The 223,071-nt window shown below is 36.9% G+C and overlaps 8 protein-coding genes and 1 long non-coding RNA gene across 17 annotated transcripts; 5 read left to right on the forward strand and 4 right to left on the reverse strand.

The window, feature by feature from the left end:
- Positions 1-4,709: 4,709 nt before the first annotated feature.
- On the reverse strand, positions 4,710-32,481 carry mllt1a (MLLT1 super elongation complex subunit a). Of its 2 annotated transcripts, none has more exons than XM_032573180.1 (12): positions 32,356-32,481; positions 22,879-23,059; positions 21,899-21,981; positions 20,307-20,450; positions 19,014-19,139; positions 16,420-17,055; positions 15,543-15,633; positions 14,628-14,739; positions 14,275-14,374; positions 13,214-13,279; positions 11,355-11,426; positions 4,710-10,483 (listed from the first exon to the last, which is right to left on the reverse strand). In XM_032573180.1, exons 1-12 carry the CDS (start codon positions 32,365-32,367, stop codon positions 10,355-10,357), a joined length of 1,752 nt encoding a protein of 583 aa, XP_032429071.1. In that variant the 5' UTR covers positions 32,368-32,481; the 3' UTR covers positions 4,710-10,354. The 2 variants fall into 2 exon arrangements, with proteins under 2 accessions (XP_032429071.1, XP_032429070.1); XM_032573179.1 differs by having other exon boundaries at positions 13,205-13,279.
- A 3,818-nt stretch (positions 32,482-36,299) lies between these two features.
- acer1 (alkaline ceramidase 1) lies at positions 36,300-46,528 on the reverse strand. The gene is made up of 7 exons (XM_032573182.1): positions 46,240-46,528; positions 43,063-43,175; positions 42,839-42,953; positions 42,260-42,398; positions 40,881-41,018; positions 40,651-40,788; positions 36,300-39,749 (listed from the first exon to the last, which is right to left on the reverse strand). Exons 1-7 carry the CDS (start codon positions 46,244-46,246, stop codon positions 39,572-39,574), a joined length of 828 nt encoding a protein of 275 aa, XP_032429073.1. The 5' UTR covers positions 46,247-46,528; the 3' UTR covers positions 36,300-39,571.
- A 2,555-nt stretch (positions 46,529-49,083) lies between these two features.
- On the reverse strand, positions 49,084-78,208 carry myo1f (myosin IF). Its single transcript, XM_032573163.1, has 28 exons — positions 77,781-78,208; positions 68,845-68,973; positions 66,294-66,383; positions 66,098-66,192; positions 65,199-65,286; positions 65,017-65,106; positions 63,891-64,022; positions 63,655-63,789; positions 63,316-63,448; positions 62,702-62,898; positions 62,513-62,593; positions 62,314-62,400; positions 62,128-62,214; positions 61,366-61,533; positions 61,162-61,247; positions 61,001-61,082; positions 60,816-60,922; positions 60,636-60,734; positions 60,410-60,554; positions 59,968-60,082; positions 59,701-59,870; positions 59,449-59,594; positions 55,943-56,089; positions 55,718-55,866; positions 55,563-55,625; positions 53,567-53,798; positions 50,986-51,146; positions 49,084-50,255 (listed from the first exon to the last, which is right to left on the reverse strand). The coding sequence occupies exons 1-28, from the start codon at positions 77,781-77,783 to the stop codon at positions 50,179-50,181; spliced, it is 3,294 nt and encodes a 1,097-aa protein (XP_032429054.1). The 5' UTR covers positions 77,784-78,208; the 3' UTR covers positions 49,084-50,178.
- A 2,660-nt stretch (positions 78,209-80,868) lies between these two features.
- On the reverse strand, positions 80,869-138,286 carry adamts10 (ADAM metallopeptidase with thrombospondin type 1 motif, 10). Of its 3 annotated transcripts, XM_032573161.1 has the most exons (27): positions 138,167-138,270; positions 133,040-133,198; positions 129,849-130,240; positions 120,364-120,503; positions 120,062-120,271; positions 116,685-116,853; positions 116,322-116,524; positions 112,959-113,042; positions 110,695-110,843; positions 107,371-107,414; positions 106,962-107,067; positions 104,856-105,002; positions 104,492-104,633; positions 102,062-102,169; positions 101,443-101,588; positions 100,088-100,151; positions 99,821-99,923; positions 95,929-96,062; positions 93,859-93,982; positions 88,798-88,878; positions 88,436-88,599; positions 88,204-88,330; positions 87,121-87,250; positions 86,791-86,995; positions 85,029-85,205; positions 83,426-83,591; positions 80,869-83,247 (listed from the first exon to the last, which is right to left on the reverse strand). In XM_032573161.1, exons 3-27 carry the CDS (start codon positions 129,949-129,951, stop codon positions 83,138-83,140), a joined length of 3,336 nt encoding a protein of 1,111 aa, XP_032429052.1. In that variant the 5' UTR covers positions 129,952-130,240; positions 133,040-133,198; positions 138,167-138,270; the 3' UTR covers positions 80,869-83,137. The 3 variants fall into 3 exon arrangements, with proteins under 3 accessions (XP_032429052.1, XP_032429051.1, XP_032429053.1); XM_032573160.1 differs by lacking the exon at positions 133,040-133,198 and having other exon boundaries at positions 138,167-138,286; XM_032573162.1 differs by lacking the exons at positions 133,040-133,198; positions 138,167-138,270 and adding an exon at positions 137,810-137,897.
- LOC116726448 (uncharacterized) lies at positions 115,838-130,711 on the forward strand. Its single transcript, XR_004340603.1, has 3 exons — positions 115,838-115,848; positions 122,209-122,214; positions 130,463-130,711. It is a non-coding gene; the product is annotated as an uncharacterized LOC116726448 (long non-coding RNA).
- Positions 138,287-142,647: 4,361 nt separating the features above from the next.
- Positions 142,648-158,612, forward strand: zap70 (zeta chain of T cell receptor associated protein kinase 70). Of its 4 annotated transcripts, XM_032573175.1 has the most exons (15): positions 142,662-142,676; positions 142,825-142,880; positions 147,740-147,833; positions 148,877-149,348; positions 151,536-151,696; positions 151,804-151,942; positions 152,033-152,114; positions 153,542-153,564; positions 153,644-153,689; positions 154,360-154,564; positions 154,656-154,862; positions 156,031-156,223; positions 156,351-156,491; positions 156,595-156,707; positions 158,096-158,213. In XM_032573175.1, exons 4-15 carry the CDS (start codon positions 148,944-148,946, stop codon positions 158,211-158,213), a joined length of 1,833 nt encoding a protein of 610 aa, XP_032429066.1. In that variant the 5' UTR covers positions 142,662-142,676; positions 142,825-142,880; positions 147,740-147,833; positions 148,877-148,943. The 4 variants fall into 4 exon arrangements, with proteins under 4 accessions (XP_032429067.1, XP_032429069.1, XP_032429066.1 ...); XM_032573176.1 differs by having other exon boundaries at positions 142,648-142,880; positions 147,720-147,833; XM_032573178.1 differs by lacking the exon at positions 147,740-147,833 and having other exon boundaries at positions 142,648-142,880.
- A 2,397-nt stretch (positions 158,613-161,009) lies between these two features.
- On the forward strand, positions 161,010-169,728 carry mob3a (MOB kinase activator 3A). Of its 2 annotated transcripts, none has more exons than XM_032573187.1 (4): positions 161,010-161,234; positions 163,384-163,924; positions 166,867-167,069; positions 169,300-169,728. In XM_032573187.1, exons 2-4 carry the CDS (start codon positions 163,507-163,509, stop codon positions 169,327-169,329), a joined length of 651 nt encoding a protein of 216 aa, XP_032429078.1. In that variant the 5' UTR covers positions 161,010-161,234; positions 163,384-163,506; the 3' UTR covers positions 169,330-169,728. The 2 variants fall into 2 exon arrangements, with proteins under 2 accessions (XP_032429078.1, XP_032429076.1); XM_032573185.1 differs by having other exon boundaries at positions 163,471-163,924.
- Positions 169,729-182,362: 12,634 nt separating this feature from the next.
- On the forward strand, positions 182,363-193,756 carry mknk2b (MAPK interacting serine/threonine kinase 2b). The gene is made up of 14 exons (XM_032573181.1): positions 182,363-182,498; positions 182,857-183,078; positions 183,395-183,485; positions 183,671-183,772; positions 184,134-184,231; positions 186,042-186,121; positions 186,246-186,319; positions 186,400-186,504; positions 186,602-186,657; positions 186,792-186,887; positions 189,590-189,784; positions 189,870-190,034; positions 190,124-190,164; positions 190,761-193,756. Exons 2-14 carry the CDS (start codon positions 183,028-183,030, stop codon positions 191,032-191,034), a joined length of 1,428 nt encoding a protein of 475 aa, XP_032429072.1. The 5' UTR covers positions 182,363-182,498; positions 182,857-183,027; the 3' UTR covers positions 191,035-193,756.
- A 3,593-nt stretch (positions 193,757-197,349) lies between these two features.
- On the forward strand, positions 197,350-215,455 carry rexo1 (REX1, RNA exonuclease 1 homolog). 2 transcript variants are annotated; one of them, XM_032573157.1, is made up of 16 exons: positions 197,350-197,664; positions 199,403-201,201; positions 201,913-202,014; positions 203,460-203,670; positions 203,746-203,879; positions 205,133-205,270; positions 205,432-205,555; positions 207,120-207,245; positions 208,457-208,597; positions 208,677-208,790; positions 208,859-208,932; positions 209,784-209,894; positions 210,605-210,720; positions 210,818-210,956; positions 212,123-212,243; positions 214,421-215,455. In XM_032573157.1, the coding sequence occupies exons 1-16, from the start codon at positions 197,493-197,495 to the stop codon at positions 214,507-214,509; spliced, it is 3,711 nt and encodes a 1,236-aa protein (XP_032429048.1). In that variant the 5' UTR covers positions 197,350-197,492; the 3' UTR covers positions 214,510-215,455. The 2 variants fall into 2 exon arrangements, with proteins under 2 accessions (XP_032429048.1, XP_032429049.1); XM_032573158.1 differs by having other exon boundaries at positions 203,749-203,879.
- The last annotated feature ends 7,616 nt before the right edge of the window (positions 215,456-223,071 follow it).

Here is a 223,071-nt window from a genome sequence, read left to right on the forward strand (position 1 = left end):
TGTGTGGAATGTTTTTTGTTTTTTTTTTAATTGCTAATTTTTTTGTTTTATTTACACTTCTTGGTTGAATCGGTTCGTTTCATCCAAGCAGACGGTGAAATGTTAAGTTCGTGCATCAGCTGGAAACGCCGCGTTCTGTGTGCATCCTCTGGCCTTCTTGAAGACTTCATTGTGTATTTTATAAAACCATAAACTTAAAAGCTAATTGCACTCAGTACAGCTGATGTATTCATGCGGTTGTTTGTATATAATGATACTTTAGGTGTGAAGCATTCAGACAGCAGTAGAGGAAGTGATAACTCGGTGGTTCTGGTTCTATAAAAGCAGCTAAAGCTGACTGTAAATAAGAGTTATTTAAACAGCCGAATAAAGGAAATGACGGTAATTCAGCGTCGGGTTTAAGTGGGTTTTCAGTTCCTGCATCATTCGTCTAAACAACAAGCAGATCTAAATAAAGCTGCGGTTAATCAGTAAACAAGCAACAAGCTGCAGAGATGTTTCTAGCAGCGCGAGAGCCCAGACAGAAACTGAATCTACCTGAACCTGAGAGGCTGTTTAATCAGGAAATATGCTGCAGAGATAAAGTGAAGGAGGTCCATTCATCCTGACACAAATGTGAAGATTTCTTTCATCTGTACTGGAATAAAAATATGATTGCAATCATGTGAGGAGTTTGTTTCTTGTGGCTTTCAGTAGGTCTGCTGTGGATAAATATTTTAATAAATCATCCAGCAAACCATGAAGGAGTTCATGTTTATAATTTAAAGCTGAACTACTTAATAATTTTTAAATGACAGAATGAAAGTTTGGTCCGCAGCATTTCCAAAGAATCTGGATGGAAATTAAATTTTCTCTAAAAGTCTCATTTGATTTGCAACATTTTTATCACATCATCTCAAACTGCAACATGCGTCTTTGGGGATTTTGTGATGGACAAACAAAAAGTTATTCAGGTTCGCGGTAGTTTTTACAAATATAAAATCTGAAAAGTGTTGCGTGCATTTGTATTTCTTTGTAAAATAAAATGCACATTTCATTTACCACTGTAAGAGTTTTGTTCTAAATTGGAAATGGCCTGCATTTGAACTGTAATTATCAAGTCAGAGGACTCCAAAGCAATTTACACTTTAAGGGAGGCAACTAATGAATATTTTAGTAACTGGCACATTCTGCACATTTTTCTTTTTATACATTAAAAGATGCAAACATACTTCCATTTTTAAATAAGAAAAACATTTTATTGGTCAAAATGCAAAATAATGTAGCATTCCTTTAGTGGACACTTGATCATTTGTAGCAAAGGATGCATCTGCAGCTACAAAAATAGTTCTAAGACCTAATATGGTTATTATTCTTATTTTATTTTACAGTTTTAGACCCAGGTGAAGCTAAAAACTGCCACTTGAGGAGTTTTGGATAGAAAAGGTTTATAAAACAGAAATTTTCTTTATCTTAAATGCAAAATGTAGATATTTTTAACAGTTTTGGCTTATTTCCCGCTACAAATATGCAGCAAATTTTCTTTTTTTGAGTCTGTGTACTCCAGTTAATAATTAATCAATATCTAAATTAGTTGATTTTAATAATCAATTGTCTTTCCAAAGTGAAATCTACTGAATTTAACACGGGTAAACTCAGTTTTAGTTGTAGAAACATAAATTTTTGACTTTTATCCTTGAGTAAATGTGATTTCTTTCTTTTGTATTTTTAATAAATTCACAAAACTCAACTTTTCTGTGCAGGATTTTGAGGAAACATATTACTTTTATGGAATTTAGAATAAGGATTGTAGCATAAAATGTGGAAAAGGTGACATTTGCCTTTGTAGGCGAGGGAAAGGAAGAAAAAAAAGACATTTGACTTTTTCCTTTCACAGCATTCTCTTCCACTTGTGAATTGCAAATAAGTCCCGTTATTTGAGTCTGAAAGCAGGTTTATTGATCAGTTTTTACCAACAGGCATCCCGTTACCTTTTAACCCCAAATGGCCTACGCTGACCACAACATGAACTTCCCCTGAACCCGGGGTGAACCCGGGGTCACAGGCCGGTCAGAGACTTCACACTCAGAGCGCAGCGCTTTCAGTTCTTAATGACTTTATTAATAATATGATTTCAAAATAATAATTAAAAAAAATTACATTAAAATAAAGGTTTCATCCTCGTCATGAACTTGCATCATATGGCCACATGGTGGCATCGCAATGCCAAGTTTTGTTTCGTTTCAAAAATACCAAATTGTTTTTTTTGCCGTCCAGTTCATCATTTGTTCTTCTGGTCGTCGCTTTGAACACAAACGCGGAACGTTCTTTTTGAACCCTCCCTTGTTACCCCCAGTTAGAAAACAAATCAAACCTTTATAAATACAAGCAACCCTGTCCCCTCAGTCACAGACACATTATGACACAAACGACACAGGAAACAGCCGGTACGCACATGGCGCCCTCCCGCCCCGCGCCGCATCTCCCCTCCATCTGCTAAAGAGCCACACAGTAGATAACCCTCCGCTGTAGCGCCACAACACTTACATATAATATAGTCCGAGCTGCCTCACAGAGTTACAGAGCAAAGGCTTATTCTGCTGCTTTCTTTCATCAGTCCCACTTCACTACATTACCCATGATCCTCAGCTCAGTGGAGGAGGAGCGGAACTGAAATATTTTCTGGTTGTTTTAAAAGTTATCAAGGCACAAAATGCACTGAATCTGAGCAGAGGCGGCGGTGGCAGCTGCCTTCACTGTGCAACTCATCGGGATGTATTTGTTCCATAAACAAATAAAAATTAATAACGGACGTCCATGTTTGAAACTAAAAACTAGATATGATGCAGGAAGTCAGTTTTTCTGACTCAAGTCCAGGAATGAAAGTGTGGACTTCAGGTTTCCTCCTCTTGTCCAGTTATTTGTACTGGGAATGTGTCGCTTACTGGGATCAAGATTTTAAAAACTTACAGCTTTAAAACAGATACAATTGTCCTTTTTCCATGCCTACAAAGGCAATTTTTTCTGTTTGGATGTTACATTTCCAGCAGCAAAAAGCACAAATTATGTTTTAGCAGTCATAGCCTGGGTAATAAACAAATATTTGGATTTTAAAGATTTAACTTTTGGAAAATCTGTTTTTTCTCTCTCTCTCTCTCTTTCCCGCCAAAGTAATCTTTGTGTTTCCATAGTTCAAAGTCCTTTATGTTTTACAGCTTCTACTTAGTTGGACTTTGAATTTTAGGGACAGGTTACTTTTGTCATAAGAATAAAGTCGTAATATTAGGAGAATGAACAAGTAATTATTCGAGAACTACACCAAAAATTTGGTTTTGGTTTAAAGAAAATATTTCATATTTTAACACATCAGCATCAAATTATCATCAGTAACAGAAGTCAATTTAGAAGAAAAATAAATGATCGGACTGAGTTGGTCATGTTAATCTAAAACATTTTTATTAAAATTACTTTTTTCTATCAATTGTAAGATGTTCTGTTAAAATTGCCTCTTTATTCTGTTATTCTTATGATTTTATTCTCATAATTTAGCAAAATTACAAACTTTTTTGAAAATACTTCCAGTCTTTTTTTGTTTTTCAGAGAAGAAATTATTTTTCCAATCTGGTATTTATCTGAAATCTGAAGCCATACTGCTCCGCCCTAGTGTTCCCTGTCCAACTACATATTGCTGCGGACTGCAGGGAAGCTGGCTGAAACTCCTACCCTTCTGTATGTTGAAAACTAATTTAGCTTTCTTAAAAAGTTATCCAGCTTCCCGGTGTTCATGATGTAGAAACTTTCCAAACAGTAAGGCAGCAGATCTTCCCTTGATCGGCTCCAATCAGTGGGTCAAACTTGGAAAATTTTATTTTTAAGCTTTTATTCCCTTTTAAATAATTCAAAATTAAGAGATCATCACTTAAGTCTGTGTTTTCCATTGGATTCAAAGTTTCCCAATCTTAATTTTTCTTTTTTTAAGCAAAGCTTTGAACTGCCAATAAGGATTTTAACTGATTTCTAGAGCTTTTAAAATACATGTACTTTTTATTTTTGCTGCTTTGAAAAATTCATTTTGCAGATTAATCAAATTTTCTGTTTTTGAATATTTAACTTTTGGAAAATCTAGATTTTTGGGGGTTTCCGTTAGTTCAGAACATCTAACATCCATTTATTTTGACTGCGAATTTAGGTCAACTCACAAAATAAATAATTGAAATACAAGCATCATTTTCTGTCATTTGTATATTTTTTAATGGGAAGAAAAAAATGATTAAAATCAGAAGTTGAATTGACTAAAAAAAAAGAATCTGATATTTTTAAGTCATATCACCCAGCCCTACTTTAAATTTAAATTAGGACATATTTACTTTCATATTTGTTCTTTTTCCTTTTTAGTTTTATAGGAATCTGAAATTATTGAAAGTCTGACTCAGCGTGACTTTAACCAGAAACAAAGGCAGAAATCGGCAAATCCTGATCGATGCATCAATACTGTGTTTTAATTTACAGCTAGTCAACCTAAATACACAACTACCACGACTTTATTCTAACTCTGTTTATCTAAATAGTGAATAATGTCAAAAAGTGTGAATATTCTGCCCAAAAATCACAACTACTACTAAATTAGGATTAAGTCTATGTATTACAATCCGATGCACTGATCAGGCTTTCACCAGAGATTTTCTGATTTCTCCAATTCTGATTCGCCAAGAGAAATTTTGACCAAAAAATAAATAAAAGTAAAGGTTTATTGACTGAGATAATAGTGCTAAATCCAACAGAAAAAAGTATGAGATTGTCCCCATTTCTAAATGAAAGCACAAGTCCCTAAATTATTGGATCAACTTGTACCAAAATAAAAGCGGTTTGTTGGTGAAACTATAGAAAAAATAATGGCAGCTCTTAGTTTTACAGATAAAAGGAAACTAAAGAATGATTTTTTTTAAAAATATTTGACTCACTGATCAAAACCGATCAACAGAAAATCATCTGATTCCGATATCTGACCGGCCAAGTGGTGCATCGCTCAAAATATTAGAAAATATTTTAGTAGCAGCTGCAATTATTTTTGCTTTTCTTGTTTTAAATGAAAGCAATTTGAACATTTGTTCAGATTTCTGCTTTTATACCGTAAACCAGTGTGTTTTCATAATATAAGAATCTCATCCAGGCCCAGCTGGCAATATTAGAAATAAAAATTAAAAAAACAGGCAAGCCTATTTTTCCTCCTGCTTCTTGGTGTTCAGATTCATTAAAATACAAAAAATCACATCGGGATAACAATGTGCCTAAAATAGACTTGATGGCCATGTCTGTTTGTAAATAATGACATCATATGCCAAAATAAACAAAATTAAACAAAAACAACAAGATTGGCAAAGGAAAAACGAATCAATTTATATTGTATTGCATGTAAATATTGTATAAAATCCTTAAAAATACAGTTTCGGTAACTACTTAAGTACTGAAGTCATCACAGCCAAAAGTGCAGAGGTCCATAAATAAAACTGGGGGGAAGGAGAGTTTCCCATCGTGACTCCCCCCTGAATGAGTGCCTGGTCAGGGGTCAGAGTTCATGAACTAGGACCTAAAAGTTCTCAAGTTGGTGCACAGAAAAAGAGGAAAGTTGTTCTTCATCGATTCTTTCCTATGTCAGCTTCAGAGTTCGTTCTCAGCGATCGCGGCCAGGAGTTCAGTTGACGGAGGGAGGTGCACCTCGAGGAAATGGAGGTGCAGCGGGTGAGAGAGGGAGGGGCGGGCGAACGAGAGGGCGAGCGGGGGAGAGAGAAAGAGGAAGAGAGAGAGGCAGGAGGCAACCGGCAGGGTGAGTAAGGCCGCGCGGATCCGTTTGTTTCTATTCTGATTTTAAAAATGGAGCCAGGCAGGGAAGAGAAACGAAGAGAGGAAGAATTAAAGCTATCGAAGCGTCAGAATAAAAACACAGTGGGCAGACGAGGGAGACGAGCTCCCACTCATCTACTGTCCCACAGTGGGCCGGTGTGAGTGTGTGTGTGTTCCAAACACACTGAGGGCCTGATTCAAGACGATGATCTCTGGTCTCACTGAAACTGATGGAGGAGAAACTGTAACAAATGACTAAACCGAGGGAAAATAATCCGCTAAACAAACAGGGTAAATTAAAAAAAACCACTAAAATAACATACAGATTCAAAAGAGAGGAAAACCCTCTAAAGTTTGTTTTTATAGCTGTTTACAGTAGTGCCTGATGAAAAAAAAGTAATTTATTGCTCATTACTTTTACATTTATCATCAGATGGTTTACCTACAGTACATCCTTATGTTTAGTTTGATTAAGTAAAACATTACAGATGTGATTTAATTTGAGTTAACAGACAACAGCAGCTAAATCTCATAACCCAGAACGTTTGATTTCCAGGAACCAGTTTTACTAATTTCACATAAAAGTAAAAATGACGGGGTTCAAAACATAAATCTCCATTTTAAATTCCCAAACTTCTCTTGAATTCAGGTTCTACGTTAGTACTAAATAAGCGTTCAGGCTTTTAAGTACTTCTATCCTCTCAAGAGAAAAAAAAAAAAGAAAAACATTTCTACGCTGAATTACAAGAATCTATTAACCAAAACTGACTTACATTAAGTTTTATCTGGACAAAAATTAATTGTTAGATATGCAGCTGCGACGAAAGTTAGAGTTTTCTAAATAAATATCATAGATGGAAGATATATCGGTATCAATGCTGGTATCGGTCCGATATTAGTAACGCGTTAATTTCCATCTGATCATTGTTCGTGTTTCAGGACGGTGTTAACATGAGATATCGGCACTGGCCCAAATTGTCCATATCAGTGAGTCCTGAATAAATATAAGTTACAAGAATAAAATCATATTACAAAAATACAGCCAACATGGGAGAAAGAAGTAGTAATTTTATGAGAACTCTAACATTAAAAATAATTAAAATGAAGAATGTTGAAGTTCCACTTTGGTGTTTGTTTAAAGATAAATAGTTTGTCTTTTAACACATCGGCATCAAAATACGCTTCGAAACGACGGAGAAAACATAAAAACAAAACTTTGACTGAGCTGTTCATATCACATCAGCTTTTTTCTCATTAAAATTGGTAAAACTGTTTTTTTTTCTGTTCATATCATGAATTAAGCTAAATTTATAGTAGCTTTGGCCCTGTAGAAATCACAGAATGATTGCAATAAAAGCCACTTTTTGAAAATATTTTCCCTCTAATTTAATTTTTAGAAAAGAAGAAAAACTGATTAAACTCAAATCGGATACAAAAAAAATCATTTTTAAGCCTTGTGTTGACCCAATCAGAAGAACGGGTGTAGATATTTTCCTCGTTATCTTATGTGATCGTATGAAATCCAAACAAAATGAGGTAAATTTGATAGACTTCACATGAGAACATGTTTCAGGAGTGTGTAAACTTTTGCAAATTAGCACAATGAAGGTGAGCCAGTTTTTCTAGACCATCCGATCAATCGAGCTGCTGTCTCGACTCAGGCCTCAGTGGGACGTTTCCGCCATTAATGGACGCCACGTGGGGGGAAGAGGAGCGTTTCTTTTCCATCTGCCTTCGCGCTCGTTATTGTAGCCGTTTAAGTGCCTGGCGTCCTGCGATCGATCGCTACGCCGTACGACGATCAAACGGCCGAAGAGGGCCAGACCCTTCTCATCGACGACGACAAACACAAAAACACAACGCAGAACAAAAAAAGCTCGTGCTAATTAAAGTGAGAAACTACCACAGTATTTTGATGTTTTTTTTCCATTTTTTTCTTTTTTTTTTTACAAACCCTAACCTTAGAACAGAAAAAAAGATGACCACCATCCACGAAAACTATCAATTATGTTGGACTAACGGAGATATTCTTGATTTAACAAAAAAAAACAAAAAAGAAGGACCACAGCAGGGATGGGAACCATTAAGACAATACTGAATGTTCAGGCATCCCAATTAACACTTGTTCCCCCCAGGAGGGGCTTATAGTAGGAGGTGGAGGGTGGGGTCTTCAATCTGTGTGAGCGTCGCTAGCAGAGCGCACACTCCCCGCTTAGTGCTGCGCGCTGCAGGAAAAGGCACTGGAGTGGGGCTGTTGCAAGCCGTAAAAAAGTAAAAGCAATATACATTCAGAGCTCACAGGTTGTCTTGGGAATAAATACACAAAATGCACTTGTAGAAAAATAAAATGTAAAAAAGCGTGTGTGTGTCCCCCCCCCTTTTTTTCTCTCCTCTTTGTTTTTTGGGAAGTATGGCTACTGTGTTGTTGTTTTTTGTCGTTTTTATTTGTTTCTTTTTTCCACCCCACCTAGAAGGCAAATTCAGGAGCGAACCTCCACTGCTGTGGCCAGGAGCTTTGGAGCCCTTTCATTCACGCAGAGCAGAGGGGAAGCAGTATGGGGTACAGGGGGGCATTAAGGGGTCTGCTGGAGGTCAAGGCTCAGCTTTCAGTGGGAAAGCACAGGAACGCAACAGAACACGTGTTTTCGAATGTACAGACAGCTTAAAACCGGAGCGAGACACACAAGAGAAAATATGCATCACTTCACCACAACCCCTCCTTACTGTGTTTACAAGCACTGAAAACAAAAAAAGGCAATAATGACACAGAGCACTGGGCAAAGCTTTTACTCTTAAATTAGTTTTTAGGAAGTTTTCTCCAAAACCTGAACCATCACCGTATTATTTTTTCCTTAGTTTTAAAATCAAAACGTTTTAGTTTTTGATCACAGAAAGAAAAATCATCCTCTTCCGATCTATTTCGTACCGTAAGAATGAATCTTTCAGCCAAGTTGTTCGTTGGTACAGATGCTAGAATTTTGCTGGTTGACACAAATTTTCTGAGAGGATGATTACAGTTTCTACGGATTTCAACAGAGAGATGAATAAAGATGTTTCTGTTTTAATTCAACAGAAAAAAGGCCTTGAAAAATATTAACATTTAGGCATCAAAGCATTTTCCCTGATTTTTATGCAATTCAAGAAAAGTGGCTATTGTAAAACTGTTGAGCTGCCAATCAGAGAAAACCTTGCCGATTTTAAACGTGTTCATCCCTTCAGTTTAGGTGCCTTTTTTACATAAATCATAGATATGTAATTTAAGCTTTTAACAACATTTTCCTTGAAAAAATGTTTCAGTACTCAGTGGAAAACTTTTCAGGCTATAGAAAGAAAGAATAGAGCGCTTGAAAGCTTAAATGAAAGTCTGATTGTAGCTAAAATGCAAAGTAATTCAATATAAACTCAAAATATATTTTTATTCTTTGTTGCTTTGTCATTTATTAGCTAATTAAACTCAATCTAAATTTGTTGCAACCGGACAGGTTCTCTTTTCTTAATCTTAGCTGAAGTAACCTTAATTTTGAATTTTAATGACAAAAGTTAACATTTTTTTAATTAAAAACAAAAGTGTGCTACTTTCAGGGTAATTTGTATCTAATGATAATGAAGCAACACTGAGGCAACTATTAATCTTTTCTGTAGTGATTAAAAAAACTAGCAGTTCTGGAAAACAACCATCAATTAGCTCTGTAACAAAAACTTTACATAGATGAAAGAAAATAACAAAAATCAATGTTTTTACTTTTTAAAACTCAAAATAAAAAAAATGCCGAAAATCTTTTTCTGTCATTTACAAGAAAACTAAAGTGTGTTAAAAGCATTTTCAGTGCTTATAAACTAATAATGCCAAACGGGGGGAGGGGGGTGGAGGTTAGCAGGGCAAAGTGTGCTTGTTGGCGAGTGACTGGTGGTAGAAATGCAACCGGCTGTTTGTGCTCAAGTTTCATAAACAAAGAAGTCCGTGACCACAAAGACGACATGTCTTCTTAAACCTCAGCAGAACAAGTCGCGCGCAGACTCACGGACGGCGTTCACACGCAACTCAGGAGTGTGTTGGAAGAAAAATGAGCTCCAGCTGACAACGCAGGGGCCGGAGTGTTCTGCTCAGACAGGAGTGTGCATGTGAAGGAGGAGGAGAGGAGGAGGGGAAGTATTAGGTTTGCAAAGGCGGGAGCGGTTTAAGTGCAGGAGGGAGGAACGGGGTGGGGGGTTGTTGGGCGAATTCCTCAGCTCGGCACAGATTCGAAGTGTGTGTAGTGAAAACCCTGACCAGACGGAGGTCAGATGCTCCGGCGTTTCCTCACACACCACCTCCTCCTCCTCCTGTTTCCTCCCCAGCGTCACGTGAAGGTGGTGTTGTGTGCTTGCGACTGTTCGTGTGTTTCTGTTTTGTGGTGTGGTTGTTCGATGCTTCAGTCAGGCTCGTGAAAAGGCCGCGACAGACGTTTCTGCTCGTCTCTTCCGCAAAGAGCAGGCATGATGGCGAGGCTACCTCTGCCGCTGACATCCACACGCCGGCCCCTGCCGCTTCCTGTCACGTGGCCGTCGCCTCCAGGTAGCTCTGTAGTTTGCGGACGGTGGACTCGTCCAATGAAAAGAGGTCAAAGTCAAAGGTGGTGTTTGTCACGTTAAAGTGGCCGGTCTCCTCGATCAGGTTGACAATCTGCAGGACGAAAACAGAAACTATTAAAGTTTTAGTCAGAAATGTGGACATGAAGCAGGAAGTATCCACACTTTTTCACATATTTTTATGTTTTAGCCAAAAAAAATTAAATGCATTTTATTGGGATTTCAAACTACAGACCAACACAGGAAAGTTAATAACTGTGATATGGAAGAAAAATGTTTAATTTATTATTTTTCTCTAACAATAGAAACTCAAGATGCACCAATCCACTTTTTTCACTTCTGATACCGATACCAATGTCTGAGATTTAGTATAAAATACAGAAAAACGGTGCTGAATTGTCAAGTTTCTTTTTTTTATTTCATTGTAATCAACAGACATAAATATAATGAATTACACATTTTTTGATAACTTTCCACCAGTACAACAATTAAACACACCAATAGCTTCACAAGTTTGGTCAAACATGTAGAAACTCAACAATCTCAGCAATAAAAATTTAACTTATCTTCATTTGAAAACACTTCCTGTATGTAGCCAGGTTTTAATACAGCAAATAAAAGCAGATTTAGATGCACTAAAGTGTAGAAACCAGAAAACTTAATAAAACTATTCCTTAATGTTGCATCTAACATTTTTGTACGTAGATTTCAAAGTAAAAGTCTGAGTTATTTGTACTCTAGTCAAATTAAACACAAATTGACTATTTACTAATGCAACTTACATTGATTTTCTTCAGAGGGTATCAGAATAAAGTATTAATAATCCTCCACTTTCTGTTGATCAATGACATGAAACCTCAATAAAATACATTAGAATGTGGCTTTAAAATCCATTTCTGCTCTTCAGTAGAACAGGTTTAACTACAACAGTAGTAAATGTGGCAGAAAAAGGTCGGATCGCCCACCTGCTGCAGGACGTTTCGCTCCCTTAATGCCATCAGTCTGCGGTGGAGGTCCACCAGCTCCTCTGTGTAGGCCTGCAGCATTCACGAGGAAACAAGACGTCAGAAAACAGAAAGTTCACAGGAAGAAGTTAGTTGTTGATTGATTCTTTGACAATTTTTCATTTTCTTTTTTTTCTAAGCTTAAACCAGTGGTGTCCAAACTTTTGACCCAAATCAGCAAATTGAAACTAGTTAACATTTAACAGAAATGCTAAATTAAAAAAATATACCGTGAACTCTTTTCTTTTTAACTGCCAACTAATAAATCACCATGTAATATTTAAAAAAAAAAACAACATAGAAAAGAAGGAATTGTTGTAGATCTGAAAAGGTGTCAGATGTTTCCTTTAATAAAACTAATAAGTTTTGGGTTGAATATTTTTTATTTTGTTGGTCTAGAACACGAGTCTCAAGAGATTCTAAATATATACAGATATAGCAATAAATGCAGATTATCCTTGATGTTAAATCCTCTTTTGTCGTGGAATAATTGCATTGAATTTCCACAACAAAAGGTGATTTCTAGATCTATATTTTTTTACACAAATATCAAAATCCCTCCCAAGCATAGGCGGTTTTTTTATTTCTCACTGTCTTCAATGTAGAGCCTTTAAAAAAATAGCCTCAAAATAAAATCTGAATATTTTTCTATATAAGCCCTGGTGCTTTAAGTGTGACATTTAAGTTAAAATACCCCCCAGATATTAATTTCTATCTACCTACTGGTTCTCAGTCATCCAGGACATGACAAAACTAAAACAGGCTTAAAATAAAGCAACTTAAGTTATAATTTAAACAGCCCATAACTTGTATTGGAAGCCATTACAATAAATCAATGTTAATGAGGAATTTTATTAAGAGCAGCTACTCATTAAAGCTTTTTTTATTTAGAACCTTAAATCTTTGTAAAGGCGGAGCAGAGATTAGATCAGTGAGACTGAACAAAACTTACATCTAAGCAACATTTGAATTTTGATTTTACTTCTCAACAGTTTGCTTACTTAGAAAAACACGTTTGATGTGCATTACTAGTCATTTTTGGTCCTGCAGCTTGAATGTGGTTTAAAAAGTTTTTAAACCACATTTTACGTTACATTTCACTGTAACTTTCCTGAGCCCCCCAAAATTGGTCTTAAGAAATTTTCCTGTTTATTGTCCCCCCCCAAATAATGAGATGGGATTTACGCCCTTTCTCCCAAGAAAATGCAGCTTTGACTTTTTTTAAATGACAACAAAATCCTTACAGTACATATTTATCTTTTTTTTTTTTTTTTTAAAGTCATATTCTATTTGTGGCTCTAAATTATTTCAATGGCCTGCGGGTGAAAAGGGCTCTTTGGATTGTAAAAGTTGCAGACACCTGGTCTAGAAAATGTTTTTAATTGATACCCAGGAACAAAAATGGTTTTTTTTTATTCAGACAAATTTAATAAATGGGTCTGTTTTCTAGTAAAAAGTCACAGAAAATTTGTCGCTACTTTTATGTCATTTTCCTTCTGCATCATCTCTGTTTACTAGAGGCCCATTGAGGGCCACAGAAAATTATTCTAAGGGTCACAAACTTTGGACATCCGTGGGTTACAATAATCTAATTAGTCATGTTAAGAGACAGAAATTTAATAATTTGACAAACTGATTGATTTATTGAACAACTTTTGGTGTTTTGATTCTCATACCAACAGAAAATCCAAACAAAAGTGTGTCATTAAAAAGGTAAAATAGTCAAAGATTTGTTTCGTTTCTTAATACAACTGAATTGTAGCAAAAAGGTTATTTTATTTTTGAGTTTAGACATAAAAAGTTTGATTTACCCTTCCTACCTTGTCGTATCCCTTCTTCATCACCTTCTCCGAGCGAAAAGAGGAATCTGGACTTTTTCGGACAACCTGTGGCAGAAGATGGAGGCAAACGAAAGAGAGCAATGGATAATAGATTTTTTTTTTTTAAAGATTTTTTTTTACATTTTACTTTAATGTATTTCAACATTTGACTGACAAAAAATGCAAGACTGCATTTATTTAACTGATTTAAAATGGGATTTTTTTTTTTTTTAGCAAACCTAGGCCTGTCACAATAAATTGTTTGGTAATGATAAATTGTCCCAGAAGTTATGCTTTAGATTTTGAGACCATTTTCAAGTAATATAATAATGCAAGTGCACCCTCTGAAAGATCAATAATCTCTCATTTCTGGAGATTACACTATCTAGAGATTCATTAGGAATGAACATTTAACACTGGAACTAGAAGACATTTTAAATTTCCCAAATAAACAAACAAAACAAAAAATAAAATGGATTGCAAAGTATTTGTAAACAAAGCTGCCCTTCAAAATAAAGGGCTAATCCTCAGACTGAAGCTTTTTGTCATCCAGTCTTTGCTCTTCTCTCTTTCTCTTTCTACCAATCACGCAAATGTAAATGATTGAGCTCGTTTTATTTTATCATGAGACTAATTAATTGCTTATTGCGACAAGCTGCAAGTACACTCTGTAACCCACGAGCTTGTACAGCTGCTTTACGCATCCATGAAATACAAAGTTTATAAGGTCTTGTCTTTGTCTCATATTTTTCTGAGGAACTTGAACTTCAGCTCTTTGAAATGTTGCATCAGTTCGTTGTGGTTTTGCATGAGTTGGGTTATATCCGCTCATCAAACGCCGTTTATTAAATGACTGTATGCCTCCAGTCCTCAATGTGTTTTTCTAAACGTAAATCTTCAAAATGTAGAGTCATTTCTACGATTCTTTAATTTGACTAAGTGCTTCGCTGTGGTTTAATGTTTGAGCAGCACCAGAATCAAGACATCGCTCCAGCAGACGATTGAAAGCCCCGTCAGCGCGCTGATTAAAAACACAATAAAACGCTCGGTGGGTGACTCACTTTGTTGTTGGAGGAGCCGTGTTTCTGTGGGGGTGGGGCGGGGTCTCGACTGGGGCGGTGCGATTCATCGCTGCTGTCACTCTCGCTGTCCAGGCTGAGTCTGTCGGAGGCACAGGTCGAGGTCAGAGGTCATTCAAACAGACTAAAGGAACTCTGTCTGGCACTTGTAAATGCCCGTCTGCATCTGATGATGTGTAAAGACTTTTAGCAGCCAGTCAAGTGAATCAGTTTGCCTGAACTACATTCTCTACCCGGCTTTAAAAAAAACCCTGAAAATGCTGGGAATAAAAAGTAATCTGCATGTATTAAATACAGATTCTGGCTTAAAACTTTGTGATTTGGTTCAAACTGACCGAGAGTCGCGGTTGGGGGGATTGGTTTTGACGGGCGTCTCTTCTTCTGAGCTGCTGTCGTCATCGTCCGACTCTTCTGACTGGATCTCTTCCACCATGGATCTGAGCGGGCCTGAGAAACGAGAACAGAAACAAGTAACATCAATTTTATCATCTAAACAGATTAAAATGTTTTAATCCAACGATTTACCAAACCACAACAGTTAATGTCTCTGAAATGGAGTTGTGGCTGAAACTATTAATTTTAGGATTTTTTAGCGATTTATTTTGTTTAAAACAGGAGCAATGCAAAGTTCACCGGAAGAGGAAAGACGAACTGTACCAGGTTATAATTTCCAAGTGTCCTGATTGATTAAGCAACCGATTAATCAGTTATTCTGATGACTAATTCATTAATCAAATAAAATAAATTGTCACATTTTGGAGATATTTTATTTAACCACGTATGCTTATTTTTCACATTAGAAATGCTTAAAAAATACACTTATTAAAATAATAAAAAGCCTTTTATTTCCTAAAATGTAACAACAGCATTCCTGTAGTGAATGCTTGATAATTTCAGCTAAAATAATACTTTTAACAACATCTGAAAAGATTGGCTCTTTCTGCTCAACTTAAAATCAACAGCTGATGTGTTGTTTGCTTTTTAGATAAACTAATAATTAAACAGCTAGATGTGCTTTATAGGAGATTTAGAAATTTTTTTTAAGAATTTGAACCAGGTCAAGCTATAACTATGCCACTTGAAGAGTCCATTCACTATCTGGAGTTGGGATTAAAACAATTCATTAAAATTCATAGGCGTTAGGGGTTCCCTAAAGACTTGAAGTGATGACAACTGAAAATCCAGGGTCAATTAAAAGGTTAATCAGTAGAAACAAAACAACTGACTAATAATTAAATCATCAAACTCACCTTGCCCTGGTTTTTGTCCAGGCTCAAAGTCTGAATCTGAACTGGAGTCAGAACTGGAAGTAGAGTTGGAAGGACTCGAAGCAGCTGATTGCTGAAAAAACAGAAGTTAATAAAGTACAACAGGTTAAATAAATATTAATAATATGAACAAATAAATGGGAAAGATGAATAGAATCAACTGAATATTTTATGTCTTACGTTGATTACCACAAAAAAGTTCCAATTCTACAGACCGCAGGCAAATGAAAACGTAACCAGTTATTCTTCATTTAATTACAGATTAGGTTATTCTTGTTTTACTTGTGAATTTTTTCCCAAATTAATTTCTGTAAGATGCATTTTCCAATGCAACATCTAGCAGAAAATAAAATCCTATTTTCAAAATGAATTTTAGGATATGTACAAATACAAAACAACGCAACCAATTGTATGAGTTTAAAAAAAATGCGTACATCACTTCTCTTGCATGAAGGAAAAACTAAAAGTGACAAAATTATCATTAAGGAAAATATGATTAATTAAACATTTACAGCAGCTCTAAATGGACTGAACTTATATAGCACTTTTCCAGTCATTTTGATCACTCAAAGCGCTTTACACTAGAGTCACATTCGCCCAGTCGCACTCACAAACACACGCACATTTATACACCGATACGCAGATCGGTAGGCAATTTTGGGGCTAAATGCCTTGCCCAGAGGCACATCGACATGTGGCAGGAGGAAGCTGGAATCGAACCTACAACCTTCCGATCGCAACACGACTACTCTACCAAAGAGCCACAGTCGCCCTCTAAAGTCATAAATGCATCCTGGTTTGTGTTTGTAGCAGCAGGTTTTAACTCTTCACCGTCGTATTTACCTTAAAATCCTCCTACCTCTGACTTTGACGACGCTTCGTCCTCTGAATTGGACTCCTCCGACTCTGGAAGTTTCTTGAGCTCCTTCAACTCCTGGGCATCATTTTTGTTCTTGGGCGGCCAGCGGCCTTTCTCCTTGGAAGGCTTCTTCTCGCCGTAGGACTGGCTGACGGCCGTGGATGAAGAGACGCGCGGCGACGTTCCAGTGAACGCGCTGCCGGTCGGTCCCTTCAGCCCGTCGGAGCTGCCCTTCTTCTGCTTCTTGGCGCTGGGTTTGGGGGACTCCACGGTGGAGGGGCGTTTCCCCGGAGCTTTGGCCTCCACCGCTCCTCCTCCGCCTCCCCCGCCACTTCCTGCCCCCCCTCCCTTAGGGGACATGCCGTCCATCTTTGACTCCTTCAGGGTGAGCTTGGGCTCCTTGAAGGCCGCCTTCGGCTGAACTTTCACTTCGTCCTTCACTTTGATCTCTGATGGCTTTTTCGAAGAGGAGGACGAGGAAGGGTCACGACCGCTTTTGCTGCTCCCATCTCGGTCGTCGCCTTTGGACGACCCTTTGCTCTCAGAGTCTTTTCGCGATCGTTCACGGTGCTCCTTGGTCAGTTTGTGTGGTTTGGGTCCTTTGCTGCTTCCACCACTTCCTTCTTTGCTTGGTTCCTGAGGAGAGAAAAACAGCAGGACTTTCATCAGCTCTACAATATAAAATATGCACGTTCAGGCTCATAAATGCTGCATTTTTAGAATTACATTTTTACATTTATTAAATCTAGGGTCATTTTTACATGTTTGCTCATGAAGCTACACAAACTTGAATATGTTCAAGTTAGTCAATTTTGAAATAGCATCATTCTGATGGCTATTAATTTAAACTAAGATTTGCAGATACAGATTACTTTAGTAATTGAGTATTCTAGTAATTATTCTGATGATTAGCTGAAAAAAAATTATAATAAAATTGACCCATTGTGCAGATTTTTTACTTAACCACTTTGTACAAGATTGAAAATACACAAAAAAGCAAAAGAAAAACATTTTGTTGCCTAAAATGTAACAGCATTCCTGTAGTTAATGCTTCATTATTTGTATCATAGATTGAATATGCAGCTACATAAATACTCCTAACATGTGAAACGCTAAATCTTTTCTGATTGACTCATCAGGGCTGAAGCTAACGATTATTTTAATAATTGATTATTCTGACAATCAATTTTTTTTTTTTGTTGCAAATTCTGCAAATTTTTCACCAGTATAAACTTATTTTATGCAATATTATAAATACATTAAGATGAAAATTAATTTTTAGTCAGAATTTTTTATTTACCGCTAACATAAATGAGTTACCAGGGCTAAGACATTGAAACAGGAGAGATGTGAGCTCTTCTGTTTGTTCCGGATAAGATTCTCACTGCAGAGTTTTGGACCAACTGAAAGAAACAACGGATTTCGCATGATGCATATTAACAAAAATAACACACACACAAAAAAAGAGTGTGGCAATAGTCTAGACGAGAGGAAATAAATGCATAACTAATCATCTCAAGTTCCTTTTTTGTAACTCACACCTTCTTGGTTTGGAAATATTTATCAACTTGCTTTGAGTGACCTTCACTAGAAACTAGTTGAAAAGTTTGACCTAAAAACTGATTTCAAAAGTCCAATCTGTTGATAAAAGTTTGATAGAAGAGATATTTTTCAATCTGTTTTCAGAACTCAAAATTCTTGGAGAAGTGATAAATTAAATAAAATCTGTACACTTTAATTTTGTTATAAATACTTCTGTTCTTCAAAACACCTAAACATAAAAATGCATAGAAATTCGCACATTAAATGCAAGTTACCTTGTTAATTACTTAAGGTGTCAAAGCTAACATGAACAAGGTAAGCATTCATTAAAATTACTTCAGGTTAAGTATTTAAAGTGGAGAAATGCTCAACATGCAACAGATAAATAAGTTAATTTTACTTTAAATCAGGTTTTAGCAAGCATCTCTTCAATTAAAAGCTAAAAATATAGATTTAAGAAATCAAAAAAATAAAATATTCACTTTCCAGCGGTTCTCTACCATGGCCCTTGGAGCTCACTGTCCAGCATGTTTTTACTGCACTTCTGCTCCAGCACACCTCATTCAAATGAATGCATTACCTCCTCAGCATACCATGCAGTGCTGCAGAAGCCTGTTAATCACACATTCATTTAAGACAGGTGCATGGCTGCTGGGGAAACACCCAAAACATGTACGGCTAGACTGAAAACCAGGAATTATCAAGAAGATTTTTTTTAGATTCTGATTATATCTTTTAAAAAATAATAGAAATATACGCCTGCAAAAAAAAATAAAGTCCTCGTCAGGTCTACTCTGCAACTGATTCATCTTTGAAAAATGCGAAGGAGTCAGTTTTCCTCCTAATGTGCACCCTCACTCCGCAGATAAGAAGAGAGCAAACCTGCACACGAATGCACAAAAACAGCTGGAAACAATTACTAACTTGAGTCAGGCTTTTTCTCAAAAAGGAAAAATATAAATTTTTATTTCATCTATACCTGCAAACAATGTGAACGGAGCTCACATGATCAAGGGAACTTTAACCAAATGATGTTTCTCCCTTTGTCCTACCTTTGATACATGAGAGGTCTTTGTCTTTTTGGGGTCTGAGAAGGCTGAGAGGGGGATGGTGGGAAGCATTGGGTAGTCCGGACTGGGCCTCGACATAGCTTCAGCCCCCTCAGGGACCACCAGTATCTGAAATTAAATACACATGAGTCACTGTGTTTCTCTGCCGACACTCAAAACCACCAGAAGACTCCCAAGTTCAAAACGGCAGGCAGTAATCTGGAGCCTTCGGGATTATGAAGGGGTTCAGCTCATTTGAAGTAAAGTTTTGATGAATACAAAGCTTTTTGAAATTAATATGCGAGAACAGATGTTTGGTTTTGTTTTTTTGGTTTTGTTTGGTGGTCAAAGCAAATGTTAATCTTTTCTAATATTGAAACAATTTCTAAGCAGATCAAGCCAGAGCCTGGATTTGATTACAAATGTTTTTGGTGTACTATTGGCCTGCAGGTTTTTTTATTTAAATTTGTTATTGCCACACTTGTGTGATGCAGATTTCTGCTCAGGTCTCTCTTGAAAATGAAATCTGGACCTCAATGGGGTTTTTTCTGGTGAAATAAAGGAAAAAATACTTTAAAATACTTTCATTTGTATGACAATATTAAGACAATACACCAAAAATTGTCCAAATACAGAAATATATCAAAACATCACAGATAAGATTCTGAAGAAACAAGTGTGGATTTCCAAGTTTGATCACTTGATTTGTATTCAATTAATAACATATGGAAATATATGAAGAAAATGAAGAATAAATTAAATGTTTCTTCATACAGGAGACATTTTGAAAAAATCATTAACAAGAACGGCTTTTCAACAAAGTATTTAATACAATTTAGTTTGTTCAACACTTATGTTTTTATCGATTGTGTCTTTTCTACATGTGGATCACTTGGGTTGTTGCCAATATCTCTAGTGAATTTTATTGATTGATTCATCTTTGAATCTTGCAGAATTTTATGTTTTCTTACAGTAACTAACGTATCAGAGTTTACCACTGAACACTCAGCAGCAATTTCTTCTCATTTTGATGCCAGTGTTTTGATTGGCTGACACATTGCATCATTTATTTTCACACAGTGGTGCTACAATTCACTTTTAAGCATTTTTCTGAATAATTTAACACTTTGGAAGCTGTGTACAGAGGCCAAAAATGCTCTTGTTTTCAAAGATTAACACAACTACAGAACTGCATTTAATGAGTGAAATGAAAAAAAAAGTGATCTAATTTTTACTGTAATCTGACCTAAACTCTTCTTAGCTCTTGTTGAGTAAAGCTGCCAGTGACAGACTTACCCCTCCCGCCTTGATGAGCTTTTTCCTGAATTCTTTGGTGGGGTTGTTGAAGGTGAGTTTCTCACAGCGCAGGTGGTTAACGGGAGGGTTTCCTTCCAAGTTAAGGAACAAGTCATAGTTGAAGATGACTTTTTTTGGCTCCTCCTGAACCAGAGAGAGAGGATTAAAACTTGTTTTATGTGCCACAAGAGAAGCTGAATGAAGAAAAACAAAAAACAGTTTTTGTAAGAAAAAAGTATTCCTCAATAATAATCACTGACATGACAGTTCTTGGAAGGAAAATTTGAAGAAATCAGGAAGGAAATGAGAATTATGTACTCTTAATGTTATGTCAACACCAAACTAATGTTGATAGCACAAACTTATTCTCTTCCTTTCGAACTGCAACCATTTAAACTTTCACTAAATCACCAAGTTGCAAAATTAATTACGGAGAAATTATGTGAGCTGATTCTTAACTGTCCTCAGAGTTAAGAATCAGAATCTTAGTGACTGGCAAGTAATATACTTGTTTTTATAAAACTAACATCATTTAAATAAAATATCTACAAACATACAGGACACAACTACAGGAACTGTATTTAATGAGTGAAATGAAATGAAGACAGAAATCTTCACAATAAAAGCAGCACATTTGGATTTGCAAAATAAATTTTAATTTTGTTTTCATTTATAAATAAACACAAGGTGCAGGAAACTCCACTCTTTGAGAGCTTCTGCCATGCATGGTTTAGACCAGGGTGTCCAAAATGTGGTGCATGGGCTATTTATGGCCCTTGAAATGATTTTGTTTGGCCCTTCACCAAAAGTCAACAAAGGTAAGAAATTTGGCCAATTAAGAAAAAACAACAAATGCTCCCAAAAATTTGAAAATGGTCCTTTTTTTTAATAAGGCATCAGTTTGAAGTATTTTTGTGTTAATGATCGTTAATGATTTTAATTTTTGGTGACTGACTTTATGACTTTTTTGTGTTTTGTCATTTAAAGCACTTGTTGCAGAAATGTGCTGTACAAATAACTTAATTGATTAAAAAAATTATTGTTGAGCGGGTAAACTTCAAATAAATCAAATACATTTTTTCATTTTCACTTGACAGTTTGGACACCACTGGTTTAGATGTTTTCTTGCTTGAACACACACAGACTTGAATGACTGCAACATTTTCAGGCTGCAGCAGAACTTGCTGAAAGGCTGAGGAGATAATTCGGTGATTTGAATCAGGTGTTGGAGCAGGGCCACATCTAAAACCTGCATCAACCCTTTGAGAACTGAAGTCGACCACTTCTCGAACAACAACAGGGTTCCAACACATTCAACATCTGCCTACACTCAACTGACACCAGATAACATTTAGCTACTAATTCAAATACAAATGTAGCAGATGTTAGTCACATAATGACCAGCCTTTAAATATAGAACAAGAAAAAAATCCACATACTTTAAGGATAGTTGGAAGGATGTGTGAAATATTTAGGAAATGAAACAATGTATCAAGCACATACAAACAGCTTTTTTCCTACTGTTATCCCACATTTTCTTTCTCCACACCATAAAATACATATACTACAAAGTAATGTTGAGGCGTTCGCACCTTGTTCTTGAAGTAAACCTCAATAGGCATGATGAAGCCTGCGTAGCCCGATTCCTCCACTTTGTATGGAGGCTCCTTGCATACTGCAGACAGACACACACTCACTCATCACTGACGATAATAATTTGATATATACATTCACATGGGTGATTTTAATCACAGGATTTGCTGTCATAAAAGTGACAATAAAGTATTTACTACTACTTTACCGTATCTTTTAATTCATCTGTAGTCTGACTGCTGCAGTCGAAGTCCCGTAACAAAACGGTACCCATTTTTATAACAAGCTTCTTCTACAGAAGTTTTTCACCAAACTCTACACTTTACATGCACTTAATTATGTTTTTGAAAGTATCAATATCTAATAGTAATGCTTCCATGAAACCAACAGAGGACAAAATGGCAAAAGTGATATAATGTCCATTTTTTAGAGGAAATGCAGTTTATCGTTCTCAAAAATAAAACAAATAACGTATCATAGTAAAAAAATAAATCCCAATAATGATAAATACGATAAATGCCCATCCCTAATTCAATGTATTTTTCAGAATAATTTCAATTTAAAATAAACAGAATTTTAAAAAACATTTCTAAATTGAAAACAATAGTCATGAGAATTCAAATAAAAAACTTCTTCATACCAAACATTTAACTTTTTTGTTTCTTGTACCAGTCTACTTTAGCTACTACTTTAGCTTAATATGATGGAATAATTTGAAAACATTAAATTAAATGGTCAAATTTGTAGATCAATTTATAAGAGGTTTAGAAATGTAAATTGGATTTGATGGACTATTTGTTTTTATTCATTTTTATTACACTTATATCTATTATACAGATTATCTCAATCATCTGCCCTTAATCTGAACTCTTTCAAAACTTAAAGAACTGCTGAGTATCAGATGCATCACAAAAAGAGAGTATTTAATAAACAGTATAAGTGTTTAGACATGCATTTAAATATAATGTTGAGCGTTTACCTCTCTTAGGTTTGGGGAAGCTGTCATGCAGGCGGAAGACGACCCTCTCTACAAAGTGCTGGATGTCGCCGGTCTCTGGGCCTCTGACGAAAACCATCCAGTCGTGGGTGAAGCCTTCAGAGGTCACTTTCTTCTTCAGCTGAGCTCTGTGGCCCAACTCCAGCTTCACCTGCACCGTGCACTGGAAAGGAACCAAAACAAAAACAAAGCAAAGTTATATATTTTTTTAAAAACACATAAAAGGTTTATCAGGAGGCAGAGACTTGGGATCAACTTGCTCCAACCTCGTAATCTATGTGTATCGCTTCATTTCTCTTGATAGTTTTATATTATCAAGCCAAAAATTTATGAGTTTCTTCATTTCAGCCAATAAGCCACATAGAGCTTCACTGAACCTCTTTACAAGTCCAGCCACAGATTCACAGGTCATCTCCATCAACGTTATACATGCACATTTTGAAGTATCGCATCAGAAAAGGTTGATGGAAATGGTAATAATTCAAGATAACTTTCTCAATTTCACAAACATGTTTTTAAGTTTGCTTTAACATAGCAATTCAAGGTCCAAACACAGAGGGAAAGGATTTTCAGCCTGGAGCGGCCAGTCAGAGATAACAGAGGCTGGGATTGGAGTGGTGGGATGCTCCCAATCACTGGTGGGGTTGTGCCTTACCAGAGGAACGAAACTCTGAAAAATTGTCAAATTCAAGCCTAAGAAGTTGCTTTTGTCCATTTGCCGATTATACTCCTAAAATGAGATTAAAGTTGTATAATTTTTACATACTTGGCCAAGCTTGTGAAGTAACTGGTTTTTTAGTGAGCTGTACTGGTGCAGTGTTATCAAATAAATTTGTAATTCAGTACATTTCTGTCTACGTCTAAAAAATAAACATTTTAACTCAATTCACCTGCTTTTCTGTATTGACTGAACCGATAAATCTCTATCAGAAGTGAAAAAAGTACATCGGTCCATCCCTAATGGAAATATTTAATTACACTGATCTATAATGAAAACGACCTTTAGTGTGAGCCCTGTCCAGGTGGCTTCATACCACTTCTTCTGCGGTGATAAATTACAGCAGCAGAAACACCTTGCAAACTAAGCCGTCTTATGAAATAAACATAAGCGAAGCCGGCAACGCGATTAATCCGGGGACCCACTATTCATCATTTCCCCGATTCCACCTTGAACAAAAACCTTCAAGTCTCTGCTCAAAGTCTGGTGACACTTCAGAGGGGAAGGAATGGTGGCGTCTGGACAGACACAAAGCTGGACTGGTGTCGGGACGCTTTCAGTGAAATTAAGAGTAATTTGACGCCCAACCAGCCCGATCTCAAAAGAGGAGTCCAGGAAAGGAGCACATTATTGGACTACTGCTGTCTGCCACGGACAATAACAGGAGACAGCCTCGCAAATGACGCTGTGATTATAGAAGATGAAGAGGAGTGCAGAAGGAGAACACCGAGAGGGGGTGTTGGTGAAGAATGAAGTGGAGAGAGACGGGGGACAGAAAGGCACTTTATGTCCAGGGAAGGCCTGAAGAATGTGTGGATTTGGAAATGGCACGGTGCGGCTCGTGAGTGGAGGGATTAGACAGGACGGGACTGCGATGAGCTCGTTTGGCGCTCGCCTCCTCTCTGCCTGGCACTCTGCCTGGCCGTCCTGTGACAGTAATGCCCTTAAACTGCAGCGTGCCAACGGGGAGAAGACGGGGGGAGTCGCTCTGATCATTAACCACACCCTCCCCCACCGAGGAGTCGCAGAAAATCAGATAAGCAAAATATAAAGAGAGGAAACTAAGAGAGAAAGGCTGGAGTGTTTTATTAAGCAACTGAATATAACGTTTAATTTTACACTGACATTTTATCGATTAATTCGGCTAATCTGATGCCGAATGGCTCGACGTGGGTATGAATATCTGCCAATAATCAAGATGTATTAGCCCAACAGGGAATAAATGAGGGTGATGAATTACAGACTTGACAAATAGAGGGAAATTAATGAGCCACTCTTTTAATGACATAACAATCAATGAAGCCAATATTTCAAGTTAAGTATGGCTTAGTCATTTGCCCCAGCTCCTCGACTGCAAGAACTTTAAGCTTTTAATTGGGCAAGATCCTGTAAATGGATAATATTTATGCTTTCGAATAAAAGTCAAGCTCATAAAGTTGGTGTAAATATAATAAAATTAAACTTCAACCTAAGCGTACAATTTAAATCAGCTGAATAATTATTTGAAGCTATTTCAGATTAGTTTTCTTTAAAATTTTGATAATCAGTGCCAAAATTTTGTGCTTAATTTTTTCTTTTGTTTGGACAAATCATAGGCAAATAAAAGAAGCACCACATTAGGAAATGTGAATTTTTGCAGAAACAAAACTTAAACACAAAATAATCTTTTGAATTAAAGCAATACAATCAGGATAAGTAGCATATTTATTTATTAAAAATTGGTATTGCCATGGAAATACAAACAGATAATCAAATGTTTACATACAATAACATTAAATCAGACTAAACTTTTACCATTTAAAGCCAATTAGAAATACCACCAGTATGTTTACTTGCTAAATGCCAAAATAATGTGTGTGAGAGTTGGGTCAAACAATCTAGTTTTATTCCTCTTGACAGAACTGGTGTAACAGTCAGGATTTGGAGGAACGGTATTTTCAGGCTTGAAAGTTCTCCTTTTTTTTATAATAAAAATTAAGGCCAAAAAGTCATAACAGGATAAATTTAAAGGGTGAAAAACGATACTATTGTTTTGAGATCATTTTCACATGATTTAAGCATAATAATGCAAGAACACCTTCTCAAACATTCAGAACATTTAGTACTGGAGCTGGAAAGACATTTTAATTATCCAAAATGGATTATGCCATCTCAAATAAACAAAATTTTCCTTCAAAACATATTAGTCATTCAGCTCAGACAGGGAAAACAGGCAAAGCTGCTAGTTAGGACTTTTGTAAAGAAATTTGGCAAAAAACACAAACAAGCATGCAAATAGAAATGATCATTTTAATTTATAGTGACAGGCTTATGGCCAAAAACTCTAATTTTAGCTGCATCAAAATACCGATCATGCCTCTAAAACTAAAGCACCTACAGTCTCAGAGTGCATTTATAAACTCTAATCTGACTCTTTATGCTACTTTAGGAGAAACGGCTCCTTCCTTGCAGAGTAGCTTTTCAGCCCATGTTAGTACAGTGTTCACTGTACTAAATTCTCTATTACCAGCTTTCACCAACATCTTTCCAGGGTCTTTTGTGGTTTTTGTTTTTCAGGGTTTTTTACAGACACTTCATACCCCGTCTGTTTCCTGAACAGCATGATGGCTGCACAGTCTCATGTTGTATTTGCCTAATTGTTGGAACAGATGAACAAATAACCATTAAGCATCTGGAAAGGATGACCCAAAGTTGCTTTTTCTGCAATTTTACATGTTGAAGCAGTTGCATTAATATTAGGTGTGTAACGCACAAAAATTTTAAACCAAATGGTTTTTGGTTATCCACCCCCGCCCTTATTCAGGCAAAAAAAAAAATAAATACTCAAAACTTTCTGACAAATTAGGTTTAATCCAGGATTTTAAAGAATTGACGGAGTATTTTGTTTGATTTTCTCAATAAAATTATTGCTATAAAACCACCTGGATATCATGTTGTTGCTTGGGAATGTTTTCATAAGACTGAGCCAATATTTGATGGTTGAATGGTACAGGGAGCTACGTTTGCATTTTTGCTGATTTTCCTCTTGACTAAAGATTTTAACATTTTGCTCTGCTTCATTCCAGGTGAGTAGCTAAGTTCAGGTAAGAGTGAGCTAAAATATGACCTGTCATTGTTGAGCAAAGCTTACAAAGCCATGACATCAACTGGGCTTTCCAAATAAAGGTAGTAGTTGGGAACTTCTGAATCAAGCCATTTAACAAAAATAATGTTGGCAATCCTAAATTACTAAAACAAGAAAGGTTTAGTGTCATTTACTGTCAAACAGTAAATAAGTCAAGTCCATAGCTTCAACTCTGTGTGCCAAATATTGCATTTAAGTAGTTGGATGGACTCTCAATATCCTAATTTCACTAAATGCTCGTGACATTCAGCAATAACTCAGTGATACGTTTGTCATATTTTAAGTTCAGCAGTGAGGAAAATCCCTAAGTCAGAACTTTGCCAGGAAAAGTAGCAACAATTCTAAGTTGATAAATAACTTAGATAAATAACATCTATATTGTAGCTTTTTTTACCCAAATATCTATTTTTCTATTCAAATCAAAGATCATATTAACTTATAAAAAACAAGGCAAGAAGAAAAAAGAACAAGCTTAAAACAGATGGGTACTAATTACAGGAATAAAATGTTTATTCATCTGAAATATTAATAATATGCAGACAAATTCACAATTTGAAGCAAAAATAACAGACATTTCGATCAAAAGAAATGCACCGGATTTAAAAGCAAATAAAGAAAAGCTGCTAAAACAGTGACGATGTGTGCATGACCACGCTGTTTTTTTCTCTCCAACTGAGGGGAAACACAAATTCTGGCAGACTTGCTGGCTCCCATGAAAACAATGAACTCCCGGCGGCCATAAATAAATAACATCCATTAATCTCTTCAAGCTAATAAACGATTGACAGAAAAGCAGGAACACCGACCCAAAGAGAGCACACACACCCAACACCGAGCGATGATCTTTGGGTGAAGATCAGACTATCATAGCCCTGCATCAGCCGTCCACAACCAGCAGGAATAGTGAAACGTTAATCTGCTTTGGAAAATTTTACGTCCTTAAGAGACACTGTCCAATTACAAATACAGTCAGTGAGCCTTGCAATGAAAGCAAGTGACTATTTGAAACTGGGTGTGTGAATTAGAGTGTAAGGAATTTAACAAGCTGCATGACAAATCAAACATGTCAACCCAGCTGCACTGATCCTGCAATAAGATCTGATCATAACAAAACAGAGGAGATCAGATGCACATAGAGTCCACTTTAGTTATAGGCATATGAGGCAGTCTGACCAAACAAACCACTGTGATGCAACAATATTCCAATTTCTCTGAGACTTTAATTCAAACAAAACATTCACAGACGTCTGTATTTCTTGGATTTGGTTCAGTTTATTCAAACGCCACATAACTCTGCAGAACATCTTGACATTTCAACCACTGCAGACTGACACACTTTGCCGTTGCAACATGATCTTAACACGACTGGGAATGACAACTCAATTATGAAGCTTTAACACAGAGTCAACTAATAGATACACTGAGAAATAATCTGTTAACAAGAATCAGACAATATCGACCTTGATTAGCACTGATCGGTGACAGGTCAGTCAGAAACAAGAAGGGTTCCTCTAAAGGAGACATATAAAGAAAAATCCACTTTTTTAGCCTTGAAACACATTTTGTTGTGTACTTGTATTGTAGGAGGAGGTTTAATTTAGTCTCTCCTTGTTCTGCATAGATATCATTACATGCTGTTGTACTTTTGAAATCTGTTCAGTTTCTCTATTCACTATTAGTCTTTTTGAACTATTACTTCACAGAATAAACAAGTTCATCGATTTCCAGCTAACCAATTTTGTGAATCTGCCATTTTTATTTATGACATTATTTTTGGATTTAAAATGTGAGGGTGTGTTTTAATTACACCCATCAATAGAGCCTTTTCTAAGTGACTGGTTAAATATTATTTTTTCTTAGAAATGTACCCACACCGGTGGGGAAAATCCTCTTTATTTGCACAAAGAACTTCAATGACGAGTGCCACCAGCATAAAGAAGGATTTGCCAAACGAGTGAACGGTGAGTTCCTTCTGTCTATGGAAACGACAGACACAGCAAAGTAAATTATAAATTATACTAAAATGACAATAAGGTGTTATCCTACCGTGCTTCTCCAGGACTTCTGTTTCAGTAATGCTAGCCAAATTAACCACATCAACCAACATAAGATGAGAAAAAAATAGTGAAATGTGAATTCTGTATTCATTTTTTGCTTTTAAATAATACCAAGACACCATTTCAGATATTCTTATATTGTAATTCTTAGAGAAATATCAGTTGGCAAGGTTGATCAGAAATTGGCCATAAAATTCTGATTGGGCCATTTTTAGTGTTCATTTTTACTTTGGGTGAACGTAAAAAATAAAAACTACTTTCAAACTGATTAAATTTTGGAAATTGGTAGTTATGTTAATATCAACATATGTGCACTGAAATAAACTTCAAGATGCTACCAAACCACAGAAGAAGAAAAACTTGTGTTAAAATGACTGGAATAAACAGACAGTAGTGCAACATTTTTAGCAGATTTGAACTGTGTCTTTGCAGGTGAACGTGAACAAATCTTAAAAAATTTTATAATATAGGACAGTGGTGTGATTAGACCATTTTCCAATAGCAGTGACAAACCTGGAGTTTAGGTTATAACAGGCCAAAAAGCTAGAATTTGCTTTTAACTTGTACCAGAAGTCGTCTCTGGGCGGTTGAGACTTCAAAGGGGGTCAACGCTGAATAGAGTCTAGCTCCATGAAAGTGGATGAGCCACTTTCCACGAGTGTGTGTGGCTTCACCCTGAAAACCCAGCCTCCTACAGCCTCAGGCATTTGGGACGCACCAAGCTGCATTTCTTCCACAGACAGCAGATCTATAATTTGGCTTACTGAGCTTTCTGAATAAAATGTTCATCTTCAGATGACAAAAACCCTAAGAGAGCAATTTTGTACATTAATCAATCAAATGTGGATTAGAAACTAACCCTGAAAATTATACATTACATTGTGAGGTCATGGAGACTGGATTCGCCACTAACACACACAGACTCTGATAGATTTACCTACATGCATTTTACCGTCTTTAACCAGAACATATAAAATACTAAAAACTACAGACTTCTGCCAATATTTAAATAGTTTTAAAGGGATTTTTTCCATCAGCAAATAAGACCAATAAATGAAGAAATAGAGGAAAGACTTGTCTACAGAAGATGAACAGCGAGCAAAAAACCCTACTTTTTGCTCGTTTGTTTTATAGTCTTAATGACAGGGTTTGTTTTAAAACACAAGGTTCATTATGCTCCCAATTATCGTAAAAGAGAACAACCCAACTAGGTTTGATTCATTAAGTCTTTTACAATGTGAATTAAACTATAATTATTTTAGGAACTTCTTCCTTTATATTCAATCAATCAATCAAATTTTATTTGTATAGCACATTTCAGCAGCAAGGCATTTCAAAGTGCTTTACATCATTACAAACAGAGAAACATTCTTAGAAGATAATAAATAAATGCAACCTATAAACACAAATCCTATTTTCAGACATATTGGCACCTGAAATTTACTAAAAGCAAGAGAAACCTTGGAAATGGTAAAGATTGTGTCACTCTGTAGACAAATCCTGCTTTTGTCAATGCTACTAGGATTACAACTTGTACTAAACTTTGTATTGATTCAATAATTAGAGTTGCTCCAAGAGAGTGGATTGAGTTTGATGACAAACTCAGAAATACTGTTGTTTTCTGGTCCCTAAACACAACATACATAATCACTACTGGATCTGGTTGACAACACTCTTCAGTTTGGATGGTGTTACTGAGTGAAGACGACTCAAGTTAGCTACATTAAAAAAAACAACTGATTTGATACATGAGCACATAATTAGAATAGGATCAGATTTCCATCAGATATCTCAGCATTTCAACATCAATATTTACTTTAGAAAAAGAATGTAAGCAGAATGACTTTCTTCTTTTGAGCCTTCACATTCTCTGCTGCTGTTTAAACAGTAGAAATATCAAATTATAAAGCTAGGAACACCAGCTTTTGGCTACAGAAAATGACTACTACAAGTCAGCTCATACATTTAGCAGAAGCACAACCACTAAAACAACATTTCATTTATTAACAATTGTTGGCAATATCAATTTTTTTATCTACAAACTATGCTTTTCGGTTATTCTGAGTAACAACATAGTCTGTGTTATAAATTGAGGGACAATTATTCCAGCAATGCCGTCGCTGTCTTACTTTTTAATTTTCACACATACTTGTATTATTTGAATGTTAGATTTTAGTCCTTCAGTTCAAAGCATCAGTTTGGTATACCTTATTTCTATTGTTTAACTAATACACCTCTTAGGATCTTGTCCTTCTCTATTCATGTGGCTTCTGACCATTTTTACCTCCTCCAATTTAAAATCAGGTCTACTACACATCTGTAATATTGAAATTCATACTTTTCCTCATTAAGATATCTGTCCATTTTATATACAAACCTAAAATAAATGGGGGAAAAAGTCACTGAATTACAAAAATAAATGATAAAATATCAGAAAATTTCAGGTGCTTGTAACTCCTCTAGATAAATAGATAATTATGTGTATTTTCATATGTACAGAAAGTGAAAATAGATATTTTTTTAAGTCAGTGGAGGAAATAAAAGAGGTACATAAGGAAAATAATGAATTTTTTTGATGAATTGATGGTGTGCGCAGTGATGAGTGGCTCTACTGAAAAATAGATATATTTATATAAAAATACAGGTAACAATTGATGTATGGATGCAAAAACTATGCATTGATGAATGAATGAAAAAAGAAATATGCATGCATCTATGAAGTATTGAGAGATAGATTTATGAATAGATGCTGTATGGAAGGAAAAATAATTGTAAAAGTAAATACACATGTATTGTTTGAATCAATGGATGCACGAAAGAAAAACAGATATCTGGACAAATGCATGGATGCAACTTTTGGACAATGATTTAAGTATCCTGAAAATACAAACATTTCTTCCTCATTCTTATCCAACCTGGAAAACACCTAATACTAAATTCCATACTTTTCCATTCTGCGTAGGAACCCTGTGTAGTCCTGAACGTGGTGAACATTAACCAGCTGTGAGCAAATAATGCAAATATACTCCAGAGTGTTGTAAGATTCCTGTCGTTATCTGCTCCTCTGTGTTGTTCAGATTTCAGGCCGTTTCTCGGCGGAGACAACACCCAGCCTCAGCAGCCTAACCTGGGGCAGGACAAATCTTTTCCCCCGGCGCCTTGTAGCTGCTCCTTAGCCTTTAGCCAACGGCCGACACTCTCCTCATACATAAATTAGCTTAGCTTAGCTACACCAAAAGCCCCGATATAAACTGACTCTCGCGAGCTGTAAACGGTTTGCGTGTGTTTCTGAAGGAACCAGGGCAAAATAAAAACCCAAGCGGGGGTCTCTTTGTGTGCTTGGATGTGGCTAGGCAGCGGTGCTGAGTGCTGTAGTAGTAAATACCGATGTATGAGTGCCCAGCTAGCACAGCTCCAGAGCCAAACAACTACGAGTTTTTTTTTCTCCTCTTTCTCACGCGCAGAAAGGAAGATTCATTTCTCCCCTGCCAGCCAACCGCCTGCGTGCTGCCCGTTTCCCCGTGAAAACCTCCCATTCCCAAACGAGACACGAACCGTACCTGGTTCTCCATGTTTCTCCGGCCTCTGTGATTGTTGTAATTATTTACAGCGGCGTTTGTGGAGCGTCTCCCCGGCCTCTCTGCTCCTCATTGTGTGTCAATCCAGCCCCAGAAGCGGAAGGCAGACGGCTCCCCTCCCCTTCCAGACGGCTGCTGGCAGGCGACCAAAACAGAAAGCACTCCGGACCAATCAGAGCGCTCCGAATTCAAGCCCTACTCTGAAAATTGGCCAATCGGAAAAGGGAAAAGGCGGGACAATAACCGAGCTGCAAATGCAATTGAAGCATTTTCTGGTTGTTGTCTCGAGTGACAGCAAGAGAGTCCCAATAGTTACGGCTCAGTTTCAATTATAAAATGCACTCGATGCTAATTGATTATAAAGGAATTGAAAACAGAATTTTACTCACATATACAGCGGCTTAAGAAAGTATTCACACATCTTTCATTTTCTTACATTTTGACATGTTGAAAACACTGGTTTTAATGCATTTTAATAGGATTTTATGTAAAAAACCAGCACAAAGTAGTTCATATTCAGGGAACAAATGTGCCTTTTCCAATAAAATTCTGCAACCTGATTGTAGATTTCAAGAAAAACAGGATTAGGTTCAAGAAGGAGAAGAAGTAGTGGTGGTTGAGGTGTATAAATAACTCCTTGTTCACCTGTACAGTGCAACATATCCTGCCATCATCTGTTGGAGTCACGGCAAAAAACAAAAGGTCTCTACAACCTGATAAAGAAGGCTGGTTCTGTTCTGGCAGCTACTGTGGAAGCACTGGAGATGATGATCCAAAGAAGGATTTTTTATAAAATCAAGAAAATTATGGACAACTTTCAAAATTAAGTCAGAGGCTTCTTCAGGGCCACTGTAATACAGACTGCTACAGGAGATCTATTCCTGCCCACAGCCATCAGCATCCACAACAACTCTCTAAAGAACCTTAGACAATAAGTTACAACCATACTTTGGGACTAATGGAGTATTTTTTTAATTATTTAATTTTTTATTTGAGAGTTCCACCTGACTGGTAAACAAAGAAAAACATATATTTAATGGAGACCATTTAAGAAATCTTAATAAAGTGTATCATAAACTGTTGATTAATCACATTTACAGATATGTGATCAACTCTTGAGTCTGTCCAGGCTTCCAAATGTATCCCACTGCTCTTGTTTCTCTAAAAAAGGCAATAAAAATGAGGTTGAACTTGAGCTCTGCAGGCACTATCACATGCAAATCTCACCTGTCACCTCTATTATTGTATTATTTATATTGTTAAGTAAATCCAATGACAACCAAGAACTCTATAAATAGCAATAAACTGAAATGTCTGTTGATACTAAGAAAGAAAGTATTTATGGGGCGGTAACCAATTAGTCCTCATGAGGTCATTATTCGTCACTGCAGCTGTCATGATTTAATTCCCTACTTAAGATCTCTGCTGCATGTCTCTGACTATAAATGGAAATCATTAGTGTCACAAAGTCTTAATTAGAACAATTATTACAGCATGGATGTACAATACTTGGCACTGATTCCTTCTTTTTTCAGCTGGCAATTTTGACTTATTGTGTAAAATAAATACGGGCTACCTGGCATTGTTTAAAAATGCCAGGTAGTGCGTATTTTAGATGTTAAATACCTAATTGAAAAAGTTGAAACTCTATTTTTAGCGTCCTTAAGAATGAAATGTAGGAAAGTCAAAACAATCATTCCAGATATTTATATTTCTCATAATGCTTTGTATTTCATACACATGAAGCCCAACTTGACCCATCACATAATATATTTTGTCCTGTGAAATTAACCAGCATCATGTATTTTCCTCTACACAAATGATAGGTGCCACTGTTTCAATAAATTAGAATAGCATCCAAAAGGTAATTTATTAAAGTCGTTCAATTTAAAAAGTGAAACTCGTATATAAACTAATTACCCAGAGAATTTAAACAATTTTATTTTGATCTTACTTTATTTATTTAACCTTTGTTTAAATGGATTGAGAACAAATTATCATTTTCCACAATGACAAGTTGAGAAAACATTAAAAACATTTATTTCTATTAATTAAAAAAAAGGCTTACATGCTTATAAAAGTCTAAAATCAAATTTCTCAGAAAAGATTTTTTGATTAAAAATTATTTTTTTCAACTGAATGTTATGTTCGAGTTATATCTTACACAATCATGGGTAAAACTACTGACATATCAGTTGTTCCAGCAGCAGTCAGTGACACCATTCATAAGGAAGCAAAAAACAAACAAACAAACAAAAAAAAACATTATTGTGAAAGCGGGTGATTGTCCTTGGAATGCAGCATCAAATGTGTTAATTTAAAGTTGAGTGGAAGGAAAAAGTACGGCAGAAAAACACGTATAAAGGCAGCCATCATAGAGGAGAAATTGAAGGAAAATTCACCAGCAGTGGACTGCAGCTGAATCTGTGCTGCAAGAATCAACAACCATCCGTCCATCCCAAACATATATATTTTTACTGGTTATACTGTATATCATAGATATAACCCACCTGTTTAGAATTGTATTTGAAATGTAATCAATTACAAATTTATTGATGAAACTTGACTTAATGTCGTGTTTTGATTGTTGATTCTATGTTGCATTGTGTTTCTGTGTTTGTAATGATGTAAAGCACTTTGAAATGCCTTGCTGCTGAAATGTGCAATACAAATAAAATTTGATTGATTGATTGATTGATTGATTGATGAACATAGATAAATAATTGAGTTTCACATTTTGAAAGGAATTACTGAAATAAATGGATTTGCGAATGATTTTCTTCTGAATTTCCTGCTAAATCTATCAATCATTGTATGGATTGCCATCAAGGATTGGGTGTTTGAGTGTCAACAATATCTTCCACAACCTCCTTTGAATACTCTAAGGCTTTAAAAATGATGAATTTACATAATAAAAATCTAAAATATATAGAACCATATTTATAAAACAAGAAATCAAACATTCTTGTATTGTAATAATGTATTCCCAGGAGTGAATGAATCAACACAAATACAATGTCTAAATTTGCCCATAGAGTTATTATTCTGACAACTTATGGTTAAGTTTTTAATTAATGACCTTAAATACAGATTTTATTTAACCGATAAAAACGCTTGAGTCCTTTTTGTTGTAATTAGACAAAATATATGGCGGGAAATTTGAATTTTTATTTTATTTTTTTTGTGTGTGTAGATTTTATTTTCATTATATAAAAAAAAAAAGACAATCGCACTTTAATAAAACCTTCGGATCGACTTCAGTGCATGTGCTCCGTTTCCTAAACTGAACGTTCATTTACCCAGGATAACGCTCCCAGGGCGGCAGAAGTGAACAGATTCTTCTTGTAGCAGCAGAACGCCAGACCTGAGTCTAGCATTCTCTTGCTGCCCTCTAGTGGTGAAAAACAGGAAACTTTCCTCAAAATTTCAGGACAATCTTGGTCCCATCAGGCCATAAAATCAGTCAACATAAAGTCAGGAACTAGTTGTTGGATTTTTTAAGGGAGAATTAACCAAAGATTAATTTATAAATAAACCTGTTTGGATTAGAGAAAATCCACAATAAGGTTGAAGTTGGGCACCCAACAAAAGTTAGTAAAGCTGCTTGTTGCATAATCACTTCACCCTGAAAAAATAACAACTCAAACAGTTAAACCAACAATATGAATAGCATCTATGCCATTTTTAGTCTATGTAAACATTTTATTTGCACTTTTCAACATCTTTATAGTTAGTTTGACCCTCTACCTGTTTAACAAGAGTCTGTGTGGAAAGGATCCGTTGTTGTATTTATAACGATCACATGAAAGAAGCAAAGTAGCAAAGTATCCCTGAATGTTCTCTAAATATCACAAAATCTAACAAATAAAGGTTTTTAAAATTTGCTGCTCTATTTTCTAAAAGGTGAAGACCAAATAAACATATGATGTGTTTCTGAAAACAGTTTATTTAAAATGAGACGACTCAGCTCACTTTAACAGCTCATTCTGGTTGTTATTGCTGTAAACCTGCTGCACGCTGAGGTATCATTAACATCGAAACACGTTTCTGTAGCGAATCACTTCAGAAAATCAGCAAACAAACACTGAACCTGAAGGAAAGCGAAATGCTTATCAAAGAATAAGTCGATATCTAACATAAATACAAAAAAACCCCCAAAAGAAAACAGCATTACAATAAAAACCCATTAAAAAAATCTAACTTACAGGTTTTTTCACAAAATTAATTTTCATAAAACCACATCAACATTTTTAGAAAACAGAATATAATTTTCATTTTCAAACATCAACATGAGGACAGCTCCAATATAAGCTCCCTTTCACAGTCAGCAGTCATTTATTTATGTCTATAAATGTCATACACAGTTCTTTGATTTATTTTAGAGCTTTATATTTTAAAATTAGTGTCAAATAAACATACAACAATGAAATGAAATTAAGCAGTTCACACATTCAGGTACCAGAACACAGAAAAAGGTAAATAAAATAAAATAAAATAAATGAAAGGACAATTTATGTCAGTCATAATATTAAATATTAGATTTTAAGTCTGATATATATAGATAGTAATTGATAAAAAGTTAAAACAAAAGTTTAACTTTTTCACAATATACAACCAGGGTTAATATAAAAATGCAAATTACATCAGAGGGTAAAATGTTATTCTTTATAAATGGAAGCAAATCAAGATTTCTCAATATTTGTAAGAAATAAAAATTATTATATGAAGGTTGATTATTGCTGTTAAATTCTCCTTAAGTTCCCAATAAGAAAAGAGTCAAAGACATAAAGTCTTTATTAAAACAATAATACTATATAAAAAAAAGCTTTATAATGAGAAAAACAATAACAAAAATGATTTGTTATTATTTTTCTATACACCTCAGCTGTTTGCCTGAGGTGTATAGAAAAATAAAATTAATAAAATAAATTCACAATAAATAAATGAGATTTGGATAAAACTTCCAGAGAACAAATGAAATCAAAGCAGTTTTCAGTTTTGTTGTTTGTTTCTTATGTAAATCAGAAGCTTAAAATAAATTGGTAAAGAATGGCAATGGCAGTATTACGGTTGATGACAAATATCTCATCCAAAATTAAAATGTGATAAATGAAAATAAAATATAATATTTGCAATGGAACGCCCTCAAACGTCACAAAAGAACAAAACATAATTTCAGCGCACAAGTGACAGTGTGTGCCGGTTCCTCTTGACTTTTTGTCTCTGCAGTCTGTCAGAAGTGCTTGGTTCACATTTAAAAAAATTAAACTTAACAAAATGATTAAACAATGATTATTCTTATTTCAGATTTTAATTTTTTAAAAGGACACTTTGGTTGGATTTTTTTTTCTTTTGCCAATTATTGATGACTATCTTTGCAGCGTATTGAGCTGGGGTTTGTCTGCCATATTTATCCCTCTTTGCAAGTGGATCCTACTGATATTTTGTAACCTCTTTGCAGACTATGGTCTGGACTGAAGGATGCAAAATCCTGCAAGGACAGCTGGACAAACTGAAATAAAAAATTAATCACTTCTTCATCATCACAAGCTGGTAAACAAAGCTGCTGCTAATTTTTCACTGGGAATAAGAAAATGTAAACATAGCAGCAGTGTTGGCTGCGCTTCGCTAGCCTCCTGTCTGCTTCAGGGCAGCTATCAGACTTTTTTTCTTGCTACTTTTAATGTTATTAAAGGAATAATTTAAACACACTAGCAGTCATTGTTTTTATCTGCAATGAACAGCTTTCTAATGCATGTCTAGAGACATGTCCCTGTCTACCGGGTCCCCTCAAGGCTGCGTCCTTTCCCCTCTTCTTTACATTTTGTACACGGACGACTGTCGCAGCCGGCATGATAATAGGATAATATTAAAATTTGCAGATGATTCGGTGATAGTTAGCCTTCTACATGATGATGAACATGCCCATGGCCCTGTGGTTGATGATTTTGTTGACTGGGGTGATAAAACTTTTCTTTCATTAAATGTGCAGGACAGGAGAACTACAAATATCTTGGGACTATTTTGGATAAAAAGTTACAATTTACCTGCCATTCAGAAAACCTGCAAAAAAAGGGCCAGCAAAGGTTATTTTGTCTAAGGAGGCTCGCAAAGTTCCAAGTTGATAAGTCATTGATGATCCTATTTTATAGATCATATATTGAATCTGTGTTGACCTTTTCCCTCCTCTGTTGGTTTGGAAATCTTAGCATTAGGTCAAAAAATGCCCTTAGCAGAGTAAAACATACTAGCAATAAGACCTTAGGAGTTGAACAATGCTCACTTACAGAAGTGTGTAAAAAACAAATCGTTAGGAAAACTAAAGCCATTATTGCTGATACTTCTCATCCTTTACATGATGAGTTCCAGTTTCTGTCTTCTGGCATCAGGCTCAGATACAAGCACTCATTTGTTCCTACAGCAATATCTCTTTTTAATGCACGACAAGGTAGGGGGACTTGCACCTGATTTAGTGTTTGTAGCAACTGTCAGTCAATGATGAAATACACAGCTGTATTCTTCACATTATGTATTGATTTGCATTTCATGTCCTTTCGGTATGTTTTTTTATTTTTTTTTTTTTATCTTTGATCATTTGTCTTTTAGTTTTTATACTTGCTGTAACATCAATTGCCCATTTGGGACACTAATAAATTTGAATCTGAATCTAAACAATCTAGGTTGGGATTTGGAAGAATAACTCACCACTAAGTTATGCTAGAAGTTAGCTAGGCTAACTCTGACTTTAAAGACTCACATTCAAGCATCTCCAAATGTAAAAATATTTTATATTAACTCACTTTACTAGCATTTTATATATGTTTACATAACAAAGAATAGCATCAGTCTCTACTGTATTGTTCTTTACAAGTCGTGTGTCAAATTAAACATTGTTGCAAGGATAACTGCTACTTGCAATAATAGCTTAGTTAAGTTTTTGCTATGCAGCACTTTGGTGCAAATTTTTTTATACTGTAAAGTGCTTCAAATGTTCTTTTTGGTGCTTACACAAAAACCCCTTTAGAGGAAATGCTGAGACGAATGTTTTGTCAACGACTAAACTCATTATCCTCAGATATGCATTTAAATGCTAACTTCAGTCTAAGCGGTGACATTTATCAGTAGGATTCAGATGCAAGGTAATTCAGTTGTTTAGCAAACATTTGACAACAAATGAAATGCCAGGGGTAATGATTTGTCAGCACCGTTTTTGGGTCTTTGGAGAGCTGGAGAGAACAATGTGGGGGAATCCAACGGCCCATTTATCACAGGGCCAGTACTCCAGTCCAGGCAGCGAATAAGGTATTTCACTGCTGGCATCCAGATAAGCTATCAGCGTGCTGCCGTAGGCTACTGCCATCACAATGAGAATGTGCCTGAAAGACAGATAAAACAGAATATGCACAATGATATCCTGCTTTCTGTAACTGTAAATGGTTTATCTGCCATTAGCACATTGAGCGGTGCATACCCAAGGTTGATTGACTGTTTTTGAAAAGGAGCGGTACATTTCTTCAGACAGAAATAATAGAACTGGGAAGATTTGGGGAACTCAATCTTTTCACAGATTATCTTTCTCACATTATACTGTCATGACATAATGATAACAAATATATTGCTTTAACCCTTTCATGCATAGCAGTTACTGCAGCAGACAGCTTGTCTAGAAGCAATTTTCTTGTGTTTCTTGTGGATTTTTATGTTATAAATGCACACAGACCTCTGAAGTGGACACTAGTGCTTCATACATTGCCAACTACTGGCCATCAATTGCAAGTGCAAGAAAATTTTTGTTAAGTCCAATATGGCAGTCAGAAAAACAGCCCCTCTTTCTACTGTAAAAAACTCTTGCAGGTAAAAAAGAATATTGTGACATCAAGTAAAGACTAATACTACTATTTTCTCCAAATGACAACTTTGTATTTGGAGAAAATTACAACTAGGAAAAAAAAAATCCTAATTTCTTTTTTTTTTTACAAAATTTTTCCCTCCTTTTTTGTGCTTTAAGAAACTCAAAAATGCTGGAAAGAAATCAGGACTTAAAGGATCTAACTTAATGTATCAAAGGGTTAATAAAAAAGAGAATTGTTTTTTTGCATTGGTAAATAAAATAATTTCTAAACTGCTTTCAGTCTCCGTAAGGTTATCTTTGTCTGACTTTAAGCTTAACTTGAAATGTTACAGAAAAGCACAGTGTGTTTTACTCACAGTCCTGTTTTCTGTGAGTAAAACAGAAACTGATATCTGATATATTCAGGAAGTGACCAGAGGTCTTACCAGATCCCATGAAGGTAGCAGAAGTTTAACCGCTGCCAGAAACTGCAGCACAAACGATCGCTAATCCAGCAGGAGATGGCGAGGACCCACAGAGCCACCGACAGTTTGGCCAGACGTAGAGCCTTCCGGTCAGTGCAGCTGAGGTTAAGAAAAGATCTGTAGTCACACTGAAAGCAAAAAGCTGCATGTTTTGAAGTTTCACAAGATTGAAAAACCTTATTTTCATTTACCGTCTCATCTCCACAGCCAAGGTGTACAGAAGGTGGAGGCCAAAGCAGTTTAAGGCGTAGGCGTTGGCTGTAGGTTTGACAAACGATGACACAGAAGTAATGACAGTGATCAAAAGGACGAGCCGCGAAAATGTGGACCTGCGGTTGGGAAGTCAGTGGAGAAAGTTTCAGGAAACATTTAGGAATAATCTATTTACATAATGCTCAACTGAAAAAACAAATGCATGAAGGAAAACAAGGGTTTGACATGAGAGAACAGTGATCAGTGTAACGCAGAAGCCTCAAACTCAAATGAACTGGGGGTCACTGTTATAATATCACATCATTGGAGGGTTACTTGCACAAAAACACCACAAATATTTCTGAAAATATAACATTTTAATTTTCAATTGTTATTATTGTATAATACAAAACTCCAAATCATGTACAACTAATCATGTTCATAAATGACCAATTGAAGTCTGCCACTAAACTAACAAATAAACACACTGGCACTTTCTTTCTTTCCAAAGATATGGCAGCACTTCTATTATTTACTTAACAATTATCAAAAATAAAAACACAAACCTAAGTAAACATATTTGTTTTGTCTGTTAGTGTAAATACTGTAGTTTTCATTATATTATTTGCTTGAATAAAAATGTGGTGTACAGTTTCCCAACTTTTGAGTCAAATAGTTTTTATTTCATTGGTTGAGAAAATGTTTTTGGTCTATTCCCTGCAGACATTAATGAATAACTGCAGACATTAACGAATGGCTGCACCAAAGTCTGACTTTCAATAAAAATGTTGTTTTAGTTCCCTCAGTTCTGCCTATTTTGAGCTTTGTTGAGGTTTCTTGTCACTTTAAATCCAAATAAGCTGCTGCTGGCCATGGCCCCTAACTTAACTGGCCATGGGCCCTAGCACATGAAAATGGCTGCAAATAGATACACAATTATACATCTGTGTATCTTTGACCCTAAATCAGACCCAAAAGCAGAAGAAATAGAGCCTCTTGCACAACAAACAAGAATGCAGCAACTTGCTTCTGGATGGTAAGTCAACAACAAAACACTTGACTTTTCCAGCAAGTGTTATGCTGGAATGAACAGGGGTAAAACCAGCTGACCAAATGTATTGGAACTCTGCCAAATTATTCCAAGAGCCACACAATGGACATCCCAGTCTAGAATAATGAATCTTGCTGTGTGGCTGCCTCTTCAGACAAGACAGGTTTTCACAACGTACATAAACAGATTTTTGTTTCTTCTTTAAAGGCCTATTGAGGAGTGTGTAGGTTTAGATGACAATAAAAATGCTAGCAGACCTTGTGCTAACTTGTCGTAGGGTAGGGCAGTGATTTGTCATCTGGTTCAGTGGTATAAAAGTAAACTTACCTGTCTTTGATAAAAGAGGGAAACAGTTTACGAGGGAACCAAGTGGCATATCCTACAGCCAACACCCACAAGATGGAGAGCTCATCCAGCATCTGGCCGACGAAGCTAAGAGTCATGTGGAAGTATGCAGAGAAAAGTCCTACAGAAAAACAAACCCTGTTACTGGAATATATTCCTGCTTTTCACAAACACATAAGATGAACATATTAAAACTGAGGATGTGAGTAAAAAATGAGTAATCTCTGTTCTACTATCACAAATGTAAAAAAAGCAGATATTTCAAAATGCTGCAATTAATTTAACTAAACCGTGGGCTTTGGTGAAATAGAGCAGCAACAAAAACTCCAAGTGTGTTTGGCATAAAACAATGGTTAAGTATGGTGGAGGAGATGTAATGCTGTGGGCCTGTTTCTTTAAAAAATCTAGATATACTTTGGGAAGATCAGAAAAATATTACAATGGTTTAGCCCAATGTTAGCTGTATTCAATACGTTTTTGCTGATTTTATTTTTATTTTACTAATACAAAAACTAGTAATTCGATGGTCCAGTACAATCAATTGAAATAAATTGGACTTGCCTACAAAAATCATCATGATCCAGACCATGTGGATCGCCAGGCTCCTCTCCTTGGCATAGGGATGCAGCAGATAGAGCATTATAGGAGCAACAATGAAGAAGAAAAAGCTGCTGACCTGCAGAAAAACAACAAATCAGCAAGTGAAAAGGTGCAAAATGACTTTAAACATAATCAAACTATAGAAACGGGTCATTCTTGCATGATGCGCTGTCTGAGGAGCTTACCGTGTTGAAATACTCCACGACATGTTCAGAGTATCTGTAGTTGTCTTCACACCAGTCAAGTTCTGAGCTCTCATAGGCAAAAACGTCGGCCATCTTTTCACTGGAATAGACACCTAGAAGAAGCAGTGAGAAGAAAAACATCAGAAAAATAAACATCAGGTGGAGCACACCTGTACCTGTATGTATTCAAATAAAGCTGTGCATGCCATCTCCATCCCAACTGAACATTTAAATATGTGGTTTATGAAAATCAGTTTCCATTCTCTCTGTGTGTTGACTTTATGTGCAAGAATTTGACTTCTTTTTGTTGTAAAAGCTGTGAGGTTTTTTTTATTACTTTGCTCAGATAACACATTTACAAACAAAGCAGATCTAGATTTAGGCTGTTTCCACCTGATAGTCTGCTAGACTATCAGCTTCTATTGGAGACCAAAATTGCAACATCGGTGCCATTTCCTCTGGTGTGCTTTCACACCGCACTGTGTCAAATGAACAAGACTCTGAAAAACCTGTTCACCTCCTTGCCTGTGGTGGCGCTGCATCAGGAACTACTGAAGGAAATGACAAAAAAAAAAACATCTAAAAAACCCATGAGAACAACTTCCTTCTGCACAAAATGTAAACAAAAATGGAGTAGCATCAGATTTTGTCTTTGGCAACTGACCACTTGTTTTGGTTGTATTTACCTAGAATGCCCAGCGCAATAGTCCACTTCCTGCTATTGGAGCAGTTTATGGTCCGCTTGGCATTCACATATGCATTCGAGTTTGCTTCAAACAGACTGAGACCGAGATTTTTAGGGCTTGGGTTTGATTATTGTCAGGCAGGGTGTTCCATACAGGCTCATTCTGCAGACATCAGTCTTTAGAAGAAATTTAAAAGTGCAGAAATGTTGAAATCCCCCCAACTGTCTCCTAATTTTCAGTCTGTTTTCCAGACATCCTGAGTCTAAGGGTTTTGCAGATTTCCACTGCATCCACATTCAATTTTCGGACCTGTCTTTTCCTTCAAGGGTTGAATAGATAAAGTAATGCTCTAAACGAACACAATATAAAGCTGTGGTTGTCCTGCATGTTTAGGTATTTCCCTGGTGCAACACTCTTGACTGTTGTTGCAGCAGAGGAGGAAATGCAATCATTTGAATCAAGTTTGCTGGAATCTAACCCAGCAAGTATATATGGTCAAAATGTAAAATATGAACTTTTGCCAATCACACGTTTTAAACGAGCTGATAACTCAGCAATGCAATTAATCTTTAACCCACTGAATACACTCCCTGTGTATCATTAGACACATAGATATACTACATCTTCTTGTCAAGCAGTTCAGTAATTTGTTTTTTTTGTTTACAATTTGTCATTCAGTCCAGTCCTTCCTGTTTGTCAGTCTCTGAATAAACTGTCAACATTTTGTTTTTTCTCTTTCTCCTTTTGCCCTCCTTTTTCTGAATGACAGGTGAAGGCACCTGCCTTATTAAACAAACAATTCCAGGTCGGATTTATGCCCGATGTTATGTTTTTTCAAAGTTAAAGTGTAACCAACCTCCCTGTGACAACATAACCCCGCCCACAAAAATTTTTTAACCAAATTTCCAATGTGCCACGGGCTTCTGTTTTAGCACTTCCGTATTCTTTAACCACTTCCGGTGCGCAGTATGTTAGCAATGGCTCCTTACTCGCTGCAGGATTATTAATTATGTTTATGTAATTATTCAGACATTCTTAAAAGCTCCAACAATGACAAATGATTTAAGCTGTATGTGTAAAACTTCATAAAGAACTTCGAAGGTAAGTTAATAAATCGTTTAGCTCTATGTTAGCTCAAAAATTGTTTTTTTTAGCTAACATAGACAGCCTTACACAGCTATTATGTAAACATTAAGTGTTTTGTTTACCCGTGCGAGATATACATGGCACCAAGGAGCGTGGCCAAGGGTGGGGATGAATGAAAGAAAGCTGTGGTGAGAACGGTTCCCAACTTTGTCACCATATTCAGCAACTCAAACCGCCTGCAGTCAGAGCAGAGGAGACCCACTCCACTCTGGATCCACTTTGCAAATCAATCGCACATGTGCAATGTAACAGGTGGCACCACTAGGCGTCACCTGTTACATTGCACATGTGCAATGTAACTGTTACATTGCACTTCCTATCTCCCATTGCACATGTAGGCGGGGGGGCCCAGTGTTGGATTGTTTGTCTCCTCTTAGTGTTTGTGAGGGTGGGCTAACAACCTTCCATTTATTTTGTTTGTTTTGTCCTCCTGTCTTTGGGTCACTTCCTGAATACTTTCATTCCATGTCGCTGTTATTCTTAAAAATCTGAGACCCGATTCTGTTTGGTGTGATCTTGAGTTTGGATTGCATGTGATCATTTTACAGTGAGTCGAGCGCATCTTAAGTTTGCAGTGAACATTGTAGTGGTTTGTCTGCCTGAAGTGGTGTTTAAATTCGGGTTGAACATTTATTGGATTGACAACGAATAGATAAAGTTAACCTGAAACCCTCTTATTTGTGTAACAATATTTGTTGTTACACAAATATTTATAAACAATATTTATATTATATTTATATATTTATATTTATACACAATATTTATAAAGGCTTATGTGTTGTTGGACTGTCGTATTGTTGTCCTGTCCTGCTCAGTCAGTCTGCAAACAATGTGAATGTTCAGGTCATTTTCATAAAGGTTGTAGTTTTAAATCCAATCAACTTTAAGCAGGTATTAAACATAATTTTCACTAATCCCACTTTTTCACTAATCCCACAGTTTGTGTATTAAAACTTGTTTGTTTGTTTTTTTGTTCTTTTTTTTGTATAATGTAATATTCTAATATTTTCATTAGATGTAGGTAGAAAATCACAATAATTAACAGAAATAAAGGTTCGAAAACAGTCTATTTGTGGTGTCTTACTTGAGATAATAAAATAAAGTTTGTATAACATATGCACTAAATCACCAGTTATTGCATACATACAATGCGAACGTTACAGGTTAAAACAAACGGTGTTGATTGTCACTATTGTTCATCCGCTCAGTCAGTCAACAATGCGAATATTCAAGTCATTTCCATTCATAAATGTTACAGTTCATTCAACCAGCCTAGCTGAAAACGTTACATACTTTAAAATCCAAACCAATATCAGTAATAATTGATCAGATTCGGACTTCCTACCTCCCATGGTTGCGCTCCTCTGTGCGCTGCTCCGCTCCAGGTGGTGCAACAGGTGGATTGACCTGGGGGGAGGACCGAAACCCTGCCGCTCTGTGACGAAGTGAGGTTATCCGTTCATCATGCTTCACGTCGTTAGAGTTACATGTTTTCAGATAATACTTTTTTTTTTTTTTTTTAAACAGATGCATCCGAAACTCGTTTTTCTCGCTTTTCCTTAACCGTAAAGCGGAGATTAGATCGAGGAGCGCACGGCTGGAGCCGGCCCAGCCCGTCTGCTGCCAGCATGAGTAATCCCCGGTCTTACCTTCAAAAACAAACTCGACCGGTCGAGCCATCTCAGAAAAGGCTGTAAATGCAGCTTGTGGGTGGTTCAGATCTAATGCTGGAGGAATTTCTTTATAACTGTGTGTTGGTTCCTGAAAAGCTGGAAATGCCATTTGTTTTTAAAAGCGCATGTCTCATCCTATATCGTTGTTTTTGCACGTTTAGTCTTCAGGGTTTCTGAACATCCTCAGATGTTTTTCTGCCCCTGATTGTTTGCACACATACAAGGTGTTGGTGATTTTTATAAAGCAATTTAAATAATATTTTACCAGCAGGTGTAAAATTACCCATTACGCAATAAATAATGGAGAAGAAACAAAATTTGAATTTGCAATCTGTCACAAAACCCCTCACTGTTATCCAGTTTATAGCTTAATATTTAAAGTAACATTGCGAGGCAGACATCTATGGAGAGCCAGCTCAGCCAAAATTACATAAATAAATGAGTAAAATAAATAAATCAATGAGTAATTTCATCTTTATACCCATTTATATTTATTCATTTATTTATTTTCGGATTTATTTCTATGGAGAGCCATTTCAGCCACAATTAAATAATTTCCCCTATTATTTATTTAATTTTGGCTGAAATGGCTCTCCATACATACGGCAATATTTTAGTAATAATACAATAACTTTTTAAGAGCTCTTAATAAAAATATGTTACAATTTTGAGCCAATCTGCTTCTGTTTAACTCAAACAAATAATTTTGTATCATGTACTAATTGCTTCATAACAGCGTAAATATTTGCTAGAATTAGAGAAATAGCAAGCTATAAAAATAATCACATTTCATTTATATTTTATTTGTGTATTTGTATTTATTTATTTTTTTGTAAAGAACATACTCAGTTCTGCTGAATTATTTTGGGATTCTTTTTCAACTCACCAAACTCAACAATGCGCCGTCATGAACAGGGCTGGATGGATAATAATAATAATAAATATAATTTTAAAAAACAACAAAAAAGATTATCGGGAAGCCTGGCTGCTGGAAAAGAAACCTTAAATTTGGTTGGAAAAACCTAGTTTTACTTCAGAATCATTGCGAGATAAAGTGTTAGTAGATTTAACGATCCTCAGCAGTGAGTGTTAGCGTGCCACATACATGAACATATTGAGCAGCTAAAGAAACAAGAGGATGTAACTAAATTCAGGAGGATTTGATCAATCCAATTATAGCCGACTGCTGAGCTTTGAGCCTTTAAGAACTAAATTGTCTTCTTAACTTTGGTACAGATATTTCTTCTGTTTTAATTCAATTCAGAAATATCTTATTGATCCCAAAGGGGAATTAAATGTTGTAACTCTTTTTATTTCAAGATTCTTCAAAAGGTAAATCAGTAAAACCAACACTAAGTTGTTGTAAAAAACATTGAATATGTAATTTTTTCTGCTTGCTGCTTGTTTAGAATCACGAGTCCCTACATAAAATGTAGAATTTAGACGGAATAATAGTCAATTAACTGTAAAAAAAAAAAGGCACTTTGTTACTAATATATATATATATATATTAGAAACGATTACAATGTTTTGAATGTGTGAATTAAGGTACAGAACATCCTTAAAACTGCTGGGTAAAGAATAACCCACTGTGGGTTATTCTGCTAACAGAGTTAGCTCTGGATTGTGTTATGTTTCAGAAAACTTTACACATTCATTTAATTATTGTGATTCGAGCTGGCTCAGAGCAGTTACAACCCACAGCAGCACTAACATTTTCATTCACTGACAAATGAATTAGAATATAATTAATACAAGGTTAAGTAGAGTTCTGACAGTGTGAATGTTGATCAGTATTATTAGCGCTAACTTGTGCTAAGTACCTGAGAAAAAGCTATCTCAATAACAACCTGTTTTCTAGTGTGACTAATAGTATAATGCCTATATATATTTTTTTCATCATTGTATAATTGAGAGCTAGATGGCAACATTCAAATCCCCCAAAATCTGCAGTTATTATTTGAACCCAGTTTCTTTTGTGTTGCATGCTAGGCTAACTGTGTCACGTTGCAGCCAACAAAAACCTTAAAAACTCTGGATCTGGTTGTCAAGCAAATGAAATGTGATCAAATTCTTACTCAAGACTTAAGACTGTTTAATATATAGCTTAGCAGTAGTTTAAGTTAACTGCTTAGCAGGTTAAAGGCTAACGTTAGCTTAAGTGAACAAACCTGTTTTCAAGTGACTAACAAAACTCTCTAGCACTAAATTCTACCTATAGGGTACATTCTTGAAAGACTTTAAGTGAAGTGTGAAAAGTGTTGTATTGTTTGATATTATAGTCTGTCAAAAAGGATTAGCAAAGAAAATCCTCCTTGGAAATATAACTGATATCAAGAAAAACACCAAATGTTGAAATAAAAGTGTTCTGCTTCCAAAAATATGATTGGTATGTGAGATTAACTGTCACAGTTGCTCTGTTAAATATATTTTTAACTATTTGGAGTCTTTTATTTGATTTCACTTTTACTACAACCATATTTGTCACTTCCACATAAAGGAATCAAAAGACAAGATACTTTAAAAATACTTGACTTTAATATTTAAAAAATAATCAAACATAAAACAAAGAAATGTGTTATTGTACAAATACTGTAATTTCTGGACTATGAGCTGCTACATTTCTTCACAAATGTAAAACACTGCGATGCGGCTAATATAAATTCTTTTTACCATAGAAATGCTGGACTGCTGTGTGATGAAGAGAACAAAACAAATTTTTCTCAAGATGAAAGTGACAATGGAAAAGAGACTGAGGAAGTGTGTGTGAGGCTTTTCAATACCGACTTCTTTCAATAAAGAAGACGACTTTAGTGGTTTTAATGCACTGGAGGAAGAAGAACATAGTGATAAATTACTTTTCCTTTCTTTTTTAAGCATCGGTGTTACAGGCACTGTTGGAAAAACCATTTACGGTCCATATTTCAATGTTCAGACATTCGCAATAGTCCGAAAATTACGGTATATCCGTAAATGAATTTTGTTCTGATTTGTTGCTGCAAAATCTCTTATAACTTACTGTCAATGCAATACACACCCATGCAAATAGTTTGCTTTAAGATGTATGAAAATATATTCCTTGATGACAAAATACCAATAATCCTGACTTAAAAAAACAATATAAACTAAAATTTTCCTCTAAAAAGATTTGATTTGATCTGAAGCAAGTTCGTTACTTGAGCGCCAAAGTATCAGTCCAGTTTCTGTTTTTGTTGTAAAGCTTGTTTACAGCGTGGAGGTAAACACAGATTTCTTTTTGTTCAGTTCATTTTCAGCTGAAGCCCGGAGTTATTCTGGAAGATAAAGTCAAAGATCCTGTTGCTAGGCCATTCAGAGCGGGATCGATTGACTTAAAGGAGATGAAACCGGAGCAGCTCATTGTCCTGTTTTAACAATCATGATGACGCCTCCTGTCATGTCTTCATACCTTATGCTGCCACAGGTAATTAGCCAGGGCTCAAATGTCAGCAAAATGTCACCCTTACACTAGATCCTCCATGTAACTTTGAATAACTTGCAGGCTTTTTTTTTGTAAGCAAACAGGGTCTGCTGCTATGGACAAAACACGCCTTGTTCTTGTTAAACACAAGAATGTCCATGAAAAGTCCTCATCAAATCTTCTCCACATAGTTACCGGGGAAGAGACCTTCCCTTCCTTGAATCCTGCCGGTCCACCACCCTGACGGATCTGCAGGGGAAAAACAAAAAACACCGTCAATGTTCAAGAATTCAAGCTACCTGAGTGAAGTTGGCCCTCAATTTTTCTTCAAATTATACTAAATCGGTGTCAAAGATTGTGCTCTTTGTGCTGCAACAATTTTGTTTATGCCGCTGTGTTCCCAGAGGTCATCAAAGATCAACCAGCCAGCCCACATTTACAAAATCAAGCATATTTGGTGTCAATCAGCTATGCTACGTTTGTGCTGCTGCCATTTTAAAGATATTAATAAGTGCTCCCAGAGGTCATCGAAGGTCAACCAGCCAGTAGACATTTACAAAATAAAGCAAATTTGGTGTCTTTCAACTATGCTAGAGATATTTTAGCGGCACAAACCAGTATAAACGTAGCATAATTAATTTATATCAATTTTGTTGGATTTTGTTAAAGTGGGAGGAGAAGAACAGGTTGACCTCTGGAAACATTAAAAAAATAAATCTTAAAATTATAACCGCAGCACAAACCATTTTTTTTTGCTGCAGCTCCACATTTTGTTTGATTTTGTAAATGTGTGTTAGCCTTGTTGACCATTGCTGACATCTGGAGACATTTGCTAATATTTTTAAAATGATAGCGGCACAAACAAAAACTGGTGCTGCACAAACGTATCACAAAAGTTTTGTTTAATTTGAAAAAAGTGTAAGGGGAATCTTCACTCAGGGATTCAAACTGCATTACTTTAATCTGATTGGCCACATACCCTCTTTGACGAGGTCGAACACGTCGTTAGCCTCAAAGCTGATCTCGTCCGTGTCCTGTCCGATGTACTGATACAAGGCCCGGCAGCGCGGACCCTGAGGTCGCGGCTGAGGCTTCGGGGCAGGAGGCGGTCGATGGCTGATGCTCCTTTTCCTCTGCTTCCTATCACAAAACAAGAACAAACAAGTAAAGGGGTGTAAATAATGCACACAAAGAAAAACAATGGCAAGCAAACAAAAGATATAATGAGCTAAATAAAGCTAGGCATAGAAAAAGTACAAAATTGTGTATTTATGATGATGTTGGTTTGAATTCAAATTAAAAAATACTTTATTGATCCCATAGGGAAATTAAATGTCAAATTCTACAGAGTGATGGTGAAAAGGAGTTTGTAGAAAGTAAAAAGTATTTCTGGCCACAAGTGAGTAGTAACCAATTAGATTTACTATAGCAACTTAAAAAATAAAAAATTCTTCTAGCTGTAGTTTTACTACATCATACTTTTTACTTGAATTTGAGTAATATTTTGAAGTAGCAGAATTTTTTGCTGCTCTACCCGTCTCTGCTGTTTATCCAAGATGGAGTCAATGATGACATAGAAAGTAACTATGGACCTTACCAAGCTCCGCCCACAACAGACCCATATGACCGCAAGTCTCACAAACAAAGCCTCGCAGCGCGTTGTTTCTATGTAAACATTACATAGTAATGCGCCACAGCAAAGGTAAAATAACCCGAACAGGTGATCAACTCAAAACCACTCGTACCTTTTTACTCTCTCTCTCTTTGTAGTTTAAGCACACCTGTTACCGTGGCAACTGCCTGCGCCCCACAAGATGAGCAAAGATTACGTTAAAAACACAACATTCAGTCCGCTACGATATCAAGTTTCCAGGCTTGATATTTATTTCTCGATTATTAATCAGCGCTTCCCTGAACACAGTGATGGTTGATTGACTAGCTGTACTTGGTGCTAGCGTGGCTAACACGAGTAACAGTTTAGTTCAAAGCCTTTTCTGCTCAAATAAAATCTTTAGTGTATGTCAGATACAGACACATTGGATATTGATCGGTTTAGCTAACGTAAGACTGTGTAGCAGACAGGCTTCAAGGTGTAGAAGTTGTATCAGTTCTGCCATTATGCTGTACTTAGCTAACGGGAAGCTAAGTGTGTTTGTGAGACGGCCACGCACGTTGTAGCCCCTTTGGTAAGGTCCATACTCCTTGGTCAGGTTAGCTTTTAAAAAAGCCATTACTTATTAATTATGTGTACTGTTCTAGTTTTCTATCCCATAGAAAGTATTCCTGGTCTAATGCTTCTTTGTTGAGTCTTCTCACAGGTTGTAGCATTTAATGGAGCTAAATGTGTTTACTTGATTTTGTTTACTCCCCGTTATGTTTTTTCTCAAAGAAAGTCCCCCGGCCACAACTGGTGTAGCTTCCTCTTTTTTCATTCTCAAAGTAAGTGCTTCCTTGTTTAGACGGTGAACTTTTTAGCACGAGCTATTTATAATTAAATGATTTGGACATTTGGATATTAGTCTGACTTAAAATAAATTTGATTCTGATTTAATTCTGCAGATTTATATCACTGGACCGTTTTGCATTGTGATCTAATACTAAATAAATAAATCGAACTGAATTTAATTAAAAGTAAGTAACCAACATATAAACCTAATAAACTGGTGGTGTCCCTTTAAAGGGGCTAAAACATTTGTCATCAGTTTGTTCTAGATTGGTATGATGGATTATTAGGGCCAGACTAAGAGATTTCTTTTTTCAAATTATGACAATATTATCATAATATTACCAGAATAAAGTCATAATACCAGCAGAATAATGATGCAACGTTAACAGAAGAAAGTCGTAAAATAAAGAGAGAAGAGTTTCAGTAGAAATCGAGAAGTGACACGACCAGCTCGTCAAGTCCGTGTGCTTCTTCAACTCAACTGTTGGCACAATATTTTAAAATCCCTTTTACTGATAATAATTTGTTGCTCATGTGTTAAAAGATTAAGTATTTCCTTCTTTTTAAAACCGATACAAAAGAATAAGTTCATAGGATGCTCAAGATTTTTAATTTTATTTTTAATTTATGTTTTTGTGGAGGAATTTTCATAAAATTACCACTTCATTCTTCTGATATTCTACCTTATTCTAGTTACATTGTAGCTTTAATTTGGTAACATAATGACTTTATTCTTTATTATTTTGACTTTGTTGTCATGTTATTATCATGTTTATTCTCATATTATTATAATTTTAATCTTGTAAGACTTTATTCTCGTAATATTATGACTTTATTCTTGGTGTCCATCAGTCATTTATAGAACTATTTTTTCATTCTTTACATTTTCCACCTTAGACTTCTTATTTGTACTGACGGTACATCATCTGTAAGAGACAGAAAGTTTTATAAACGGGCACTTTTTGTTGTGTCACGCCTCATGGAGGCAAACAGACCTCACCTTGACAAGTCCTAACAACCCGCTGCAACGTGTTTGCACTAACTTTACTCAGAGCTGCACCCATCCTCTCAAAGCACCTTTTGTTCGTCTGCGTCTCACCACTCTCACTCTTACCCTGACATGCCTTGGTCAGGCACGTTGAGGAAGTCCAGGTTCCCCTGGTTGTGCTGGTTCGGGGCCCGGCGGCTCCGTTGGGTGTCCAGTTTGGGAAGCGGCGCGTTGGGAAGCGGCGCGTTGGGAAGCGGTGTGTTGGGAAGCCGCGGTTGTTTGTGTGGGGAGGAATATGTGATATCTGCTTGCTGGTTGGGGTGGGCTCTAGAAAACTTGGCTCCGCCATTGGCATGTGCTAGAAAAAATTAAATAAAAGTTAGAAGACATATTTTCCTCTTAAAGGTTAGAGAACTTAACTTATAGAAGTCCTGAAGCTGAAGCTTCAAATATAAAGTTTAATGCTCCAGACTTTTTTTGTTGCAGCTTACTGACAACAATAACAAATATTCAAGGCAATTGTTTACGATATTTGTTGCGATTTGTAAATGCACTGAATTGAATTGGTTCTACAAATTCAGCTTATCTTGTGTAAGCCCCATTCTTGCCTGGATTATCACATAAGACAAAAACACCCAATTATTTTTAAGACCCAAATGCTGTCCTACTGGAAGGTTTCTCCATTCCTGGGGCTCATTCTGCATAAATCCTCCTGATGACGCTCCAATCCAAAACAGAGATATCATAATCCCTGCAGCACATCACTGTGTGCTGCAGCACACTGCAGCACATACTGGTGGAAACAGCATAGGGAAGCAAGCAGTGCTCTAAAATTTAGAGCACTGCTGTGCCTTTTATTCTACCACACTTTTTCCTTCCACTCAACTTTCAGTCAGATGCAGCACTACATGAGAGGATATGTAATTATGTACATATCCTTTATGTAGTGATTATGTACACATTATGTAGTGACTCTGCAATATGTTGTAATGTAATAATGTATTAAAGTCGGGCTTCAAAATGTAATAAAACATCAATAAACCACATTATGTAATAATCAATGCAAAATTAACTAAACTCCCTGAATGCATTTTACAATATGTACTTTGTGCCATATTTGTAATAATGTTATTATATTTTGCACCGATTATTACAAAATGCAGAGGTAGATATTTTCTAGAAATTACATTATGTAATAAACAATTACAAACTTTTAGTGTTCATCATAATCATTTTACTTTAAATAACAATCTTTTTCTAGATCCTATATGGATTTAAATTGAAACTTTGTTCATTTAGTTGCTTTTTCAGACTCATAACCAGAACCTTTGATATGTTTTATTACATTTTACATCGATTATTATTAATGTGGTCTTAATAATTTACTACATTTCAAAGGTCGATTTTATTACATTATTACATATTGCAGTGTTACAGGATGGCTTATATAGAGAGAGTTTTAGTTATTGTCTCCCTATGGCCATAACATGAGAACAACAAAACTTTTCTGTTTTAAGCTTTTTTTCATCTTCTGTTTGTTGAAGTTAAATTTAGAGTTTTCATTAGTTGAAATACATTCACCAAAATAAAAACTTGAAATTTATCAATCAGTGTTTAATGAAAGCAAGTAAAACACAAATTTCACGTTTTAAATTAACTCATTAAAAAAACGCCAACTTTTTGTTTGCAAGGGTTTGTATATTTTTTATATTTCACTAAAAAAAAAGATGGAGCTCCACTTTAAAAATGTTGTGTTAACTGAATGAAGTTTGTCAGACTTAATTTATTTACATTTGTTTAACCTGACAGCTTAATAAACATAATAGATTAACTTGGAGAGACTTAATATCATCACTTGTGACCTATTAATGCAATATATTTAAGTAAGATTACTTTTTGTTTCTTTTCAGTGTATCTTTAAGAGCTATTTAAAACTGAGCTCTAACTTCTATTAATTTGAAGTGCAATCTGAAGAACTGGTGCTGCTTAGAGTTGTTACAATAGTAAACAATACCCGTGTGTTCAGCTATTGTGCCAGGGATTAATAAATTAAATCCAAATGCAAACATAAGTCAAAGTAAATGCAAATGAGAACATAAATCCAGCTTAAGGAGAGTCACACCTCTGTTAGGTACGTGGTTTCTCCCTCCTCCTCGAAAGTCTAGACCAGACTTCCTGGTTGGCTCTAAAGACAAAATTACGTATTAAAACATCTTAACATAGAACAATATGATAAAGTTTGCTGCAAAGATACTTTAATTATTTGTCTTGACTCACTGGAGGACTTGGGGAGACCGTCTCCTACAGAAATGGTGAGAGTCTTCCCTCCCTGTTTGAGTTGAGCCAAATCTCCTTGACCCCTTTGAAAAACTACAACCCTGGAGGTTCCTCCGCCCCAGCCCTCCTTCTTCACTTTGAACTCCAGTCTGAAACACAGAAAATCTGCGTCAGATCCTTTTATTTCTGCATCATCAGGCCTCTGAACACTTTCTGTTGTTCTACCTGTCAGAAAAGGAGATGGTCAGCTTCCTCTGAGTTACTTCCTCATAGCGTTTAGAGAGCAAACTGAGAAACTCCGTCTTAAAGTTGGACTCCAGCAGACTGTCATACTGGGCCTCGTGCAGAATGAAGAAATCATCTTGTCTGGAACTGAAAAGAGGAAAAGTGAGCTTTGAAACTTCTGTCCTAAGATTAATAAAAGAAAAAGGAAGCAGTACTTCTTAGAAACAGAAATAAGATCAAGTTAGAAATCAATGTATCATCATATGAAATTATTCTGTATTCATAGAAACACATAGACTTCCAGTCACTTCCTTAACTTTTTTCTTATTACTGAAACATAATAAATTTAAAAAATGAAGCTTTATTCCAGCACTGATGGCAGGTGTTATGCAGCAAATGTGCTCATCAGTTTAATTTATTGCTGTCTTTATGGTATATTGTAAAATAACGACTGTTTAGCTGCTTCCTTCTGATGAGATTTAGCCCCGGTTTAAATGTGGAAACAGATGTTAGGGGGGAGTTTCTGCGTTTAAGTCTGACTATCAATTTGTTCTGTACAGTATATAAAGTAACATGCTGCACCCAATAAACCACTGCATATCACAACACAACATTGTAAAAAAACTGCGCCAGCAATTGATGCCGTGGGATAATGCAATTAGAAATGATGTAAGATTATATACCAAACAATATTTACCAGGAGTTAAGTCCCAAATCTTTCTATGTTACTAACATGTCGTTTTTTCTGCAATATTAATGTCTTGGAGCGGCCAAGGACTTGAAACTGAGAGAATCTGTGAGCTAAAAGATTAGCTGTAAGTAGACCTTCCGACCTCAAACACTAGAGCACATCACCAAAAATAAATTCTAAAAACACCAGCGGAAACATGCAAGAAGACTATTCAGCAATTCTGAGAAGAGTTTGATACCTGTAATACCTAGTACTGGGTTGCTAACTAAAAAGCTAGTGGCACTAATATTAAAGAACTAATCATAAACACTAAATCTGCTAACAATGGACCTTACCAAGCTCCGCCCACAACCGACCCACCTGACCGCAAGTCTCACAAACAAAGCCTCGCAGCGCATGTAAACATGACTGGATTAGTGCATCATTTCTACCGGATTTTCACAATATATCAGCTATTAAATGGACAGAGGAACTAACAAGTTCATGTCATCATCTGGGAGGAGGTTACTGGTTTCTCAGTCACAAGCTGGTTGCAAACCTGAGGCCAGCAGGTGTCAGTCAGTTATGGTAGATCTGACATTTGGTTTGATGACCTCAATATGAGAAGCTACAGACTGATAGGAGGAACCAAAGAGCTCTGTAAAGGTAAAGGCAAATCTTCTGAAGTTGGGATATAATTAATTTAATTTCACATAATTACCACGGTAGAAGCCATTTGTTTGTTAAAATTTAATGAAATATATTTGTTCTATTTGATGTTTGTTGTGAATGACGTAAACTCACAAACGAACGAGGTAATTAGTCCAACGTTTAGAAACTACAGCGGCTGTAATGCGTCACAACAAAGGTAAACAAAGGTAAAATAACCCGAACAGGTGATCAACTCAAAACCACTTGTACCTTTTTACTCTCTCTCTCTCTCTCTTTGTAGTTTAAGCACAACTGTTACCGTGGCAACCGCCTGCGCCCCGCAAGAGAGCAAAGATTACGTTAAAAACATAACATTCAGTCCCTTACGCTATCAAATTTCCAGGCTTGATATTATTTCTCGATTATTAATCAGCGCTTCCCTGAACACAGCGATGGTTGATTGACTAGCTGTACTTGGTGCTAGAGTGGCTAACACGAGTAACAGTTTAGTCCAAAGCCTTTTCTGCTCAAATAAAATCTTTAGTGTATGTCAGATACAGACACATTGCATATTGATCTGTTTAGCTAACGTAAGACTGTGTAGCAGACAGGCTTCAAGGTGTAGAAGTTGTATCAGTTCTGCCATTATGCTGTACTTAGCTAACGGGAAGCGTGTGTTTGTGAGACGGCCACGCACGTGACCACGTAGAATGGGCATCAGCCAATGAAAAGCGGCCCCTCTGGTAATTTCCATAAAGCACAAACATGGAATTCAGCGGAAGCTAATGCTAAAATGCTAACTTCGATTTGAATTGCCCTTGAATGACTGCGAACTTCAAGCACGAAATAATTTTTGACATTATAATGTACATTTATTAGCACCCATAGCTACTGTATTTATGCTCATATATTGCCCTCCACTGTCCGTGTTTTAATTTTCACGTTTCGTGTTTAATAAGTAAAGTTGTTGGGGGGGAAGGGGATAAGAGAGAAAAAATTAGGAAAGGAAACGGAAATGCTGCGTAGTTTTCACTCACTTCAAAATAAGAGCATGAATAGAAATGGACTACTTAAAGAATTCTTAACGGTCGTAACCGAAACTTCGACAGATGTAGAAAGTTTACTAAACAGAAAGGTAAATTAGCATTTTAGAAATTATCCAAAAAAATTTATTTAATGTGCTAAACTTACAGTGCTTATGAACGATTGGGAACTGTTGGCCTAGTTAGAGAAAACAAGTGAGTTTTCTCTAACTGATGAGGTGGGTTGCTACAGCTAGCACTGCTAACAACTGTGATTTAGCGTAGCAACACTGTTACAGAACCTCAGTTTAAGTTTGCAAAAACAAAACTTCATCCTAATATAAATAAACTGTACAAAATGGGGAACACAACAAAAGCACTGCAGAGAATTTATGCATGTCACGGGACTTAATTCATTTTCTCATGACACGTTTGGACATGTTAAAATAAATATTAATCAAACAAACCAATGAGGCAAGATAAGAAACAGCGAGTGACATCTGCTCAATCTGCAAAGTATTAAGATATTTAACATTTTACAGACCAAAAGACCATGCTATTAATAATCTTTATAGAGTTTTTAACTAATGAGAAGTAATCTAACTACTGGTATAAATAAAAATATATTGATGTAAAGCAGCTCTTTTGTTCTTGTTGTTTGTGTTGCTTTTTCACACTTATTTCTGCAAAATTAAATTTTAGATTGATTAGGAATGTGCAATTCACTGTCCATTATGAAAATGGATAATAAAATATAGGCTTAAAAAGTTTGATAATGTCTCAAATTATTCAGCAGTATTAAAGCTGATATTAAAGATATTCTAAAAAAATATGCCATCTGAAACCTGCACGTTTCAGATAAATATATTTAATGTAAATTTTATCCTATTCTTTTGTCTCAGTATTGTTTTTTTGTTGTTTTATGATCTCAGCAGTGTTGCTAATGTTTGTTGCTTACTGTAAAAGTGGTGCTTAATCTCCTCACCAGGTTGATATTATAAATAAGAATTTCTTCTCAATAACTCTCCCAGTTAAATAAAAAATTAACAGAAGAATTTGCTGTTAAATGCAACATTAGCATGAATATTGTTTCAAAGAAAGCCATCTTTGAACTCTGGTACAGAAACATCTGCATTTAAACATCATAAAAGTGTGAAGCCTACCTGAGGGAGACGCCGATGATGTTTGCAAACTCCATTTTACGTTTTAACACCTCCTTAATCTGCCCTTTTTCAGGCCCTTTCTTCACCTTCTCTAGACCAATCAGATAGATCCCTTTAGGGGTCAAGATCAAGTCTCTCTTGATAGACTGTGTGAGAAGAAAAAGAAGAACTGACAATTGTGTATTGCAAGAAAGGGGAAGAATAAGAGTGAACACAAGCTTTGGTGTTTTAATCCCTATTTGTAACAGGCACCTTGAACCTGCGGTCGAACTTTGTGACCGAATCAGCAAAGTCGACGCGCTCCCTCTTCGCCAGGAACTGCCGCAGCTCGGGTCTTTGCTCCAGGCCGAGGTAGTCGCCAACAAAGTTCCTGTTGATGCTGTTTTTCCTTCGCTCCTTCGAGTTGTACAGGATGTCTGAGGCTGCGTGTCGAGAGGAAGTGAGGACACGTTTAAAAAAACAGAAGTCAGGCTGTGTGAAAACCAGTGTGGAGAAACGCATGCTGTCGGCGCTGCTCACCCTCTTCTCTCATCTGTTCGTACTTCTTCCTGGCGTTGTACCGTCTCCAGGCCTTCTGAATGGTTCTGGCGAAGGTGTCAAACTTCCTTTCTCTCATCTCCTCAAGAAGAAACAGCTGAAGAAGAAAAGGAATGTGATAATGTTAAATATAAAACAATTTTTTTTTATTTAGTATCGCTTAGCATCATCTGTGGGGAAAACTTAATGACTAAAGTAGTAGAAAATCGCGCTTTTATAATAAAATATACAAGACATGTACTTTTAACATCTGAAATAGTAAATAGCAATTTATTGGGGCCTGCCCATAGCAATGCATGGCAGGCACCTATTGTTCTACACCCAATAGAACGCCTCTTTATTAATCTAAGTTGGCTCTTTTTGTTCATACATTAAGCAAAATAACATACGACAAAGCACAAACTGCACACAAAAATCTCAGTACCGATTCTGGATTCTTGACAAAGACTTTTGTACGTCCCATCTGATACTGGTCGGTGTCCATGTTGACGGACCGGAGAAGGTGGAGGACCCCCTGCTGCTCTGGTCCCCTCCAACACGGCCATGTTTCAGCGGTAAGGATGGCATACCTGGAGCCAAAACGCACCCAAAACAATCTCAGTTTTCTTTCAGAACAAACTCAATTAAACACGAATCATAAAAAAACTCACCTATGCAGAAATTTAGAGAAGAGTCGGCGATAAGCAAATCCAGCTCTTCTCACACGAATGTTTTCCCTCAGTCCAAGGTATTCCACTTGATGCTTAGCCCTGAAAATAGTCAGAATATCCCTGTTAACATGGAATAATCTCCTGCTGGACGCTTTGTTTCGTCACAATGTGCATGCAGACCTGCTCTCCTCCCAGTCTTTCGGCCTTTTCGTCTCATTTGGTTTAATACAGCGGATATAGTGTGGTGTGCATTTCATCAGAGTGCTCACTAGCTCATTAGCTTGTCTCTGTTGGAAGCATCATCAGGTTTTTAATACATTAAACACAGAAAATTTAAGTATTTACTTATTTATATATTAACTTACTTTGATTTTTGAGCTGGCTGTGGTCGGCCTGCCTTTCTTTTCCGTGTTGAGGTTTTCAGGGAACAAGCTGCGGATGAAGTTACTAAAGCAAGAAATTAGATTTTTATTCTTTTTAACAAGAATTGCAAAAATTGATCTTTGTTGTTGCTCAAAATGCTTACAATTCACTGCTTTGCATGAGCTCAATGAGGTCAGGGAAGAGGACATCTCGATTTCTCTCACAGAATCCGTTGATATCATACGACACCTGAAGAGAAATTAAGCTTCACCTGTGATTCACTCATTATTGTTCCTGCTGGTGTGATTAACATCTTAAAAATCAACTCAAAAACTGGAATTTCTGCACCAGATGAATCAAGTCTGACCTTCCCAGCATAATGATGGATAACAAATCCAGAGTTCCAGCTGTTGAAATGTTCGTGGGTTCCCACAGCGGCCTGCAGCTTCTGCAGCAGCGTGCCGTCTGCGCCCTCGCCTTTGGCGTGCATCGTGGCACAGACGTCGTCCAGGACGCTCATGATGCCAGGAGGGCTCTGCAAGCAGGAGGCACCAGGAAATAACTTTACCAGTGTAAAGGTTTCCATAAAACAGCTATGAAAAGAGGATTTTACTCTATGGGAAACTGATGTTTAAACAAAAAAAAGAACAGTTTTCAACGTAATGATTAGGGAAAATGATGTTGAGGAAATTTAATGCAGGTTTTATTCCACGTAGCAACAACAAAAGAACCCTTACTCATCTTATTTTAAGCTTTATTCGGTTCTGAACCTTCATTGTTTCAGTTTCAATAATTTTAAACTTAATTATTGTTTTGACTGAAATAAACATGTTGAATTATATGCTCTTTTATCTTTCCTATTTTGAATAATGACAAACTAAAATGGACCTTGCTGTAATGCAAAGCTATAAATTATGCGAGCAACATAAATACATAAAACAATTTACAAAAGTCCTTTAGTTACACTGATTTCGGAGGAAATCTAAGAAAATGCACAAATAAAGGTTGGATATTTCAAATTCCTTATGTGTGAGATTGTGCAACACAAATAAAACACATTTTTAAGGCTTTTATGCATCTTAACCAAGGTTGTCAATATTTGTTCATTTATGGAAAATATTTAGCTTACCAGTTTATTTTCAATGAGGTCACACACAATCTTGTTGTTAAAATATTCGATGGGGGTCCATTTAATGCCTTCCTGAACATATTCTTCCTGAGGAAATAAATCAAAAGAAAGCATTCTTAATAAAACAGGATATTTGGAACAACAGAGCTTAGTGAAAAAGACATTAAAAAAACCTTTTATGTTTACCTGCTCAGCCTTTAAAGTGAGTTCAATAAAGATCTGCTGCAGCTTCTCATTGACAAAGTTTATACAAAACTGCTCAAACCCATTTTTCTGCAGAGGAAAATACATCACAATCCATATTAAATCACTAAATAAAGCCACCACTTTATGTTTATTGCCTGTTTATAAATGTTATACACCTGTAAGCTGTGAAAGCACTAACCTGAAAAATCTCAAAGCCATAAATGTCGAGCACACCGATGCTGAACTCTTCATAAGGTTTCTGGATGGCTTTATTTATGGCCTAAAGTACACAGAGCGCAGTCAGAGGGACATAAAACTAATCTCTGCTGAGCAACATGTGTTTAATTTAGCCTGCTGTGGCTGTAAATGGACGGTACGACATGCTAACCTCTACAAGGTAGTCAAAGAGACGTGCGTAAAGGGCTTTGGCTAAGGCGTCACGCGTGTAGGTCGCCTGCTCCTGGTTGAGTGTTACGTTGATGGATTCGGACTTCCCGCCCCACTTGGAGTCCATCTTTCGACTCGTCAACTTGTCCTGCAGCCTGGTGGGGTCGATTCCCAGCAGGTAGGCAGGAAAGGCAAGCACTGAGACAAACAGAAGCAACCACAAAACACATCAGTTATAAAAAAAAACAATCTTCAATGATGAGGCAGTGGCAACGACATGCAAATACAGTATTTTCCGGACTATAGAGCGCACCTCACTATAAGCCGCTGGTATCTCTTTCTCTCTCTCTCTCTCTGTCTGTCTGTCTGTCTGTCTGTCTGTCTGTCTGTCTGTCTGTCTGTCTGTCTATCTATCTATCTATCTATCTATTAATACAAAGCGCTGTTAAGAAGATTGACGAATCAGCTGAGCACACTTTAACAATTAGCTGGGATTCAGCAAGTTTTGCAATGGTGAGCTCTGATTTACTCATAGCCCTCAGAGGAGGCGCGTTGTTACTCTGTCCCATCATTGGACCAGGTTAATGAGTGTGTTAGTTTGTATGTTACACTCACAGTCTGTGCTTTCCACCTCGCTCTGGTTTCCGGCCTCGATGAAGCTGATGTTGCCTAGATGGAGGATACCTGCTGTGATCTGCAGCACCTGAGTCTGGATGTCACTGGGGATGCCGATAACCTGCATGGCTTCCTGCAAATGAGCAACAGCTCAGTGATGAACACGGATAATAATAATACTAAAAATAATAATAGTAGCTTCATTTATAAAGTGCTTTCATACATTTACAAGAAAACAAAAAATAAATAAATAAAACTGTGTAGATCTTTGTCTTCAGTGATGTGACACATTTAGCCAGACTTTCCACAGGAGTGTTTGTGGTTTTCATGAGTAAATACCATCGTCTCAGAGAAGTCTTTGCTGTCGTTGGTCCCGTCAACCTTGTAGGTCCCAGACTGGTTGAGGTAGTAGTAGTAGTCTGGAGTCATGAGGCCCAGGCCTTCTTTCTGCTGTGCGTTGGCGCCCTCTATCAACTGGAAGCAGACGGTCAAACATGTAACTTGTTCTTTGCTGCAAATATATTATCAGGGTTTAAATTGGCAGATGTTTTGCGCTGTGCTCTTTTGTCTCTGACCTGGTAGTAAATGTGGAAGTTCCTCTCACTCTCATTCTGGCTCACCACCCTCGACTTCTCCAGCAGGAAGTTAGAAATTTTGCCACCATCTGGTTCCCCACCTCTGCTGAACTGAATCTCAAAGTATTTTCCCTGGTAAACACAAAATCAGTCGTCACATTTGTGCCACTACACGTATTGTTTTGTGTTGCTGGGATCGGAAATGCACCAAGCTCTGCAGCAGAAACAGAAATCTGCATTTTTTTGTATATATATTATAAACGAGAACGCTATGTGCATGCAGTGACCCATAAACAGGCTTTATGATGCTTCACCGAGACTTACAGGAAATTTCACAAGCTAAAGCTGCACATGTGGAAGTTCATGTGGTTTAATGGTGTGAAATTAGCGCATTAGCATCAGTGGTGAGAAAGAAGTGAGTCAAGTCGAGAGGGTTTTGTGTTACTCTGTGTTGGAGACAAGGATTTTAAGCATTTTGTAACCAGAAATTATAACAACTGGCATTCCAGGCTTAAATAAATATACTGTTTGTGTATCAGCTTCACATTTATTTCAGGGAATTCTTATTTACAGAAATGAAACCGAGTCAAGATCAATCCGGTTTTAGTTTGATATGTTTAAAGCCAGGCTATGTTCTGCAGGCATTAAACCAATTAATGTTATGCGTAAAGCTAAAGCTAATGCTAATGCTAAAGCTAACTGAACCAACATTACTTGTGTTGTTTTGAATGTCTTTGTATTTTGGGACTGCACAAAAACTAACTTAACAAACTTCTTTAAAAAGTTCTTAAAGTGTTTCTTTCACATGAAAAAAATACAATTGTTTAAATATATATATATATATATATATATATATATATATATATATATATATATAAACATACATTTTTAATAAAAACGTGCAAATAAATGAAACTAAATAAAATATTTAAAATAATATACAAAATATGTGCTGTAAATATAAAAAGACCACATAAAGCCGAATGTATTAAAATGATAAAAACTAATCACATAAATCCAGTTTTGAAGCATAAAATATTTTGAAGAAATGTGAGGAAATACATGCGACTTTCTGGCACGGCTTGTCTTGTGTCAGGTGATGTTTGAGAAATAAAAGCTCACTTACAAAACGACTGGAGTTGTTGTTTCGGACCGTCTTGGCGTTTCCAAACGCCTCCAGCAGAGGATTGGACTGTAGAATGATGTCTTTTACGTGCTGTGATGCATAAACACCAGTTATTAAGAAACAATTACTCAGATTTATTTTGAATCAAAAGTAAAACACATGCTGTTGGTTCCTGCTTCTACCTGCACTTTGGATCCACCTCCAGACACTTTGGAAATGTAACCCATGATGTATTTGGCAGCCACCGTCTTTCCAGCTCCGCTCTCCCCGCTGAAACAAAACCACAACAGAAATAAAAGTAAAACTTTTAAGTTATTCATGTCATTTACTTTTATTAAAGTCATCTGAATCAGTCGGGTTTAAAGTTTAAACCTTCTTTGACATTTAATGAGTGAATTTCAGATTCATCTGGTCAGTCCTTTTCTGTAACTACTTAAAATTGCGGGTCATATTTTAGCCCATCTCCCCATGGTGTACCTCTAGGTTGTGTGCTGGGGTCACTATTCTTTCAAAATATCTTTCTTTGTCAAAGTCAAGCATTTTAGGCATTTAATATCACTTTTATCACTGTTATACGGACAATATATAAGACATCTCTTAAAGCCTCAGCCACATTTTTAAATAGAAAAAACTGCATGGAAAAAATTATTTACCTAAATGAAGAAAATACTTGAAATCCTTGAATGTTGGCTCTAGAAAAGATTATTTCTTTACTGCTTTAGCTGTCTATGCTACATTTTCAACCAGGAACCTTGTTTCATGTTTTCACCAAAGTATTTCTTTTGGTAATAAATGTATGCTTTTAACCAATAAATGCTACACTGCAAAGCTGAGTTCCATTTTGTCAACGTACCAGGCGAAATTTGTGCTTTTATCTCTTCTCGGCTATTTTAATTGCTTAAACAGCTTTAAAAAGCAGCAAAAACCTGATTTATTTCAAATTATTTAAAACTTTTTGCCAGGTTTTCTGATTTAAAGTCTTGAAAGCTGCTAAATAAAGTCAGTTTTACTTACTTAATTTAACAGAAAAGAGGAATTGACATAAAAAAAAATTGCAGTTTGAGAAAACTTGGGTTTTCACCTGATGATAACGCACTGATTCTCGCCGTCGATCATCATGTTTCTGTACATGTTATCTGCCAAGGCGTAGATGTGTGGCGGGTTTTCATACTGGGCCTGCAGAGAGACAGAAACTGGGGTAAAGAGAAGCAGGAAGAGGCACTCCACCACAACCATCATAGGTCTGCAGAAGTTCATGTGAAGACTTCTTCACTCACGGCGCCTTGATAGAGTTCAATCTCTCTGTCAGTGAAGTAGGGCATCTGTTTAAACGGGTTCACCGAAATCAACACAGGGCCGATGTACGTCTGAGGCACAGAGTCAAGGAAAGCTCGAAAACATGGTTGTGTCTAATATAATTCTTGGTGCAGAATGAACCGTAGTCCTATTTAAAAAAAATTAAATATACCTTGAGTTATTTTCTTTTGAAGAAAGTCACAAACATACCCAGATATTTTTGGTTTAATGTGCGAGTGAATCATAATAAAGTGGAATATTTAAACCTCCCACTTTGTCTTGCACCTACACTCTCACAATGCAAAATATCTTGATTTTATCTGACATTTTCCTTCTCTGAATGAAAAGATAATTAACATAGTCAATCTAATGTTAATGCTGCAAAATACACAGCAAAGTATAATAATAATAATAATAATAATAATGCATTTTATTTGTCAGCGCCTTTCAAAACAACCAAGGAAACTTTACAACATTAAAAACACAAATTAAACAGTAAGAAAATGGCTATGAAAACATAAAATAGCTAAAAACATAAAGTGAGAAGGCTAACTTGAACAGAGAGTCAAAATTATGGATGTCAGAATGTATGCAAAATAACGCAATAATTCACTTTTATCTTGTTATTTTTCTGTTTTGGTAAAAATAAATGAATAAAAGAATCTGTTAGCATAATGTAAGTCAAAGTTGCCAGCTAATATTTTGTGGTTTGTAAAGCAAATTTATCTCAAATGCATCTGCAGTTTCTGTCTGATCGCCATCAGAACCGAGACACAAGCTGAGCGACGCGACACAATAAAGTCGAAAAGAAAAACGACATTTAGTCTGGCTGTTCTGGCCAGCAATTACATCTGAGTCAAAGCCAGATTGCTTAAACGTTTCCTCTACAAACTACAGATTTTGATCTGGGGATAATTAGGATTAGTCGATTCTTAGTAATAAAAAATAACAGGGAAAAACAGGACAGTAAGATGTATTTCTGTGAATAATGTCAGCATGATTAACTCTTGCAACAAAAACAAGTCGCTTTTGTTTGTTTTTTTTCATGCATGTGGAAGAAATAAGAATTAGAGATGCACCGATCCACTTTCAGTATCGGCTGATACCGATCCGATTCAGATAAACGGGGCTGAATAACTTAAAACTTAAGTGTATTTTCTAACTCTGCACCAGTACGGCTCACTTGAATGCACCAATAGCTTCAAAATCTTGGTCAAATATGAAAAAACTATTCAAATTTAGTTTATTCTGTCAGTGCAATTAGGACTATAAAAGCCAACATAAAATAAATAATAAAGAAACTGAAACAGACAAAAACAACAAGTTGACTACTTTGGTCAAACATGTAAAAAATAAACTGCAACAAACTTTCTTTCAAATGATTCAGAAAGGATTTGTAAATATAATGTAACACAAATAGCAAAGCACACAATTAGACTGAATTGAGACTGATACAGATATTAATATTGGATCTGTGCATTTTTCCTTTGATCATGTGAACTTATGATTTATGTTATTCCTTTTTCACAGTTTACTGAATTTTAAATGCATATCTAAAATGATCTAACGTGTGATTTGAATCTCAGAGCTATTTTTCATGTATTTTACAGAAAAATCTAGATATTTGCAGTCGACTGACAGGCTTTGGGCCCACAGCTGCTAGCCTGTAGGTGGGGGAATCCATGAAGTGAAGTCATGCCTTCATTCTTGGATGATCTCAGTGTTTCCTGAACGCTTGCAGCTCTGACTATTACAGGCCATAAGATCAACACGCTTCCTGATAGCTAAAAAAATCCAGACATCCAAGCAACCGAGGAATAATCGAATAATCTCTGTCTTCGAAGTGAAACCGATGATTGATTTAGTAGCAGACAAAGATCCCACGGTATTTTTATTTCATGTAAATGAGCTAAACTGTAAGCTTATATCCCCAGCTTTCATAAAACTCAGTGTTTAAGTGGCATCAAATTGAGACAAAAAAAGTTTTTTTACTCTTAGAGAAAAAGCTTCATCATAGACTTTGAGGAAACAGCCTTGTTGGTTTCCCAACAGCACGGTTAGTTAAGCAAAAGGGGTAAAAACTTAGACATGCAGACATGCAAACTATTTTTAAAAATATTTAAATCCGTCCTGTTAGGCTAAAAAGGAAACCTAATCAAAACAGCCTTTTCCTGAGATTTAAACTACTATTCATAATTATAAATAATAGATACAAATCATATAAAAGATTTCCTAAATGTGAATAAAGTTTGACATTTCTTTTGGCTGCATTTTCATTATTAGCATAAAGTTTAGTTGTGCTTTGAGAAGAAGGAAGTGAGTCTCTGCTGACAGTAAGGAGGAAGAGAGAATCGTTTATTTTATGACCATATATGTTTAAACGTTGGGTTGTTTATGTGTGAGAGCAGAGTGATCCAAGTTTATTTCTTTTAAATAATAATCAATCTGATAAGTCATTTAACTTATTTAAGCTTCATTTAGTAAAGTTAAAACTCTGATATTCTGGTAATTATCTGACCGCTTGCAGGATACAAAAATGTAATCGTCCATGTATCTCTTCTTGAGGTTTTCCACGATGGCGTCCTCTGTGATCTTGGACAGCAGGACCATGTCGTCCACGCCGCTCTGCTTCACATTCTGACTCTGCCAGTGGTACTTCGCCTGAAACACAGAAATTTAGTCATCCAGGTGTTTCTTCCTGGTTTTACACGTCCGGGATTTCAAAAACACAACCTCGGATTATCAAACTGCTTCACATAAGATTTAATTTAACTCCCATAAATTAAATGGACCATCCATGCAAGTTAACTACATTTTCTAATTTTACTACAACACATACAAAAGTGCTATTACACATTATTATAATACATAGCATGTGCATAAAATTAATATTTCCTTTGTGATTCTGTTCTTTAACTTCACAAAATCTTTAAAAAAAATTACATTTTGCAGAACTAGAGTTACAACTTGTAAATGTAAAAACAAAAGTGAATAAAACAAAAGTTAGCTTTCAGACTTCAGTTAATAGAATAAAAATAAAACGTGTATTGATATATTAGTAATATCTGCTCATTTTTAAGTGCAAATTAAATTAAATTACAGTTAAGACCTCTGACAAAGTTAGAATTAAAATGATTTTCTTTCCTTCCTTGAGAAGTTTGTTTCTGTTGGAAAGTGAATCAGACAGAAAAGACGATAAAGTAAAAGAGGCATTAATTTAGAAAAAACATACTTTTTTATTAAACAAAGAGCATCTTTTATATTACTTATAGCCTTCTAAATGAGTAGTGGAAAAGCATTTATCTTTAAAGACCCTTCTGAAAATTGGCGGCCACCTATTTTTATGTTTCCTCTCATATTTTTGATTATCTTTGAAATTCCTCAAATTAAAAAAATATTTTTCTAATTGAAAATAACTTGACAGTGTAAATGAAAATGTGTCCCTGCTTAATTAGGTGAGAGCAGTTTTCTTATATAATGAGAAATAATTATTTGGTTTGACAGTGTTAAGTTATAACAACTCACAAATGAAGATTAATAAACTATCAGAGCTTTAAAAAACTGTTTAAACAAATTATCTCTTGATTAACTTTAATTTCTTTTATTATCAAGGCAGCAGGTGAACCTTCATGTTCAAGTTAAATCTTATTCAAATGTTTTACAGTGCATAAAAGCAACACAAATCGAACTCTTGTGCTTTGCTAAAAGCCAGTTTCAAGATGTGAGTCTGTCTCATGTGTCGAAACAGTTTGTTCCTCAGTTTCTGGTCAACAATTACCAAAAACTTTAAAGGAAACGCTTTATTATATCTGCCCAATTCAAAGGCTGCAGGAGGCAAGAGGATCCTGTTTGTCCACTTCCTCATTTGTTAACCATAAAAGGTTAAAACCTGTCACAACTTTTAACACCTAAAAGTTTCAGAACAAGAAATAAAACTGAATATCCACCACATATAACCTGAGCCCAAACATCAAGGAGTTTGAAAGAACATTTGTGGTACCATAATTTCTGGACTACAAGTCGCTTTGAAAACTGCGGCTTAGACGATGATAAAATATTGATTATTACTGATGGGTTTCCAAAAGCCGGACTCGTGTGTGATGAAGAGGACGGCACAAGCTCAAAAACTATTTTTAGACGCGCTTAGAGTGACAATGAAAGAGAGACTGAGGAAGCGTCTATGAGGCTGATCCACTCTGATACTGAAGAAGACAACTTTAGTGGTTTCAGTGCACAGCTGAATGAAGATAGCAATCATTAAAAGTAATTTTACTTCATTAAAAGTTTAATATTTAACTCAGTGGATGCGGTTGATATTCAAGTGTGCTCTGAAATTACGGTGCTACAGTAAAAACATGCTGCTTTTGACTGTAAAAATATAATGGCCCCTCTTCGTTACATAAGGAAATTAACTCCAATTAGGCACAATATTTAGATTCAGTTTACACCAACCCAACGGCTGACTACTGAGTGAAAAAGCTTCACTTAAATACACCCTGTCTGACAAGATGAAGTAGGTTAATAAATATAAAAGATCTATAAAACATGCCTTATCTAAAGAATATATTAGAATCATAGTTAATGGGTGTTTTCACACCTAATATTCTGGTAGGCTGGGTTCAATTGAGGACCAAAAGTGCAACATTTGTTATATTTTCAGCTGGTAAGGTTTGCTTTCACTCTACACTGCGTCAAACGATCCAAGCTAATTGAAAAACCTGTTCTTCCCCTCGCCTGTGGTGGCGCTACACCAAAAACCACTGAGGCAAACGACATGAAAACCTCCGAAGAAGACATGAGCGCGACTTCCATCTTCAGGAAATGCAAACAAGGCATCAGATTTTAGCTGTTGTAGAATTTCTCTCTTATCTTTGCTAAAATACTACGAGCCATTTCTCCCACTAGCCCTTGATTCGAGCGTTCTCGTGTTTGTTTTGGTTTTATTTACCCAGAATACCCTGCGCTATAGTCTGCTTCCTGCTTTCAGAGGGGTTTCCGGTCCACTTGTTTCCATGTATGAAGCAGAAATGTGACAGTTTGTTTTTCTTGGTCTGTAGCACAGTCTGATTGCACATTCACACCTCCCCAAAACAGACCGGACTTTCTAGGCGCAGGGCATTCTGGGTAAATACAACCAAAACAAATGCTTGAGTCTAACGCCAGCGGATTAAATAGCTCGTGTTTTTTTGTTGTTTTTTTTTTGTAGTCAACACAAAATAGAAATCCTACACCACTAAAATCTGACCACACTCTATTTTTGTTTACATTTTGTGAAGGAAAAAAAAACTATCACGAAGTTTAGCTTATGCTTTCTTGAGAGGTTTGTTTCCTTTGCTTGAGTGATTTTAGGTGCAGCGCCACCACAGGCGAGGAGGGGAATAGGTCTTTCAAAGGGTTTAGTTCAGTGTAGTGTGAAAGTGAACCACACCAGCTGAAAATGTAATAATTGTTTCAATTTTGACCCGTAATCAAACCGAGTTTATCACCCTTAGAGTCAGTGTTAATGATTCATCAATAAAAGAGATACTGGGCAAAAATAAGAATCAATGGGAGAGTTACAAACTGACCAAAGAGCGGTGGCTGATTCCTGAAACCGTTATAGTATTCTGTGAACTGACGAGAAAAAATCTGAACTATTTGAGGTGTGTGTCCCGGTATAAAACTATTTGAAAAAGAAGCATCAGACCCACCGCAGACATTGTGGGTCCAGACTAGTGGGAAAGTCTGGAGCTGCTAGCCAGCAGCAAGTTCAGTCCAGAACGGCTCAAAAATAACAGTTCACACGTTTTGGATCAGCCTTGTCAAGGTTTATACAGAAACCCAATTGAGAAGCTTTGGATACAACCTTAAACTTGTTCATGCTTGAAAATCCTCTGATGTGGCTGAATTATAAGGCAACTCTGTAAAACAAAGAGGATCAAAATTCATCTAAGGTTTAGCAAAACACTTCTATATATTAGGTCTGGAGGGAAATTACCTTTTCAAATTGGGACAGGTTTGAAAAAAGAGTTTTGTAATTCGTCAAGTTATGCTTGTTTGATGATCCGAAACATTTAAATATGACAAAAGAGCAAAATTAAGTCGGGGGTTGTAGCAAAAAAATAAGCAGGCAGGAAGATTAGCAGGTTAATAAGTGAAAATTAAGATCATTATTATTGATGACCTGAAAAAACTTATTTTGAAAAAGTTTAGTTTCAAGTTGTAACTTGTAAAGAGATTTAAAAAGCATTTTTAAAGCTAAGTATATGAAATCCTGACATTTACTCCCGATTTTTACAACTACTATTGAAGAAAGTCTGAATAATGACCTTTGACGTAGTTTGATAAATATCACTAAATGATGGAGATCAGCAGTAAATGCCTGTTTGGCATCTTCACAGACATTTGTTGAAAGCAAAACCAGTTGCGGTTTTTGTTGCAGGAAACTCAGGTCGGCTGCCAGGCAACTGGTTAAAGAAACCCCAAACAGGTTTTTTTTTTTTACTTGGACATTGTTGAAAACAAAAACCATGATTGTCCAACTGCAGCTTTTACTTTGAAACCTTTTAAATAAGTGGAGGTGCCGTCTTCTAATCCAGCTGACCTGGAGTTTGACACCTTTAAATGTGAACCTTTGCTTTTCCCCAAAAGATGCTGGTCTGTTTGATGTGTGAAGCTTCTCAGGGTTTGTCACTGGCAGAATGTGGTCTGTGGTCAGAGACAGAGACTGACGCTGACATGCAAGAAGCTCGCTGCTGTGGTGTTTCGTCATCAGAGTGATGAGAGAAAGAAGTTCAGGCATTTATTCACATTTTAAATCTTTAAAGATAAGATTGTAGGGTAACTTTAACAAAAGGCAAGCACTTTTTGTATTAAATATCATGCACAGCTCAGTCATAATCAGTCTGCTTCATCAAGCTCTCTTAAATAGTAACACAGAAAATGCTAAGAACAGTGACTCAGTTTTTATTTTTAAATTTAAAAATCCCATGATACACGGAAATCACACGTAAAGAATGCATTCGAATTGAGGCCAACTGTTACTGCTTGTTGGCTAAATACAACAAAGATGAACTTGTTTTCTTTGCATTATTTGAGGTCTGAAAGCACTGCGTCTTTTTCCTTATTTTGACCATTTCTCATTTTCTGCAAATAAAAACAATTTTTTTTGCTTGGAATTTCAGAGACATGTTGTCAGTAGTTCATAGAATAAAAGAACAAAGTTCATTTTATTCAAACATATACCTATAAAGAGTAAAATTGGAGAAACTGATCACTTTAAGTAGTTGTTTGTTTGTTTTAAAGACTTAAAGTGTCATTTGATCAACCTTAAAAACCTACAATACTTCAAATTCAAAAATACTTTCTTGATTCCAAATGGAAACTAAATGTTGCTGTAACTCAAAAGACTTGGTTTTACCGGTTATCTGTCATTTTGCTGTGGTTTGAATTAGATTTATCTCTTTATTTTTATGTTTTATTATATTATTACAGATTATGTTTTATATATTATTACTGACACTTTACTTTGTTTCAGTAGAAACAAAGTAAAGTTGATAATGATTCTTCAGTTATTGTAAATGGTGATGGCTGTCCTGTAGCCGTCTGTATTCCAGTGAATTTGAAGAAGCCTCTGATTGAAGACACTGTTTTTCTTTAGTTGGGTCATATCCAAAGTTATTTTTGCAAAGCAGAATACCAGTATTTAACAGATCAATATCAGTTCTGAATGTTTCTGGTGATGTCATGATGTAAAGTTTGTTTGTATTCTAGATCGTTTTTGTCAGTGATGTATGAAAAAGGGCCTGTCCAGTCATACTAGAACCACAGCTGTCTAATAAAGTCCTATAAATAACATAACACTGAAAGTATTTCGATTATTTGGAAAGTCGCAGCTGTGGCCTTTTAAAGTAACAAGCTTTTGAATGCGCGCCGTTTTTTCCCCCTGTAGGCTGTGATGATCAGCTGATGTCTCTTGATCTCAAAATACAGCAGAAAAAAAACAAAACATCTATTTTTGAACATTGCCGTGAAGAACTGTAATAGCCTGGCTTTCAAAACTTGATGACGCTAAAAAAAAACATCTGCAGATATTTATAAGGATGTTTAATTTTGAAATTTATGTCTGATTAATAAAGGGTTGGTCTTTGCATAAAAAAAGGCACTATTTTCATAACATTTTCATAAAGTTGGACCAAACAGAGAAGCAGATCTTTAACCATTCTTCTTCACTGCAAAAAACACAAAACATTTTTTTTATCTAGTTTCTAGTGCAAATATCTTAGTACACTTCAAATAAATTAAAACTACGGTAAGTAACTTTTCAACAAGATATAAGAGCTTATTTTACAAAAATAATTCCTTCAAAGGTACAGCTCTCCTATAAAGTTATTTCACTCATAACAAAACATTTTTCCATGTTATGAGTTAAATAATCTGCCAGTGGGATTAGTACATTTTTCCTCAATATTCAGGAATTATTTACATAAAACAAGCTTCTATCTTGCTGAAAAGTTACACGCAAGTTAATTTTGTCTCATTTCAAGTGTGTTAAGATGTTTGCACTAGAAACAAAATCAAAAATACTTTGAGATTTTGCAGAATCTCTAGATAATCCTTAATTCGTCTCTTTTGGTCTCTTCAGATCAGCAGATTTAAATCTGGAGACTGAGATTCATTTTGTGTCTGGTGTGATTTGGCTGCATGTTTTGGATCATTATCCCACTGAAAACCCCAGTTACAACGCATTTTTGTCATCTCGCCACCAGATATTTATTTACAATACAATCCTCAATGCAGCTTTCCTGTGTTCAGTTTGCATCTCTTCCTCTTCTGTTTTTGCTCTACTTTTCTCCAGCTGCTAACACAGGCTCCAGTGTCAAAATAAAACCTTTTAAAAAATAATAATTGGATGTTATTAAGAGAATTGATGATTCCACACACTCTATGAGAAATGGGCCCACAGCATCACTGATCACCTGTTATACTAAATAGTGGGATGAAGGGGCTTTTTTCCCCACATATTCATGCTTTGTTTTATACCAGAAACACATGGAGTGTGAGGAATAATCCACTCCATGCTCACTTAAAGTGTAGAGTTGAATCAGATGGATTTTTGATTTGACTTCATGACCCCAACATATCGCCCAGTTGGCCATGTAGCTGTTTTCATGCAACCATTCCTTGAGCAAAAAGACGATTAAATTCAATTGAAAAATAATTTATTAATCCCAAAGTGAAATTAAATAAATTAATTTCCTCCTTCTCTCTCTCTCTCCTCATTTTCAACTTCTCTGGGATTTCTGGCTCCCGCTATTGTTTCAGCTTTTCCGATGTTTATCAGGCCGTTGTAAACCAGCCTGTTGCCATGACAAACTAGCAAAAAACATGAATAACATTGCAAAAATAATCAGTCCAACTACACAATATCCAAAAAAGAAAGAACAGTTGTCCAAAAAAAGGTTATTTTCCTCCAAGAAAGCAGGAATGAAAAGAGAAAAAGTATCAATGAAAGCACAGAGCTACTCCAACGTGTTCATTTCCCATTTTATAGAGTGCCAATAGGCGCATACCTCGATATCAAACATATTTATCACAAAACAGAAATGAATGGTTTACTAATGTTAGTAAACTCTCAACATAAACATTAAAAATGCTCCAGTTGCATTTATTTCACAGAAATTGCCCAACTATAGTTTTTTCTGCCACTTTTAGATGCATCCCTTCTTCAATGCACCTGGAGCTAATGACTAAATCTCCTCATCATCAAGTCTATCCAGCACTACAGAGGCAACCAGCCATTTATTTGATTCAGGTGTTTTGGGAGAAGGAATGAATCTAAATAGCAGCCTTCAAGTACTGGAGTTGAATATCCGTTGTTTAAAAGTTTCTGGATTAAAGAACTAATTTGGCATATTTGTAAAGAATTTCTCAGTTCTTGCAAACATTTTCGAAATCTGTTGTTTGTTATGTGAATTATCTTGGCATAATTTGATTTTTTTTTTTAGCTAAGATATTTCTCTATAACCTAAACTTTTTCTTCTTAAGTGCTTTGAGATCATTTTACTCTATAGCTTCTTCTCAGGTGTAAAACTAAACAGTGAGGCAACATTTTGATTTCGTTGTTTGCTAACCGATAAAAAAAAACACCGAAGAAGAAAATCTTGAGCGATTGACACGTAATTCATTCAGTCTTGACTGAAAAATATACTTTTTCTCAGTGTCTTTGTCTTTAGATATCTTAGCAAATCGCGTCTTGCTGCTTGTTTTCTCTCAGGAAAATCTGGTCTTTGTTGATGTCATTGTGTTCATTGGATCTGAATCTACCTCCTTTTGCATGATATTAAAGCTTTCTTTGAATTATTTCAGTCATCGAAGAAATCAGACATACAGAAAGTTCTAACTTTTTAATGAGAGCATCAACCTACATTTTATTTTGCTTTGAAACATTTATTCACTTTGATCTTCTTAAAAACTGTTCATTTAACTTCAAAATAGAAGCAGAGACTGGAACTTCACACACAGTTGCTCAACAGTTTTATCTTCCTTAGAGTAGATGTTATTTCCGTCATTTAATCTTTTTTTTTAAACCCAACAATTTGTGACAGATTATCAGTGGCAATCAGGTCAGCTGTGACTTTTATTTTGAAAGGCTCAAAGTCGTCAGTGGAGGCTGCAGAAACAGTGAATTTGCTCTTTTGGATGATCTTTAAGAGATTGTGTGCATGAGTCACAGGCAGCATTTTCAGGAAGTGTTGTGACAGAAACTACCGGCCTCTCCTGTGAGTCCACTTCCTCCTCTCTCACCTCAGCCCTGCCTCTTGTGAAACCTGCAGCCTTTGTACATGCCCTGGGGTCTTTTCCTGTAGCAGCCCCCTGTTGCATTTTTGCACTCCTTTTTGCCCCAAAGAGTGCAATAAATCCCTCAAGGCAACACAAGAGATCGATATGTGAATACCTATTGAACCATGATGGATTTTGGTGCTTATTTTTGAATGAATGCAACACTTAAACCCTCAATTTTCTCTTTAGGTTTGTTCCTTATGTACAAACTAATGCTTTAATATAAAATTCAACCTTAAATCAAGAATTAAAGCAAATAATTAATGTATTTTACAGCTTTGAGCTTCAGTCTTGATAAAAAGCTCGTCGTGAAAAAGGGGAAACTCATTCTGCTGCTGTGAAGAGCTGAATCTCAACAGGTTTTAAGTTTAAACACCCCAACACATCTCTGGTCATGTAAAGATGAAAATTTGACTAGTCTGACACCCTCATTTGTCGTATAAACAAAAGCTGTTTTACTTCAAATACAGTTGGTTTAATTGTTTTATCAGTTTTAAAGCCATCAAACACTTTTCTTGCTAAATGAATTGCAAAAATCCAACTTGTTGTTTGTACTTTGTAGATAAAATCTGAATGCGGATGTCAAAGTTACACACCTGAGTTCACACAAGTCAAAGCTCAGAGGATATGAAAGTGGGGTGCTTTACCATTGTTCCTGTGGGCCTTTCCTCCTCAGGCGTCCACCGTCCAGAGAGTGTGTGTCGGCTGTGTGCGTGTGTGTGCCGCTAAAGTCCAAGGTTCGACCTCGTCAGACTGCGGCCATCATCCAGGAGAGGGACAGCCGAAAACCAGCAACAGGCGCTCACACTGCAAGACCTCCAGCAGAGCTGTCACATCTACTTCCTCATACTCCCACCGGCAGCGTGTGAAACAAGAACTGAACACACAGTGATGCACACGCTCACCTCACACTGCTGAGAAGCTACTTCTGTATTTCTGTCATGCTCCCGGCCGCCAGAGAGGATTAAGTAATGACCGGTGTGTTGGCTGCAGCTATCAAAGCTGCGTACCAAAATTAGTCTGTCAGATTCTTCAGGGATGAGCGGAGGAACGGTGCTTACACAGAGGGATAATTTTCTCTAGTGTGCTGCCAAATGATGATGGGTGTTTTGTCTGAGAGGTGCTGACTCCACCCAGGCTGTGGTTGCTTCAAGCAGCCTCAAACGCCCTTGATAACCGATGGGTTCAGGAAGAGTGTACAGGAGAGCGAGTGGGCGTGCAGGTGCCAAACCCAGGCAGTTTTTGGTTTGTTTTAGGCTTCTTGAGTTGCATCCTCCTGCATGGCCGCCTGGGACTGGAGTCACTTTCTGACTGCACTTCATCGTTTAAATACGAGTCATTAAGTTTCTGAATGTTTTCAGTTTCTTTGGAAAGCCTGTTTTGTATTTCTCCTCTGTTGGAACAACACTGGAAAAAAGTATTTTTGTCTATTTCTAGTGCAAATATCTTATTGCACTTCAATTAAGACAAAAACTTACACATACTGTAGCTTTCCACTATAATGTAGGAGTTTGTTTTAAGTTAATTTATTAATATTGATAAAACGTACTGGTTCTATTGGCAGATTATTTGACTTACAACACGTTTTCCCCATGTTTTAAGTGAGATAATCTGAGTGGATTCTCAGCAATACCAAGGAATTATTCACGTATAAAAAACTCATATCTTGCTGAAAAGTTACATAAAAGTTAGTTTAGTCTTATTTCAGGTGTAAAGAGATATTTGCACTAGAAACTGGATAAAAATACTTAGTAAGAGGTTTATTTTTTTGCAGTGTAATGAAAACTTTAAACCTTCATCGCTGAATAAAACCCAAACATACAAAACATAGTTTTGTTAATTTTTACCTGAAAAAAATATCATCGATTCCAGGTAACATTTTTTTTAACCAGAAAAATAAATTTTCAGGTAAAAATAAATTATAAATGCATTTAAAATAAATTATAAATGCAACAAAGCAAAACATTATGTTAGCATTGTTGCTAACATACAGTGTTAGCAACAAAGCTAACCCTACCAAGACATTATTTTCTTCACTTTTTTCATTGAAATTATGGAATGATTAACTTACAATCTCCTATATTTTGCTTAAAAGTGACTTGTAAGTTAGTTTTATCTCTTCAAGTGCACTAAGATATTTGCACTGGAAACTAGACCTAAATACTTGGTAATATTTAGTGTTTTTGCAGGGTAAACAGTTTGTTTCTGTTTGGTGTCTGTTCTCCCCGTTGCCGCCTCCCTTCCTGTGCTGCTAATCTCGCTCTGGGTGGAGCTGCTGCGCCTGCTGCACTGATTCATGCACCGACTGCCATCTTCTCAGACCCAAAAGCATTTAAAACATTTTAAAGCCAGAAAACCTAAAAAAGTAATTGCTTTTACTAGCAGGTGTAGCTCTTGAAAGTCGTCCTTCCAATGTGTCACAGTCAAAAGTCGATTAAGACATTTTTAAATTCAAAAACAGCACATTACATAGTAATGATGACATGCAGCACAATCAGAAGTGAATATTCAGCAATGCGACTTCTTCTTACGGTTTTACTCCGACGGGTTAGTTCAGCCCGAATACGAGGGCAAAAAAGCAGAAGTTATTGCTTCATTTTGGTTTTTCCGCGTAAACAGGCTGATTCTGAAATAGATGACCGATGATGTGTTTACATCACCTTCAGAGAAAAAAAATCCGTCCCGGACTGAGAGCAGATCAGTGCTCACTTCCTTAAATGAACAAAAAGTTTCATCAATGTAGTTCTTCCTTTAAAGGAAAAAAGTGGACGTAGCATTGAACAACATACAAAACAGAAAAAATAATAGCAGTACAATGGAGATACAACAGTGAAATATTTAGCGTTTACCCTTAGTAAAGACCTAAATGTTTGTTTTTTCGTATTTGCTAAGATGTGTAATGAGACAGATTATGTGTGAAAAAGATCGATCTCCTCCCTGAGTAACTGCAGTGATCTGCCAAACTGCCCCGCTCCCGGTCAAAAACAACCAATCAGAGGAAGGAGGAGGGTCTTAGCGCTGTCAAGCAACCTCATGTATGCGCTGTTAAATGTGCTAATGGCGCAGAAATGGCTAACTGTTACAGGAAAGCCGTTTATATGCAGTCAAAATGGGCTGCAAAAAGCATTAATAGCAGGATGCTATTAAAGTGTCATTTTCTTTTCCTTTATTTAGGATTAACAGCATTTTTCTAAAAAAAAAATAAAACATGCCAACAAGTTTTAAAATAAAAGTAATTTGATTAAATTAAATTAGATTTGATCATTGCTTATGTTTTATACATATTTACCAGAGGACCAACACATGTCTGCCATTAATCACATTTAAAGACATAATTGAGACATTTTAAAATGTGGTGTTATTTTCTTTAAAGTCATTCCAGAACAAGCAACTTAAGTGTTTTACTGTGGATTGCTTCCTTAAGCTCCAACAGTGAGTCCTCAGCTACAGAAACTGGTGAAGAGTTTCAGCTGGAAAGGAAATTTTACATATGATACAGAAGCATGCCACACTTTTCAGATTATATTGGTTGTAAAAATGTAAAATCCAAAATTCCAGGGGATAAAAATAATTTTGTAAGACACTATGTAAGCATGAAAAGTGTGTGTCATGCTGGATCACATGACTACATTCAGGAAACAGGGCATCTGATTAATTAATGTTGTGATTTTAAACATTAATCATCACTAAATCTGAGAGATCACACAAATAAATGAAGACACGAATCAAAGAGGACCTCTAGTGGATGAACCTTTATAAACAGCTGCACTTATACACTTCATCACTATACGTTCTACTTTGCAGATCTGTAATATAAAAAAAAAAGAAAGGCTCAAGTTGATTTTTAAATAAAAGATTTTAACAACTGCTTACATGATACATGAGGAACAAACGACAGTCAACAAATAGCACCATTCAAAACCGAAGCACCACCAGAAATAACGGGAACAAGTGCAGCCAACCCTCACAAAGACAGACAGTCACTTCCTTTCTTCACAGAGAAACGTTTGAGTGTTGCAACATGTAGCTGCTCTAAGTGTTGACTAAGTCCCGGCAGCTCGGAGAGCAGAGTGAGCGTCACAGCGAGGCCACGAGGCGCGATGACTGAGCCCTGAAAGCACCGTGAGGCAACATTTCTTCCATTTCTCTCTCCGAGTCGGAGAAACGCGGTTTATGAATCCGCTCTGCATCAGACGAGGTCGTACCAAAAGTGGGACACTTCAGGGTCACGTTAAAAATAAACTCAGTGTCAATTTCCCCAGAAACCCACCCCCAAAAAACGGTGTCAGCGTTTCTGACAAAATGCTGTGATTTCTTAATCTCTTAAAAGATTTTGTGTAGAAGGTAGAAAATAATATTCAGAATCACAAAAGATGAAATGTGCTCTTGGGTTTGGACATTTCTAATTTTTTTTGTCTTTCACAGGAAAGAAAATGTGTTATAAGACGAGATAATCGTCCAAAATATCCCCACTTTAAAAAGAAATAAGAGCTCCAGAAGCAAGTTATAATGGAATCAGGGTTGGTTTAAAGTTTTAGACACAGTATCTGCAGTTTTGTGAAGGAAACTGTCAGAAAGGTCATGCCTAAAAAGAGGCTGATAAATGACGCATTTAATTGCTCAGATTAGACAGAAATGTGAGGCTGCCTCTCTCCTCTGTTGGCCTCTTCCTGTTGGCAGAGCTGTGGCTCACTGTGCTCTGTGTTTCCACTCAGTATTTGCACCTTTACACATGTGGGAAAAATAAAATAAAACAAAAACTTTACAACCAGGCAGCACGGAGTGAAATCTGATAATGTCTGAGACTTTGTGCCAAAGTCTGACAATCTGACAGCCTGTTGTATGAAAACAATTTTCAGTGACGCTCTGCTGCGTGTTGCGATTTAACTGTACAGAGGTGATAAACTGTCGGAGAAACTACCCAAATGGCAAGACCGCGGCGTTTTCCACAACTAAAGACATCAAGTCAAATGATGGGACAAGAAACACAAAACACACAAGTCCTCCGACTGCAGACACTTTGTGCAAATCCAAATCTGCTCTTACAACCGAATATCTGCGAGGACTCAATGGTTATACTGATATGCAACAAAACAAGGACATAAAAACAATAAGTCAAGTAAAAGCTAACATAGAAATATGTTTTAAAATTAAAGGAGCCAATCTTTTTCACTGCAAAAACACAAAATCTAAGTACTTTGGTCTAGTTTCTAGTGCAAATATCTTAGTGCATCTAAAATAAGAAAACTAACTTAGAAGTATAGAAACTTTAAGTCAATAATTTATACATATTTATGAAATTGTACCTATTCCATAGACAGATTATTTCATTTATAAAAGTATCTTATCAGTGGCAATGGAAGAAGTACTTTAAAAAAACTTCCATCAATATTAATGAATTATTGGCTTGAAACAAGCTTTTATATCTTGTTGAAAAGTTACCTGTAGGTCAGTTTTGTGTTATTTCAAGTGTACTAAGATATTTGCACTAGAAACTAGACCAAAATTAATTGGTAAGATTTTGTGTTTTTGCAGTGTTGTGGGCACAGATACCGTGAAAATCATTTCCTTTCAAAGTGGATGTTTTAAAAACGTATAACAGGCTAAACATTTAGGCCACTCAAGTAATAAGAAGTGGAGTTTAAGATTACTGAAACCAGTCCCGTAGCCAAAATAAAACGTATAGCACCAAAATATTAAGACAAAGTCAAAGTTTAGAGAGGCAAAGAGAGGGTCAGCTGCTGCCTCCCTCCCTCCTTCCTCTCCAGGTTTCAGCGCTGGACCCTCTCCTCCAGTGGAACGATGTTTGGTCCAGGGATTTCAAATCTGGATTATCAGTGAGGAGAGGAAAACAAAGCACCCCTCTGACTAATTTCAGGATCTGTTTGTCAGTATTGACAGTGGACCCCAAGCTTGAACCGACGGAGAAACGGTGAAGGCTGCTGCAGCGAGGCTCAGTGGAAAAGGTTCAGTCTTACTGTTTGACCCCGCGACCGCAGCAGCGTCAGTGTCCCTGGCAGGTCTTACAGCACATCTGTCTGAAATATGGCCGGTTGCAGAACTTGAACCTGAGCACCAGGGGGCAGTACGCCACAGTGCTCACATCTTTACACTCTGCAGAGACAAAGGAGAACCACAGCTTCACAAATGTGTTGGACAATCTGATATTAGCAATTTATCTACTCATCTCGGGATATATTATCTTTATCCAGACTACTAAAAGTCACAGAAAAACAAATTTTGTTGTATGCTAATTAGAGAATATTACCAGCACTGAAATTTGACCTCTGACCTTCTGGGTTCTCTGAGTTGACGGGCAGACTGGCGTCACATTTGCTCTTGCACTGCTGCATGGCGGCGGGCCGCTGATGCTCCAGACACTCGTTGGATGGCTGGCCAGTGTGGGCCAGGCACTGCACCGAGCGCATCTCCTGACCCAGACCACATCTGGCAGAGCACTGAACCACGAAAACACGTTTCACAGAAAGATAATCCTGCCACATCTCAACTTGGTTTCCCAGAAGCTTAATTTAAAAGATAAAACTAACAGTACTAACAGGAAGACTAATGGCTGATAGTTAGACTTAATCCAACAGGTAACAAAGAGTTAGGAAGCTTGCATATAAACACTTCCTATTTTTTAATTACGCTCTTTAAAAGCTGCAAGGAGCAGCTTCCTGCTATTTCTGATAGTTCCTAGAAAGTAAATTTTCTTCTCTCAATGCCCCACAATAATTTACTTAAATGTCAAAGTGTCACTAATGAAGCAATGATATATCAAACATGGCTACTTCAACTACCTAGATCAAATTACTCCACGAGATAAGGCAGAGACTCCGTTTATTTAGTAGTTGTGAGGATTTCATGAATTCATCAAGTAAAAAAATGCAGTAAAAAGAAAGTACACCCTCTTTACGTTCAAGGGTTTTATTTATCAGGACTGGAGAGCCAACAAGAAACTGACTGAAGTGACAAAATTTAATTTCAGATTAGGCAGCCCTGATCCAGTGACTGCCTGGCTGGAAACTCAAAAGTGAATTTTGTTTTCCAAACACTGCACACACCACAATAAAGCTCTGCTATATCACTGCAACCACTCTTCAGTTTGGAAGTTGTTACTGAATAAAAAGAGACTGAAAAAGTGTATTTCTAAACGTTTTTTCTCAGACAATGAACTATTTTATGTGGATAGGCATTATACAGTCACATATGGGATATAAAAACACAAGAATTTAGATGTTGCTATTCTCATGTTTTTAACAGTTGTAAGTTTATTCCTACAATATTTGCATTGAATTTAACCAAAAAAAATCATTAAAAGTAATGTTTTTATATCTGTTTTTCTTGTCAGTAGTTTGGAATCTATGCACTTTTTCTGTCCCACAGAAAAAAAGACCCATCCTCTTTTTGCTAAATTTTATGTTTAGCTTAATTTTAAATCCTAAAAATACAAAAAAAATATATGATATTTAAAAATGGCAACTGACAATTAGTAGATACTTATCTAAACTTATAAGTTGTCTTTTCTCAAAAAGTCATGTGACATTTGTGGCTGTAAATGAGTTTTAATTGCCTGGCATGAGAGTAAAAACGTCCCTTCAGGTTGTACAGATTGCAGACCGCTGGCCTAGTCCAAGTTCAGACTTAAAATGATCAAAATGTTGCAGTGGAACCTTAAGACACCAGCTTCAGCTTGTGAACCTCAGTCAGCAAACGCAATTTAAACTTAATTTTCCACACACTTAACAGTTTACTCAGGGATCTGTTTGTTTTTGTAAACTCCAGGTTGAATTTACATAAATTTAGAACCTGGTAAAAGAGGGTGTACTTTCTTTAATAATGAACTGAATGTTTTGATCAGGTAAAAATGGTGAAGGACGTGTTCAGAGTCTCACCTCTCCCCACGGGCCTGTCACCCAGACAGGAGGAGGGCAGCGCTGCAGGTTACAGCGCACCCTGGAGGTCGGGCGGCCATTTTTGGGACACTTTGAGTCTGGCAATGTGTCGCCGCTCTCCCCGCTCTTACACAACACCACGCGGTGTCGGTAGCCAGGACCACAACTGGGTGTGCACTGCAGACAGGAGGAGGGAAAACTATCTTTAAACCGACAGTCAGAGCGGATAGGTCACTGTGTTCATAAGCATGCAAAAAATTATAAAACTTCGTCATTCCAGCAGGGGGCAGCAGCTGCAAATGAAGCAAAGCCAACAGCCTGCAGAGTTTTTGTAAAAACTGACATATTAATGGAGAAAGTACGGTACTCAAAACTGTACTTAAGTAAAAGTACAAACAGACAGACAAAATGTGGTCTAGTAAAAGTATCATACTAACATCTTTACTTGAGTAAAAGTAAGTATTTGATTTTAAAAATAATGCATTGAAAGTAAAAGTACTTGTTGTGGAATGACCAAAGTTTATTTACATATCATAATAACAACAACCTCAGCTGACCAAAGTGCTTCAAAACATCGCAGGTAGATAAATTATAAAACAGAAAATGAATAAAATTTGGTAAAGATAATAAGAGCATTATAAAACTGGCAGAAAATACCAAAAACCAATAATATGAATAAATACCAATACATGGTTAAAAAGCTTGAATCAGTGACGTACTGATATCCGCCTTTTTTTCTTCCCTTTTCTTTTTTTTTTTACCCCTCCAGGGGGTCTTTTGTGGGCTCTAGTGTCCCTTATACGACAGTAGGCTGACAGGAAACGGGGAAGGAGAGGGGGAAGACATGCGGCAAATGTCGTCGGGTCCGGGAGTCGAACCCGCGACGGCCGCGTCGAGGACTCAAGGCCTCCAAATACGGGTCACGCTAACCGCTACGCCACCACGGCACGCCCTTCCCTTTTCTTTTTAACTGGTGTATAGAAAACCATTAACCCATTTAATACCACCAGCAACAAAATAGTTGGCAGACATTTTTTTAACTCCTGGAAGCTCTAAAAGTGTTGTTTTTGCTTTTGGCATCTTATTAAAGTTTTAAAATAGAATAATACGTTGTCTATTATATGCAGTATCAGTTTCATGTAGCGAGTGTGAACCGTAACATGACCAGACCTCTATACTTCCTGCCTGTACCGCTGCAGGTAACTGTTTGTCTCAAAGTTATACAAGAGAAAGTCAGTAAAATACTATAATAAACAAATATAACTGAAATATCTTGTGCATGTGTTCTTTAAAGGGTTTTCTACTGATGTGTAATTATAATTTTATCCCTGCAGCTTTTAATCATAAGAAGAGCAAATGTAGGCATGGCAACAATTGTTGCTGCTAGCATACGGCATAGGCAGCGCTATGCTAGATGTCAAAGGTTTGGCTGTTTATTCTGTTCATCTTGTTTTTCCTAAACATCTTAAAACTATGAGATTTTTTAGATCTTCTAGACCCGATAGAAACCCAAAATGTCATCTTCTACATCACAGTCATTCCCACAGCAGAAAATGATGCCTCCTGAATGACAGGTGCACTGAGACACAGCAGACATTTTCATGTGCAAATGTAAACTTTGAGGTTACTTGTCTTGGCCAATAATGTACTCTTGTTTTATTTTTGCTGTGTGTTTTTGGGATGATTCAAAACAGCAACTCTTGTCTAAAATAGCTGCAAAAGTCAAAATAAAGCATGCAAGACTGCAAAAACGTGTTTGTACCTCGGACCAGTCCAAGGCCAGCCACTCTGGAGGGCAGCTGTGGTTGCTGCAGGGCTCTGTGAACGAGGGGCGGGTGGAGCTGCAGGCTGAGTCGTCCAGGACCTTCTCCTCCACCGCAGAGATCCTCCTTTTACATAACACCTCCCGAGTGCGCAGGCCGCCGTTGCAGCTGCGGCTGCACTCCGACCACTCTCCCGTCCACCAGCTGGAAGCGGAAATAAACCTGCTGTTTGTTTTTAATATCCTCACACGCTGCTGCCGCATTAAGAAGGAAATGCAAGAAAAGTTTTTAATTCCCTCTCATGCAGAGACAAAGTGATCAGGACTCACTTTGGGGAGCACGGCTCAGTGTTGCAGGTTCTTCTCTTCTCTTTAGGTTTGCTCTTCTTGTCACAGAAGTGATTGTAGACAACAGAAAGATCCGACTGCCTCTTGCACACGACCTGCTGGATCTGTACACCTGATCACAGGTGAGACAGAAAAAAATACAACACAATGCCAAAAGACAAACACACTTTATCACTCAAACCTCACTGCGTTGCACTGCAAAATCACCAACTCTTAGCAAGTATTTGTCTAGTTTCTAGTGCAAATATCTTAGTACACTTGAAATAAGACAAAACTAACTTACAAGTAACTTTTCAGCAAGCTATAAAAGCTTGGTTACAGTTAATAATTCTATAAATAAATAGAATAAAAGTAAAAGTACTGATTTCACTTGCAGATTTTTTCACTAATAAGACATTTCTGCCAGTGGAACTGGTACTTTTCATCAATATTGAAGAAGTATTGACTTAAAACAGGCTCCCATATCCTGCTGAAGAGTTACTTGAAAGTTAGTTTTGTTTTATTTCAAGTGTACTAAGATATTTACCCTAGAAATTAGTCCAAAATACATGGTAAGAGTTTGTGTTTTTTCAGTGTACTTTAATTTTATGTGAAAATAGCTTCCCACTTACTCGTATAACAAAATAAAATCTATGGCTAATTTGTCCAGAGAAGGCAACAAGGAGTTCATTGATTCCTATTCTCTTTAAAAAGCCTGGCCTGCTGATTCTGATTCTGTGCAATACCAAATTCTTTTGTCTGAAAGTTGCTGAATATAGTAAAGTTTCCCACTTCGCAACAGTAGAGTGACTATTGTTAACTGCGCTTGGTGGTCAATTTTTTGCTGAAATCTGATTATTTTCCTATTAATCAAATGCGACCGCAATGTCACTTCTGTGTGAACGGTTTATGACCTCAAAGCAACCCGCATGTGTGTAGATGTCAATAAAAAAGTGAAAAATTGATGTTTTCATAGTTACATTTCATTTCTTTATTTATGTCCAGGTTACGAGTTGATCAGCCAGTGACTGTGTAGCTGATAAAACAAATTTAAACATGTATTTGCATTTTTTCTTGCTTTCCTACCTCCTGCACACAAAGCTGAGCAGCGGGACCAGGACGTGTACTGCCAGGCGAAGCCGCTCATGGGATCCCTGCTGACAGGCGGGTTGAAACGATAGTGGATCCCCTGGTTGTCCTCCCTCACCAGCACCTAAACACACAAATCCAAAACAGGAATAGACTCACTAATTTCACTTTATCAAATTCTAACTGTGCATCTTTTGAACACTTTATATTTCTTCTGTCCCAGTCCTACCATGACAACGAGGGTCATGTTTGTTGGGCCCAGAGCTTCTAGCATTTCTGCACCGTCGGTGGGCCGCCTGTAGTGGAAAATCGTCCCGGCAACGCTGAATCTTCGAGGCGTGTCAATGTTAAGCTTCCCATTGATAAAATACTGGTCATTTTTGCTCTTCAGGACTGGAACACAGAGAAGAGACATCTACTCTTTAGGTTTTAAAAATACCCTTTTCAATTTGATAGACTGAAGCAAACTGTAAACGTATGAGCAGTGGCTTTAAAACCAGTATATGTACCTCTCCAGTTAAAACTAGTATTAGTTTTTAATCTGAATGAAACTTTTTTGACAAGTGTTTGTTTAAGCCATCTTCAACTTACCAAGATAGTTGAGGGAAATGTTGAGCTCTTGAATGTGGATGAACACTGATCCTTTAGGAATTCTCACCACTTCTTCATAATCTGGAAGCAGAAAACACCAAAAAAAAAAAAAAAACAGAAAAAAAGGAGAAAGTGAAATGAAGGAGTTTTATTCACTGTGGACCAGTGTGGTGTTTAACTCTGTGGGACATCAACATGCTAAGCAGGGGCTTCAGTTTCCAGCTGCATTCCTGGGCAGACATCCTCCAGTCTCTGCTCAGAAACAACATCTCTGCCAGAACCTGGCTTCTCCCATTTTCCCTCCATTCACTCCATCTGTCTGTCTCTCGTCCATGTTTTTTTTTTTTTTTTATAAAAGTTTCTGCTCATCTCACCTCCATCTCGCCTCACTCTGACTTTCTGAGCTTCACTCTGCCGTCCAGCCAGAAGACCAGGTGCTGAAGCACCATAAATAACTCCAACTCACTGGAGGATGACAGAATGAAAAAGCTCAACTGGAATCTAATTCCTTCCAGCGATTCTTTTTTGATTGTGAAGCTTTGAGAGACAAAAGACTTTGGTTTCAGATGTTTGTTTTGTTTTTCAGAACATTTTGCGAAAATTTAGTAACACCTCATCACCTATTTGACAGATTTTTGACAAATTGGGAATTGACATACACTGCAAAAACATCAAATCTTACCAAATATTTTGTCTAGTTTCTAGTGAAAATATCTCAAAACATCTGAAGTAAATCAAAACTAACTTACAAGTAACTTTCAGAAAGATGAAAGATCTTATTTTTAGTCAAAAATTGAAAAAGTACTAGTTCCCTTGGCAGATTATTTCACCTATAACATGGAGAAAATGCTTTGCTATAAATTAAATAATCTGCAAGTGGAAGTTGTACTTTTTAAAATCAATGTTAAGAACAAAGCACAGGTGAAACAGAAATGTCAAAAGAATTCAAACAAATTGAACTTTTTTATATTATCTCAAATTAAAAACACAAACTTCACTGTGAAGTTGCTAAATTTTACCAAGCTTTTATGTCTAGTTTCTAATGTAAATATCTCAGTACAATTGAAATAAAACAAAACTAACTGACAACTAACTGAATATAAGAGCTTGTTTTCAGTCAACAATCCCTTAGTATTGATGAAAAAGTGCATTGCACTGGCACATTATTTCACTTATGGAATAAATCTGTTAATGAAATAATGTGCCAACAAAACCAGAACTTTTTAATTAATATTAAGGGATTAACTTGAAACAAACTCCTATGTTGTACTGAAATGTGATGTGTACGTATATTTTGTCTTAATTCAAGTGCAATAAGACATTTGCACTAGAAACTAGACAAAAAATACTTGGTAAGATTTTGTTTTTGCAGTGTTGCTACATCAGAGGAGCTACACTAAACAGGCTTTCCAAAGAAACTAAAAACATTCAGAAACTTTAACTTACAAACTTAAAAAGCGACTCAAATGAAAAGGATAAAGTACAGTCAGAAAGGGGCTCAAACCTCAGGCGACCATGTAGGAGGATGCAACATGGAGGAAATGCCTTGCTATAAAATAAATAATCTGATTTAAAATTGTGTAATTTTTAAAATCAATATTAAGGACTGACCACAGGTGAAACAGAAAACATACAATACAATAAAGTATTCAAACAAATTTAACTTTTTTATTATTTTCCTGACATTACAACCACAAACTTCACTGCATTACACTGAATAAATACAAAACTTTACCAAGTTTTGTATTTATGTCTAGTTTCTAGTATAAATAACTTTATACACTTGAAATAAGACAAACTAACTTACAAGTGACTTTTCAGCAAAATATAAGAACTTAAGTGAATAATTCCTTAATATTGATGAAAAAGTGCTAGTTGCACTGGCAGATTAATTCACTTATAACATAGGGAAATGCTTTGTTACAATTTAAATAATCTGTTAATGGAATCAGTACTAGTACTAACCAATAGTAAGAAATTATTCACCGAAAACAAGCTCCTAAATCTTGCTAAAAGTCTCTTTTTAGTTAGTTTTGTCTCATTTCAAGCGTACCAAAATATTTGCACTACAGATGAGACCAAAAATATTTGGTAAATTTAAGTGTTTTTGCAGTGTAAATGCATCTATGCTGAAATTGGAGCACAAATAAAATTTAAATAAAAACCACAGGAGCATTGGGAAATCTGATATTTCACTTTTCTAGAACAGGCTGAACTCCAGTACACATTCATGTCATTTTTCTTAGCTTTACAGTGCAGACACAGTGGTTTGGCTTCATTCTGTGGTCATAAAACTCTCCTTATAGGGATATTGTTATCACTTGGTATGTTAATAATAGAGTAAAGAGGTTTCTGGGATATTCTTGCAATGTAATGCATAGTTTTATACTAAGTTTCGCCTATATGCCTCGCATGCTTTTGTCTTTTTGCGCTTACACTTATATTTACTGCCTCACAGCTTTATAATCTGCACATTGCAGAGTCTATTGGCAAACAACAAAACCAACAAAATAGAAGTGGTTTACTGTAATGCATGTGAATTGTGTGCTTGCATGTCATGTGTGAGACAAACAAAACGGAAAGCCACACATATAAAAGTTGCCCCAAAACTCTACTGCAGGTCAAAAACTCCAGAGGGAGACTTTAAATCACTGAAGCAGACAGCAGAGGAGAAATGTTGGCTGGAGGCTTTTTTGGAGTTGGGAGAAATCAAAAGCTTGCTGTAGACATGACTGAGTGATTCTCCCAGTCATAAATCCTGACCGGTACCAGAATAAGCCTCCAGTCCTGCGCCTGGAGTTTGAGTTTGAGATGAAAAAGCGCTGCGCTGTCATTGTGACCTTGTCTGCTTCACTTTGAAAAGTAAAGCTTCATTTAATTTAAACTCACTTTATTGTGCCGCTTTTGACAGATACAGCATTATAAATCGATTTTATTAAAAAGCATAGATGGATGTAGAATTTTGTAGTTTGTTTTTTTTGTTGTGGAAGAATTTTATCCACTCCTCTTTCCAACCTTGCTTCAGTTTCTGGAGGCTTCCAGACATAGATGGACAATAAATCAATAATAATGTATATCGCCATAGACACCTGATCAATATCAATAGAAAACATGTGGCAGAACTCACTGAACTCCAATCCAGAACCACAAGGCATTCTGGGACATGTAGGCAACCAGAAGAGGCTTAATTGGCCAATATAAACATGAGCGACTCTGGAGTTGGTGTTGTGGGCAGACGGTCACCTAAAATACATTTGATAGCAGCCGGACCTCAAGCCGCAGTGGTCGAATTTACATGCCGCGGTGTTTTTGAACGTAGCATCTGTGTGTGGCCTTTCTGAGTTCGACTCAGGTCCAGCAGGTTGACGTCACGACAGACATGTTCAGGTTCACTGTATTTATTCCAACAACAAAAAACCCCCAAACAAAACAAATCAGGTTGGTGGTTAATATCAGTCCAGCATCTTCTGCCCCACAGTTACCGACGGCAACAGAAAAAGGGGGAGGAGCTGTCAGTTACTGGTTGCTATGGTAACCACCAACTAGCAAGAGCAGCAGAACAGAACTTAAAACACCAACTAAAGTCTGGAGAAACAACTTATTGACTAAACAAAATAAATTCAAAGAACAAATAAACAAATCTTGACAAACTTCACATCTACAATATTGTTGAAATAAAACCCTGTTACATGTGTGTTATGGTGACGTTGATTCCAGTTTTTATTTCTTACATAATGATCCTTTACAAATTCAGGAAGTTGTTTGGACAAACAGTTGCTCTTAGTGAAAATCTGTTTAGAGTTTATGCAGGCACAACCACTTCTGAAACACTTTTAATGAGATTGAAAAGTGTTTCAGTGTTGTTTGTATGCAAACAATCCACTTTGAATATTCTGATTCATGATTCACATTTATGGGATGCCAAACTTTGGACTCTTTTCACTGAAATGTTACAGGACTGGACAGACATTTCTGATGGGAAAAAAGTTGAAATAATTGATAACGATAATGGCAACAAAATAATTTGGTATTTCTTAAAGTGCATCTATCAGAAAAAAATTCAAATAGAGATTTTTTTCCCCAAAATATATGCAATTAAAATGAAGAAAAAGCAGGATTCAGAAAAAACAAAGTCTTAAAAAGTGTACATAAACAACAACAAATGTGAATAGATTAAATCTGAGTTGCAGGACTGAGATTTGTAAAAATAGCAAACAATAAACATCTAAACACGAAGAAGTGAGTTGATGGTTTTAGTAAACAAGTGTTGCCAAAGCAACTTTTAACAGGGTCCAAGGTGCTTTGTTAAGCAGTTTCACTGATGAATGAAACTCAAATGGAGCTAAACGTGACAAAAGCCGACCAAAGAAGTGTTTCAGCTTAAAGAAGTCAAACTCCTGTTTGACTGGGAATAGGACTTCAAATTTCAATGTGCAAATATGGATGTTGAGTGTGAATCAAACACTGACATGATAATCTTCCTCAGAACTTTTGAAAATATAATCTGTAAGAAGGTATAACAGATACTTTTCATTTCTGTATTAAAAATGTTTTTCTATTGATCTAATGTACTATTCTAATCATAAATGTCGTGTTTTTATTAGTGGTAAGCAGAAAATCATCATAATTAACAGAAATAAAGGCTTGAAAACATCAGCTTGTGTGTAATCAATAAGTTATTTCACTTAGTGGACTGAATTACTGAAATATACTAACTTTTAAATGTATCTGACTTGCATATACCTGATTTTAAAGCAAGGTCTGGCCAGTCGTTGAGGTAAAATATTCTGAAATCCTTGCGGTGTTCAGCAAAGCTAAGCCAGTGCTTGTGTAAATACATGATTATGAAAGTATGTTTTCATCCTCTAATTTGCCCAAAATCCATCTTTCCAAGATAGCAATAGCCAGATATGCATATTTTCTCGACTACAGATTGTGTTGCATACCTTCAAATGGTGAAAGCTTCCTGTTGCTCCAAAGTTGGAATTAAACTTTGCCTGAATTGACTAGATTTGGATGATGAAAGCAGAAGAATAACAGGTGAAGCATTTTGATTTCTACCTCCTTCAGGCAGCGAGTCGTTGAAGACTCCCTCCACGGAGATGCAGCTGCTCCCATCGCCGCCGCAGATCCGACAGCGATCTTCACGCACGTCTGACCCGAGCACACGATCGCAACCCACGTGCTGCGATAAAAAGACAGGAACGAGTGAGCTGCAGAGGTCAACCGGGGTCACGGGCGGAAGAGGGCACAGTCGGTGAGCTGAGAGGTGTCAGAGGCCGAGCTGACGAATTACCTCCTAATGTCTTCCAGACCGCTTTTTCAAAACATAGAAATATCAGATAGAAAACCCAGATGTGTGCTGCGTGTTTTTTTTGTCTGATCCTGAGCAGACACAACGCTCTTTGGTCGCTGAACTCAAAGCTGTCGACATAAATAAATTTCATGATGAGCGAAGCAGGTGGTTTCACTCAAACTCTTAAACAGGGAACAAAACTGAAACTAAACTATAGAAAATGAACGACTACTGCTCCGATTTCTGTTTCTGCATGCGGCGGCTGGTTGATGATAGGGTTACTTAGGCAGCGTTAATTTTGACAGCAAATTCAGTTCTAGTCTTTTGTCTAAAATTTTATTTTGTTTTAGTCGACTATAATAACATTTTAGTGAACAAAATTATATATAAAATGTAAATACTTTTTGCTCTATTCACTTGAATTAACACAAAATTAATCATGTTATAGCTTAATGTTATTGTATGACTAGAAAAACAGATTTTACACAAAGACTGGATGACAAAAAGCGACTTCAGTATTTATTTTATTTGTTGTTTTGTTTTTTAAAATATATTTTAGATATTCAAAATGGCTTCCAGTTCTAGTTTATTGATTTTTGAGAGGGTCTACTTGCATTATAATGTCATTGCTATTATAATACTAGAAAATAGTTTCCAAATAATATTATTGTTTATCGCAATATTACTGGAACAATTCATCAACCAGGCAAAATTTGTTATTGTGACTTTGGTTTATTTATACACAGTTATTGAAACCTGGAAACATCTTTGCATCAAATCTCAGGTAAATCAAATTTCATACTATTCTTGTATCTAAACTAATGAGGAGAAACTAATGGAAAACAGCAAACCTCAGACAGAAATGCTCCTGCTCTCTTACTGCAAACATTTGCTCCATTAACTTCCATTAACCAGAACATCCACATTGAATAAACTAGATCATATTTTCAGATACACTGCTACTTTTCTAAAACCTCTGATTATCTAGCAACAGATGTTAAAGCAAGAGACAGGTGGACATAAACCACGAGTAAGCTGGCTAAAATAGAAAAAGAGGAGAGCCTGGATTGCAGAAAGAAAAACTGTAAGAAAAAAAAGTAGAAGGAAGTCAGAAAGTAGAAAAGGGCAGAAAATGGGAGTGCAAGGAATGAAAGCCAGCCTGCAGCGCAGACAGACTAACAACTGAGCTGGAAGGTCACCGAGTTCCTGCAGAGCAGAGCAGAGCAGAGCGCAAGAGAAAAAAGGAGGACTTTTGATAAACACAACCGTCTCTTTGGATTTCAGACCACCTCTGCTTCATAATCTAACAAACCTCTGAGTCATATTAAAAAGAGGAGCGAAGGTGAGGTTAAAAAGGTTGGAAGACAGAGATTAGGATGTTAGTAATGTTTGAGGTGGTTCTTATTTACACACTTAAAAGGGCTGAAGTACGAACTGTTTTATTGTGAGATTTCTAGGAAAAGCACGAGCAATTATTCAATAAATCTTTGTTGTGTCAGCTGGACCATTCGGAGCACCAGGTAGTCTCCGTTTCATCAAAGCACACTGGCATCATTTTGTTTTTATTAACAGCTGGGATCAAGATCATTAATGTGAATCTGAGTCTGCTGCCAAGGTTACGCCTAGTTTTATCATCCGAGCAGCTGATTCTAACGAGCAACATCAGCCAACGTGTAAACCAGATGGCCGCAGCTGTTCAGGCTTCAAAGTGACTAAGATCAAGACAATCTCCTGTTGATTCGACTTAAACCTGCTTACTCACGTTTTAGTGACTTTTATTGGACTCAAACCAAATGCTCGCAAGGATTTGTTTAAACAAAATCCTTTTTACTGACCTTACACTCTCCGTTTACACAAACATCCAGAGAGTCGTCTCGACACGGCGTGCCGTCCACCACGGCGGGAGCTCGCTCCGTGTAGAAGTTGTATCCTTCGGCGAGGCAGTTGAGAGAGCAGGGCTTCACCCCACCTGGACCCACACAACGCAACAGAACCAGCACACAAAGCGTTAATGCACATAAAAGACAGAGAAGACACGCTTAGGAGAGGTTTTGTTTGCTGTTTTAGGAAATTTTGAATGGAAATGAAACAGACATCACCAATTTTGAAGGAAAATAAAACTAAAACTGATTGAAAACAGGATGTTAAAAATTATTTCTACCCTTCTCAATAGATTCTTAACTGCTGTACAGCTTTCTGCATGATTCCTATGATATTTAGATGATTTCTCTTTTGTGATGAGCTCCCTAATCTTTAGTTACTCCTAAAGTTTCTCTAGATGTTTATTTTATTTCCACTCTAAAGAAACATGTGGCTTAATTGGCTCTTTGGACCTTACACAAGGTTTCAATGTAACTCTGGCTTAAAATGCTAAAAAATCAACTCATGTTTTAAATATAAATCTAATAACAAATGGTGGTATAAGCTTTTTTATGTAATACATTGAGTTTCCATGACAAAATGACATTAAAAATACTAATATTGTTTCCGATTTTTTTAAAGTTGTACTTTTTTGTTTTCCATAAATGTCAACATCCCACAGAAGAAAATATATCCATCTTCTTTTCTGAAAACTGTTTTTCTTCATTCTGAAATCTAAAAACAGAAATAAGAAGGGGTTCTTTAAACCAGCCTGGGTTGCTAGGTGACGGGCGGAGCTCTGCTGAGGTTGCTAGGTAACAGGCTGGGCTTTGCTGGGGTTGATAGGTGACGAGTCATGCCTGCTAATTGGTAACGTTACATTCCAGTTGTTTTTGAAACAGATCATTTTCCAGAGACCAAAAAACATGAACTTATTTCCAAAAACTATCTGGGTGGTGTTGTTTATTAAGAGCTTGGGTTGTTTGTAGAAGCAGTAGAGACCCAAATATAAGTGTAAAGGTGTAAATTCTGCATTATACATCCCCTTTAAAGTATATTTGGCATTTCAACTATGAAAAAAGCCAGGTACAAGTGTATTAAGATGGGGTCTTAAGTATTTTCGGATTCTAGAAATTTATGGACCACAGTCGCTCATGAATAGCTAACACGGCGGGTCCACTGCGCCTCTGAATGCTACAATTCAGCAGTTAGCTAGTAGTTTCCTGCCACTTCTTTGGGATAAATGTCATCTTTACCCAGAGGGTCAGTATTTAGCAGTCTGGAGTGGTAAAGGGAAGTGGCCAATAAATTTAACAAAATATCTTATTACGAAAACACAAGCTCATTCAAAACAGTGTTTCAACAAATCTTCATTCATGTGTGAAACAGATCAACAGTTTCTTATTAGAGCGACTGCTGACATCATCCCGTGTTTGTTTGTGCTGGCAGTCACAGCCTGTGCTAGCAAGAGAAAGCGTGAATGTACCGGTCAAACTCACAGACAATAAATTGTTCAGACTACGGAAAACTACAACTCCCATGGTGCCGAGTTTTGGCAGGGTAATGGTAGCTTTCAGGTGTGTGGTGTGAAGGTTGAACGTGAAGGCTGCTGGACTAAAAACATTGACATAGAACAGCTTGTTTCAAGAAAAAAAAAATAAGTGAGAGGTTTTTCCTTTAATAAATGAGCTGTCCTTGGCTGTCTGAACTGACAGAGACGGCCTGTTTCTGTTTTCCACGTCAAGATAGAAATAAGAAGAAATCACATGAAGCTAAACTACATAAATTTAGAGATGGAAAGAATGGGGAAATGAGGAAGGCAAAAAAGACAAGAGTTATCCACGTAAAAGGAGGAAAAGCACAACTGGAAGTCTGACCACGGAAGAGATGGAGAGCTGCTGTTTGACTTTAACAAGGAAAAGAGAAATTGGCACTTTTCCCATTTTAGCAGCTGCAAGGGATTTTTCTTGGAAAATCAGCTGACTTGATGAAAAGACCACTTGTTGCCTGGTGTTGGAATTGTTTCGCCGACTATCTCTGCAAGCCATTATGTTCAAAATTAAAGCAGTCAAACTATTTATCTTTCGCGTCCAGTTTTCGGCGTTCGGCGTTTAGCAGAAACGAGAAATTCCTGCAGAGAACTTCGGGTGCAGCCAGCATCTGCACACCAGACAAGAGGGACAGTCTGCAGCTTCAACACACATAAGCAGCTTCAATTCAGTTTATTTACAAAGCTCAGAATTTACAACATCTCAAAAGGGTTAGATTGAATGAATCCAATTCAATATGTACTGAGCTAAATCCAATTTCTACTTCAGCACCGGCGACGCTGAGCAGGAAGTCGTAATGTCTCCAAGGTCTGTGATCTTCATAAAATATAAACCATCATACCAAACTACGAGTAATGAATTACAACTGCTGGCAGAAAGAGAATCAGTCCCATCTGGGACGACTTTCACTCAGTTCTACTAATTTGACTTAAGAAGAAAATCAATTTAGACACAAAGCCATTTTATTTAATAGCTGAACATTCTGGCTTTGTAAAATGTGCTTAGAAAACGACGTTGCTACAATTACTGGCAGCTTTTACTTTCAGATCAAGTAAGCCGGGTCAGCATAAAGAAAAACCTTGCAGCTTCTCTGCACCTCATTTAATGTGTAAATGTTTGCAGTTTGGTTACTTCTGAAAGCTGACTTATTATCCAAAATTAACATTTTGAATGTTTTTTTACTTCCATTTGGGTCTCAACTACTTATAAAAGCAGCAAAAGCACTAAGTAAACAAAAACACCCAGTTGTTTTCTGGCAATAATTTAATGTTTTTTGGTTTCTGGAAAACAAACAATTTCAAAAAGTCACAATTTACGGGGACTGAGCTGTTACAGAGCAACCCCAGCAGAGTCCAGCCCCGTTACCTAGCAACCCCAGGGTAGCTCCAGCAGTTTGGTCAGCTGGTGGAAAAAATGAGGAGAGGAAACAAAATCCTTGCATTAACAGTCTTCACCCCCTTCAAAATAAGAGCATGAGAATAACTAACTACTTAAAGAATTGTTAAGTCGACAACCAAAACTTCAACACAGATGTCAAATTTCATCCAACGGAAAGTTTACAAAACAGCAAAGTAAATTAGCACTTCAGAATTTATTCAGAAAATTAATTTAAAGCAAGCTAATGCTGCGTTCACACCAAACGGGTTTTGTGGGTCAAATATGTGTCCAGCGCTTTGAGTTGGATGTGTGTGCACTTTGAAGTCAGCTTTAGCTTCAGACGTGCATCAAACGCAAAATCGCTCCAGACGAGTGTTGGGACGAGCTGCTGTTTTCCGTTACCTGCATCGGTGCCTGCATCTCATGGCAGGACACCAGCTACAGGCCACTACGTCATATAGCAGAGTCTCTCTGATTAGTTGATGCTTTGCATCAAGCGGCGAAAGTTCAGATTTTCCAACTCCAGCGTCTGACGCATTGAATGCTCAAAACGCTTCAGTCGTGCAGCGCTAGACACACGAAACGCGCCGCGACATGCATCCACATAGACTTTGAATGTAAACCAGATGCTCCTGATGCTGTGAACGCACCATAAATATGCTAAATGTATTCAAAGTTAGCAAAGCTGTTAAAGAGCTAAGCAAAAAATTTGCTCTGCTGTATATTAACGTATTTGTGGAAGTGTGCCCACCACCGCATTTCACAATCATGCACAATTTTGAGTTGGTAACAAAAACATTGAAGTTTGTAATTGTAACATGAGAAAATGTGGAAAAGTTAACAAAAGCAGCGAGGGAGAAGATAATAGCAGCTAAAACGATGGACATATCAATACTAACACTACGCTTCAGCAAATATTAAATTAAAAAAACACACTCACCTCCTCTGTACGGTTTCCAGGTGTAAAATTTTCCCCTGAAAGGAGTGCTGTCAAAGTCGGAGCACTGGATCTCTCTGAAGTCCCTGGAGCCTGCAGGACACTCCTGCATTGGACATAAATGCACAAATTCTTCTTCGTACATTTAGATTTTCTCTGTGTTTTACTCTGCATTCACACACTACATGCAAGCCAAGAATCACTAACAATATTCATAGTATAGTTGAATGAGTGCAGACGAATTGATAGCAAAGACTGAGTAAAACTCACATCAATATTGCAGGACCTGAAACGTTTTCTTTCTCCCAGACAGTATTTTCCTCCGATGGTTGGCCTGCAGTCAAAAACAGCAGGATCAATCTGTCACATATCGACTATATCAGTCCTCCATTACATCAGCACACATACTGACGTCAAAGCTCAGTTGTTTCATGGCTCCATCCTTATCTTTAGCTGCACTGATTGGACTTTATTTTAGCTACATCGATTTCACAACAAGACAACTTTTCTACATTTTAAAAATACATCTGTTTGGTGTCCAGCTGGCAGCTTTCTCAATATTTAGATCACTTTTCGGGAGAGTAAAACCAAAGCAAATGTGGAAAATAATAGTCTGAAATGAAACAGGAAAAAATCTTTGGCCCCATATTTGGGTCAGACCATTCCCCTCTTTAATAATTTCAAGATGAGCTATCTACTGACAGCAATTGATGCAGAGTGAGAAGAACTTTAATGTAAATAACTGCCCTCTTCATGGAACGACTGAGAGGAAAAATATATACCAATATAGTGTAAAAGGTAGACAAACACCAGTCAGAGTGAGGGTCTGATGTAAGGCGTCAGAACAGATGGTCTCTGTGGGAAAGAGGTTTAATTATCTCTGGGTCTAATGACTGCTTTTACAAAGGCCACAAGATGGACAACAAAGCTCTCAATCTACTGGCTTGTCTGCCTTTTAACTCACCCATGATCCCATGATCATGAGATGTGGATCATGAACCAGATTTGAGAAAACAAACAGCTGAAATCAGCTTTTCAGAGAAAACATCTGGGTCAAAACAAAAGAGGTAAAGAGAGGAGCTTTGTTTTCTGGGCAGTTTGGAGTCGAGGAACCAAAAATCAAAAAGAGTCAGCTGAGCTGAATCAGATGTTTGTTCAAATGCTCTGAACATTAGCGGATGGATGTATGGATGGACGGACAGATGGATAAATAGATGGATGGATGGCTAAAGAGATGGATGGACAGATATATGTTTGCTTTGGTCAGTCAGTCTTTCATTCCTCTAAGCTTTAAATATTAGATTTTGTGTTTTTTAATCTCGTTTTTTTTTTGCTTGCTTTCTGCTTCCTTATTTCCAGCACCCTTCTGGTTCCCAGCGTCCTCCGGGTTCCCAGCCTCCTTCTGGTTTATTTTATTCCCTCCTATCACATCACATTTCCCTGCAGCTTTCTCATATCGTATCCTTCACAGTTAGCCCATCACTTCAAATTTCAGTTTCTTTGTAGTCTCAAAAACTTTACAATCAAGTCTTTGATTAGCTTGTTTTGAGTTTCTGTCACTTATTTCAGAATAACTGAAATGTTTTTTTTTTTTTTTTTACAGTGTGGATCATTGTAGGCAGTACCTGGGGCTGTCGCAGTGTCTGACGGAGGAGGAGACTCCACCTCCACAGGTCCTGCTGCACTCCCCCCAGGAGGACCACAGACCCCAGCCTCCATCCACCCCCTCTGGACGAGTCCCATACGCAACACACACCCGTTTGAAGCACCACTGCAGCACACACACACGCACGCACAGGTTAAAAAAAATTATAAAATATAAATACACAGTTGTGCATTTACAAACACTCATCAAGTATTCTTGCATTATTAATCCATTACCATTACATTACTTGAAAATGGTCTTAAAACAACAATATTATCATTTGTTCTACGTTTTGGAATAATTTATTGTCCAGTAAAATTTGTTATATTGACAGGCCTTGATCTGGCTTTTCATTATTCCTTCCAATTTGTTCAATTTACCACAACAACTGACCTTAATGAATGAATGAATAAATGGAAACTTTAGACCAGAAACATATTTTTTTTATTCTTGCAATAACCAGTCCAAGTGAAACTTTAGATAAACATTTACGGACATCCTTGTAAATTAGATTTTTAATCTCTACATTTTTTATCTTGAGGTTAAATAGAAAAACACATGAAATATTTAAATACTGTATGATTATTTTCAGAGCTCACCCCTTTCTCTATGGTGTTAGTCTGACAGATGGTTCCCTCTGCTGCAGGTATACTGCTGGTGATGCAGCGGTTGCTCTTACTCATGCACCAAAGTTCGCTGCAGACTTCCTGTATGCGTCAGAGAGAGAAAAATAAAACCATCGGAGAAGCCGACGGCCACAAGAAAGAGAATATGAGAAATATTATTGGTCTTATTTATGATCAACAGGCAGAAACTGTCATTCACCTTCACCTCTTTTCCCTCCAGAGCCGTCAACACTTTAGGGTAATGTTTTATTGTGTACATACGCTGACTACATAGTATCTATAATAATGAGTCTATAAAGCCGCGCGCTGTTCCAGATGTCCATTCGCTCTGAAGGCGGCCTCGTAAAATCCTGACTATGCAATAAAAAGAACGCTGTCCCGTGAAAGTATTGCAAGATGTGTTATGTATCACAGATTTAAAGATGAGAGTCTTCAAATGAATCAAGAGTGAGAATCAAGAGTGAGAAGCTGAGCCGAATCTCTTTTTTTAAGTTCATTTTAATAAACAGCTAAAGAGAAGATGACATAAAAACAAGAGTTTGTGCAAAAATTATGCACAAGTTTATGCAAGAACATATCAATAAATCAAAATGTCATCAGAAAAGTAGTTTATTTTAGAAGGTAAATAAAAGAAAACTGAAACCCATACACACTTACATAATTTTAATGCACACAGATTGATATATAGTAAATTTATAAAGTAAATTTTTCAACTATAAAACTATTGAAACCAAAAGTTCTGCTCCAGAAATTAGGAAAGTAACTCAAAGTTGACCTACTATGCTTACTTGCACATGTTAGGATTTGTCTATGTTTTTCCACAAAATCCTTCTTAGATAATGAGACTTTAGTCTGGTCAGTTTTAGGGTGTCTTGTCACTTTAAGCCCAAATAAGCTGCTGTTGGTCATGCCCATTACACCCATCAAAATGGCTGCAAACAGATGCGTAATTATACAACTGCACATCTTTGAAAAGGAGAAGTGGAGCCTCCTGATCAACCAACAAGAATGCATTAAGGATGGTAAGTCAACAACAAAACACTTCATCTTTTCCAGCAGCCATTGTACATCCCAATACAATTGGGTTGCTAGGTGCAGTGTGACTCAACAATAAAATGTTTTATTTTCCAGACACCAAAATAACATTAAGTTATTTCCAAAAAAACAGCTGGGTGAAGTTTTTAAGCAATTGGATTGTTTTCAGGAGCAGTAGAAACCAAAATATAAAAATGTTAAAAATGTGAATTTTGCATAATAGTTCCCCTTTAAGACCAATATAATGGCCAACACAACCAGGGGCCGGACTGCTGATTTGTCCAGTGGAAGGTCATTGACATCCTCAACAAGTAAGGTAAGTCACAAAAAAAAAGTCATTTCTGAAGAGGACTGGTTTATCCAAAACTCTGATATAAAAAGGATAAACAAATTACTGGGATAACAGAAGCCTGGAGAGTATTATGAGGAAGGACGTTTAGGGGAGATTTAGAAGGTGTTAACTGCAGCTGGAATAGTGATCTGCTGTGTTTTATGAAGTCCAAAGTCAGACCAGCTGTCTACTGACTTAAAAGAATGTGAGTAAACTAGAGCTGCAACTAAATTATTATAGTAATCGAAGATTCTAACAATCGGATAAAAAAAATTGGAACATTTTGTAGATTTTTAATTTAACCACTTAAGCCTTTTCATACAATATTACAAAAACATAAGAAAATGCAGATACAAAAAAAATCAATTCCTTTTACAAAAAAGAAAATAAACAACATAACACTCCTTCAGTGAGCAGCGAAAAAAAATTCTAACTACATGTGAAACAACAAAGCAACCAATGCGCTCCTTTAAGGGTAGGCTAAAAGCAGTCATATGCAGCCTGATGTCACTTCTATTTAGATGACTTGGCAGTAAAAGTGGTCTTAGGGTGTTGCGTGGTTAGCTGCACAAAAAGACAAGGATAAAAATCAAACTTGTCATTTATTTTATAAGGTATAATGAGAAAGCTCATTAAACCTTATAATGAGGTTCCGGCGCCGATGGATAGCAGCTGTTAATCATAATGACCATAAGCCCTCAGTGTAACCGCGAATTTGGAGCGGACAGGAGGTATGAGTCGGTTTCTAAGCTAGCTGTTTCCAACTTTTATAAATACCGCCGTCTATGAGCCCCAACCAGGTGTGTTACGTTCACAGACAATTTAGCTCGACTCGAACAAGTAGCCATGAATAAAATGGAAAAATCGACTTTTCCATCATGGTGCCTCAAATGATTAAGTGACGTAGTTGCAAAGGGTCAATATTCCAGTTAACGATTAATCAATTAATAAATTATTGATGATGATTTCAATAATCATAATCAATGATTAAATAAAACTTAGAAATTAATGAAAATAGGTAATATTTGTGTGCTCACCGCATATTTACACTGCCGGGATCGGATGCCGTACTGGAAGCGGCACTGCTCGTCTGCGTCATAGGCCTGACCGGGGGCGGTGGTGGGGTAAACAAACTCCTGCTTTGGCGGCATGTTGTTCAGACAGGAGCCCAAACCTGAGCTGAAGCACATCAAACAGAGGAGAAAAATATAAATACTAATCGTAAAATAAAGAACAAACATAAACCCTGCACTTTTGATGTTTTTATTCCGATGTGATATTTTATTAAAAGCAGGAGCAGTCTGAATATATAAACCATCAAACATGTTCTTACATTTTTTCCTGCACTCCAGTAATTAGCTATTTATTTCTAGGAAGGAGATATCTGATGGGCTCACTCACTCCAGGAAGCTGGTGATATAATCCCGGCTGCAGGCCGACCAGATGAACGGGTTTGTCTTCATGGTGATGTGGTCAGCCATCAGTTTGGCGGTCTCCTGGCTGCGTGGCCCGCAGGCGTTCCCCATCCCGTCATGGTTCATCCCAAATCTAAAGCCCATGATCACACAGGGAGAACACTTTGAGGCCAAGCAGACAGCTAATAATTCCTGCAGCAGCAACGGGGAGAAAAACGGCCTCTGTGGATAACCAAGAGGAACTCCAAGAACATTAGTGTCAAATATTAAACTCTGCAACTTTGACATTGCACCAAAAGTGAACGAAACAGAATATTAAAGAATCTTGTGGGGAACATCTTCTGTTGGACTGACTAAGCATTGGCCTGCAAACTATTCATACCCTTTGCACATTACAAACACTAACCTGTTCAAGGAAGCATAAAAGGTCACTTTTAAAATCCATCCATAGACGTCATTGTTACTTCAGTGAAGAATGCGCTGCTGTGCGATATCTACGTTTTTATGTTTTTCTTCTGCAGATGAGGATCGCTTTGGGGTCATAAACCCAGAAGATTTATTGAGGTTGTATTTAACAAATTGTATCATCAACCATGTAGAAAAATCTGATTTCCGCAAAAAAACAAAAAGGAAAAAAACAGAATTAAGCATCAAAACTTGCTGTGTGAACGTAGACTCAGTCTACATTATTGCTGAAAGTGGGAAAGTTTAAAGCCTTTTTAGATTAAAAAACGAAACCCCAAATTTTAAAGAAGACATGGAGCGCTGTTTAGCCTTCGATGAGAAAAATGAAAATCCACAAGCTAACCATTACGGAAGAGGGGAAATAAAAATCTGTTTTGGAAAGAAAGCTGGAAAAAGTGTTGTTCAGTTTGCCAGAAGCCATGCAGAGGTTCCGTTCCGATAAAACCAAAACCTTTTGGACTACATGTGATGGAAAACTAACAATGTGCATCACAACTTGAAAACTCTTTTTAGCAGACACTCTTGATCCAATCTGACAGACTGAACAAAAACAAAAAAACCACAACGTAGCCTGCCATGAATGCTAATGTTAGCTGACGGCAGATGTTTTCATGGAACTGAAAGTTGTTTCTCCGCCTTTTGGACATCGAGCATCGTACAGGAGGGTGATTGACAGCGCTTAGACCCTCCTCCTAGCTCTGATTGGTCGTTTTTGACCAGGAGCAGGGGATTTTTGCAGACTGCAATCAGACCCAGCTCCAGAGAAATTTAGCAGGTTAAAGTTTACTTTAATATAAATACATAAACAAACCTTTATGTAAAATTTCAAGTAAAGTAACCATGTTTATTAATACAAAATAAACAATAAGGATGTAGACAGTGACATGTATAAAATGTTGAGTGCTCAAACTTGCATCAACATTAGCTCATATGTTGCAGAAATCTACAAATCAAATGTTTCCGGTCTCTGAAGTCTACGTCTTTAATGCAAAATCAATCTACTCAAGTGAGAGTAGCAATAATAATAGAATTGCTCAAGTAAAAGAAAAAAGTAAGGTGCAGTCAAATTTTGAATAACAACAATGCTAGGATCCTATTCTTGCTAACAAGCTTAGTATTATTAGCATTAGCTCGTCATCATTTAGCATTACCTGCATTCAACCACATTAAATCAACTCACTTGGTTTATTTGGGAGAAAAAAAACTCTTCAAAGTTCTTTGCCTTTTGCTGGTTTGCTGCCATGTTTCTAACACACACCTACGCGGCAGCAGCAATCTCAGTCGCTGCCCTTACCGCTCATGTTGCGTTTAAAGGCGGCTCAGAAAAACAAGTTACGACATGTTAACAACAGACTAAACAGTTGTGACTGCTGGAAAAAAGCGAGAGGGACAACGGGCACAAATAAGAGGAGTGTGGGAGCCCTTACTGTATCTTATCGAGATAAGAATAATAGATATATAATAACTTTGAGGTAAAAATAAAAAACAACTTCCAGTAATGACATAGTGACATGTCATGTCTAGAACATGTTCCATATTTTAATAAATATGGAAGAAACATATTTTGTGAAAGTTACATACACCCAGAACAAAATAAAAACCATTTTCAGATGAACGAGTGACTTACGTGTGACCGATCTCATGGGCGATGGTGAAGGCTGTTCCCAGACCGATGTCCTCGTTGATGCTGCAACTCCTCTCTGGCTCACACATCCCTCCCACCGGAGCCAGACCTGACAAACATCAACATGGATTCAGACACATAGATTCTCCATACAATGAATCTCACTCCACATGCACAACACATCTTCATGTTAATTACAATCACAGATCATTTCTGCCGCCATGAAGACCACATATGAGACTGATAATTAGCTTTAATTTATGAGTCAAACCTAGCATGCTTTATGGGTCAGAGTTGGGCTAATGTTGTGGTGATGTGGTGCTCAGTGTACCCTGCAAGAGGCACAGCCTGTCCTCTATGTCACTGTGGATTATGAATGGGTGCAGATCGCACATCTGTGAGTGAATGTTACCTAGAGTTTCACAGGGCTTGTTTTTCTGGATGCAGATGTCGTACCTGGAGACGAGACAGAACAGTTATTTAAAAATGCGCAATTTCTTGTGCGGAGGTATTCAAAAATACTCTTGTTAACGTGCTGATTTAGGGCAGATCTATTCATTATAATTCTATGCTTTGTGCTCTGAGCGATGTCGTGTTTTATTACTTATTTTTTTACATTATATTTTGAGTTCCTAACTGCACTTTCTGAACCATTTGAAAGAAAGATTGTTGCAGTTACATGTTTTTATCAGTTCAGCTTCTTTATTATTTATTTTACACTGACTGTTTTACTCATAATTACACTGACTGAGCAAATTAAAGTCGTGTTGTTTTTACATTTTTTCACCAAGCTTGTGAAGCTATTGGTGTATTTAAGTGTTCTGTACTGGTGCAAGGCTATCAAATGAATTTGTAAATAAGGAGATTTTTGACTGTGTTTAAAAAATTTTTAACAATTTTAAGTAAATTTGTTTTTGTGTATCAGAAGTGAAAACAGTGGATCATGCATCTCTAGTCAGGAAAACTAACACTAATATCTATATGGATGGTTGATTGATGATTATACAAATGTAACAAGGTTTTATTTTAACAATATTATAGATGCAAAGTGTGTCAAATTTGTTAATTTAATCTTTTAATTTATTTTGTTTAGTCATTTAGTCAAGAAGTTGTTTTAAAAGACTTTGGTTCTTCTAAGTTGATTGTTACCATAGCATCCAGTAACTGACAGCTCCTCCCCCTTTTTTCTGTTGCCGTCGGTAACTGTGAGGCAGAAGCTGCCTGACAGATGTTAACCACCAACATGATTTCCTCTTTTGTTAGAATAAATACAGTGAACCTGAATGTGTCTGTCAGGAAGTCAACCTAGTGAACCTGAGACGAACATAGAAGGGCCACATCTGAATCCGGGTCACAGCACCAGATGTAATCTTTCAATGTTCGTCGGGTGTAGTGTGATATATAGTGTGATTTTAAAAATAAAAACTAACTGAAAATATGTGTACATATTGTTTCTTTACCCTTAATTAATATAAACCTTATAGTCTTACACCTAATCTCTGTATGCTTTAATTCCTTCTTTTTGCACACACAGTTTTGCCCAATACAGCTGATTCTGAACAGTGTCCAGCATTTTCACAGACAGTGACCGACTGATTAAACTTTACAAGAACAATAGACGGAAGCCATTGATGGTCACTGAGGTGTCATCTGTCTGGACAGCTTCCACCCTTTGCTTGATAAAAGCTTCTGCAAAAACAAAACTGTTCCCGTAAAGCCAATTTAAATGTTAGGCCCTTCAGTACACATGCATCAAACTCAAGGCCCGCGGGCCACATCTGGCCCGCCATAAAGTTTTATGTGGACCAGACGGGCACATAAATAGGACCTTGAAAATAACCGTTGTGTGTTTTAATAATATTTTATCAATCAATTGAAAGCAGTTCTCAATGGAAGGAGATTAGGGCCACAGAAAGAAAAAATTCTGAATTTTTTCAAACAGTTTTGACTATTTTTTCTTAAAATTTTGACTTAATTTTTAATTTACCAGAATTATTCTTACTTTATTCTTTTAAGATCAAAAGTCAAAATTCTCAGGGAAAAAAGACAAAATTCTGGGGAAAAAAGTCAAAATTTTAATTTTTCTCAAAATCTTGACTTTTGATCTCAGAAGATTAAAGCCAGAATAATTTTTCCAGTAGCCACAATCTTCTGCCAGTTTTCATATGTATTCTGCCAAATTACATCAATGTGAAATGATGTTCAGTATTATTTAACTTTAAGAAGTACTCATTGACTGCAGCGGCGACTACTTATTCAAATTTTTGAGGTTTATTAATAGATATAATCAACGAATTTTACCACAACCAGCCCTTCGAGGACATTCATAATCTTGATATGGCCCAAAATAAAAACGAATGTAACACCCCTGCTCTAGAATAATATAGGAGTTTTAGTAGTACTAGTACTATAGTTGCCTGGCAGCAAAATGTTTCTGGGTTTGAATCCCATCTATGGTTCTGCTTGTTCTCACAGAAGACAGATGATTTCAAAGATCTGTTTAGAAAGCAAATGCATTTTCTTTAATGTACTCATGAGATTGTGGAAAAACAGTTTCTCAGGCAACAGCTGAGAGTTTTTTTCTGATTAATTTGGATCAACCAATTCCTGTAAAACACCTGCGATTTTCCTCAGAGATTAAGAAAAAACAAACATGCTGCTTCGTTCTGGATATCTTTTTGCGGCCTCATTCTTGCCAATTTTTTTCCTTTATATTTGTAGAGTTGCTTTAATTCACTAACATTAGCAAATTTTTAGCATGCAAGGCCAGTTTAAAGTCAGACCACAGTATTTAATGCAGATTTAACTAAAAACCTTTACTTAAAATTGTTTTTTGAGAAATAGAAAAGTGGACTCAGATTATCGTCCTGCTGCAAAACCGAAGCTTAAGGTCATATATCGACGACCAGACACTATTCTTTGAGTTATTCATTTAACAAGCAGAATTTGTGATTCCATCAGTTATGGGAAGAGGCAGCAAAACAGCCAAAACACTGCCACCATCATCTTAAATTACAGGGGCAGTAGTCTACCAGAGACACAATTAAAGGTTACACTCTGAAATTTTGTACATCAAAAAAGAAAACGCATTAAAGTTTTTAACACAATAAAATCTATGTGATTAAATCATCAAAATTAACATGCTGAAGGGGCAGTATTATGTTTTCCAGGAATATAGTGCCGTTTTATAGCACAGTAAAGTAACTATTCTACCTTGAGTTGTTATAAAAATGTTGTATGTATGAAATATGACTTAATTTGACTTTGTAATTTAACGCCTTGAAATTAGGCCTCTGTCTCTTTACAGACTCTGGCTTCAGGAAGTCATCATCACATGGCTCTTCTATTAGCCCTTTAATAACGATTTTACCAAAGTTTCACTGAGAAGCAGCTCCTATAATGAGCTCAGCAGATGCATAGTACCACCAGGTGTCTGCTAATTGCTGCTGGCTAGTCTGAAGGAGTTGAGTGTTTGGAAACAGCAGCTTCAAGGAAAAGCTGTATCTCAAAGGCGGAACTAGGTCCAATCAGGAGTTTTGCACAGTTGAATGGTTGCCATGGAGATTAAAGGATTTCTCAAACATGCATGGAAGGATCAATGCAACACTCCAGGTATGTTTTTGATGAGGGAATAACATAATAAACACGAAGTAAATATCATATTTAAAGCCCTGGTTGATTCATGAGTCAAGAATGTTTCCCTTTCACATTTCCTTCTGTGTTTATCTTGCGTTACCTGGTGATGAGCACGGCGGTGTCGTGGTGAGCGATGCCGTTGTCCGGGATGGCGTTTCCGTAGCTGCTGCTGCGGTGCTGGATGGTTTTCTGCCACTTACAGAAACTGTCCAAAGACTTCCCAGCATGATGGTTGATCTCCAGTGTTGGCTGGAAGAGAAGAAAGCAGGGAATCGCAAACTCAGAGGCACGTCTGGAAAAATAAAGTTATGCATTTTGTTTTGTTAAATTCAAAACAGTTGCTCTGTTCTGAGGTTATTTTCCCCTCACACTCTGTTAGTCTTTCCTATCTGTTAAAACTGTGTAGATTCGCCGCATTATGTGGGAGCTGAGGGAGTGCTCTGCTGGCCACAGCTGGCGAGAATTCGTAACCCAGGAATGCATGCGGTGACATAACTGGTAATTGTCTCATCCCACAGTCCCTCATCTCTGGGCCCACTCATGGCATCGTTTTCCCTTTCCAGGCACAGCTTTGACTTTCTTTTCGGACTTGGAAACCTCTTGCAGAAACCCCTGCTCTGCTTTTGCAGAGCAAAACTGGTGAACCCACCCTGCCCCCTCACGGAAAAGCTAATACACCGCTAATAAGACTAACATTTACATGTTCACTCATTTAGATAACAAACACATCCGGGCGGGAGGCTCCAGAGATTATTTTAAGGCACGATGAATCATAAATGTTCCTTAACAAGACAGCTAAGGAGGAAACCTCAAAGCCACTGCGTAATATCCGAAGGAGCGGGTCCAGGAGTCCCACCACATGCTGTTAATGGCTAGCTAATACAGTCATTTACAAGGCAGGCAGGTGGTTCAGTCATCTCCAGAGCTCCACTGGTAAGGTCATGGACTTTTTATGAGCTGAACTCCTGCCCTGTGGTCAGGTGGGGGACTCTGGCCGCCGGTCTCTGGCTTACATCATGCAAGCAGCTCAGTGCAGCGGTTTTAGTCCCGGTGCCTCTTCTGGAGGTGCATGCTGACCTCAGCAGGATTAAAAATCAAGAACAAGCTTTCCTTGGTAACATTTTTAGTTTATAATCAACACTAAAATCAGCTTCTGCGAACACAGAACCTTGAGAAAGCAAGCATTTCACAATTTCATCTGAAAAAGTATAGTTGGTCAAGTTTCTAGTACAAATATCTTACAGTTGAGAAAAATCTAAACGAACTTACAAATAAATTTTTAGCAAGATGTAGAAGTTTGTTTTGCGTCAATAATTCCTTAATATGGATGAAAAAAGATTCAGTCCGTTTTTGGCAATAAATTAATGTTTTTTGGTGCTTGGAAAGTGACCTGTTTCAAAAACCTTCCACATATAAAGTCACCAGTCACCTAGTGACTGGTGACTTTATATGTCACCAGTCACTAGGTGACATATAACCTAGTGACTGGTGACTAGGTTATATGCCCAGCCCCATTACCTAGCAACCCAAGCTGAGTTCCAGAAGATTTTGTCAGCCGGTTTTACTGCTTTTCAGTGGCTGCTGAAAAAGATGAGAGTTTTGTTGTTGTCTTACCAACCAGAAACCACTTGCTGCATTGTTGTTTGTTGTGCAGGAGGCTCTACTTTTGCTTTTTAAAGTTGTATGGTTGTATTTGTTTGCAGCCATTTTCATGTGCAAGTGGAAATGTTGAGTTGGGGGAGAGTGGCCAGCAGCGGCTTATTTACATTTGAAGTGACAGAACAGTTTGTTCTGGAAGGAGCTCAAAATAGGCAGAAATGAGCACACTAAAATCTCATCAGCTGAGAATGATCTGGTACAAAAAAAATGTGCTGAACATGTTTTGTGTAGCCCATAGATCTATCCTAACTTGTTTAAGAAAGCATAAAACAAAGTGAGGCTGTTTGAAGGCAAAATTTAAAGGAACATGAGATTACTGTACCACAGAGAGTAGTGTGGTACAGCGTATTTAAATCCATCTCGTAGATGTTCTACGTCCTGGGAAAGCGTCAGAGAGCTGCCTGTTTACCACAGCAACATACACGACAGTCACAAGGCAGCTCTGTGTGACAGGTACAAAACTCCCCTCACTGCCCGACTTTTCCCACCTCCGTTCAATCATCTCTCTCTACTTACCCTCCTTACATCCTCTCATTCCCGTCACTACAGCAGCCATTCATAACAGCCACAGCCACACACACACGCCCACGCCTACACACACACGAAGTTCGCTGGGTGGGGTGGAGGAAACAACACTTAAGCCACTAATTTACACAGAGATTTATGAGGACAAACTCAGAGAGAGACATGCAGCTTTTGACAGACCTGGTCTTCCATGAGCAGGATGAGTCGTGTTACCACGATGTTGACTGCATTCCCCAGGCTAGAATCATGGAACAGTTTGGCAACCTGACCTCCAGGGAAACAAGAAAAGACCAGTCTTAAAAACGGCCGATGCACTGGCAGACCTCAGCACAGCTCAGACCAGACAACACTGGGACAAAAAAGTCCACTTTAAACTAGGGCTGAAATGATTAATCGATTTAATCATGATTAATCACGATTAATCGACTATTGAAATCATCGTCAACGGATTTAGTAATCGACTAATCATTAACTGGAATATACATATTCTAATAAAAAGGTGATTTTATGGAAAAACACAACACAATCAGAAGGTGTAAATATATATCTATAATTTGCATTTAACATTAGAAAAAATTATAATAATTCTTTGTACAAATATCTTACTCAGAATTCCCCAAGCGGAACAGTTTTAGATTCACTCAATTAAAAGAATTCAATTATTTTTTTAAATGAGACAATACAGCATTCCTTTAGTGAACTCTTGGTCAGTTGTAGCAAAGGATGAATCTGCAGCTAAAAATACTTAACTTTTTAATTTACTCACCAATTACTGCAAGCAAAACAAACATTACAGACTAACAAACAGAGGTATTGATCTACAAAATAACAAATAACCAATCAGACAAGAGAATGATTAACAAAAATAAAATAAAATAAACAAATAAAAACATTAAAATTTACACATTTAGGACAAAGACAAAACACAGAACAAATGTTACAAAATATTTTTGTACAGTTTTGGTTTACTTACAGTTTACTTACTCTGAGTGTGTTGTACTTTCAGCAAATGGCCTTTTTAACTCCAGTTAATGATTATTGATAATAGGCCTGTTACGATAAATTTGGCTGTACGAGAAATTGTTTCAGAAGTCATCGCGATAAATGAAAATGTAATTTTGAGACCCTTTTTTAAGCGAGCTAATGATAAAAATAACAATGAACACATTCTCCAAGATCCCTAAATTTTAATGAACATTTAACACTGGAACTGGAAGATATTTTAAATATCTAAAATAAATAAACAAAATGACAAATAAAATTAATTTTGAAGTCTTTGTAAACAAAATTGTCCTTCAAAAAAACGGTCTAGTTGAGACCAAAGCACCAAACTGAAGACTTTTATCATCCAGTTTTTGGTAGAACGAAAGAAAAAAAAAAAAAAGATAAATCAGGCCAATGAAAATTATTGAGTTTGTTTTAATTTATTATGCGATTAATTGATTTAATGATTATTGTGACAGGTCTAATTGACGATTATTTCAATAACTGATTCATCAAGATTAATCTGATTAATCTTTTCAGCCCTTTTTTTCACCTGACCAAAATATCGTCTTCCATAACTTTCCTGTGGAAAGATGCAGCTTTTGGCAGAACTGCATGGAAGTTTTCTTCTTTTCGCTCTTCCCACAACTTAAAGGCATCAATAAATTCTCCCACCTGAGCCTTGGATCTCTGCAGCTCCTCCAGAGTTACCATGCCTAACATGTCTAATGTGGCTCTTCCTCTTCATGATGCTGTTTGTTTTCTAATGTTTGAAGTTACTTTTAATGTCTGGTGTTTAAGTTACATTTTACACTTATCCTCGACTTTGTGTTCCCATTAAAATACATTAAAGTTTGTGGTTTAATGTGGAAATAAAAAGTTCACAAACTACCTCCAACCAAACATTTCCTGTAAACAGACTCTTCTGTCCGCAACTAAAGTAATAAGTGGCACCGAAGCTTCACTCTGACCATACTGTCTGGTTAAGGTTAGTCTTTTTCTAAATTAAGTTCAATTTTTTGATGTTGTCTGGACTTTTTTTCTTTAAAAAGTCTTTCATTAAATACATTCCTAGCTTGTGAGCGTGTGTGGTTTCGGAGGTTAGCACGAGAAGATCCTCAATGAAACAAAAAGGAGGCGACTTGAAATTGGATTCCCCCTTGTAGGAAGAACACACTAAATACTAGCTTTGCTTCTTTCCTGCTATTTTTAACAATACTGATTAGTTTTATAGCTAATTTAATTCAGTTCAAGTATGAAGCCAAAGCAAAAAAAAAAACAACAAAATAATAAAAGCAGCTTGTAGAGCAAACCTTATCAGCATTGAAAGTCATTTTGTCCATGACTCAGTCGCTCACATCATTGTGAAGTAATCATCGCACTCTAAGGAGATTTGCAGGTCCTGTGCTTTCAAGACAGCCCAAATCATCACCCTCCTACACCGTGCTTGACATGCTTTCATTGGGGCAAAATTTTCATTGTCTACTGTTTGAAAATTGCCATGACTAATTATTTTATTGGGAAGATCACACTGTTGACAGTTAATTACAAACTTTATTCAAGAAAATGTAATTGAGTAAAAGTAACTAGTTACTACCCAACTCTGAATATAGAGGGATTATTTGTTTGTAAACACAGCGGATACGGGCAACTTGACTGGAGCAGCAAGAGCCGGGCGGCCTTTAAACGCTCACTGGTTGCCATGGTTACCTGCGTTGATCTAGCTGTTCTAACATTAGCTAGCATGTTGTCAGTGTACTACAACTGTTTATCACAGCGTGATAAAATAAGTTATGCTACCAAATTGACATTAGTGAATGAGACGCATCTTAATGACCGATAAGCGTTATATACAGGTGAGTTGATAAATGAGAGCAAATGTCCCAAACGCAATTTGTTCATGGTAAGATCATCAGCTTTCACTAAGATATGTCAAGTCTCTATAAATAAGATAAACATATACATGGTGAGCAATAAGGGCGCCGGAATAGGGTTTTTATAAAATGTACTTTATTTAAAAAAATATATATACATATAATTTAATGTGCAAAGGACAAATAAAATACAATCTTTTCTTCCTGTTTTGGTCTCATTTAGAGGGAAAATGAAGATGTAGATGAATCCATTGAGGCAGGTGATAAACTAAGCCTTAAGAAATTAAAAAATGCAGCAGGTTGAATGCGAGGGAGTGCAAGGTACAGAGACGCTCTCCCAAAAATAAAACCTCTGACAACTGCAGACGCCGCAAAGCTGTGTACGAGAGTTGCACCGGGTGAAGAGAGGTGAGCTGCGCTGGCTTCAAGTTGTAAATGATTTTATTAGCCTTACTGTAAATAGTTTAGTTATAATAATGTATTCTTGCCTGCGTTCTGAAGGCAACATGCTCAGCAGAGTGGCTGCTGATGCAACGTGACGTCGACTGATAGTCCCTCTACAATATGGAACTGTATATTACTGTTTACTACTTACATCAGATAGAGTTCATATGATGTAAGTAGTAAATAGTTCATTTAATTTGTAGCTTGTATGTCTGTGAATCTTTTGTGTTGTGACACTTACAATATTCATGACGGCCAGGATGTACTGCTCGATGTCCCTGCGGCCGTGGTATCCCACCATCATCTTGTCGGCCACCACCAGCGTCTCCACGTAGCGCTCCTGACTGACCGAGCGCTTCAGGGGCAGCTGGCCGCGGCCGACATGGTGAGGCGGCGTCTTCAGGGTCCGCTGCCACCACGACGCGCCTTTCATTGGCTTCTCGTCTGAGGTAAACCACACACATTCATGATTTCTAGAGTATATTGTGGAAATAAACTCAAAAAAGGCAGAAGAGTAGAAGGTTCTCCACCCAGGTACTTAATAGGAAAAACTTTTCAGGAAGGTCTTGTTTGCTAATCAACACCAGAATACAAATTTTCTCACCAATGACCCCGCAGGAGCGGCCCTTGTACTGATAGTGCAGTGATGAACGTTTGTAAACCACGTGGGGGCGCCCTTCTGTCCTCTCCCCTCTCTCTGTCCGGGTTTGGTTATCTGGTGAGACAAGCGGTTCAATGAGGTACTCCTCTCCCCCTGCAACAATCACCCCCTGCTGTGAGACACAGATAAGGAGAGCAAAGAGGTAAAACAAAGCAGGATAACATGGAAGCCTGCAATAAAATCCTGATACGTTTACTGCTAAATAGAGCTGGACAATAAATAAACAAAAATATATATGGTGATAGACACGTGATCAATATCGATCGATATTCAATAATTTCAATTAACTCCGATCCAGAACGGCAAAGTATTCTGGGTGATGTAGGCAAAAACTTTACCCACAGCTAGCTAAGAAAAGTTGGTGGAATCAACCAACTCGCTCTCTCTTATTGGTTACCAACTCATTCATTCTATAGTTACCTAGCAACAACCTGCTGAGTAACTGGCAGTTTAAGGTTTCACCACTGTGCCTCCTAACTCCTTAAATATGAAAAACAACACCATGGAGTGAAAACTGTGGATAAAACAGTAAAGATCACACCATCAGTTTGGCTGAATTTCAGATATTTAAAACAAAAAACGAATCAATAATTATAAATATTGACTGATATGACATGCTTATATTGTTTATCAGCGACTATTTATCCGCCATCATCAGTGGCCATGCTAACTAGCCTGAACATTCATGATAGGCTAGTACTAGCTGCAGCATAGAAGACAGCAAAGGGCTGAGCATCGCCATGTGGAGGGGTGACTGACAGCGCTAAGACCCACCTCCTGGCTCCAATTGGTTGTTTCTAGATAGCAAACTGTCACAACATAGTGAGAGTTTTAACAAATATGTGAAACAATATTTTTCATAAAAGTTACATACTGCAGCTTTAATAGCTTACCTCATTAAATAAAAGTTTTAATGAATGAAAAATAGAGGAAAATTATCTGTGAATGGGTAGTAATTTTTTGTTACCACAGTCTGAAAAGGGCTATATAACTAATCATAACACATGTTTCAGATTTAGAGTGGTCCATATATTGAGAGAGTGATGCCCATCCCCTCCCACGGAGAAACGCTGGACTTGTTTGAGCAGAGGATCAGGAACACACAAGAGAGCATGAAAGGGTGAATGAGAGCGAGAAAAATGAGTGAGTGAGACAGAGAGCGATACACTAACACTTCCTTTGATTCTGCTCAGATGTGTCGGCCCCGCTCAGAGCAAGTGTCTCCCCATCGACTCGCCGCGGCGACGTTCAAAGCGCCTTTTAAATCCCATAATGAGGTTAGTGACGCTCCCTCGGACACACAGCGGGCTCACTGGTGAATGCCCTCATGCTGGTCCGACCAACACTAATTACGTGTGAGGCTTTTTAACGCTTTCTGAGCACGTCCGAAACACTATTGTGGGTCCTGCTGTTTTGTAGTGAGAGGATACGCGGCGGGTAGAGCAGAGTGCGTTGATGCATCACGATTGAGAATCGCCGGTCAAAGGGTTTGGATGAGCAGAAACTTGGAAGCATCATCAAACAGATGGCGGCGATCTGTTGTGATTCGAAGAGATGACCTCATGAGAAAACTCTGAATGAAAGGGAATCTTTGCTTCGATACAGTAAGCGCTAAACAAGTCTAAACAACTCATCATCTCATGTTTTCTACACTGAAAAAAATTACTCTGTGGTGAGGTAGATTTGACATCACTGAATCCGTGTTCAAAACCAAAACATCCCTGATTAGAAAAACGTTTCTGGAGAAACTAAAAAAGCAAAATGCAACAACTTTTTAGATTAGTTTAACTTTTATTTCAGCGTTTTTTAAATAGCACATTACTAAAAAAGTGCTAACCAAATCTGACTATGATTTGGTTCTAAATAATGCCTTATTCACAGGATAATATAGGAAGTAAACTTTAGCAAGATTTTTCAAAGAACTCTTTAAAATTAAGAGTCAAAAAAAATTTTGTAATGCAGAAAATTACCAAAACTACACTGAAGAAAGAAGACAGCTCCAACTCAGAGCTGTTGGAGCAGCTCTGAGTTGCTGCTCAACTCAAACTCCTGATTTGAGTTAAAAAAAACAAAAAATAACTGAATTAAGTTGGTCAAACTTACTTTATTCACATTTGTTTAACCGGACAATTTATTTACTTAATTAACTAAACTTAATTTGATTACCGACTAATTAAAGGTATTAAATTCACTGACAGGCTCTCTGTTTTTCAGCGAGTTTAGGAGAGATTAAACCTTGAAATGTCTGAAAAGATGACAGAAAAACCTGGACTACAAATTTTAGGTAAAGCCACAAACCTTACTTACCATTTACTTTTCATTGTTTTTGAAAGTACGTAAATAAATCATTTAAAAATATGAAACCAGAAGAGCCTTTTGAATCACGCCCACTGTAACAGGAAGACGCTACCATACATGGATGATGACGTAGCATCTATAACAGAACTGTTAGGATATATAACTATTTATTTATAACTAGGAAAATAAAGACATTTAAGATCTTATAAACGTTATGAGAAGGAAAGAAAGTTTGATTTTTATTGTATTTAATACAAAAAAAGTGTTTGAAGTTGACAAAGTAAAGGAAAACAGAAAATGAATCTGGATGTTTTACTACATTTTCTTGCCAACTTGTAAATCTACAACAGCAGGAACCACATTCTTCTCTATATTTGGTCATTTTTCTGTGGGAATAAAACCCAGAGATTAGAGAAATGCCTCCTTTAAGATACTTATTTTAAGATAAGATTCAACAGAACTGTACATGAGATACCATAGCAGAGTGGTTTGGGATTTAAACAGGACCTATTTTGCAAAATTCACATTTTGCACATTTTTATGCTTCCATTTGGGGCTCAACTGCCCAAGCACTTAAAAAAAACCCAAACAAGCATTTTTGACAATAAGTTAATATTTTAAAAACCTAATGAAGGAGGGACTGCATCGTTACCTAGCGACCCCAGTGAAGCACAATCCATCACCTAGCAACAAAAGCTAAATTCCAGAACATTTGTTCAGCTGGTTTTACCACTGCTAGAAAAGATAAGTGATAAGTGACAAGACGCCCTAAAACATCTCATTCTGAAAGGGGATCGAAATAGACAGGAATGACAGAACTAAAATTTCATAATTTAAGAATTATTTTGTGCTAAAAATGTAATAAACATGTTCTCTATAGGTCATAGACCAATCCTAACCTGTTCAACAAAGCATAGCAAGTTAGCTTTAAGTTTTACGAGGATTGAGGTGTGCTCAACTGTTCTGATTTGAGGTAGGAATCAAGAGTTTCTGATTCAGCAGCAGCAGGGTGTGGGTCTTACCAGGCCGTTGCAGTTGCTCAGGGCCACTTTGCTAGAGTGCGGCTGGTCCTGGAGGTGACCCGTGTAATGACAATGGGGAGAGTATGGGTGACTCCAGGCTAGCTGGCCCCTCTTCCAGTACTCCACTCTAAACTGGCGGGACAGCAGGCCTCCCTGCAGCGTCAGGTTCAGCAGGAAGTTGTTCTGCGACGTGGACAGCTGGTAGAAGAGCTAAGAGACAAAGGAGGAGGAGACGTGAGAGCCGTAAAACGCCTGGATCGGTCTGAAAATGATCCAATGCGGAGTCTGAAAAAGCATAATACAGAGTCAGGCAGCCTGTCTTCAGTGCTTCGTCGTCTTCTTTGGTGGTATTTTGTCCTGTCTGTGTCCAGCATCTCGCCATTTGGTCCTACACGTACTGGGATGGCGATCTCATACTGGCCTAGGCTGGACAAAAAAGCAGCTGTGAACGTAGAAAACAAAGAAAGGATAAAAATATCAAAGTTAAACGAAATATCCATCAAAATTCAGTTTAATCAGTGAGTGATTCTGTATTTGCAACAAGCTGGAAAAGAGAATCAGACCTTCTGGTTCTCCACTGAAAAGCCCCAACTTACTACAACCACTCTCCATTCATGAGGCCAAATGGGGGTTGCTATGGCTACCTTGAAATTGTATACTTCCTGTCTGTCTGGGGCCTGTTGGAGATTTAATGTAAAAACGCACAGAATGAAAAGGTAACCTGTGTTTTTTAGCAGTACAGCACCTTACAAAAGTATTCACACTGTTTTAACTTTCTCATGTTTTGTTACATTAGGATGAAAATCCTCAGTTTGTCTCATTGGAGTTTATGATAAACCAACATAAATTAACACATAATTGTAAAGAGGAAGTGCAATTAAAGTTGCAACTCATTTCGTCTCATATTTATTTATGTCGCCACCAGCATTCATATCTAAAGACTCAAATTTCTCCCAATATTCTTGTAAAACAGGTTGAGCTCAGACAGACTAGATAGAAAGTATTTCCACAAGTAGTGAGTTGGTTTTAAATCTGGACTTTGACTGGACCTCTCTAGCATGAATATGCAGAGTTTTCCTCTAATTGATGTGTTCACCCCTAGTTTTCTTCTGTGGCCAAATTTACACAACTAAAGATTGGCTTCTCAACATATTCTCCCACCTTAGCTGCGTATCTCTGCAGCTCCTCTTACCATGCGTCTCTTGTCTGCTTCTCTGATTATTTTTTATATCTTTCTTGTAATTTATTGCAATTTAGGGAAGCTGGAAGAAGGAAAAGTAAATAAAAGTAGAGGAGAAAGTCAAAGTAAGAAAGCAACAGTAAAGGAAAGAGAAAGTAAAAATAAGTAAGAAGGTAAGGAAAAGTGAGTGAAAGCAAGCAAAAGTAGGTAGAAATAAAAAACGATAAAATGAAAAGTTTGTCAAATTAAGTAGGAAAGTAAGCTAAAAGAAGAGTAAATGATAGTGAGGAGGATTGTATGTAAGAAAGCAAATGTGAGTAAGTAAAATTAAGTAGGTAAGAAAATAACTAAATGTAAAAGTGAAGAGATAAAGACAAAACATGAAAAACGTTTAAAACAAATTAAGTAGAGTAAGTACAAATAAGAAAAAAAGTAGGTAAAATAGGAATGGAAAGTTACAGAAGGAACAATAATAAAGAAAAGCAAAAATACATAAAAATGTAAGTAAAAGTGAGTGACAGTAAAAGTTAAAAAGAACGTCTGAGCTCTTTTTTCCAGAGCTCAGATTGTTTATATTTATTTCTATAAATATAAACAATCTGAGCTCTATATAAATAAGCAAAAGTACATAAGTACAAATAAGACAGAAAGTAAAAGTAATAAAGTAGATAGCAGTAAGTAGGAAAGAAAATAAATAAATATATATGAAGAAAGTAAAACAAAGTAAGAAATTGTAGTTTCCTTTTAAAAATCCCACAGAACATCATACAGGTCACAAACGTTAGAGCTGTAATCCTGAAACTCAGAGCTGTCACAAACCACAACAAGGTGGCAACAGCATCATCTCTGAAGCACAGGAAAAACTCCTGCAGAGAAAGCAACAAGGGCTCTGTTATAACAACACATGAAAGAAATGCAAATTACTAAGACCTCACACAGAATAACAAAGACCACCAACACAAATTAGTCTACTGTATCAATAAAACACCAGTAAAGTGTTTTTTTAACAGCTGCTGCAGGTTTTTTCTCCACAGGGTTTCCCATCAACTTCCTCTGGCTCACACACAGTCTGTCCAGACCACCAACACCTACTGTATGTCGCTTTAATAACTTGATTTAGACGTTTTAAACAGACTGTTTAACAGGACACATTGAAACGTTACAAGATCACAACAAACTTTACTGGAGACTTTAAGAGGACGGCTGCAAGAACTAATTTATGAGTCTCTGATAGTTTGTTGTTTCTGAGTCAAAGAAGTTGTGTAAGAAGCAAACGTGTTGTATTTTAGAAGAAAAAAGCCTCTGAATGTAACTTTTCTGATAAAATTTCTGTGAGTTTTGATCTCTCTCAATGTAGCCTAACATTTATCTACACTAATAAAATTTTGAGTGACATTTACTTGGATAAAACAAGGTATTTAGAATTTTTTTGTAATTTTAATTTGGAAAAAGTCAATCAATCAATCAAAGTCTAAGTTAATTTTACAAAATGCACTCCTGTTTTGTTAATAAATTTAACAACCCTAATTTTTTATTAAATTCCAAAACGTCTGTAAAAAGAAATGACCTTTTAAGTTATTTCTACTCAAAAATCTAAATCTCAATACGGTGTGGGCATTTATCATATTGTTTATCATAAAAAACATCATTGTTGCCCTGATAAATGTCCATTTATGATTTTAAAGAAAAAACTAACAAAATTACTATTTTCTCCATACTTTGTTCCAAAAGGGCATGAATTTACTCAAGTGAGAGTAGCGACACTTCATAGTAAAATTACTCAAGTAAAAGTAAAAAGTACAGTGTAGTAAAAATACTCTAAAAAATACTTTTTTTCCCCGAAAAGTAGATGTATTTGAGTAGTTACTACCTAACTCCGCTTATATCTTAGCCGTTCAAAAGAAAAATCATAATACACAAGAAGGAAACATGAATCTACTAAGAAACTGAAGCATCAATGGAAACAAGAAGAAGTGGAAACATGGCTGCTGATTTTAACAGGAGAAAACACCCAAACTAATGGGCTCATATAGAAGTTAGTGTGCTGATAAAAAACACGCCCCTGGATCTGTTATCGTTAAATGAAAATAGTGGAAGGAAGTACTCTGGGTGGAAAAGAGCAACTCCCTCCAGGCCAGAACACTGATCGGTCTCTTTTGCACCAAGTTTTATAAAAGAAAAGAAAATATAGTTAATTCATATCATCTCCGAGGACCAGAAATGATCTGTTTATATTTTTGTTGTTTAATATAATAATTTTTAGATAAAGCAGAGCTCCATCTTTAGAAATAATATAATTCCTTCTGGGTCAATACTAATCAATTTAATTATGTGCTTAAAAGCTGTAAAATTCTATAACCATTACAGCTCGCAATAAAATCAATGTGTTTAAATACAGCTGGCATTCCATCATTTGCACTGTTTGGTTTATTTTTAAATAACATTTATGCTCTTGTTACACATCTGTTTTCTGCAATGCACAGATGCACTATTGAAAATAGTTTAGTGTATTTTTAATGTTCAATACACATGCACATTATTTACTTCTTTTAAAGTAATAAACTCAGTTGTACTACATCAGAGTACATTATTTATATTCTTACGTTTTTTACTTCTTGTGAATTACTATTACACCTGAATTTCCCCAGTGTGGGACAATAAAGGATATTGTTGTCTAATTCTATGTTTCCAGTCGAGAAATTAACAAATGAGATGTTTGACCAGAATAATCTGAGGCACACAAGCAAATCCAACTCTGGATGTAAATCCTTATTTTTACTTTCTTTTTTTTTTAAGCCACTCATGAAGCCTACAATCACCAGCCGTGTTTCCTTTCACCATACAATTGCACAATAAGTTCGCTTAATGTAACCACCGATTTAAAAAAACAAACAAAAAAAACTTGTTTTTCGATAAAAAGTTTTGCCGCTGGTATGAACTGGGTTTTTGGCTGTATAGAAATCAGTTTATTTCGAAAAACTGCAATTGAAACACTTTTTTTCGCGTCACACAAGTCACATGATCAACAAAACATTATCATAGACACAAACCACGAAGAAGAAATCGACAGGAAGTAGTTGAAAAATAATGACGCTGCACGTTTTTTAATGACTTATCAAGGGTGATTGTAATTGACATGACGCTGGCTCCCCCCACATGTGGACGTACAGCAATTATGAAAATAAATAAACACAAGTGAATAAAGAAAACTATACTTGGGTATCCCCTTTGTCATAAATGTTGTTTTATCCTAAACACTGTTGTAATCTGGTTAACAGCTCAATGCTAGCAGTTCAATGCTAACTTCATAATGCTAACGGCTCAATGCTAATAGTTCAAGGCTACCTTCACAATGCTAATGGCTCAATGCTAATAGTTCAAGGCTAACTGTTCAAGGCTAACTGCTAAGTAAATAAACACAACTCAGTCTGATTAAAATAAAAATGCTGAAACATAATCATTTCCAGATCAATACGTTAAGGTAGTTATGCTTGATTTTATGTGTGTAAATTTCAATGGTAGCTGTGGCAGCATGAAAACATAAGCTGCACTAACTTCGGTATTTACATTTAAGCACCATTTTATGCTACTGTTTATTTTTAAGCATTTTCCTGAAGGCAGATTTTCACAAGCCGGTATTATTTTAACCATTACTCACCTGTTAGTACGTGCAAAATGCGTCCAACACAGTTTTTATCGTTTTTCTCTTGGGCTTTATCGTTTATTTCTCCGTTGTTTCCCGCTAATAATCTTACAGAACCGATTCAGGACTCGTTGGAGAATTTTCTTTCCCGCCGTCTTTGTTTTATTGTTGACTGATTAGGCAAATGTGACTCAAAAAATGTCTGAGGTACCGCCATTATTACACTGTTTGTTTGTCGGGTTTGCTGTACGTCCGCATTAGGGCGGAGCCAAGTGTTCAGTCAAGTCAGTTGCGTTTCTTATGTAACGGAAACACCGCCATTGCAAAATTGTGTCTTTGTGACATTATGTCGACAAAGTTTTGCATACATTTGTAATGAAAATGCAGCAAATGACATGAGGTTCATGCCCTCTATAGAGAACATCAAGTAAAGCTATAGAAATGCTAATTCTGACTCTTAAAGATTTGGTGTGCAAAAACTCTACAATTTGATCAAAAATACAGTTTTAAAGACGCTTGCTGATCGGGTCTTTGACCTCATTAGACACTCATTATTGGGTCTATCACCTAGTCTGATGTTTTAGGCAAAGTTTTCCGTTTCAACAATTTAAAACTTATTTTTTTTGTTTTTACTAGACAATCTCAGACATAATTTTTCAGAATTTAGTGCGGATGAATTGAAATGCAGCCGTTGGCTCGAGGTTTGAAATAAGCAGGAATGGCGACTCCATGCCAGCCCTTATCTTCCAACATCTGCGCATAACTCAGTTAATGTTCTTGTGGCTGACTGAGATTAAATCCCTCTAAAAAACATCTAGAACACTGCCTTCCAAGAGAAATGGAGACTGTAATTAACTTCATTTTGTTGGATGCTAAAATGTCAAATTTGGGTTGAAAGTTTGGGTGTTCATTTGTCTTGGCATGACAGTCATGGGCGAGGATTCAGATATAAATGACATACAGAAGACCTGATGCTTGTTAGGAGTAAAATAAAAGAGGAAAAGATTTTAGATTTCTCTTTAAATAAAATGAAAAATGCCCAGCGGGATGTAATGCCTTGTAATCATGCAGACACAAGGGAAATCCAGTAATTATTATCTTTAATTAGAATTTCATTATCTTTTTTAGCAGTTGTCTTCAAAGGAAATTATTGTAAATTATAGTATGCTATTTAAAGACAACTGGGGCTGACCAAAAGTGTCACAAAAGTAAAAAAAAATAAAAATAAATAGCTTAACAATCGTTAAACAATTGTTTAACGGTGATGACAAACTCATAAATATTTTCATCAACAAACTACAGAACAATCAAAGTATAGTCAACTGGATTAAAAAGATACAGAAAGTTTGAATATATGAATAAATGATAAAGGTGTCTTTTTTGTTTTTGATTCAATTTCGGTGCAGTCAAGGTGTTAAAAGGATTTCCTTTGGTGGCCTTCAGATTTTCATTCACATTCTATCTGGGTATATCTGCTGCAGGTTGAATTTTCCAGATTAGTCACTGATTAAATTTGTAGTTGAAAGTCAGAAATTACGACTTCCCAGTTGGAAAAAATCAGCTGAAACGCCCAACAAAGTCAGACTTCCCAGTGGAAAAGTGGAAGAAATTCCAACTACCCCAGTTAGGAATTTTAAGGCCGACTTGGGTTTCAATATGGCCGCCTCTCACATCAGCAGCAGTAAACGTTGGTTGGAGTTAGGGGTGGGCATTTATTGTATTGTTTATCAATTTTTGTGATAAATTTTTATGTTGATAAGAATTGTGATTTATTGTATTGTATAAATTCCAATTAATTATCCTTAAGAAACTGTCCGTAGTGTTGGGATTGTTCGTTTTACTATTTTCTCCACTGTTTTTGCAATCACAGGGATCAATAAATATCAATAAATTTCAAAATATGAAGAAATTGCAGTTACTGTGCGCAGTCTAGTGACACAAATCACAGTTCTTTATGTGACTGATGTCAAATGGGAATGTTTTCAAGAGCAGTTTCTCTGTTTGTGAGGCAGTAGTGACACACCATCCCAGCCGTACAGTTACCTAAAACTGACATAATTAATAGTTCTTATCGTCACTTTTATCACTATTAAAATAGTCCCACAAAATATAGTGATAAACTTTAAGTCCACGTTGCCCACCCCTAATTGGAATTTTACTATTTTACAAGAAAAACGTGAAAGAATGCATCTAAAAATCACTGTTGCACATAGCAAAGAAAGTTTTGCTCCTTTTTTCTTCTCCTAATTAGATTACAACTCACAGCCTTTATGAGATAAACCTCAGAGGAAATGTTACATATGTAAACTAAAACAGAAGCTGGTTACTCTAGAGCAGGGGTGTCCACATTGCGGCCCAGGGACCGTTTATGGCCCTGCAAAAAATTCAAAAATGTCCAGCAGAGATGGTTGAAGCAGATGCAATTTTTTATTTTTAAATCAGAGTAGAGTATAGTTTTATTACAATGGAAAATGTTGATGTCTTTTTATAACTAAGCTTTAATAATAAGCAGAACCATGTTACTGGAAACCAATTTAGCTGCACTTAAATCAACTTTTATTTAATTTATTAAACTTGGATAAAGATAGCATGTGTTTTGAAAAGAAAGTGACCAACAATTTCTTCAATCAAGTGATGTGAAACAAGATCAACTGTCTTTTAATACAAAAAATGTGCAAAATCAATTTTTAAGTGCAAAATCCCTTTTCTACAAAAAACAACACCAAAACTGGTGTCTTAATTTTTGACTTTTTTGCCTCTTAGGTTCTTTTGACTCATCAGTTTTGGCCCTTTGAAAAAACTTTGGACACCCCTTACTATAGAGCAGGACTCTCAATGGTAAAACTGGTATAATATCTATTTTTTTCACTTTTTTGAACATATTTGACCTCATTCTGCACAGCAATCAGACCCATCATGTTACTTACCTAAGTTGCCACAACAGGAAACAGACACATGCACAAAGGAAACAATATATGACTCCAGAAATTAGAGGACTTCTTGGTTTTCGCACTGGGTTGTGTCTCTCTCCAGTAACTTACTGGCAACTGTTATGTTTTCCTAAAAGTTGGTTTATGCTGCAGAACCTTGCGGGCTAGTTGTTAGTTTTTGGAAGTATGCATGAAACCAAAGAAAGTAGCAGCCAGGAACAAGGAAACAATGACCTTAAAAAGCCTAAAGCAGAAGCACAGATTGAAGGTTTAACATGTGGGTTTATTTCTGCAGGAAAAGTCCATTAACTAAAGGTCTAACACTAATTCATTGGGCGGTTCTGAAGGCAACTTTGAGGTTAAAAACCCAAATCAGAGTCTGAGGGGAGGTTTCTTTAAAGGCGGAAGCATTACCGGCTATTACAGCCAGATGCCTCTTAGAGGTCAGAGGGCAAATTTAGGAAATACACAGAGGCTGTCTTGTCCTTATAATGATGAATGGACCCTGGGGGGATTTATGTCTTTAAAGGTGTTTGTGTCTTTGAGCTTCAGTTGAAAAAGCTAATTAAAAGGTGCCAAAAGCTTAGCTATAAAGCAGACCTAACATCTCTTCTTATGTCTATTTTATGCAACTTATGTTTAATTATATTAATTTAATTCACAGCATGAACATTTGTTTTCTTTTACTGAAATGACAGCAAACAGACTGGGCTCCTCAGCCTTAAAATACATTAAAAATGGTCTTTATCTCTAGACTGCTATAGTTATTTTTATTTAAATAATAAAATTATGATTATTGATTTTCTTTTTTTATGGTTTAATTTCCAATCCAATTTCAGCTGCTTACATACATTTTCGAAGCTTCCTGTTTAAGGACGAGTTAAAATGAAGTGGATGTATGTAAATACAGAACATAAATGAAGGAAATAATGTGATGCTCTCTGCTGTTTTATCATATAAAATCCCAATAAAATCTTGAAATTAATGTTAATTTCACGGGTATTTCAATCTGTGGCTCTTTGCCTCTTGCAAAACCAAAAAGGAAATGTTTTTGATTATTCAAGAAATTGTCTTTTAGAAGTTTTTTCTGTAACTTATTTTGCTAAATCTGCTTTTTATATCTACTAGAGATGCACCGATCCGATACTAATATCAGTATTGGAACCAATATTTTAAAACATTCTAGATCAGATATTGGTGACAATGTGCCCAATCAATAAGGCCCGATCATTAAGGACAGATCTACTCTGTCTAATTCTCTTTCTCCTTTTGTTTATTTAAACCCAGGAAGGCGGGAGGAGGAAAGGACCCCCTGTTTTAAATCAATTCCACACTGTTTTTCTGTATTGGATTAGTATTGGGTGATACTAAACAGATAACAGTATCAAAAGTGAAAAGAGTAGATTTGGTGCATCCGTGATATCTACAAATGACTAATTATTATTATTAAAGCTAAAAGTAATTAACTTTTTTAATCCTGGTTACTTTTAAACTAGCTTTTTAAAAGTAAAAGCTAGTTTAAAAGTTTCATTTAAAAGTTTATAAATAACTAGCTTTAAAAACGAACTAACTTTTTAAGACAGTTACTTTTAATTAGCTTATAAGCTATTTAAAAGCTTTTAAAGCTTAAATCTTTTAAAGTAACAATCTTTTAAAAATAACTAGCTTTTTAAAAGATAGTTACTTTTAACTAGCTGTTAACTAGGGTTATAACTAGCAGAAAAGCTAATTAAAAGCTCTTAAAGTAAAAAGCTTTTAAGCTAGTTATAATTATATGGAAAATATTTATAGAAAAGGCTCACCTCATTCTACAACATTATACCGTATTCTTTTCATTCATTCATTTTGTTCTAAGTCTGAAAGTAGCAAAAGAATTGTTTAATTTTGTTAAGATTTCATAATAAAACAAAGTTAGAAAATTGTTTTATGTCTCTAGGCAAGTTTTATTCTATAGCAGGTTGCTAAGCCAAGCTGTAACGTGACAAAATGTGAAAAAAAGTTAAACCGGTGTACGTTCTATTTTTTTTATCTTACCTTGTGATTTAGCAAACTCATCCTTGTGACCTCCTGTGATCTTGGTGGCAACCAGGACGACGACGACAGTGCAGACCAGAGCAGTCCTCCATAGCTTTTCCATGGTTACTACAGTATTTGCTATAGTAACAGACTTCAGTGCGGTGGTCCTCGGTCCTCTGTCCCAACATGTCTCCTGCCCTGTCGGATGCCCCGTCGCCTAGCAGAGGGACAGCTCAGCGCTTGGTCGGGCCATAGCTGCAAGATGATCAGAGACTCTCTGCACCTGCAGCGTGTCTGTCTGTCACTGAGCGATGGCGAAGCTCCTCATAGACGGAGAAAACACCAGACTTGACTTCTGCGATGGGGGTGAAACAGCAGCGCTGGCAGCTTTTCGGCCTCTCTCCGCTGCCCTGTGGAAGAGGAACTGTTTAGGAGGAAAGCCGGTAAAGTGAATGACAGCGAGCGGTGGGACGAATTTAGACTGAAAGAGGAGGGAGGAGTAGAGAAAACTAAACATATCCACAGACAGAGAGAGCATGAGATCCGTCTGACACAGGGCTGGACGATGCATCTGAAAAACATATCACGATATAAGCATTTTATGTCAGCCAATATCAGTAATTATTCATCAGTTTTTTGTTTTAAACATCTGAAATATTACCAAACTGGTGGTGTGACCTTTCCTGCTTAATCACAGTTTTCCCTCCACTCCATGTGTTTCTTTGTTTTTAAGCAGTTATGAAGTGCAGTGAAGAAACCTTAAACTGCTGCTGCACTAGTTTCTCAGCAGGTTGTTGCTACGTAACCATAGAATGAGTGAGTTGCTAGGTAATCATAGAATGAGTGAGTTAGTTGACTCCACCAACCTTGCTTTGGCTAGCTATGAGAGAGGTTGAGCGGCTAAAGCAGGGGCGTCCAAAGTGTGGCCCGGGGACCGTTTTTGGCCCTTGAAATGATTTTGTTCGGCCTCTGACCACAACTCGAGTTAGAACAAATCTAGCCAACAAAGCAAAACAATTGAAGATCCAAAACACTTAGAAATTGTCTGTTTTTCTTTAAGTAAGGTAACAGTCCTAAGCTTTAAACACATTTTTGCATTTTTGATTTAGTAAATTTTGAAAATATTTTTTTTAATAAGGCTACAGTCTGAAGCCCTTTTTAGGTTTAATATACAGATATACAGATTTAATTTTAAAAAATTATTTATTGTTGAGCAGGTAAACCAAAACAAACAAAAAAAATCACAGTAAATATTTTTTATTTATTTGATTTAATGAATTTTGTGGTCAGTCATTTAAATTAGCAAAAAGTTTGTACACCAGGGGGCTAAAGCCTTTCCCCTGCCTACATCCCCCAGAATGCTGTGCGGTTCAGTGAAATTATCGAATATTCTATCAGACATATTATCTATTGATACTGATTGTGTGTCTATCGATTATATATATATATATATATATAAAAGCCTTTCAAGTTTATAGACATTAAGTTTTACCTTTCACACTTAATAGTTTCACACAAACAAAAAGAAAAGAACCAACAGCTCTGTCCAGGCACGTGCACCGGAAAGAGTGATTACAAAAGAAGGCAAACTCTGAATCCATAAACAGAGTTTGAAGTGGGTATTATGTTGAAGCTTCTGGGGTAAAATTAGCTAATTTGAGAGAAGCAGCAGGATGCCATCACCGCCAGGCTGGCGGCCTCTGATGTTTGGTTGTATGGCTGAGTGACTTGCTGGCAGCCGGCCCGAAACTCCTAATTGGACAGCATGTCAGGAGCTGATGGTATGTGTGCCTATATGGAGCTTATTCACGCCTCAAACGAGTACTATACTTTACTCTGACTTCTACCTTCATGGGAAAAATCCTCTTTCCATGAGTGATTCGACAGTAAAAGAAAAACAAACATTATTCAAGACTGAGTGGATTTTAAAACCACCCTCAGCAGTAACAACTAGAAGAAGCAATTTTCTTTATGACTTTATCAATCTCTCATATTGCTGTGAACAAAGTTTTGCTCACTCTTCTTTACAAAATTACTTCAGTTTATTGGAATTTGTGAAAACATGTTTCTCCACAGGTTTCAACCAGATTGGGGTCTGAACTTGCCACTACAATGAGTCTTTTTCAGCGGTTCTGTTATTGATTTTCTGCTCTGCTTGGGATCAATGTCTCAATGGTGACCCAATTTGGCCTCACATTTGTCTCAAAAATATTTTAGTATACAGGGTACTGAGTCATACCTAATTTAGAGAGACTAAGTAGTCTAACAGTCATGCTTTTGAACTGTGGCAGGATGTTGGAGTACAACGAGAACATGCAAAGAGTCAAACCCAGGACCTTCTTGATGCAAGGCAATGGTGCAACTAACTGGGCCACCCAGAAATATTATAAACATACCTGTAAAATAGTGTATGAATATTTTAGAATTTGCCTCAAAAAGCTACCTTGAGTCTCAGTTATTCATTAATTTGATTCATTATACATAATAGGGTCTAGAATGAACTCATTTCGATTAGTTAATTACATTGATTTTAACGTGTTAAAAAAATTAATTAAAATTTTTTACAAGCCAAAGTCCCGAACCGGAACCTTTGTGTTGTGTTTCCGGTACGCTCGTATATCTGACGCACAAGCAAAATCTGCAAACAACAGACGACAAAGCCGCATTTCTTGGCCCGCTTTGGAGTAAATTTTGGCATCAATACACGATCTGGTAGGCCAGTAGAGTGGGAAAGACTATTGCTGAATTCAAATTGTGCTAAAAGGATTTAGCCTAATTTGAAGCTATTAGAGCCGAAAGTAGCATCTCAATGCTAAACACGTAGCAGCTAACGCAGACGTCCACGATGCTAATGTCCACGTTTCTAAAGAAGTATTTTTCAAATTAGATATATGAATAACTCCTTAAACAACTGAAGGCTGGATGGGAATAAACTACATTTGTTGAGTTCATATGCATATTTACTCAATAATTAAGAAAGAATAAGGGGTTTTGAATTTAAAAAGTTGATTTCTTTGTTGATAGTTTTAGATTTATTAATTACAGACCTGGCAATTAACTCAATTACCATTCATGTCAACCAAATATTTCCTCTGACTTTTTAACAAACCATTTAATGCCCTTGTCTCAGACTTGTTTTTTTAGCTGACAAGGCAATTTTTAGCCAAAACGTTCGACTCCTGCTGTCATGTGGTCTAAAAACTGCCCACCTTCCTTCCCGGCTCCCTTCGAGCCGTTTGGGGATTCAAAAGCGAGCAGAGACGCCACACTGGCCCGGATGGCTGGCAGCTAACCAACTACAGCCAAAGGTAATCAGAGGCAGATGGGAAACCTTTTGGTGATGATAGCAGAGGGGAACAAATTCCCTCCTGAAAAGAGGAAGGAAAAAAAATAAAAACAGGTACCTTAAACCGAAAGTTGAGGAATTGTGAGAAAAGCGTCTCCTGCTTCATGTCAGGAGTAATGTGTAATGTGCAGCAGATACAGTAAAAGCAGGCTAATGGGTCTTTGTGCTGTTGCAGCGTCCCTCATAAGCAGAACAACTAAAAAACTCCCTCTCTCATCCCCCTCCCTCTGGCCTTTTCCCAGTCATTTCCTGCGAAAGAGCTAAACTCCCCTCCATTTTCATTACTCCTCCTCCCTGCTTACAATTTATTGTTAACGTATTAAAGTAGGCTGCTTGATATCAAATACTTTTCATTACCACTAACTCTCCTGGTGTTTATTTAAACCCAGGAAGGAGGGAGGAGGAAAGGACCCCTGGTCTGACCCTAAGAGCTTTTTAAAGCAAAGCCCCTCAGAAATCCCCCACAACAACAACACGCAAGCACTTTCCTGCACCATTTCCACCTATGAAATATTACTCCAGATATAATTGAGAGTGGGCTGTCATGCAGAGGTGACGGCGCTGTACATCTTCCTGCGGTGTGTTGTGCAAAACCTTCCCTCTGGGCCGTATCATTTTTGTGAAACAAAAACGCATGTTTGTCAGCAGGCCAAAGCGACAAAACTCTCCACTCCGTGTTTTGGTTGGATGAGCTGCGAAAAAGGAGCGTACAGCTGCGGCCGTGGCCAGCAGGGAAAGTGGTCTGGGCTGAAACAGGCCACACAGCCTCCAACGCTGTCGCAGCTTGCAGGGCAGAAAAGAAAAGGCTTGTTGTTAGAAAGACGGAGAAAAGCTGGACGTAGGTGGGCCAAACTATAATGCAATGAAGCCAAAACATCTTCATGATCATCTTCTTGTTTAGCAGTATGTGATGCTTTTCACACTTAAAGGTGACCTATTACGTTATCTTAAACAGGTTACGATAGCTCTATGGGCTATAAAAAAAACCAGGTTCATTGCATTTGTTGGACAAAATCATTCTGGGATAATGAGATTTTAGCTTAGTTTTATTTTTTGCTGTTTTTGTGCCTCTTCTCACTTTAAATCCAAATAAACTGCTGACGTCCACGCCTCCCAGCTCAACGTTTACACTCGCATGTGAAAATGGCCGCAAACAGATGAGCATTTATACAACCGTACATTTTGAAAAGCATTAGTAGAGCCTCCTGCACAACAAACATGAATACAGCAAGTGGTTTCTGGATGTTAAGTCAAGAACTAAACACCAAATGTTCTGGAGCTCTGGATGCTAGGTGACGGGTGGAGCTCCGCCGGGGTTGCTAGGTAACAGTCTGGGCTTCTCTGGGGTTGCTAGGCGACGAGCCGTACCTGTTGATTTGTGACGTTACATTCAAGAGGTTTTTGAAGTGATTCATTTTCCAGACACCAAAAAACATAAACTTATCACTAAAAAACAGCTGGGTGGTTCTTTTTTAAGCGCCGGGTGTTTTTAGAAGCAGTAAAGACCCAAAAGGAAATACAAAAACGTACAAAATGCAAGTTTTGCTTAATGCATAATAGGTCCCCTTTGAAGCTTTTTCCTTTAAATGCTGGAGCTAATTATGATGTCCTTGTCTTTAGCTGCTGCCAGGGAGAGTAGAGCTATCCGAAACCAAAGTACGCTAATCAAAGCCATATGACCGGCTCAAAGTAAAGTCTGTGTGGAGTGAACAGATGCTAAGTGTCCCACAGCTTAGCTCCGAGAGCAGCACTCTCCCCCAAACTGCCTCCACTTTGATCAGGGAGTAGCTCATGAATCAGTTTTAGGTTCAGTTTATTATTTCATTAAACTGGCAGTCATTTTTAATAGGACTTTGGGGTTGGGAGGGGATCAAATGGCTCGTAAGTCCAACGTCATAATTCTGCTTTCATTATAGAAATATGAAGTCTAGAATCAAGAGAATCTTCATGTTTAAAAGAAAACCCAAACAGGTGAGAGAGAAAGCTACATCTCAGACTAAACTCTCTGTCTGCCACAAAGACAGAGAGAGAGAAAGAGGCCTGGCATTCCTTTGCAGATTTCCCCAAATAAACAGAGTGCAGATGAAAAGTGGGAACGTAAACAGGCGGGAGAGCCTCGGATGTGCTCCCCTCGCTCTGAAAATGTGCCTCTCGAGTCTGAAACAATATTTAGTGAGAGAGAGAGAGAGCTGACTCAACACAAAGCGAGCGAGCCAGCAGCGAAGGGAACAGAGCGCACAGATAGCAGCAGAGGGTTTTCTTACTCTGCCTTTTAAATGCTCTGAGGCAGTGATCCAAAACTGCTAATACGCACAAAGTGACTGTCACAGATAGAACAGGAAGCTCCTCATGTTTAGCATAGTTTCATCAGTATCACTATAAAACTGATGATCCAAGTAGGGCTGAAACAATTAGCCAGAACAATTGTGATTAATCAATTATTTCAATTATGGTCAATTAATTTAATAATTGATTAATCAAAAAAGTCAATTTTCTGAAAGAACAACAAGCTCAGATTAGTAATTAGGTCAAAACTGTGCAAACAATATCTACACATTTTGCATTTAAGGTTAAAAAAAAAAAACGTATTTGTCTGTGCTATCCCTGACGTTTTAGCTTCACCTGAAATTTTTATCCATTAATGAAAAAAATTAGTCAAAGTCCAGAGCCTTTCCCATGTCAATGTTAGAAGTATTTCTTTAGCAGATCCATACTTTGCAACAATATCTACTTGTATTTTATGGAACAAAATTTTAAAAGGATTTTTTCTTTGCACCTTTTAATGTAGTTCAAATATTGTATAAAAAGGCTTAAATGGTGAATTGAAAAATCTGCAGAATGTGCCATTTTTTAAACAAATCAGGTGTCAAAATAATTAATTACTAAAATGACTGTTAGTTGCAGCCCAAGATCAAAGTTGTCAGCAACTTTAAAAACAGTTTGAGTCCACTTTTTTCCCCGTAATGTTAATAATAAATATGAATATTTTGGATATTCTTGGAACAAAAATGCAAAAATGCTTCTTAATAAATTAGAAAATCTTCAAAAATGTAATTGAATTTTCTTATTTGATTCAAAATATAAAGGTTATATACCAGTAGGTATTAAATTTATCACCTACAAAGCGATATGTGAAACCATTATTTAAAAACTTGAATAATCAAAACCCAAAAATATTACATAAGGCCAACAAAAAGGGGATTTTTATGTAATTTTCTGTCCTACACAAAATTATGGACAAGAGTGTTGCATCTAAGCATGCTAATGAAAAGTTGAGTGGAAGGAAAACATGTGGTAGAAAAAGCTGTACAAGGAGCGACAACCGCAGCCTTGAGGAAACTGAGAATCAAAACCTTTTCAAGTGTTTGGGCAAGTTTCACACCGAGTTGTTGACGATACAGTAAATCATGAAGCAGGAATGTTTTAACATAAAGAAAGCTCAGCAGAAAGTCCTTCTGCAGTGAAGTTGGTGGTACTGTTGCCTTGCAGCAGGAAGAATGGAAGGTTTTTCTGCATCGAGTTTGAATGTTCTCCCTGAGGTTCTCAGGGACTTTGTGTCGCTCACAGTTTTTCAGTTTTTTAATTGTAAAAAATGTCCTGCTCTTAACCAACCTAAAGCTGTCACAGAGCAGCTGTATCTGTACTGAGATTAGATTAGTCACTAAAAGTCATCAGGCAACTTCTGAAGGCAATTAGTCGAGCTCGTTTGCACACCGCACTTTTCAGTTTTTTATTTGCAAAAACTGTTTTAAATCATGTAAAATTTTCATTCCGTATCCCACTTTGTGTTGAGTTTTCTCACTAAATTCCAGATTTACTTGAGCAACTTTTTGAAAAAATGTACTTAAGAGTATTTTCACTAAGCTGTACTTTTTACTTTAACTTGAGTAACATTTCTGTATTCTCTACCTGCTGAATGAAAAACAAACATGTAAACATAAATTCACCAGACATTAGACACACAAACCTGCAGTTTTTGTAAAAGTTTCATATGTTTTTTTATTGAAAGAAACTGTTTTGGAAAATTTTTCTTTTGCCTGATTTTGTTATTTTTTGTTACTTATATGAATTATTGTCATCTTTGTCCTTAAAATAACAAAATTTCCACTTAACTTTATATTTTGGTCCATCTGATAATGGGTTTTTAAATATTAAAGATAAGTAATCAAATTACCATTGTTTTTCCTTTTTACTCTAACTTGAGTAATTCTTTAGATGTCTTTTGCTTTTACTTGAGTAAAAATATGTTGTAGTGCTACTCTTACTTGAGTATAATTTTTGGATATTCTGCCCACCCACTAAACTCTAATGTGACAAAATGTGGAAAAGTTCAAGGGGTGCGAATACTTTTCTGACCCACTGTACATATAAAATGTATCATTAAGACCTAAAACAAAATCTGCAAAAGCAGCACTGATTGAACCAAAAGGATGAGCTTGACTTAAAAACGTAACTGTGTTGCACATCTGTGAACTACCTGGGATGAAGTTACATAAGCTCTGCATGCAGAATGTAAAAGTTGGCTGTGATGACACCGACATGTCCATTGTAACTGGATTTAGTGCTTTTATTTTTGCAGAACTGCGAGTTGCTCCCCCACCCGGTGAAGGAAACAATGCCAGCCTTCAGTTACCTGATGGCAGCTGACAGCCACATCATCCACTGACCGGTAAAAGACGCATAAGCCTGCCCTGTCATCAGCCACCGAGGCGACCAAAGCCTAAATGTACTCCTGAGAAAAAGAAGACTCCTTTAGGAAATGAAGACTGAGTCCAAAGAAAAGCACTTGTGCATTTTATGAAACTAGAGAACACACAAAATCTTGATGAAAGACATGCAAAGCTTAAGCAGGAACAGTGCTGCAGAGGCAGCAGAGGTAAGAGTTGAGAACTGAGTCCTGCCAGCATCAGTCCTGCTCCCCCCCACCTTGATCTGTGCATGAAAGAAGAGAAGAAAAGAAGGGAGCAGGAGCCGGACCGCCTGGTCTTACCTGCCCGTGTCCCCTTGCAGGAGAGTCTGGTGAGAGTCTGTCCTCTGTCGCCCTGCAGCCGAGCGGAGAGGAGGCGGCGCCGGCGGCGGCAGACTAAACCTCGGCTCCTTTAACTTTACAGAACCAGAGCCGAGAAAGTTTAGTCAAGCTGCCCCGAAGCACAAACAGGAAACAATCCCACGTCCTTTCAGAATAAAGTTTGAGTTCGTCATTAGAATGTAAACCAGAAATGAGAGATAAAGATTACTTGTGTAAAGCTGCAGTATGTAGCTTTTATTTTAAAAACTATGTTTTTTAATACTCCCTGAGCTACTACTGCTACATGAAGAAATGCAACCCTCCCAACCAAAAACAACCAATCAGGAACAGGAAAAGGGTCTTGGTGCTGTCAGTCAACTTCATGTACTCGCTGCTCAATGTGCTAATGGCAGAGAAACAACTTATTGTTACAGGAAAACCGTTTATCTGCTGTCATCAGTGGCTATGCTAACTAGCCTAGCATTCACAACAGGCTATGCTAGCACAGCAGAGAGCAAGAGGGGGTGGATGAGCAGCACCTCACAGAGAGTGATTGACAGTGATTACTTGGTAATTATTTGGTAAAATACTTCTAAAGTACTGAGTAACTGGTCAAAAAATCATTTAATATTTAAAAATTGCAGATGAACCAACTATAAAGTTATGTGGAAATTCAGGTGTTTTAAGGACAAAATGACATTAACTCAATCAGTTTCTTTTAATGTGAAACTTGTGAGCCTTGAAGAGGTGTGCATGAGATTGACGTGACACTGTCATAAATAGCTAAATAAATGATACAGCTGTTGTCATGAACTGCCATTTGTAATGACATTTGTAATGTAAAGTTGCACTAAAAATTTAGTTAAAAGTGCATTAAAATGTCAACTTAGCATTATTTGTGACAACAGTTAGCTTTAACAAAAACTGCAGGCGTGTGCCTGGTGAAGTTACTTACAGTGGATAAAGTATTCAGAAATTAAACTCAAGTAAGAGTAGTGATACTTTGTAATAAAATTACTGCAGTAATAGTAAAAGTACTCCTAAAAGTATTTTTTCCCCCAAAAAGTTACTCAAATAAATGTAACTGAGTAAATATAACCAGTTAAATCTACTGACCACCTAGTGTAGTCAGACAATGGCGTCTGTTGAGGGAACATCGCATCCACTTACAATGGAAACTATGTAAGTCGGTGTCTGTGCTTTTATTTTGAATGAACACATGTCCCCCAAAGGTTTTAGTCTCGCTGAGTTTAACAGACTTGATTCAGTTCTGCTGCCTGGCTGCCAGACTTCAAGAAAGCAGCTGCAGCCTGAGACAGTAGAGGGGGGTGGGTTGGCCGTGTGTGTGTGTGTGTGTGTGTGTGGGTGTGTGTGTGTGTGTGCGCGGGGGGGTGCGTGTGTGTGTATGTGTGCAGGGGTGCGTGTGTGTGTTCATAACCCCAGCCACTGGTTTGTGGTGTGAACACTTCACAGGTCCAGCAATGGAAATCTCTACTTTGCCCTATATTAGAACCGCTGGTCACGTAGGGTTGTGAACTAGCTCTAGAGATCTAAATGTCAATAATTGACATAAACATGCACAAAAACTGATTAAAGCTAACTTACATATTAGCAGTGAAAGTTTGATTCATTTAGTAAACAATTTTACCTTCACCTTGTGCCACATCAGTTATCATCTCCAATATTTTAAAGCACAGTTGGCAGTTATTTATGGAATAAAAGTCACGTGACGTCACGCTCTCCAGAACTCCGCCATGACGGACGTCAAAACAACCAATGCGCTCCTTTCAAGCAAGTCTAAAAACAGATATCTGCAACCTAATATCGCTTTTATTTAGCTGATTTCACCTTAAAAATTGTCATAGGGGGCGTGCCATGGTGGCGTAGTGGTTAGCGCGACCCGTATTTGGAGGCCTTGAGTCCATGACGCGGCCGTCGCGGGTTCGACTCCCGGACCCGACGACCTTTCCCTTATGTCTTCCCCCCTCTCCTTCCCTGTTTCCTGTCAGCCTACTATCTTATAAGGGACACTAGAGCCCACAAAAGACCCCCTGGAGGGGTAAAAAAAAAAAAAATTGTCATAGGATGCCGCGTTGCCAGCCACACAGACAAGGATGAAAACCAACTTGTCATTTTATTTTAATAACTTTTAATGAGGAAAGATAAGGCAGCGATGGATAGCAGCCGTCAATCATAATGACTGTCAGCTCTCGGTGTAACCGCGGATTTGCATCGAACACATTTAAAAGGAAGGAAGATTAACGTTCATATACTTTATAAGTATAATTAATAAGATATCAAATATCGCATTACCGAGAATGTACTCTAACCGTAACCATGGAGACAATGCTGCATGTAGCCTCGCATGTATGGAAAAAACTAGTTAGCATCTAGTCTTTTGTACATTTTTAAGGCTGTGTAAGGGGAAACGCTGTTTATGACATTGTGGTGTTAATGTTAAGCATGGTTTTGGGTAAAGGTCAGGTTTTGAGGTAGGTAAAGACATTCTCAAAGTTTATAGCGCAAATTCCTGCTTTACTGTTGAACAAGTTCTTAAAAATAAAGCAAAATTAAAAATGTAGGATTCTTATTATAGGGGTTGGTAGTAACATTTTTTACTTTCATGTAAATTTGAAAATAATGCCATGCTCAGTGTGTTTTGTTGGAATAGAGAAACATTACCCTTCTTAAAAGTTTTTTTTTTTTTCGTCTAAAGATATACAACACCAAATACAACGTGTGCATTTGTGGCAACCAACCTGGTTGTGGGATAAGTTGTCCCAATTTTATTTTAATGAGAAATAATTCATAAAGGAAGCTAAAAAATACTTTTAAGACAAGTTTTCAATTTACATTGTTTAATTTAATAGCTTATAGAGGAAACATAAACTCATATGTCATAAAATGACAAAACATATACGCATACTGTATATGATGTACTGTATATACAAGATATACATCAAATTTGTCAAAAATTACAAGCTATTAAGAAAAGAAACATGTTTTCTACAACAAAACGAAATACTACCAACCCAAATCTCACAAAATCTTAACAAGTGTTTTTGGTTTAGCTTCTAGTGCAAATATCTTACTACACCTGAAATAAGACCAAACTAACTTAGACGTTTTCAGCAAGATATAGAATATTTTAAGTTAGGAATAATTTTAAGCAAATAATTCCTTAATATTGATGAAAAATCGCTCTTTCCTTTGGCAGATTAATTCACTCATAACATGGGAAAAGTGTCTTATTATAAGTGAAATAATCTGCCAATGGAACATATTATTCCATTGGCAGAATAAGTATTTTTTTTCATCAATGTTTAGGAATTACTGACTTAAAACAAGCTTCTATTTCTTGCTCCAAAGTTACTTGTAAGTTAGTTTTGTCTTGTTTCAAGCGTACTAAAATATTTGCCCAATAAACTAGACCAAAATTATGTGGTAAAACCATGTATTTTTGCAGTGTATTACTTTAGTTACTTTCAAAAGGACAGTTTTGACAGATAGCGGTTATCCTGCTGTATTTACTGCTCTACTACCCAATTCTTACATTTTATGTACTGGACTACAACAGAGTGTTAGACATTAACAAATAATACAATTATAAGAATAAAGTCATAATACTTTGAGGAAACATTAATATTATAACTTTTATTTAAATATTATGATTTTCTTCATATATATAACGATTTTATTCTCATAATATTATGACTATTCTTGTAATTTTATTACTTTATTCTCTTTTTTTTTCTTCTTAGTATGGACTTACATGTCTTGTTGGACCCATCACCTGTCCATAAATGTTTTTTTATGATGCTGATATTTTCTTTTCAGCTATAGAGTATAAATAGATTTTTTCCATTCTCTGGTGAGTCGGTGCCATTTGTTTTTCAATTGTCACATATGACAATCAACACTGAAGAGGATATGACAGCCAACTCCATCTGTGATTATCAGTAAAATCTGTGATTTTTTTTATGCTAGCAAGCACATGCTATAAAGAAAAGAAACACTTTTCAGCTACAGTTCTGCCCTTTTATTTGCTAATAAGTGTTTAATTCAAAATCCATTGTTTGAAAAGGAACGAAGAAAAAATCAAAAGTTACATTATGATGTGAAAAACACAACCAGTTCAAGTGTTACATTGGTAAAATGGCACTTTTAACAACTATTTTGGAAATTCACACTCAAACATTTTATAACAACTCCCTCTAAGGACCGAAGTTTAGATGTTTTGTTTGTTTATTCATTTTCAGCATTTCCTTCACACCAATAATTGTTTTCTTCTCTAATTTTCAGCATGAAAGCAAAAATAAAGGGAAAATCCACCAAAAACGGAACACCTCCTGCTATACAAACCCGCCCAGAAGTGGGCAATGTATTCACAAGAAAAAACAAAAACAAGAAAGAAGCATTCTCCCCTAATACCGAGTGATTATTGGTGAGCTGCAGAAGTGGGGAGCTGCACAGCTCAGCTCGAGCGTCACAGGTGGAAGTCAATCTAATGGCTGATCTTTGTGCATGAGTTTGCCGTTGTGTGCATGTGTGACTGGTGGTTGCTTTGGCTCTGGGTGTGTGTGTGTGTGTGTCGTTTCTCTCTAACCTCCCTTTTTCTCGACACTATGCGCTTCTCTCAGATCAGCAGATGCATCTTTGTCTCAGAAGCAACATCACAGCTGTGAAGCATTGAAATGTAAGTAGGTTTTGTTAGATATGATTGTTTAAAAGAAATGTGCTTTTTATATTAAATACACACAAACAAACAAAAAAACACTTGAAACTTATTTTATTAAGGCGTTCACAAAGTGGTGCTTAAAAATGTCAAAATCAAATTGAATTTTGTAATTTCTTACCATCTGAATTGCATGTTTTCATCTATATCATGCTATTTTGTTCATTCTGCAATCAGAGAAATAACTCAATTATGCATGAGGTATACAAAGAAAAAAAAGGTGTTCACTACATAATTTTGCCAAAGTATTGTTGCTTTGGCTCAGACAAGCTGTAATTTCCTGCACAGATTATAGATAGCTGCTTTCATTGTGCCTCAGAATGGAAAACCAAAAGCTGGTACAGTTTAACAGACTCCAGATTCCCATGTTTGTCTTTTATAGGTTGTAACATTTTTCTAAACTTACTGAATGTATTTTAGATCGGAAGCTTGATTTTTTTTTCTTGTTTGTTTGTATTATTAAGATTATTTAACACTACTTCATGTCATGAAGGTATTTGACTCATTAATCCTCCAAATTATAAAATCTAATTGACATAACTGAACAGTTTGTGGTCAGCAGGATTTATTGAGGGGAAAAAATCCTTAAAACTTGCTTTTGTGTGGATTTCAATCTCAAGTGTTTGTGTTTCAGCTGAGTCAACAGTTTATTTGAATGGCAATTGTTTCCCCTGATTTAGGATATTATGGTTCAGCTTGGGTCATTTCAGCCTCTGATCTGATAAGCAGATTGGCTTCTTATCCAAAACCACCCACATCAAGATCTTTAATGTCCTTCACTGAAATAAGAAAACAAATCCAGAAAAAGAGTCAATTGTGGGGATTGTTTGTCGTCAGGGGCCTACGCAGATTCAAAATTCGATATAAGTTTAAAGAAGAATGCTCGAGTTACATAACAGCAACCGGACTTCCTGATAATGCAGCATAAACAATCATGACCTAAAAACTTTACAGTGTCCATGTCTTCATCAGAGTTATGTAATTAAATAAAAACAAATCTTACTTTAGCCTTCTGATGGTATTCTCATCAAAAGAGTGAGTTTAAGAGGAAACATAAAGCAGTAAATCCCTTTTCCGATTACGGTGACCTTGCTTCGTAATTATCTGTTTCTCTCTAGCCAGCAGAAATACAAAAAATAACTTATGTCTCAGCGTCTGCTTAACACCAGCACATTTCCCACCGCATCATATTTACAGTGCTTAATATATAAATACAAGTCATAAAAGTATAAAAGTTATGGATATAAAACAGTTAAAGGTTCTCAAAATATAATTTAGCAACATTAGAATCACAACTTCTACCATCGAAACATTTGAACCTACAGAACATTTAAGCTAGAAAACATTTGTACGTTAGCATCAAGCTCAAAGCAATTATGTAGATATTGTTTATAATTTTCAAAATCTGTATTTGCTTGTTGTTTTGTAAAATCTTTTTCTTTTCCAGAGTTACCTAGTTATGTGTATATAATAAACAGTTTTATGATCTCAAAATATAATTTAGCAATGTTAGCATCACAACTCCCATCACTCAAACATTTGAACCTACAGCACATTTAAGCTAGCAAACATCTGTTAGCATCCAGCTCAAAGCAATAACGTAGATACTGTTTAACAACTTTCAACATCTGTATTTGTTTGTAGTTGTCTTAATTTCCTTTTTTTCTAAAGTTACATGTACACATTAAACAGCTAAATGTTCTCAAAATATAATTTAGCAACATTAGCATCACAACTTTTATCAACCAAACATTTGAACCTACAGAATATTTAAGCCAGCAAGCATCTATGTTAGCATCAATCTCAAAGCAATAACGTTCATTCACCCATCTTCTTCTGCTTAATGTTCATATTATTTAAACATTTCTAAATCTATATTTGCTTGCATTGTGTAAAATCAGCTTTTTCCCTGAGTTACCTACTTATTTATATATTAAACAGCTAAATGATCTCAAAATATAATTTAGCAAAGTTAGCATCAAAACCTCTATCATCCACTTAACCTATAGAACATTTATGATAGCAAATAGCTGTATGTTAGCATTAAGCTCAAAGCATTAATGTATTGTTTATAATTTTCAAAATTTACATTTGCTTGTAGTTGTGTAGAATTGCTCTTTGCCCATGTTGCCTATTTTCACATGTGGCTTTTTGTTGTTTGTTTGTTCCTTCTTGTTGTTATTGCTAGCAAATTTTTTTATCGTCTCTAAAGCCAATCTTAACTTATCTTTGCATCTCTCTTGAATTTTACGTTGTTTGAAAGTTCTGCATCATTAGGAGGGATGAAATAAAACATTTATCGCTTTCAGATAATTGCCTTTACAGTTTTACAAAACCTGTCAAACCTGAGATTAGCGTTGTTACCCTGAAATGTTAATTTACTGTAAAATAATTATCTTTCGCTGATGGGTTTTTGCCCCATTTAAGGAGGCTTGCTCTAATATTTCAAAAACAAGCAGATCTGGTGCTTTTCTTCTCTGCTACTTGCATACTCCTCTGCTTTTTGAAGACTTATTTAGAGTCTTCCTTTCACCGTTCGCTTAGTCACAATCAGTTTACTTTCCAACACCTCCTTTGTGAAAATATCTGATGCATATTAGAGGAATGTACGAACATTTTCCACCTTAAAACGTCTTTTCCCTCCAGACATGGTGGCAGATACCACGCAAGTTTTGGGGTTCAAAGCTGTCACAGGAACTGTGTCATGTGTCGCCTCGCTTGCTTCACTTGTTGTTTTTGTGGTTTATTGTGCAGTCTCCAGCTTTTAAAAGTGATTTCTGAGCTGACACCTAGCTGTTGCTTTTATTGTGTGTGTTGGTTTATCGTGCACCACTTTACAAACTCAAAGTAATTATGAAAGGCAACATTCAAAACGCTGGTTGAGAATGTTGGTTATTAAGTTCATTTTCTTTTTCGATTGGCTGTGTTAATGTCACACAAGTTTGCATGAACCTTTTCCACAAACTGAGACGTATTTTATTAGAACTTTATGTAACAAGCACGAAGTAAAGCATTAATGTGAAGTTTTTTTGAAAATGTCTCTATTAACTTTGCACATCCGTAGAACAACATTTACCCAATTCCAGATTCACTGGAGAGCATCTGTGAGAATCTCAATGGTTCATTTTAACACTTGAATATCCTTCAATCTAAGCAGTTTCGTTGTTTATTGTAGCACTGTCTGCGAATTTAGTCGTCGTTTTGCTGAAACCCCAGGACATTATGGGCGGTGAGGTTCAAGTCAAGACAAAAGTCTTTAAGGAGAAAGTCTAATTTGAGTTTGAGGTCTTATTTTTGTGACTGAAGTGCAACTCAAGTCTGAAGTCACCATCTCTGGTTCAGGGTTCAATGCAACGCTGGTTTTCTTCCCCACAAAGCATTTTGCATGCACACTGGAAGAGGGGCAGAATCACTGTCTGGCTTATGTAACTATTAACTATTAATAATTATGTTTCTTTTTTTTTCTGTTAGTTAAAAAAAACAAAGTCAAAGTATGGTGATTTATTAATAAAAAATAGATTGATGATTCTTAAAAAAGCAATTTATGATTAAAGGACTGAACTTTTAATCTAAAATTACTTTTCTTATTCTGTTAGTTTTTAACTGAATGTTGTTCAGAGTGAAGAAAAAATAAATAAATGAAGTTTAAGAGTTACTTACACACAGATTTGATAACAAATACAAACCCTTAGAGGCTTACAGCATTTGCTCTGTCAGGGTTTAGGTGAAGGTTACTGTCACATGTAGTAGCATGGCCAAGTTCAATTCTTTTCAAACCCCCAAAGCTCTTAAAGAAGCAGCTGATTTGTGTATTTTTTTTCTTTGGGTTTTTTTCTGGTGCAGCATCCAGGCTCGTTTGTGTCCGCGCTGCAGCATCTGGCTGTCTTTGTTGTGGCGAGTTGGGAGGTCAAGCCACAGTGGAGTCTCGCTTCATGTGGCAGCTGTTCCGTTAGGTTTGGTTGTCCACTGTGGATGTGGGTACTAACTCAAATGTAAAGTTAGGAAACTGTGGTCAAACACCTTGGTTTTTTTTAGCATTTTCTTATCTTTTAAAAATTTTATCTGCATGTAAAAACAAGGCAGCTTCCTTGTTCGAGTGATAAAAGCGTTTCCTTTTAAACTGAAAATGGAAAATGGTGATGTGGATGGCATTGAGGCAAAGATATGAGTGAGCAAAACTTTCCAAAACAAAACTTTAAAAAGAAAAAAAAAAAAGCCCAACTGGTTTCGATGCTTTTAAAGATACAAAACCTCGAACAAAGAGCTCATTGGTTGTTTTTTGGTTTAATAGTTTGAGTCGATTAACAATAAATCTCAATTTCGATTTTTATCTTCGTTTGCCTTTCTCAAGACTTCCTTTGTGTGTTTTTAAGCTGCTGAATCTGCATTGTGATCGTTTCTGGCTGAAACCTGCAGGTTCATTCTTCTATCACGGAAATTTTCCAGACTGCATGATTTTAATCTTTTCTGTCGTCATGTTAGACGACACCAAGTTTACCTCAAATTCCCAAGTCAATACGCACAAATACAGTTTAGAAGTATTTAGGTTTAATTTATCCCCAGGCAGTGAATTACTTTCTGATGAAAGGGATTTATTTTTTATAAACACTGAACCCTCTGAAGCAGAGGGAATCATCTAGAACCAAAGAGCACCTGTTCAACGGAAGAGCGACTTGCTGGAGAAATGAGGCTGTGAGGGCGGACTGCAGTTTCCTGTTGTGGCTTTGTCACCAGTTTCTTAATCTGCAAACTACATGCAATCTTAAAGTGTGGGTGTTTAAAGCTGAATGTCTCATCCAGACGTACAATTCCCCTCCCAGCTCCTCGCCGCTAAGCTAAAACTCCCGAAAGACGCGATTCGACTTAGAGCAGCCGTCTGACCTGGAACCCAACAACAAACCAGAATAAAAAGAGGTGAGGGTGTCATTTTAGATTTACATTTACTTGAGTAACTTTTTGGAAGAAAAAGAAACTTTACTTTGTGGTTTTTAATTTTACTTTAGTAATTTTATTATGAAGTATTTTTACTCTTACTTGAATAAAATTTCTGGATTTTCTACCCACTGAATGAAGAACAAACATGTTTTAACCAAAAGTTCACCAGACAAAGAACACACACCTGCTGGTTTTGTTAAAAGTTGCTTAAGTTTTTTATCGAAAAAAACTGACTTGGAAAAATTTTCTTTTGCCTGATTTCGTTATTTTTTGTTACTTTTATGAATTATCGTCATTTTCATCTTTAAAATACCAAAATTTCCACTTAACTTTATATTTTGGTCCGTCTGATGATGTAATTTTTAAATATTAAATGATTAATGATTTGATCAGTTACTCAGTACTTGAGTAGACTTTACCAAGTACTTTTTTACTCTTACTTGAATAATTTCTTGGGCAGCTACTTTTTACTTTCACTTTACACGGCAAGAACACAAAATCTTAACAAGTATTTTTGGTCTAGTTTTTTGTGCAAATATCTTACTACACCTGAAAAGAGCAAGAAATAGCAGCTTGTTTTAAGTCATTAGTTAATTAATATTGACGAAAAAAATACTTGTTCCATAGGCAGATTATTTCATGGGGAAAATATCTTATTATAAGTGAAATAATCTGCCAATGGAACTTGTACTTTTTCATCAATGTTAAGGAATCATTGACTTAACAAGCTGATATTCCTTGCTGAAAAGTTACTTGTAAGTTAGTTTTGTCTTATTTCAGGTGAACTAAGATATTTGCATTATAAACTAGACCCAAATAACTTGGTAAAATTATGTTGAAGTAGTGCTACTCTTACTTGAGTGGAACTTTTGGGGATTCTGTCCACGTTTCGTTCTTAAACATTTTTTTTGTTTTCTAAATTAACTGAAACAGATGAGTATGACAGATAGAGGAAGATAAGGAGTGACACAAAGTGGATTTAAATTCCAAAATTATCGTTTTCTTTTTGTCTTGCTATCCAGTTTTCTTCACCAATATTTGTCCAGAACTTCAAGACCAGGTTCAGATTGACTCCTCCCAGGCCTCAACATGTCCGTCGACCCCGCGGTCGAGCTGCCCTTCTTCTACGGCAGTATAAGTCGCTCGGACGCCGAACAGAGCCTGAAGCTGGCCGGCATGTCGGACGGCCTCTTCCTGATGAGACAGTGCCTCCGCAGCCTTGGAGGCTATGTCCTGTCTGTGGTCTGGAATCTGGAGTTTCACCACTACACCGTAGAGAAACAAATGAATGGGACTTACTGCATCTCCGGAGGGAAGTCTCACTGCGGCCCTGGGGAGCTCTGCGAGTTTTACAGCAAGGACCCCGACGGGCTGGTGTGTCTCCTGAAGAAGCCATGTCTGCGTCCTCCAGAGATGCCCATAAAGGTCGGCGTTTTCGACAAAATGAGGGAGAACATGCTGAGGGAGTACGTCAAGCAGACCTGGAACCTGGAGGTGAGGCACGAAATTCACTCATTCTGTTTAAGACGTGCAAATTCCTTGTTTTTTAAGGGCTTTTATTTGTACTACACTGGAGATCTTGGGACTGAGGTTAAGAAAGACTTGGGTAGTAACTAGTTACATTTACTCAATTACTACTTGAGTAACTTTTTGAAAAACATTTCTTTTAGGAGTAAATTTACTACCCTGGAATTTTTTACTTCTACTTGAGTAATTTTACTATAAAGTATCTCTACTATTACTGAAATGTATGGATTTTCTATCCACTGAATGAAAAACGAAAATGTTTTAACAAAACATCCAGACACACACCTGCAGGTTTTGTTTTATAAGTTTTTTATCGAAAGAAATTGATTTGGAAAATGTTTATGTTGCCTGATTTTGTTATTTTTGTGACTTGCATGAATTATTGTCATTTTGGTCCTTAAAATTCCAAAATATCCATTTTACTTTATATTTTGGTCTGTCATATTATGTAACTTTTAAATATGGAACGATTGATAATTTGTACTTGAGTAGACTTCCTACCAAGTACTTTTCCACTCTTGAGTAATTTCTTGGATAGCTACTTTTTTCTTTCACCTAAGTAAAAATATATTGAAGTAGTGCTACTTTTAATAGAGTACAGTTTTTGGGTACTTTACTCAGTTTAAGGATACCTAATTTAATGTGAAGCAAAAATATTTTTATTTACTTTCTAATCCAGAAAATTAAGACAAATCTATAAATACACTGCAAAAACACAAGATCTCACCAACTGATTTTGGTCTTGTTTCTATTGCCAATATCTTAGTACAATAGAAATGAAACAAAACTTATAAGTAGCTTTTCATGAAGATATAGATGCTTGCTTTAACTCAACAATTCCTTAATAGTGACTAAAAAAATACTTGTTCCATTGGCATATTATTTTACATATTACAAGGCATTTTTTTCAGTGTTATATGTGAAATAATCTGCCAGTACTAACACTTCTTCATCAATATTAAACAAACTATAATAAGATATTTGCACTAGAAACTAGACCAAAATTGCTTGGTAAGATTTCGTGGTTTTGCAGTATACACACCCTAAAAGATCTACACTGAATTTATCTGCAGCTGATAAATTCAGCTGAAAGTTTAGCCAATTTTGAAATTTAGACAATTTCAAACTTTAATTTGAGTACATTTACTTAATGGAACAAAAATGGAATGTGTATGACTTAGGGTAAGACATTTTGGTTTTTAATGTGGGGAAAACACAGGCATATCAGGCAAATTATATCTCCGGGAGAAACACTTTCCAGTAGTGTTACCCTTGATCAGGTTGAGAAAAAAAATCACAACGTTAATGACAATTTCATTAAAATATTATTGCACCAAAGCATTGCACATCAGGGATTTGAGCCACTCCTCCTCACATTGTTTGTACACATACAGCTAAAACTGGATGTTCACACATACCAAAAAGACAATATTTTTTTCTCACTGTCAGATAATAAGTCAGATTCACTATTTTAGATCAGATGGGATTATGAAAAATATTTGATAATATTTGATCAAATATTTGATAAAATATTTTATCTAAATATTTGATAACATATCTATTCCTGGATATGTTAGAGTGATAGAAGGCCGACTTTAAAACTGTCTTTATGCGACTCTGAAGGTTCAGGTCAGAGTTCATCACTTTACCCAGATTTCAGGCCTGATCTCTGGTCTCTAGCTGAAATAACTGAAGCTGTGCGTCGTCTCTAGATCGTTCCTCTTTAGGTCCAAAGATAATAACTTCAGTTAAGTTTCTGTTAAGTGACTTGGAATAATAACTATTTGAAGAATTATAGTAGCTAATCTCATTTGTTGTTACAACCTGAGCTAGTGGGAGCATATAGATATTAAACTGGAGGTGTCCCAGGGTTGAACCTTGTGGTACCCCACATGTTATTATCCATTCCGATAAGAAATTATCTACTAACACAAAGAATCCAAACTGAGTTCCAGCACGTTTTGGTCAGCTGGCTGTACAATGGCTGCTGGAAAAGACTAGTGTTTTATCATTCAGAAACTTCCACTCCACTTCTACTTTTCAAAGATGTACAGTTGTACTGTACAGTTGCGCATCTGTTTGCAGCCATTTTCACATGCGGGTGTAAACATTGAGTTGAGGGCCACTTTTAATATTTCTGCTGCGTTTGTTCAGGGAGAAGCCATGGAGCAGGCTGTCATCAGTCAGGCTCCTCAGCTTGAGAAGCTGATCGCCACCACTGCCCATGAGCAGATGCCCTGGTATCACGGAAATATCACTCGAGTCGAAGGGGAAAGGAGGCTTTACTCTGGAGCACAGCCAGACGGCAAGTTTCTGTAAGCCTCTCAATGTGACAGCTCTGCCTCTCTGTGTTGCCACTTGATGTTTTGAGCTGTCATTATTTGAGATCTTTATGCAATTTTATTGTTTTTGTGTTTTTTAGTGTCAGAGACAGAAAGGAGGCTAATTCGTTTGCTCTCTCTCTGATGTACGGGAAAACGGCTTACCACTATCAGATCCAGCAGGACAAATCAGGGAAGCTGGCTATGCCGGAGGGTACAAAGTTTGACACACTGTGGCAGGTAGAGCCTCCATTTTCTTTTTCTTTTTACCTTTAATTTCTGCAGAAGCTCAAGACCTTTAAATGACTGTAACTTCCTCTGCCTGTTCAGCTGGTCGAGTATCTGAAGATGAAGCCTGATGGTCTGGTAACTGTCCTCGGGGAGGCCTGCGTCAACGGCAAAACTGTAGAACGTAATAAAACATATTGTACTTGTTCAGTTATAAATAGCAAAAGTATTCACATCCCATAGATTTTTCCACATTTTGTCATAGTACAACCTCCAACTTAAATGTATTTTATTGGGATTTTATCCGAGACAAAAAGAGGATCCGTGTTTTGGAATAAATGCGTCTGTCTTCAACACTTTAACTAGAAATACATCTGGAAGTTTTTGGGGCGCCATGTTGGACGTCGGAAGTGAGGCATAGAAGTATTGAACAGAGAAACTGAAATTGTTTTCCAAAGTTGTTTTTTCCTGTTTATTCGTGGCTTTTACTTGCTCCAGTCAAGTTAATTTGTCTGTGAACGTAACACACCTGGTTGGGGCTCATAGTCGGCGGTATTTACAAAAATTGGAAACAGCTAGCTTAGAAACCAACCCATGCATCCTCCGTCCTTCCTGACGTGTTGATCAAATTACTGACTTTACCTGAATTCACACCACATGATTTATATCGCTATGTCATAAATAGCGTTTCCCTTTACACCGGAGCGGCATTAAAAACATACAAAAGACGAGACGCTAACCAGTTGGGTTTTTTTTTCATATATGCTAGGCTACATGACGGTGCGGAATTGTCTCCATGGTTACCAACCGTTAGACTCGTACCTTCTCCATAATGCCATATTTGATATGTTTCTAATTATAAAATAAATGAACGTTGATCTTCTTACCTTGTAAAAAGTGTTCGCTGCAAATCCGTGATTACACCGAGGGCTGCGAGTCGTTATGATTGACGGCGGACTGCCATCGCCATTTTATCTTTCCTCATTAAAAGTTATACAATAAAATGACAAGTTGGATTTTCCACACTTGTCTGTTTGTGCAGCCGACCGCGCAGCACCCTATGACAGTTTTTAAAGAGAAACCAACTAAATAGAAGAAATATTAGGTTACAGATGTCTGTTTTCACACTAGCCTAAAGGAGCGCATTGGTTGTTTTGACGTCCGTCATGGCGGAGTGGGCGGAGTTCTGGAGAGCGTGACGTCACGTGCAAAGAGTCAATATCTACCTGGGATGTTTAGAGTGAAATGGAGAATTATATTTCCATTACACATAGATAGCATTTTAAATAAAGGCATAATTTTTAGGGTTGGTCGCCATTGACCACAATGTTTTTGTCTTTGTTTGTTTGTTTGTCTCCTGTATGACTTGTGTTCTTTTAACAATACCTTTCCTCTTCAGTGGTGTAAGTTTATAATACAAACTTGCACCACACTTTTCAGTTATAAAAAGATTTAAAAACTATGCATTCACATTTATGTCATGTTTTTGTGCCAGATTATCCCATAAAATTTCAATAAGATACACTAGTGTTTGTGGTTGTAGTGTGACAAAGTGTGAAAAAGTTCAAAAGGCATGGATACTTTTTTATTTGTCTCTCTTTAATGTTTCAGAGAAACCCAGTGTTCCTTCAGAAGTAAGTATTCACATCCATCTCTGTTAAAATTCAGCATTTTTTTCAACCCATGAGATTTATCTGGATGTTTTCCTTTCAGAGGCGAGGTGGAGGTCGACGGAATCCATACACACCACCACCTGGAGGTCAGTTATTTATTTACATTGTAACGGAGTGCTTTTATTACCAAACTATGGAGAGCAGTTTCATCAAAACTGAATGAATCTGCTCAATTATTTTATAAACAAAATACATTTTGTTATTATTAAATATTCCCTTGAAATAAAATATTGCTATTGTCAATCATATTTTCATTTATTTCAAGATTTATTTAATCTTTCTGCGTATCACTTTTTATATATATATATAGCATTTTTGTAACAACTGAAGGTAATGGTTACTTGATTGTGCTATTGTTAAAACCCTAATGTCTAGGGGTTCCGAGAAGTGTCCAGAGAAAGAAGTGAAATTTAAAATGGTTTATTACAAAAAAGGTAGTTTCACAAACAAAACACAGTACAACTTACCCCAGTTAACACTCAAAAGAAGACAAGTTAGCCTAAACTAAATTCAAAACAAGCCAAAAGAAAAAGGAATACTAATGAAGCACCTCCCAAAGCCTCCCAAACACAAGCTAAAGGGGCAATACATGCCCAGAAAACACATAATACTGACCCTTTAATACAATTTTTATCTGGTTTTTTTCTTAAATAGGACATGCTCTGTTCCCAGTATGAACACATGAAAATAAAACTAGTATTAGGACTTGGAACTTATTTTTATAAACACACTGAACAGATCTCATTCCTCTATCAGCTGCTGCGCTGACCTCAAAACCAGTTACGTCTGTGCCTAAAGAGTGCGACCTTCTGCCCATGGATTGTGATGGATTTAACCCATATCACAACCCGAATGAGATCAAGAAATTCAACATCCAGCGCGACCAGCTGATGATAGACGAGGTGGAACTCGGCTCTGGAAACTTTGGCTGTGTGAAGAAGGGAGTCCTCAGGAAAGAATCGTGAGATTAGCACCATTTATTGCAAAACCAGCAATAATATTCCACATGATTTATAACAGCTTAACAACAATATTTAACTCTGTAACCTCAGAGGCCAGGTAGACGTGGCCATCAAGGTGCTGAAGAGTGAAAATGAAAAGGTGGTGAAGGATGAGATGATGAGGGAGGCAGAGATCATGCACCAGCTGGACAACCCGTTCATCGTCCGCATGCTGGGCCTGTGCAACGCCGAGCACCTGATGCTCGTCATGGAGATGGCTGCAGCCGGTCCCCTCAACAAGTTCCTCTCCACCAAAAAGTGAGTACATAAGGGAGAAAATAAATAATTTTTTTTTAATTATTTGAATGGAAACAAATTAAGTGTTTGCAGTGTCTATAACAAAAAATGGGAAAGAATTGCACACAATATTTCAAATGTGACTTCTGTATCTCTTAGTGTGAAATTAAAACTGACTTTAGATGCATTCCTGCTCCAACACACCTGATTCATATGAATAACTCATAACTCATACCTTTTACCAAATTAGTGGTATGTTGTAGAGGTAATTTAATGATCTGATTCAGCCGGGCGGGAGCAGAGAGACATCTAAAACCCACAGGACAGTAAAATCTTGAGGACTGCAGTTGGAGACCACTCAATTTAAAAAATATATTTGTACACTAGTACGAACAGAAGTCACATGTGGGATACCACAATGTTCAATCCTGGGACCCGTACCATTTGACATCTACATTCTCCCTCTGGTTATAACAATAAATAAGATTAACTGTGCAGATGACAAACAGCTCTACATTACGATGTCACCAGGTGACTCAGAACCCATCCAATCACTAAACAGATTCTTAGAACAGGTAAATGTGTGGATGTGCCAAAACTTTCTCCAGCTAAACAGAAACAAAACTGAAGTTATTATCTTTGGACCTAAAGAGGAACAAGTCAACGCACAGCTTCAGTGTAGTGATGGACTGTGACCTGAACCTAAAACACTTTGAATTGCCTTGTTTTTTAAATGTACTATACAAATAAACTTATCTTATGTCAGGGTAAGTACTCAAATGAACATTTGTAGAAGGCAAATTTCAGATACAAGACACGATTTTTTTCAAATTAACCAAAGATTAAGTAAGAAACAATTAACACAGTAAGTAAGCAGAAGATCTGAGAAGTAAAAATACTGGAGAATGAGCAAATATACTGGGAAGAATGGCAGCAGTTAGTGGATTAGAAATATGAAACAAAAGATGAACAAAGAGCTGAAGCACATGAAGGAAACTGAGGACATCTAGTGGAGACAGCAGGAACAACAAGTCCAAGCCATCAAACTAGAACAATATTTGAAGAAGTACTGCAATACAACAAAACCAAACCAAGATAAACAGAAAATAAAAAGCATAAAATCATAAATCCTCCATTCAAGACAGACCATCATTATTGCTCAGACTCACCTTGTTTGTATCCGTCTCAGGGAAACTGTGTCTGTGGAGGACATCGTCAACCTGATGCACCAGGTATCGATGGGGATGAAGTATTTGGAGGATAAGAACTTTGTGCACAGAGATCTGGCAGCTCGCAACGTCCTGCTGGTCAACCAGCAGTTTGCCAAAATCAGTGACTTTGGGCTTTCCAAGGCGCTGGGAGCAGATGACAACTACTACAAAGTATGCATTTCTTTAAGGATGCTAGACAATAATCATGACCTAATATTCAGTACTGAATGGAATAAGAAGTCTTTAAAAGAAAAATTGTTGGTTGTGTTTGCTTACTGTCAATTAATGATGTTTCCAGGCTCGTACAGCAGGTAAATGGCCACTGAAGTGGTACGCTCCAGAATGTATAAACTTCCACAAATTCTCCAGTAAAAGTGACGTGTGGAGCTTTGGCGTCACCATGTGGGAGGCGTTCACCTACGGAGGAAAACCCTACAAGGTAACAGAAATGTGCGAGAGTGAATTTCTGAAAGACTCTCACCAGGATTTGAAGAACTCTTAAACGTCATGCTACAACTCCTAACTCTCTGATTTTTCTCCAGAAAATGAAAGGTCAGGAGGTCACAGCCTTCATTAACAACGGGGGCCGTATGGAGCGTCCGCCAGCGTGTCCAGAGAGGATGTACACACTGATGAGAGAGTGCTGGACACAGTCGTAAGAAACCAAATCTCCTTCATCTCACAACTGACATACAGAGCCTCGCAAAATATTTATACCCATTAAAAGTTTAATGTAAGGATGTACAAAGTGCCCTTGATCACATTTCAAGAATATCCTAGAATTGGTTTGATGCAGATCTATATTTTAAAATCTTCAAATGGAAAATGTAATGTGTAACACAAACTATTCATCCAAGGTTTTGCTTTTCATTTAATTTATTAGTAATATTGACCAAAAACATCCAGTGGCTTTTACTAAAAGGCAGACTTGGGAACACCCTTTTAATGAGCTTTGAAAAATAAAGCCAGAGTGAGCCATAAACTTTTCTTGTCATTAGAAAGAGACAAAAAAATCCAGTAAAAGATAAAAAAATAAAGAATGTGATTTGCTGTTTTTTGTCTTAATCTGGCAAACTTGCAAGACCCTTTTTTATTTTAAATCTACAAAGAAGTGGTTGCTTATTTCATTAAAATATTGTGTGCTTAGTTTGTTTATTTATCAAGTAAAAATAAAAATATTAAAGTTTTTGCAATTATAATTAAAGTCCTAAAAATAGTTGCAACTTGACATTTTTCCCTCCATGCGTAAAAGTTTGGGCACCACTGGTTTAGTGTATTTTATCTGGATTTTATGAGACAGACCAAAAGCTGTGAAAAAGAGGGGAAATAATTTAACGGATTTTTACAAATTAAAATCTGATTCACATGGAGTGGATTAGTTGTCAGCCCCTTTCATTTTGGCATTAACTAAACCCAGTGCAACCAACTACCCCAGTAATTGATGCTGCATTCCAGTTGTACTTGGAACTGGGAAATTCTGACTTTCCAGGTGGAAAAAAAATCAACTGGAGCGCCCTCAGGGTAGAGTTGATGGGAAGGTAGAAGGAGATAAATACATCCTAGAAAACTTGTTGCAGCCTACAGAAGATTTGAGGCTGGGATGGCAGGGATGCATGTGTCCGTCTGTCACGTAAACCTCAAGAAAATACACTAAACAGCAACTTTTTGATCAATTATAGGAAAGTTCAATGGGTCTGAATAGTTTTACCAGGCTTAGAGATATAATCTAAAAATCTGTAAAATAAAGAAACAAATGATTACCTTATTCCATCCTTAGACAAGTAGAAACAAGAAAAAGTCCAAATAAAAAGAAAGTGTAGACAACATTTATAGTTTGCATAATTTTAGTTTGATTGCTGCAAAGTTCCAAAAGCTGAGTCAGATTTGTTTTCAAACATGCAGCAAGTCATAGTCTGAGTTGACATAAATGCTGCTGTACGAGCCTTGTATTATCAGATTGATAATAATTAAAGTTTTATTTATCACTTTCAGCATGCTAAACCAAGATCTCTCACATTCTCCTTTCTCTCTCTCTCTTTCCAGCCACGAGGATCGCCCCGACTTCAAGAAGGTCGAGGAGTCCATGAGGACTTATCATTACTCCATATCCAGCAAGGCCAAGCCTGATGGAGCCGAAGCTGCTGCCATGCCTAGCAAGTAGACAGGAAGACAGGCGCATTCTGTCCCACTGCTGCACAAAGCATCCTTTCAACCAAGCGCTAAACTACCAAAACAAAAGGCATTTCATGAGCGGCGCATAATGATGAGCTTTGAATGCCGAGCAGATACAGCTAAACGGGCCTCATTGACAATAAATGTGCATTTGTAAATTGTTCCTGGGTGTTTCAGCTGTGTAAGGAGGGTTGCTGTAGGTTTTGTGTGTCTGTCCTGGTCTGAATGTTAAGTGTCTTTGCATTGATGACAGAACTAATTCTGTATTCTGGTATTTCTAGACTGTAATGGGACTCTATGGCACATGAAGAATTTTTTTTTTCTGTACTTCCACCTTAGAGCAGTTTGTCTGTTTTTATGCCAAATAAAGTAAAACTAACAAAAAATAGATAATTTGAGTCAGAATTTGATGCTAAGTGATTCATATATTTGAAATGGGCACCATAGAAAATACAAAAATATGTTTGTAGAGTTTATGGGAGTGTAACTGTGTGTAACAATTTTTGTCATCCATTTTTTATTCTAAAGCCATCTTGGCTTGGTCCGCTGGGTTCACCGTTGTATGCGCTGTACAGTAGCTACTGGGAACTACAAGTGTTTTGTTGCTAGCTTTGTTGTTCCCAACTATCACATTTTAAAGTGAATTAATCTTGGATTGCTTTAAAATATTTCTGAATTCTTAAATTACCAAATTAAGATTATTGAAACTAAACTTTGAGATGGATTCCAGCAAAACCGTTTTGAGGTATGACACTTTTAAGATCCTGGAGCATTCAGTTTTTCAAGATTTAAGGATGCTATTACAGTGGCATAAATGGTTGTTATTTTTAAAACTTTAACTCACCAGGGGGATTTTGAGGGGATTTTATGAAAAGCAGTTCTTCTAAGGGAGAAGTCAGATCTGGTTTGCTTGCCTGCACAGCAACCATCTCATTATCTTCATAGTTCATAAGTGGGGGTTGAATGGAACAGGAAGTACATAGGTAGAGTGGAGAACTAGCTGCAATTATGTGAACACTGTACCAGCCTCCTGAGGAGAAAAGAGATGTGAGCCGCAAGGTAAAACTCTGACTTTCTCAGTTAAATTATAGGGAGAACCTGTAAACTACATGCAGAAAAACTCCAGACTGGGATTTAAACCCAGGGCTTTCTTCCAGCACAGAAACAGTGCTTTGAATTAATGTTTTACTTTTCATTAAGATATAAAACTCTCCTACATTAGTTTATGTGTTTCTTTTTTGTGCATCTGCTCTGTCTTCTCAAACTCCCGCCTAGTCGCTCGTACTGAGATCTGCTGGAGGTTTCTTCCTGTTAAAGGGAAGTTTTTCCTCTCCACTGTCCCCACAACATCCATTTACAGTATGAAGGATTCTTATAAAATCAACAACACAATACACTGTCACTATGCGCTCGTGAATACTGCAAGTCATTCACTTAATCAATCTAATTTCATTAGATAGAACATGTTTTGAACTAATTTGAATCGTAAACTGAACTTAATACACTCTTTAATAACCAGGATCAACAGGAATGTGGGTAAGATTGAATGGAAATTATGTATTTTGTGAATGAATTATTAATTATTGATTAACTGAATTTAACTGAAACTGAACGTTGACAGGTAAGTGGGGGGAAACTTCAATGTAGATCACAAATTTCCTTGAGGAACTATTATTTCTGAAGTGGGAACGCTTCATTTACACAAAAAAATTAGTTATTAAGGACTTCAGGACTTCATTTCTACTTTCTTACTTTTTTGTCCTGGACCAGTTACCTTTGCAACTCGACCTCAACTACGGATGAATGGGTAAAAATACCAACAAGTCATTTAAGATGTTTTTTATTGCATTTGATCATCTGAACCCTACATGTAAAAATGCATGTTTTGTGAGTATTTTAATAGATTTATGAGCAATAAAAAGTTATCTAGAGTTGTTTATTTATTTGTGGTTTAAACATAATATACTGTGGTTTACTTATACTGCGTAATGAAATAAATGAGGTTAGTCTGACAGGCTCTGTAACACATTGTGTCAGAGGAAGTGCATCTGCCTTGCCAGGCAACACCGAACAAGACCGGAAGTTGAAAGATGGCTTTTCAAAATAAGATTTTCTCGTTGAATGTACCACGGTTTTGTACCTAAAATATGTGTTACTTTACATAAATAATAAGCGAATAATATCAAATAATGTCTTGGTAGTTAAAAAAAGAGAAAATATAAATTAATCTATATGAGTTTATGAATTTATTCTCATCCTAAAATGACATTGAGAACTTTAGTCACAGTAAAAAAAGAGTATAATACTTTACTTTGAAAAAAAATTAATTAATCAAATTGCGTATTTATATACATATATGTACCGATTAGACATATCATACATTTTGAAATCCCAAAACAACAAGAAGCAGTAGTAGAAGAAGAATATAATTTTACTCCTCTCTACATATACATTTCTATTTTCTCTTATGTGTTTTAAATAAACAACAAGCCAGCAATTAGAGTAGACTGGTTGGTTGCAACATTCTAAAAGATATGTGTAGATCCCTAATCTCTTATCTAATCTGTAATCTGTGTACAAATTCCTGACTGCTGAGAATGTATGAAACACTTTTTATCCATCTCTAATTCCTTAATAACATCTTTCCCAAAGTTTTATTCATGTATGTCTAACCTGGGTAAGATTCATTATGTAATATCCAAGCAATAATAATTTATAAATTTGTTACAATCCAGGGGAAAAATTCAAGTCTATTATTTTGAAGGGCTCAACCGGAAGTTACCGGTGCTACCGCTAACTTTGCGGTGGTATACTTTTCGCATTGCAGGGAGGAGTCAGACGTTAGTTTCTTCATTAAAGTGGCATATTTATTGATTTATCGCCGTCTTTACAGCATGTTTAGCTGCCTGAACCGATAATGTAGGTCGCGCATATCACTGACGTACAGCTATCGACGAGTTATCGTGTAATCTTTCGGCAAAAGACCGAAGGAAACAGGAAAGCGGAACAAGTAAGTTCGGGAAAGTGCCTTTCAACTGTGCGGTTTCGTCACCGTTTGATCAGACCGTCTCAGATAACTGATGTTGTTTCTGGTTGATTTTATTGATAATTGCAACTGTGGGTATATAAGGTTTCTTGTGTATTATTATTATAATTTTTTTCGTTGTTGTTTTTTTTGAGCAACAAGTCCGAGCGCGCTGTGAAGCGTCAAGAACAAACTTCACCAACAGTCGTCATGTGCCCCGCTGTTTTAATCTCCGGGGCTTTCATCCTGGAAAATGAGCTAAAAACGACACAAATCCGCATTGTTATGAGGGGGGTGGTGCTCATTCTTCAGACAGAGGGCTAAATAACAGCACTAATGTGAAGTTGCGATGCTAAAGGCGGGTTCCGTAGCTGTTGTGCATCATGAGCTTTCAGGGCTCTGAAGTAGGAAATGACTCACGCAGACTCCATGTTTCATCTTCAATGTGGACGTAACGCTGTTTCACCTTAATTATTGACGTTATTTTACTTGTTTTGAATGTTTTTAAAATTAGTGGCATTATTTTGTTGCAGATAAAGTTGGGTTTCATTTTAAACAATTAACATTTTGAGGGAAGGAGGGGGATTCCTTTATTTTGTGCCCCACCTGTATTCATTGGAGACGCAAAACTTGCCATAAATATAATGTATTATAATATATTTTGTGCACATTATAACAAATATTCATGATAATTCAGAATTTTAAACCCCTTTTGTGGTCATTTTAGTAGTTTATGCCTATTTTTGCTTCTTTAAAACACAAAAATTGATTTTTCTTTTCCTCCCTTCCCATATATGCAAAATTTTGATTTCTCAATGGGTATTATACAAACCTTGAAGTTGCAAAAAATAACAGCAACCCTGATTCTGATCCATTTTGGGGATTTTTTTTTCAGTGCAAAGTGATAAAAAAAATTTGCTCCACCAGGATCCATGGACGCGTTCCTTTACAGATTGTCATTTTTACAGCATGGAAATATTCCTGAAATCAAAAATAAACTCTGGTCATTGAGGCATGTCTCCTGGCATCTGATGAAAACTGATTTTAAACTATATGAACAGTAGTTCTGAGGTAATTTAGCAAAATCTGGGGAAAAAAAACTGTGACCCAAAATCATGCTTGATTAATAAATATATTTAGACAGGATAAAAATGTTCAAAAAAATCCTTTACTGAAAACTTGTCAGAATATTTCAGTTAATTATCAACTAAAAGATCAAATTTATGAGTGTGGAGTTTTAAAAACTGCGACAGAATATTACAGAGAATATTAAACTGTGAATTATTTTCTGTTTTTGATCTGCGATTTGTGCAGCATGTACCACAAATATGTTGAAAACATTAACAAGACTGACTAAAGACGAGAGTAAAAAAATAGTAAATATAAAAGTACAAACTTTTTAAAACATTTCAGATGAAATATGGAGTGGGTAATAATGCTTAACTGTTTAATAACTGAAATAATGTAGAATTTATTTGATGCTGACTACTGAAAATGAATATTATCTTACTATAAATAACCTTTCAGGAAGAAAAAATAGTCTGAAAATAATAACTGTGGATGTTTTTGTATTCTGATGTATATCTAGTCTGTTAATTCAGTCCCAAATCAACGAGAACAGCGGTTTGATCCGACTCAGATTTGAACAAGATGAGTTTACAAGCAGCTTTTTATTTGTTTGTGTGCCAAACAGAACGGGTTTGGACTGTGGACCTTAGAGAGCCTGCAGCTTTAGACAGTCAACTCAAAAACAGTCAACTTTAAAATGAAGCCAATATTCAGATTTGTGTGTGAAATTTGAACTTTAGGGGTTTTTTTCTGTTAATGAGCCAGTTTGTGGCATCTAAAACACCCAGTTCTGTTCAGCAGTGAGAATTCACTGAATGGCTATGATTGACGTTTGTCACAAAATAACAACTTTTTTTCTCTTAATAATTAAATGGATGAATGCACCAACAGTGTGTGCTTTCCTGTAATTTACCCCCATCAAAGAACCTGAAGTCTTTTTTCAGTTTTATAAGTTTTTGGGGGGTAAAATAATTGGCAGAAAACCTCAAAGAATGCCAAAAATTGGCCTAGCACCACATTTGTAACCCTATATTTTGCTACTGATTCTTATTTCTTCTGCATGCAGGTTAAGAAGCAGAAGCCAAAGCATTTGAAAACACTGAAGTTTTCACATTTTGTTTGCGCAACATTTTGACTGCGTCCTCCTTCACAGTAAATAATTCACCAGAGGGATCCGTCGTAGGCGACCATGTCCATGGCCCTGAAGCAAGTCTTCAACAAAGACAGAACGTTCCGGCCCAAGCGCAAGTTTGAGCCCGGCACGCAACGCTTTGAGCTGCACAAGAAGGCGCAGGCGTCTCTAAACGCGGGCCTGGACCTGAAGCAGGCCGTGCAGCTGCCGCACGGCGAGGACCTCAACGACTGGGTGGCCGTCCACGTGGTCGACTTCTTCAACCGCATCAACCTCATCTACGGCACAATCAGCGACTCCTGCACCGACCAGACCTGCCCCGTCATGTCCGGCGGGCCCAAGTACGAATACCGCTGGCAGGACGAGCACAAGTACAAGAGGCCGACCGCGCTGTCCGCGCCCAAGTACATGAGTCTGCTCATGGACTGGATCGAGGTACAGATCAACAACGAGAACATCTTCCCCACCAACATTGGTGAGTCTTTGTTTTTTGGGAGTTTCGCCAATTTATTTTATTTTATTCATAAATTTTTTTGTTCGTAGACCACCAAATTAGTGCTAAATAACCGGATAAGAAAAAAAGATTTTTTAAAAATTATTATTTCTGAATCTTTGTACAGTGAACTGGTTTAATTTAGGTATTCACATTATCCTCACAGTTAAGTTGCATAAATCTGGATGAATCAAAGATGTTTTGGTCTTCTGCAGTCAAATTTTCATCTTAACCGTTTCATAAAACTCATATTCAACAGAAAATGAGACATAGAGCTCATTCAACAGCGTAAATCAACCCACTGTGTCCTTATCCACTCATCAGCAGCGCCTGCTCTTCACTTGTGGCGTTTGAGTGTCTGTGGTTCCCATCAGTACGAACTCTCCGTTTATTGTCGCTAAACTTGAAGTTGTTGAAGAAGACCACTTCCTCCTCTGCAGCCCTACAGTCAACATTTGTCACCAGTTTCTTTTGATGCTTTTTCCACCATGAAACTTCTTGAAACGAAGCCAAACAAGTTGAAGTATGGAGGCAAACGGGTTTTTTAGGGTCAGTAGGAATGTTTTTACAGAGCGTGTCTTTGATTGCAGCATAGATAAGAGGTAAATTATTTTTGCCGCTGTCGCTTCTAATAGCAAAAATATAATTTAGAAAGCTTGAAACACTTAAACAAATAACGCGGTGGGAAAATTAAACACAATGTCAAAGACAGACAATAATCAAAAGGAACAATCGCTGATGCTTGAGCAGATGGTTGAGTCGAGATAATTTGCAGATTGTTTGTAGAGACAACATGAGAGTTATTAATAGACATTCAGCAAAGACAAAGAGCTGCAGTTGGTAAGTATGAGGTTATAGTTTAATGTTGTTTAAACAGAAAACACTGCATGTTGTTTACTGGTGCCTGGTTTCACTCTGCCTCAGTTACTGTGCAGAGAAATGGACCAATAATTACATTATAGCCATTAATTAAACTTCAAAAAAGAGAAATAAGCTTTAGCAATACCTGGATCACACAAATGCATTATTTATAAATTCAAAATTATTAAAACTTACCGATGTGGTGAATTTCGTACCTATTTAAAGCACAGTTACCAGAGAATATTCAAACGTTTTTTTTCTTCAAATTATAATCTCAGAGGAAAATTCAAATTCAGAACTTGTAAGATCAGAATCACAAAAATTAAGTTTTTGCATTTGATTGTGGAATTAAAGTCCAAACATTAAACACTTCAAGCTACTTTATAATGGCATGGTCTAAACTAAACATGAGAAATTCACAATATATTGTGTTATTATAGCATTATTAGCATCAATATTATCATAATTATTGTTAATGCTAGGATCCACTTTTTTCATCCCCGATACCAATACAGATGTCTGAGGTTTAGTATCGACCGATACGATCCGATACACAAAAACAGCTGAACAGATTAAAATGTTTCTTTATTTTTAAACAGACCTAAATCTGCACCTTTAGTGCACTTAAATACACCAAAAGCTTCACATCTTGGTCAAATGTGTAAAAATAACTTTAACTTGTTCAATTAGTGCAATTAGGAGCAAAACAGCAAATGTAAAATAAATTATAAAGAAATGGACAAAAACAAGAGGGTGACTAATTAGTTAAATATGTAAAAATAAACAACAACAAATCTTTAAATTGGTTCAGAAAGTGAAATTTAGGATTTCTAAATATGATGTAAAAAAATAATAAAGCATGACGTCACCCAGAGTACAAAACATAGAATTATAATGAATAGATTGGGCACATTATCACCGATACGCAGTCTAGAATTTTCTCAATATTGGGACCGATGCAGATATTAATATCAGATCAAACATTAAACAATTAAAACTACTTTATAATTAATACTGTTAGATTTATTATTAGTAATAATGTAATTTATGGCACATCATTGAATTAACTGTGTTAATAATAAATCTAAGAGTAAATGAAGGTATATCTCTACAGTAGTAATAGAGTTCATACTTTACGCCTTCAAACGTTTATCACTTATTATTTTACTGTCATTTTATTGATTTATAATTAGGCCTGTCGTGATAATAAATTTTTCTGGATGATGAATTGTCCCAGAAGTTATTGGGATAAAAGATAATATTGTTTTTAGAGACCATAACATAATAATAATACAAGATTACGTTTTCAAATATCAATAAACTTTAAATTCTAATGAACATTTGACGCTGGAAAATAAACAAAACGCTTCATAAAATTAATTATAGAGTCTGTGTAAACAAAATTGTCCCTCAAAAAAGGACTGAAGCACCAGACTGAAGACTTTTGTCATCCAGTTTTTGGTAGAAAGAGAAAAAAAGTTAAATCATGCAAATGGAAATTATTGAGCTTAATCCGATTAATTAATTAATTTGAATTTTTTTGCATATTGCAACAGGCCTATTTGTAATGTTGAATAAACACCAAAATACAGTCTAACCTGAAATAATCATCTTTAACCAGCCTCTGGTGCAAAAACACCTGTGAAAAAAAAAAATCAAATAGTTGTGCAATCCAAAATATGAAGCGTTTGTGTTTCAAGGCTGCATTTATTAGATTACCTTCTGCGTTTCACATCGCAGACGTTGAGGATTCGGTAAATCCGCGGCAGTGGCGTTCTCGTCTGGATTTTATTATCTCTGCATGTATGCATGGCCTCTGCTCCGGCTCAGCAGCTGACTTTACAACAGAAACATCCAGGCAGTGGATTAAAAAAATGGGTCACACCATGCCCTGCGCACTATGAATAGAAACCAGCGCCGATGTGAACTACTTCCTGCTAATTTTGTCAGAGCAAACTGCAGTCAGATGAACAGGAAATGTAATTTTTTTATTAGTTTGTTGTGAATGTGTTTTATGTTTGGTGCAGACAGTAATTGAGACTCTCCATCTGCTGCTCCCCCAGGTACTCCCTTCCCTAAGTGCTTCATGCAGGTGGCTAAGAAGATTTTGTCTCGTCTATTCCGGGTGTTTGTCCACGTCTACATCCACCACTTCGACCGGGTCTCCCAGATGGGGGCCGAGGCGCACGTCAACACCTGCTACAAGCATTTCTATTACTTCGTCACTGAGTTCAACCTGACGGACCACAAAGAACTGGAACCCCTGGTGAGTCAAACACGCCTGGACCTGAGCAAAATAAACACCAGAGAGGCTTTAAATGGGGGCAAATCAGAAAGCAAACAACCTAATAAATAATAATTACAGATCCTTGTTTTAATTTGCTCAATTGATTAAATTATATTAAAATTTATAAATGAAGACAAGATTATTTTCTAAATAAGAACTTTCATTTTAACATTAACTTAAAAATCTGTATGTTTTAGATAAAAAAGTAAAAGTCTTATGTGGAAGGAATTAAACAAAAACAAATAATTAAAATCAACGCTTTAGCGCCCCTAGCGGCGAAACGATGTAAAAGCACCGCCATTTCACAACATACCTGAACATTTGATTCTTTTAGTACATCTAGGTAAATATATTATATTAATGATATATATATATATATATATATATATATATATATATATATATATATATTAATAATAATAATATAGTAATACAATGTAATAATACAATATTATAAAATAATACAATATTATTATTATTATTATTATTATCTCAGTATTTAATTTCCCTTTGAATTAACAAAGTACTTTTTAATTTAATTTGAATGATCTATTATTATTATTACCTAAATATTTGGATATTTATTAATTCAGTTAACACATTTATATACAGGTGTGTCAATAAATTAAAATATAATAGAAATGTTTATTTTAAATGAAAAGTTTCAACCAGGTTCTGCTCAAATAATCGATTGTAGGCATAATTGGCTTAACCAAGTTCATTAACTTTGTTTATGATATGCTGATTTATTGAGATGTACCTGTTGTGTCGTAGTGAGTGATAATAAAAATAAACTCCCTGCTGTTCGGCATGAATGAGAAAATCTGAATCATGCAAAATGCTCTGTGCAGTCAAAAGCAAAAACATGGAAACTTCCACCCATGAATGTAAACACAGCAGCTCTGCAGACTGGCTCGTTTTCAGATATGTTGTGAGAACAAATGTTGGGACATTTTATTTGGGTTCAAACTAAAGTTTTCTCTAAAACAGTGCAGTTTTCTTGCAGTCTTACTGGGCATGCTCAGTCTGAAAGTCCTTCCCCCCTCTGAGGGAGTTGTTTATGGATTTAAAACGACATGTTTTGACATTTTTCAGATCTGAATAGTAGATCTCTCTGATAAGATGCTTGAACTGTAAACTCAGAGCTTTAACCTTTAACCTGTTTTCTGTTTTTGATCCATCGACGTCTTGTCATGTGATCAAGCTCTGGAAAAACTCTGCTGCTTCAAAATCAGGACTTTATTTCACCACCCTGGAAGATTAACAATGAAAAATGATAAGGAAATAATGGCAATTTATTTTATTAATTATATATTATCTATTTAAATCACACATGTATGTTTCTTGCATACATGAAAAATGTTAGTTTTAGCATCACAGAGTCACCTTGCTGACCTAATTCAAACAATCTATAGGTGGGAAAAAGCTCCTTAAAAGTAATAATTACATAAATTCTTTGCAATATTTTCACAATTTCTTATCAATATTTGCATGCAACATTAACTGGGTTTAGCTGTTCAACTTGCAGTATAAAAAAATTTTTGTTTTTTGACTAGAAATGAAAGAACGACATGTTTAGAGCAGTAATTAAGCCAAAACTGTACAAAAAATGTTCTACCCAGAACTCCTGAAGTTTTTAGATTCACCAGCTTCAAAATAAATAAATCTCATCTGTAAAAATAAATAAATCTCAGGTTAAACTCCTATTGCTCTCCATTTATTAATCAACAGATCAGATGCTTCGTTTAGCGTACACTTGATCATTTGCAGCAAAGCAATGCTATAATATTAGCCAATAAAATGTTTATTTTCTCATTTAAAAAGGACTTAAATCATTTGTGTATTTGTAATTTTATGTATTTCTACTATTGCATGAAATAGGTTTCAGTAGTCGGATGAAAAGTCTGCAGAATGGGGCAATTTAAAAAAAATTTAATTAAAAAATAATCATTAGTTGTACTCAGAAAAAATGTAGCAATACTCTTGGACTCACACATTTAAATTAATTTATGCCTTGAAAATTAAAGGGTTTTTTTTATTCTAGTAGAGCTTTTTTTTTTAGGAATTAACTTGTTTATTTTTACTGGTTCAGCTCAATAAATCAGAAAATCATTGAAAAGTTAATTTATTTCAGTCAGCCATTAATACTGATTATATTTAGAGTTTTTTCATCGTTTTCTAATAATCGACTTGCTGTTATTGTCCACAGAAAGAGATGACTGCTCGAATGTGCCACTGAGGGACCTGAGGACACGTCCGTCTGTCCGTCCATCTCCACGACTGAATCAGAGAGAGATATGGGAGCAAAGAAATCCAGAGTCTATTTTTATATTTAAGTACTGTAATCTATTTTATCCACATTCTTTAGGTTTTCAACGAGAACATTCTTGTGTGAGGCAAACTATTCCTTTAAAAAATAAAAAACAAAAGAGAAAAAACTCTTGTAGACATGTTATCAGAGCTCAGTATTAAGTGGTGTATGTTTGTGTTCATGTTTTTCTATTTTATTTCAATCATTCCACCATGCTATCTCCTTCCTCTCGGTTTAAAAATGATCTGAAATTAGATTTTTATTTCTGACTGTAAGTCTTAAAAATCACTATGTTGTTACATTAAAGTGATTTCTAATCTCTTTTAAGTGGAATTGGTTTGTTTGTGTTTACATCAACACTGACTGGGTTCCAGCAAAGTTATTATAGTTAAACTAAAACTGACTGAAGAACAAAAACTGAAACTGGGAAAAAGTTTTCTTTAACTGAAATAAATAAAAACAGTAATTAATGGGGAAAACAATTATAAACCTTACTGAAATATAGATATAATATTTTTCATTTTTGTGTTAATCTATTTTTTTAGCATTTTAGACTGACATGAAATAGATTTTTTTATTTTCTTTTTCTCACACAAGCAGTTTACGTCAGCTGTCGGCAAATTACGGCACTTTATGTTCCTCATGGCGGTACTTGAAACAGTCCACAAAATGCTGCAGACAGCAGTCCGCAAACAGCAAAAGCTGGGACAAAGTGCCAGAGTCAGAGGATTGTTCAAGAATAATTTAACTAAAACTTGGTTATATAGGTATAGATAATCACAATACTTTGACTTTTTGAATTCTGCATCTAAAAAAGTACAAACAACTCAAACTAGTACTATAACTAATAAAAACTACATATTTAGTTAAAGCTGCAGTAACTTTTATAAAGAATGTTTTTTATGTATTTTTTTTAAAACTGTCTCATGACAGTATAATGTGAGATAAAATGTGAAAACATCGATCTCCTCCACTTCTGTCATCCATTGCCATTTAAAGAAATGCAACGCTCCAGAGCTGAAACAACCAATCAGAGCCAGGAGGAGGGACTTAGCGTTGTCAATCACCTCATGTACTCGCTGCTAATGTGCTAATGACAGAGAAACAATTTGTCGTTGCAGAATAACAATTTATTTGTGTGGCCATGCTAACTAGCCTTAGCATTAATAACATTTAAGCTATGTCTCAGAGAGCAAGGGGGGAAGAGGATGAGATTTTGATTGACAGCGCTAAGACCCGCCTCTTGGCTCTGATTGATTATTTGTAGTTGTAGCTGGGAGAAGGCAGAGGAGCTCTATGTTTCACATTTAAATTTTTGGTTGATTATCTGTCTCCTACCATACTGTCATGATATTGTGACAGTTAAAAATATATAAATATAAAATATTTTTTTTAATAAAGGTTTCAAGTTACAGTTCAATACTAATAAAAATAGCTGGCTAGAATTAGACAAACAAAAAGTCAATATACAACTAAACTATAATGGGGGTAAAAAACAAGACTATTATAGCCCTGCTACTAAACCTGTCAATAACAAATTTTGCTGGAAGATAAATTGTTCCAGAATTTATTGCGATAAATGATAATATTGTTGCTTTCATACTATTTCCAAGCTACATAATGCTAACAGCATAATAATGCAGGAACACATTCTCAAAGATAAATGAATGTTAAATTGAAATGAACATTTAACACTGGAACTGGGAGACATTTTAAATATCCAAAATAAAAAACCCCGACAGAAACAACAAATAAAATGAGTTATAAAATCTTTGTAAACAAAATTGTCCTTCAGAAAAAGGGCTAGCTGAGACTAAAACTCAAGACTGAAGACTTCTGTCATCCAGTTTTCTGTAGAAAAAAAGCTAAATCATACAAATTGAAAGGTTTGAGTTTGTTTTAATTTATTTTTGCGATTAATTGATTTATTGATTATTATGTCAGGGCTACCTGCTACATAGTAGCATGTTAACTCATTTTCATTTTAATGTTAAACCATTTAAGTCACAACTTTCAAACTCGAGGCCCGGGGGCTAAATCTGGCTTTTTTTTGTGGCCCTCTACACTCTAAATTACATCAATAAGTCCCTCCAGTTTTTCCACAAATCTGTAAAGTTTTTTTTTTAAAATCAACAATTTTTTCAGATTTTACAGCAAAATGTTCTCAAAATTGGTCAAAACATTGAGTTTACATGACTGCTATCTCAGCCTTATTTGATGTCAAGTTATAGTCTTATAAGTAATAAAAAGTCACATTTAACATCCTACATTAGCGCAAATATTTTAAAATTTTCTTACAAATATTTCTAATTGAGTGCCACAAAATCTATGATTTTGATTGCAAAACGCAAAAGCAATCACAAAATCCTGGAGGGACTTATCATGATCAGTCCCTCCAGGATATTATTTAATTGTAAAAAAAAACACAACACTTATTGAATGCGGAATAAACAGCTGTTTAACAGTTTAATGGGTTTTATCTATATATTCTGGCACAATCGGCCTTTTAAGAACATTACGAATTTTGATTTGGCCCCAAATGAAAATGAGTTTGACCCCCCTGATTTAAGTGGATACGTTGGAACCAGTAAAGGTCTGACGGCGGCCCAGACGCAACCAAAGCCGGGTTCTGTTTCACTCCGGTTCTCAGATGTCCAATCCGCCGGTGTCGGTTGCTGATACGCTTAGGAGATGAAGGTCACACGAGACCTGAGCCTCACGCGACGTGACAAGCGCCACATGTCCTAAAAATAAAAAATCAAATCCACGTCCTCAACCCGCCACTAGGGGGCTCCAGACACCAACACCTGCCTGCATCCGGGGAAACCCAGCCACCCCTCTGCTGCTGCAGCGCTTACAAAATCCGCCCATTGCGCCTGTTATAGGCATGAAGCGCAGACCTGATCTGGATTAAGCTGCTTATGTAAGAAACAGGGCAGACTGTACTGTGATGGAAACAGAGGACAGTTTGTTGTGAATGAACTCTTCCTGAGGTGACCGGGTCAACCGCAATGAGAGCAACAAAAACATCTAGTTGGATGGATGTGGAGGCACTTTTCAGTTTTAATTAAGCAAGTTGCATAAATAAGAGGCAGTAAGTTTGAAAACAAGTCATTAGGGACGCAGCTAGTAATTATTTTTGTAGCTGATTGTTCTGACCATTGATTAGATTTTTTTTTTAGAATGGCACATTCTACAGATTTTTCATTACAATTTTAATTAAAAAGATGCAAATAAACAATTCAGTTGCTTTTATAAATAAGAAAATAAACATTTTATAGCCTAAAATGCAAAATCATAGCATTCTTTTAGTATATGCTTGATCATTTGTAGATAAATTGATTCATTTTTGCACTAACCAGTTGCTAATTGGATAACAAAATAGGACAATTGGAACCAAAAATGCCACTTGAGGAGATTTAGGTAGAACATACTTACAAATAAAGGATTTTTTTTATTATCTTAAATACACGATATATTATTTTTTGTACAGTTTTGGCTTAATTACTGCTCTGAATAAGCTGTTTTCTCAGAAATTTTACTGTTTTTGAGTTTGTATATTCCAGTTAATTAATCAATTGCTAAATTAGTTGACGAAAAATTTGATACATTTTTTCAGCCCCACGAAACATGCAGCATAAAATAGCATTACATTTTGCAGAAAATAAAACTTGTTTCTGCTGAAGAAGGACGAGAAAGTGTAACGCCTCAGTGAAACAAAATTTAAGATAGACCTGAGAATATTCTACAATAAATATGTTCTAAACACACAAAGTCAAACATTATTTAAGGGTCTATCTTTATGTTTATTTTGAGATTTTTTTATATTTTTGGGTAAATTTGTTTAGTCTTCTCAGCACTGGCCTCCTTCAGTCTAATTAAGCAATTTAATTTTAGATTTTGCTTATTTCATGTTGTATTAAACCTTTTCTCTTTTTATATTGAATGTAATTTAGAGTAATTTTCTAAAATAAAAAGTTAATAGACAGAAAAGTATTCATTTGGTGGACATGTTTTAGCCTCTGAAGACTTTAAATATGATAATAGGGGCTCAGCTTGATACAATTCCATTTGCTAGAAAATAAAATATATTATCCTTAGAGTGTTGTTTATATGGATGCTAATAATATTAAAAGCTGTAAGCTAATGAAGCCAACAAATTTCATCCAAGTTGCATCAGAAACCGATTTAGCAAAGCAACGTCAGTTGTATGTAATATGTTTCTTAAAATGTTATGTATGTCTGAGTTGTTTGTAATAACAACCTGAAACAGACCGAAAGTAAAATTAAAATCTGGAGCTGGTTTAACTGGTGAACACGGCGTTACGGTTAAAGAACTGTTAAACTTTGTATGCTGTTTACTTAGCACTGTGAGAAAGAAAACAACAAACAGACACGGTATTAATATATGGTGTTTGTGGAAAACTCCCTGCTGGAGCCAGCGTCGTGACGTCAGAGACATTATTGGGGATGTACCACGCGCATGCGCGTATGCATGACTCTTGATGTGCTTCGCTAGTAGACACATGCAGTTCTGTTCCAGCACCTCACTAAAATGTTAAATCCTTTGTGTGTACGTGTGCGTTGATGACAATGTAAGTACATAATTCATTTCATCCGCTTGTGTTTCTTACACGCTGTTTAGTTCGGCAACCGTGTAACCTTGGTTACCGCGAGCTCCAACGTATTTTGATGAGGAAATGCCTATGTCTTAAATGCCTGGCTAAACGCTCATTTCTTGGTTTAACGTTACAAGAATAGTTCAGTTTGAGAGTTGTCTGGCAGTACTCCGAATTGTAGTGTTATTTCTACTATTCTGAAGATGTTCAGGATGGTAAACTAGCTTCCAAATGTAGCATCGAGCGCTTATGAAGCCGGTATGTTCGAGTGGATAATCATTTTCTCGATCTTGCGGCGGGAAGAACCGCTTCTACCATTTGTGGTCTTTATGCGCCACCCTGTGGTCATTAAGTGTACTGCATCTATATGCTCTGTATTAACACTTTGAGTGCCTAGTTCTCACCTATATTATCCTGTTATTACTTGTTACTTGCAGTAATTCTCTTCCTTGTTACATTAATGTTACTGAAGTGTTACTGAATTGCAATTACAATTATATATATTGTTAATGTAACTGGATGTGTATATTTGATTCTACCTGAAATCGAATATTTTGCATACGTTAGAATTTGTATATGTATACGTGGAATTTAGATGTACAATATTCTAATTACTCTTTCTGTATATGTTTATCTTGCAGAGACCACACACACACACACACACACATACACATATGTTTATCAATAAATCCCATAACATCATCTAAAGTCGCAGCTGTTCTCTGACCGGAGCACATAGTCAGTGAGGGGGCGACTAGCCATCAATGTACACGTCCGTCACAGTGTTTATGGCACTTTTATGCTTAAGGATGTATGTTAAGTTTTCACGATGTTTTGTAGTTCTGTGGCTGAATAAAGAAACCCAACATTAGTATGAGGTGTGGATTATTAAAACTATTGCAGCTACACTTGTCTATGATTTCACTTTTGGGTGATGTAACCCTGAGACGTGGTCGCACTATATCAGCATCAATCTCACCTTCCAAGAAATCCTAACAATGCACAACCTTGGGGGGGTTGTTTGCTCAAAAATGCTGATTTAAAGTTAGTAAAATACCAAAAAATTAACTTGCACCAGATTTTGCTTTTGTGCCATCTGTCAGAACAAAACTACAGGCAATAATATTAGCTTAAGGACAGCCAGCAGAGCTTAATTTGACATTGCTAACTACATTTAGGCTGCATGTGTGGACTAATCCCTGCAAATGATTTCATTATTAGTTAACCTCACTGCAAAAACAATAAACCTTACTAAATAATTTAGTCTAGTTTCAAGTTCAAACTTGAAATAAGACAAAACTAACATACAAGTAACTTTTAAGCAAGACATAAGAACTAATTTTAAGTAAATAATTTCTTAATATTGATTAAAAGGGGTTTTACTTCCACTGGCAGATTATTTCACTTATAAAAAGACATTTAATCTGCTAGTGAAACTAGTACTTCTTCGTCAGTATTCTGGATTATTTACTTCTATTTATTATTTTAAGTGTACTAAGATATTTTGGACTAGAAATTAGACCAAAAATACTTTAGAAGTTTAGAAAAAAACGCTGAGGCATACAGTTGAACGGTAGACGTGTTTTATGATTTCAGGTACAAAGAAAGGAAAAGAGCCAGAGTTAATGATGTTTCCAGAGAGGAATAAAGCTGCCCCATGCCAATGCTTCGAGGAATCCTAACACTAAAATAGCTGTGAGGCTGCTTGGCTGGGATGAACCCATTGACACGAACGTGACCCGCCTGCAGTCACGTTTCAACTGGAGAAAACCCGAAACATTGTCACTGGTTATTATATCTGGTACTTAATGAAAATATTTATTATTAAAATATACATTTTATCCTTCATTTGAGCAGACCCCGTCATGCTGGGATATCAGTCTCTTAACTAGAGTACTCATAAGTTCTACTCAATTAAGATTAGCATTACTTCAAAATATTTTTACCCAAGTAAAAGTAAAAAGTAGCTGTCCGAAAAAATTACTCAAGAGTAAAAACATATTTGGTAAAAAGTCTACTCAAGTTCTGATCAAATGCATTTCAAATGTTTGAGGTCAGCCCATCTGAAAGCAGATGTAATGTTCCCACAAGGAAATCCCCCGTTCAGATATAACAACACACTCATGTACTGGAATATGCACACTATAAAACTGTACTTGTAAAGTTAACATTTAACAAGTTGGAGAAACAAATCTACTAATCTATTTTAACATCTTTTATGATGAAAAATCTTGTAACTTCATCTGGGTTGGACCAACATAAAAGAGCTAAGAGTATTTGTCTTGTTCAGTAAATACATTTCATTGAATATGATAAAAACTATAATGGTTCCATCAACAGATAATTGAAAATTACTCTTAAATGCTCAAATCAAGAACCAAAAGTAGTTAACTCAATGCTATTTATTAGTGAGACGCAATAAAGTCAACTATATTTGACCGGTCTTCTTAGAATTGATCAACTTTCTTTAAATGTGTTATTTTCTCATAATTGACTCGGCTTTTGGTGAAAAAGTTTCAGAAAGAAATGTCGGAGAGATTCCATATAAGCTTTAGTCTTTTATTTAAACTATTTTAGATGTAAGTTTGGGATTATTGTGCAGTTGGAGCATCAAACTCTGCTAAAGTTTCAATCATCTGACTTTAAAGCGTCACAACAAATTAAAGGAGCGTCAAACTCATTTTTACTATGAAATTCAGGGTATGTAAACTTCTGACTGGTATTACACCCATATTTTTTTTAATCTTCATTAGCGATAGCTCTACAGCCAATAGGAATAACTCAATATATCTGTAAAATGCGAACATATTTCTATTTAAGCTGCAGCTTTAGTGTTATTTCTACAAGGATGTTCACATTGGATTCACATTCCATGTTTCTCCTCCTTCAGTCAATCTTGGGGAGGATGGAAAAAGTAGGTTTTGACATACAAATATATATTTTAAAGAAGCCACATGATGTAACGTTGTGCTCCAGTAACATCACCCACTGAAATGACCTCATAGCCTGCTGTAGCCCGATCCTTTTACAGGATTGCCTCTCCTCTCCCTCCCTTGTTCCCTGGCAGCGTGTGCTTTGCTTGTTACGTGTGAGATGAACCAAACCCAGCCTTGCCTTTTGCTCGTCCCTGCCCCCACCCTTCTGTGTTTTTCCCCTGCTGGAATGTACCAGACAGCCTCGGAGAGAAAGCTCTGCAGCAGCTCCAAGACGCGAAAGGGAAACAAGGGAGGAATTCATGACGGCCTGCGGCCAATGAAAACTAACTGACGCTCGTCCAGTTTTGATTTTACACGCCACTGGCCCCGGGTGTTGTTTTGCTGGTACAGTGTGGCCAGTTTTACAGTCAGAAGAGGGTTTGGGACATTTTGTGACTCAGCACACACCCAAACGACTCTGTGGGGTGTGAGTCATGCATCTGGTGGCGAAGCTTCTGCAAAACCTAGGAATCAGGGACGTGATTAAAAGGAGGCTATTCCTCTTTTGAGAGGATACAAAAACAAAGACAAGCTGCTGCACTGAAAAAACACAAAATCTCACAAAGTAGTCGAGTCTCTAGTGCAAATGAGTTTACTTGAAATAAGACGAAGCTAACTTACAAGTAACCTTTCAGCAAGATAAAGTAAATAATTGCTCAATACTGATGAAAAGTTCTGGTTTCTATGGCAGATTATTTCACTTGTAACATGGGAAAATGTCTTGTTACAAGAAAAAAAACTGCCACTGGAACTAGTACTTTTCCATCAATATTAAGCAGTTGTAGGTTAAAATAAGTTACTTTATCCTCCTGACAAGCTACTTGTAAGTTAGTTTTGCCTTATTTCATGTGCAATACGATATTTGGACAAAAAAAATACTTGATGAGATTTTATGTTTTTGCATTGTGGTTCAGAGAACCGTATTAAATTCATCATGAATTGCATGTGAATTTGAGGGATTTAAGAATACATTTGACCCATTTTGTTTTCCCAGTTTGAACGATCATATGATGTTTATAAACCTTAGGAAGAAGAATAAAATGCTGAAGTTTAAATTTAATACGATTCTCTGAACCACACTGCAAAAACATAAAATCTTACTAAATATTTTTGGTTTAGTTTCTAGTGCAAATATCTTAATACACCTGAAATAAGACAAAACTCAATTATAAGTAACTTTTCAGCAAAGTACAGGAGCTCGTTTTAAGTCAATAAGTCCTAAAAAGTACTAGGTACAAGTGAAATAATCTGCCAGTGGAACAATGAATTTTTCTCATATTACAATCTATAATGTAAGAACTATGGTTTGAATGCATTTATCAAAATTATTTCACTTGTAACATGGGAAAATGTCTTGTTACAAGAAAACAAGACATTTGTCTTGTTTTAATGGATGACATTAAATGTCATCCATTTAAGGTCATTTAATGGATGACCTTATATAGGTATTTGAATATCTGACCGTCGATTTGCCCACAATAGTGCTGCAATGAATATTAACATTGTTTAAATCTAAATAAGCCTAAATACATTAAAAATAATGTTCTGTGTGCTTTCAGATGAACAAACAGCTCAGCTTTATTACTCCAGAAAAAGAAGAAGAAATCCATCTGAAGGCTGATTCCTCAAACTGTAATGAAAAAAACAACAACAAAAAAAACAGTCATACCCGAATGGTTGTTATAAGTGGTTATGTAACAAGATCGCAGTGTGACTTCAACACAAAGCGTTTCCTGAATCTAAATGGGAACAATGCTGCTGCAGAAATCTGCTCCAACTCAGAGTCAAAGCGGATTCCTGGAATGTTCCAGATCCAGAAGGCTGCAGTAATGCTCCTTTAAAGCCAAAAGCTCATCTACTACAACCACAGGCTATGTTTATGAGTCTTCTCCTCTGGAAGCCGCTTCCTTTTTGGTATCATGTTGCTAAACAGGAGGAGCAGGCACACTGGACACTCTGGGTCGCTATGACCATCCAACTTGAGAACAGTATGCAGATTATTGTAACAGAGTAAGGCTTCTGGCTGCATGGAGATCACTAATCTCCTTGGCCTTTCAGTGTGTTTTGTATGTGCCTGATTTGAATCCTATGAATGCATTTGCACATACGAGAGTTGTGAACGCTTCACTCATGCCCGCATGAGTCTTGTACTGGAGGAATATTTTTGCAACAAACAGGTTCTATGAATCCTGCAGCCATGTCAGTCATCATCTAACGATCTGAAATCCAAACAATTTGGCTTTCATTGTTATAATGTCTTGATTTCTGCACACTTTGGATGCCAGAGTCTGAAAAATAAGCTCTGTAGATGTTTTGAACCTGAGAAATGTTTATCAATCTATCAACATAGATCGTGTTTTTTAAACGTTATGGTTTCAAAACCGCTAAAATGTGTTGTGATTTGATTACAGTTTAAAGTTTACCATCTAAAGCAACATAACAATGACTCCCACACCCACTGTTAACTTCATTTTTCCTCATTTGCAATAAAGTCAAATTTGGCTCTTACCAGGATGTCTGTAAAGCAGCAGGCTGTAGGCTAGCTAGTCCATCTAAAGTAAAGAGAATAACAGCAAACATGTATGACATTCTGTGCAATAAGCACTTATAAACTATCAGATAATGTAATGCCTTTTTAAATCTGTATTTTTGCTCAGGTTTGCATTAAAACAACAGAGCGGCATTCAACTTCTACTCACGACAAATATGGAGTAAACTTCCAGAAAACTATAAAACAGCTGAAACACTGAGTTCCATTAAATCGAGACTAAAAACCCACATGTTTAGAGTTGCTTTTCAACAATAGTAAATGGAACATTGACCAACATATTTGATGTGTATTGATAATTTTGATGGTGGCGCTCATAAAAAAATAATGTTTTTTACTGGTTTTCTAAATTGTTGACCGTGTGGTGGTTTTTTAGGACTTTGTATTTTTGTGTTTTTATGATGTAAAGCACTTTGAACTGCTTTGTTGCTGAATTTTGCTATACAAATAAACTTGATTGATTGATTGAAATATGTTACAGAGAGCATTATTGCAACTTTAACTTTAAAATTGTTTATTTAAAACAGATATGTTGCATACTAATTAAAAATATTATTTGTAAACACATCAGACTGTAGTCCAAAGCTAATTTTCATCTTCTCATCCCTCAGTTTAGCACATATCAAATAACAAATTTTATAGATAATCTATTTTAACTCTTTTCTTTTCTACAATTTCTGGTGTTTGAAATGAAACCCGTTTTTTACTTACAGCAGCATCGCATAAATATATATTTCATACTTATTACAGCTGAAAAGATTTTCTGTCTTCCTTTTTTTGAACAAAATATTACTTTTAAAATGTATTTTGCAGTTTAAAAGCAACAAAAACAGCAATGCACATGCACCACATCTCTCTAATGTGTCCAAGCTTGGTTCTCTGAAAAGAAGACCCCCGCCTTTCACGTCAGACGCAGAGTTGTAGCCATCTGAAGGTATTCATGTGTCAGCCCATTCCTCCCCGGCTTGACCTGCAATAACTCAGACTACGTCCCCACCCACTTCCAAGTGGGATCTTGTTTGTCTAAAAGTTTCGACTACACGATGTGCTCTTGGCTACGGAGAGTGAGCTGAAAGCTTGCATAATGTTTTCTACCTTCAGGTTTATGTTTGAGGGGCAGAAGGTGAAAGGAGGAGGAGGAGAGGAGAGCCTTCAGTCACAAGACTATTGATAGCTACCAGCAAACTGTACAAGGTTTGACTAAGAAGCCACTGATGTTAGACAGAACTGGACTGTGCTGCAACAATAAGAACCACATGGAGTCAGATACAGCCTATGGACAAAGAATGTGATCTGATGAGACAGTCAGACTTGTTAAACAAAAATGCAACATGTTCTCAAAAATGTTTAGACCATATAAACAATGAATATCGTTTCCAGAAGACCATTTACTTGCAGTAAATCCAAAAACAAATGTGATATTATAGAAATACTGCATTAGCATGCCAAAAATACTGCTGTGGCATCGCACAGTTAGCAGATGGCCCAGTTAGCAGAATCATCTCTGCAAATTCAGACTTCTTGGATTTCTTTCAGTGTCACAGCCATGACACTTTGTCACCACCATCGTCAGAACAAGAGCTTCATCGGACTACAAAACATGCACGTTTGCGTCACTGTACATCACAGAGGGCTTATCTGCAGCTGCTTGTTTACAAACCTCACTCTTGCACAATGTCTTTTACATACTCACAAATCACGTACTGCAGACGATGCACACATGCATGACAACTTTATTGCAGCATACAATGAAACAGAATATGTATTTATTATTACGTTATGTTGAGGTTAAGCTCAAAATTTAACACATGAAAAACCACATTTTCAGGTGCATTCCAATGGGTTGGAGCTATTTCAATATTACAATATGTTGCATAGAGTCATAACACACATTTAAATTGTCTATGTTATGTAAAGATGATAAAAAAATGTAATAATTACTGATGAAACCACATATTTGTGTACACTGTGTAATACACAAAATCTTTTTCTAATCCTAAATGTTATAAAACAAAGCATAATTTACAAAAACTGTACTGTGTCAACTCAAACATGCTTTAAAGTATGTGTAATTCTGACAGCATAATCTGTCATTACGTTATTAAATCAAAAATTAAAATGAAACACCCCACGTATTGAAAACAATCTCTTCATAACATTGCATGAAGGAGCGCATGTCTGCAATGAGGTGTGTGCATTGAGTCAGACGGGGATTTTTAGCAACATCATAGATGCAACTGAATATAAAAGTGAAAGACGTTTTACGCATATACATATTCCTAAGAAAATAAACAAGGTGGGTATTTTTTATATATAAAATTAACCACGTTTTCGTCCTGCACAGGGCCATGTTTTGTGTTTTCATCGGCAGAAGCTTGTGATCTGATCCGTGTCGCGTCTGTCGACAACTTGTGCTCGGGGTGTCATTCCTTTGGAGTCCGTCTCGAATGAAGAGTCCTCACAAGAACAGTTGTACTGTGCCGACACGCACGTACTCACACCATTTCCTTCCTCCACACACATACCCTCGTAATGACTCTAAAGCAAAACAGAGCTCAATGGCGAGCAATGCTGTCCCGTTATCTACACTTTTCATTAAATACTCCCAGAAACGCATCTAAAGATATTAAATGTTAAATCTCAATCCTTGTCAAGCAGCGCAAAATATATTCTTTCTTCGGTTCAAAGAGAATGTTATGAATATTAAAAATAAAGCGAAATGGAACCTTGCCAAGCATGTCCTTTTCTAGAAAGCACGTGACCCATCTCGTCAGTTGGAGTGGGAAGGAGGGAGGAGCCAACAGGAGGTTATAAAAGCACCCACGCTGTAGTTTTCCAGCCACCTTCCACGCACAAATTATCCGGCCAATATCCCCTTTGACTGCCCTCAGCGGCCGTTGGAGCAGTGGGTCAAACAACGACGCTAACACTGGAGCTATAAACATTAACAACGGGGTGAGTGAACTACATTTCACTTTATGTTATTTTTTGTTGCAAATGGCGACTTTAGTGTTCTGCTGGTCGACCGTTACAGTCCTGTGTTTTAACGGTTAAGTCGCGTGCGCTGCACCACCACCTACAGCAGAAGTATGGGTTAGTTTAACGGTTGTTAGCATCTCCCTGCCTTTTGCATTTTGCTTAAATTGTATTTGCCTACTTTTGCTGGCTAGCCCGTGTTACAGTTTTTCTGTATTTGAACGCTCAAATTGGATTTGGTGTACACGCAGAACAAAAAAGCGAGACCATGTTGGAGCTTATGGTATTTTTGTTTCAAATGTTTCTTAATGTGGGTGTGTTTGCCTCGTCCACGCAGGGCTCCCGTTTAACAACGCCACAGCAAGCGTACCAGCCAGCGCAGTGTCATCACTTGTGACTCTCTCTGAAACGACTCGGTTTCGGAGAAGTGCAAATTGATACACCGCTAAATAAAACCACTGCCGCCGCACATCCTCCAGGGAACAAAATCCCCCGAATCAAAGCAAAAATGGTGCAAAATAAGATTACCGAAGTCACTGGATTCCACCGCTCTTTCAAGGTGAGCCTTCTTTTATAGCTTTATTGTGGGAGACTGCAGTGTTTAATCAGAGGACGTCTATCAGCTTGTGTTAAAGGGGTGATCGTCTTGTTGCAAGCCCCCTTCTTATTTCTGACAACTCACACTTGTGCAGGTTGCTTAAAGGTGCTTCAGCAACACATATTAACAATGGGAATATCTACACTGATCCTTAGCAAGGACTTCTGATTGTACTTTGACTTTATAGGTTGCCATATCAGTGATAAGTTACTGCTAATCTTTATTTAGAAGTTAATTAAGACAGTTTACAGTAACAAGTATGTTTATGACTTCTCAGGGCCAAAATCCATTCGAATTGGAGGACTTCCCCAAGAACGGGTCCCATCACATTGATTCTTCCTTTAATTTTGGTTCTGCCCCAAGACATGGTGAGTGTGCGCTGCAGAGGTTCTGAAAACTACTTTTAAATCTGCACAAATCATAACAAATCTTTTGATCAATTGGTTAGGAAACATTCTTTCTATAACTGTCTGTATCACATGCTCTAGATTTTATTCTCGTTTATCTTGTTGTCCTCGTTTACTCACGTGCTTAAAAAAATCTGTTTGGTTAGACATGCCTTCAAGCCAGCCTATTGACATTCCTGATGCCAAGAAGAGAAACAAGAAGAAAAAGCGTTGCCGAGCAACGGACAGTTTCTCTGGACGATTCGAGGGTAAAAATATTTTCTGTCCTTATATATATTATGGGGGTGTTTAGAGGCATTCTGTACATCGGTATCAGTCAAAGTTAACCTTTTTTTTAAAGTATCAGTCGTATATTGATATTGTATGCGTCTCAGGAGGGAGTTGGCCATGTGGTATTTATTTGTGCATATGACAGTGATTAGGAGGTGTTTAACTGAAGCAGAGATGCAATGTCAGCAGTGTGGTTGGTTCGTTTTTCACAGTTTAGGGCAATACAAACAGTAGATAATATTGGTTATCAGCCATAGCAGCAATATTTATAACTCTATTTCCAAATCTTACATTTCTAGTCAATATAGTATCAATTTCTCTCTGCTGTTTGGTCCACAGATGTCTACAGACTCCAAGAAGAAGTATTAGGAGAGGGAGCGTATGCCAGAGTGCAAGCTTGCATCAGCCTGATCACCAACAAAGAATATGCTGTCAAGGTAAGGCAATGCTACACATGATGCATAACTGGGATGTTTTGAAAACAATTACAATGTTGCATCAGCCTTTAGTCTTCTGTGTGGTCAGTAGATATGATTCTCTGAAAATGGGATGTTTCTTTGCTGCTTGCAAAAAGATTTGTGGGAAACCGCTGGAGAGAATATGGAGATTTTAATAATGTACCTGTACTACTTGTTTTTTTTTGTTTAGTTTGATTTTGAAGAAATTCCCACCCTGTTTCATGTTCCTGTTTAGCTTAAGATCAGACCTCTGCTGTGGATGTTCGCAGAGGCTTTTCTATGCTGCCTCTGCACTGTTTTCAACTTGCAACATTAGCTGCTGTTATCGGATACTTCCTCTCCCAGTTCTAGTTTGAGCCTATCGGAGTGCTTGGCGGGATATACCCACCCCCTTTTTATTTTGCTCTTTTTGCCTACAGAGGACGCTCATAGCGAGAACATTATGTGCTATGAACTGTTCCAAAACAAAACCCAAAGAGGAAGGAGGGGGTGGTGGGTGAGGGTTGTGACCCAGTGTGTTTACACTGTTTTGTTCTAACTCTGTGTAGCTTTTACTTTTTTTTCTCATGGTCTTCCAAAGACAAAGTGAACTTTTTGTGAAACTTTTCCTAACTTGCTGGAACTTTCTACTTTTCTTCTTGCTTGTAGATGTTTTTGGGGAGTGGGGTTGAACACTAAAAAGCTGCTCTTTACCTTCCTTCCATGTCATTGTCATAAACACTGTAAAGTGGTCATGCACACCATGTGTAGTTACTGTCCTTGTTAAGTACAGGGTGGGTTGCTCTGTGCTCTGGGTGGGTGGCAGTTATGCAGGGAGGAGGAGGAGGCATGAAGGTTGGTGGCTATTGGAGGTCTTCAGAGAAATGGAGGGGGTTCGGACTGCTCCTGCCAGATGTCCCGTCTCTCCCCTCCCCCTCCAGGCAGTGGATGTTTTGGGTTGGTTGTATGTGGGTTTGTTGCAGGCGTCTGTGCAGCGTGTCTGGCTATAGGCTGAGGACAAAGGCTTTATATTCAAGTTTTGATAGATATGATCTTAACTTAGTGAAGACTTTTTAAACAGTTTATTTTAATAAACTACATGGAATCTATCAGTTTAGTGTTAATCTTGGTGGTTTTTTTAGTATTTAATTTTAGTTTAAATGCTTTTTTTTATTCTTTCAGGAGAGCATAGTTGTGTTTTTGCTGCTGACTCGGACAGAATCAGTGAACAGGCACTGGTCTGCTCATGAGCCTCCTGTCTGTGCATTAATCCTTAACACACACTGCAGCTCTGGGCCCCTCTGGCCTTCAATACAATCAGTAATCCAGCTACCAGGAAGAGAGGCATGCGCAGCCTCCAAATCGGACAATAACCAACCAGGGCTGGAAATTTCAGGCCTTTTGCTCCGTCAGCAGTCTGTCTCTCCTGGGAGGGCGCTGTGCAGCTGTTGGCCTCGCTGTGGTGTTTCCAGACAGTTATTTTTAGAGTGCTTTCTGTTATTGTAAACAGTTTGGGATTAGGATCTGAGATCTTATGAAAACTGCTGTGGCCATTGAAGAACAGAGGTGATTCACAGGAGAGTGTGTGGTTGTGAAAGTTAATTCCCAACCAGCACATCTGAAAGTAGGATCAAATGTCATTGCAACAGTGCAATAAGTAGGATAAAAGTTAGTAGGCAGCAGTCAAGTAGTGTTCTCAAATATTTGGTTGGTGAAATTACACCAAACCAGTATTCTTGTTTGGGAACACAGAAGTTCCTAAGTGATTTTTGTTATTTTTATATTTAAACCATGTTTTCTTCTGTTTCAGATGATTGAAAAAGGACCAGGTCATAGCCGCAGTCGTGTCTTCCGTGAGGTTGAGATGCTTTACCAGTGCCAGGGTCACAGGTATATTTTCATAATCTGTTGTTTCAAAATGGATTTGGTAGTCACACCCCACCACAGGATACTTTTATGTTCATATAACTGGATAACTGATGTTGTTTAAACATTTATTTTTATCGTTTTGCAGGAATATTCTGGAGCTGGTGGAGTTCTTTGAAGAGGAAGATAAATTCTACCTGGTGTTTGAAAAGCTTAGAGGAGGTATGTTACCTTTTCCGCCGATAGTTTTGCTCTGTTATCTTTTCCACAAGGCTAACCTAGCATCTTTACCCTCATATTAGGGTCAGTCTTGGAGCAAATTCACAAGAGGCAGCACTTCAGCGAGCAGGAAGCCAGTGTTATTGTCCATGACATCGCCAGTGCTCTAGATTTCCTCCATAACAAAGGTTAGCCTACATGCATACAGCAGTGATGAGTTTCTTCTGACAGACAGATGAAACAGCTGGTGTAATAAAGAGTCTGATTTATTTAAATGTCTTTCAGGAATGGCCCACCGAGATCTGAAACCTGAAAACATTCTCTGTGAGAGTGCAGACAAGGTGACTTATCTGTCCGCTTGGTTCAAAGGCCAACACGTGTGCCTGATAAATATAATTTATGATAACACTTCTTGATTTTAACTATAGCAGAATGACACAAACTGAAAAATGTTTTTTTTTTTTTGTTTTGCCAGATTTCTCCAGTCAAAATCTGTGACTTTGACTTGGGCAGTGGGATCAAACTGAACAGTGACAGCTCACCCATCTCTACTCCTGAACTCCTCACCCCTGTAAGTCCAGATTTTATAAACATTTTTCTGTAGAAACTTTTATAAATCAGTCATTTTTAGCAACTCATGTCACACAAAATTTTTATGTGATTTTTGAGGTGTGATTTTTATGTCCTTGTTGGGATTAGGGAAGTTATTTTCAGGCTGTAAAATGATATCTCTATTAAATCCAGCTGACTGATTAGTGGTTGAGCAATTCTCGGTGCAGAGCAGTTCATGGATTGGGACTAGAGCTGCGTTATGTGAGGTTATGATCGTACAGAGCAACGCTGTTTTCTTGGAAAGGCCTTGGATTGACTCCCAAATACCCTCTTTATGAACCGCACTTTTCCGAAGTACGATGACTGTCTGCTAAAAGAAAGGCCCTCTGCTTGATGTCAGCGTCCTCCAGCTTATCAGTTGTAAATATTTAGCCCCATGATTTCGGAGGTTATGAGTGTTTAACCCCCATGTTGTTCTAACAGGAAGAATCTCCTCTGAACTGTATCCAGAAAACAGTATCTGCCGTCCCCGGAATCAGAAAAGTTGAACTGGAAAGCTTTCCTCTGCTGTCAACATGCAGTGTGTTGGTGGGCTGAATAGACTGAACAGAGCAGGTGAAGGATATCATTCAGGCCTGCAGGAATGTGTTGGGAAGAGAGAGGGGGCTTTCTACACTGGTAACTGTAGCTTCTTTGCACCGACCTGAACTGTGTCATACTCTTTAAGCTCCTCGATGAACTCTGTCATATTTTGAGGCTCTGAGTGGATTTGAAATGATGTTTTGGATTGTAGGATTTCTTTTACAGACGAGTTGACCCCAAGATTGGAACACTGTGTAATATCCTTGAGGATTTAACACCACAAAAAAAGGCAATATAACTTTTACAAGGCTGTATCCTGAGGCATGGATATGGAAAATACAAACTCTCATTTCCTTTACTTCCTTCCTTCCTTCATGTGAGGAGGGACAAAATCATGCCTTTTCTGCACAAGTCTCCACCCAGAAGCCCGAGCCGCACTCTGCCCTTTGTTTTTAATACAAAGGCTGTTCATAAGGCTTATTCTAGAAATTTTGGTCCTTCCCCCCCACCACCCAGCAACTGAGCAGTGATTGGCTGTAGCAATGAGCAAAGGGGAGGGACAAATCCCCAGTCTGGTCATGCGCTGAAGCTTGTTTTTGTTGCCTTGATCACTGGAACAATGTTATCTGATTGTCACTTCATTATTAGTTCTTGCACCCTGCCCCCTTTTAGTCACATTCCTACAGCTGCTGTTGCTCAATAAGTGATCGTACATTTATCGCTGCTCCTGGTTGTAACTAGCTGTTCCCAAAGCCTTTTAAATTCAGATCATGCTGGCAGCAGTTCCACTGAAACTTATAAATGAAATGATCCTGGTCAAGGGAGAGAACATAAAGCTTCCTCTGGTTTAATTTAATACGAATCCTGGTTTTGCTTTAAATATTTTCAATTAAAGAGAAGAACTGGAACAAGATGGCTCAAAATGCTCTTTTAATTCAAGGAACTGCTTTTGTTCCTTGTTACAGGTGCGCCTGCATGACCGTGCATGTTCTCAGCCAGTAAACCTCTTCAAGATAATCCTGTAGTTTACGAACAGCAGAGGTGTGTCGTCAATGCTGCCAACATGGTCTGACTAGTCACATGGCTGGTGGAAAGCCCCAGGTTGCACTGCCTCCAAATGTAGCCGCAGAGTAGAAGATAACTGCAGCTTACAGGAAGGTTTTGAGGGTGTTACTGTAAGTGAACAAGGTGATTGCAACAGATGTGCAGGAAGAGTAAACGATGTCCCAGAAAGATACTTTCTATCACACTTTTAGTTTGCTGACGTCTATATATCTTGTCAGACTGTTCGATCAGCCTGTTAAAGAGCCGACTTCTTTCCATTGGTGGCTTAAGTATGTAGGAGCATCATTGTGGGGGTTTAATGGCATTTTGGCCCAAATCCAGTGTGCTTGTCTGGGTAACGAGTCACCCCAGACATGGTGGTGAAAAGGAGGGGGAGGGGATTTTGTGACAGTAGCAGCTTTGTTTGAGTTGAGGTTCCTGCGCAGTGAATTTTATTGCATAAGGAAGCTGGGGGTGTTAGCGACAGCTGGTATATGGTACTGGGATACAATGAACGCCTGCTCAGTGTATGTAAATGCTGTTCGTCTTAAACAGGAAGGATATGTGGTATTTCTATATGAAATGCAATGGGTTTTTTTGTTTTTTTGTTTTTTAATGATGCGAAGTCATCCTTTGACGTATATTCTTAATCCCCAACAATAAGCGTTAAAGCTTCGTCCTGGTGAACCAACGACCTGCTTCTCATCTCCTCTCCCAAACCACTTAAACATTTGGCTTTTGTGTTGCAAGGTTATGTAACTAACCAGAGCTCAGCCTTGGCTCCAGCTGTACAGAACAGCCAATCCTCTTCCACTGCTTTGCTGTTTGGCCTAATTTCTTCCCCAGTTACACAGCGAGGCAGAAACTTGGTTGTGTAAAGCTTTATGGTTGACCTAACGCTCCCCACATTTGTTTCATGATGGGAGCAAAATCATCAAACTGAATCAGAATTTTAAAATTTGATTAACATGACTGTGTGTAAAAATAGCTTCTCTTCAGCCTTAACTCTTGTAGCCTTGAGGTATCAGCAAACACATCTCTGTTTCTGTTGGTTGTGATTTTCCGATGCTTATAAACGTTGCTTTTCTCCCTCAGTGTGGCTCAGCAGAGTACATGGCACCTGAAGTAGTCGAGGCCTTCAGTGAAGAGGCTACAATATACGACAAGCGCTGCGACCTTTGGAGCCTCGGGGTTATCCTCTACATCATGCTGAGCGGTTATCCGCCCTTCGTGGGCCGATGTGGCGGTGACTGTGGATGGGAACTGGGAGAACCCTGTCACACCTGCCAGGTAACACTTTAACGCTTTAATTCTTTCACAATGTGAGACGAGTAAAAACACAGATGGCTGACGGTAAAGCTCTCTCCACCTGCAGAACACTTTGTTTGAAAGTATCCAGGAAGGAAAATACGAGTTCCCAGAGAAGGACTGGGCTCACATCTCCTCAAGTGCCAAAGACCTGATATCCAAACTTCTGGTTCGAGATGCCAAAAAACGTCTGAGTGCCAGCCAGGTGCTGCAGCACCTCTGGGTGCAAGGGGTAAGCTCAGGCTGCATGTCTGTGAATGCATGGGAAGTTTGACCTTTGAACTTTATCACTAATCTAGTATTGTGTCTCCTTCTTTATAGGGAGCATCTGACATTTTATCAACATCCATCATTCATCAGAGGTAAGGCAACTTTAAAACTCCAGCAGGAGGGCTGAAACGATTAATTGATTATTAATCAACTAATTTAGAACACAGTTCAAAGTTCTTTAAATCATAAAAGCAAAAATAAAAAGTAATAAAAACAACGTAATCACCAAATATACCGGAGTACTGACTCAAAAAAAGCTTCTTGCTGAAAAAATCAATATATTCAGAGCACTAAATTAGCAAAACTGTAAAATGTGTATATATATATATACATTTTGCATTTAAGATAAAAAAAAAAGGAGCTTGGTCTGTACACGTGTTTTACCTAAAACTCCTCAAGTGGCAGTTTTAGTGTCAAATTCATTAAAGGAAACATATGTTGTTGCATTTTAGGCAATACAATTTTTCTTATTCACATTTGTTTATTTGCAACTTTAAATGTCTTAAAAGGCTTTTGTAGTTGAATGAAAAATCTGTAGTGACAATTTTTTTTATCTGATTATTTATCAGAATAATTGATAACTAAAAATAATCGTTCGTTGTAACCTTATCCACCAATAATGCCTGCTATGAAAGATATTTTTTCTATTAGCTTATTTGTTGTTTTTTTTTTCTTTTATTTCCTCCAGGAACAGCAGTGCCGTGGATTTAACATTCTTTGCCGACAAGGCCATGGCTGTAAACCGGCAGCTGGCCGAACAGGACGGCATGGAGGAACAGCAGCAGCAGGAAGTTCCACTGGTCGTAGCTGCTAGCGGCTCCTCCATGCGCCTGTCGCCTCCATCCAACTCCAAGCTGGCCCGGCGCAGGCAGCGCAACAGCCAGCTAAAGGGCGGCCCCGTCTCCGCTGCAGAGCTCTGCCAGCTCCTGGCTCCTCTCGTCATCGTGGGAGACTGCGCTTGAACTGTTTCATCCTGGATTTCCTGAAACCTCATCTACAAGGACTTTCCAGGCTGGACTGTTCTGATTCCTCCCACCGCTCCTCCTCAGTTTTGGCTCCTCCCTCTTTTTCCTCTCAATCCGGCTTTGGTCCCGACTTGTGAAGACGGACGGCGCTTCCAGCCATCTCTCTAAATAATGCCTTCTACCTTTATGCAGCACTTCTGAAGCACAACTACACAGGGCCTGCATAATAGCACATTCAGGTTGGGGAGGAGGGCCAGTTCTAGTTTTGGGATAGTATTTTCTTTTTTTTTTCTCCTTCATATGACTCAGTTTATAAGTCAGAACTTTAAGCTCAGACACCAAAGGACAACCTGTTGTGCTGCTCCCATGTTACAACTGGATCCACTGTGAATTAAGTTATCTGGAATGTTCTCTTTGCCTGTATGTACACTCATGAGCGGCCCATCTGCTGAAACATACAAGCTTATGCAATATGCCAATATGAAGGCTGTTCTGTCTGAAAAGGATTTTGTATCGGAGAGGCTGAACGGGCTGGAAGCCACTTCCTGTCTGTGCCTGGTGCAGCCCGTTCTGTGGCTAGAGACTGCTCAGATTTATTTTTTTTCCTCCCCTCCATTCTCTCATTTGAGCTTCTGGAGCATGCACTCATCAGCCTGGTGGCCATGCACTTAATGCTTTAAGAGCAAAGAATGTTAATCGGTCCCTTTCTGTCCATAGTCCATAATGTGATCTCACCATATATGCCAAATTATCAGCAGCACTTGTTATTGGAGACATTCAGACCATGTCTGATGGTATAAAAGTTGACGGCTTGCAAGTGTCTGGCCACCCAGTACAGACTTTTAGCTTGTATTACTGGTATGTTGGTTCAGGCTAATTTCAGATTCTCTTAAATAGCTTAGCAAGTGAAATTGGGTCAGTGTTACTTTCAGTGTAAGGAATCCACAACGTGTCCCTTTTTTTAAATTTTTTTTTCTACAAGCAGATTTTGTATATATATATATATATATATATATATTTTTTTTTTTTTCTGATGAAATTGTGCATTTGATATTTAACCTTAAATATTTTGCAAGTAAAGGTTAGAACTCCTTTAAGGGGTTTGAAAAAGCACATGGCCACTGTGAGCAGACTATCTTTTTGTTGTTTTTGTTTTACCCCCATTAGATGCATCTAAAATTTCAACCATTTTTTTCATTTTTTTGGGACATGCACCCTTTCCGGAACAACAAAACTGCTTTACAAATAAAAAACTGGTAATATTTTTTCAGGAAAATGTTTTTTAAAAAGGAAAAACATTCCACAAAAGAACAAAAAAACATTTGAAATTAGCTGTATTATGAGCTTATGTTTTATCTTCCGACAACTCCACATTAATGTGCCACATTTTTATCTTTTAGATGAGTGTATTGTCTTTTTTTAAATCCTGGTGCTGTTCAGTTTAGATATAGCTCCAGAATTTGTCCTTTAATTTTTAATTTTTATTTTTTTAAGTTGAGAGTATGCTGTATGAGGTGAAATACACAAAGCTTGTTTAGTTGATCTGGAGCGTTCATGCCCTTGAAGGCAAGTTTTCTTTCTTTCTTTTTTAACTTTTGTACGTGTGAAAGTTGGTAATAATTGTACCGATTAAGTGAAAGGTAATGGACTGGTGATGTCGTCTCAGCGCTGAAGCCATTTCACCAAAGAAAGTGCAAGTTGTGACGATGAACATGTAATCCATCATGTAGCATTGAGACGTGAGAAGACTGCTATGTGTCCATGTCCTGTTAGCAGCGCAGCGGCGGTACTCTGGAAATGGTCTCAAAAAGGCCCCTTTATGCTGATAATAGGACACTGTAATAGTTCTAAATACCTTTCTACAGACACATCATTATGGGGTTTTATGTCTTATAATAAGACTTACTTGAAGTTTATATATGCAGCTGTTTCTTCTCCAATGTTGGAAACTACTTTGCTATCAATCTTAAAGCATTAAGCTGACGATCCAGGCAATCTTTAGGGGTTTTGAAGATACCTATACATTTCAGTATTTTTTTTTTTTGCCTTCTTTCTTCCCTTTGTAAGCTTCATCCAAGTTGTTCCCTATTTTCTGACAGGGCTGGAAACTTGTTAACGCACACACTTTGGCCACACTCTAATATCCTCACAGGTATAATTAAGAGTTTAATTGGTCACGACCATTTCTAACATCTGTCCGGTGGCAGTTTTTGTTCTGGTCTGCCTTCTTGTTTGCAGGGAAAAAAGGGGGTGAATTAAATCTTGCAGCCTCTGTTTTTTTGTATTGTTTGTTAAAAGAAAAAAAAAGTGTTAAAATACAGTCATTCAAATGGACAGTATCACAAGCCTCCCACAGTTTGAATGTAGCCCACAGGCCAGGCGTCTAAAATTTCAGCAACATGAATCACATGTTATAAACAGCTCCTCTCATTGACATGAGCTTAGTCTGTTTATACTGATACAGTCCGCAAGCATTTTAGTCAACTGATGCCTAATTTTAACACTGAACAGCCCCAGGCCTATTGTGCTCAGGGGAAGAAATTTAAAGTATAAAAGTCCTTTAAGTACAAAAAATTTGATTTAAAATAAGCACTTTACTGTACCATGTGAATGATTGCAGTTCACTCAAGGCAACATTTGACAGTTGCAACAGATTTTTGTATTGTTTTTCTAAAAAAAAAAAAAAAAAAGAAAATGCAATAAAATGCTTTGAACTACATTCTGATCTTGTGTGCTTATAACCTAGTTATTTTCTTATGCAACTCCACTCAAAAGTTCTGGATTCCGGTACAGTTTGGGCTTTCTCCCTTTGACTCGGATTCTCTCCGGTGGGTTTTTGACCGGGCCAATCAGCGAACAGAGAGAGACGTTGTGAACGATGACGTTGATTTTCTGCGCTGTTTTAGAACTATAGTCTGCCTGTAGTAATGGCAGCGGAGTTCAGTCTGCGCTTCCGAATAATTATTTTGATTGTAATTATTAAATTAATATCAACAGCCGCTTCGTTTGGATCGGCACTTTTATCTTCACAATAGAGGACGGGTAACGTCGAACTGGCGCATTACGTATGTCACGGGCAAACATAACCGAAACGTCCATATTGTGACGTCACACGTCCGAGCAGTTTCATAGACAGCCATATTGGCAGGGAGTTGCTATGACAACAATAAACAAATCACAACCAACGCTTGATTAAAATTTTCGAGTACTCTACCCGGCTCTGTTTAATACTAAATGTCAGTGATATTTGCTGTTGTACTTGCTGCCGAACTAGCAAAATTAGCTTAGCTAATGTAGCTTAGACTAGAGGGGCAGTGAAGCTCCTCCATGTTGTACGCACTCTTCCTGTTTACTAGGTAGTTAGCTATAATATGAGATTGGAGGCAGTTTGGTCACATTTTCTGACATATTTTCCTTCTCCAAATGATAGGGGTCGATCTCAACACCATCTATTTTTCCACATATTCTTTTTTGTTGGTCTCGAAGCCATGCGTCAGTTATGCTTTAGGCATGAACTTCCCTACTAAGATGGCGTGGATCACTTTTGGTTCAGACTTGTGGAAACTAGAGATCTATTTGGGTGAAATTTAAAACCTCAACACCGTCCACACCTCCATGAAGCAATCGTTTGTGGAACCCAGACCCTCTGTACGAAGCAAAGTGTTTCACCAGGCTGGTCTGCTTACTGCAGCGTTTTTTTATCCCCCTGATGGGAAACACCTGAACTATAACTTTTATATTAACAGCCTTATCTCTTGGCCAAGGCTGAGGTCGTTTCATCCGGATCTGAAAACACTCCCTGATACCGACACAGACTGCCTCACATGTGTCCTTGGCTGTGGGTAAATATGAGCTCACTTGTTTCCAACCTGCTTAAAATGTGACTAGTTTCACCTTGCGGCAGCAGCCGTAGGGGGCGCTCTAAGCAGAAACCCGGGTGGCATCATCTGACAGGACTGATGCAACCTCCTGCAAGAGCTGCAGGAGATTCAAAATACCTTCTGCTGAGTAAAACAAATGCCAGTTGTTTCACCCCGGGGTTACAGTTTGCATCAGATAAAATATCACCTCATGTTTCACTTAAAATGGGCCAATTTAAGCATCACTATTTTTGACAGCCATTATATTTCATATTCAGCGTTTCCTTATGTTATTGGGTCTTTCAGTGTGTATTTTTGCTTTGTTCAAAGGACACGCGGATCTGAAATATCAAATACCAACCTGTTTGTTACATAACCCCTTTTTCTGCACTGCAGACGTCATAGATTGGGACATTAAATGATGCAACGCCAGGCTGTTTTTTGTACAGTCTGGGGAATATTTGTGTAGCTTCATCTGGCCCAGAATGGGTATCTAGCTCCACCTGCTGGACAACTCTGATTCTCACATTTTATCGCGTTACTTTTTATCATGTGGGTCAATTTTGTGAGCAAATTTTGGTTATTAAAAGATGAATACTTGTGTTTTAACCCTAATAGGATTCAGAGTAGAAACATTTTGAGTTGAGAAATAATATTTTTGCCCAGATTCAAAATAAAAGTCTCCATCTGCATCATATATTTTTGCTGGTGGGTTAAAATTTGCATCATTCTTGAATTACAGCCTCACAAATTCAGTTCAGGCCACATTTTGGACACCCCGTATATATATTTCTTACAAAGTAGCATCACAAGCTCTAATTACAAAAGCAATTTCCTGTTATTTTTCCCTATTTTAAAGAGTGTGCTGTTCAATCCAGAATGTCAAAATCTGAGTCTTTATATTATTATATCTTCTCTCCTGCTTTTTCCCTCCACCTCTCATATTTCTTATTTTCCTTTGTACCATTGTGCAGCTTTATAATTTGAGAAAAAATCCATAAATCCAACTAAAATGACCTCAAGATGTTAACCTGCTGACAGGCAGCCAATTATTACCTCACTTGTCACCTGTCCCTGCACACCTGGGAATAATAACAGGTGTCCAGGAGCTGATAAAAAGCCTGAGCAGGAGTCTGGGTGAACTTTGACAGTGGCTGTGCAGGTAGGTGTCATTTAAGAAGCTTATGGCTAAAATATGCATTAATGTTTGACATTTTTGCTAGTTTGAAAGCTGAAATGAGAAAATTACTTGTTTACTGAAATTGACTGTAATCATTCAGAGACAAACTTCTATCTTTGTCAAAAAATGCATCAGTTTTTTTAGATTATTTGTAACATTTGTATATATTTTAATTTTAAGGGGCTGTTTGTATTAATAGGAGAGTACATTTTGGACATTTTATTTCTTTGCACTTGCAGACTAAGTATCCCATTTGGTTAAAGTAATTCACTTAATCCTAGCATAAAATGTATTTAAAAATATTGATCTGACTCTTGGTATATTTGAAATTCCTTTGCTTGTCATTACTTTATCCTCTGTTTTATATTTCTCTAAAGGTTTATTGGAATAGTTCTTCTACACTTAATGCTGCAATTTGAGCTCCAAGTCGATGGGAGGAGAAAACTGGAATAGCCTCCAAGCGTGGAGCTGAATGTTGGAGTTTTGGAGAAATCTACAAAATCCAGACTTTAACTGTATATCCAGACATCCATCCATTCGGGAGGAACTGTCCCTAGAGGAGGAACCCATATGCACAACCTCATGCTAGAAAAATTAAATATGGCTGCTTCACATAAAACGAAAGGGAAAATTGCAAACATAACCATGAGACAGTTTGTAATCTTTTGCATCTTAAATGAATTTAACACTATTTGTTAAAATGTACGAAATGCTGACATATAATCAGCTTTTATTGAAAGTATCATGTTGGTTGGATGCAAGCTGCCGTTAAAATCTAAAGAAGAAGAAGTATCATGTTGGCATCTCTGATTTGTCTGACTTGTAGCTTAAGGTGGTTATGTCTTGTTTCTGACATAATTAAACCAATAAAGCAGTAGAGGAATACTTTAAAACAATAAATTAGCCATTTTCAATGTTTGCAACAAGGTGATTACCTCCCACAAAAGTATAGGATTTTGTGGAGTTTATTTTGTTGGAAAACTAGGCAGTTGTACTAAAAACGGAAGACTACATGTAACTTAATCAGTGTTAATAAACTTCGAACCCTCGCCTCTTTAATTTTATGTATGATCATACAATTAAGCATAGTTACTTTATTAGTGGACGTCGTGTTGAGACGCACTATAAACCTTTAAAAAGCTGAACCTGTGATTCAAAATAAGGCTTTCATAAGAGATAAAGCCATGTTCTAACGGTTATGGTGTTTCGAGTCCTTTGGAACCTGGTTTCGTTTCCGCGATCCCTCTGACGTGTTAGAACGGCAACTCACGCGAGACTTTCGCTCTTCTCAGCCAGTCTGTCATGGCGCCTTAGGGACGCTGTTATTGTTCCAGTTTGCTGGTTGTTTGAGGAACCTGACGCGGAAAACAAAGCCCGTGGAGGACGTGCGGGCATGAGACGACTATCTGGAGATAATGTTAAGGTCCACCGGCTTCTTCCGAGGGATTGACTGTCCGTTTTACGCGGACTACAACGACGGCAAAGGCAGTAGAAATGGGTGTAACAGACCGTACTGTCACTTCAGACACAGCCGGCAGAGTCGGCCGTCCTACGGAGACGTTAAAAAGCTGCAGTCTGGACAAAAAGGTGCTAATTTAGTTGAATGTTCGCTTCATTTGTCTTCTGTTGTGACAAAATTGAACAAAATATATTTATTAGACCGTCCGTGTCCCGTTGCTCTGAAGTGAAAGCTAGTTTTCGCTATGTTTCTGGTGATGCCCTTATCATTTTGTGACTACTGCAAGCTGGGAGACAATTTTAAAGCTACTTGGATATAAATTTATACCACAGAGACATTAGAGCATCCTAATGTAGAGCGTTACAAAGTGAATTGTGTTGCTTTTTGGTCCAAAGACGGCTTAGAAGTACCTCTTAGAAACATTTAACTTCAGTTAAATTAGCCTTAATATATCAGTTAAATTGCGAAATTATTTTTTGATATTTAAAATGCCAGTATAATATATTAAAGTTTGAGCATGTAACATGAGAAAATAAATGTCTTTACAAGACAATATAAGTGTTTCTGCAAAAATATATGAACTACATCTTTTAATATAAAGATACTTTTAAAAAAATCAGTTTATAAGCTGTCGTATAAAGCTACCTGTATTTCATGGTATCTACATCGTAAATCATCAAAAATAGAGGTTCACCCCTAAATAGACTACAGTGGGAATTATTATAGCACAGGCATTTAATAATCAGACAAGACTGCTGAGATAAAATAAAAAAGTAAGCACAGGTATCCTCTAATAGAGTCCCAGTAGCAATATTTTTCACTCCTCCTGTAGTTATGTTTCTTTGGAGTTTGGTTTTTGCAACATGAAGCAAGTCTTGAAACATCTCTCTTTAAAGACTCCACCCTTCCTTAAATTCAAAATTTGGATTTAAAAATAGCAATTTGCAAGACTTTTTGATTCTTGTTTCTTTCTTTGAGATAAAGTAATTGCAGTATTATTTTTTTACAATATGAATATCTCTCTCCTTAATTTTATTTAAAAGCCTTTTCATCCAATATTTTCTGTCTTTTTCTATCTAGAAAGTTTTCCACATGTTCAAACTTTTATCTTGTTTCTTTTTCATCCGATTTGTACATTATCTAATGAATAATTTGGGCTGCTTGAAGTTGAAAGCTGAAATTAATATTGCTGTTAGGGCAGATGACCAATATTTACCACTATTTCATATTTTTTTCCCCCTATCTATTCAACACTGTGAAAAAACAATAACACAGCTTATGTTTCTCATTTGCTTCAATTAAACACCCCACAATCCTGTGCTGCATTACTTTGTTTGTCACATGACCAAACAAAAACCACATGGCTCCTGAAAAACACACACACACACACACACACGCAAATGGCAACAACATGGAAATAAACATTGGTTGTTAATTATTGCAGGATTCCATGCAAAAAAAAAAGAAAACGTAAAAACTTTTTAAAAAATCTGCATTTGTCATGTCAATATTTTAAAAACATGTTGGTTCTGCATGTTTTAAGCCAAATCTTCACGAGCCATTGGGAGGAAAGTTACACTGCAAAAACATAAAATCTTACCAAGCATTTTTTTTTTGTCTAGATTCTAGTGGAAATATTACAGCAAGCTTGAAATAAGATACAAGAAACTTACAAAGTACCAAAGATATAGAAGGTTGTTTAAGGTAATTAAATCCTTAATATTGATAAAAATGTGTTAGTCCTATTGAATATTGCTTTACTTATAACAAGACATTTTCCCATGTAATAAGTTAAATAATCTGCCATCGATCAGTTGGTATCAGTCGATATTGATAATTATTATTTTGTTGCTGTGTTTCTTGCAGATCAGGGTTACGATCCCTTCAACCCAGAAGTAGTGAGACCTCAGGAGCAGCAGAATGGGCAGCCTGCTCCTTCTGGGGACCTCAGCGGCGCCTTGGAGATGGTCAACAGAGCCATCGAGGAAGTCCGTGGCGAGGTGGAGCGAGAACAGCGGAAGCTGTCCCGCATCGGAGACGAACCTTACAGTCCCACTGAGAAGACCGGTTCGTCTTCATCCTACGTCGCTAAAAGCCAAGCAGCGGCCTCGCACCTGGCTTACGACCCTGGGAGCTATCAGATCACATCGGGAGGATACGATCCCACCCCGGGCTGCAGCAAGTACACCTTGGATTCAGACAGTCAGAAGTACAACAGCAGCAGCTCTATGGAATATGTTCCCACTTCCCTGAAAAAGCCTCAGTCTCGGACACAAGTGCCCTGTCCTCCCCAGAGCACCAAGTATCTGAGCACTGCATGCTCTGCACAGTGGAAATACACTCTGGACAACTCTGGGCCGTCTACAAATATGGAGTATGACCCTCTGTCCAACTACTCTGCAGGGATCGCAGTGAAAAACAAGAGAGACGAGGGTTCACATCCAGTTGAGACTGACTATAAGAAGGCATATCGGCTGGATGCTTCAGATAAGAATGGTGGTACAGCTGGGAAAAAGCCACCGCAGGCGAGTATAGACTTAAAAAAGTACACCATCTCCGACTCTGATGAGGAGAGCTCTGGAACAGAGTACCGACCCACATCGCTTAGCAATCTCCAGCAAAGAAAGGCCAACATTGTGTCGGCCAGAGACGCTTTGGGGAAAGATACAAAAGACAGGAGTAAAAGTATAAAGGGCGCTCTTACACAGAGGAACAAGGAGGAGCTTGCACAGGACTTAGACTCACAGGAAAATACCAAACAAAAGGAGAACTTGGAGAAAAGGAAGCTGGCAGATCAAAGTGGTCATGGTAAAATTAGCAAACCAGAGAAAACACAAAATATTGATAAAGAAGTAAAGAAATCATCTAGTGTTAAAAGTAGCAGTGGTAGCAGCAGTAGTGCAAAAGACAAATTATCATGTAAGAACTTTAAGCAAGACTCTGCAAAGAAGGAGAACAAAAATCAGAAAGATGATAGTAAAAACATGCTAAAGATGAAGGATAAAGTTCAAAGAGAAGGCAGGGATGAAAAGAGATGTGAGAGTAAGAGCAAGATGGTGGAGAAAGTTAAGAGAGCCTTAAGTGAACAAGAGAAAGATGCACGAGAAAGCAAAAAACTGAAACCATCGGAGCGTGAGAAAGACCAAAGCAAGAATAAAGACAGCCAGCACAGAAACGGTAAACTGGATAGCAGTAGAAGAGAAAAGGACGTTAAGAAAAGCAAAAGCAGCTCCAGCAGCTGCAAGGGGAGCTCGGCTAAAGCGAAGCAAAGCGCCAGCTCGTCAAAAGAGAAACTCGAAGACCTGAGTCTGAGCCACGCAGATCTGTTCGGAGACGAGAGCCCCGAGGAGGCCGACCCGATGGAGGCGGACAGCGACGACGAGCCGGAGGAAGTCCTGGTCAGGAAATCAGCCGACGCGTTAAAGAGGGGACTAATGAGCAAGAGGACGGCTTCAGAGAGGACGCCATCTTCCTCTGAGGACAAAGCCGACGGGGAACCGGAACGCAGCAGGTCGAGCTGGGAGGAGCCTGACGACGTCCGAGTCGACTTCTCCATGTTTCAGGACGATCTGGACTTTGACTCGGATCCGATGGAGGAGTGTTTGCGGATCTTCAACGAATCCAATGATGTGAAGAAGGAGGACAAGGGACGGCAAGCAAAGCAGGTGCTGCTGTCTTTCGTCTACTTCTCTTTTACTTTTCATTCATATTATAACTTTCATGGGTGCACAAATTTATCGACCAGCCGATGTATTGATTTCTTCACATTTGGGAAATCTGTGATCGGCCAACACTTGCATGTGAAACCGGCCCACCAGATCATGTTTGCATGTTTACAGTTAATAATCAACCACTTTTACCAACTCAGTGACTTTCTTGCTATATTTAGCAACATTTCAGACAAAAAAATTGGTAGTGGCCAAAATCAGAATCGGGCTTTTTAAAGATCGGTAATTGGCGATTGGCCAGAAAACTGCAATCAGTTCACTCCTAATAATTACACAAAGTCTTACAAAGTATTTTTGTTTGGCTTTTAGTGAAAATATATGCGAGAGAGCAAGGCAAAAGTAACTTGCAAGTCATTTTTCAGCAAAATATAGATGCTTGTTTTGAGTCAATATTGATAAAAAATTACTAGTTCCACTGTATACCAACATGTTATAAGTGAATAAATTTGCCAGTGGAACTAGTAATTTTTAAACCAGTATTAAGGCGTTACTAACTTAAAACAATCTCCTAAATTTTGCTGAAAAATTTGTTGTAAGTTAAGAATTATTTCAAGTATTTTCACAAGAAACTAGACAAAAACTATTTAATATTTTTGTTATTTTGCAGTTCAAGTGTAATAGTTATCTTTTCTTCTTTTCCTCTTTCAGGCTTCCAGGGATTCAGAGGAGGAGAGAAGCACAGATAGCACTTTAACCACACTCTTCCCCGGCCAAAAGAAGAGAGTGTCCCATTTTGTTGCCAAAGGAGATGTGAGACTCTTTTGAATCATTTTAATTGTATGGTACATTTTATTTTATGTGCAAACACTTTCTACAAATTTAGTCACTCATACACAGGTAATCTTTGCAAACAATGATGGTATTTTGTAAAAACAACATCAAGCTTTGTGTTAGTAGAAAGAAGAACAGGAACGACTGAAATATCAACTGAATCAGAGGGAGTTTCTTCTTTGCCTTTTAAAGTCTGACTTTTATGTGAAGAGTGGGAAAAATCCCCTGTAGTGATGTTTACTTCACACCATTCTGTGATGTTTTTATTTCTAAATTGAGGTGGAGCTTCAGGTGGTGGTGACAGAGAAACAAGGAAGTAAAACCAAGATATGAAACATGTACCTGTAAATCAGAGCTCAGGGGTTTTCCTGATATGATTTAATGGAAACTTTCCAGAGAGATGCTCTGATCAGGTTTCTGACAAGTTTCTGTGTCATAAAAGTCTGTCTCTAAAGCTAATTCTGTACTTTGATTTTATTTTAGAATATTAGTATTTTAAGAATTGAACATAGTACTAGAACAAACTCAGAGAGGCAGAGTAAAAGTCATACTAAAAAGACATTATCCCCTCTTGTAATTTATGGGATTTTAGCCCCTCGCAATAAAACAATTACTTTTTTGGGGGTGCTGTGGTGGCGCAGGGGTTAAGCACAACCCGCAAATGGAGACCTTAGTCCTCAACGTGGCTGTTGCAGGTTTGATTCCCGACCTGGTGACCTTTGCTGCATGTCCTCCCCCTTCTCTCATTACTCACTTTCCTGTCAATTCACTATCATATAAGGGCCACTAGAGCCAATAAAGTCTTTATTCATATAAAATGATTTAAATATAACCATAAATATATAAAAACACACTACAAATTCCTCCATGTTATTATTTATCACCAGTAAACAAACAAGTATTTTTGTCTCGTTTCTAGTACAAATGTCTTAGTAAACGTGAAATAAGACAAAACTAACTTTGAAGTAACTTTTCAGCAAAATATAGGAGCTCCTTTGAAGTCAATAATTCTTTAATATTGATTTTTTTTAAAATACTAGTTCCACTGGCAGATTAATTCACTTATAACAAAACATTTTTATAACAAGAAATCTGCCAGTCGTACTAGAACTGGGTTGCTAGGTGACGGGCTGGGCTGAGCTAGGGTTGCTAGGTAACGGCACAGTGCCCCTTGATTTTGAAATAAGTGAAAAAAAATCTGCCAGTGGAACTACTACTTCTTTTTAATCAATGTTAAGGAATTATTAACTTAAAACAAGCTTCTATATCGTCCTGAAAACTTACTTTTAAATTAGTTTTGTCTTACTTCAAGTTTACTAAGATATATTCTCCAGAAACTAGACAAAAATACTGTAAATTTTGTGTTTTTCAGTGATGTGTTCACATACTTTAATAATACCAATATTTTTGTTGTTACTTTCCAGACCGATGCACCTTCGAAGACAGTGGTCCGGCCGTACAAGCGGCCCACTCCGCAGGAGGTCTGCTTCCAGCGTATGCAGCTGGCGCAGCAGCAAGCCGCCCAGCTTTCAGCGTCAGTCAAAGCCGCCTCACAGAGCTCGACCTCCAGCTTCGCCGGAGAAAAGAAGAGAATCGCTCACCGGCCCAATCCTCAGATAACCTCCACCAAGACGAGTAGGATGCCTCCCGGTTCTGGTTGAAAGTTTGTGCTTGGCTCTATAATTAGTTAAATGTGGATGTTTGTCCCAGCAGGTCCAGCACATGGAAAACCAGCTGCCAGTGAGACTCCCCAGGGGGTGAAGAGCCAAACCACAGCTGGCATTCTGTCCAAAACCTCGTCTACGATGGCGCAGAAGAGGACGGCACATACACCCACCATGAAGGTGATTTTTAATTATTCGTGTCAGGCATTATTTGAGAAGCTTGTAGATATCTAGTGCCTCTTTGTGCATGTTTTTTTATTTCTGCACAGTGCTGGAAAGCTCTAGAAGTCTGGTAGGCTGATTGGGGACCAAAGTTGCAACATTTGTTAGATTTTCAGCTGGTACAGTTTGCATTCACACTGCTCTGTGTCAAATAAACCAACTATTTCAAAAACCTGTTCACTCCTTCACCTGTGGTGGCGCTGTAGCAAGAACTAATGAAGGAAATGACACAAGAACTTCTGAACAAGAAACCATGCGCAACTTTCTATGCAAAAACACAAACTCTCAACAAGTAATTTTCTATAGTTTCTAGTACAAATATCTTAGTTCTTTAGAAATAAGACTAAACTAACTTACAAGTAACTTTTCAGAAAGAAATAGGAGATTTTTAAAGTCAATAATTCCTTAATGTTGATTTAAAAAGTACTAGTATCACTGACACGTTATTTCACTTTTAACATGGGGAAAAATGTCTTGATTTAAGTGAAATAATCTGCCAGTGGACTATTACTTTTTCATTAATATTAAGAAATTATTTACTTAAAACAAGCTCTTATAGCTGGCTGAAAATCTACTTTTAAGTTAAAATACTTTGAGATTTTGCAATGTTCTTCACAAAATGAAAATGGAGTAGTGCCAGATTTTAGTAGTTGTAGGACCACAAACCATTTCTTTTGCTAGAGCTGAACTCATGCGTTTGTTTTATTGTATTTACCCAGAATGCCCTGTGCTGTAGTCAATATCCTGCTTTTGGAGTAATCTCCAACTAGTACTAATTCCATTGGCAGATTATTTTACGTATAATGTGAAAAATATCTGAACTAATCTGCCAGTGGAACAAGTACTTCTCATCAAAATTAAGGAATTGTTTACTTAAAACAAGCTCCTATTTCTTGTTGAAAAGTTACTTGTAAGCTAGTTTGTCTTATTTTAAATGCAATAAGATATTTGTGCAAGAAACTAGAGCAAAATACGTGTTTTTGCAGTAGAGGCAGTAAGATGGTTCACGTCAGATTTTGTTGGTGCATTACACACCTCCCCACGCAAACCGGACTTTCTAGGCAAACATACTAGAGTTGGGTTAAAGCGGACTATCAGAGCTGGTGTGAATTTTCCTTAAAGTCTTGTGAAGGCTTTAAGGATCAATGTGTAAATCCTGTTTTTTTTTTTAAGTAACTCCCTTCTCTGCATGTTTGTCTTTTTTTCCCCAGAGCTCCTCCATGAGGCGTCCGGTCATCCCCACTGAGTTCGGGGCGAAAGTTCCCACCAACATCCGCCAGCGCTACCTCAACACGTTCATAGACGAATGTGTCAAGTTTTGCCCGTCGGAGGATGTTGCATTTCAGATGGTGTGAACATTTTCTCTACTTTCTGCTCTGCTAGAGTTGGTTTGTGTTGTTTATTAACAGAACTGCTTGTTTGACTAATTGTGGTCAAACACTTGGTTTGACCACAAGCTTTTGGTTTGGTTGACGTTTTCACTTAAAGATGGTTGTGACGGTTGTTTCAGGCCCTTGATGAGGAGAAGCTGGTGTACGAGCGCAGTAGCAGTAAAAACATCTACCTCAACGTTGCCGTCAACACGCTGAAGAAGCTTCGGGGCAAAAGCAGCTCGTGTTCATCACCTGTCAAAAGTATGTAGTTTCTACTCCCATTGATAAAGTTTAAATCCTGTTATGTTGTTAAAAAAACAGACTATAATTGATAATTTTACGTTTTCCACTTTTATTTTGACATTTATGCGTTATAATAAATCTAAGAATCAATTCACAACTTAATCTGCAACTTCAAAAGCAGGTTAAGTTGTGCTTTTGAACACAACTTAACTTTAAGTTAAGTGTTAAGTTGTGTTCCATTTGCTGCTTTGAAAGCAGCATTAAAACTTACATTAAAACTCAATAAAATACATTGAAATTGAGTACTTTCTGCATTGTATTTAATAACGAGGATTTTATTTGTACTCTTCCCCTGACTGATACCTTTTAAGCCTGTCAGGAAACCATGGCTTCATCTGAAAGATGCTAAGCAGCAAATGTCAGATTTGATTTAATCAGATTCACTATAATAGATGTTATGTTTGAATTAGCCCTAGCTAATCAATCATTTTTGTTTCTTGAAAATGTAATTTCTGGATAATCTGGATTTTTTTCACCAATGCAAACATTGGGTTTCCATAGTTCAGAGTGATGTCAGCACAGAGCGGCCATCTTGTTTGACTGCAGAGTTTTTACATCTTCAAATTATTTGGACTTTGAATTCAGGTCAACTCTACGACAAATTATTAATTAAAATTTTAAGGTAACAGAGTCAAAATAATGTGAGAATGAAGTCATAATATTACCAGAATAAAGTCGTACTACTAGGAGAATGAAATTTTTATGAGAAATTTGACATGAAAAATAGCGAAACTTTAAAGTGAGGAATGTTGAGCAACTTGTGAAGTTATACTTTGTTGCAAGATATACAGATAAGAAAATATTTTATCAAGACTTAGAAATGATTGAGCAAACAAATGTGTCTGTTTTAAAGAAAGAACCACACAAATAACAAAGCTTTTTTTCTCATAAAAACGACTTTTTTAAGGCTTTCTTCTGGTAAAATTGCATCTTTATTTTGCTAATATTATGACTACATTCTCATAAACAAACATTCTTGTAGCTTGGCCTTAACACTCTTTTATACAACTAACAAAAAGGAATGACTTAAATAAAGTCACTTTTTCACTATTTTCTGTCATTTGTAATTTCTATTTTAGAAAAAAAGCACACAAAAAAAACAATATTTAAATCCGGCTAGAAATTTTAAGCCGACTTGCCCAGTCATAGTTTGAACTCAAATGGACTGAAATCTGAAATGGAAAATATTGATTTTCCATTATTATCTGATATATCTTAGTTTTTAAATTATTTATGTTCATTATAGTTGTTTGTAAATCAAATTTTATTTGCATAGCACATTTCAGCAACAAGGCGGTTCAAAGTGCTTCACGTCATAAAAACACAAAAATCAACAATTGAAACATTACAATTGTAAATAAATTTTCAGATTTGTTATAGTGTTTGAGGAAAACATTTTATCTGAATTTGTTACAAGAAATACGAGTAAGGGAATATTTGTTTGTTTTCAGTTTTGTACAGCTCATCTGTTTTATCATTAATGAAATGACAGCCAGTGGATCTGCTTTTGCATTTTCTGCAGAGGATTCCAGGCTTGCAGCTAAGCGAAAGGCGCAGTCCCATGAGGAGGTTCTGGGAGGTCGTCTTGCAGCCACAACCAGCTTCACTGTCAACCGGTCGGGCAAACAGCAGGAGGAGAAACTCTCCGGTAAAAAACACATGGCCTCCATTTCAGATCAGATGACAGATGTGCTCATTTCTCTCTTCTTGTTTGTGTTTTTCTGGATTCAGCTCTTTATGCGTCACTTTATCACATGCTTGGCAGCAGAAAACGCAGATTATATCTCTAAAAAAACAAAAAGTAAAACCATTTTTTTCTGTGAGGTGCTGCTTACAGTCTAGAAGCAGTTTCACAGTAGAAGGTCTGTTCAAGCTGCCATGTGACAACCTGAGGGTCACCAACACATGACCCCTAATCAGAGGGAACATCCTAACGGCGCGCCAGCTAAATAACAAGAAAATTACAAAATTAAACTTTTTCTGATCCCCAAGTTTCCTTTGAAAACCCAAGAAGTTTGTTTCCTTTTTGCTTTTGTTTCATAACGTTTTTTTATTGAAAGAAACTGATTTGGAAACATTTTCTCTTGCCTGATATTGTTATTTTTTATTACTTACATCAATATATGAATGATAATTTTATCTGTTACTCAGAACTTGAGTAGATTTTTTACCAAATGCCTCTTTACTCCTAGTTGAGTAATTTCTTGGTTGGCCACTTTTTACTTTTACTCAAGTAAGAGTAGCACTAGTTCAACATATTTTTACCCAAGTAGAAGTAAAAAGTAGCCATCCAAGAAATTTCTTAAGTAAAAGTAAAAAAGTATTTGAGTCTACTCAAGTACTGAGTAACTGATCAAATCATCAATTGTTTAAAATATAAAAATTACATCATCGGATAGACAAAAATATAAAGTTAAGTGAAAACTTTGGTATTTTAAGGACGAAAATGACAATAATTCAGATAAGTAACAAAAAATAACAAAATCAGGCAAAAGAAAATGTTTCCAAATCAGTTTCTTTCAGTAAAAAACTTATGAAACTTTAACAAAAGCTGCAGGTGTGGGTCTGTGTCTGGTGGATTTTTGGTTAAAACATGTTTGCTTTTCATTCAGTGGGTAAAAAATCCAGAAATTTTACTCATTAAGAGCAGAAATATTTCATATTGAAATTACTGAAGTAAAAGTAAAAAGTAGAGCATATTTAAAAATAGTACTCCTTTTTAAAAAAGTTACTCAAGTAAATGTAACTAATTACTAACAAACTGTGGATATTTCTGGATATCTGTCACATATGGAAAAAGTCAGACTCATTTTGTTTTAGGAGTTTGTGGTAGATTTAGTTGTTGCTCTGTTTGTGTAGGCGCCAGCCTGTACAGGAAGCTGCAGGCGTACCTAATGACAGAGGAGCAGCTGCAAGAGCACGGATACCCGCGGCTAAACCCCGAGGCCCCGGGCAAGGCCGTCATCTACAACCAGCCAGAGAGAAAGATCTGCCCAGACCGTGAGGACATACGCAGCGCTGTCCGTCTCAAACCAACACCACGCTTTCAGCTAAAAGGTTTCTGCTAATCTTCCTGCAGCGTTCGGCAGGATATGCTGCCGCTGCGGCGCCGAGTATAAGGTCAGCGTCAACGGCAGCTGCGTCCGCAGAGAGGAGTGCAGCCATCACTGGGGGCGTTTACGCAGACACAGAGGTAAACGCTCTGAGTTGACTTTCCTTCTGAGTCGGTCGTCTCCTCAACGTGTTTTATTCTCCTCTCAGTCGCCGGCGGCTGGGAGACGACGTACAGCTGCTGCTCGGCTGCTGTCGGAGCTCCTGGATGCCAGATAGCAAAGGTATCACAACAAAACAATAATCATATATTAGAAAGATATGGACTCAAAGATTATTCTAGAAGTAGTAAAACCCTAAAATAAACATCGACATGTTACGTTTATTAGCTGGACAAGCAATAGAATTAATCATCCAAACATTTCATTGTTTAGAAAGAAATAATTAAGTGTAACCAAATCACTTTATTATTTTTTAAGATTGTATTTGATTTTTTTATTCTTTTAGTGCCGTATTAGTTGTATTATAATAGTGGTATTAACTTATTTTAGTTAGAGATGCAAAAACTTAAAGCTGTGTATTTATTTATTTAGTTACTTGTATAGTTTTTATTTATTTAACTATAATTATTTATTTATTAGTTTATTTATGTATTAGATCATTTATTTAATGTCGGTTATTTATATATGTGTTAGTGTATTTTTTTTTAAAAATAACTTAAAATGTAAGTTATTTTATTTGATTATAAATATTTAAATGTAGTTATTTGTTTATAATTTACTTTAATCATCAATTTATTTAACTGTAGGTATTTAGGAGTGTTTATTTGTTTATTTATTAACAACAAATTTATTGACTATAGTCACTTGTTGTTTTATTTATAGCTAAAGTTATTTATTTTTGTAGCTATTGTTTGTTTATTGATTTATTCAATCATAGTTATTTATTTAATATTTATTTTAATTTATTTATTATAGTTATCTAACTATCTTTTATTGCTAAATAAATTAGGGTAGTCGAGATATTGCTTTGGATTTTAGGAAAACTTTTTAAATCTTCATGTACCTCCTTTAATTGTCTAATAATCATCTCTGTTTGTTTAATTTTCTCCATCCATTGCTCTGTGTTTCCGTAGCAACATGTGCAGGACGGCCGTAAAGAGTCCCTGGACGGCTTCGTGTCGACGTTCAGCAAACCGCTGCCACCGGACGGAAACGGCGGAGTTTTCGCTTTGGATTGTGAGATGGTGAGTTGGAGCGAAACAGGAAGAAGAATCGCCTCGAATCGCTCCGTAAACCACGGCCGGGCAGCATGGCTTAATCAGACAATCTGATTTTTTTTTTCAGGCCAGGTGCAATTTTAATAGATTTTTTATTTTTATCGCCTGCTTTCTTTTCTAAAAAAAGACGTTGCAAAAATATTTCTAAAAAATGGCTTTTAATTCAGTCATCTGTTCTATCAGTTGTGCGACGGAGTGTCAGGGCCAGGATGTGAGTATTTTTGTTTAATTAGAAGAATATTAGCAGAAAAGAGGCTATTTCACTAGAAAAAAATAATTTTAAACTGCGAAAAAAAAGTTTTTTAGTAAGAAATTGTTTAGTGATCAGGATCTCATCAGTTAGAAATTTGAGATTAAAGTGAATTTTGAGGTAAAAGTCGGAAATCTGGGAAGAAGAAAAAAGCGAGATTTTTTTTTTTCATTGGTCTTAATCCTCTTCCACAGACATTTGACATTTATTTTGGTTAAAAAAATATCTTAGCCTGATCCATTGTGGTGTAGAGTTGACCTGAAGTCCAAATAAATAAAAACTGTAAAAAAAACAAAATGGTGGTGAAAATAAATCCTAATTTTCCAAAAATGAAATCCCTCAAAAACAATCAAAAATAAATGAATAAATATGGTAAACATTAGCGTAGCTTAGCTTTAATTGGATGTTTTCCTGTCTGTGTGATCAGTGCTACACTAAGCAGGGCCTGGAGCTGACCAGGGTCACAGTCATCGACTCCGAAATGAAGGTCATCTACGACACGTTTGTGAAGCCCGACAGCAAAGTGGTCGACTACAACACACGGTGAGGGAATAGGAAGCGACTCCCGGCGCCATCTTGGATGGCTGCAGGTGTGAACGCGCCGTTAGTTGGGTGTGACGAAGCCGCGTCTCTCTCACAGATTCTCAGGCGTCACTGAGGAGGACTTGGTGAACGCCACCATCACCCTGAGAGACGTTCAGGCGGTTCTGCTCAGCATGTTCAGGGCAGAGTCCGTCCTCATCGGACACAGTCTGGAGAGCGACTTGCTCGCACTCAAGGTGACCTTCATCATCCTCTTCATCATCTTCTCCAGGCGCTTGTTGTTTGAGCTGCATGAGCACTGCAAAAACACAAAATCTTACCAACTATTTTTAGTCTAGTTTTTACCGCAAATATCTCAGTTCACTTGAAATAAGACTGAATTAACAGCAAGATAAAGGAGCTCGATTTAAGTAAATAATTCCTTAATATTGATGAAAAAGTTCTTATAAATTAATTTGTAACAAGATATATTTCCCATGTTTTAACTAGAACTTTTTCATCTATATTTTTATTGACTTAAAATGAGGTCCTGAAAAGTTACTTATAAGTTAGTTTTGTCTTAATTCAACTTTACTGAGATATTTTCACTAGAAATTAGGCTAAAAATACTTGGTAAGATTGTTTTTGCAGTGTATGTAGTTTTTAAAAGTGGGTAATTTAGTTTGTGAGAAGGTAAAAAAAAATGGCTGCAGGTAATGCATAATGTAATATCTCATTTATATTCTACCTTATGTTAAATAATCTAGAATTTTATTAAATTGATTACAAAAATTGTTTTATTTTCATTATACACAGTTGGTAATGTATTTAAGGTGTTTATTTCAGTCATTTTGATGATTTTTATTTTGAGCAAAAAAAACAACTAAATATTCTCAGAAAATTAGAATCTTATGCAGCACAAAATAAAAAAAAAGTTTTTATTCCAGAAATGTTTTATTGTTTACACAATCATGAGGAAAACTGCTGCCTCATGACTTCATGCAGATTTTAAATGGTCAAAGTTCATTTCTAAAGTTTTATCCAGTTTAATTTATAATTTTGGGGGGTTTTGTTTGTTCTCTTTGCTTATCTAGTTGGTAATTTTGTAGATCAATTATTTGTTTTGCTAGTCTGTAATGTTTGTTTTGTTTTGCAGTACTTGGTGAACTAAAAAAAACAACTAATAATAATATCGCCTTTCTCAAACTGAAGTCCATAAATGTAACTAACTGAGGACAAAAACGGCTGCTTTAACAAAAATATGTAACTTGTTGCACAAATTTAATGTCTGACAGAGCAATCCAGGCCCTTTCTGTGATAAAAAATGTTTTTCTTTCCAGTAAATAAATCGACTAAAAACAATGATATTTTTAAAGAGTAAGGTTTATTTTACAGATTTATTTTATTTCCTCTCTGCTTCCAGCTCATCCACAGCTCAGTTGTAGACACGGCCATCGTTTTTCCTCACCGCCTCGGTCTGCCCTACAAACGTGCCTTGAAGACCCTGATGGCCGATTACCTCAAACGCATCATCCAGGACAATGGTGAGAAAATCCACCAGACAACCTGTAGATACGTTTTTGTTTTTTTAAGCTGTGCAGCTAGAACAACTTATTCTTTTTCCAACAATTATTTATTTTATCTAGCTAAACTATGTCTCACTAAATCTGACTTTGTTGAAAAATACACTGGCTTTCCAGCACTTTACTGCTAAGTAACAACAAAAAAATCAACCAAACACAAGTCTTCTTACTTTTTTTTTTTCTCCGAAGAGTTTTTGCGGCGCTAGTGGCTCGTATTTGTTTTGACAGTAGGCAGACAGGAAGGAGGGTGAGGAGAGGGGGGAAGACATGCGGCAAAGGTCGTCGGGACCGGGAGTCGAACCCGCGACGTCCGCGTCGAGGACTAAAGCGTGCTAACCCCCTGCGCCACCACAGCACGCCCAAAGTCTTCCTACTTTTAGTTTTAAATATATAATAATTTAACAAACCAGATTTTAACAAAACTAAAACCCAACAAAGTTGTACATAAAAACAGAGACAAATTGTAGACTAATTAATTTAATTGGAGCGTTGCTGCTCTGATTTCAGACTGGAGCACACAAATCTGCTCCAGATTAAACTTCCGTTTCGTGGGTTAGTTGGTGTAATACGCCTAAATCACCAGCAGATGTCGCTGTTGCTGCTGTGGAAGCTTTTACTTCTTTATTTATAGTATGGTACTCCTTATCATAATATTTCTATTAAAAAGGTTAAAATTTTCCATTTGCCTCATTTGTCCAATTCGTTGGATGATTATTGATCTGTAAATTGTTGTCGATGAAGCTCTATGTTGATAAATATGGCAAAGTATGTCACTTTTTTCAGTGAACTCGCCTGCAAAATATGTCGTGTTGATAATGAGAAATTACAAAAAAGAAAGATTTAAAGTGCCAGCAGCAAAACTTTGGAATAAAACCACACCAGAAGACACAAACTGCTTAAATTCTGGTTTTGTGATGTTTAATGTTCTTTTAAATGTTTAGAAATTAATTCCTTCATTAGTCTGGATTCAGAAATCCTGAGCTCTGGCACAGCTGTGAATAATGAATGTTATATTTTTAGAAACTAAAAGTTATTTTTTTCCAGTGTTACTCATCCTATAAACATTTAGCCAAAGTGTTTCATTCTTAATTTACAATAACATTGAGGCAACGATTTATGCAGTCAGAGTCTGTAACTCATAAAATAAATCCATCCATCCATCCATCTATTTTCTGTACACCCATGTCCCTTAGAGGGGTCGGGAGGTGCTGGTGCCTATCTCCAGCTAACGTTCCGGGCGAGAGGCGGGGTCACCCCGGACAGGTCGCCAGTCTGTCGCAGGGCAACACAGAGACAGACAGGACACACAGCCATGCACGCACACACACACACTCACATCTAGGGAGAATTTAGAGAGACCAATTTACCTAACAGTCATGTTTTTGGACTGTGGGAGGAAGACGGAGTACCCAGAGAGAACCCACGCATGCACAGGGAGAACATGCAAACTCCATGCAGAAAGACCCCGGGCTGGGAATCGAACCCAGGACCGTCTTGCTTCTTGCAAGGCAACAGTGCCACTGTGCAGCCCCATAAAATAAATATTCAACTGAAATCTTTTTATTTATATAGCAACAATTCACAACAAATGTCATGTTAAAACACTTAAGACAGATAAATCTGATTTATATACAGAAATATAAACACTGCAAAAACACAAAAAAAACTTTTGGTCTTGTTTTTAGTGCAAATATCTTAGTAAATTAGAAATAAGACAAAACAAGTAACTTTTCAAGAAGTTATAGGAGCTTGTTCTAAGTCAGTAATTAAAAAGAACTAGTTCTACTGGCAGATTATTTAACTTATAAAATGGGAAAAATATATTGTAAATGAAATAGTCTTACAAATCTTCTTTTATCGTCTTATTTTATCGTCTTAGAGTCACGCTTTGTGAATCTAATTTAGACTAATTTAGCTCCATATAATTTATTATATAAAACAAATTAAATATCTATATTCTAAAAACTATTTGTTTCAATGTTTTTTTAATAAATAAAAGTCTAACTAACCACTTCGCCCTTGAGGTTCCTACCTTCACAAACGTCATTAATTTCCTCCTCACCGTTTGGTCACATGATCAGTGTTTCCTGCCGTTTCCTAGCAACGAGGGGCGGCTGACCTTGTGCTTGTGTTCGCAGTGGAGGGCCACGACTCCAGCGAGGACGCGTCGGCCTGCATGGAGCTGATGATATGGAAGATTAAAGAGGACGCAAAGGTCAAGAGATGACCCCTGACCCTCTCACTCTGTGTCCACGGTGATGACCTCCGGCCTCCAGCTCTCGACAGGTGAGGGAGGATAAATCCAGCAGAGTCGTTGGTCGTAGGTGAGGAGAAACTCACAACCAGTAAAGCAATAGGAACCTGAGTCAATGAACGCTGTTTTCTTTCTGTTGTTGCTACTTTAGATTTAAATTATGTTCGCTGGAAAGTATTTTTATTTGAGCAGTGTTTCTTTCAGGCCTCGCACTTGATGTAAATCGTAAACTTTCTATGGAAGAACTTGAAAAGCAGGGGCATTGTCTCAACTGTACTGATTAACAAATACATATATATATATATATGCCTATATATATATATAATAATAATATTCATGCTGGGCTGTCTCCAGCATACATTGCACTATAATATAAATGCTCTTGTTGTACAGGGCCAAAGTCCGAGAACCTCGTATGTGCTGTGATGTATTCACTTCTAATAAGAAAAACCAGTTACTTCTTCTTAGTTACACTTAAGTGCATTAATGTCTTAGTCTGTCGATGGTTTCTATAAATAAACGCTCTTGTTTTTTCACTCACACCTCCTGGTTTTCTACCACATGCTTATTAATGTCATCAGTTTTTTAAGGCGGCGTCAGCAGCTTCTAGTTACTGGGTTTAGTAGGTTGATTAAATGTGTCGAAGAAAACACATTAAAATCACTGATGTGTCAATCTCTGCATGACGAAAACGACATGAATCTCTGAGGATCGATGAGGCGAAACTCGATCTCCATCATGAAATGGAAAAGTCCAAACCAAGCTAAACCGGGGGAAATAATTCAGTTATCAGTTATTTTCACTGATATTGACTTAAAATATACAGTAGAGCTGTAAATGTGCTGTAAAGAGTTTACTTTGTATTTGTTAAACCTTTGATTGTTTATCTTTTCTATTAAAAGGTCTTTGTTAAAAGAAACGGTTTGTCTTTCATTCTTCATGCTTCCTTCAAACTCTTAACTCCATTTGGGCAGAAACGATCAGCTTAATTGTGATTATTGAAATAATCGTTAACTAACTTAGTAATCAATTAATCATTAACCAGAGAATACAGACTCTAAGAAAGGACATTTGCCTTAAAAACAACAAACTCAGCAATTAAGACAAAACTGTCCAAAAAATTAAACATTTTGCATCCAAGATAAAAATGAAGACCAATATACCTAAAACATATACATATATGTCTGTATGTATGCATGTATGTCTTTTTTAGTACATTTTGCCATCCAATTCATAATGCTTAATTAATCAATTTAACTACAAATGATCAATCATACCTTAAAGGAATTATTGTTATTGCATTTTAGGTAGTAAAATATTTTTTATTTCACAATGGAACTGAATTATTAGTTTATTTACATCTTTTTATGTATTAATAATTTTGTATTGATAGAAATAATAAAAAAAATATTGGATTAATATAAATTAATATAAATACTTATATTAATCCAATATTTCTAATATAATATATTTATAGTATTTATATTTTGTATGTATATTTATATAATTTTACAAATTAAATCTGATTAAATAGTACTCAGTACTTATTAGTTATACAGAAATAGTAGTTTCACTGGCAGACTTTTCCACTTATGGGAAAAATGTCTTGTCATAAGTGAAATTTATACTTTTTTAACAATATCAAGAAGTTGTTATATATCTTATTTTGCTGAAAAGTTGCTTCTAAGTTAGTTTTGTGTTTCTCAAGTATACAAAGACATTTGCACTAGAAATACTTTTGTGTTTTTGCAGTGCATCATCACTCTCCTGAAGCTTTTGGTTGCATTTTCAGCATTGGAAATTGATAAAACGGTTCTACACTGCAAGTCTGAGCACAACTGAACAGGAAAAGTTGTAAAAATAGTAACGATATTGAAACATTTTTTAGGCCATTGTGCTTTTGCTCAAAGTTTGTATTTGAACTTGAACTTCTACTTGTTCTTTGTGGAGCTTTCTGCGATGCTGCTTCAGGTCCATGTCTGTGAATTCCTCCTCCTGCACTGCAGCACAAATAGTTTGTGACAGTGCGACAGCTGCCTCCTGTAGTGTCTCCTCAACAGCAGGTGCAGCGACTTTAAACTCTCCTTTCCTTCAGCAGATGCGGAAATTGACAAAAAAACGAAGAGAAAAATGCTAAACTGGAGAGGCCCATCTTTTCTTTGGGCTGTTTGCCTGTTAAGCCGGTCCAGTCACATGTCAGGATGCATTTCCCCCAGCCGGGCCGCAGACCCCAGGTATTAACGGAGCTGGTTAGCGGGGATCAATACTTACACAATGTTGCAGTGACAGGGAGGGGGCCTTCCTAGTGTTCGCCAGAGATTTTAAACATGTGGAGCAAAGCGGCTTAGAGGGTCGTCTTCATTATCAAATTCGATCAGTTGCCTCTCTCTGTGTCTCCCTGTGATCACCTTTAACAAGTGGGGCTTACAGGGGGGCGCAGGGCCCTGAAATGACCCCATGCTAGCAGATAAAGAGCCAAAGAAGGAAAACACTTCATCTCCTGAGCAGCCTAATGGAGAGCGAGTGCAGAACTGATTCATCGTTACTATAAGTATTGACCCTTTGCAACTACGTCACTTAATCATTTGAGGCGCCATGATGGACGTAGGAAGTGAGAGACGGGAGTATGGACCTTACCACAGGGGCCGTGTTTCATTGGCTGATGCCCATTCTACATGGTAGCGCGGCTACCACGTGCGTAGCCCTCTCACAAACACACGCTTCCTGTTAGCTTAGTACAGCCTAATGGCAGTACTGATACAACTTCTACACCTTGAAGCCTGTCTGCTTCAAGGTGTAGCTTTTTATTCCTCTGGATTCACACCTGCACCCCAGCATATTGGGCGCTCTTGACCCCTGGGTCACCCACTGCTGTCTGACCTTCTCCGTCCATCTTTAATCCCTCATTCTCTCTTCCAATTAAGAGTCTAATCTTTACTGGTATTGATCCGCCGGTGTTGCCGAAAAAGAGATCATAGGAGGATAATTGGTCGCTAAGGAGTTAAAACTTCCTCCTCCAGATTTAAATCCAGCTAATTGATTGGAAGTTTAAAATGTTTTCCTTTTGGTGTCATATAGCTGCTCCATCCGAACCGGAGTCGCCTCTTTGTGTATTTTTGAGCTTTGTTGTGTTTGCAGTCGGGTCACTCTAAGCCCAGAGAGTGTCAAGTCTTCACAGCGTGATCCAAGTCCAACTGCTGCCGCCATCCCCCGTCTCCCTCAGGTCAAAGGCCAGCGGTCCCCATCGATCCCCCTAAAGATCCGCTGTCTGTTCGTCCACATCCTTGTGTAAAAAAAAGAAAGAAAAAATCCTCCCAATTGTCCTGTGCGTGCCGATCGATCCGGTCGGTGTCCGAGAGGGAACTCCCTTTGAGATAACTGACAACTACAAAGGTCCCGTTCTGACAGGCTCTTGTCAATACAATTTCCACTATTGATAAGTAATTTAGGAATGACTGGTGAGCTTTATAAAACATCTGTTAAACAGGAGAGTTGAACAATAGTTACAAAAAAGAGGGAGAAAGAGAAGAAAAGAAGAAGATTTACTGATTCTCTGCCCTCATTTAGTCCAGCTGGCTCCACGTTTCCCTCAGTAAACGGGGGGGAAAAATGAAAAAGGAGCAAAATGGGGCGTTAAAACGAAACATTTTAATAGGTAATTTATAAAGAAATACAACAAAATGTCATGAAGAAAAACTTCTAATTTACACCCAAAGTGGATTTTTCTTTTAGGAGATGCTGAAACTGATAAATGTTGTGCAGAATTGGAAAGACTTTACATGATTAATACTTATATCAATTACTGCTTATGTATGAAATGTAAGTTCTAAAAACAAACTTCTAATTTAAAGCAATTCTGCTTTCCATTGCTCTAAATGACAAGAAACAAAAAGGCCTCAATATTTAGAGTAAAGTTGAGCGGATCAATCCAAAATATCAATAACATCGATACAAAGTCGGTATCAGATCAATACTAATGTGGTAAAACTGATGCTTTTGATTCAGATTCCCTCTTGACAGGAATGTAGAGAACTCTGCACAAACTATGGAGCATGGTGGAGGTAGTATAATGCTGAGGGGGAATTCCACAACTAGCAGAAATGGTGCACATCATGGGGGTAATGATTAGGACTGCAGAAAACCTTTTTCAGTTTCAAAATAATATTTCTGCTTGATTTTCTTCAGTTTGAAACTTTTCTTTTAATTTCAAATCTTTTTTTCAGTTTCAAATATGTTGCTTTAAGATAATTTTTCAGTTTCAAATATTTTTTCAAAATAATTTTTCAATTTCAAATCATTTTTTATCTTCAAATATTATTTTCAGTTTCAAAACAATTTTTTAAGTTTCAAGTGTTTTTTTCAATTTCACTTTTCTTTTCTAAATAATTTTCCAGTGTAAAAAAAAAAAATTCAATTTCAAATCATTTTTCAGTTTCAAAATATTTTTTTTCAAAAATAATTTTTCAGTTTCAAATGAATTTTTCTGCTTCAGTTATTTTCTTTGGCTAAATTTTTTTTTCTGTTTAAAATCTTTTCTTATTCAGTTTTTTCAGTCTTTTTTTTTTTACAAACTTTATGGCCCAAATTTAGCTCCGTAAACATCCAGGTATTGAAACACTCAGAATATGCTTTTTTTTAAAAATCAAACTCTATGAAAATTGGAGCTTTAGCAGCTCTTTAACGAGACTTGTAATCAACTTAAACTCGACGTTTCTCATCCCTGTGAAAGAGCAGAACCGTCGTTTCCTTACATTGGGCTGAGCAGTAATTTCCTCTGCTATGCGACAACAGTCACTAAACCTGCATAACACCTGCTCAGCGGTGAGACCGTTGTCAGCGCCGTGACTCGGCCTTTTGTCTTTTGTTCACTGTAATCCCTGCATGTGTAAGTGGATCCTCTAAGAAGAGGATAACCACACTGAAGCGGTTTCAGACACTACAGCAGCAGCACAAATCCACCAACTTCTCCTTTTCTAATGCATTTGATAAGTATTAAAACTTACTGACTTGGTGGATTCACAAACAGTGAAATGAGCAGTTACCAGAAAATATTCAGAAGTTGTTTTCAAAAGAAGAAGAAGGAGTTTATAATGTCGGAGGGAAATATAAATTTAAAGCTTGTAAAATAAAATAAGCTTTTGCGTTTCAGTTTGTGGAGTGAAACTATGGACGAGTTTGACTCTGGATTTAAGGCAATGTATGAATATTAAACAACTCAAACTTCTGTATGAGGAAGATGTCTGTTTTTGTTGTCATCATTATTATTGTTGCTAGAAATGTGATGTTTTAATAAGTTTACTCTATATAGTATTACTGTTATTTTATTGGTGATGTTCTATAAACTTCCAAAGTACTAAAATAAATATTTATGATTTAATAATGCAAGATAGTGGGAGCTTCTTGCTTTGAATTCAGGTAAAGATGAACAGAGTTGAGTAGTAACTAGTTACATTTACTCAATTACATTTACTTGAGTAACTTTTTGAAACAATTTACTTTTAGGAGTATTTTTATTATGCTGTACTTTTTACTTTTACTTGAGTAATTTTACTGTGAAGTATCTCTACTCTTATTTGAGGGAAATTTCTGGATTTTCTACCCACTGAATGAAAAACAAACACGTTTAAACCAAAAATTCACCACATACAGACCCACACCTGCAGTTTGTGTTAAAGTTTCATAAGTTTTTTATTGAAAGAAACTGATTTGGGAAAATTATCTTTTGCCTGGTTTTGTTATGTTGGCCATAAATCACCAACATTTCCACTTAACTTTATATTTTGGTTTGTCTGATTATGTAATTTTTAAATATTAAATGATTGACAATTTGATAAATTATTCAGTACTTGAGTAGACCTTTCACCAAATACTTTTTACTCCTACTTGAATAATTTCTTAGACTGTTACTTTCTACTTTTACTCAAGTAAGATTAATCCAAGAAATTACTCAAGTAACAGTGAAAAAGTATTTGGTTAAAGGTCTACTCAAGTACTGAGTAACTGATCAAAGGATCAATCATTTAATATTTAAAAATTACATCACCAGACAGACCAAAATATAAAATGAAGTGAAAAGTTTTGTATTCTAAGGACCAAAAACACAAAATCAGGCAAAATAACATGTTCATAAATCAATTTTTTTAATAAAACATTTATGAAACTTTAATAAAACCAGCAGGTGTGTGTCTGTGTCTGGAGAATTTTTGGTTAAAACATGTTTTTCATTCCAGTGGGCAGAAAGTACAGAAATTTTAATCAACTAAGAGTAGAAATACTCAAGTACTGTCAAGTACAGCGTAGTAAAAATACTCCTAATACAAATTTTTTTCATAGACGTTCCTCAAGTAAATGTAATTAAGTAAATTAGTTAGTTACTCCCCAACTCTGAATTTTTTTTTTTTTACAGTAGTTCTATTCTTACTTGAGTACAGTTTTTATCTACTCTCTGAACCTCAGAGATGAGACATTTTTGATTTAAGGTGGAGGAGTGGGAGGAGAGGAACCTGGAGGAGAAGAGCCTGGAGGAGAGGAATCTGGAGGAGAAGAACCTGGAGGAGAGGAACCTGGAGGAGAAGAACCTGGAGGAGAAGAGCCTGGAGGAGAGGAATCTGGAGGAGAAGAACCTGGAGGAGAGGAACCTGGAGGAGAGGAACCTGGAGGAGAAGAACCTGGAGGAGAGGAATCTGGAGGAGAAGAACCTGGAGGAGAGGAACCTGGAGGAGAGGAACCTGGAGGAGAAGAACCTGGAGGAGAAGAACCTGGAGGAGAAGAACCTGGAGGAGAGGAACCTGGAGGAGGTGAGCCTGGAGGAGAGGAACCTGGAGGAGAGGAATCTGGAGGAGGTGAACCTGGAGGAGGAGAGCCTGGAGGAGAGGAACCTGGAGGAGAGGAATCTGGAGGAGGTGAGCCTGGAGGAGAGGAACCTGGAGGAGGTGAGCCTGGAGGAGAGGAACCTGGAGGAGAGGAATCTGGAGGAGGTGAACCTGGAGGAGGAGAGCCTGGAGGAGAGGAACCTGGAGGAGAGGAATCTGGAGGAGGTGAGCCTGGAGGAGAGGAACCTGGAGGAGGTGAGCCTGGAGGAGAGGAACCTGGAGGAGTTGTGCCTGGAGGAGAGGAATCTGGAGGAGGTGAGCCTGGAGGAGAGGAACCTGGAGGAGGTTCCTCTCCTGGAGGAGGGGAACCGATCCGAGGAAAGGAGAGCCAGTCGGCGGTGGCAGCTCGGGGACAGGGAGGGTCACACACAAGCACACTCTTTGTGCGCCTCTAATCCCCCCAGCCAACACAGCTTTGGCCAGGTTTCATCATGAAAGTGCCATGAAATAACTACTTTTTTTCTCTCCTCAGAGTAAATCTCCTCTAATCCTGGGGGCTGCGGAGACAAAGGCCCCGGGGACCTAATCCTGGAGCTTTTAGCGGGGCGGAGGGGCCGGCCGGCCGAGCCTCTTCTAAATGACTTATTTCTATCGGACACTAATACAGCCTGACAGCCGGGAACGGTGAAAGGACGAGGAAAATGGCTGGGGGGAGGAAACGGCACCAAACATTTTCACATATCTTGGGCTGAGTGGTTGGTAGTGGAGGAGCTGAGCCGGCCCACAGCTTCATCTGGGAATAAAACCATGAGATTTCCTCTGAGGGTTCGGCTGCACGGACGTACCTGTTGCATTTGATACCGACGCTGACAATATCACTGAAGTATCTCAGTAATATTAATATTTTACGTATAAGAGTGCTCATCTTGTTCAATCGAAGGATTAAAGGTCAATTCCAGCTAGCTTTTAGGTCAATTAATCATCCTTGAGTTTTTCAAATTAAAGCTACAGTATGTAACTTTTATTATATATATACAGTGTATATATATATATATATATATATATCAAATGTTAAATAGCAATAATAAGATATTTAAATAACATATTGTTACTTTGCATATGACAATATGTAAAATAGCAGTGTTTTACATATTATGACTGTTTTGTATAGCATGTTATTGCTATATAAGATAACAATAATGTGTTATTTTATATAAAATAACGATCATCTTGTTCAGATAAAGGACTTTTCAAATTAAAGCTGCAGTATGCAACTTTTATAAAAATGTGTTTTATTACATATTACTCTATGTAAAATAGCAATAATAAGCTATTTCACAAAGAATAATATGTAAAATAGCAATAATTTACATATTATTGCTATTTTATATGGAAATATTTTATAAAACTATTTTTTACATATTATCCATAGTAAAATAGCAATAATATGCTATATGAAATATTTTAATATTGCTATTTTATAGAAAATAATACGTAAAATAGCAATATTCTACATATAGTTATATGTAAAATAGCAATATTTTACATATTATTGCTATTTTATATATTATTACTATGTAAGATTACAATAATATGTTATTTTATATAGAATAATGATCATCTTGCTGAGTCAAAGGGTCAAAAGGTCAATTCTGACCAGCTTTTTGGTGGCTTAATCATCCTTGAGTTTTTCAAATTAAAGCTACAGTATGTAACTTTTATA

This window comes from Xiphophorus hellerii, chromosome 9 (assembly GCF_003331165.1).
Source record: "Xiphophorus hellerii strain 12219 chromosome 9, Xiphophorus_hellerii-4.1, whole genome shotgun sequence".
NCBI lineage: Eukaryota > Metazoa > Chordata > Actinopteri > Cyprinodontiformes > Poeciliidae > Xiphophorus > Xiphophorus hellerii.

What these genes read in the sequence shown, in the direction of transcription:
- rexo1 (XM_032573157.1), top strand. Translation starts at nt 197,493, where the DNA reads ATGTTAAGGTCCACCGGCTTCTTCCGAGGGATTGACTGTCCGTTTTAC. An exon ending in CACATACACCCACCATGAAG is followed by an intron (nt 203,880 to 205,132) that starts GTGATTTTTAAT and finishes TTTTTTCCCCAG; the next exon opens with AGCTCCTCCATGAGGCGTCC. An exon ending in ACGCATCATCCAGGACAATG is followed by an intron (nt 212,244 to 214,420) that starts GTGAGAAAATCC and finishes TTGTGTTCGCAG; the next exon opens with TGGAGGGCCACGACTCCAGC.
- adamts10 (XM_032573160.1), bottom strand. Translation starts at nt 129,951, where the DNA reads ATGGAAAAGCTATGGAGGACTGCTCTGGTCTGCACTGTCGTCGTCGTC. An exon ending in AGACACTGCGACAGCCCCAG is followed by an intron (nt 100,152 to 101,442) that starts GTACTGCCTACA and finishes TTTTGACTGCAG; the next exon opens with GCCAACCATCGGAGGAAAAT. An exon ending in CATTTCCCTCAACTATCTTG is followed by an intron (nt 88,600 to 88,797) that starts GTAAGTTGAAGA and finishes TCTGTGTTCCAG; the next exon opens with TCCTGAAGAGCAAAAATGAC.
- myo1f (XM_032573163.1), bottom strand. An exon ending in AATCAGTGCGTTATCATCAG is followed by an intron (nt 65,287 to 66,097) that starts GTGAAAACCCAA and finishes GTTTTGTTTCAG; the next exon opens with CGGGGAGAGCGGAGCTGGAA. An exon ending in ATCATCGGCGTCTCCCTCAG is followed by an intron (nt 56,090 to 59,448) that starts GTAGGCTTCACA and finishes TCCTCTTTTCAG; the next exon opens with TTCCAGACAAGATGATTTCT.
- mob3a (XM_032573187.1), top strand. Translation starts at nt 163,507, where the DNA reads ATGTCCATGGCCCTGAAGCAAGTCTTCAACAAAGACAGAACGTTCCGG. An exon ending in CATCTTCCCCACCAACATTG is followed by an intron (nt 163,925 to 166,866) that starts GTGAGTCTTTGT and finishes CTGCTCCCCCAG; the next exon opens with GTACTCCCTTCCCTAAGTGC. An exon ending in ACAAAGAACTGGAACCCCTG is followed by an intron (nt 167,070 to 169,299) that starts GTGAGTCAAACA and finishes TATTGTCCACAG; the next exon opens with AAAGAGATGACTGCTCGAAT.
- zap70 (XM_032573176.1), top strand. Translation starts at nt 148,944, where the DNA reads ATGTCCGTCGACCCCGCGGTCGAGCTGCCCTTCTTCTACGGCAGTATA. An exon ending in AAGTTCCTCTCCACCAAAAA is followed by an intron (nt 154,863 to 156,030) that starts GTGAGTACATAA and finishes TATCCGTCTCAG; the next exon opens with GGAAACTGTGTCTGTGGAGG. An exon ending in AGAGAGTGCTGGACACAGTC is followed by an intron (nt 156,708 to 158,095) that starts GTAAGAAACCAA and finishes CTCTCTTTCCAG; the next exon opens with CCACGAGGATCGCCCCGACT.
- mllt1a (XM_032573179.1), bottom strand. An exon ending in AGGTTTACTTCAAGAACAAG is followed by an intron (nt 20,451 to 21,898) that starts GTGCGAACGCCT and finishes TCTCTGGTTCAG; the next exon opens with GAGGAGCCAAAAAAAGTCAT. An exon ending in AGCTCATCAAGGCGGGAGGG is followed by an intron (nt 19,140 to 20,306) that starts GTAAGTCTGTCA and finishes ATTTAATTTCAG; the next exon opens with ATACTGGTGGTCCCTGAGGG.
- mknk2b (XM_032573181.1), top strand. Translation starts at nt 183,028, where the DNA reads ATGGTGCAAAATAAGATTACCGAAGTCACTGGATTCCACCGCTCTTTC. An exon ending in GATTCCACCGCTCTTTCAAG is followed by an intron (nt 183,079 to 183,394) that starts GTGAGCCTTCTT and finishes ATGACTTCTCAG; the next exon opens with GGCCAAAATCCATTCGAATT. An exon ending in ACATCCATCATTCATCAGAG is followed by an intron (nt 190,165 to 190,760) that starts GTAAGGCAACTT and finishes TATTTCCTCCAG; the next exon opens with GAACAGCAGTGCCGTGGATT.
- acer1 (XM_032573182.1), bottom strand. An exon ending in GATCATGATGATTTTTGTAG is followed by an intron (nt 42,399 to 42,838) that starts GCAAGTCCAATT and finishes GTTTTTCTGTAG; the next exon opens with GACTTTTCTCTGCATACTTC. An exon ending in TGCTACCTTCATGGGATCTG is followed by an intron (nt 39,750 to 40,650) that starts GTAAGACCTCTG and finishes TCTGTCTTTCAG; the next exon opens with GCACATTCTCATTGTGATGG.